This window comes from Labeo rohita, chromosome 7 (genome assembly GCF_022985175.1).
Source record: "Labeo rohita strain BAU-BD-2019 chromosome 7, IGBB_LRoh.1.0, whole genome shotgun sequence".
NCBI lineage: Eukaryota > Metazoa > Chordata > Actinopteri > Cypriniformes > Cyprinidae > Labeo > Labeo rohita.
Window position 1 is genome coordinate 37,377,277 of NC_066875.1, and position 257,167 is coordinate 37,634,443.

Consider the following 257,167-nt stretch of genomic DNA (forward strand, 5'->3'; position numbering starts at 1 on the left):
TATTATTATTTGAAGCCATTTAGGGTCAATGGGTCCCAATTATCAAAGGATTTATTTCATGAAAATGTTGTAGGATGGATATCAAGTTGGCATTCACAAATAACAATATAAATGCTATAAAGTGTACCTTGGGGCACACCTTATGAAAAATGTGTTTTTACTGCTTCTACAGTGTATGAATGCAGAAAAATATATTTTTATTGACTATTGCTGCAGAAACACATTTTGACAAGAAATCATTAAAGTATTTTGTTTTGTTAAAAAAAAAACAAACTTTTTGACCATATAAGACAGCAAAAGGTAGTAATGCAAATACTTCAGCAAAGTCTACATTATATTCAAAGATAATACTTCAAAATAAGCAATTCATAACATCTTAAAAAAAAAAAAAAAAAAAAAAAAAAAAAAAAAAATTAAATATTAGCTCAAGAGAAGAAATGACTCTGCGCTGTAACATAGACGTTTAGACAAGTGCCAAGGTGGGTTTTTGCGCCATCTAGTGGCTAATAGCAAACGTGCCTTTCACCCAGGTGTGCCTTAACCCTGCTGTACCTGAAATATTATACATCATGAAATTTTATACATCATGAAATTTTATTTATCATTATATTTATATTTATATTTATATTTATATTTATATTTATATTTATATAAATTAAATGTATTGACAGAAAGTCCAAAACATGAGCATCATGGGAGTTGTATCTCACCATAGCCAGAATACGCATTGTTAGATTTGCGTCCACGTCCTCTTCCTCCATAGGTGCGTGTGGTCTGCAGGGAGTTGGTGCTCTCGTCTGTAAGGTAACCCCGTTCACGCTCACCAGCGACCCCTGAACCAGAGCGGCTGGGGGGTGCGCGGTATCCCACCCCAATCTGACGGAGCTGCTCATCGATCTGTAGGCGCTCGAGACGCAACTGCTCCACCTCCTGTCAATCAATGAGAAAATGCTGTCACGCATTGCTGTTAAAATATATGCAGTTTCAGAAAACAAAAATATAGAAAAAAAATATCAGTTGAAAGCATCTATGATAAATAACAGTATTAATTTCTGTAATTTACTCCCCCACCCTTGGTATAATGTATAACGTTACAAAGTTGTTAGTTTTTTTAAATTTCAGATAAATGCTGATCTTTGGATTTTTCTATTCATAAAAGAATTCTGAAAAATCAGCATATTAGAATGATTTCTGAAAGATCATGTGACACTGAAGTCTGGAGTAATGATGCTGAAAATGTAGCTGTGATCACAGGAATAAATTACTTTTTACAGATATAAAATATTAAGTAGAAACATTAAATAGAAAGCAGTTATTTTAAATAGTAAAAATATTTCACAATATTACTGCTTTTGCAGATACAATATGTAACATAAATTTACTGGGGAAAAATAGGAAAAAATATATATATACTTTTAATATCTAACCACAATATAATAAATAACATAAGATAAGAAAGTTTCAGAATTATAATAAAATTATTGGTTTTCTTTAAGTGCAAAAGGGGAAAACAACTGAATTTTTACTGCTATTTTGTTTATTACACACAAAGCAAACCACTTAATAAATATTGAGGAGGCTGACTAAATGATTGGCTTTGAGAGCTGTGCTTCTTTGTGGTATCTCTCAAGCAGGATTATCTGTACAGACAGCATTTATTGAGGTGGGTTTTCACTAGATGCAACATGTCTGTAAATGCGTGTAAAGGTGTCAAATCAGAATGTGACAGCTGCTGGTTTGAAACAGCAGCTAAGCGCTGATGGAGGAGGGCAATGTGGTAGAGCTGGACGGGGAAACAGCTATTTTGAGAGGCGCCTGGGTAGATAGCATGTAATCCACACTTTGCCCCCTCCCCCACCAAATCTACCCCCAATGGGGGTATTTTTAGCATCAGTTGGTGGTTAAATTCGACCAACAGCTTTCATGAAGGAGGTGATCAGCTGACCGTTCATTTCAAAAGCTCAGCTTTAGTATGGTACAACAAATTCAATAGATTGTTGTATAACCTTTTAACATTTGCACAATTTTGAGTGTTGAACAATGACAGAACAAACAGGGAATTTCTAGTTCAGAGGCTGAACACCCTTTATGCCTAGTCACTAACCTGAAGGTAGGCCACATGGTATTCGAGCAAGGCCTGGGCGTTACTGATGTTCTCTTTGGTTCCAACAAAGATAAAGGGAACCATACCCTGCATAACAAAGAAAAAGGAGGAATAGCATTCGTGATGTTAGTAAAATCAGAAGCTACTTCAGATATCAAACGATTAAAAATGCTCAAAATGCATGAAAATAAGCAGCTTGTTAGTAATATTGTGTTGTTTTCCTCAGTGAGGTTTTATTTAGCTTTAACAGTGAGGGGTTTGTTGTATCAGGTGGGCGGCTCATTCACCTCTTGGCTGCTGACAGTGTTGTCTCTGCCAGCCCCCTGCCTGCCTACCTCCTCCCTGGGCAGCTTTTTATCATTGTCCCCTTCGATCCGGACTCGAACCACGCCCGATTTGTCAACTATTTCCTGGATAATTTTGCCGTTTTTACCAATGACTTTGCCTGTTGTGAAAGAGAGAGAGAAAGAACACATCGGTTTTGGCAGATTTTCAGAATTTATGCTTAGCTAATGTCTGTCCACAAATGAACAGCATTCGGACGCCCAAACGAAATGTGACAAATAAGCAGAAAACCAACTCACCTACAAGGTTCCTTGGAACCTGGAAGGAATCCTCCTTAAACTCCAGATACGTCCTGGCCTGCTTCACAGCCTCTGGGGTCTTGAGTCAGAAAGAACAACCCGTCAAAATCACTGCTGTGACGGTCAATCACTTTATATGCATCTTTATAAAATCACACAAGATGAACAAAGATAAACACCTCTCCATAGATTCTGAATGTGCAGCTCTCTTCTTCCAGCTCAATGGCAGTGACGCCGGGAACTTTGCGGGCTTGCTGGATGTTGGCGCCGTGAGAACCAATGGCCAGACCCATTAGATCTTCACGCACCCTCACTTCCTCCTGATACGCAGACGCCAGCTGTTTACTCGTCTGTGGCACACACAGAAACACACAAATGTTGAGCTGGTTTTCCGCTTAATTAAACCACAGGGGGATCCAGCATAACCAGAATCTCTTTTACAGGAACATGCGTATAATGACAAGTTACAAAAAAAAAAAAAAAAAAAAAAAAAAAAAAAAGCAACAGAAACAGAATTGCACTAACAAACAACAGTATAACGAAGTCTGAAAAGCAGAGGAATTCATTCCATGAATGTGGAACCTCAGGGCAAATAAATCTGTTCTGCCCAAATGAGAAAGCACAGATGGCTTATCAGCATTTATTTGGGTAAGTAAATATGTATTTGCGGCAAAATGCTGTAGATGAAGGAAATCAAGTTAATGGGTTAGTTCACCCAAAAATGAAAATTACTCCATGATTTACTCACACTAAAGCCATCCTAGGTGTATATGGCTTTCTTCTTTCAGATGAATACACCCGGAGTTAATTTAAAATATGGCTCTTCCCAGCTTTATAATTGCAGTGAATGGCTGTTGAGATTTTGAAGTCCAATAAAGTGCATCCATCCATCATAAAAAGTGCTTCAGACAGCTAATAAAGGCCTTCTGAAGCGAATCAATGCATTTGTACAGTTAGCTTTCACTAACTATCATACATTAGTTCACGAGTGGCGTTCCAGCAGTTGATGTAGAATGTAGGCGTAACTAAAGTTCTGGTGAGAACCAAGCTTTGTTTACACAAAGGAAAACCAGTTTCCTCTTGGCCTCATTTTGTACTTCTAATTCATGACCGGTGTTTTGTTTTACTCTCTCGTCTGTGCTTCCGCATTCATCATCTGCTGGAACTTCACTTTTTAAATATGGATTTTTTTTCCTTCCAAAAATGCATCAGTTCAATAAATAAGACCTTTATTAACCCCCCGGAGCCATGTGAAGTACTTTTTATGATGGATGGACGCACTTTATTTTGCTTCAAAATCTTGACCTCCATTCTGACCTTATAAAGCTTGAAAGAGGAAATCTGAAAGTAGTAAGTTATAAATCTACGATGACACGAGGGTAAGTAAATCATGAGATAATTTTCATTTTTGGGTGACTTATCCCTTTAAGCTGACTGATATGATTTTATGCCTGATACAGATCATGGTAGGCAATGTAAAATTATACATGATATAATTAACTGTCAGCAAAGGAGATGTTAATGATTTTTCCACAATATTTTCTCAAAATTCACTAAAAAATATTTTACTAAATGTATCCTTTTATATGGCTGTCGATGAAGTCTACAACTGACACAAGGGGGAGCTACCATTTCTGTTAATAATATCAAACTAGCTATTATGTCTTCAAATGTTTACATTCTCTGTTAAGACTAGTTAAGTTATTTTGCAAGTAGCAAAACAAAAACAACAACAACAACAACAACAACAAAAAAACATTGTGTATTTGTGTACCTCTAAGTGTTTAGTGGCCTCTTCGTTACGGGACATCAACATCAGTTTGGTGCGAATACTCCGGAAGTGCATGTCACTTAGTAGGCCTGCTCGCTTCACCGTGCACTCATTTGTGGACTGAAGAGAAACAGAGAGACACGTTCAGGCGCAATCTGTATGTCAGCATCATAACGAGAGAGTAAATAGAATTAACCACTGACCAGGACAATAAGTTGGTGTGTAAAGGTGTTGTAGAAGATGCAGTTGGCTCCAATTGCTTTCCTGAAGTCTTTGTGGATGTTTTCAGTCAAACAGCTGCATCAGTCAGAAAAGAGCATACATTTCATTCTTCAAAAATACAATCAGTTATTCCAAAGATGTAAAACATAATTAAACATAACTTGTTCGTTCACAATTAAACTCCAAAGATTAAGCTTCCTTTTAAGGGTCCATGAAAACAGCTTTATTTTCCCAAAATTCAGTGTTATCTATTTTATATTTATTTCATTTAAAAAATGGTGTCTACGAAAATGAATTAACTTTATAAATGAACTTATACATTTGAATCAATCTTTTTACAAAACACTGCATTTTTATTTTTTGTCGAATCATATGCTGCACAACAGAAATTTAGAAATAAAAACATGGGCGAAAAATATCTTGGTTGTATGATATTTCCTACAATTATTATTATATTATTATTAACAACATACAGTTAGCTGAGGTTGACACTGGCTTAATTTGGTTAGCTAAAAACAACTTAGATAAATTTACACCAAAAATACAAAATGTGGACTGTATGTATGACTTACATTTCTCTGAGATCCTCAGGTACAGCAATGGGGACTTTGTAAAAGGAGTTTTCAGAGGAGGGGCTGTTGGGATTGACTGGCCGGATTCGTTCCGACGTGACGATTTCATTGTATGTGGCGTCGCAGGCTGCGTATTCAATCACATAGAACTGAACGGAGAAAAAATAAATAAATAAATAAATACAAAATACATCACAATTCCCACCACACACATAAAACAAAACAATGATTGCATGCTGAACTTTGTTAATAGTTTAGATAGTTAAACTAGATTAGTATACTGATTATTACTCTCGGGAATCTTTATTGTACAAACACAGCATTCTTGCATCAAATATTTTTGTATAATGACTGCCAAGATGTATATCTGACCGTTTAGCCTCAGACCAATTTTATGTCCACTAATTTGGCAAGTAGCCATGTAATAAGCAGGATAAATGTACAGTCAGCTTTGATTCGGGCTCGTGCTGGGTTTATTTTGTGGTAATGACCAGCTGACTGTTTATTACACCAGTCACAATGGCCTCTTTCACAGCCTCACCACTTTAAAGACACAGCAAACAGACTGAAGCTGCTCAAAGACGGTTTTGTTGTGCTAGACCACTAGCTCAAAATGCCAGTAATTAGTTACTGTGATGAGACGCGTCAGTACAGCACACGCTCAGTGTGTGACTGAAGCCATCTTGCAGACAGAAGCATTAAGCCAACATTAAGTATCTGCTGCCTGTAACAGTTAAAGCAGTGGGGAAGAAAATCAATTGAAGATAATCTGAGAACAGTCCCCCTCCCGACTTAAAACAAACCCTATAACACAGAGTGGCCACATCTCATATCAGCGGTAACACACGACTACACTCAGTGACCTAGAATGCAGTCAAAAGTCAAGTCTAAATTTGTCCTATTATTCGAGTGCCCCAGTATCAGAATGAAAGTGTGCAAGAGGGAGAAGACAGATCCCCAGTGCTGTATATAACATTATGAGAGTTCTGCCTGTCAGCCCATGCTACCTTAACCTAATTAGCCAAAATGTGTGCGGAGGCAGGTTTGAACGGGACCTTGCCAGGAAACAGCAGACAACAGACATGAGCTCTGAGGAGTTTTAGCAGTGTTAATAAACTATTTGTGCATTAATATAAATGAAATAAGCAACACTGTAAATGTTAGCATTTTACTATAACCTTACAATAATGTTCCAGGTTCAATACAAGTAAAGCTCTGTGGCATGTCGATTATTGCAAGAAATAATTTAGATTTCTCCCTCAGATTAAAATAAAATAAAATAAAAATGAAAAATAAATAAATAAAAGATAAATCAATAAATAAAATGCAATAAAATAAAAAATAATATAAAAATAAATAAATAAAATAAAATCTTTGGAATGACTACTAAAGCAAAGGGAAAAAGCCCAAAATATTTTTCTGGCAATGACAGCATACGAACGCTGATGCCTGGGACCCATATAGAGGATCCCAGATGTCTGAAAACGGACCTACATTTTGCGGTTGTTTATCTTGCTCATGCATACTGAATGCATATTCTAGAGCTTAAGGCGATCTGCTATTAGATCACCAGGGGGTTTAGTCTGACTCAATAAATGAGATCACTCTAGTGTTTATGGGTAACTGGGTCAGTGCTGCAGATGTGTGTGTTAAAGGCCTACTGGAGCGACGGGTCCCAAAAAGACCTGAGACACCCTCAATCAATATTCATATATTCACTTTGGACTCAACTTCAGAGGCCAAGTGAGGGAATAATAAGAGACAGAACCCTTGAAATGAAATCCCCATAACCCACATCTGATCAAACATGTGCGCAGTGGTCGCTTACACACCTGGACCTGACTTACCTCTCCCTTCATCATCCTCACCCTCGCCAACCACCAGCCGCAGGGCTCCTGCTCGTTGGCTCTGGAGTAAACCTGCACGAAAAAAGACCAGGTCAGGTGACTGTATAAGGAAGCACTGAAAGAAATGGCCAGTCTATGTGTGTTCAACAGAAAGCAAGAAATGAATCAGTACCCTTCTTTGTACCATAAATGGAGTGTGGTATAGTATAGAAAAACAAACACGAATGTGCCAGGTCTGTTTGTATCTAGAGGTCGACTGGAAAATGCCAAAACCAGGAGAGTAGAATGCATAATATGTAAGATTTAAAGGGATAGTTCACCCAAAAATTAAAATTACCCCATGATTTACTCACCCTCAAGCAATAATATATGACCTTCTTCTTCGGAGTTATATCAAAAGCCTTTGAAGTCCAAGATAGTGCATCTATCCGTCATAAAAATACTCCACATGGCTCTGAGGGGTTAATAAAGGCCTTCTGAAGCGAATTGATGTAACATTTTACTTCACAAAACCTTGTTTTGTACTTCAAATTCATGACAAGTGTTTTGTTTTGGTCTCCCCTCTGTGCTTCCACGTTTGTCACTTCTCACCAGAGCTTACGCTATGTTTGCGTCCTACGTCATCTGCTGGAACGCCACTTTCTCGTGAGCACATGACAGTTAGTGGAAGCTATAGATTCCACAGTTTATTAAGTTTTAAATGTGGATATTTTTCTTAAACGCATCGATTCACTTCAGAAGGCCTTTATTAAACCCTAGGAGCAATGTGGACCACTTTTATGATTGATGGATGTGCTTTATTGGACTTCAAATTCTTAACACCCATTAACTGCCATTATAAAGCTTGGAAGAGCGAGGACATTAATATAACTCCAACTGTATTCGTCTGAAAGAAGAAAGCCATATACACCTGGGATGGATTGAGGCTGAGTAAATTATGGAGTAATTTTCATTTTTTGTTGAACTATCTTTTAATGAGAGCAAATAGGACTTTTACAGATTTGCTGAAATTTAAAGAACATTTATTTATTTCAAAGAAACTATAGTTGCACCAGCCTTAAAATACTGGCTAAAACTAATGATTAAATACTTAATTAATAATTAATACTTCTAGGAAAATTTTGAAATTGGAGGAGAAAATAAGATGGGAGTTTTTCGACATACCCATACCATTCAACTGTCTTCAACAAGACTGCACACAGAGTATGGCACAGAGTATCTGCGCATGGCAGAGCTAGACTAGATGAACTTTTGAGGTTTAAAATTATATAATTGTTTTTTTTTTTTTTTTTTGAGAAAATGAACGTTTTGCTAGATAAGACCCTTTTTCCTTGCCTGGGATAGTTTAGAGCACTTTGAAGCTGTGTTTAAACTAAATTTTGGAAGTTCAAACTCACAGACACCATAGAAGTCCACTATATGGAGATAATTCCTGTAACGTTTCTTTACGACTGAAGAAAGAAAGGCATGAACATCTTGGATGACAAGGGGGTGAGTACATTATCTGTGTAAATGTTTGCTCTGGAACTGAACTTCTCCTTTAAAGACTTATTAAGGTCAGTGTATTATGAAGCAGGGTGGGCCTGAAAGCTGTGGAAGTGAAACAAGGCTGCTGGTGTGATTTCTCATGAAGGACGAGTGCGATACACGGCTCGAAAGCAGCAGAGATTTTATTATGCCACAGTCGACCGCTTGCGCTTCTTCTGGTCATGCGTATGTGAGGTAAAACAGTGCTGTTTTATCATACTAGGTACATTTGAGTGTGTTGACAGTTCTGTTATAATGCTACTCTGTGCTCATGTCTTCTACAAAATAAAACTGGAAAACAGAGGGCGTATGATATTATTGAAAGGCGAGACAGTCCGTTACACCATTTAAAATAGCTGATTTCTCTGGATTTAAACATTCTTCGAAACTTTTAGATAAAGTAACTACACAAGTCAGCAAAATATATACAGTTCTAATGGTTTTTGGATATTTTAATCACAAAAATCGTACATATTGTGCCTTTAAAGAACGACCCATGTTTAGCGCTATGGCAAGTGGTGCAAGATGAGTCTCTGATATGTTTTGAAAGCCAAGCATTTCAAAGGGCTATTTCTCCAGTGATGATTCATATGTGGGGGCCTTTTTTCAGGGTGATGATTTGAGGAGTTCTCCGGGTGTTTCAGAGTGAATGTATCCCTACCTCCACCTCATCTCCCTCACAAATGTCCTTGTGGTAATCGGCCGGGGGCGGCAACCTCACGTCACTGAACGGCAGCTGTCTCTCTGGTTGCCAGCTTGTAGAAAGAAGCCACACACATAGACACACAGTTGTCAGTCAGCTTTCCAACGACAGGACAGGTATAACTAGACACCCCACCTCCAAAAACCATGGGCTCACTGGCCTTACAAACCCATTTACTCTGACAGATGTCAGTGTTAATTTAGTAAAGAGGAGGAGTGTCAACACTGAGATATGAAGGGTCACTGTGGATCTCCTGAAATGAGCAAATCATCAATCTTGAATAAATCACTACAAAAAAAAAAAAAAAAAAAAAAAAAAACCCACTAGTTTATTCACCCAGCTATAAACCTCACTACTATACACTACTACTCACTACTATACACAAATCTAACAAAATCATGAGCACATGGTCTAAGAGAGATGATAGCTCTCGTGATTGTCCATGGGTCAGCAGAACCATCCCAAGAATGGCAGGGCCACTGTCCTGTACTCCCCTGCCTGCATACCTCACCAGACTATTTATGGATCTCAACGGGGAGTGAGAGAAGGAAAAAAACTGAGATAAGGATGGGAGGAGTAGGGAGACATGGAGGGGGAAATAAGAGGGAAGGAGGGGGACAGGAGAACTATAAAGAGCTGTCTGACAGCTGCCCGAGAGAGTTAGCACAGGTGCTGAGAGAGACGAGGTAGAGCACATGGCTAAAGGAAAAGTGGAAGCAATCTATCACTTAAGCTTTAAAGAAAACATGCTGATCGTGAGATGAAGACAATCAGATAAGCCCACCTTACAAAAGAAAAACCCCACACGTTAAAAAAGTGCTGCATTTTGAGAATTACCTATAATATCTCTATAGTATTTAAGTACATGTACAGAATAATTTACTTGCACATGTTCACATCATGTATTTAATAAAATAATGAATACATCTACATTTCTTTCTTTCTGAAATACATATACATATTATTAGGGATGCACAATATTGGATTTTTGCCGATATCTGACATTGCTGCTGATATTATACTGATATTAAGTCTCTCCTGTGAGGAAATAAGAAAATTATTTTTCATTTGTTAGAATTAAATAAAGTTCTTTTATAAATTATAGTACATTGAAGCTTTGACAATAACTACAAATAAACTATATATCAATCACTGCATTTTTTTTTAAATGCAGTGGCAACCTTAACATTTTATTTTAAGACTTATTTTAAGAGTTGTAAAAATTCTGAAAATCTTTAAGAGCTCATAATTTGTTTTAAAAAAGTAACATTACACATAACAATAAATCTGTATATATAAAATTATTAAATTACAAATTTTTATAAATTTCTTTTTTTTTTATTCATGTAAGCTCTAGCTTCTGACCTCCAAATCAAAACATACTCACGATTTTATGACATCAGTTACTGCTTTATTTCATCAGAAACACAGTCTAAATGTTATTTATGTTTTTAATTTCATTTTATTAATTAAAATTCAAACTCCTTGCTGAACGGGCATATAAGGACCAGAGGGAGGCTGCTGCCACACCACGTGCTATTACGGTTTACTCTATCATACACCGAAAACGTCATTCTGTATGTGCATTCTCAGATTAAATACAGTGATCCAAAATCTAATCATCATTCAGACAAAACTTTGCTTCAAGAATGAGCCATACTGCTGGCTGATCTAACCACTAGCACAGCCTGAGCACGCGCGAGTTATTCCTCTTATCGGCAAGACATATCGGCATAATTTTTCATTTTGTCAGGCAGATGCCAATATTTACATTTAAATCCATTATCGGTATATCAGTCTGATAATATTGTGCATCCCTACATATTACACACCATTCAAAACTTCTAAAAAAAAAAAAAAAAAAAAAAAAAAAAACTTCTATACTTAAAGCTGCATTTATTTGATCAAAATACAGTAAAAAGCAATATTGTGAATAATACTACAATTAAAAAATGCTTTCTATTATAATGTATTTAAAAATGTCATTCATTCTTGTGATGGCAAATCCATGAGCATTTATTTGATATGGAGATCTTTTGGAACATAAAAAATGTTTTACTGTCACTTTTGATGCATTAAATGCATCCTTGCTGAATTAGTAAAGTATTGAACTACTTATTGTATTGTGTATGTTTAATTCATATGTATAACAATTAAATATATATTTTTAAATTTTATATGAGGACTGTCCAGAAAGTATCCAGCCGTGTGATATGAAAAATACAAGATGAGAGATGCAATACGACGAAAACGGACAAAGTTTTTTGCCAAAACATCAAATCACCCAGCCCCCCACAGCCCAACTTTGGCACCCTGCGACTTCCGTGTTTTCCCAAAACTAAAATCACCTTTCAAGGGAACTGAGGCGTCACTGTCCTGTGTACAATGTTTCTTGTATCTTCTTCGAAAAAGTTAATTTTTCATATTACATGGCTGGATACTTCGCAAACAGCCCTCATATACATATGCCTGTATGTATGTATGTGTGTGCACACACACACACACACACACACATATATATATATATATATATATATATATATATATATATATATATTTTTATATATGCATACAATGTGTCAGAGATTATATAAAGTCAACAAAACCAAAAGTCCGACTGCAGTACCATTAAAATACCCTGTTAAAGACCCTAGAGATATACATACTGCATTTTAACAGGGTAAAACTCTTCTCTTCTTGGCTAACCTTATATTTTTGTTGGTTGTGTAGGTGGCAGAGTGTGAACTCATCACAAGCAAAACCTTGTCAAACAGGCAGAGGCTTTAGGAAATAGCCAGGAAACGTTCGGCCAACTTACTTGTTTTCAAAGACTATTGTGAGGGAGTCTTCATGTACATCCTTGATGAAACCCTAAAAAAAGAAGAGACAATATGTTCAGCGTAAGTGTTTTACACGGAACTAAGATAGCATCTGTTGTTGAGGGAGATACATTGCTAACAAAATCTGTGCGAACTGCAAAGGTTATACAAAAGCATGTGCTTTTACACATTAAGTTTATTAAACAAAGACAAAGTAACATGGATATACATGCCACAAACATGGGCACAAGCACGTCACAGGTGTACTATGTTCCAGTGAATGTGAGACATAATTGGGCAGTAGGGGGGAGGCACCCAAAGTCCCCTCCTCAAAATCTGTTCCTCATCCATCACTCCTCCTTCCTCCACAAATCTATCAGAGCTGCCATAAAATGATTACTCCAGTCGCCACCCCCATCATAGCTAAGCTACATACAGACAATGCCTAATATGGGACGGAGAGACTAAGGCGAGAGAGAAAGAGAGAAAATTAGACAGAATGAGTGCCAGTACCTAACCTGCTTGAAAGAGACAGGCTGGTTTTAGGAAAACTAGCACAAGTGCATATGCATGCCTATTTTAGAATCACAAGACACATGAATATACATACAACCATGTAATGCATGAATCTGCACTACCACGGTTGCCAAATCCACACGGTTGCCAAATCCATATATGTCTATAGGGCAAGTTACTGAACCTTTAAAACTAAGAAGCAAATGTAAATGTGCAAAAAAAAGCTATGAGCTATTAAAAAATATGTTACTTTAAATTACAAGTCAGCAAAAGAGCCTGAAAGCAACTGGGCAGGCTTTTAATATAGACTGTTCTGTATTGGAATCATTCCAACATACTAGATGAAGTCACATACTCCTATATGTCTGCTGACGGATATGCCCAGGAGAGGCACAGAGTCTTACGTTAGTGTGGTGATTTTTGGAATGTGACACTACAGACGTGCAGGACCCAACAGGATGAGTGGCAAATAACTTATCTATGACAGAGACTCTTGGCCATGTGCGTCCTCCATTCATTGCCCCAGATGGGGAACCTTGTAGAAACCCCGAAGACTTACAGATTTTAGAATTATAAATAGGTTTTATAAAACATCCATTCATTTTCAAGGTGGGACCGAATATAAAAACTTAAGAATTGACACATCGGTTACACTGATTACTAATCTGAATAGTGAGGCAGACTTTGCCCTACAATACTACTTCTTGTCCAAAATTTTGGAAACATTATAAAGATTTCATCCACTCATAACCTACAAAATCAAGTCTTTGGAAACATGTTGCACTTCTCAAGGGCACCTCAAATCCTCAAACCCTGACACTCCTGGTCAGGATTGTGTGTTAAACAGTTAATACAGACTTGGAAAAACACAGAACAGTCTAAAATGGCAATAATTCATCTTTTACATAACATTACGGCGAGGGGTCATGGAAGGAAAAAAGTAATGAGGGCAAAGGATAAAACCAGAGAGGAGATTGGTAGTAATAGTATTGGTGGGGGTTGTAAAGTGTTGGGTGTCAGCAAAGAGATCACCTGTTCCTCTCCCACCTGCTTTGGTCCCTCAGAGTTTTACAGCTTGAAACAGCCGTCACTGTCACCTTACTGCAAAATAGCACATCCCTAAATAAAAACCCTGAATTTATAACATAATATGCCCAATTTTATTCTAAAAGAGGAAAGAAAAGACTTTTGGCATGTGTTGAATTTTCTTGCAGAGGAGTTCACATCTCTACAGAGTTGGATTAAACGTGAAACATATTTGTTGCTCTTTATGAAACACATTTGAGTGACTTTGCGGCTGTAGCTTGATCATGCTCCAACATTTAAAAGCCATGTGGTTGATCCATCACCTGGGACTGAACTCAATCAGAACAAATTCACCTTCATAGGCAACAGCAGTTCAGAAGCGAATGTTTGGTCCAAACAGAGCATTTAGTTGATGCTAAACTCTGTTCACAAACACTGTCATGTTTTTTCATCACAAAAGCCAGACTGAGTGGTTTCCCACAGTCTAACCTAAACTCAAGCTGACCAAACAAAGAGGACAGGCTTGTGAATACACAACCAGTGGCACCACATTTCCCATATGCACATAAAAAACACAATACAAGCCTGACACTTTAATAAACTTAAAACAAACTTACAACCCTCAAAGGGGTAGTTCACATGATTGAGTCGTCATTTAGAAAGAATGACAATGTCAGACACCATTGACTTTCATTGTCTGGAAAGGATGCAATAAAAAGTAAATAACACTGACAGTCCTAACAGGAAGGATTTGGAACAACATGAGGATGATAAAAGATGACAAATTTCATTTTTGGCCTAACTATTCTTTCAAGCACTGATGGAGTGTCCCATCATGCGTCTCAAAACAAAGTGAGCTGCCCATCTTCTTATGAAAGCCAGATATGCTGCCTAGGTAGGGCAGCTCATTAGATTTTAAAATATTCTTGTCAACAGTCTCATTAGCTAACCTGCTAAATTCGGTGGTTTTACTGTTTACCAGCTAAGAAATAAAAAATGATAATCTCCCCAAACAGGCCGACGACTAGCGAGCAGGTCCAAAACAACAGAGCGTCCTTACGTCTCGGGCCTCTTTGAAAGTGATACACATCACTGCATCACAACTCAGCTGTCCTGAGCCGTTCGTGCATGCGCACGCTAGACCTTTATGGTTTAATACTGTTATTTTTTAAATGAAGTTACCTTGTAGAAGGCCCCGTTGGAGCCGCGCACCTCCACCGCCAACCCGTCCATGTTCGTCGGCGCGTCCCCACGGCTGTGCCTCTCTTTAGGCGCTCCGACAGCGTGCGAGTCCGGTACCACCCCCAGCTTCACGGGCCTCTCGCCGTTCTCCGGCCGCTTGTGTGTGTCCAGTGTTTCGGGTGGGAGAGGGGGCAAAGGTGACGGGGGAGCACAGGAGCCACAGGGAGGGGTTCAGCTCCGACACCCTTTCCAGCGGGACAAGTCAATAACTCAATAACGGCTGTCTAGAGCGTGAGAGAAGCTCGCAGGAGTGCCGTTTGTGGCAAGTCTGGAGCTGGAGTGATGCTGTCTGATGACGGTGGATGTAAACGAGGTGTTAGCACAACAGCTAGCGCAGCCGCTAATCAACGGTCACCGACACCTTCTAGCACTTGAACTCACGGTTCCTGCATATGTCGGTGTGTTTTTCGTGAGAATCCTCTCTACTATATCTGAAAACGCTGTTGATTAGGACGTTTGTTCTTTTATAAGACTGTAGTGCTGCGCTACTTCACCCTTCCCCTCCAACACACGCCGTCAGAGTGGAGCAGCAAGACTGTGAATGACCCCGAAATCCCCACCCCTCTCCACTCCACGTCCCGCCCATCTTAGCGTTTGTGCTTGTGATTGGTCTATTGCGCTGCCACTCACGCATAGCTGCGCTCTGTGATTGGCCGAACTGTCGGGGGCCGGTCGACGCGGACCCAGTGCTCGCGGCTCCTCGTTCGCCGGGTTTGTCCTATTAGCGCCAGTTGTGTAGTTGCTATATTTGGGTGGCTTTGGTTTTTGACGAGCCCCACTGATTCACAAAAAACTCTGATACATGTCGACAGTTTCCAAAACGCTTTCTTATGTATACCGATATACCTTAGGGGAAAAATGATAAAGTTTGTTAAAAACATGAGGCGCAATATTTATCTTGCGCAGATTTTTGGAACAGATGCTTTGGGGCCTTTCATAATATCAAACACACTGTGCAACCGCATGATAAATAATCACGAAATGTACTAAATTTAAAACAGATGGGTTTAAATTTGAAGGCTTTGGTGCATTAAGCACAACCGATTGATTTTGTATGTCAATTTTTTTTAAATCTTTAAAGTATCCGATGTATTTCTTTTTTGATTAGTCTCAAGGACTAAACTAAAACTTTGCACTCAAACTGCTGCTTTTATAACCTTTACAATTCTTTTTGAAGTACACTACCAGTCAAAAGATTTTTTAATTTAAAAAAAAATACTCTTTTGCTCACCAAGCCTGCATTTACTTGATCCGAAATACAGCAAAAGCAGTAATATTGTGAAATATTTTTACTATTTAAAATAACTGCTTTCTATATGAATATATTTTAAAATGAAATTTATTCCTGGGATCAAAGCTAAATTTTCAGCATCATTACTCAGTACAGTCTTCAGTGTCACATGATCCTCCAGAAATCATTCTAATATGCTGATTTGCTGTTCAAGAAACATTTTTTAAAATAATTTTTACAATTAATATTTAAAGCAGTTGAGTACATTTTTTCAGGAATAGAAAGACCCAACGATCAGCATTTATCTTAAATAAAAAGCTTTTGTAGTATTATACACTAAACCATTCAAAAGCTTAGAGTTAGTATATAATTAATATTATTATTTGGTGGGAAAGAAATTATAGAAACTAATACTTTTATTTAGCATGGATGCTTTAAATTGATCAAAAGTTATGATATAGACATATATAATGTTACAAATGATTTCTATTTCAGAAAAAAATGCTGTTTTTCTGAACATTCTTTTTATCAAAGAAAACTAAAAAAAATTCTACTCAGCTGTTTTCAACATAATAATAATAATGAATGCTTTTTGAGCAGCAAATCAGAATATTACAATGATTTCTGAAGGATCGTGTGACTGGAGTAATGACGCTGAAAAATCAGCTTTAAAATCACAGGAATAAATTACATTTTTTAAATATATTCAAATAGAAAAGTTATTTTTATTTATTTTTTAAATACCATGGCATAACCACAATATATTCCCACAATACTTTTTTAAACAAATGTTGGATCATGAAATCTCAGCTTTATGACTATCACTCAAATGTTGCACATTTTATGACATTTTCACTGGACTGATGTCTGATACAAAAGATAAAATGAAAGAAAAAAAGTCTACAGGACGCTGGGATTCTTAACAACAGTTGTGGAAGGTGTAAACTGCTCCAGGATGTTGGCTGAATTCATGTCAATTACTGATGGGTGAGGAATGACACGCCAAACAGTTTGACCAAATGAGAGGGTGAGGAACTCAGGAGGGGGTTAAAGGCTTATAACAGCTGAAGACAGCAGATGTTGCAGGACATGTGTCAAACATCAGAGGATGTGAGGATGTCTGAACAGATCCAAGCAACTGCATTTGTGAAGGGTGTGATATACAGTGAGTTTGGAAGTTGCTGTTTTATAAGAGGAATTTTCACATGATCCTTAGGAAATCAGTATAAGAAACATTTCTTATTCATGTTAAAACAGGGTTTTTAAAAAAGAAATAAGGAAACGAATACTTTCATGTAACACTGATGCATTAAATGGATCAAAAGTGATATTTATAAGGTTACAAAAAAATTTATTTTGAATCAAATCTGTTCTTTTGAACTTTTTATTAATCAATAAATGACGAAAAATATATGAGGGTTTTTAAACAAATATTAAGCTTCATTGTTTTCAACATCGGTATTAAAAATGTGATGGCATAAAAAACATTCATTGTAAATTATAATATTATTGCACAATATTACTGTTTTACTTTATTTTTGATCAAAGCAAAAAAAAAAAAAAAAAAAAAAAAAAAAAATCAATGATCCCAAACCATTAGTTAAGCGAAAAGGGTTTATATACTGAAGGGCTGGTGACAGAATCCTCTGTCGAACAGGTGAAAGGAAAACAGTCAGACATAAGCTGTGATGCCTAGCCAAAGAAAACAGAAAACTCTGTAGTAAACACACTCACATATGTAGTGACATTTCAACACCAACAGAGGGAAATGTAGCGCCACAATGTCCATCTGCTCTCACAAGGTTTTGAAAGGTGAAGGTGGTTGAGCCTACAAGAAATATCTTAACCCGAAGAGGAATAAATCAAATTAAATAGCATCTTTCATTTTATCCACAGAGCATTAGTATTAGGTGCATTAAGGAGCTGAACTGTTAATGCAATGGATGTTGGTACACTAGTGGTCTTATAATTAGTAAATATTAAGTGACTGTTCAAGCCTTTTAATTATTCAAACTATTTTATTTTCTCCAAAATCAATGGATTTAGTAGATCAAGTAGTTTCAGGCTTGTTAAGACTTCAACCCTAAACTGACTCACTCTTGAGAAACCATACAACATTTGATTTCAAAAAGCAGTGTGATCCCTAACTTCACTGCCCTAACAATTTAGCAGCTTATTTATGCAAAATCACACATCAGTCATGCGGAGCACAATATAAATAATCTGAAACTGCTGAAAGGAAACCCGATTTCTGTTACAACTAACATACATATATTCAAAACTTATGAAAACTCATGAACCTTTTTTGGGGACCCCCTTTTTAATAAGTCATATGCTGGTAGATTGCGTAACTACACCATCTGGGCCTAAAAGGATATTTTTCCACATTGACGGCCATTCAATAACTGTATATTAAAACCAGCTGTGACAAAATTGAAATGTTGTTGTTGTTTTTTGCAAGGAACATATACATTGAAAATATTTCATTATATACTATAGTACACATTTTACTCAGTGTTATTATCCCTTACTTATCGTTTTACATTTTTGTTTTAGTGTTCATTCAAATGCAGACACTGAATTGGAAATCTGCCATCTTTCCTTAGGTTCACATCCAGGGTTTTGTTCTGAGCCAATTATTTGGGCTGTGGGACTAATCATTCTGGAGGCACAGAAAAATAACAACATTCTTGGATTGTCAGATAGCACCATGAGAATGCACATTGTCCCTTTAAGAAGAATTGGAAACTGCTAACATTTACTTAATAAAATATATATAGTAGTCAACATTTGAAGTGGATCAAAAAAGTTAATCAAAGTTGTCCTAAGATAAGAACGGGTATTCTTTTTAATTTTAGGACAAATTTGATGAAAGGGTAAACAAGTAGTTACTCTTACGTAGTAAAGTAAGAAAAAAATTCTTTGTACTGAGGTCATATGAAAACAATGCAACCTACTGTAGATAAGTGTTTTTATTGTTGCATGCTCATACATGTACTGTTTCACGTTCTATTTTAAAAAGAGTAGGCTAGGCGGCATATACTGCACAGTACGCAGTACATTATTATTATATTCTGAATATAGCCAGTTTGTTGCGGAGGTGAACGTATTGATAGCTGCAGTATGCTGGAACTATACATTTCAGTCCTGTTGTATAAATGCATCCTAAGCAAGCACATGCAATCTGACTCTAGGCATGTAGTTACTGTCATATTACCAGTGCAGAATCTGATCCAAAAGCACATGTACGACCTGGCTTTCCTTTGCATATAGCCTCCAGTAGGTGTCAGACCTGTTTTGGAAATTCTTAAAAGAGCTTGACCTTTGCTCTGGTTTCCAACTAGCTGTGATCCAGGATCTTTGGTTTTTCAAGCAGCTTTTCCATAATCCTGAACCAGTTCTATATGCTTATTTCTTACTTTTATCATGGCCTTGTGTTTCTGTTATATCAACAGAGCATAGTACAGATTTTACAAAAGTTGGAAAAAATACTACCATTCAAAAGTTTGGGGTCAGTACTTTTTTTTTTTTTTTTTTTTTGAGACCAAGAATATAATATTTTTATTAATCAAGGACACAAAAAACTGATAAAAAGTGACAGCTTTCACCATGTAGTAAATGCTTTCTCACAATTTTGAGCTTATATCTCGCAGTTCTGATTTTTTGCCTCAGAATTCTGAGTTTATATCTTGCAGTGCTTTTTTTATATCTGACATGGAACTTAAAAAAAAGCGGATTTTAATCTCAAAATTCTGACTTTTGTTCTTGCAAATGTAAGTTTATATCTCACATTTTGGACTTTTCAGAATTGCAAGTTTGTATCTCAATTCAGACACTTCTCCTCACAATTCCTAGTTTAAACCTCACAGTTCTGAGAAAAAAGTTTGAATTGTGAGATATAAAAAGTTTTTTCCCATGGCGGAAACAAGCTTCCAAATTAATAACTTTTACATTGCTACAAAATATTTCTGTTTTGAATAAATGCTGTTCTTTTTAGAAATCAAAGATTCCTGACAACAAAGCATCAGTTTCCACAGAAATAATAAATTGCACAAACGTTACAACATTGATAATAATAAGAAATGTTTCTTCAGCAGCAAATCAGCATATTAGAATATTTCTGAGGGATCACGTGACACTGAAAACTGAAGTAATGATGCTGAAAATTCAGCTTTGCCATGACAACAATAAATTACATTTTTTCATATATTTAAACAGACAACAGTTATTTTAAATTTTAGTAATATTTTACAATTTTACTGTTTTTACTGTATTTTTCATCCAATAAATACAGCTTTGGTGAGCATAAAAGACTTCTTTTAAAAACACTAAAAATCCTCTAAAAATGAAATAAATCTTAACAACCACAAACTTTTGAATGGTAGTGTAATTGCATCTGAATTCAGTCCAGACATAATAAAGCATTTTAAGCAAAACAGAGAATGCAGAATCTCCTTAGGCTGTCTGGGAGTCTAAACATTTGACTGAAGATGCTGAAGGCACAGCTCTGACACGTGCGGTTTCTACTGACAGTGATCCAGAGGACATGCCACTGTCTCATACCAGCATTCTCAGTGACATCACTGACATGGTCACAGTGGCGACGGGTAATTTGTCAAATCTTAGCCTGATAAGACACTTTCACGTCATGTGTGAAAAACTTTGTTTTCAGCACATGCCTACAAAGACTCCAACTCTGATTAGCATCTGTATGACACAGCTAAACATCTGCACTGCGGCTGAGATGACTTTTGGGAAAAGACGTTACCCGTGATCCCTGGTGCACCCTGTGACCCCGGCAGGGGCAGAGAAGTGATCTGCGAAGCTCTTGGCGAGCATTGTTGCAAAGAAAGATATAGAAAAGCGGGTCTAGAAGTGTATTGAGGCTGGTGAGCCCGTAGCAGATTCGATAGTAAAGGTAGAGAGAAACTTCCACCGAACACTGGTCTTTTTCACTTTTCGTGAGAAGCAGGGTGACAAATCTGTAGCCGACCACCAGATGATAGGGACCAAAAATGACAAAGAAGATGACAGTGATGACAACCAGGGTTGCGACAATCCTGCGGCGTTCGTGATCCGCGACCGACGGGGAGTTGCGCAGAGTCAGCCCAATCCGGGCTGAGGTGTACCTGATTGTGAATAAGAGGACAGAAAGGCCAAAAGGTTATGAACGATATAGTTATGATTGTGTTTACAGTAACATTCCTTCAAAGAGACAGACGCTGTATCTGTGTTTGTCATCTGTGCAATGGCATTTCGATGGCATGCTAATTCATTCCCGGCCCTGTGTGCTGAGACAACATGTTTCTAACGTGCTAATAAATACGGGTTGGTTGAAACTTTTTGTTAGGTAAACAATGCAGGCGGAGCTAATGATAAATAAGACCGTCTGCGATAATAAATATTTTACAAATCTAGCTTAAATCGCACGTGCCACGTTCTTAGAAATGTACTCATACTCTTGGTATTCATGTTGGTGTCATAGGGTTTTAAAAAAATAAAAAAATAAAACAACATAATAAAAATATATAACAAATACATATGTAAGACATCAAAAATATATTATTTACACCCTGGCTACATTTAAAACCGTTTTTAAATGTTCCACATGTTCCAAAGGAAAGGCAAAGCAAGTTTAAAACTAATTCAAAGTGCTTTACATAAAAAAGGATTTAAAAACAATCATAAAATAACCAAAATAGATGATTAAGAAGTAAATTCAACAAAAAAGTACGTAATTTTTCTTAGAAATATTACTTGTATTTATACATTCACATTAAGGTGCATTAAAGAGTCATTTTACAACCGATACTAACTTCGTCTTGTCATAAAATGGTCAAATTATCTGATTTTAAGAGACTTGTTGACCTTGACACACAGGGTCAGCAGAGGCCCTCGCAGTGATATCACTTCCTGTTTTATGTTTTTGGTTGTACCACATTGATCTGACTGACAATTTATTTTATTTTTAAATATTAATAATATTATTACACTTCTAAGAAATGACAAAAAAAAAAAAGTACACTGGGTGAAAATGCTGGGTTAAATACAACCCGGTGCTGGGTAAAACGTGGACAAACTCAACTATTGTTTAAAAATTACTATACAGCTGGCTTAGAAAGAACCCAAAATTAAACCTAATTATAGACACATAATTACTAGAGGCATCAGTAATAATCACAAGGTGAACATTTATTAATTAGCAATTAAAAAAAAGATTATTATTTAATTATTATTTATTCAACTTATTAACAAACGCTAATTTCTAACCTGTTTGGGTTCATTTTAAGCAAGAAATATAGTCATTTTTAAAGAGTGGGTCATATGGGTTTTCAAAAAATATTTTTTTTTGCAGTTTGTAACGTAAATTTCCTTCAATGTAAACAGACTGCAAAGTTGTTAACCCAAAAAGTGCATGATAAATAAGATATTGTCTCAAAGAAAGAGTCGGCTCTGAATCGCCTTAACGAGTCGAATCTTCGACCTGTTACCGATATACATCACTAGGTGACACATTAGCGTAATCCCCTCCTGCCCACGAAATAAGAATAGTCTGACCTGGCCACAAACCTTTCCGCTAGTTAGTGTGTTTACATCATGTCGAGAAGACGTTGTGTTCTGCGCTGTGAAAGCGAGTTTGTTTTGTTTTCATTGCCGAAAGATAATGATGTGAAGAATCAGTGGTTAAAGTTAATTTTTTTCCCACAATACCACAGCAATACAATTCAAACCTTTTGTTGTGCTTGTCATTTTACCGAGGACTGCTTCTCTAATCTTGGCTTTTATTATTTGGCTTCCAATCTTCTTTATTTTGGACTAACAAGCATCTCCAAACCACAAAGTAAGTACGATTGATACGTTATATGTACATTTTCAATTGAGTGCTCAAAATATCAAGTTTTTTTGTGCTAATGTGTGATGTATACCTAGTGCAGCTTTAGGTTTCCAGGTAAACCACGTTATTACTGTCTTACTGAAATAGTTCTGATAATTCATTGTGAAGCCACTATTTCCTAAGACTGTGTCGATTAGTGTATACTGTCGTTGTTCTAATTACTTCCTGTAATAACAAAGGATGTAGACATGTTTTGGTTTTCAAACTGTGTTGTGTCATAAGTCACTTTAGCACTCGGCTAATGTATCCACCATTATTGTTTTGTTAAGTGTTTACAGTTTTGCAGCTAAACTTTTGTTGTGGGCACGATCCTCTTGCTGTTAAACAAAATGTTTTTTATGTAATTAATATAGCACTATATTATTGTTTTATGTAAAGGTGCATGCCTTGTCAATGGTAGCCAGGGTTACCAGGTTTTCACAACAAAACCCGCCCATTTAAACTACCCAATCGTGTTTCAAGGGTGGTCCCGCTGTAAAAATCGCATTCCGGGATGTAAAATACATGTTTTTTGTTGGGTTCCTCTGGTGAATTCACACACCAGAATTCACAGGGCATAAATGTGACGTTAATAGGATCCTTTCAACCCACGGACATCAAAAACAACCACAGACTTGGCAACACTGATGGTATTGTTCGCTAACTAGCTTAAAGGAGAAGTCCACTTCCAGAACAACAATTCACAAATAACTTACTCACACTCTTGTCATCCAAGATGTTCATGTCTTTCTGTCTTCAGTCGTAAAGAAATTATGTTTTTTGAGGAAAGCATTTCAGGATTTTTCTCCATATAATGGACTTCATTTGTGTCCCGATTTTGAACTTCCAAAGTATAGTTTAAATGCAGCTTCAAAGGGCTCTAAACGATCCCAGCCAAGGAAGAAGGGTCTTATCTAGCGAAACGATCTGTCATTTTTTTTTAGAAAAGAACAACAAGTTTTTTTTAGAACGGGAAGAACGAGTCGGGGAGTGATTAATTCAGTCGCACATGTCCAACATCTTATTAGGTTCTGTACTGGAATTAGTTCACCTTTTTCGAGTCTTCGAGGTTTTTGGAGTCGTTCGTTCATCTTATGGGGCTGTCACGTGATGAACAAACGACTCGAACCTGAAAACTTGTCAGATAGGAAGTGAGGTGAGCTAATCACAGACTAAAGACCCAGGTAAACAATGAATTAATGTTTTCTGCTTCTTATAGCATTATAGTTTTGTCTTGTTTGTAGTGTGATCAACGTTTGTGTAAGCAGTAGATGTGTTAGGGAAGTAACACATAACATTTTAATTATATTTTGCTAAAATGAACGAAATGACTCGAAAAAAGATTTTTTCACTTTGATGGCAAAAAACTCTTGAGAGGAGGACATCGTTGTACCTTTTTGTTTGTAAACAGCATTTACTTGCACTTTCTTAGTCTTTGCACGTTCGCTTTGTAAACACTGGGCCTGTAGTTCCGCCTAGGTTCTGCGTGACCTTTCGACGTGATTCAATAATATGTAGTGTCATGAACGTGCATCCCAGAGCCTGTGCTACATGAACTTCTGTGCTTAAAAAGTATAAAAAATTTAAACTACATTTTGGAAGTTCAAAATCAGGGAACCAATGAAGTCCATTACATGGAGAAAAATCCTAAAATGCTTTTCATCAAAAACCATAATTTCTTCACGACTGAAGACAGAAAGACATGAACATCTTGGATGACAAGGGGGTGACTAAATTGTCTGTGAATTGTTGTTCTGGAAGTGGACTTCTCCTTTAAGTACTCCTCTCCATACCAGTCACAACAGACTTGGCCAGCTGACCAATCAGAGCAGAGTAGGATTAAGGAAGGGATTTTACAGACCTTACGCTCAGAAATGTTTCATCGTTTTGAAATCACTGAGAAATGACTCTATGTATAAATGTATTTTCTAAGAAAATTACAATGCTTAGACCTGTTTTGACCTTAGATGCATATAAACTTGTTGTAGGGGACTCCAACACAATATTAGGACACTTTTTATTGTTGAGTTAAATAAAACTACCCAGAGGGTTGGGTTAAATATTTAAATATTTAACCCAACCGCTGGATCAAAACAACCCTGAGTTTTTCCCTATTTCACCTGTGCTGTGTTGTTTTTAACCCAGCATTTTTCAGATTAAATTATTAGATTTGAACTAAAAAGAGCATTATTTTACTGACCCAGGTACAGGTGAATGAAAATGCATTTCACTTACCCTAGTATAGAGCAAGGCATCAGAAACCCTAAAGCGACTGTGGCGATTTTAAAGTAAGCATATCTAGTGCTCACAGGGTACTGCTCCAGACACAGCTCACTCTGGGGCTCAAAAACAGATGGGTAGAGGCCAGTCAGGCAGAAGAGAAATATCAAAGTCCACACTACTACACCAGAAAACGCTGCCACCCGCACTTTCCGTACACCACGGCTGCTGAGAGGGTACACGATCGCTAGACAGCGGTCCAGAGCGATGAGGCAAAGAAAAATGACACTGGCGTAGAGGTTAACGTAGAAAACGTAGCCCACTAGCTGGCAGGTCACAGACCCGTAAGGCCAGCGGTGGTCTCCCTGCAGGTAGAGGATCCACAGTGGCAAGGTGAGCAGCTGGAGAAGATCTGAAAGCAGTAAGTTTAGGATATAGACCAGCTGGCAGCCACCTCCTCCAGATCGACCAAGCTGGTACAGGCCCCAGAGGGACAGCAGGTTAGCTGGGAGTCCAATAGAGAAGGCAAGGCTGTAGATGTAGGTCAAGCCTACTCGGTCATTTGCCAGGGGGATTTGGCAGCTCCCATTGGTCAGGTCTGTTGAAAATTAGAAAAACACTTATAAAAATAATTTTAAGAGCATAGTTTAAATAGGTTACCAACGTGGCTGCACAATATAACGGTAACATACTGGAAGGCAGTAGACATTTTTACATTTGTTGGGATGAATTGCTGGGCTAAATACAGCCCAGCGCTGGGTGAAATATGGACAAACTCAGCGTTTGGGTTGTTTTGACCCAGTGGTTTGATTAAATGTTTAACCCAACCTTCTGGTTAATTTTACTGAACTTAACTATTGCTTAAAATGACTATATTTCTTGCTTAAAATTAACCCAAAATAAGCTGGAAATAAACAGAATGAACATTTATTAATGAAATTAATTAATTTATTAATGAAATTAATTAATTTATTAATTAAATTATTAATAAATGTTCACCTTTTATTGCTGATGCCCCTAGTAATTATGTGCCTGATTCATAATTGAGAACCTATTTTGGGTTCATTTAAACCAGCCATACAGACTTTTCAACAACAGTTAAGTTAAATAAAACTACCCAAAAGAAAAAAAAGTTAAAAATTTTAATTAAAAATTAAATTAAATGACCCAGTCGCTGGGTTTGTATATATTTCACCCAGCCCTGGGTTGTATTCAGCCCAGCATTTTTTGTGTGTTTGAGTGTATATTGGTTAATACTGGATATTTAATTGTTCATGCTCATTTACCATGTTTTTTTACATTTAGATTACCTTTGCCTTCATCTTCATCTTTAAATCACTAATAATTGAAAAACATTTAAATGTAATCTTTACTAAATTAATATAAACTGACTTTCAAAAGTTTTCAAAAACATTTTTTTGACAAAATATTTTTAAATTAATCCTTTTATTGAACAAGGACACATTAAATTCATCAAAAGTGACATTAAAGAGTTTTAAATTATTACAAAAGGTTTTTATTGCAAATAAAAACCATTTTTAAAACCTTCTATTCTGGAAAAAGTACCATGGTTTCCCAAAATTATTAAGCAGAACATGTTTTTAACATTGATAATGTTAAATGGTAATGGTAAGGTTATAATGAAAGATAAAAAAATTTATCAGCGTATTTCTGCAGGATCATGTGACACTGACTGCAGTAATGGCTGCTGAAAATTCAGCTTTGCTATCACAGAAATAAATTATTTAAAACAGGTATTTTAAAATGTTATAATATTTCACAATATGAATTTCTAAGTAATATTAATTTATACGTTTTTTTCTATATTTTTACAATAAACAATTTTTTTTAAGACATCTTACAAAACCCATCTACAAAAGTAGTGTACTTTTCAATGCTTAAGTTTACTTTAAATGATTGATTTTAGTTCTTAGTGTTGATTTTTAATTCATTCAGACAAAACATTACCAAATTTTAATACCAACCACACGAAAAAAAAATCACTAATCAGTATCATTCATATGCATCTCTAGTTGTTTTAAATATATTATGCAGAGGAATGCTAACTTACTCAGAAGCATGGTTTCTATGGTTGTGACCCATCCATGACATTTGAATCTTCAAACTTTTCATTAAACATGTTGAATCAAACCATTACTCAGTTTTTCCAATCACCTCCGGCAATGGTTAAGCAACCTGAGGAGAACACAGAAATGTCACACAGTACTGTTCCACTATAAAATTAATGTCTCTCATAAAACAACACAACAATTAAAAGACAACATACTGTTTGTTCTAGAAGCTATGCTTATGTTCATTAAAAAGATAAATATTCTCACTTTGAAGAGGTCTGAAGAGCGTCTTCTGCACGTCCAGCTCCACTAGATGTGCATTAACCTGTGTATGCATTCGAGTGGAAAGTTCTGCCGTGTCCAACAAGGGGCTTGTCTGGCTTTTTGATCATTTCCCCCAGCAGGAAGCCACTTCTACTGCTTTTGAGCAGCAACATCCTGAAGCCTTTCTCCTTCAGAACAAAAACACCCTCCTGCCTGCTGGCTATTATGTGAGGCAAAGATATGAGAGAGTCCAGGCTGTTCTTTCAGACGGAAGGGCCACTGAGAGACAAGCTGTAACACCCTTATAGTCGTTTCCATGTCCCCTGTGACACCCCTCTACCCTGTGCCCCCCTGCTCTAGCTTACCGGCCTGCGCTGGAACTCTGTTTTGAATGGTGGTATCTAAACAATGTAATAGCAAAGTTCCCTAACAACAGAGGTGGGCATTTATAAACAAAGTAATCCTAGAGAAATTTTGGTTTTGTGATGCACACCTTATATGCTTAAATTAAACAGATTAAATTATGATACATTTTTTAAACATGCATGTTTGTGGAGTGTGTTAGGATTAGGAATGCTGCTGATTCCCAGCAGCGGAGGCTTTTATTCTGCAGATGTGAACATGTGGTAAATGAATGAAAGCAGGAAAGAATTCATGACCTGAGATAAGAAATACCAGGAAGTGGATTAGAACTGAAACAAGCAAAGAAGCTGCCGATTGAACCTTTAATGATGATTTAGAACACATTCACAGTGGGAGAGGGAACAATATCAAGGCTGACATGGAAATACACGTCGTTGGCTTCTTTACAGGCACTAGATTATGCTTAAATAAAGAACATATAAAGTGTTGTGGATTTGCTGAAACAATAGCATATAGATTTTGTAAGAATTTAATACAAAAAAGTACAAAGATGGCTATAGTTCATTATTTAATTTACATGACTTTAAGCAGTCGTAACATAACTGTAAAATATAAAGATAATACTAAAGTATTGTTAAACAACATTCTGGTATTTCTTGCATTCTTGCATTTTCAAGTTACATGTGGCCAAATCAGTTTTTGTTTCGCTCAGACTACAGTACAGTTGTTTTTGTAAACAATGGTTGTCATAGTAATAAACAAACTCAGGTTAACCATGTGTGAGACTTTCAATTTACATGTTAAATTTATGCATTTACCAGACAATTTTATACAAAGCAAATCACAGTTTGCTCAGTGCAAGCTTTTTGTGAGTGGGTCATTCCATGAAATCTGTGCATTTTCCACTTGGAAAAACTGAAAAATAAAATAAATCATGAAGACACCTTAAAATGACTAGAAATTCTATTGTGCCATCTCATGTAATTTATTATTTCATGACTATTTTTCTACCTCATGTTTCCGTATTTTTGTCAACCCTGTTATCGACACTAAGTGTTACTAGATACTATAATTGAATTAAAACTCATATGCCTCTGAATAGGCATTAGCTCAATAATATACTGAGGGTGACCTTTAAAATGTTTGAATTTTACACAAACAGTGTTTAAAAACAAGGTCAAACAGGGTCAGTGTCATCCCTGTTACCCACATGTCAAAAACTGTTACTCTAAAAAGTAACAGGTTGACAGTAACAGGGTTGACGATTTCAAAATACTTGCTAATTGTTAGCTAATAATCAAGTTCACAAAAGCACACATTGTACACTTTGAAAGGACTTTAAGAAACAATTGTTTAAATTTACATTTTAAAAATGGTAACATGATTGATATTGCATGATGGCCCCACCTTAGTCAAGTCTTATAAATCATCAACAACAGAACATTATAGAGAGTGAGAAAAACAAGCTTGTGTTGAGAGATGATGTAAATTACATTATTTTACAAAGGTTTTTTTGATGAGAGTAACAGGGCTGACATGAAATCAGGGGACACCAATAAAATGATCTATATTTTATAGAAAAAATGCATACACTGTAAAAAAACAAAAAACAATTTGTTGAGTCAATTTAAAATAATTTGCTACCCTGCTGCCTTAAAATTTTAAGTTAAGTCAACTCAAATAGGTTTAGTCAACTTGAAATGTTAAGTTGTACTAAGTGACAACTTAGATATTTGGGTTGACTAAACAAAAAAATTGGTTTGTTAAACTTAAAAGCTGGGCTTGTGCTTCTTTATGTAGAACAATATGCAAATGTGATGCTTATACCATTTTGCCTTCATTTTGTAAATTAAAAGTCCTGCTGAAAAAAAAATCATAGTGAGGGACAGGCCAAAAAACCTTACCCTTACTAGCATAAATGCTATTTGTGACCCTGGACCACAAAACCAGTCTTAAGGTTTTATTTTGTTTATTTTATTATTATTATTATTTTACAATATTTACTCTGCTGGTCCTGTATGGATACTCTGACAACGACAAAGTATGTTGTATTTCTTTGTAATGGGCCATGGCAATTGATAAACCTGTGTTATCTGTAGTTGGAACATGAAGGGGACACATAATCCTGTTAAGAGAAAGAAAATTCTTTATCTTTTTAAAAAAGAACATGTACATATTGCCTTATTACAAGAAACTCACTTGTTACAGGCGGAACATCATAAGTTAAAGTGGGACTGAGTAGGGCAGGTGTTTAGCTCCTCCTTTACTAGTAATAGCAGGGGGTCGCTATCTTAGAGAGTAAGCACCTGCCTTTATCGGAAGTGACTACAATTTCAGACAAGGCAGGTAGATAGTGCGTATAGAGCAGATCCCAACTTCTTGCAACCGTTCCGTTGGTCCCCGACAGGGTTCTCCTGTTTAAGTTTAATGATTTCTCCTCGACTATCAGAGCTATATAGTTTAAATTTTGTCCCCCTTTTACAATCAGTAAAACATAATCTGCAGACATGGTGCAGCCTACCATTATTGTTGGCAGGTCGTATTCATTTAATCAAAATAAACATTCTACCGTGTCTTCTTCATGTATTTCAAATGCTTCCCATAAAAGTTGGTAAAAAAAGCCCCAACCGATTTATATAGCTCAATAAGTTCATTCATATGGGCAAAGAAAAGACCCAGGCTACGACATAGTGTGTTGTGTTACCCTGTCAAAGCAGGCGGCCTAGCAGTTCTGTGTGTTTCAACTTATTTGCTGGCTGCTCAGACTAGATTTGTTTTGGAATGCTTAATAAACGATCCAGATTTGCTATCTAACTTGTTATATATGCCATCTGCTAAAATTAGAGGCCTAATCAGTGGCAACTTTATTCTAAGGAACATGGTGAATGCAATAAGACAGATTTGGAAACGTGAGGGATATGGAAACAGATTTTCATTGTTAACCCCTCTCCATGATAACCTTTACTTTACCCCCGGCCTTCATTCCGGCCTGGTTGGCTGGAAGAATAATAGTATCTTAGTAGTGGGAGATATTGTACAGAACGACTCTATTCTCACATTCCAACAGGTGAAGAGTAAATATGAGTGAACTGATTTGGACTTTTTTTAAGTACTTTTTAAGAATTTTATTTTGGCTAAATTAAGAGAATACCCAGGTGGCTTTGGAACCTCACCTACTGAATCCTTATTAGCAACTGACAAACAGGCTAAATTTGTTTTTTCGAAACGTGTATTCAATATACTGTGTCAGCCTAAGTCTAATTTGTTGAATACTCTTAAAGAAAAGTGGGAAACTGATTTGGGCAGCACAAATGATGTGGAGTCTTGGAAGGAGATTACTGGTAAACCTTTTCCGGTTTTAGCCTCCGACTCTGCTTGGGAAAGACAATTTAAGATCTTGCATAGATTGGATATCTCACCGGAGGTCAGACATAAAATGCACCCAAGCCTTTCTGATCTGTCTGGTAAATGTAAATCCAAAGTTGGGACATTGTACCATTGACTATGGAGTTGTCCACATATACAGCATTTTAGGGGTCTTACAGATACACTCAATTTTCAGACACCATTGCAGTTGGGGGCACAGATATTGTTGTTTTTTTTATTGGGGAAGTGAGAGAATAATCTGTTTGTTATGCATATTGGTTTAAGCTTTGCACTAGAAAAAGTTCAATAAAAAAAAAAAAAATGAAAAGAAGAAAAATAAAAAAGGAAAAAGGACTGGTTTTGTGGTCCAGGGTCACATTTAAGTGATTTAAAATAATATTTAATTAGCTTTTTTGATGTAATAGAGATGAAAGCATAAATAGTATTGTTATTTTTTTTAATTGCACATTTATTTGTTATATTAAATCTATGTTTGATTATTTCTTAGGGACACAAAAGGCACCGATTTCATGGAATGACCCGTGCATCAAACCTATGTCTTGAGCAGTACATGTTTTAGAACATAGTCTGATATCTGATATTTGGCTGCTGCACTTAATTCAGTGTTTCATCAGCTTTCAAAAAGTACATGTCAAATGTTCAATCTCAGTTCATTCCACCTTCCTCTTTTTAATTGACTTCCTGCAACACAAAAGCTTGCAGACATATACTGAGGTCAAAAGAGCAATCACAGTGAATGTCAGTAGAAACACCAACACATCTATGCTATGATAAGAGTACCAAGGCAAGTTATTTCCCTCTGAGCGAAGGTGAGCAGCTCCTTTATGTCTGATAACATACTCAATCCAAAAAGTGGCGCTATCAAGAGGAGACAAGGGCTGATCTCGATGCAGCTCTGAGAGTTTGCGGATGCTGCTTCGGTACAGCGGATTCTCAAGGACATCTTTGAGGGCTTCCAGGAATTCTTCGGAGGTGAGCGTTGCGACTTGAAGCACTCGAGCCGCACCTCGAACCTGGAGTCGCAAAACGTTGTCAAACTGGTCAAAGAGGAGTGGCAAAGCTAAGATGGGGACTCCATGGTAAATAGCTTCGTAGACACCATTGGTACCCCCGTGAGATACAAACACGCGAGTCTTTGGATGGCCCAGAAGATCATTCTGAGGAAACCACTCTAGAAGTAAAGTGTTGCTTCCCAAAGTCGAGGGTCGTTCCCCGTGGTACCTCCACAAAACTTTCTGAGGGATCCCAGCAAAGGCTGTAGCAATGGCTTCTGTGATTGCTGTAGGAAGAGCACTGACTGCTGCTCCCAAGGACATGATGATTACTCCATGCTCTCCAGAGCTCTGCATAAACTCTTCCAGTTCAGCAGGAAGCGCTTGAGCCGGCTGACACTGAAAGCCGCCCATGTAGACCACGTTAGGCATGGTGGGCCGTGGAAACTCAAAAACAAAGTCTACTCTCAACAACCAAATGTCTGCAGATAGCTGCATCGACAGAAGATCAGTGCCGGGCGGGAAGTGACGCTGAAGCAGCTCGCTGTAAATTGGCACGATGATGTATCGTTCCTGAAGAAGGCTGAACAGATAACGTATGAAATTTTCCGACCGCTGTAGGAAGTTCATTTGGTCATGGAACAACGAATTGTACATTGGGACATAGGATGGAGGTGAGGGTGCAATTTGCATGTGAGCATCCCCTGCATTTATCCAACGAATGTTGTAAACCATTGGAAGGTGGAGGAAATTGGCTAACAGGACACCGGCTGGGAATGCAGGATCTGTTAGCACCAGGTCAAACTTAGCTTCTCGCAAGCGTCCGACAAGCGCTGTATCGTCCAAAATAGCAGAAATCATTTGAAGCGCACCATTGTGAAATGCCTTTAGTACGCGGGTGATATCTTTCTGCTGTTCCAAGAAACGAAAGAAAGGCGACATCCTTTGTAGTGTCAACGACCTGTCTATCAATATCTTGAAGTAGTCAGCACCAACATCTTCGGTCTGCATTGGGTTGACCGTGATGGTGGTGTAGAAGGAAGAGTTCTCTTGGATATACCAACTTTTAGACGAACGCACCACGGTAAGGCTATGACCGTGGCTGTGGAGTTTTCTCAAAATTACTTGCATGTTTACCCAGTGGCTGCCATCCTCAGGCCACACTAGGATATTTCCAGCATGACAGCAGCAGATGACAAAGAGTAGGCAAGTCAGTGAAAATAGCTGCTTGGACCTCATACCCATCTTTCAGAAAGCTGCAAAAACACAAAAAGAGAGAGTAAGAGCTTTCAAAAACAGTTGCACATTGAATTTAACCATATAAACACAACCTTTCAGAATCTATCTTGATATTTACCTGTAAGTGTTTACGTCAGCACATTATAAGAAAAAATTCCTACATCTACATCCCTACTGGAATTACCTGTTTGTGTTTTTAGATAATAATCCATTTGTGAGCAGGAACAAATGATAGCGGTGACTTTGCTCAGAGTGATAATCTCCAGATCTTGTGGTAACGAGAAAAAAATGCTCTTAAGTGTTCAGTGCAAGATATCTGTCTCATCGTTATGGCCCTAAGTCCTTACTGTTAGGAACTTCTCCCTTTCTCTTTCTTTCCTAAATCCCACATTCCCTCCAGCTCCTCCCTTTGGCTTTCTCTGTCCATCTATCTGCCCTGTCACTGTGGATTTGCAGCACAAACATCCGCGTTCAGCACAACAGATGGCCTCAAACACCCTATTAATCTTTAACAAAAAAACCTCAGCCACCTTCAGGAGGCTTTTCAACAAGCTTTATAGTGCCATGTGTCCTTAGTTCAAGAAATTAACATTTTAAACATTAAAACACATCATGAAAACATCAGATTTTTTGCACGTTACTACTGATCTTTCTTTGAGGCATTAGTAGCAAATGTGATTTACTAAAACATTTAGGACGTTTTACTTTACCTTTCGTATGATTTGGGCAATTCTTCAGATGCTCCGGTTGTCTGGTGCAAACACTGCCAAAACAAGCTTTGGATTTCCAAAATACATACAAAGATACGATCATATCCAGCCACACTGTATAAGACACTACAGAACAGGCAAAGTCTGTCTTCGACAAACTCGTTTCATGTACATTGTAACCTGAGATCTAAAGTGGCCACTGGTCAGAGTATTGGATCAGCTTTCAATCGGAGAGAAGAATACGAAAGACCTTCATTGATTCTCTGTTTTCCTTAATCTGAGTCAATGTGAAGTTCTCAACTGAATCACCAGGCAAAACTGGGGCACAGCAAAAGAAAGGGTCCAGTGAGGGCTATCAACACTCAGCTCACATAAGGTTTTGTTTGCCAGAAAACGGCTTGGATTGGTTACTCATGGACTGAAATGCATTTATTAATTTATTCACAGTCATTCTAAAGGTTGCTTTTTCTGTTCTGTACCGTTCACAGGGTTTGTAGTTCGGATTCATTTAATGCAATGCAATTCATTTAATACATGTATTGTCACTTCTATTTAGACCATTATCATAATACATCTGATGTAAATACCGAGATTATGAATGCAACCAAACCATCATCATTTTAATTAAACCATTTTAAAATAAATTGTAATGCAGAATAGCAAAATGCAAATTTCTTAAATATTTGGCAACAATACAATCTTGCCGTACTGGTTTGGAAATCTGGATGAACTACTACCAAAAATTCTACAAATCCATTCTTTCTCTTTTTATATATATATATATATATATATATATATATATATATATTTGCAAAGATCCACTTGTAAAGGAACTTACAGAAAAAAAACACAATTAAAACCCAAATAGAATTTGCTAAGACATTCAACAGATGTGTTACCACATCCAGATTATTATGAGCCACCAGTGTTCTGCTGTTATTTTGGCAGCTTCCAGGAAGTGGACTGAACTAACGGCAGTAAGATTTACGAACATGCATACAGAACCACCAAATGACTTAACACTGCAAAAAAAAATATTTTTTCAAAATAGTTTTTCCTTCATTATCAAATAGTTTTATCTTGTTTTTAGCATTAAAGAATAAGTCCACTTCCAGAACAAAAATTTACAGAAAATTTACTCACCCCCTTGTCATCCAAGATGTTCATGTCTTTTTTTCTTCAGTTGTAAAGACAATATTTTTTTTGAGGAAGACTTTTCAGGATTTCTCTCCATATGGTGAACTTCTATGGTGCCCATGAGTTTGAACTTCCAAAATGCAGTTTAAATGCAGCTTCAAAGGGCTCTAAACGATCCCAGCTGAGGAAGAAGGGTCTTATGTAGCAAAACGATCGGTTATTTTTCAAAAAAAAAAAAAAAAAGCCACTTGAAGCTGCATTTTAACTGGAATTTGGAAGTTTAAACTCCTGGGAACCATAGAAGTTTACTAGAAAAGGCCTTAAATGTTTTCCTCAAAAAACATAATTTCTTTATGACTGAAGAAAGAAAGACATGGACAATGAACATCTTGGACGACAAGGGGGTGAGTAAATTATCTGTACATTTTTGTTCTGGAAGTGAACTTCTCCTTTAACACTTGCAAAACATTGTTACATTTATGCTTAAAACCAGAAAAAAAGCCAAAGAATTAAGAAAATAAAACTAACTGAAGAAATATATTCTGTGCAATTATCAATTTAAAGTTGTAATTTTCACAGATTTTTTAAATCTATGTGACTTGACTATAAAAGGCATTAAATGAAAACAAACACCCCCATAATATATCTGGTCTAAACGTCTTGAAATGAGTTTTTCCACGAAATTTTGTGCTGTGTATTGCTGTAAACCGTGAACCAAGTGGTTTAGAATGATTTTGAAAAGAAGAAGAAGAAGAAGAAGAAGAAGAAAAAAAGATTGGCTCAAAGTTCAAATAACCAGTGTTATTTTCATGCTCAAAGAGGTGAACAGAATTAGAATTTTATTTAATGTTTAAAACAACTGGGTACAACTTTTAATAATGGTTAACCTTAACATTTTACCCTCAAACTTATTTTCAGAATCAAGAAATCAACAAATGTCTTCAACTTAGAAAGATGAAGAAATCTTAAACAGTCCAACAAGCAAAAAAACCTACAAAATCATCTAATTAAGACACAATACAAACAGCTCGTATATGAACTATCTTGGAAACATCTCAAGCATTCAGGCTTGTTTGCTGTGGTGAGAAGTATAAAAGAGGAGGCAAGCTGCCAAATGAAACAAAGGCAGGTGTAATTGGTGACTATGACTCCAGGCTATGACTCACTTCATGGACTTTATCACAGAGCCACAGTTTCCTCTTTCCTCTGTTACTTTCTATAGTTCATATTACCTGGTACAAAAACATTCTGCCTCTGGGAATATTAATGTTATATTTGGAGCTCACTGAGAATCGCACCATAAAGATTTCTCATATTTTGCCGCCTTTGGTCCTGACCAAACAGCAATTTTTCTTAAAAATTAAAAATGAAATGACTATAGAGAATATGTAGTTGTACATACAAATATGTATTTAAGTAAATTATGATATATGGTAAACTGTCTCCAGAGTCAATATCCAAAATCACTTCATCCACCAATTTCCACAGTGGATTAGTCTGATGACATCATCAGTTAACCACTGTTGTTACCTGGGTCGTCACAACAGGTCGAGGGGGGGAAACCACCACTGGGGGAATGGCTAAGACCGCAGGCTGAGCATTAACCACCATAGGAGTTGCACGTCGTCTTTTCACTTCCCTCGCAATTTGGCACCAGGAGCAAATGTTGCAGAAGGTCACATACATGCAGTCAGATCCCAGCCCCCCCTGTTACAAAGCAAATCATAATTAGTTTAGAAATGTTTAATTAAGTTAACTCTTGCTGTTTCCGACAAAAACAGCTCATGTAATTGGATGAGGAAATGGAAAGTCCAGACACATTTTTACTTATATTCAGGGATGTATAAAATGTGCACGGTTCATTTACATATATATTTTTAACATTTTACATAGGGACTTGCTGTGATTGAGAGAACTTGTTATACTACTACATGGTGGTTGCCTAATGATAAAAAAAACATCACTAGAACTACATTTATTTTTCTCTCTAGAATCATTGTACACTGAATAAACGTTGTCTTACCCTGCTATTAAACAGTCTATTAAACACTTTATGCATTTATGAAACACAAAACAATTCATTAAACAACGCAAGTGTGTCCTTAATAAAATAATAACATCGTTTTAGCCAACAATTAGTCACAAAAAAATAAAAACACGTGAGAACTCCTCCCAACCTTAAATTTGTGAGAAATAACCTTGTCCTGAGAACATTTATTCTTTAAAAACTGCCTTTATATACGTACATAGCTGAAATTTCACTTGACACATTTAGAATGAAAATATAATACAAAAACACTACAGAAAACTCACATTCATGTAATTAGACTGTGCTCTTCACTGATGTACTTACATATTTATACAGTTTTAGCTCACCTTTATAAATTATGTTCTGTGGTGTTGTGGGACATACTATGGTAGTGAACAGTGGACAAGTGTTTTATGCAAAGCTAATTTCCAGAGCCTCGGCGAAAGAAATCATATTTTACTCGAGTTGCGAACGTTCACATGTTCATTTATAATAATGCTTTAAAACACAGTGTTCCGCAAAATAATGACAAGAACACGTCTTTGTATCTCGAACTGCGTGCAAACACAAACAACGCGAACAGTATATTCCGATTCACGAACATATATTCCGAAGCCTGACGAATCCTTTGCTGAATGAATTGACAGAATTCAAAGTGAATCAACATCAGACTGAAGTTAAGTTTTCAATTAAGTAAGTTTTGTGTGTATGTAACTTAAATATGTGTAACTAATTGGTTGTTATGAAACGCATAGTTCCGGTCCTTGATTCTGATTGAGCCGCGTTCGAAGCTGTTGTAAATTACACTACAAACATACACCTTTGTCTACATTTGTGTGTTGTTAGGCAACCACTTTGTTGCAACCACAACCATTTCTGAGGAACTACATTGTTTGGCGGAAGAATAACGTTTGTATTAAAATCATTGCACTTTATTTGCTCTGTTTTATTTTGTAAAAACCTTACTACGTATATGGAATAACAGTTTTATAAAAGCAATAAGCCTGTGAAGCCATGGTTTATAACAGTTAAGGGGGTTTCACTTTGCGTTGTGCCTAACAACGCTCCTTAACTGTTATAAATTTACTATAAACCACGGATTCACAGGGCTTATTGCTTTATTCAACTGTGCATAGCATATCCCTGGTGTAAAAAAACAGCATATGCTGGTAGGTATGTTTTGATGCCGGGATGCTGGTTAGGTATGTTTTGGTGCTGGTTTAAGCTGGTCTTTTGCTGGTTTATGCTGGTCCTTCACCAGCAACATGACCAGGGTAGATTGCAGCTATTTAACTTATAGCTATATAATGGAACCCATGATAGACCCATAGAACATTTTGGTATTTTTTTAGGGTGCGGCACATACCTGTATGCCATATCGATTTCTCACAGTAGTCCGCAGTGCCAAAGATACCGGAGGAGTGCAGGAAAAAAAGTCAATCAGGGGCAGACAGCAAAACTCCCCAAAATCTGATGCTGTGGAACAAATAAAGCAGCAGGGTAACCATGTGGCAAAGCAGCCTGGAGGGAAGCAAATACAAATACAGATAAATTATTTAATAAATCACAGCTTGTGACAAACCAAAACATGCTAATCAAGACAAGTCACTTCAAACTCACAGACATCACATTCATCAAAGCATCCACAGATTCCCGTGCTCCACTGGTTTGAGCTCACTGCCACCACAGGACTGAACTGAGGCTGCTGAATTATCATGTTTGCTGCTGTATACAGTAGTATCTGTAGGGGTAGTAACACAAAAAATAGGTTGTTTAATACATTTTTAAAAGCTACCTCTATATTTTTTTTACTTTCTACAAAGAACAAGCTTAGTTCAAGGAAAGAATTAAGAACCGATTCATTATTGATGCAGCATTAATATGAACTCACCTCGTTCCTCTCACACAGAAATGCCCCTGTATTATGGTTTCACGGTTCAAAAGAAAGTAAGCCTTATTTGAATACAAGGAACAAAATTTTCTTATTACATATATTTTTGCATATAGGATCCCCTCAGGATCTAAAAGATAATTATGCTACATGAAAAGGTCATATTGTTACTCTAAAGTAGCTGAAGCTTGACAGCCTTCAGGCCCTTTTCACTGGAGACATGACACGTTGATGACTCTAGATGACTTTAAGCCTGGGAATTAATGTTTATTCGATGTCTACATATGCAAACATTCTGCACCACCGCATAGGTCCACAATGGAAAACCCATAATAATTTTGTCCTTGGCCCTGTGAATATTGCTATTACTATTAATTATTATTATTCAGACTACACTGTAAAAAACTATTTGTTGAGTCAACTTAAAATAATTTGTAACCTGGCTGCCTTAAAATTTTAAGTTCAGCAAACTCAAACAAAGTTTGTTCAACTTGAAATGTTAAATTATACTAAGTGACAACTTAGATATTTGAGTTGAATCAACTTAAAATTTTAAGGCAGCTGGGTTACTTACCCATCTGTTAAGTTTATCAAACACAAATATCTAAGTTGTTACTTAGTACAACTTAACATTTCAAGTTGACTAAACTTATTTTAGTTGACTGAACTTAAAATTTTAAGGCAGCAGGGTAACAAATTATTTTAAGATGACTCAACAAATTGTGTTTTTTATTTTTTTACAGTGTAGTATCAGTTCATTAGTTAGTATTTCTCAGTCACTCATTACAGCCTAAGGGTTGAGTAGATATTTCTAAAGTTAAATCTTGCAACCATGTTAAAATCATGTAACAATGTTAAAACATGAAAAGCAAATGTTTTGCTTATGCTTATGTTTTCAATCAGCTTTATTGAGTGTCCCAACATATTTTTATATTTTCTACAATCATTTACAGGTCTGCAAAAATACGCACTAGAACATTTTTCAGTAATATCAAACCTCCAGTGTCACATATCAATGGCTCAATATATCAACTACAGTGAAAAAAATATTAAGCAGATATTTTATAAAGATACATATTGTGAGATACATTGGTAGGAATATGCTGTCTTTAAAAACTAAAGCAGATTACAACATTCTATAATAAAATTAAACTAACTACATAACTAACTACAGCTAAAAATGAAATTCAAAAAGTGACTATAAAATTATGCTATAACATTAAAATCTGCATATTTCTTAGGAGAATCCGCTGCTCACATTTCTTTGCTTCCTGGATTAAAGCTGCACGCCAGCTGTACATTTACAATATGTAAAACACATTCCACTACAGTTCCATGCCAAAGGGCTGATCTCAGGTCAGTGCGTGTGGGAGGAAGATCAGAAACTGTGATTACAACCGTAGAACATGCAAGTCTTTGTTTTTTTGGATTGACACGACTGTGATCCGATAAGGACAACGAGTGCTTTAGAGAATGTACTGTGAAAATGATAATGAAGGCGATGAAGATGAAGGTGATTTTTTTTAGGTAGGCCTGTTGTTGAACAGAGTGACAGGATGGAGTCTTGCCTTCATCTCCCGTCTGATCTGGCACCATGAGCACGGTCCGCAGAAGTAAGAGTACACGCAGTCATTACAGATAGAGTCCTGAACGAGGAAAAGAGCAAATGTTAAACACAATGAATTATAAGACTCTTACAACCTCTAATATTTTGCATTTAGTTTCCTTCTGTTGTATTACAGTATAGGCTGTGACTGTGTTTGAATGATAGCCTCTAAGGCTTGATAGATTCAGCTGTTGTAATAAAAACGCAGCAGTTTTTGTTCAATCCCTGCTTTTTTTTATTTCTTTTCTTACCGTGATGCCATAACGCCGGCGTGTGGAAACCCTCATAGAAAGAGTGATTGGAGGAATACACCCGCAGCTGTCCAGGAGAGGGAGGCAGAGACATTCTCCGTGGTCTCTGGCAGTAATGCAGGCAAAGCAAGGGAAACACCACACAGAGAAACAACCTGCAGAAGTACCAGATGAACCAGTGATTAACTATTCTTTGCAATAATCAGACTGGAAAACAACTGTTACAAATATCATGTAAATCTGGCTGAAGAGTACTTCTACATTTTTATCGAATTCTTATCTTATACTCAAACATCCTCGCAAAAATATACAAATACACATAAGCTTACATTCATTGACGTTGTCGCATTCGCAGATGCTGGTGGTCCACTGATCTGATGCGGCAGCCACTACCAATGGCTTGGGCTGCTGAATCACCATTTTGCTTGCCATGATGAATATTTTTCAGATTCAAGAACTCTGAAATCCAAAAATAAAGCTACTAATAAGATTCCAATTCAACATTTTAACAATTATTAAAGTCAGAAAAAGTCAGAAACTATGTAAAAAAAATCAATAAAATTAAATAAATAAATAAATAAATATATAAAATAAAATAATACAATTTGTAGAGGATGTTGTCTTACCTGGGAGAGAGTGGCAAGTTCAGCAAGAGACTGACACTTTGAAAGCGATGCTCTCTTTTATTTAAAGGGGGAGGGAGGAAGCCGGGAATGTCTAGACGTGCACACATACGCAAAGAGCAAAGGATGCTTATCAAAAAACAGCTTTCTCATCAAACTGGAGCATGGTAATAATGAGAAAAATGTCAAATATGCCAGATAAATAGATTTTGAAAAATTGACAAGAAATACCAAATGTAAAGGACTTCAGGTTCTTTTTCTGTGATTGCAAAGCTACTGTTAAAGGGCTGTGATCTCTGTAGTGGAATTAAGAAAGTACCTAAAGAATGTACAATGAAGTGAAATTAATGTCATTATAAAGATGCAGCGCTTTATTTGTTGTAGTGTAACTCCAGAAATCATTGCAACAGCAACAGAATTATTGTTTAATAAACAGCACATAACATAATCAGGTGGAACATTTTATGAAATCATTTCATTGTTCTTGAAGTGCTGATTATGTTAAGAGATATCATTAACTGCTAGTACATCATGTCTTGGTGTTTACATTACTCAGTTTGTTGGTATGTACTTCAGGGTTTCTGAAAATATTAGTGAACATTTGGACAAAAGTCATCCGCTAACCTGCAAATGACTAATAACAAAATAATATTCAGGTTTTGTGTTAAAATGAAATACAGTTCAGAACTCAGTGATGTTACAGTACTGAATTCCCATTCGACTCTGGAACGACTTTTGTATCTTATATATAAATATAAAGAAATATAAACTCATTCAAACTAAAATAAATCATGAATGCTTTTTATTTAAAAAACATGGTAACACTTTACAATAAGGTTCCATTTGTTGCCATTAGTTAACTACATTATTTAACATGAACTGAGAAAGAAAAATACTTCTAAAGCATTTGTAATCTTAGTTTATGGTAATTTATACAGTTACTAATACATTATTAGAACCAAAAACTTCTGTTAATTTTATTTGATGGATTTGAGGTAACATGAACAGTTTGATTTTGAATGTTAACAAAGATTAATACATACTTAAATGTATTGCCTGTTTTTAGTTAATATTAGTTAATGCATTGTAAAGTGTTAGCAAAAATACTTATTACTGCTGTCATAATTTTAGAATTAAACTAATTAAAACTTTAGACTAAACTAATTGAAACAGAGAACCAAATATGTAAACATTATTCAAGAGGTATTTGAATCCCTGAGCTTGAATCTTTGAATCTCACAGTTTATTACAAGATTCTTTCTTTACTGCCTTTGAAATCATAATTGGAAAATAATTAGTTTTATTATTTGTATGAGAGACAATGGAAAAATCAAATAAGATAAAAAGAAAGGAAGTGTTCTGCAAACAATGTCTGTTAAAATGTAAGGATGAAACCTTGAGAGGATTCAGGACTTGGCTGCTTTGCCCTAATCAATCATTTTCAGTCGCTCACTGACTTTTTGATAGATAGATAATTAGATATACTGTTAGACAAGATATTCATTCATTTTGGTTTTGGCAATTAACCAAAAAATAAAATTTTTGTAGGTGAAATACACACAGCATATAAAACCAATACAAAATGAGTGCAGTTTTTCTCAAAATTTTTATTTCAGCACATACAATCACATAATATATTAACAAATATTCACAACATCAAACAAAACATAACTAAAAGCAACAGCTTTGAAACAAAATTAACAAGGACCTCATGATTCAAGGTGATAGTCTCACAGCTGATACAGTGTGTCACTGTGCTCCAAATCTACATCAATACATAAAAAAATCAATATAGTTTGTTATCCTAAAGAATCGTGCAGTTTTAGAGAAGGGTTTTAGAGAAGGGTCAGTCTTCATTCCTCAGCAGGCTACTACTGAAATCCACATCATTCCTTGGGTCAGAACTGAATTCCAAACAGAGAGCATTACACATCTCCAACAAGCTTATTCTTTTTAAAGCTGAGGTTACAATTAGTGACTGAGGATGAACTTCTTTATTTTGCTCGGTTGCGGAAGAGGGTGACCGGATGGTTGCGAGCGATCAGCTCACGTCTTAGCTGACAGTAGGAGCACGGCCCGCAGCAGAAGGATAACACACAATCGTTGCAAATAGAGTCCTGTTAAACAGAAAAAGAAATCAGTCAGTAACTGAACATAAAACTGGACATCTGACATAAGTTATATATCTAGCATCTAAGAATATTCTATACTTAATATAAACTTATAAATCATTTTTTCTCTTGTGTGAAGTATATAATGATAAATATATATTGATTTATAGCTATATCCTTAAAAGTAATATCAAATATGTTATATATAAAAAGAAGACTTTTCTTGCAAACATTTAGAAATGCATTTATTTGTTTAAAGGATGTCTAAACATTTTTGCAGGAAAACAAGAAAAAAAAAAACTGATTAAGAAATGCATTTTTGCAAGGAAGTCTAAAGTTACCTCAATCCCATAGGTGCGTCGGACAGAGACTCTCATGGCCATAGTGATGGGTGGGAAGAGGCCAAAACTGTCCAGCAAAGGCAGGCAGAGACACTCTCCGTGATCTCTGGCTGTGATGCAGGCGAAACACGGACAGCACCAGAACGCAAAGCAACCTGACGAACAAGAAGGGGAAAAAAAGTCACTACGTGAAAAGAGAATTAGTAGACCATTAATATTATATAAAGACACAAAAAACACTTACAGTCATTGAGGTTGTCACATTCACAGATGCCAGAGGACCACTGGTCAGAACCAGGGGCCAAAACAAGTGGCTTAGGCTGCTGAATAACTATTTTGGTTGCCATGATGACTCTGAAAGACAACACAAATTAAGAAACGGTTAGAACATATGCATTTAAAAGGTTAACTCTGTAGTTATTATGTGCATAACTAAATTAAGCATGTTTTATCAAAAGTCAGGAGTGTCATATAAGCTACTATGCAGTTCTTACCGTGCAAGAGGAGAGACAGTTGGGGATGACAGTGAAGATTAGGACTGAGCGTTTGGTGACAATCTGTGTCAGATTTATAGAACCATCAGTGGCCAAACACACGTACACACGTGTATAGACAAAAGATTAGTATCACACCGTGTCTCCACGGAGTCAGAGCAGGTTAGTCGGGTACATGCTTTTCTTTTTATCGATAGATTTTAGGTGATTACCAGTTTTTGCTGACGTAAGACATTGTGAGTCATCTTAATGAGACTGTGTACTGATACTGTGAATTATCTGTGAGAAAGAAAAGGAAGGAAACAAGAAAAATGCACCACACTCACCAAGATCCTCAAGACAAACTTTAACTGTTTACTATTGCAATTAATTTTAATTGTATAACACATTACAATAGCAGTGGCAAGCAGAAGTTCTGGACATCAAATTCATTCTTGACATATAGCGCTATTGCTGTTTAATGCTGTTTAACTTAATGCAGACAATATGCATTATGGGATGTTGAAAGTTATGTTTTAAAAGCAGTATATGCCTTTAAATGAAACATGTACTACAACATTTTAATGAAATGAACACTTTTGTTCAGCAAGGATGCATTAAATTTTTATAATGATTTCTATTTAAAATAATAATTGTTTATTTCAACTTTCTATTCACCAAATAATGAAAAAAGTCAAAATTTCCACAAGCTGCACAACTGTTTTCAACATTTGATAATATTAAGAAATATTTCTTGAGTACCAAATCATTATATTGCAATGATTTCCAGAGGATCACAATGAAACTTCAGTTTTGCCATTGCAGAAATAAAATACATTTTACTGTAGTTTTACTGTATTTTTGATCTAATAGATGCAGATTTGGTGAGAATGTGATTTTCAAGAACATATAAAAACATTAACCCATTAATAACCCATCATAAATGCATATAAATATGGCATAATTATGTTAAAATACATCACCAGTCATAAGTTTCTGAACAGTAAGATGTTAATGTTTTTTAAAGTCTCTTCTGCTCACCAAGCCTGCATTTATTTGATCAAAAATACAGCAAAAGCAGTAATATTGTGAAATATTTTACTATTTAAAATAACTGTTTTCTATTTGAATATATTTTAAAATGTCATTAATTCCTATGATCAAAGCTAAATTTTTTAGCATCATCACTCCAGTCTTTAGTGTCACATGATCCTTTAGAAACAATTCTAATATGCTGATTTGCTGTTCAAGATTTATATTATTATTATCATCAATATGTAAAACAGTCGAGTACATTTTTTCAGGATTTTTTGATGAATAGAAAAATCCAAAGATCATCTGAAATAAAAAGCTTTTGTAACATTACACACTATATAATACACTATATATTTTTTGGAATTATAGAAATTATTACTTTTATTTAGCAAAGATGCTTTAAATTGACCAAAAGTGATGATGAAGACATTTATAATGTTACAAAAGTTTTCTATTTCAGATAAATGCTGTTCTTCTGAACTTTCTATTCATCAAGGAAACCTGAAAAAAAAAAAAAAAAATCTACTCAGCTGTTTTCAACATAATAATAATAAAAAATGTTTTTGAGCAGCAAATCAGAATATTAGAATGATTTCTGAAGGATCATGTGACTGGAGTAACGATGCTAAAAATTCAGCTTTGAAATCGCAGGAATAAATTACATTTTAAATATATTCAAACAGAAAACTTTGAATTTTACAGTTTTTGCTGTACTTTGGATCAAATAAATGGTGAGGCTTGGTGAGCAGAATTGACCTCTTTAAAAAACATACAAAAATCGTACTGTTCAAAAACTTTTGAATGGTAGTGTTACGTCAAAGTTTGCTATTGCATTTATGCCACTTTATAAAATAGATTACTCCTCACAATCCAAGCAAAGCTTGGACCAGCCTAGTAGTGAGGCGACACAGGTGTGAGCTTTTCTGATAATGAAGCCATTTGGGTAATGTGACTTATTTTCATTACATTACATTTGGTGGAATTCACATCTCAGGACACTGAGCTGTAATTGCGTAAAAAAACATGATATCATTACTATGAATCACAAACTGGATTCCAACCACTGGCTTCCTAAAATGCCTCATTTTCAACACATTAAATCTTCCAAATACAATTCTTAGAAAGCAACCCACTTATTGTCATTACCCATGAGAACCCATAGAGGGTTTGTTGTAGAGACGGCACAACAAATTCTTGTTAGACCACTTTCATATGCACACTTAAAGGCATAGTTCAACCAGCAAGGACAATTCTGTCATCGTGTACTCGCGATCCATCAGGCTGATTTTTGACATTCCACACAGCAGACAGCATTTAGTCAAAAATATGTTTAAGTGTGTGATATATATATTGTTCTCCACAACATCTTTGTGCTGTTTTATTCTTCTTCTTTACAAAATGCACGCACTTTACATTTTACAAATAGCAGTAATGCAATTAATTAATTTTATTACAGTAAACCCTGATTTTTTTCCATGCAATAAATTCTGTCCTCTACAGTCTGCTTATATCCCTGCCTAATTAAAAAACAACAACAACCACAGGTTTTGTAATGGAAATTGTACTGGTTTTAATGGAAACTTTCAAGGTCCCCAAGGGTCTCTACCGATGTGATATCTGTGATATAAAATAACCACCATAAAATATGCATGTTAACACTTACACTTCCATAACTGCATGGCACAAATTCACGGTGCGAAACAAATATTACACTCCAGCTTAACCTTGTGAATTCATGACGCATAGTAGCCAATGTCAGGTTCCCTCTAGTGGTTAACTATTAGCTGGACGTAATCCAGAATATGCAAGCATGTGTGTACTTTTTCATTCATTCGTTTGTTTAGATAGGCTGTCATATTTGACGGCCACACAAATATGCATAAAAGGCAACTGATAAATTCCAGGTTTGTAAAACTAAACCCAGGTAACAAACACTAATGCTAATTGGACCTACCGGAAATAAACAAAACATAATGGTAGAGCACTGGACGTCTTGCTATCATGTTTGACCCATCTCTCACTTCTGATGCACACACCATATCTCGTGCATTCCTCATCTCTAACAATGCATTTCACCACCCCATACATACTGCTGAAAGACGCTGAAACTCTTGTACGTGCCAGAGCTGCCCTGTTTATTGTCTTAGCACAATAACACTTTTACTATATTTCAAACTCAGAAGTCAGATTCCATCACACTGCATGGTTGTCACGGCTTTCCGTGAATCACATAAATCTAAATGGCTCTTGTAGATCTTCATTTAAAACCAAAGCATGTGTACGTTTGTAGTAGGCCTACCTGTGCATTTATGGATACTTTTTCTGGTGTCATACATTCAGCGCACTGCTAAGTGCCAGAACACATCTGGAGTATCGGCGTAACTGCATGTAGCAGGAACATCTAGCAAATATTACTCTAAAGTTACTAAGAACACAATCATTACAGTAACTCATTCAGATTCATTCAGTCTCTGGTGCTGATTGTCACCAGGTTCGATTATCTTCTATTTATGGATTGCTTGTAAACGTGTGACACCTACTGGTGGAACAAAATAAGATACAGAATAGATGCATCAACATGCCTCTTTTTACTCCACTTGTCGTTTTTTATTCAGTTAAGTAATGTTCACAAAGGTAATTCATACAGGTCCATATCTAATGCCATTGAGAAAAATACTGAGAAGATCTGGGAATATTTTGTAGCCTTCCAACTGGGACACAATATACCATGAAATATTTTTTCAACAAAGATTTTATTGCATGAAAAAGCTTCAATTATACACATCAACCATGTTTTTGGGGAAAAAAAAAAAAAAAAAAAAAAAAAAAGACTTTCGGGAGATATTAAGGAAAATTTTACCATATGGCAACAGTGTACCACAATGGAAAATGGCCAAAAAGGTACTTTTTCTGTTAAATTCTGATTTTCTTTTCAGCTAAAATGCACATTTCTTCTAGAAGTCAAAATCCACACACATACTAACACATACACACTCATTACATGGAAGAGCTAACTCTGGACTCTTCCTATTGCCCTTTCCGTGAAATATTGCTGTATTAATATTCTGAAAAGAATAAATAATTTCTTTATTCATCCATAAATACAACTATACTTCAATAAAAACTTAAAAGAAATAACTGCAATCATATTATTGATGTTACTATTTATAAATCCCAGTGGGGAAATACATTACTTCAGTTCCATTGTGGTACAGTTTTGCCATATTTTTCTGTCATGGGACAGATATTTTCTCACTTTACAGAAAAAACTATGTTAGACAATGTTGATTTGTGAATAAAAATATGTAATTTACTAACCAAAGATGATGCAAAAAAATCCCCCTTGAGAAGAGATGTTCAGAAATTAAGTTTACAGAGCAATTTCTGGAGCACTTGACAGTGACAGTGGAAAAAAAAAAGTGTTTTGGAGAACCATTCAAATGTCATGACGCTTAAAAACAGCACATCATTGACTACCTTAAGGCCGTCCCTTTTAATTACCATATTTTAATATATTGTATTTTTTTTCAGAATAACAAGGAAATAAGTAGAAAGTAATTGTTGCCATATGACAGCTCCGTACCAGAGAGGGATATAAAAAAAGTCTTACATGGGAATGTGTAATACCATAAAGTAATAGGTGAAAATGAGAATGCTGTCAAGCTGCAGTGGAGGTTGTTTTTATTTAGCTCAGCTTGTGTTAGGTTCACGGGCATCCATTTCCCGAGACATCTGACACCATACGCAGGGACAACAGCAGAAGGTAAGCAAGAAATCCTTTAAGATACTACCCTAGAGAGAGAGAATCATTTAATTTAATTTACAAATATATAAGGGAGCAATTTATAAGTTATTGTAACAGCGTGATTCAGAGTACCAGACTACCATTACAAATCAAGGTATTTTGTAAAACACTTCACAAAACATTCATAGGAGAGCCTTTATAAATATGTGTCCTAACCTCAATGTTGTAACGATGACGCATGGACACCCTCAACAAACCAAATCCATCAATCAGAGGAAGGCAGAAACACTCGCCATACCTCTTGGATGTTACACAAGCAACACAAGGAAAGCAGAAAATTGAAAGACAACCTACAGACGCAGTTGTACTGTTAGTGTTGTAAAAACATGACAGTGACAATTAAATGCTGATACTCAGAGGAGACTCACTTTTTTTTACATTGTTCTTGTCAAAGCAGGAAAAGACTCCAGAACTCCACTTGTTGGAGGCCCTGGGCTGCTGAGATGTCATCCTGTATATTAAAATATCCTCTGTATTACAAGATGCAAGATTACAGATCTGACAGAGATCCGATTATACCTTTTTTTTCTTTAAATGCTTTTAAAGACATTTCAGGTGCTTAAATAAACAAATAAATAAAGTAATAAATAAAACCAACAAATGAGTTGCACACATTTCTGCGATTAATGGTGAATAATCGGTTAACATTATATTTTGTAGCTATGGCCTAATTATTCTGAATACACTAATGCATATTATATTTATTATAATGCATTTATTAAATGCAGAAATGAATGTGTTATTTTCCCAACCCTAATTTGGGAATTTTATGGCTATTCTTTACTGAAAGTGGGTCACAAAGACAACTGAATAGCTACTCTGTAATCTGTGTCAGTATAAATTCAGTAACATGCATATCAAAGGCAAATTCACTAGTCCCAAAAACATACCTGAGCGTGAAGGTCAACGAAGAGAGGACAGGCAGACTTGTGTTCAGTGAAAAGGATGCAAATAAGCTGTTAATATATGCACACACATTTCACTTTAAATACTTTCTCAAAGTCACGGGTGCAGTTAATTGTCAATGTGATGATGAAGAAGAATTCCACAGAACACCAAACGACTTTCTGTGGAAAAGCTTACGCTTGTTAGTTCAGGGGAAATCATTCAGGTTGAGATTAAATAAACCAAGTGACATTTTTGTGGTGAAGTGAAGTGTAAAGTATCCTGCACAGATACAGGTTGTATGAGCACATAATGAACACTTGAATTTAAAAATGAAGTCTGTGAAGACAGAAGAACTACGCCTGCAACATATCCAATCACTTTCCCTTTTAGATTTACATGGAAACCAGCTGCATTTCTTCAACAAATATGCCAAGAATCATTTTAATCATTGCTTGGAACACGTAAGAAAAACACACATGACAGGCATTGGTTTTTCTGATGAAGATGGTGAAGTTTTATTGCAGAATAACAGTGACAAAGTACATGAAGCACACCGGAGTGAGACCAAATCCTAAACTTTTAAAAAGTTCATCACAATGTAAATGAAGCTGCTCCAGTTGTAACAGTTGTGGTCTGTATGCTATATTTGACCCTGGACCAAAAAAAAAAAAAAAAACAGTCTTAAGTAGCGTGGGTACACATGTAGCAATAAATTGTATAGGTCAAAGTTATCGATTTTTCTTTTATGCCAAAAATCATATTAGGATATTAAGTAAAGATCATGTCCCATGAAGATATTTTTGTGAATTTCCTACTTTAAATATATCAAACGTATTTTTGATTAGTAATATGCATTGCTAAGAACTACATTTTGGCAGTTTTTTCAGTATTTTGATTTTTTTGCACCCTCAGATTCCAGATTTTCAAATAGTTGTATCTCGACCAAATACTGTCCTATCCTAACAAACCATACACCAATGGAAAGCTTATTTATTATTCAGCTTTCAGAAATGTATAAATCCTTATTTAGAAAAATTTACACTTATGAGTGGTTATTACACTTTGTGGTCCACCATACAAAAATGACCACATACCAGTCTAACAACATGTTTTTATTAAATAGAACGAATGCAGTGGAGCAGATCTGTTCTTTCAGGTGACATATACTTTTGTTACTACTGCAAAATACTGAGGAAGAAGAAGAAGTTGTTGCTTGCCAGTAGCTTTTATTTTACAAGAGTGACATTTTGTTCACGGGTATTCATTTCTCGAGACATCTGACACCACACGCAGACACCACAGAATGTAGAATAAACGCAGTCATTACAGATAGTCCCCTAGAGAGAGAGATAAACACCATGAGTTTTCCACATGTATATACATTACTTGTGGTTTAAAACACAGATTGTGTTTGTCCAAACCTGGATTCCATAGCGTCTGCGCACTGATACGCGCATGGCCATTGTTACTGGAGGAATGCACCCAAATCCATCGAGCAGAGGCAGACACAGACACTCGCCATGCTTACGAGCCGTCGCACAGGCAAAACAGGGAAAGCACCAAAATGAGAAGCAACCTACAATTAATAAATAATCAAACAATACAAATAATACCATTAGTAATGAGAATGAATCAAGATGATAAAGAGTTAAGAAGCAATAGCACTTCACATTTGTTTAAATACGTCTAATCATTGTATTTAAACACGTCAAATGTCAATGCTGTGACATGTCAATATTTGTTTTTTATATGCTGGATTTGTGGATCATCGCCACTTTCACGTCTCTCATATCACTGCTTTCTAGTGATGGGTCGTTCTTGAACGATTCGTTCATTTTGAATGAATCTTTAATGTGACTCGGGAAGAACGAGTCGTCTCGGGGAGTGATTCGTTCAGTCGTTCCTGTCGCGCATGCGCGACATCCTATTGGTTTTTGGAGTCGTTCGTGCATCTTATGGGGCTGTCACGTGATGAACGAACGACTCGAACCCGAAGACTCGAGAGATGAACTAATTCTTTTTCCGGTGTTGTGGTTAGGGATGTAACACGTAACATTTCTATTATATTTTGCTAAAATGAACGAAATGACTCGAAAAAAGATTCATTCATTTTGCTGAACGAGGCTGAAAGGTCCGAGGTAAAATGATCCGAACTTCCCATAAACTACTGCTTTCATTTGCTTTAAACAAATGCGGATGGCGCCATCTGGTGTCAGTTATTAAAAGCCTTCTAGTGAAAATGACTTCAGAGGACACTATTTATATTACTGTAATATTGTTGCAGTGTTCATCTCGTCGCTAGGCTCATTGTTTTGTACATTGTATGGACTTTTTTTGGACTACTAAATTATATATGACCCTGGACCACAAAACCAGTCTTAAGTCGCTGGGGTATATTTGTAGCAATAGCCAAAAAAGCCAAATGTCAAAATGATTGATTTTTGTTTTATGGCAATTTTATGGCAAAGATCATGTTCCATTAAGATATTTTGAAAAATTCCTACTGTAAGTATATCAAAACATAATTTTTGATTAGTAATATGCATTCTTAAGAACTTCATTTGGCAATTTTCTCAGTATTTAGATTTTTTTGCACCCTCAGATTCCAGAATTTTAAATAGTTGTATCTCGGCTAAATATTGTTCTATCAAACTATACATCAGCGGAAAGCTTATTTATTCAGCTTTCAGATGATGTATAAATCTCAATTTGGAAAAATTGACCCTTATGACCCTGTTTACAGACTAAATATAAAAATAACGTAATATTAAATGATATTTTGGAACATGACACAAACCTTTTTGTAATTTTAGATTTTCAAAACACATCATTCTGTATAATTTATTATCTGTTTTCCTCATGGGGACCAAAAAACACGAGAAGGGTGTTCCTGCACAACCGGAGGCTGCAGTTTCAGGACCGCATTTTTAGGACCCTATAGTTTTTTTGTATTACTTTATTTAATTTATTTACTGTATATATGTATGTATTAGCGTCTCATACTATTTAATAGCGCTTGCTATTCAATTCTGTATATTATTATTTTTTAAAGAAATATGTAGTTGTTTAATTGTATACACTTAATTATTGTCCTAACCGACTCTTAACCCTTAACATACCCATTGGTAACCCGTTTGAAATATTTAACCTAATTTATTTCAATATATTCTATATATATTCTGGGGTTAAATTCCATTTTCTTGTAAAGAAAGACTTGTATTTTTGCAGACTTCAGTTCATTAGCCGCAGCACAGCGATTCACGTCAATAAACGGTAAAACAATTGCGCTACAAATTACTTGCTTATTAGTACATTAATAAATGTAATTTTATTTGAATACAAATGATAGTTTAACATTCAGCAGAACAGTTATCTGTTTTACACAGCTAAATAGGCTAAATGGAGATTGCTGACACGCCTCGAACACAAGTTCACACAGCGCTTTCATTACAAATAAAATGGAAGGATTAAAAATGAAGTTTTTGTTTTATGCTTGAATCAGATCTCCTCTAGATGGCGCTGTCACAAAAAAAAAATTAGGGTCCTAGAAAAGCGGTCCTGAAAGTGCAGCCTCCGACTGTGCAGGAACATACTATTGGGAAAAACACACAGACAGACACACACACACACACACATGTCTGGTCAGCTATCCTTGTGGGGACTTTCCATAGGTGCAATGGTTTTTATTCTGCACAAACCATATTTTATATCGCCCTACACCAACCCTACACCTAAACCTACCTGTCACAGGAAACTTTCAAAAAAAAAAAAAAAAAAAAAAAAATTCTGCATGATTTATAAGCTTTTGTACCCATGGGGATCTCAATTTAGGTCCCCACCGTGACACGAGTCCCCATGAGACTGTGTGTATTCAGGTTTAGGTCCCCACCAGAATATATAAACCAAACCCACACATATTTTTCTTCTCTGGATTTGTCCTTTGCTCTGGCTAGTTTTCTGATCAACACTGAGAAAAACACTAAGTAAGATTTACTTAATTTTTCTTTTGCAAGTTTTTGCACACATCAATTTTAAGTAAATTTAAGTATTGAATTAAGTAAAATCTATATAACTAAGTTAGGTAAAGTTAGCAAAGGAAATAAGTCCATTTAAAGTGGCCGGTTAGAGTTTGACGAGTAATTTCTACTTAATTATTTTAAGTTAAATCTGCAACACTCATTGAGCGCACTTCACTCAATTTTATAAAACTTACTTTAACAATGTAGCACAACAAAAAAAGCATGCTTTTAAAGCATGTGGTTCACTTACAAACATGTAAGTAAGCAAGTAGACAGCTTGTTATCCTTTTAAGATAATATGTCCACTCAATAGAATTATTACTCTAATGAACAAAGAGACCTCAATACTTGGTACACCATACACAGTGAGTATAAATGTTTGAGTTTGTTTGAGTATGGGTCATTTTGAGTAGAAAATTAACTCCAGATGTCACAAAATAGTAAGTTACTAAACCTAACAACAAAAGCAATCATAAAACAGTGTAAATACAACTCGAACACAGTGAAAATTTTAACCTTTTTAATTATTCATGCCCCAGTGCATGATGGGGGAAAATGGGATCATAACTTTGATATTTACATAAAGAGTACTAATTGTAATTGAGTACTAATATATAATTAACTTTATTTTTTTTTATTCTAACCTGCACTAGATTAATGTAGAAATTAACTTTGTTTTTAATGTAGTATTTACTTCACCACAAAATCATTTTTATCAATGAGCTTTCTTATAAACCTGCCATCATATACAAGCATCTGCCTGCTTGATGTGTAAATGTTAATATTGAGTATTACCATCCTTACAACCTTAATATCCTCTTGCATTGTTTCTCCTAAATCTTTCTTTTGTACTATACGTGACCCTGGACCACAAAACCAGTCATAAGCGTAAATTTTTCAAAATTGAGCTTTATACATCATCTGAAAGCTGAATAAACAAGCTTTCCATTTATTAGTTAGGATAGGACAATATTTGGCTGAGATACAACTATTTTAATATCTGGAATCTGAGGGTGCAAAAAAAAAAAAAAAATAAATAAATAAAAAAATAAAAAAATAAAAATATTGAGAAAATCACCTTTAAAGTTGTCCAAATGACGCTCTTACTAATGCATATTACTAATCAAAAATCAAGTTTTGATATATTTACAGTCAGAATTCATAAAAGATAAATCAATAATTTTGACCCATACAATGTATATTTGGCTATTGCTACAAATATACCCCAACGACTTAAAACTGGTTTTGTGGTCCAGGGTCACGTATGTCTGTACCACTACATTACATATGTTAAATGCCTGTATAAATAATATTTTTGGTTAAACTTTTATAGGCTAGAATTGTGTATATTTATGTAGCACCATGGTCAAGTGCATTTTGTACCTTTATGTAGCAGAATGACAAAGCCCACCTTAAAGCTCTAAGATAAGGCAAAACTAAAAAAATAATTAAAAACTCAAAGCAATATTTGTATCTGTGTGCATTTACTTTTATATACAGTCCACCAGTAATTCTCAAAAATCCCAATATAAACTGACTACACATATTACAATGATTCTGACACTCCTCTAGGGTAGCCTTTATACACACATTTTTGAGATGTACAGTGATTCACAGCCTTTTAACAATATTGTTGTGTAGTTGCAAAGTGACATTCTTTAAGGAAATACACCCCTGAAAGACACACCAAAATAAACAAAAGAGAGAGACAGAGACTCACACTCTGCTACATCTTCACAGCAGTCACAGATTCCAGAGCTCCACTGACTGGAGGTGTGTGACATGACAAAGGGCCTTGGCTGCTGAGAAGTCATCCTGTTTATTATGAAATCCTTCAACAGACACAAGCACACACACATTTAAGTGCATAAAGTAACAAAAGATGAAAAAAGAATACAATTACACTTAATACAGCAGTTCACTGTCCGCATACCAGAGGTTGAATGGACTCAGCTGAATCATTTTTAATTTAAGCAAACATAAAAAACTACAGAAAATGCAAAGACAGCAAGGGATCACAATGAATAAAAATTCATTTATTCTGCAGTCCAGTAAGGCCAGTAGTTAAGTTTTATTTTATTTTATTTTTTATTACCTTATTACAATTATCCCTATAATTTTGAAAAAACCCAACTAGATATTTAAATCAGTGCATGATGACAATAATTTAAATAATAAAAAACACTGATCAACAAATGTAAAACTTGCCTGGAAGACCATCAGGCCTTATCGTTTAGTGTTTTTTGAAAAAATATTACCTAACAAAAGACATCTTATTTTTCTAAAACTGCACTTAAAAAAAAAAAAACATTTGGTATAGAAACCCAGAAACTGCCAGTAAATTTCGCAAGCAGCTACAAAGATACACACTGAATTAAATGTGAAGTTAGAAACAGAGAAAAACTGATACTGTTTTCTTGTAAAATATACTCCAAGTAAAAAAAAATTATACAATGAATTGAAAAATCATTTTTTTAGTGCAGAAATTCTTTTTGTCCCACAGAAGACATGTCAAACCAACATATTGCAAACTGAATAATCACAAAAACTGCTCTTACCTGAACGTGAGACTAGAGTGAAGACAGGCAGATTTATTCATCCACACTCAAGCAGACAGACGGATGGAGATGAACTGTTAAGACAGTCCCATAAAAAGACACAAGTAGGTGTGAATCTCAATTTAAGTACTTCCTCGAAATCTGGACTGGTCAGGTTAGAAATATGTCACTGCTGATGACGCCCATGACCCTCCACCTGAAAAATCTATTATTGTTTTTTAACAGGGGCATAGTTTTACTGGTGAATGAAGACTCTTGTTTGTCTGTAAGCATGCATGACAAAGTATGATAGATTTACATCTTTGGTTTGTTGGTGGCATCAATGTGTATAAAAGGTATAAACATAAAGGTTAAAACAACAGTGTTCTAAGGCAATGAGTGAAGAGATAAGAGAAGGAGAGAGCTTTTTTTTTCATTTATTACATAACATGGAACTGGACAGACAGGTTATTAACACCTACATGCATACTTTTTTTCCATCATATATATATTCATGTGTTGCAAAACATCAGTGAAGAGTAATTAAGGGTAAATAACAACTTAACTTAATACATTTTTGTTTGGCCTTGACTCATATGCTACAGATTCCATAAAGGACATTTAAGTTATGTTTACAAGAATTTTAGACAGGGTAACAATGAACTTTTTTTTAAGGACAATACTGCCAGATGAACTTGAACTCTAAAAGAGGTAAAATTCAGTCAACAGCAGCAATTGGTCTTTAATTTGCTGAATGGTGCTGGACCATCCAGACAACACTATCTTTCAGTAACTGTCTTTTTGGACTTGGGAGCTGGCAGATTTCTAGCTGGCTGCAGATTTCTAAAAAACTGCAAACTGAATAATCACAAAAACGTGAGACTAGAGTGAAGACAGGCAGATTTGTTCATTCACACTCAAGCAGACAGATGGATGGAGATGAACTGTTAAAGGGGTCATCAGATGCAAAGTTCACTTTTACATGTTGTTTGAACATTAATGTGTGTTGGCAGTGTATGTACAAATCTACCCTATAATGATAAAAATCCATGCTGTGGTTTTTAATTAATCTGTAAAAATAATATCCCCTTTTTCAAATCGAGCCATTCTCAGATGTGGTGTCACACCAACAGAGGCCGCTCCCATGATAGTTGATTGACATGAGCGTCTCACCTCAGACCTGCCTTAAATCAGTTGTAACAGTCAACCTCCATTGTTTCGATACCGGAGCAGGGATGTAAGTTAGACAAGAATATCTCTGATTGAGCGATTGAGGTGTTGTGTTGTTGGATGTAATAATGAACATAGTGGTCGTCATTTACTCCCGACATCTGAGCCACTGAAGATGCAGTGGATTACGTTTGTTTGTGAAGGGAATGCGCCTCACGATCTACATATATCCGTCTATGTTCATTCATGATCCAGCTTCACTTACAGCAGGAGTGAGTATAAGGTTTTTTTACGAATCTTTGCAATCGCCTTTCCTAATAACGTACTAGTTAGCAATTTTAGCGGCTAAATGTGGCTAAAGTAAACAGGCTCGTCACTCCACAGAGAGAAGAGAGGGCGGGGCAAGCAGAGCTCATTAACATTTAAAGCAACCTCGACCAGAACAGGCAAGGTTAAAAGGGTGATGTTTTACGACAGTATATTATATACCAGGGGTGCTCAACCCTGGTCCTGGAGATCGACTTTCCTGCAGTGTTCAGCTCCAACCCTGACCAAACACACCTGAACCAGCTAATTAGGATCTCAAGAAGCACTTGATAATTACAGACAGGTGTGTTTGTTTAGGGTTGGAACTAAACTCGATCTCCAGGAACAGGGTTGGGCAAAGGAACAGGAAAGTCGATCTCCAGGAACAGGGTTGGGCACCTCTGTTATATACTTTTCATTAAGACCCTAAAGAATCATATCAACTTGTGGAAAATAGGCATCCGATGACCCCTATAAGATAGTCCCATAAAAAGACACAAGTAGGTGTGCATCTCAATTTAAGTATTTCCTCAAAGTCTGGACTGGTAAGGTTAGAAATGTAACTGCTGATGACGCCCATGACCCTCCACCTGAAAAATCTATCATTTTTTAACAGGGGCATAGTTTCAGTGGTGAATGAAGACTCTTGTTTGTCTGTAAGCATGTGCATGACAAAGTTTAGCTAGGTCTACATTTTTGGTTTGCTGGTGGCATCGATGTGTATAAAAGACATAAACAAAGGTCAAAACAACAATGCTCTAAGATAATGAGTGAAGAGATAAGGGGAGGAGAGAGCTTTTTTTTTGAATTCGTTAACATGGAACTGGACAGACAGGTTATCAACACCTACATGCATATTTTTTCCATCATATAGCTTCATGTGTTGCAAAACATCAGTGAAATTAAGAGTAAATAACAACTTAATTACATTTTTGTTTGGTCTTGACTCTATTTTTGGTTGTCAAAACATGTGAGACATCACATAACACAATGCTGGTTTGCAAAAAGGTGGTTTGCTCACATGCTATAGATTCCATATTCATTTAAGTTATGTTTACAGACATTTTAGACAGGGTAATAATGAACTTGGACTCTAAAAGAGGTAAAATTCAGTCAAGAGGGCTTTAATTTGCAGAATGGTGCTGGACAATCCAGATAACACTATCTTTTAGTGACTGTTTTTTTGGATTTGGGAGCTGGCAGATTTCTAGCTGGTTCAAGTTGGACAAATGCCAAATGTGCACCTATCTAACAGTAGGACTACTTAAAAAATAATGTTTTTTAATGTTTTATCCCATTGTTGTTTAATTAATTTTAATTAAAGAAAATTACTGGAATAGTTAGTCTGAATAACTGAATAATATTTTAATGACAGACACATCAGCAAAAAAGAAGAAAAGCTAAATAAAAAAAAAAATCCAACATTAAGGTGAACAATAGAAGAAATGGACATTGTTAGTGGACAAATTAATTGCATTCTATATATGTTTTTTTAAAGCATACACTTTTGACATAATTCATGTGAACATTTAAAAAAATGTTTAACTCTTTGTTTATATTATTATTATTTTATGCAATAATTATTAATATTTTTTTGACAAAACAGCTACTTTATAAAGGAATTATGAGACTATAAAATAACTGAGTGAAATGCATAGGTTCATACAATTTTGAAATCCGTTTGATTATACACTACCACAGTTTTTGAACAGGTTTTGAACAGTAAGATTTTAAATGTTTTTTTAAAGAAGTCTCTTCTGCTATCCAAGCCTGCATTTATTTGATCCAAAGTACAGAAAAAACGTAACATTCTGAAATATTTTTACTATTTAAAATAACTGCTTTCTATTTGAATATATTTTAAAATGTAATTTATTCCAGTGCTGAATTTTTAGGCATCACTTCTTCAGTCATGAACCTTAAGAAATCATTCTAATACTTTGATTTGCTGCTCAAATTTATTATTAATATTATGTTGAAAACAGCTGAGTAGATCAGGTTTCTCTGATTAATAGGAAGTTCAGAAGAACAGCATTTATCTGAAATAGAAATCTTTTGGAACATTATCACTTTTCATCATCACTTTTGATCAATTTAAAGCACCCTTGCTAAATAAATATCATCCCCCCCACGCCCCCCCAAAAAATATACTGACTCCTAGGTTTTGAACGGCATAGTGTATAATGTTACAAAAGGATTTCAGATAAATGCTGATCTTTGGATCTTCCTATTTATCAAAAAATAATAATAAATAATAATAAAAATTATCATAATAATAATAATACTGTTTCTTAAACCACAAATCAGCATATTAGAATGATTTCTGAAGGATCATGTGACACTGAAGACTGGAGTAATGATGCTGAAAATTTAGCTTTGATCACAGGAATAAATTACATTTTAAATAGAAAACAGTTATTTTAAATATTATATTTAAATTAGTATATATAAAATATTATAAGTATATTAAACTTAAAATACTTCAATTTTTTTCTGTTTTGCTGTACTTGTAAATCAAATAAATGCAGGCTTGGTGAGCAGAAGAGACCTCTTTAGAAAACATCAATAATCATACTATTTACAACCTTTTGACTGATTTTTTAAATTAATCATTCTTACTGATACTATAAATAAAATGCGGAAAAAAAAATATGTATAATTATATTACAGGAATGGGCAATTATGACTAAATTTTGTTTACCATAATCGCTTTTAATTAAACTGAGCTGTTCAGACTTGTTATAGTATTACAAGCTAAGCTCCTTTTTCAATAGTTAGTCAGTTTTTCCACCCATACCAATCCCACACCACATCTGGCAGCTTTAGTTTTAAACACATATTTATGATTGAATGTCTTAACTCACGTTTTAATAAGTAACCATAAGTATTTTCATTATGTTCTGAACTGAGATCAATCTGTCGTGATCGGAAGCAATCGCACTAGATGAGATGTGCATCGTCTAGACTCTAGATCAACAGTGGTGTGTAATTGGTTTTAGATGACGATAAAGAGTTTGCATTAGCCCGCACACCTGCCCGTCTCTTAATCTCACGGGAGATCTGACACCAAGCGGATAGCAACGACAGCCGTAAAAACAGTCGCTGCACACATCACCTTGAAAGAGAGAGAGAGAGAGACAGAGCGAAATTAGTTGAAATCATCTAAAGATGCCAGAGTCACATTACCTTCCTGAAATCTAATACTGTTTTGGCATAAACATATCTTACAGACTGAACGAATGACCCCACTCTCAACTCTTGTTTGAAAAAATGTAAACCATCTCCATCTAGTGGTAAAGTAAAATACTGCTTATTACTCTAGCAGTGCTTTGACAGATCCCTCTACACAGTATCTTGAGTTTTTTCTAATTAGGATCACTTGAATTCAATTAATAATAAAACAGCTTTTTTACTGTAATAACACTACGTTTTTAATTTTTTTTTTAGGCATCGCCAATTGTACAATGCAAAAAACATTTCTTTTTTTTTCACATCTTAAAGAGTAATTCACCAGATAAAAAGAATGTTGTTCCAAACCGATCTGATAAAACATAAATTATACATAAATACAACCATAAGTCATTGAGACATTTCTCAAAATATCTTTCTTTTATGTTCCACAGAAGAAAGATCAACAGTAAGTAAATTATGACAGAATTATAATTTTGTGAAGGACTAGTAACATTTAGTTTTTACTTCTAAAGAACAAAAGATGTTAGTGAAGGGTCCTTGGTGGTACTTAAAGGAATAGTTCACACAAAAATAAAAATTTGCTGAAAATTCTCACGCCATGCAAGATGGTGATGTGTTTGTTTCTTCATTGGAATGGATTTGGAGAAATTTAGCATTACATCACTTGCTCACGAGTGGATCCTTTGCAGTGAATGGGTGCCATCAAAATGAGTGGTTAAACAGCTGATACAAACATCACAATTATCCACAAATAATCCACACATCTCCAGTCCATCAATTAACATCTTGTGAAGTCAAAAGCTGCATGTTTGTAATAAAAAAATCTATGATTAAGATAAAATTTTAGTCCTCTATACATAGTATTGCTGTCTCTAGTGAAAAAGTCATCTTATTTGAATCAGGAGAGAAATATGCACAGTTCCAGTATTTATAAAATGGTCCAAATCTGTTCTGATCAAAAATAAGTGGATTTTGATATAAGAGGGCAATGGGGAATGTCATTATTAAAGGAGAAGTCCACTTCCAGAACAACAATTCACAAATAATTTACTCACCCCCTTGTCATCCAAGATGTCCATGTCTTTCTGTCTTCAGTCGTAAAGAAATTATGGTTTTTGAGGAAATTTTTCTTCATATAATGGACTTGATTGGTGCCTCAGTTTTGAACTTCCAAAATGTAGTTTAAATGCAGCTTCAAAGGGCTCTAAACTTCCAGCCGAGGAAGAAGGGTCTTATCTAGCAAAACGATTGGTCATTAATCGGTATACTTCTTAAGCACAAAAGCTCCTGTAGCACGGGTTCTCCTTTAAGGATCATAAGTGGTGTGGATTACGGTAATGTTTTTATCAGTTGTTTGGACTCTTATTCTGACGGCACCCATTTACTGCTGAAGATCCACTAGTGAGCAAGTGAAATTTCTCCAAATCTGTTCAGATGAAAAAGCAAACTCATTTCACACTAGATTATTTCAATACTAAATACAGTTTCATAAAAAATCATTTAAGTTGAATTGAAACACTTTCAGTTTGTTATAAAATAATAATAATGAAACCAGACCACAACTTTATGACTCCAATCAGATATTCCAGTTTCTTTTTTTCTGCAACAAACCGATTTCTCATGTCACATGAGTAATGCAGAACATGCAGAACATGCAGTCACGGTGCACTGGTTTGTGTTGTGGGTGTTTGCTTCTAGAAGAACTTTCAGTTAGTGTGGTGCTGAGAAAAGATGCTTATCGTGGCCAATTCACTTGATTTTGGAAGAGGGTCATATGGGTGGAATGTAAGTGTATGTGTGGGCATTGGGTCATATGCGTGGATGTTTGCGTGGGTGCCTGTTCGTGTAAGAGTTTTCATGCTTACATAACTGTTGTAAGTCACTTCCAAAAAGACATTGGCTGCAATATAATAGTACTATAGAGTACATAATTAATTTTATAACTATAGTAGTCAACATTTGAAGTGGATCAAAACCTTTCATCAAAGTTGTCCTAAAACCAAAACAGTACATCTTTCTTGTCTTAGGACAACTTTGATGGATTTTTTTTGATCCACTTCAAATGTTGACTACTGTATATGTATGAATGATTGCGTTTTTGTTTCTTGTCACTGAATAGTTGTAGTTTAACGTCATTGCACGAGTGATTTAATTTCACCTCAATGCCGTAACGTTCTCTTACTGCTGCACGCAAGGCCAATGATGCTGGCGTTCCACATCCAACACAATCCAACAGGGGAAGACATGGGCATCCCCCTGCGGCCCTGTTCATCTTAAAAACAAAGAAAGGCAAGCACCAGAAAGCACAGCAACCTGAAACACACTCAGATGATGCTACAAACACAAACAAATTATACACGTGTATGCTTTAATTCATAATGATAATGACTGTAAAATTTTAACTTGCATTGAAAAGGCACTCACAATCATCCATGTCCCCCCAGCATTCACAAAGTCCAGTGCTCCACTTGCCATCCTGTTCTGCCGGGCCAGGTTGGGACTGTACCACTCTCAGGTGTAGGGGGATGCTGACTCTCTCCATAGTGACATTAATACCTGTGCCATTTTAATGTCAAATTGCAAAACTATAATACAAACATTTATTGTTTAACAAACGCAAACTCAACAATACCCTACTGCATCTAATGCATTTACAGATTATAAATTATTGTTATTCAGCAGCATCTTGACAGTTCAATGATCCTGTCAGTTTAATTATTCCACCAAATTAATTATCATTTGTTAAAATTCTAAGCTTTATGCTTACATAAAGGTTTAAAATGTATTAATCTATCAGTTTTAGCGAGAGTGAAAAGATTATAAACAACAACATGAATTCTTACCAGTAGCCTGGATCAAAAACGATAATCAGTGATATTTTAGGTACAGAAACCAAAATCCATCGAATCAATAGTTGTCAGATATAATTGTTAGCTGCAGTTCTAATCTATTTGGAGAATTTCATTATATCACCACCTTTTGTACTGGTTAACATAGCTGTTAACTTCAGCTGTTGACTGTAAACAAGCTACTTCCTTAGTATTCGTGCAGTTCTTTGGTTTTCAAGAATTTGACTAAAAGTTGATGACTAGTGAACAAAATTATACATGCTCGTGAACAATTCATTTAACACTTTAAGGTTATCATTGTGTTTTAGGAGCTCAAAATAAAGCACAGACAATATTATGAGTATTGGATGCAATTTAATAGTCAAATGTGTTTCATGATTTTTTTTTTTTAAATGATTTTCTTAATAAAAATGTATAAATATTAATAGTACTGATGGTGTTTCCTTGTAAAACACAATTTCAAAAACAGAAATATAATATTAATGTAAACTGTAAACAAGAAAAAGACTGAGATATTAAATTAACAATATAAACTACAAGTCAAAAGTTTTTGAACAGTAAGATTTTTAATGTTTTTTAAATAAGTTTCTTCTGTTAAACAAGCCTGCATTTATTTGATAAAAAAATACAGCAATAGCAGTAATATAGTAACATTTTTTCTATTGCTTTCTGTTTGAATATATTTTAAAATGTAATTTGTTCCTGTGATCAAAGCTATATTTTCATCATAATTACTCCAGTCTTCAGTGTCACATGATCCTTCAGAAATCATTCTAATATGCTGATTTGCTGTTCAAGAAACATTTTTTACTTTTTTTGTTATCAATATTTAAAACGGTTGAGTACATTTTTTCAGAATTCTTTAATGAATAGAACAATCCAATTATAAGCATATATATGAAATAAAAAGCTTTTGTAACATTGTACACTATACCATTTAAAAGCTTGGAGTCAGTATATCTATATCTATATATATATGTATCTATATCTATCTATCTGTATGTATATATGTACATATGTATCAGATTACATTTCCAAACATTCATTTTGCCATTAATTGTAATAATCCAGTGAGATTTTTGTTTGCACAAGGAGTCTGACAACAGCCAGTGCTCTGCACAGAGATCTGATCTCACCATCATCCAGTCTTTCTGGAATGACATGAAGAAACAGAACAAACTCAGACAGACTAAATCCAGAAGAACTGTGACAAAGTCTCCAGGATGCTTCAAGAAACCTACCTGCAAAGCTGCAAGTTTTAGGCACTTGTGTAAAAATGCTGTAAAATGAGGATGCTGTCATGAATAGATTTTTTTTATCAATTACCTTCTATTAACTAAATGAAATCAACATTTGGTGCGACCATTCTTTGCGTTTACAGCAGCTTTTGCCCTAGGTGCACTTGCGCAAAATTTTTCAGGTAGCTTTGCAGGTAGGTCTCTTGAAGCATCTTGGAGACGTTGCCACAGTTCTTCTGGATTTACTCCGTTTCAGTTTGTTCTGTTTCTTCATGTCATTCCAGAGACAGACTGGATAATGATGAGATTAGATCACTGTGGAGCACTGGCTGTTGTCAGACTCCTTGTGCAAACAAAAATCTCACTAGATTATTACAATTAATGGCAAACAGAATGTTTGGAAATGTAAACCGATATTTTTTACTGACACACTACAGCAAAAGATAGTGGCCTAAAACTTTTGCACAGTACTGTATGTATATATATATATATATATATATATATTTGGGAAACAAATATAAATTAATGCTTTTATTTAGCAAGGATGCTTTATATTGATAAATAATCAATAATGTTACAAAAGATTTCTATTTCAGATAAATGCTGTTCTTCTGAACTTTCTAGAAACCAAAATAATAATAATAATAATAAAATGATACTACTACTAATAATAAATGTTTTTGTGCAGAAAATCAGAATATTAGAATGATTTCTGAAGGATCCTTTGACTGGAGTAATGATGCTAAAAATTCAGCTTTAAAATCACAGGAATAAATTATATTTTAAAATATATTCCAAAAAGAAAACCGTTATTTTAAACAGTACAAATATTTCAATGTTTTACTGTTTTTGTTGTACTCTGGATCAAATAAATGCAGGCTAAAAAACATTAAAAAACTTACTGGTCAAAAACTTTTGACTGGTAGTGTAAATGCCTACTCAGAAGTGTTAGGCATGCATCTAATTCTAGGAAATCTTTGTTGTCATGAAAACTGATACTATATTATCAGATTTTGCGATGCTGAGGGGTCAAAATGCTGAGCAACAGATCTAAACCTCACATAGGACATCACGAGAAAGATTTCAGACATCATGATCTGCTTTACAGATACAGTGGTGCAAAAATGTACTTTTGGGTCCAGATATAGTAGTTAAACCTAACAGGGGCAAGAAGCTTGTTGTAACATGCATAATTCTTCAAACAAAGTCTAAATTTGGCCAGAGAAACTTTTAGTGGTATACAGGCTGCTGTAAACATACATGACCGCTGGAGATACAGGACACAGTATCTTGTGTTATCACTTCAAACACAGAGGGATAACAGAAAAAACATGTCTCAACAGTTCACACTTTACATACTTTTATTGTGTTGCTGTAAGATACAGTCGAAAGAATCACATTTACAACATTGTTGAAATCAGAGGGTTTTCATGGTTATTTTAAAGTACATTCATCATAGAGCCTTTAAACGTACATGCTGGCTATAGATACATGATAAATCACAGTGAAGTTCTATATAAAGCTGCACAACTCCATCAGATCAGAAAGGATTAGAAAGACCGGTTTTGCACATCCGTACAAACTGTTTCTTTGAGACTTCATTTAAATCTGTGTAAAAAAGACAACAGATTTATTATAATGGCTACATTTTTATCCCATAAGTTCTACTATTAAGTGTTTTAAAACAAAATCATTTCACTTACATTTCATGGGGTTCCTGCAAATACACTTGATAGCTTCATTCTCATTGCTGGTTTTAGGATTGTGTCTCTTTGTGCACCGCAGAGTCCCATTAGGATGAACTGAAGAGAGCGATTTATATATTACATCAAATAAAATGAAGTAATTTGTGAGCATGCTTTGGCAAAAAGACTTATTTCTTACTTTTACAGCCACAGCCATCAAATAGTTTCCCGGAATGCCTTTGTGAACAAACTGTGTGAAGATATATTAGATGACGTTAGTCTCACATTAAAAGGATAAACGTTATTGTTGAAAACTCCCTTATGGTTATTTACATTCATGTAAAAACTACAGAGTAAATGGTGTAAGCAATGTACATTGCTACAAATTGGTGCAGAAATTACCTGAGTTGTAGCACAAAATTGTGGTCAGAATCACCAGGACAAACAGCAGACAAATTGGTTTGGACATCTTCACGCTGGCGCTGCTCCGGCTTATTGAAAAGGTATGTTTCCGCCTTCCTTTTATTTAGCTGTGTAATGATTATCTCCTTTGCCCCCTTCTCACTTCACCCCCTTTTATATCTCAAACTGTTCAGGGGGGTTTAAGTTTAACGGCAAAAAATGAGTTTCAACATGTTCATGTGCATACCTCAATTTTACCTGAATGAGAAAGCAGATATTGCTTGTTTACCTCTAATCTAAACAACAACACTCAAGAGAAAACATGTTAAATCTGATAAAGTTAATCTTTTCAGATCACAATGTGTGGGACTGAATAGCTGCAATATATTAGCAGTGGAGCTGATTCACCGCGAATGGAGGTCAGACTCAGAGCATCTATTATGAATCACTGATTTATGACATAGTACAATAGGCCTGTGTGATTTATTTGGTTTATATGGCTAATACCATCCAGGATTCAAAATTCATTTTTCAAGGAATGTGTTGCCATCTGGAGAGTTCCTTTGTTTTTAAGTTGGCACCAACTGACAAGTGTTTCTGACAGAACAAACCACATACTGTGTTTGATATATAAGGGATTTCGTAAAACAGTAAGGTGATACTTCACATGACAGAGAACAAAGAGATAGCTGGAATAAGTAAACATTTACGTACAATGAACTGAAACCAAACTCGCTATAGTTTGCCAGTTCTGAATAAAGTTTTTCAACATCTGCATGTGCAGCTTGTGAAAGTTCTGTATTTTCCTTCACCAGGGGCCTAAAAATGTAAACTATAATAAAGCGAAACAAACAAACAAAAAAAATGCTATTCACATGTTTTTTGACTGCCATGACATTTATTGAAACTTGATGTAAATATCATGGTACATGTAGGCGAAATAGGTTGTATTAAAGCAGGGATCAAATACCTTTTTTTAGTTATTTTTGGGCATTTTTCCAAAAGAGACAGTAAAAAGTAATATGGAATTAATTGTGCAGGACTTTCACTGTGAGGTTGAGTTACCACCTGAAGAGCATAAATTCTCTTACATTTTGTGTGTGTGTGTGTTTGTGTGTCTGTGTGCGTATGAGTATGAGTGAAAAACAAAGTACAGTGTTTACATCAACTGTGTTTATGTGACTACTCACCAAGGTGGCATTTTGTCATACTTCTGTCACACAGTGAATCTCTTATTTATATCATGTTTATGTCTATGTGCAGGAAATCAGAATATTAGAATGATTTCTGAAGGATCATGTGACTGGAGTGATGATGCTAAAAATTCAGCTTTGAAATCACAGGAATAAATTATATTTTAAAATATATTCCAAAAAGAAAACGGTTATTTTAAACAGTACAAATATTTCAATGTTTTACTGTTTTTGTTGTACTTTGGATCAAATAAATGCAGGCTAAAAAACATTAAAAAACTTACTGGTCAAAAACTTTTGACTGGTAGTGTAAATGCCTACACTCAAAAAAATAATTCATTGAATGAACTCAATTTAATTAAGGGCAGGATTTCCATCCAATAAATATGTGTAACCCCAACTCATAAAAATTAAATTCATGCAATGAAATGTAATTGAGTTCGGCCAACTCAATTTGATCAAATATAGTTTAAATGAAATTGACACATTTATAAAGTGATTATTTTATGCTCAAAATAAAACATTTAACTGGAAAACAAATAACTATGCAGAAATCCTTCTACACTCAAAAAATTATACATTTGATGTACTTAACTTCAGGCATTAACCAACTTGTTAGGCATTAGCCATAAGATGGCTTTCCATGGCATGCCCAAAATAGTTGATTATTTTATTATTAAAACAACTTTAACTCACGTCAGCAGGTCCTCAACCCAAGCTCATGCTCTACACTTCACCACAATGGTAACCCCCAAAAACATTAACTCTCCAGAAACTGTTTTAAATACAAGCATTAAAGAACATTAAACATTAACAAGTCTCCCAATTGTATCATGTTAATTAAAAAATGCATAAAATAACATTTTATTTCAACATTTATTCTCTTTGTACAAAGCATGATGGGAAGGGGAAATTCACTTCCTAGTTACACAAGTAAAATAATTTATGTACTCTCAACTCAAATGAATTAAGTAAAGTGGTTGAAAAAATTGTGTTGGATTAACTTAATTTACTTAAGTAAATTGAACAAGCACCAAATGGTATTTTTGGCCTATTTAATTGACACACGTTCTTTCAAAATGAAAATACTGAGTTGTACCAAAATGCAACTGTTTCAAGTCAGTTTAACACAATGCAATTGTATAAATGGAAAACCTAACACAGTGGTGTTAAATGAAAAGGATTTTTTAAAATAATCTGAACAGTGTTGAAGAATCATTTTTATGAGTGTACACTCAAAAAAAAAAAAAAAAAAAAAAAAAAAAACAACAACAAAAAAAAAAGATTCTACAGCACTGTTCAGTTAATTTAAAATAATCATTTTCATTTAACACCATTGTGTCAGGTTTCCCATTTAAACAATTGCATTGTGTCAAACTGACTTGAAACAGTTGCGTTTTGGTTCAACTCAATATTTTGATTTTGAAAGAACATGTTTCAATTAAGGAGGCCAAAAATAACATTTGGTGCTTGTTCAATTTACTTAAGCAAATTAAGTTAATCCAACACAATTTTTTACAACCACTTTACTTAATTCATTTGAGTTGAGAGTACATTAATTATTTTACCTGTGTAAGTGGATTTTCCCTTCCCATCATGCTTTGCACACGGTTGGATAAGGAGAGTAAATGTTGAAATAAAATGTTATTTTATGCATTTTTTATTAAGATGATAAAATTGGGAGACTTCTTAATGTTTAATGTTCTTCTATGTTTGTATTTAAAACAATTTCTGGCATGTTAGTGTTTTGGGGGGTTACCATTGTAGTGAAGTGTAGAGCATGTGCTTGGGTTGAGGACCTGCTAACGTGAGTCAAAGTTGTTTTAATAATAAAATAAACAACTACTTTGGGCATGCCATGGATATAACAAAGCCATCTTATGACTAATGTCTTACAAGTTGGTTGCTAAGTTGTTTATCAGTTTACCATGTTTTAGTTTGAGTTCAACAAGCGTAAGATATCACTTCATAAATGTATCAATTTCATTGAAACTATATTTGATCAAACTGAGTTGGCCCAACATAATTACATTTCATTGCATGAATTTGTTTCTTATGAGTTGGGGTTACACATATTATGTCACATATTAAATCCTGCGCTCAATTAAATTGAGTTCATCCAATGAGTTATTTTTCTAAATGTACTCAGAAGTGTTAGGCATGCATCTAATTCCAGAAAATCTTTGTTGTCATGAAAACTGATACTATATTATGCTGAGGGGTCAAAATGCTGAGCAACAGATCTAAACCTCACATAGGACATCACGAGAAAGATTTCAGACATCATGATCTGCTTTACAGATACAGTGGTGCAAAAATGTACTTTTGGGTCCAGATATAATAATTAAACCTAACAGGGGCAAGAAGCTTGTTGTAACATGCTTCAAACAAAGTCTAAATTTGGCCAGAGAAACTTTTAGTGGCATACAGGCTGCTGTAAACAAAGATGACCGTTGGAGATACAGGACACAGTATCTTGTGTTATCACTTCAAACACAGAGGGATAACAGAAAAAACATGTCTCAACAGTTCACACTTTACATACTTTTATTGTGTTGCTGTAAGATACAGTCGAAAGGATCACATTTATAACATTGTTGAAATCAGAAGGTTTTCATGGTTATTTTAAAGTACATTCATCATAGAGCCTTTAAACGTACATGCTGGCTATAGATACATGATAAATCACAGTGAAGTTCTATATAAAGCTGCACAACTCCATCAGATCAGAAAGGATTAGAAAGTTGGGTTTTGCACATCCGTACAAACTGTTTCTTTGAGACTTCATTTAAATCTGTGTAAAAAGGACAACAGATTTATTATAATGGCTACATTTTTATCCCATAAGTTCTACTATTAAGTGTTTTAAAACAAAATCATTTCACTTACATTTCATGGGGTTCTTGCAAATACACTTGATAGCTTCATTCTCATTGCTGGTTTTAGGATTGTGTCTCTTTGTGCACCGCAGACTCCCACTATGAACTGAAGAGAGCGATTTATATATTACATCAAATAAAATGAAGTAATTTGTGAGCATGCTTTGGCAAAAAGACTTATTTCTTACTTTTACAGCCACAGTCATGAAATAGTTTCCCGGAATGCCTTTGTGAACAAACTGTGTGAAGATATATTAGATGACGTTAGTCTCACATTAAAAGGATAAACGTTATTGTTGAAAACTCCCTAATGGTTATTTACATTCATGTGAAAACTACAGAGTAAATGGTGTAAGCAATGTACATTGCTACAAATTGGTGCAGAAATTACCTGAGTTGTAGCACAAAATTGTGGTCAGAATCACCAGGACAAACAGCAGACAAATTGGTTTGGACATCTTCACGCTGGCGCTGCTCCGGCTTATTGAAAAGGTATGATTCCACCTTCCTTTTATTTCGCTGCGTAATGATTATCTCCTTTGCCCCTTTATCACTTCACCCCCTTTTATATCCCAAACTGTTCAGGAAGGTTTAAGTTTAACGGCAAAAAATGAGTTTCAACATGTTCATGTGCATACCTCAATTTTACCTGAATGATAAAGGAAAAAAAACACATTTTTCAAGGAATGTGTTGCCAGCTTGAGAGTTCCTTTCTTTTTAAGTTGGCACCAACTGACAAGTGTTTCCGACAGAACAAACCACATATTGTGTTTGATATATAAGGGATTTCGTAAAACAGTAAGGTGATACTTCACAAGACAGAGAACTGCGCTGGAATAAGTAAACATTTACGTACAATGAACTGAAACCAAACCTGCTATAGTTTGCCAGTTCTGAATAAAGTTTTTCAACACCTGCATGTGCAGCTTGTGAAAGTTCTGTACTTTCCTCCACCAGGGGCCTAAAAATGTAAACTTTAAAAAAGCGAAACAAACAAAGGAACAAACAACAAAAATGCTATTCACATGTTTGTTGACTGCCATGACATTTATTGAAACTTGATGTAAATATCATGGCATATGTAGGCGAAATAGGTCAGGGGATCAAGAACTTTTTTTTTTTTTTTTTGCCATTTTTCCACTTAATTGTGCAGGACTTTCACTGTGAGGTTGAGTTACCACCTGAGGAGCATAAATTCTCTTACAGTTTGTGTGTGTGTGTGTGTGCGTATGAGTATGAGTGAAAAACAAAGTAGTGTTTACATCGACTGTGTTTATGTGACTACTCACCAATGTGGCATTTTGTCATACTTCTGTCACACAGTGAATCTCTTATTTACATCATGTCTATGTTTTGTTTGTTATAATGAAAGGATTCGGAAGCGTGTACTGGACAAAACACTGAGTGGATTCTAACTTAAAGGAGACGTCCACTTCCAAAGCAACAATTTACAAATAATTTACTCACCCCCTTGTCATCCAAGATGTTCATGTCTTTCTTTCTTCAGTTGTAAAGAAATTATGATTTTTGAGGAAAACATTTCAGGATTTTTCTTAATGGACTTCAATTGTGCCCCCGATTTTGAACTTCCGAAATGTAGTTTAAATACAGCTTCAAAGGGCTCTAAACGATCCCAGCCAAGGAAGAAGGGTCTTATCTAGTGAAACGATCGGTCATTTTTTTCTAAAAATAAAAATTTGTATACTTTTAAAGCACAAAAACTTGTGCAGCACAGGGTCTGGCATGCGCGTTCACGACATACTATTGAATCATGTCGAAAGGTCACATGAAATGTAGGCGGATATACAGACCCAGTGTTTACCAATGCGCAAAGACTAAAGCTGCGTTCAGCTGCGTTCACCCACTAGCATCCTCACTGGCAACGAGGTTGCTAGTGGCCGTTCTCACTACTGGTTGCCTTGACAGTGAATCAGGTTTCTTGCCGCTAAATACAAACATTTTGGAGGCAAAAGACTAGATATAATATAAATATAAATTAAATCTGTACATACAAACAAAAACGAATGAGAAGCAGAGCCTACTTTTTCCATTGCATATATTTATCTATGGCTGAGAGGAGAATGATCACATGAGCTCTACCGTCTTCTTTCCTATTGGCTGTCGCTCCCAAAAGTCGCTCTTCATTTGCATAAAGTTGAGGGATTATGAACTTTGTCGTGTTGCTGGACACGTCCTATCCGGTTGCCAACGGTCACTGTAGCTTGATGTCGCTCTTGTCACTGGAAATCGACAGAAAGACATGAACATCTTGGATGACAAGGGGGTGAGTAAATTATTTGTAAATTGTTTTGGAATTGGACTTCTCCTTTAAGTGCCTCTGATTAGCCACTGCCTTTGAGAAATCAACAGATATCCCTGCTGAAAAAAATCCCCAGATACAAACTATTACAGAAATTCTAATGGTTTCCACTACTAAAACTACTACCAACATTACAAACCATCAACTATTAACCATTAAAACCACTGAAAATTGGTTTCCTGTTGTGTGTTTTGAGACATATTTCATTAGAATTTATGGTTTTAACAAGTCACCAATAGAAAGCGAAAAAATTACCAGCAGAAACCCACAAGGACCATTACAGTTTCCATTAAAACCAATCCAATTCCCATGTAACCAGTAAAAATTCTGTAATGGTTTCCACAGTTTGTTTTTTTTTTTTAGCAGAGATGTCTGTGATTGGCTACACTGCTCAATGTTACATGAACAATTTGCAAATAGAAACCTTTCATGTGTGAACATAACTAGGTGAAGTCCTAAGCAGAGACTTGCACAATGAAGCTTCATGAAGAAACTTCGCTCGACCGTCTGCATTGAACTTACCTTTCTGTCCTGCAGTTACAGATGTACTGATCTCAAGAAATAAATCCACTGATATATGAGACGTAAAGGAGAAGTTCACTTCCAGAACAAAAATTTACTTTCTTTATTCAGTCGATACGAAATTATGTTTTTTAAGGAAAACATTTTAGGAATTATCTCCATATAGTGGTCTTCAACGGTGCCCGCAAGTTTAACTTCCAAAATGCAGTTTAAATGCAGCTTCAAATTGCTCTAAATGATCCCAGTCTAGGAAGAAGGGTCTTATCTAGCAAAACAATGTCATTTTCTAAACAAATTGACAATTTATATGCTTTTTAACCTCAAATGCTTGTCTTGTCTTTTCTTTGCGATGCGCATGCAAACTCTGTGTAATCCGGGTCAATACAGTTAGGGTATGTCTTAAAAACTCCCATCTCATTTCCAGTTTCAAAATCATCCTGCATTGGTGCAAAAGTACCGACCCAGTGTTTACAGAGTGAACATGCAAAGAAAGTCAAACGCCCTTTACAAAAAAAGGTAAAACAGCGATGTGGGACGATTTTGAAGTTGGAGAAGAAAACGAGATGGGAGTTTTTCAGCCTACCCTAACTGTATTGACCCGGATTACACAGAGTTCACACGCGCATCACAGAGAATAGATAAGAGCGTTTGATGTTAAAAAGTCTCGCTAGATAAGACCCTTCTTCCTCGGCTGGTATCATTTAAAGCCCTTTAAAGCTGCATTTAAACTGCATTTTAGAAGTTCAAACTTGGGGGCACCATTGAAGTCCACTAGATGTTGATAATTCCTGAAATGTTTTCCTCAAGAAACATAATTTCTTTACAACTGAAGAAAGAAAAACATGAACATCCTGGATGACAAGGGGATGAGTAAATTATCTGTAAATTTTTGTTCTGGAAGTGAACTTCTCCTTTAAGGTGTGAATCTTTAGATTGCATGTTGTTGTGATGTCACTGCTGTGTGTATTTGGCACATAGAAGACATTTGTGATGTAAGAATGTACAGGGAGACTTTAGATATAAAAAAATGACTTTTTAGGTGATATTTTTCTCAAAAAATCATAAAATGTCCTAGTCATTCAACAAATTGTATGGGAATGCTAGGGAATACCAATATGGTGGCGCAGTGGCATCACTTTTATACTGTCATGAACAATACAGTTCTGGATTATAGATCTGGGGGCGTATTACAGAAAGTTTCTTCCCTTAGGTCTAAACTTAAAGTGTTACTCCACCCCAAAATGAAAATTTTATCATTAATCAGTTACCCCCATGTTGTTCCAATACCGTAAAAGGTTCATTCGTCTTCGGAACACAATTTAAGATATTTTGGATGAAAACCAGGAGGTTTGTGACTGTCCCATTGACTGTCAAGTAAATACCACTGTCAAGACCCAGAAAAGTATGAAAGACATCATCAAAATAGTCCATCTGCCATCAGTGGTTCAATCAGAATTTTATGAAGCGATGAGAATACCTTTTGTACGCAAAGAAAAAAAGTAATGATTTTATTCAACAATTTATCTCCTCCATGTCAGCGTAGCTCCATTTTGGAGAGTATCTGCTGGACGCAAACTGCGTATGCCGTTCTGTGTCAGCCACACCACATGGATACGTTTTCTACGTATATTTACACTTTGATTTGAACGAAAACGTAACAAAGCGTATCTGGCATACACAGTTTAGGACAGTTAGGGCAGTTACTGAGAAGTCGAGGTTACAAGGAGGCAACTTGATCTGAGAAATTCCTATGACACAATAGTTCAGTAGAAAAAGAGTGACTCACATTTTAGATATAATGTTGTTTCTTTATTTGTTTTAACTCTGCCAATGAATGTTATTCCAAAGTCATGACAGAACCTTTACACAACTTGTCTACAAGCAGTGACATTTTTTTTTTTAGAATGATTCATTTTTTTTTAGTGAAATAATTCGAGTAAATAATTCAATGAGTCATTCATCATTAATCACTGAACAAAAGAGAGTTTTAGAAGGAGTCAGTTGAATGATTCAACTCGCCTATAAAGAAAGGCAGGAAAGTCATTGTTGTTGAATTAATGTTTTGAAGGAATCAATTGGAAGAATGTTTTAATGACACACTCATAACGAATGGTCTCTTGTCACCACATACCACCTAAAGCAATCTGCAAAAAGAGGAAGGATAAAAACATTCCATTATATCATCAACACTGCAGTCATGTGAAGATACTGGCATTGAGTTTTATAAAGGGTCTGTACTTGCATGATTTGGTCAGTTACTCGGATGCGCGGCCAAAATGGCGATACTCAGATGGTAAACAACAGCATGGATTGTACTACTGAATACATTGTTCTAATTTATGCTGTCTAAACCACAGAAAAAAAGGTGTATGCTGGTTAGGTATGTTTCGATGCTGGCTTCAGCTGGTCCAGCAACATGACCAGCATAAACCAGCAAAGAACCAGCATAAACCAGCTAAGGACCAGCTTAAACCAGCTAAGGACCATCTTAAACCAGCATCAAAACGCACCTAACCAGCATCAAAACATACCTACCAGCATATGCTGTTTTTTCACCATGGAAATCATATAGAGAAGGACTTAGTAAGCAGGAAGGGGCGCAATATTTAGACAAACTGAAGTTAATAGATGGTAAAGATACGTACGAGCAGTAATATTTCACCTACATGACTGGAAATGATAAAAACAAATGTTGTCAAGATTCTTTCCCTGGTTCACTTTGGCCAACCACAAACATCTTTTGTTCCTCAGACAGTTTTTTGCACTCCTCCTTGATTTGTTATAACTTTTGGCAGTCTAAAATTTTCCAAATGATTTTCCTGGTCTGACAAATAAGTACAGCCCAAAACATGACAATAACTGACCATTTTCAGCAGCAATAATCAGCAAAATATGTGAGTTCCATTCTGTTTTGTTTGGTTCAGTGGCATTGTTTGCGTTCAGTGCCACCAATATGGCCGATTGATGACGCGTTGTGAAAACACTCTATTTGTTTTGTACTTCCCTGGTGAAAAAAACAGCATATGCTGGTAGGTATGTTTTGATGCTGGGATCCTGGTTAGGTATGTTTTGATGCTGGTTTAAGCTGGTCCTTTGCTGGTTTATGCTGGTCTTTAGCTGGTTTATGCTGGTCCTTTGCTGGTTTATGCTGGTCCTTGACCAGCAACATGACCAGCATAAACCAGCAAAGGACCAGCATAAACCAGCAAAGGACCAGCTTAAACCAGCTAAGGACCAGCATAAACCAGCAAAGGACCATCTTAAACCACTAAAGGACCAGCATAAACCAGCAAAGGACCATCTTAAACCAGCAAAGGACCAGCATAAACCAACAAAGGACCATCTTAAACCAGCAAAAGACCAGTTTAAACCAACATCAAAACATACCTACCAGCATATGCTGTTTTTTTCACCAGGGAACACTCTATTTGTTTTGTACTTTATTCTATATTAAACGTGTTGAATCAAATTACAGCTGCCTGTTTTAATATTTCACATAGCTTATCTTACCCCATTTTTTTATCAGCTTACCCAGCTCTGATTATCAGTCTATCTGTTTTGATGCTGGGATGCTGGTTAGGTATGTTTTGATGCTGGTTTAAGATGGTCCTTTGCTGGTTTATGCTGGTCATGTTGCTGGTCAAGGACCAGCATAAATCAGCAAAGGACCATCTTAAACCAGCAAAGGACCAGTTTAAACCAGCACCAAAACATACCTAAACAGCATCCCAGCATCAAAATATACCTACCAGCATATGCTGTTTTTTTCACCAGGGAACACTCTATTTGTTTTGTACTTTATTCTATATTAAACATGTTGAATCAAATTACAGTTGCCTGTTTTAATATTTCACATAGCTTAGCTTACCCCATTTTTTATCAGCTTACCCAGCTCTGATTATCAATCTATCTGTTTTGATGCTGGGATGCTGGTTAGGTATGTTTTTGTGCTGGTTTAAGCTGGTCCTTTGCTGGGTTAAGATGGTCCTTTGCTGGTTTATGCTGGTCATGTTGCTGGTCAAGGACCAGCATAAACCAGCAAAGGACCATCTTAAACCAGCAAAGGACCAGCTTAACCCAGCAAAGGACCAGTTTAAACCAGCACAAAAACATACCTACCAGCATATGCTGTTTTTTTTCATCAGGGAACACTCTGTTTGTTTTGTACTTTATTCTATATTAAACGTGTTGAATCAAATTACAGCTGCCTGTTTTAATATTTCACATAGCTTAGCTTACCCCATTTTTTATCAGCTTACCCAGCTCTGATTATCAATTTATCTGTTTTGATGCTGGGATGCTGGTTAGGTATGTTTTGATGCTGGTTTAGGCTGGTCCTTTGCTGGTTTATGCTGGCCATGTTGCTGGTCAAGGACTAGCATAAACCAGCAAAGGACCATCTTAAACCAGCAAAGGACCAGCATAAACCAGCAAAGGACCAGTTTAAACCAGCACCAAAACATACCTAACCAGCATCCCAGCATCAAAACATACCTACCAGCATATGCTGTTTTTTCACCGAGGAACACTCTATTTGTTTTGTACTTTATTCTATATTAAACGTGTTGAATCAAATTACAGCTGCCTGTTTTAATATTTCACATAGCTTAGCTTACCCCATTTTTTATCAGCTTGCCCAGCTCTGGTTATCAATCTATCTGTTTTTTTTCCCCCTTTCTCTGCCTTCTTCCTGCAAAGGTTCCTGATAACGCAATTTGAATTCCTTTCAAAGGAACCGTGTCAATGATAAAGCACAAATGAAAGCACAAATGAAACATTCTCTACGACCAGCGTGGGCTCTCACGTATGTAGGTTACAGTTGGCGAGCCTACACACGGTGGGCGAAGTGTCAATAAGCACTTACCCACGGGCTCACAGCACGAGTCTTGCAGAGATCGGGCCCTCCCTCGCAGTGACGCATACAGAAACGACCAAGGAAATCCCCAAGTGAGAGTTACGACAGACTCTTACCACCGTAGATAGTGGGCAACTTCCGACTCGCGTTGAACACGGCGTACAAATCGACACAGAAGCCAAATACGTGTAAACCCTGTCCAGACTCCGGACAAATACAAGGTAGGAATACGTCTCGTTGTTTTATGTTTGTATATGTGATATATTTCGGCTACAACATAACGAAATGTTAGCGAAAGCTTTGTTGTTGACAGGCGTGAAGACACTCGAGCTCATCCGGTGCATGCGATCAGTTTTTACTTGTGTGTGTATACAAGGTGTACTTCTATATAATCCGACTGTTTGTCGAGCTACTGTGTGATTTATTACGAATGTTGATTATTGGGTTTCATAATTTAGAACGTAATAATTGATGGCTTCATTTCTCCGTGTTTTACCTTCCCAGGTGTTGTAAACAGTGTGTTTGGATCAGTTTAGGTGGATTGAGAAACATTTTGTCGGCGTTGCGGAAGTGCATAGACAACCAACGACTTGCGGTCGTTTTTTATGAATACACCTACCGAAGTACAACAGCAGGAGGACATGTACGGCATGGCAGAAATGCCCGACCTCATACCACCGGCAGGTGCATTACAACCCAGCCCAGTAATCCCGTTCGACCACGGACAGGCTGGGAGAAACAGACCTGACCTCCTGTCCGCCCCACGAAGAATGCAGCGAGCCCCCAAACTCGGACAGATCGGCCGGTCTACCAGAGGTGGGTGTGATGTTGTTTGTTACTGTACAAACTTAGTTTTTTCTTTCAAAATCCTTAATCAAAATTTGTATTTAAAAGCCTTCCCAAAACTGCACATTTTGGATATTTTTCTCAGCTTTTAAAGTCAGAAACATCCAAAGTATACAGTGTTTGAGAATCTCCAGGACAAATTCCTGTTCTAATGTAACATTCTTTCCAGCTACATTCACTAAACTTGGTTTAGCTTTATATTTCTGTCAGTACATCCCATAATAACCACACTGAAGCTGTTAGCAAGTTTAACAAGTTTGTCTTGACAAACATAGCCGTTCTAGTTATCAAAAATAACTTTAAAGGGAAGTACTAATTATGACTAATGGAGCTTTTAAGTCATGTCGGAAAGATTGTTTACAAGTTGAATAAACATGATCATCACCACCGAGTCATAATTATGAGTGAACCTTCATAAGTCCAGTAAAAACATTGTGTAAAATTGTATTTATTTTGTAGATGTAGCACCTTATGTCATAATTCTGACAAATTCACAGATGGACTTGAACGCAACGTAACTTATGATGTTCACTTGTTTCCACTCTGTCAAATGATGCATTTCCTCTTTTGTTTTTACAGTGGTTATTGATGACGAGGACTTGGATGATATCATAAACAATAACAGAAGCTTCCCGGTTTCTCAGAGAGTATCACCTGTTGCCTGATGCGTGACTGTACTGTGCCAAAGCTGTTAAAGAGGCCAACACACCAAAGCAGGCCTAAAGAATCGAACTAAAATCTCTCTCTCACATGTTGTCATCACCCTGCACTGTACAGCTTTTAAGCCTTTCACCACTTCAAGGTCAAACAAGAGAACTGTGGACTTCGCTTCCTGTCCACTTTATGCTTGCCCATCACTTCACTGATGTCGTGCTTCTGTAGCACTGAAAGATCCTGTCTGGCGTTTTTGGTTTTTGGATGTTTCTTTTATCGAGGTGAAGATCTTGATGATCGCTAATGCAACAGGGCTATATTTATTAAACTTGCACTTTACCGCAGAATAAGAAAGCTAACCTCAGCAGGTTGGATTACTCATCTCCCAAAGAGGACATTTTCCTGTGAAATTCTGTTAACGTGTAACGCGCCATGTGGTGAGACCTGTGGTTACCTTAGTGACTGGGGTCTACCGTGACATTTCTCTGAATGATATTGGTTACTTGTTAATTGTAAGGATCTTTTATTTGGTCACTGTTTTTATGTGCCTGTTGATTTTAGTTAGAATTGAAATCAGTACAATTTTGAATGCATACTGACGTAGATGAACAATCAAATCTTCTAAAGTGATCTCAGATGTTGCTCTTAAAAATGTTTTTGACTTCTAAATGTTTGCATGGAAATTGATGGATTTTTGTAAATTGTTTTGGGGGAGTGCAGTGGGAGTAATAAAGTATGCATGAGTAACTTTATTGCATTTGTTAATGTTTGGATGCAATTGCAAAAATTAAATTTCAGGACGTTGCATTGATGTTTCTTTTTTTTTAATCTTTTGTTTCCAGGTTTAAATTATATTTGTAATCTCAGGGTTCAGTATAGACCTACTCTAATTCATATTTGGAATGTGATAGTCTTCTTTAACCATAGAAATAATTAACAGCCGGATGTAATGAAAGCCACCTTTATTGAAAATAAGCATGTAAAACACACGTATGTCTAAAACAGCTAACTAACACTGCCATTATCAGTAAGCTTTTATAAGTAAAAGATATTCAGGCTCATGGACAATAAAAATGAACGTGAGGAGGTGAGTTAATACTGAAATGTGTTAAACAAATGAAAAAAAGGATCTTCCTCGACCATCTGCAATTACATTACATAAGAGTGACTCAGATGAGTATTAAACATGTTAGCATTTCTGTAGGATAAATACTCAAAAACAAACAAATATTAAGGTAAAAATCAGCCTCCATTTTGGGCAACACCTGCTTGGGGTGTTGGTTATAGTGCTCCCTAGTGGGCACTTTGAAAACACCAACATATATGACCCACTACCCAAGTTTCTCTTCTTTGACAGAGAAACCAACACTTCACTGAAACACCGAGGACACAAAGCAATCTGTGAGTATTTGTTCTGGCACTAGATTTCTACAGTCCTCCATTTCAAAAACTGCCAAAGTGTTTGTAAAAACATTATCTATTTGAACTTTTGGACAACTGATTGCCCTTTTTATTATGGGACATTGGTCAGTTGGTAACCTGTTTTCTTTCTCAGTGGCAGCTGTTTAACCTTCCACAACATGTTCAGTTCATTAATCTGTTGAAGAAATTCTTCACCTTCTGAAGTTGCTGCAGTGTCTGTCCAGAGGGGGGCAGTCTTGGTCACACATATTCTTTGTTGCTGCTGCTGGCAGACCGTGCAGAGTTACTTTTAGGATATTTTGACACTTGTTTACTTCGAGGGCAAGAAGCAGCCAACATGGCTCCACCAAGAACATCAAGAAATGACCCACCCCAAGCGATGAAAATGGCTGCGCCGAATTCAAACCTGAAGAACAAAGAGAACAGGTCTTATTAGGAAATGTGAAAATTCACTTTTTTTTTTTTTTTTTACTATATAATTGCATTCAGCTAAAGTTCTAGAGTGTTTCTTCACCCTGTTCCTGGATGATTCCCAACACTGGATGTTTCCATAATCGAACCCACCCAATTTAACTCATCAATACTAGAAATGCTGCAAGAACTGAAACGGGTGTGTCGGATAAGGAAGACATCCAAAATGTGTCTTTTTGGGGGACCTCCAGGAACACAGTTGAGACACTCCGCTCCAGAAATCGTGCAAAGTAGAATTCCTTGTGCTCACTTGGTGTTGACTGGAGTGAAGGGGTTGTAGAATGCTCGGATCACGTTGTGGGCAAACCAAGAGCAGGCCACAACTGCACAGAGGGCTGTAGGAACCAAATACAGAAGACAGAAGATCTTTCTTTGTTTGCCAATGTCTTCAAAGCATTAACTAGATTTCTTTGATGTTCACTGACCCACAGACTGAGCAAAGACTGATGTTATATAAGAGCAGTTCAAACATGGTTCACTGTAAACTTGCATGAAGTCTGTCTCAGAGTCTCACTGACCTCCCACCAGCAGTATGATGCCTCCTGTCATGGCCGTGCGAGCTTTGCGAACTTTGTCATCAGCTCCACAGGTGGTGCACTTCATTCCCATGCAGGCCACACCGAGACCGGCAATGGACACGATGATACCCACAATCATCAAAGCACGGGTCGCTTGGAGATCACCTACAGGAGACAGAGAGTTAAGGACAGGGAACGACAAACAGATGCAGATTCATCTTACTGCTGATTGTGCTCTTATTGTGAGTTTCTACACTAAAACTGGATGTTAAGATCTTAACAACTGTCCACCAGGAAAGAGCTCTTTTATAAGTTTAAATATACAGAGTGTCAATTTACACTAAGTGCAAACAACCTGCCTTGTTGGCAGAAGCTATTTACACTAAATCCACCCACCAATGTGTGGTTGGGCTAGACAACATTACAAATGATGCCTATAAAACAGCAACTCCACTGGTGTAAGGGGTAAAGTGCATAACAGTGACTACTTGACTTTTTTGGACCCAAGTTTGAATGTGCCCTTTGCCTTGTTTTGTCTGCTTTTCACATCACATATTACATTGGAAAGGCTTTTTTTTATATATATATATATATAAAAAAATTAAAATGAAGGAAATTATCGAAAAGTGATAATAAAGTGCGTCATGTGTGTTTATCTGTTAAGGTTAGGGGAAGTTGTAAAGAGGGCTTTATTGTCCCAATAAAGCAGCATCCATTTAATTAATTAAAAAAAATAAAAATAACTATCATTATTCCAAATAAAATACTGCTATTTTTACTTGGTGTAAATAGAATATATTGCTATTTGCACTTAGTGTAAATAAAATCTAGCCTATCGCTATTTGCACTTAGTGTAAAAAAACATCCACTGCTATGAAAATAGTGCTATTTTCACTTAGTGTAAATAGAATCTATCGATATTTGCACGTAGTGTAAATAAAATCTAGCCTATCGCTACTTGCACTTGTAAATAGCATATTTCTGCAAAAATAGTGCTATTTTCACTAAATATAATCTATCACTATTTGAACTTACTGTAAATAGCATATAGCTATAAAAACAGTGCTATTTTCACTTAGTGTAAATACAATATTTCGCTATTTGCACTTAAGGTAAATAGCATCTAACACTATGAAAATAGTACTATTTTCACTTAGTTTAAATAGAATATATTGCTATTTGAACAATGTAATCTTCATTGAAATCTTAACCATCAGCCATGCGACTGGTCGAACCACCAGAAAATAGCTGTTAGATAAGAATGTTGTAAAATATAATCATTTAATATTATTCTTTAAATGCTTAATTTTTTGCTATGCAGTTGCTGAAGTGTTCATCGTCATTTTCACTAAAGTCTGAGCACTAGTAATACTGATGCTTGCCTTAGCACATCCACTAACTAATTATTCACTGTCCGTACGCTGTTGAAAGGGATGCTGCTAAAAATGTCTATATAAAATCAATCAGTTTGGCAATACAGCTAAAAGAGAGAGCAAGAAGCCATTCTGACAAAAACCAGTCTGTGCCAGTGCATTCCTGTACATGTGCATACAAAACTCACCAACAGAGAGAGAGAGAGAGAAAAAAAAAAAAGGGAACGTGTAAGGGGCAGGGGTGCAAACTGTAGTGAAGCGGAAGAATTATTCCTCTCCTTTATTCATTAAAACACAATGAGGCATCTCTTGCCAGGCACAGAAAACAGTCAGTGGTGTAATTCAGCGGGTCACCCTTCATCCTCCCGTTTTCTCTCTTGTCTTTCGCTCCTCCCTCCATCCTAATTCAACCTGCTGTCAGGTGCAGTTCCAGCTGGTTTCAACTGGAAATTCCTGCCGTTTTCTCAGAAATAACCCCTGAGGTTCTTCACAGAGCCCCTCAAGTAAATACATCAAGTCAAGAAGGACTGAACTGCAAGAGCTAAATCACATTATAGAACAGTCTACATTCATCTCTAAAGTGTTTCTGCAAACTCTAAGGTAGAACGTGACGTTGTGGTTTCCTATCCTGATCCTTGGGGAACTCTGGGAATGTTTCTGTAACAGCCCTAAACTCAAGCACTCAATTCAATGAATAAACTAATAATTCATTACTGGTAGTTGGGTGTGTTAATAAAAATCCGTTAGCAATTATAGAAACAATGGATTACGTTCTTCCTGGAGAAGCACAGGCCTTTGTCACCATGACTACCTGTCCTGCCTGGTTACATTACAGTCATACAGTAGATTCAAAGTCCCACCGGCAAGGCCAGCATCCATTAATCAAGCTCTGGCTGGGAATAGCACCAGTGTTTATTTGAGTGTGTGTGCGAAGAGTTGGAAACTACGGCTTCAGATGCCAGAGAATTCCAATAAACACCTCCAGTATACATTTACTGTATATTACAGGGCAGGCACTTGATTAATGTGTGATATAATAGTACTTTCTAATCAACCATTGGCATTTTCTACATTTAAGTTTAGATTTAGTTTTTGATCAGCTTGATTCATCTGGCTCCTTTACATGTGGACCAGGCAAAACTAGATTAATAGACAATGTACTAAAATTATGGAACACTAAATATATAAAATTAATACATTTATAATGCATACAATTATATTTACATTGTATATTCAAGTATATTCACACTGAACTGAATATTATCACAATGACATCACAGGTCATTAAAATAAAAATAAATACTGTAAGTGAAAAAACATGCTCACTTAACGTGAAAAAGATACAGATAGATTTTTTTGACACTCACTGTCTAGTTGTAGAATGGAGTCGTAGATTTTGCACTGAAGCTGTCCGGTGCTCTGAAATGCGCAGGACATCCACAGTCCCTGGTAAGTGGCCACTGCCGTGATAATACTGTCCCCCACGTACGCTGACATCTTCCACTGCGGGAGGATGGTGCCCACGATCAGTCCAATGATGCCAATCAGAGAGAGACCAAATCCAAGCAACTGAACGCCCGAGTTTGCCATATTTTTGATACTTAATGGCAACCTGAGCAAAAAGACTTGTCTCGGCGACCGCTCAGCGCTCCAGTCCCGCACCTGTTACTCTCTGAAGAACCTCTCCGAAAAATTGTTGATGAAGTTGAGAAAGTAACCAACTCTCCGAGACAAAACAGCAGTCTGTCAGTCAGCTGGCGGTGTTTATACCTCGACACAGATGTAAGTTACAGTCGAAGTGCTGCGTAAAATACAGATGCTGAACAGGGGAGTCTTGAGGGAATGAGAGGGTAACCACTGGCTGGCGAGCGATGCCCGTTGTGTCCTGCCCGGTGTCGTGACGTCACACAACATAGAATCACTCGCATCATCTTCACTTTAATTTTAAACTTGTTATCCTACACAAAATATCGGGTAGCAAACTAGATAAGTTCTGTTTTCACTAAAACATTCTTCAAGTGTCTTTAATAAGAAAACTGCTTCTGCCAAAAAACATGTGGTAAATCATAAGTCTGACATGATGAAAGTCTAAATTATGAGATGTCTCAATTATGAAATAGGAAGTCACAATTGTGACATAAAAACTGAATTATGATTTCCTTTTGTAAATTGGCGGAAATGGGCTTTAATAAAGCAAACACTATTGTTGTTATTGTCATGCTTTACAAAAATTAATGGTTTTGTTATAGTAAAAGTGTGGTAACCATGTTTTTTTTTTTTTTTTTTTTTTTGCGTATTGATTACTTACTAGTAAATCCACACTTTTACTACAAATACCATGGTTAGAGTAGCAAAACTATACTAACTATAGTTACTATAGCTAAACTATAGGTTTAACTATAGTAAAAGTGTTTTTTTTTTATTTGTAGTAAAACCATAGTTAATTTTAGTAAGGGATTAGCCAAATAATAACAATTTTATTAAACTTATTATTTTGCCTGCTTTCATTCACATTGCTAAATTTCAAAAACCGTCCATTTTTGTTTGTTTAATTATCAGTTCTTATAAAATGTTTTACATTAAATACAGTCCACTGCTATCGTCTATCCAGTCTCAGGACCTCAACACATCTTGTCCATTTCATGAGGACATGTTTGTCACGTCTAACCATTCCATCAGGTGACCTCTGCACTTCCAGTGAAAGGGGGGAAAAAATCTGGAACACTATCAACTATTGTCTGCAGTCACAGTGTAGAGTTGGCGCCAATGTTACAGTAATCACACAAAGGTAAAGAGGAAATACGTATAACCTGGGAAAAACAAGGCGGAAGCAATAATGCTATTCGAACAAAAATTGATTTTCACTCCAGAACGTGTCTATGTCTGACACCCTGATGTTTTTGGCTGATGTTTTCTTTCAAAGGTAACAAATAGGTTTTAAATGAATACAGTTGAGGTCGAAAGATTACATACACCTTGCAGAATCTGCAAAATGTTAATTATTTTAGCCAAATAAGAGGGATCATACAAAATGTGAAATCAATGATCCACAGCTGTGTTTTTTTCTTTTTTTAGTGATAGTTGTTCATGAGTCCCTTGTTTGTCCTAAACAGTTAAACTGCCCACTGTTCTTCAGAAAAATCCTTAAGGTTCCACAAATTCTTTGGTTTTTCAGCCTTTTTGTGTTTTGTGTTTGTGTTTGTGTTTGTGTTTTTGAACCCTTTGCAACAATGACTGTATGATTTTGAGGTCCAGGTTTTCACACTGAGGTCTGAGGGACTATTACAGAAGGTTCAAACGCTCACTGATGCTCTAGAAGGAAAAATGATGCATTAGGAGCCAGGGGTGTAAACTTTTCAACAGAATGAAGATGTGTACATTTTTCTTATTTTGCCTAAATATCATATTTTTTTTCATTTAGCACCGCCTTTCAAAAGCTACAGAAGACATGTTCCCAGAAGACAAAATAAGTTAAATTTACCCTGATCCTCAAACTCAATGATACAGCGTTTCCCTGGTTACCACTGTAGCGCCGTGATTATGAACGCAACTTTAAATGCATTATACAAAGGTAAATGAAAAGAAAACGCCATGTAAACCTTTCTTAAAACAGTCAGTTTCCCTCAGAGATACATTCATATAAACCCTGATTCAATATTTAGGATATTATTTGCAATATTTCGCGCATTGTGAACTGTGATCTTTTTCTGCCTGCTAACGTTACAGTATTTTTTTCATTTTTGTGTTCATCTTCAGCGTCTCTGGCCTCTGTTAACGGATGTTTAAAGAGTAATATTTCCACACATATAAACTTTGGTGACGACGCAGCATTGGCCCGATTGGGTTAGTGACAGATTTGTCAACTGTCTTGAGTGTCTTTTACGGGACCCTGGCCCTGGCGAAAAAAAACAGCATATGCTGGTAGGTATATTTTGATGCTGGGATGCTGGTTAGGTATGTTTTGATGCTGGTTTAAGCTGGTCCTTTGCTGGTTTATGCTGGTCATGTTGCTGGTCAAGGACCAGCTTAAACCAGCAAAAACCAGCAAAGGACCAGCTTAAACCAGCATCAAAACATACCTACCAGCATATGCTGGTTTTTTCAACAGGGGGGGCCATCGGGCACTCCTTATTGTCGAGCCCTGAAGTGTATGTAAACTTTTGAACAGGGTCATTTTTATAAATTCAACTATTTTTTTCTCTTGTGGACTATATGTAAACGTCTTTTTTTCGTGAAATATCTCATTCAGGTGAGTACTAAATAAAAAAAAAAATGGTATGATCCCTCCTATTTTGGTAAAATAATTAACATTTTGCAAATTTTGCAACTTGTATGTAAACTTTTGACCAACTGAAAAGTCACAATTTTGTTCTCAGAAATCTTAGAGAACGTGTGGAGGGGGAACAACAGTTGGAAGATACAGTAGAAGGAACGTCCTTGCTTCAGTAACATCTTGAAATTTGCACACACTACCCTGGTTACCCCTGGTAACATGATTTATCTGTCACCCTATTGGCTGGTCTCTGAGCCCTGGGCCAAGTAGCCTTGACACACAAAAGAAACTTTGACATTTTTTCAAAGATTCTGTCCCCACCTAGATCCAGTAAACAGACAACACTCAGTAAAGAGGGAGCAGACAGTGCTAAATCAGCCCTGAGAAGAACAGAAACTCCCTTCATGGCTTTTCTTCTGGCTGGCTCCAGGGCTTTTTTTGAAGTGAAAAAGCAGTGATTAAACTGCTGTAAGCCTCCTTAGAAGCCCACTGAACCGTTAGCAATAAAACACACAGGCCTCTGGTTTCCCCTCAAAAGCAGTGACTCGGCTAATGAGCTTTTCTTATTTCATTATTTCTTACCTCTTTCTTTTACTTCGTATGCAACTAGGTGCCTTCACAGAAATGTAGGCACAGAGGCCAAACTGATGTAATCTAGGAATTACAAGGTCTTTTTTTCAACTAAAAAAAAAAAAAGATATTTTTATGCTTACTAAGACACCATTTATCTGATTAAAAAATACTTTGTAATGTGTCTTGAGAATAAAAAGTCCACCAAGACTATAAATGTACACTAAGAAAAAACAGTAATTTTCATTTTGTTTTCACGAACTGACTTTAAAGACTTCCATGACTCAATAAAAAAAAATAATAACTTTAATTTCATGCTACAGAAAATGATCCAACACAAAATATGAGCAAACTAGCATAAAATTGGTCAGGTAATTCCAAATAATTTATGCTAACCTAATAAAAGCTGCTGTAAGGTAATCACGAACCATATAATTTTGCTTTATAAATTCAGGCCAAACATGAGCCATGAGTTTGGCTCTGTTCATTCCGATTTTTAAAGTTTAAAATCTCATTTTATTTCAGAATTAGCCAACAGCAAGTGGTTCATCACAATAATAATAAATGGACAACATATTATTGATGTTTGAATCACTGGCTGGAAAAAAAAGAGGTGTGCAAGCCAGAAAACGGTCACGTAATGTTGTTTAGAATTGACTGGGCATCAGTTCATTAACTTTACCATAGCTAGACTGGCTAAGAATGGAGTTACAGCATGCTTGTCAGACTTTATATCCTAATGGTTCAGTGACGAGTCAGATCCAGGAAGGATTTAACAAACCAATGCTGGCAGACAGAAAAGAGCTGCACACAAGGAGAAAAATATGGTCGTTTAGATTATGCTGAATGCATGTGATTATAATTTTCATCATATATTCTCTAAGACATTAGAGATATCTAGTTTCTCAAAGAAAAGAAATGTAAAATAAACAAACAACAAATAAATGAAAAAAAAAAAAAAAAACAATTAAATAAAGGCAACAATTTACATGCTCTTTCAGTTTTATGAACGCTGGATCAGTGAAAAAGTTATGAAAACAAGTAATCTAGACTATGGCGAGAACATTTTCTTAATATCTTATTTAAAAAGTAAAATAGTTATTAAAGTTTTATTAAACATAGTGACCTAATGCAGTATGTAATAAGTAAAGAGCAAATGTATGATTATAAGCAGAGTGGATGAACTGAAAGAAAATAACAAATATATTGTCATGGAAAGATAGCAACAAAGTATTATAAATGGAAACATTAAGAAAGAAAGAAAGACAAAATAAAATGTGTGATTTTCTGGTGCCCCCTAGAGTCAGTCCACACAACCTTCAGTCTTACTATGTTTTGTGTTCAGGAGCTGTGCAGTAGCTGTGTGGTTGTGGTTTAAGAGATGTGCTCATGGAAAAGGTTTGTCAGGAGTGTAGTTGAAACTGGCATCCAGAAACATGGCCAGTGTTCCCAGGGTAGTAATGATGACAAAGAGCCAAAGGAAGAGCCGATCCAAAACCACAGCAATGTACTGCCAGTCATCTGTCATCTACACGCGCAGACATCAAACACAGAAACAATGGGATATGTTTATCTCACTAACACAGGAGGATGTGTATTGTCAATTTATGAATAATCATGAGGATCAGGGACTGACCGAGGGGAAGAGACTTAGATAAAGGTTTCTTTGTGTATCTGCGAGTATGTGTGGAAAACGAGACGGAAGGTGAACGAGAATGTGTGTGGTTTGCGAGCATGTGTTTGCATGGTGTTTCATAGACTTACAGTATCGTCCACATCCTGTTTCTTCAATTGTTCAGCCATGTACGTGATGGCGGCGATTGCAGATTTGAGATTCGGGGGCAGAATCAGACAATAGTTGTCACTGTTTGAAAACCTCTGCAACTTCACAGTGTTCTCATTATGACTGAAAAGCACACAGATGAACGAATGATTAACCCCCTAAACAAAGGTTCATAAGCGTACTAACAAAACACAAATTGTCATGCTGCAGTGTTTCCATGTCCACTTACTGTAAGTGGATTATTAACATTATATAAAACTCTAACAATTATCATTAAAGGAACAGTTGACCCAAAAATGAAAACTGCAGGATATTTACTCACCCTCAGGCCATCCAAGATGTAAATTAATTTTCTTAGTTCATCAGAACAGATTTGGAGAGATTTAGCATTACATCTGCTCACCAATAGATCCTCTGCAGTTAATGGGTGCCGTCATAATTAGAGTCCAAACAGTTGATAAATACATCTCAATAGTCCACAAATAATCCACACGACTCCAGTCTTAACATCTGCTGTAATTTGAACGTTTAACTTCTGGTCAAAATGTGCTTCTGTGACTTTTTTTTTTTTTTGCATGTAAATGATGCATTATATATGCATATTTCTCTCCTGATTCAGACAATATCACTTTTTTACTGGAGAATAAAATATTATGGATAGGACTTCACAAGACATTAACTGATGGACTGGAGTTGTGTAAATTGCTTATGGATAATTATAATGCTTTTATCAGCTGTTTTGACTCTGATGGCACCCATTCACGGCAAAGCATTCATTGGTGAGCAAGTGATGCAATGCTAAATTTCTTCAAACCTGTTCTGATGATAAACTCATCTACATCTTGAATGGCCTGAGGGATGAGTTCATTTTCAGCAAATTATCATTTATTCATTCATTACTTTAAAAATTGCTTATAAGTATGAGCAGGAATTTGGCCATTTGATATTAATTAGGATATGGCATTTTATTGCTCATAAATCATTTGAGATCAACTGGTACTGCATATACAGTAGGTTTAATGTGCTGCATGTCCTTATCATAGAGTCAAAACAAAAATTATTAGCAGCAGATATCATTTTTGATATTTATTTTAATCGTGGGTGCAGGACACTATAGTTCATTTATGTAAGTGAGGATAACAAAATAAAGTAAACTGACATATTGAACCCAAAAATTCTTCATACAGTGGACTAACAGTAAAACTGATAAAAAATTTGGGGCCAAAAGTTTGAGTTCACACTTTGACCTGATCATGTTTTGTTATCTGACATTATCAGGATGAATTTGTTCTGACACAGTTTAACTCTGAATTCTTGTCATATTTTATTACCATTTTCTAAACTATAGTGAATAAACTGTGATAATGTGAGAAATTTTGAAGGTGTCTGAATACATTTTGGCTTGACCGTAATTCATTTTTGATTATCAAGATGAATTTGTTCTGTCAGTTTAACACTGAGTTCTAGTCATATTTTATAATATTTTTCTAAACTATAGTAAATGAACTGTGATAATGTGAGAAATATTGAATACATTTTAGTTTGATTGTATGTCTAGGAGAAAATAACCTGATTTCATCTACTAAAAGTAACAGCATACTACTCTGCAACAACCCAGCAGCATGAGCTATGCATCAAATGTAATATTCTATGGTAATAACCAAGTATGAGCAATAGCAATTAGTAAGTGTCACTAATAATATAGCATTGTGCTGTAATGTTGTTTGCATGTTATGTAGTACAGTAGTATAAGTTCATTGTAGAGGTCACTATTGTGTTGCTCTGAGCTGTGCTATAGTGGGAATGAGTCTGTCATACAGTGTAGAATGAATGAGAGCAGTGCTGTGTCTGGGACTGACCTCTCCTCCCTCACATTCCCATTCTTTCAAGGGTGAGTTTTTTCCAACAGGGATTATACAGAGAGCACCACACGTCCGGCACATGATATGCACGGTCAATGAGATGCATACCGGTATAGACAGGAACTCTAACAACTCATTTCCACATACTGCATGCGTGATGTATGAACTCGCTTTCCTATGCATATGTTGCATGCTCACACCTACTATTTAAAGACCCATCCACACATGATTATCTGCATAGCCCACTCATGTAAACATACCTTTGCACAGCATAAACAAACAATGCACATAAATAATTGCACTTCATACTTCTCAAACCTGTTTTCTAAGACAGTTGAATAAACATACATTATCAGTGGATGCTAGGACGTCAGAGTAACAAGCAGACTACAACTTTTACCAAGTATTTTAGGCTGTTTATAGCACTTAAGCTGGTTTAAAAATTTATTGACCGTGACATGCATATTCAGTTGAGTGTGTTCTTACATTGTAAAACAGCTAGAAATTGAACAGAATGCAGCATCTCAAAGAGTTTTAATGTGCAAGAAGTAATGTTTTCACTATGCTATTTGAACCAACCACCACCACCACCACCACCACCACAAAAAAAAAAAAAAAAATTTCCTACAAACTTTTTAGTGGTTGGACAACTAGTTGACCACTGTTACCCAACCCATGTTACAGGTCTCTCCTTTCACATCTTGCTCTGGACCACTGTATATTTGCATTATCAACACAAGTACTACCTCGATTACTAGTGGTAAAATAGTTTTCATTAACTGAAATAAAATGCAAAAATTAGATAAAATGAACTAAAAATGGTAAATGTCGCCTTGGCAGCTAACTAAAATAAGTAAAAGAAGTACTAAAGTTACTAAAAAAATGAAATTAGACATAAATTAAGCTAAATAGAAATATAAAATAGAATAAAAAAAAACTAACAAACAAACTAAATAAATAATAAATGAAGAAACATTAAAATTACTACATAACAAAAAATAAAATAAAATAAATTCCAGGACTTTCAAGGACTTTTCAAGCATTATTTTTTAATTTTCAAAGACTTCAATCAGAGAGCTCACTTATTGAACAGTGCCTTCTATTTGAAAAATGTAAAAAATTTAATGTTTTCTACTTCTGAAGAAAAAAAAAAAAAACACTGTTCCAAAATTGCTCCGAAATCTTGATCTGAAACAAATGATTCACAAACCTGCACTGAAGTCCCGATCTGAATCAAATGATTCACAATGCACGCTCTTTAGTCCCTATCTGAATAATGATTTGCAAACAATCATTTCAGATCAGGACTCGGAGCGGACTGACGTCCCGTTCTGAAATAAATGATTCACGATATGTGATCCGATTGGAGTGCTTTGAAACACTGAATCATTTTGTGACGCAATAGCTTAACTGATTCAGAGTTTAGAAAAGCTCCATTTCACCCATCACTACGTTTTTTAAAATCGTGATGTCGAAATTTGAAAATGAATGGCTCTTTTAATTTGATTTGGTTTGATTTGAAATTAATGATTGAAGTCACAAGTTTAAATCAATTGGAGCAGTTGCAGCATAAATGACCCAATTGATTTGGTTCATCTGTTCCTGTTTCATCTGTTTTGCATCTTAATCCATGTTTACATGACACTGTCAGTACTACTACTTGCTTAGCTCGATTGTTTTCTGACATTAACATCTGAAATAAGCGAAAAAGGTATGTTTTTTGAATTGTGTAAATTTAGCTTGAAAAGATATGCTTATCGACAAAATTAAGCACTTTCAATAATTCAAGCACTTTTCAAGTACCTGTTTAGAAATATTGCTATTTTCAAGGGTTTTCCAGGCCTTGATTTTCAGAAAGGCAAATTCAAGTACTGCGAGCACTTTAAGCACCTTATACGAACCCTTATATAAGCCATTTCAAAATATTTTATTTTATTACACAAGTATTATATAAGTATTTTAGCATATAAATAATAGTAAAATAACACTTAAGGACTCGGGGGATGTTAAAAAAGGCAATGTTAAAATGTCCAAAAAACTGACATTTCTACTCATGTTTCTGGCAAGAAACAATAATAAATGCATTTGCCACTCTGCCTACAAAATATCACAATACAAACTCAAATTATGTATTTTTAATAGCTGTTAACTTTCTAAAATGAGGCTGTAGTGCTTTCAGAACAGTTGTGTACTGGGTATCAGGCATATCTGTTTTCAAGCAAGACCTGAGTTCATTACACGTTTTCCCACCAGCCAAACTCTGACACAGGCCCGGTTCTACGGGGGTGCTAAGCACCCTCAAACGAAATCAATAGCACCCTCAGTTAAAGCTGTAATAATGTCATTTTATTGCAGATTTAGTAAACTATCCAGTGCGTTATGGTTTGCACTCTGGAGATCGGTTTCTGTTTCAATGCACATGCACATCTGTTGATTTCTTGAATCAGAGGTGTTTAAATTAGAATCCACTCACAGCTCAAATCTCCAAAGTTTGTGTTGAGGTAACGTTATTGTGTTCAGCACAAATCATCTCATTATAACAACGTAAGCGCGATGTAAATAAGAGAAATTCGAACTTCATTGAACGTATATTTGTGAGATGACAATGATCTAAGTGAGTGACAGCTTTTTAGTAATTATAAACAGACACCACATATATATATATAGCTTATATAGGTATAAGGTTAGAGCACCATCACTAATTTAAGAAGCACCCTCAGTGATTTAATTCTGGAGCCGGGCCTGCTCTGACATCAAACACACATGAGACCACCCATAAAACTCTACTGTCAAAACACCATTAGATTTATTAAGAAACATATGTAATTTAGGCCTTTGTTTCAGAGATTGGATGGCAAGTACCACCTGCTACTAAAAAAATGGATCTTAACTTTCTCTGAAATTACTTCTATTATTTGGTAGCCCTAAAGACCGGCGCCATGTCTTGAAGGACTTGTGAGCTTAGCACTTTAATAAAGCTTTGGCGGCATACAGCCATCTTAAGACCAGCTGTTAGACTGGCTAAAGAGTAGCACACTCTGCGGCACCAGATTACAGGAGCGAGAGTGACAGGGCACAGGTCACGAGCCATTCTCAAACAGATGAAGAGGAGGAGAACAGGCGCACCAGTGCACCCGCAAAACAGTTCATCACTTCTATTACGGACAGATGGAGACACATATCAGGGAACGTTTCAGGGAAAACCCATCCATCTGTCCATCCAAATGTCCATTCATCCATTTATGTGCATCGTCCACCTTCGGCCCTCCCCTGCTGTTCTTGTGTGCATTACACTCTAATGCCTCAGCTCAACAAGGGCTTAGATTCTGGCGACTTTGGAGGGGTGACTGGGCTTAACTGGGCTGAGATCAAATGCCCTTGGATTGAGAGGAGGAACAGCCAGAACAGAGACTTTCATCATCTGCCCACCCTGATCCGCGTTTATGGGAGTTGTTTAAAAGCAAGCAATATTGCCAACTCCAGCAGATTATGATACAAGCACATTAAAGTGTTGCATATTGATTTGGCATCTATGTGTTTTTGTCTGAGTTAGTGTTTATTAATTGTGTCTAACAAGACTTGTACTTTGCATTTGCAGTAAAAAGACAAGACAAATAGGTTAAAAAATAGACAAACTATTGTAAACTTCACTTTGTGATTAGAAACTTTAACCACAACCAAATCAGATGTTATTCTATACATTTATATGGATGTTATTTCAAATGCATTTTTATATCACATTTAATATTAAACAGTTTTAGAGGACACACAAATTGTTTTAAACAAAAGCAGGATTATTTTGTGATTGACTGTGATTGAGACTGATTATTGTGTGCAATACTAACCTTCCTCTCCAAGGCAATACCAGCTCTGGGTTGATCTTTCGGATAAAATATTCACCTCCAGGTTTGAGACCTTTGTCCAGACAACCCAATGGGATGGTTTCTTTTGGCTCGTCTTCCACCGGATCCTCCATTTGGGGCCTCAGCACACCCAAGTAACGGGGCAGTAAGTTGATGAAAACCTGCAGAATGTTACATGACAGGAAATGCTTTCAGCTACTCTTTAAATAAAGATCTTTGTGAATCTGAATCCTAAGGGTCACCTTTCGCACCCATACGGGCATGTGGTGTGTGCTGGGAGTCCTGTGGTGAAGGTTCAGGACCACCACACTAAGGATGACTGAGAATGTCACCAGAATCATGGTGAACATTACATAGTTAACGATGATAGGAATGCCAAGTGATGTTTCTGGAACTTTGTCAGCCAACAAAAGCATGAAAACAGTGAGAGCGATGAGGACAGAGATGGATAGAGTCATCTTCTCACCTGAGGGAGAGATCAGAAAGTTGTCTTATGTTCCATTGACTTTCTTTATAAATAAAATTACAAACTATTAATATTCTCATTATTCAAAGATTCATTAATATTAACAAAAAAGACATTTATAATGTTACAGAAGATTTCTATTTTCAAATAAAAGCTGCTCTTTTGCACTTTCTATTCGTCAAAGAGTCCTAAAAAAAAAGATACCATGGTTTCCACAAAAATATTAAGTGGTACAACTATTTTCAACATCGCTAATAATAGGAATTTTCATTCCTTGTGCAGTAAATCAGCATATTAGAATGATTTCTGAACAATTATGTGATGCTGAAGACTGGTGTACTGATGCTGAATGATGCTGAAAATTCAGCTTTGATCACAGGAATAAATTACATTTTAAAATATATAAAAATAGAAAACGGTTATTTTAAATGGCAGTAATATTTCACAATATTACTGTATTTTTGATCAAATAAATGCAGCCTTGGTGAGCATATGAGACCTTAAAAAACATGTAAAAAATCTTACCAACTTCAAACATCTGAATAGTAGTGTATATTAGGTTAGGATGTTTCATAAAACATCAAATTTGTACATAAAACTGCGCAATTTATTCATCATATTGATTTTCTAATTAAAAATGGGCACCTGCACCAGGTGGCAGATAGAAGACAAATATGGCCAGGACACTGGTAAGGATGCAGGGCACGATGATGTTAATGATGTAGAACAGAGGCTTCCTCTCAATGATCAGGTAGAAGGTGATGTCCTCATACAAGTCATCGTGGATGTTCTTTCTGCTGGGCTTGTGACAAATCTGCCACTCACCGTTCTCTTAGGGAAGAGAGAGGACTGATGAGAGAAAGAGAGACAGAAGGAAGAAGAGAGTGTGCAATGTGCCAAGTTGCTACATTGCTTGGCAACTGCAAACAGACTACAGGTAAATTAACTTAGCAAATTAGATTAACAATAATTTTGTACAAATATTATTTTCATAAATCAATGTACAATTCAATGACACTGTTGTATTATACCACGGTTTCTGACCTTGGAAGAAGTACACTAACCAGTGAATGCATTCTCATCAATCACTATCTCATGAAGCTCATTGCCATCTTCATCTAGACCGTACTGAAGGTCCACTTCTGAGGAATCATATGTGTAGGAACGAAACACCATTGTGCAGTTCTGCCAGTCAAAAGGAAAGTATGCCACCTATAGGGATGGAAAACACAGATTTAAACACGATACAGTAATAGTACCATGCAATAATAATATACTTTTAAAACAGTATAATATGCCAACAGTGATTTGTGGTTCAATGTTTAACACAACGTATTTGCAATAGAAGTAGATTTCCTCTGATCCAGAAATATACCTTTAAAAAGGTCATCAGATGCAAAGTTCACTTTTACATGTTGTTTGAATGTGTGTTGGCAGTGTGTGTACATATTCAACCTTTAATACAAAAAAAAATCATTTAAAAAATCCCTATCATTACCCCTTTCTCAAATCAAGCCATTCTTTGATTCTTGGCTGTGTGACATCACAGACCAAGGCCACTCCCACGATTTTTGATTGACAAGGCCGTTTCAGCATAGTCCCGCCCTGAGTGAGCTGTAAACAGTACGCCATTGTTTCGATGCCGGAGCAGGAGTAGACAAGAATGTCTCCTAAGCAGTTAAGGTGTTTTGTTGTTGGATGAAATAATGAACATAGTCGCCATTTACATTTATCAATTTGTGGAAAATGGGCATCCGATGACCTCTTTGACATGTTAGCATACTATGAAGTTTACTTGTACCTCTATTGAACAAGAGCTGCGGTAGATGGCTGGCGGATACCAGGAGACGGTTCCATCACTCCTTACCAGCACGTTCACATACAGGGCAACATCAAACTGACCATCATTACTATTAAACAGAAAGACAACAACTTAGTCAACTCCTAAATTTAGTATGTCCTTGACAGGTTTCATTTTCTAACAGAAATTTTAACAGTGTAAACAGATCAAAAGGTTTTCAGTGCACGTATGATACTGTCGAGGTTAAAAATGTTAAAAATGCTGCAGAGCAGTGCTGATCATGCACTTTTTTACAGATTTTCAAATGTTTGTCAGTGTGGCATTATAGGAGTATTCTCTCACTTGTTGATTAGGTAAATATCTGGACGCCACACTTTTAAGGGAGGAATTCGCACAACGTCAATTCTGTCGTAGTCCTCAGGATTCCAAGATAACCTGTAATCTGTCCATTCCTTGAAATGAGAGAGACAGAGAGAGTGGGGAGGTAATGGAATTACCATCAAATTCTACAGTTTTTTAATATTAAAACTTTATTAAGACATTTTTGTCTGGTTTATTAAGCCATTTCCCTCATATGAACCTTTGGCTGGTCTTCATATTTTGACTTGAAACAACACTAACTCAGTTACTTACTGAGATTAGAAATCTCAAAAAATAAAATAAACAGTGGAGATCAAAATTAGAGAACAACCTATAATTTCCTAAATTTCAAGGTCACTGCTTAGTCCTGTTTGACGTTATCCTAAAAGAAGTAGAAGGGTAAGTTTTTAAGCATATTTTATAAATTATTTGTATTCTGAAGCACAGTATAAAAAAACTTTAAAGGAGATATTTGAAAAAGAACTCTGATCAAAACTAGAGAACACTTACAGATACCTCCAAGCTATTGGTGTTAGTTTGGCACCTGGTGCTAACTTCCTTAATTACACAACAAATCCTATTTAACTTTAGCATTCCTCCAGTTTTCACTGAAATTGCAAGATGGCGGGCTGCTCTAAGGTGACTGATGACCACTGCAAGAGAAGCTGGTCATTCCAACTCTGTGATTTCTCAAATATTGCAGGTTTACAATGACACTAATTCCATGGTTGGAATTCCATGGTTGTCCACGTAAGAAAAATGCATGAGAAGACAGGATAATGCGGAGACTTTCAATCAGGAATCGGTTCGACACTGTAGCTGGAATTGCTTGGCAGTTCTGTGCTGAACAGGGTAAGGATCTGTCTCAGCATGTTTAAGAATAGTTGGACTAAAAAGTGCTGTGCAGTGACCAAGCCTCCTATGAGCAGAAAGAATCTGAAGACTGAAGCCCAAGTGCTTAAAGAAGTCAGTGAAAAGTAGAGGAGGAAGTGCCATAGTTTTGGGGATGCTTTCTGCAGCAGGAGTTGGGCCTCTTAAAGTTACATGGCAGGATGAAGGTTTATCAGAACCTCCTTCAGCAACATGCAGTTCTTTCCCTGCAAGCATTTCCCAATCAGCCTGCAATTTTCATGCAAGACAATGCCCCCGTCACACTGCAAAACAGGTAAAGCAGTTTCTTGAAGGTAACAACACAGAAATAATAAAATGGCAAGGCCAGTATCCTGATTTCAAACCAATTGAAAATCTCTGGAAAATCTTTAAGCCATAACCAGTTAGGCCATAACCTTGCAAAATTTTAGTTGTAATCTTGTTTCGTGCTACAGTGGTTACTGTTCACTAATTTTGATCACTGTGTTTTCCACAAAAAAAAAAAAAAGAAAAAAGTTTTTTATTGAAATGCCTTGGATATTTTTAAACATGTTAGTAGAACAGTGATATATCTACGCTGCAGCTAATATTCCTTCAACTGTTCTCTCTCTCTCACACACACACAATCATTCAAAAGTATGTAGTCAGTAAGATCTATTAATGTTTTTTTAAGAAGTCTCTCCACCAGTGCTCAAAAATACTGTAAAAAATACAGCAAATACCATAATATTGTGAACTTTTAGCAATTACTACAGACTTCAGTGTCTCATGATCCTTCAGAAACTTTTCTAATATGCTGATTTAGTACTCCAGAAACATTTCTTTAAAACATTATTAAACTGTTTATCCAAATCAGGATATCTCTAAAGCAGAGGTCGTGTTAACCAAAAATTGTCCGTCACTGACAGAATTTTTTTTTAATCAATGACGGAAAAATCTGAAGGCCATCCGTCACTTTGACAGATTACACTGAGGGTGATCTATTTTAACTTGTAACTGTAATTCCCACTCCTGTCCAGCTGGCGGTGAGTGCGCTCCAGTGTAGCGGCACAGCACTGGATCCAGAACAAAAACGAAACTGTCATGAATGTTTTGCTATGTGTTTGATGACACACAGGCAAGTAGCCAGAAGCTACAATGATCTATCGGCACATTAAAGAGCGCCAAAACGGTATTTATTGTTGAATTTCCTAATGAATTGGACAGAATTTGAAATCTGAGACTTTGTTGCATATCAAAAGTAACACAAAGCTTAGTCTATTGTGATTTATTGGATAGGGGGCACACTATTCATGAACTCAAAACAGCAAAGACCAAAAGATTGATTTGGGATTTAGGAATCGATATTGGTTCATAAAAAATTAGAATATATTAAAAATCGCTGTAACTGTGGGGTGTGGTGTTGAACATGAAAAGTTTCGCAGTCTCATCTGTTCATCTGTTAAAATTATCCTTAAACCTTAAAGGAGAAGTCCACTTCCAAAACAAAGATTCACATATAATTTACTCACCCCCTTGTCATCCAAGATGTTCATGTCTTTCTTTCTTCAGTCGTAAAGAAATTATGTTTTTTGAGGAAAACATTTCAGGATTTTTCTCCATATAATGGACTGATACGGTGCCCCGATTTCGAACTTCCAAAATTCAGTTTAAATGCGGCTTCAAGCGATCCCAAATGTGGTTGTAAATCCCAGATCCCAGCTGAGGAAGAAGGTCTTATCTAGCAAAACGTTTGGTTATTTACATTTAAAAAATACAATTTAAATACTTTTTATTCTCAAACGCTCATCTTGCCTTGCAGTCCTTGAACTCTGTGTATTCTGGCTCAAGACAATTAGGGTATGTCAAAAAACTCTGACCGTATTTTGTCCCTCAACTTCAAAAATCATTTTAAAGTCATCCTACATCGCTGCAGAAGTACCAACCCAGAAGAAGATCAAACACCCTTAACAAAAAAGGTAAAACAGCGATATAGGATGATTTTGAAGTTGAAGGAGAATATGAGATGGGAGTTTTTCGACATACCCCTAACTGTCATGAACAGGAACAAAAACAGTCCAGGCAGAGTAAGACAAGACGAGTGTTTGACATTAAAAAGTATATAAATTTTACTATTTTTATTAAAATAACCAATCGTTACGCTAGATAAAACCCTTCTTTCTCCACTGGGATCGTTTACAACTGCATTTGGGATCGTTTGAAGCCGCATTTAAACTGCTTTTTGGAAGTTCAAAATCAGGGGCACCGTACCAGTCCATTATATGGGGGAAAATGCTGAAATGTTTTCCTCAAAAAACATAATTTCTTTACGACTGAAGAAAGAAAGACATGAACATTGTGTATGACAAGGGACGAGTTCATTATTTGTAAACTGTTGTTTTGTTTTGGAAGTGGACTTCTCCTTTAATCCCTTAGTTAAGCAAACCAATTCTATCTCTCACACACACACACACACACACACACACACACACACACACACACACACAGCATTTTTCCACTGAGCACCCTTATTTTCTCTACAGCTGAAGCAAGCACATAAGACAGTTTAAAAAAAAGAAAAGAAAAGCCAAAAATGACTTGCGGTTATAAGAAGTGACAAGTCAATTTAAGTGGAAAATAAACAGCGGTTAGGAAGGATGAGATAAATGATCTGCCTCTCACCATATTCATGAACACATTTGTTGTCATCTCTCCATTCTTCTCGTTCTGTGAGAGAAGAGAGATAGTGACATTAGCGCGCCGTTAACGCGTGTCGAACGTGGCATGCTGTCACAGTCAGTCCTTCCATATAAAAGCTAATGTTCTATGCATGGCTTGATGCCTCATGGCTGGAAAGCACTTCCTGATAGGGGACTATGTGCTAATGTTTCTCTAATGTTAGGGAAACGTTGCTGAAGTGTTGACTCCACGGCCCAGTGGGTACGAGAGCGGCAGCTGGGCCGCTGATCTCCAACAGCCTGTTGTAAATGTCACCGAACACAAACGGTGTGAGCGATGACAAAGAAAGAAACGCTTTGGAAAAAACATGAATGAACAAAGACAGGATCAGTAAGTAATTCCGCATAGGAAAATGTGTGTGTGGACGTGTTTGTGTGTGAGTGTTATGTGTATCATACCAAGCTGATGAGCTGTACTAAAGTCATTCCCACACGGACCATCACTCGATCATTCCAGGTACGCGCTGGCCGCACCTTCAGGTTGTAATCCTGAAACAAATCCTCCAGTAGCCTCCGTTCAGCCTCGGATGCCACTAAAAAACACACACACACACACACACACAAAAATGCTTGTTTTATTTCAGCAGGTCATTAACTCCTTTCCTGTCCTTGTTTCTTAATCAAAATAACTCCAGCACAGACTTGTCTCTCTTACAGTGTCTCTCTTGACTTGTAGTCATAAAAAGGGTTTTCTAAGAATGGGCTGACCCAGATCAACATGCAGAGGAGTTAATGGCCTCAGCGCTGCTTTCTTTGTCTCCTTATTACAAGGTCAAATGTGCTGTAGCATTCTAAACATTACATGCAATGTATGTCAGTGAGATGCAGTCCATCACATGCAGTTCATGAGAGCACATAACTGACACACACTACTGACACATACACCTGTTACTATCTGCAATCACGTCTGATCAGATAAACATGACCATAGACTGATTCCAAATTCTAAAATAATGAACAATTATTAATAGGAATTTTATTTGGGGTTAGTACGTTTTTTCTAAGGAAATTAAAGTTTTTTTTTTTAGAGCAAAGATAAATAAATTGATCAAAAGTCACTGCAAATAATTTCTGTTTCATTACAGAATACTGAAAATATGCATCATGTTTTCCTACAATAATATTAAGCAGCACAACTGTTTTCTATGACAGCGTTTTAGTGCCACAAAAAAAAAAAATATGATGAGATTAAAGTCATAATATTTTGAGAATAAAGTCGAAATTACAATAAAGTCTAAATATTTCTCATAATTTCAGCAATGAATTCAAAATTCTGGGAATAAAGTAGAAATGTTCCGAGAATAAAGTCAAAATTACAAAAATAAAGTCAGTGTTTTGAGAATAAAGTCAAAATATTTTGAGAATAAATTAAAAATTATGAGAATAATTTGTAGCAATTACAGTAGGAGATTAAAGTTACAATATGTTTAGTTTTAGTTTTTAGTCAAAATACTATGACTTTAATCTTGTAATTTTAGATTTTTTTTCTTTCTTTTTTTAACGTGGCACTTTTTCTACTGCATTTAAGATCAAATACTCCTACCAACACCAAACTTTTGAATATCCATTATCCAAAAATCCTAAAGGATTCCGGTGTTTCAGTGCCACGTTAAAAAAAAAATAAATCTAAGATCATTAGATCAAAGTTGTAATTTTGAGAACAAAGTCAAAATGACAAGAATAAAGTCGAAATGTTTAGAGAATTAAGTCAAAATATTGTGAGAATAATTTAAAAATAAAAAATTTAGAAAATAACAAACAAAAAATATTATAACTTTAATCCCATACTGTAATTGCTAAAAATTATTCTCATAATGTTTTAATTTATTTGTAAAATATTTTGACTTTATTTTCAAAATATTGAGACTTTATTCCTGTAATTTCATTTGTAAAATTACGACTTTAAATCTCAGAATCTTCTTTTTTTTTTTTTTTTTTTTTTTTTTTTTTTTTTTTTAACGTGGCACTAAAATGCTGGAATCCTTTAGGATTTTTTTATAAGGGATATTCAAAAGTTTGGTGTTGGGTAGGAAATTATGAGAGTAAAGTCGAAATATTTTTAATCTCGTACTGTAATTTAAAGTTTTGATATATTTACTGGTAGGAAATTTACAAAATATCTTCACAGAACTTTACTTTTTTTAAATAAAAGAAAAATCGATAATTTTGACCCATACAGTGTATTGTTTGCTATTGCTACAAATACACCCATGCTACTTATGACTGGTTTTGTGGTCCAGGATCGCAAATATGTCAACACAAACACTCTTCCCACATCAAAAGGACACAAAACTACCAGATCTGTATTACCTGTAAGAGTTAGAAGCCAGCAGCACCACAGGACCCAAAGCAGAGTCTTCATTTTAAGTGCAATCTGTATATCCACAGTTTGGCACCAGCCGTCACCACTGGCACCACGTACCAACACTCCTTAACAAGCTCTCACATGCACTCACACTAACTTGCATATCCCACTCCACAGACTCTGTGCTCCCTCCAACCAAGAGCCCAATGCGATTGTGTTAATTACAGTGCCAAACCATTCCTACCAAACCCTGACATGGTCACTTCATCACTTTTCTCCTCCCTGCAACCTGACTTGTGCAAAACAGGTCTGTGATTGGTTGGAAGGAAAGAGAATTATGGGAGGGAGAGAGGAATGTGTGGACTCTGTGGCAGCCCTGGCAGGCACCTGTTGATGGTTTGTGTAAGTGTGTGTGTGTGTGGGGATATTTTTGTGGGAGAACAAAGGGAAGAGGTGGGCACGACTGGGGAGAAAGGACAGGAGTGAACATACTCATACACACACACACACACACACACACATTCACACTGCTCAGATTCTTTTGTGGGGACTTCCCTTTCACACTTGTTCTCAGTATAATCTAATTGCTAAAGACCAACTCTAAAATGCTAATTTTGCTATTATTAGATATGAAATCAAGTACTGAGAACCTTTTAGCCTTGTGGTATTCATCTGATGCATCTGAATGGGCTTATTGGCATTCATCTGAGGACACTGTCAGAAATTGTGTCCCCATACATACACGCGCATGCAACAAAGTGGCCAACATGAAGGCATGAAGATTTCACCCTCTCAACATACCCGTCTCTCTGTCTCTGTTCAATTTGTTCTGTCTGTCGTGTGGTAAAGGCATTTGATATGGCTGCAGGGCGACAGCAGATATACAGTCTTTCAAATAAACACACACTTAGCATCTCATCGTCTAGCTCAGAAATGATCAGCTATGACAACTCAATATTACAAATTAAAAAGAGTAACAGAGTCTGGTTCCAGAAGTAAAAATGCCATTCATTCTCTCTATAGGGACGGTAGTTTTTAATGTTAACTTATAAACTTTTAAAGACATACAGTGGGTACGGAAAGTATTCAGACCCCCTAAATTTTTCACTCTTTGTTATATTGCAGCCATTTGCTAAAATCATTTAAGTTCATTTTTTTTCCTCATTAATGTACACACAGCACCCCATATTGACAGAAAAACACAGAATTGTTGACATTTTTGCAGATTTATTAAAAAAGAAAAACTGAAATATCACATGGTCCTAACTGTTCAGACCCTTTGCTGTGACACTCATATATTTAACTCAGGTGCTGTCCATTTCTTCTGATCATCCTTGAGATGGTTCTACACCTTCCTTTGAGTCCAGCTGTGTTTGATTATACTGATTGGACTTGATTAGGAAAGCCACACACCTGTCTATATAAGACCTTACAGCTCACAGTGCATGTCAGAGCAAATGGGAATCATGAGGTCAAAGCAACTGCCTGAAGAGCTCAAAGACAGAATTGTGGCAAGGCACAGATCTGGCCAAGGTTACAAAAAAAATTCTGCTGCACTTAAGGTTCCTAAGAGCACAGTGGCCTCCATAATCCTTAAATGGAAGACGTTTGGGACGACCAGAACCCTTCCTAGAGCTGGCCGTCCGGCCAAACTGAGCTGTCGGGGGAGAAGAGCCTTGGTGAGAGAGGTAAAGAAGAACCCAAAGATCACTGTGGCTGAGCTCCAGAGATGCAGTCGGGAGATGGGAGAAAGTTGTAGAAAGTCAACCATCACTGCAGCCCTCCACCAGTCGAGGCTTTATGGCAGAGTGGCCCGACAGAAGCCTCTCCTCAGTGCAAGACACATGAAAGCCCACATGGAGTTTGCTAAAAAACACCTGAAGGACTCCAAGATGGTGAGAAATAATATTCTCTGGTCTGATGAGACCAAGATAGAACTTTTTGGCCTTAATTCTAAGCGGTATGTGTGGAGAAAACCAGGCACTGCTCATCACCTGTCCAATACAGTCCCAACAGTGAAGCATGGTGGTGGCAGCATCATGCTGTGGGGGTGTTTTTCAGCTGCAGGGACAGGACGACTGGTTGTAATCGAGGGAAAGATGAATGCGGCCAAGTACAGGGATATCCTGGACGAAAACCTTCTCCAGAGTGCTCAGGACCTCAGACTGGGCCGAAGGTTTACCTTCTAACAAGACAATGACCCTAAGCACACAGCTAAAATAATGAAGGAGTGGCTTCACAACAACTCCGTGACTGTTCTTGAATGGCCCAGCCAGAGCCCTGACTTAAACCCAATTGAGCATCTCTGGAGAGACCTAAAAATGGCTGTCCACCAACGTTTACCATCCAACCTGACAGAACTGGAGAGGATCTGCAAGGAGGAATGGCAGAGGATCCCCAAATCCAGGTGTGAAAAACTTGTTGCATCTTTCCCAAAAAGACTCATGGCTGTATTAGAACAAAAGGGTGCTTCTACTAAATACTGAGCAAAGGGCCTGAATACTTAGGACCATGTGATATTTCAGTTTTTCTTTTTTCATAAATCTGCAAAAATGTCAACAATTCTGTGTTTTTCTGTCAATATGGGGTGCTGTGTGTACATTAATGAGGAAAAAAATGAACTTAAATGATTTTAGCAAATGGCTGCAATATAACAAAGAGTGAAAAATTTAAGGGGGTCTGAATACTTTCCGTACCCACTGTATGTACTGTGAGCTACAAGGTTGTTAATCGGTGATATATGCTTTTGTTCAAGCCACCAGTTTGCATAATTTCAATTTATTTTTTGAATAATCGTGTTTAACTGTGTATTAATCCTTGCTGAAAACTACATTTAAATGTGATGCTGTAAAGAAAATTCCATCAGAGTTGCGAGAAATATAATAATTATTTTCCACAATTCACATATTCACATATTTACGCAGGGCCCTCAAGATTTTGGGAATCAGGGGACTGCACAAGAATAAAGCCATCAGAAACATCATAGATGCTGCTGAGAAGGCATCAAGATGGCTGTGGATCAAAAGGGGCGATCCGTGGACTACACAAGCTACCTAGACACAAGTTGGGCACTGATCACCCCTGGCTGGGTCGCCTGGCCGAGGGTGTATGATGTTGAAAGACCCGAAACACCTGATGACCCCAGGTTACATCACTGTGTCTAGGGCGCACCTGGAAGGTGTGTGTCAAAATCGTTGTTATTGTGAGTGCACACAAATACATGTAGAGTATTTACAGATTCGAAAGATGTATTACTTTATCTGTATTTATCTGTATGATCAAAAATGACTATATTTTTAAGTATTTTAAGAGCAAGTGACCACACCCGCACCTCCATATGTCACACAGCAAGCGCACTACTATTCTGATCCCACACTCTGCACAGACACTTGAATAGCACTCATTTTTCTAAGTTAACATTAGACTGAGTGGCTACGCTCTAAAAACTGCTGGGTTAAAAACAACCTAGCGCTGGTTAAAATATGGACATACCCAGCGGTTGGGTTAAACATTTAACCAAACTTTCCCCACTTCCTGTGGATTTTTTTTCTGCGACTAAGCAACTAATAAAATTTTGGTCGACCAAGCCTCTTCTCATCAACTAATTAGGCGGCAGCCCTAGTACTTACTACATTTCTGGGCCTTGAACGTGGTAGTTGGGATGTTGTCTATGCAGGGTCAGAAATCTCTCAGATTTTATCAAAAATATCTTAATTTGTGTTCTGAAGATGAATGAAGGTATTACGGGTTTGGAACGACATGAGGGTGAATATTTAATGACAGAATTGATTAAATCAATCACAATGGCTCATGGGATCATAGTTCTTTCCCTCATTAACGCTGTTAAGTACTCAGTCTCATACCTTTGTCTTTTTGTCCGATTTTCAAAAAGAAGACTTTAAAAAAATCCCTATAAGAAAAATGAATGGAAAAATACTCCAGGAACCAGGATAAGAAAGGAGGCAGCACTGTTACACTCTAAAACATGCAAAGGTTCTTGTCATAAGTAACTGTACAGAGAATATAGCGTTGTATTAGTAATAACGATCATTGCAGTAACTGCTGTTTATTGATTTAGACCCCAGCCAACATGCTTTAAACGCCTGTAAGGCAAGATGCTGATGGTAAGCACAAACAGGCTGTAAATAAGCCTCAGACAAGCGCAACACAAGCTCCACAAAACAATCCCCTCTGGTCAATATCCCACTCAAAACATCCCTAAACACAAAGCTCCAGAGTTAGTGGGCAGAGTAACAAATGTGCTAGCTGAGTTTATTCAGCTTGTTCATTGTGTAATTTATACAGTTAGTCTTAAAGTGGGTTGTAAATCTTAAGCCTTAAGTCATTCTGAATCTTCTGAGATCCCTTTTGTGTGAGGCACAGCTCACATTATGCAACTGTCAATAGCAAACTCAAAATGTTGCGTTTTTATTTTAAAAACAGATAACATTTTCAATCTAATTTATGCAGCAAATGAAGGTAAATCCATACTTTTCTCTGCATCTATTCAATTATTCTCTCTGTAGAGTCTATATAGGTAGTTTTCCGTGAAGATATCTAGAGTAATGAGAGGAGAGGGCAGAAGGTCAGCTGGTCTCTGTGACCCCAACATGTATTTGATTTCCACCTGCCTCTCTCACTCTTCTATGATATACTAGTTACACTAGTGATATATTGGGCTACACTGTATCTACACACAAAGACAAGCACATGGTAGAGGATATTCATATACAGTATGTAAAAATGTTTTTAGCAATCTCTGACGAAGCAGATTTTTGAAACACCTTCTTTTGCTCTTTATTTATCAAGTTTCTTTAAAAAATATTGACTAGATAATGACTGGAACAGCCTTCACACATTTAAGACCACACATCACACTAGGTATCAAAACAATTCCTTACACACCATGCATAAATGCAAATACACTATCGCTCAAAAGTGGGGGGTCGGTGAAGTTTTTGAAAGAAGTCACTCATACTCATCAAGGCTGCATTTATTTGATCCAAAAAAGAAAAAAAAAAAAAAAAAAAAAAAAAAATCAAAACATCATTACAAATAAAAGAATGCACTCTTTAAATAAATGAAATGAATTAAATTATTTATCCAGTAATACATGATCCTTCAGAAACTATTCTAATATGCTGATTTCCCACAGCTGAAAACAGTTGTTCTACTGTGAAAACTGTGATCCCTTTTTTCAGGATTCTTTCATGTCTTTCAAAGAAAATAAAAATCACACTATCCCCAAACTTTTGAATGGTGGTGTAAATCTGAGCAAAATAAAGGTTCATCCTGAACCTGCCTAAACAGGTAAGCCAAACTGAGATACTGTAATTTATAAAATAATAATGTGTATGTGCAAAAACGTATTTGGCACATAACAATGAAGACAGTATGTGATATATTACAGTAATGTTAAGTGATGTGTCCATATACACAACAATCCCATAGTCAAAAACCATCCCAAGTCCATTTCCATTCCTAGTATGGCAAACCAATTTAAAACTCAATCACTTATGAGTAAAACACAAAGTTAATGAGAAAGCCACTGGTCACGGAAACATTTCTTTCCTTAAAAGAGGAAATGCATACATTTCAAAAGGGCAAAAGCAAATTTCAGCAAATTCAAAATTTGAGATTTGACATAATTATAACAAATCCCACTGAACTAAAACTGGTTTTATTCATCTATCTATTGCCTTAACAACAGAAATATTGTGTGAATGAATTGCTGTGCTCTTTATGTTACAGTAAAAGACCATAAATGTGCACTGAATATGCAGCAGTATTGAACACATCTTGTGCCAGTGTTTTTGAGGTGAAAAGTTCAAGGCTAAAGAAAACAACAAATTTAAGGAAAGGGGTCAGTGGGTGTGGCATTGAAGCTGGCATCAGCAAAAATGCCCAGTGTCCCAAGGGTAGTAAAAATCACAAAGATCCAGAGGAAGAGTCGATCAACCACCATTGCAACATACTGCCAGTCCTCCTTTAACTGAGAGGAGGAAAGGAGGAGGAAAAAAGAGAAAGCAGAGGAAGGAAAAAAGGGAAAATGAAAAGATGATGGTGATGGCAAACAGTCAGAACAAAGGGAGCATAAAGATTTACAGAGCTCTGACACACAGACAAAAGTAGGAAAAGGAACCTATAATTCTAGCAAAACTGGCTACAGTTATCTTTATAAATCACTTACAGCCTCGTAATCTTTCTCTGCCTGCAGCTGCTCTGCGATGTAAGTGATGGCCTCCACAGCTGCCTTGAGATCTGGAGGAAGGGTGAGGTAATGACTGGGGCCATCAATGAACTTCTTTAGGTCAGTGCATGGACCATCAGGCTGGTACCTGCACCACAGGGAATGGAGGAGGAATATCACTGTACATTACAACACTGATTTATTAGAAACCCAGAATTCTTTATTCTTTACAAACAATATGCAAACTCTATATGCAAACATTTATAAGAAAGCTTAACCAATGAATTGCAAACTTAAAGGGATAGTTCACTTAGAATTACCCCATGATTTACTCACCCTCAAGCCATCCTAGGTGTATATGACTTTCTTCTTTCAGATGAATATAATCTATAAGTCATATTTTAAAAAAAGTCCTGGCTCTTCCAGGCTTTATAATGGCAGTGAATAGCTGTTGAGATTTTAAAGTCCAATAAAGTGCATCCATTCATTATAAAAAGTACTCCATATGGCTCAATGGGGTTAATAAAGGCCTTCTGAAGTGAATCAATGTGTCTGTGTAAAAAAAAAAAAAAAAACAAACAAAAAAAAAATCCATATTTAAACTTCAAAATCTCAACAGCCATTCACTGCCATTATAAAGGTTTTAATATAACTCCAATTGTATTTGTCTGAAATAAGAAAGTCATCTACACCTAGGATGGTTTGAGGGTGAGTAATCTTGGGAAAATGGGGAGTTCACTATTTTTGGGTAAGCTATCCCTTTAAGTTACCATTATACATTTGATACTGTACATACTTTTACTTCATGGTAGTGAAGTTACCTTCACATATTTGTACAAATAAACCAGAAATGCTCTGTTCCATAGTCTTATGTTGTTTGCAACACCAAGGTCATGGGTTCGATTTCCAGGAAATGCATCAACTGAATAAACACAACCCTTGAATGCAATGAAAGTTGCTTTGGATGAAATCATCTGCCAAATGTAATCTAAAATTGAATTAAATATATGCTATAAAAAAATACATAAAATATATATGCTATTGTTTCTGGTAAAATTAGTTAATGTCCTAATACTAGTACACTGTAACAAATGTGGACTATTCCTTTAAATATCCTTTTTTTTATGTGAAGCAAAAGTTGTGATCATATTTTCTTTCCTATTGTGATGTATAGTTGAGTGAAGCAGCTTCCTGAATGAAAAAAAAAATGAAGATTGGGATTTAATTGGGTCTTTTGGGAATTGCCTGGATCGTTGGACAGTTAGATCGTTTGCTATTGCTATTGCCGCAACCTTACAGTATGAGAGTGTTGCTTGTGAATACGTCATCAGGAAAGAGAAAAGATGCTGCTGAGGGGAAGTGGAACTTATTTTGGTTAAAGATTATGAGGGCACATTAATTAATAAAGTGCACAAACAATTTATGATAAACACTGCAATAATCCATTAAAAAATATGAATTGCCATTTTGATTCCATGGTGACTCTAAGAGTTAACCTCTGTAAATTTCTTGGTCTGTATCGGGAAGTTGTGAACACAGGCTGAAACCTCAAACAGCAAGTCTAAATCTGTGGTGGATCACATTACTTTGTCCTTGAGAAAAGAGTGCAAGCGTTTAAAGCCTTAGAATGCATTGGGCTGTGCGCCCTTCCCGCTGTGCGTACGTGTGCACCCACATAATCCCAAATCAGAAAAAAGGCCGCTTCCCAAAACTCCCGTGTCAAGGTGACCCATCCAAATGTGTACCGCAGATCATATTTACTCACTCACTTATTCAATAATTCACTCTTTTATTTAGTCACTCAAACATTCAGTCACACACTCACAGTCATTCTCTCTCTTTGCCTTTTCTTTTTTCCAAATCCCTGCTTTATGCTGATGGTGTCACCACCCACCCATGAAATCCTTCTAATGTGCTGATGAAAAGCTTATCACTGCTGATGTGTTGCATTTCTTTTTTGTGAATCTGTTTGCTAACATCTGTTTCATTATGAATCCCCTTCTTTCTTGCTCTCCCATTGACCCTTCTGTTTCCAGATACGACACCTCCCCTTCCCACCACAAGGGGTCAGTATGACTCTTCATTCCTCACCGCTCTCACATCTACTTGTGTATTCAAGTGCTGGTACAGAAGCTCATTGCAGGTAGTCTGTGGTTCCCCAGTGAGCTTCAGTGACCTGAGTGGAACCCCATTAGACTGAGACATACGTTAATGCCAGGCTGAGAGCACAGCGGATTGGGAGAAGAGAGCGGAGGAAAGCTTTAGCCCAGCTGAGGAGTGTGTGTTACAACATGTGCGTACATCCAGGACTTGAAACGGCACTAATATCATCATAGCAGATGATAAATCAAATCAGAGTGTACAACATATTGTTAAGATTAATTTAAGTGCTCATTAAAAGTTACCATCGGATGCATATTCAGATTCCAATCTGTTATACTGGTTTCTGTGCAACTTTCTGAAGTCAGTGAACACAGTATTTTATCAGTCCTCCAGGGAAAAACATTACCAGGCTGCTAAAATAAGAACTTCCAAGGAAGAAATAAACACTGGATTTTACAAAGTTTACAATATTCAAAGGTTCTGGCAAGTAGGTATATTCTGCATATATTATTATTTTTTTCCAGAGTGTGTCATAAAATAATTAAGAGTCAGTCTAAATCATTTTTAATGATTAATTAATTGAAATTATTTTTGTTTTGGCAGATTAGACACATTTATAATGTTAAAAAATATATTTTTTTATTATATATTAAATAAATTATGTTAATTAAAAAAAAACCTGCCAAAAAATATTAAACAGCATAACTATTTCAACACTGATAATAATAATACATGTTTCTTGAGCCCCAAATCAGCATATTAAAATGATTTTTGATGGATCATGTGACACTGAAGACTGGAAAAATGCTGCTGAAAATTCAGATTTTCCATCACAGTAAAAAACTGCATTTTTAAACATAACAGTGCAAAGTATTCATAGCCCTTCATCTTGTTCGTTACATTGCTGCTTTATGTCAAACTGCTTTAAATGACTTTTTTCGCCCCACATCAATCTACACTCCATACACCATAATGACAAAGCAAAAACAGAATTGTCACAACTTTGTAAAATGAAATGAGTACACTGAATAAGTATTCATACCCTTAACTCAGTACTCAGCAGAAACACATTTTACCGCCTGAAGTCTTTTCTGAGATGATGCGATAAGCTTTGCGCATCTGCATTTGCCAATTATCTGCCATTCTTCGCCTCATCTGTTCACCTCTCAAGCTCTATCAGGATGGATGGGGCAGATGCACATTTTCAGGTTTCTCTAGAAATGTTCGATTGGGTTCAAGTCCAGGCTGGGTGTCTATAAGCCACTCTCGCTGTATGCTTAGGGTCATTGTCCTGTTGGAAGGTGAACCTTCTGCCCAGTCTGAGGTTCGGAATGCTCTGGAATGGATTTTCATTAAGGCTGTCTCTATATTTTGGTGCACAGAGCTTTTCTTCTACTCGGATGAGTCCCTGCCGCTGAAAAACAGCCCCACAGCATAAGGCTGCTACCACCACACTTTACCTTTAGGATGGTACTCTTCAGGTGATAAGCAGTGCCTTGTTTCCTCTAAACATGATGCTTGGAATTGAGGTTCATCAGACCAGAGAATTTTGTTTCTCACAGTCTGAGGTTCCTTTAGGTGTCTTTTTGCAAATTCCAAGTGTGTTTTCATGTGTCTTCACTGAGGAGAAGACTGATGGACTGTTGCAATGATGTTTGTCCTTTTTTATGTTTCTCCTATTCCTCCTATCTCCTATTCCTATCATGGAGCTCAACAAGAGTGACCATCAGGCTCTTGGTCACCACTCTAACCAAAGCCCTTTTCCATCAATTGCTCAGTTTGGCCATGAGGCCAGCTCTAGGAAGAGTCCTGGTTGTTTCAAACTTTTTCCTTTATGTATAAGGAGGCTACATGCTTCTGTGAACCTTCAGTGCAGCAGATTTTTTCTGAACTCTTCCCCAGATGTGTGGCTTGATGCAATCCTGTTTCTGAGTTCTACAGGCAGTTCATTTGACCGCAGGGCTTGGTTTTTGCTCTGATATCCATTTTCAGCGGTTTATTAAGATGTGCCTTTCCAAATCATACCCATTCAACTGAATTTGCCACAGGTCAACTTCACCGAAGTGTAGTAACATCTACAAGCAATATGAGTGCTCCTGAGCTAAATTTTAAATAAGGGTATGAATAGTTATGAAACAGAATCATTTAACTTTCTTTTATTTTTAATAAATTTGCAAAGATGTTAAAAACCATTATGGTGTATGGAGTGTAGATTGGCGTGGAAAAAAAGTCATTTAAAGTCATTTAAAATAAGGTAGCAACATAAAACGTGAAAAAAAATGAAGGGGTATGAATACTTTCGCAAGGCACTGTATTTTACAATATCGTATATATAATATAGCTTTTACTGTCTTACTAATCAATCAAATAAAAAGCAAATTGTGGTTATATGTTGCAACTTATGTTTGACATATCTTGACCAGAATAAGTCAGATGGCAATAGTCAAAAGCCTGGCTAGTTGCTGCACAAGACTAGCCGTGTATCAAATTAATGAAACAAAAGGTCAATGGCATCCTCTGCTGGTCCTGAAGATTTGTTTTTTTCCCCCCATCCCTTCGCTTTTTCCTTCCCCCTCCCTCCTCACTATGTACGTCAGCAGACACAGATGACTAATCAGGAAAGACTAATTTGACTAAAACATGGTGGCAATGGTGACAAAACACGCTATAAAACCAATTAAAAAGCAAGATACCGCTGCCTCATCGAATTTCTCTTTCTCATCTCCCCTTTCTCTCTCACACTCTCTCCTGTCTCTTCATCTCCTCCCGCCTCTCTTGAGCCTGATGCAGGGCAGGTCTAATGTGTCGGAGTCGATTTGTGCTGATCATTTTTATTTTAGTGATGATTTCTTCCTTTTTTCTCACCCCCACATACACACACATATATACCCCAGACGTGCACAGCTCGCTGAGACCGAAATTCCCTGGTTGAGGTGATTTAAAGTGTATAAGAGGGAGAGTAAAGGATTAATCAAACCCTAAGGCGTTTAACTGTGCTTGCACATACAGTACACTCACGACTCTGAGACCAACAGTGAAAATGCCTCTATTTTGCATTTTTCTAATTAAACAGGCTACAGTTTTTCATTACAAAACATATTATCAGCAAAACAATTCCAGTTAAAATTTTAATTAAAAAATTAACATGAATTTCAGAATATCTTAGCATTTGGCTTGTCCCCCTTTCGCTTTAAAGCAGCAGCTTGAGCTGCACGAACTCCACAAAAACTTGATAGAAACAAAACATTATACTGTTTATATAAAATCAGTATGTCACATGATCAGTTGCATATTTAATTATGCGATTAGCAACCTAGAAACAGTGCAGAATCTAAAATAGTTAACTTTTAAATCCAACCGTTCTTTTTTCCAAAAGCCGAAGACTTTATTTAAAGGATTAGTTCACATCCTGAATAAAAGTTTCCTAAAACATTTACTTACCCCTATGTCATCCAAGATGTTCATGTCTCTCTTTCTTCAGTCTAAAAGAAATTAAGGTTTTTGAAGACAACATTCCAGGATTTTTCTACATATAGTGGACTTCAATGGGAGCCAATGGATAAAAGGTCCAAACTGCAGTTTCAATGCAGCTTCAAGGGGCTCTACACAATCCCAGCCAAAGAATAAGGGTTTGAAGAACCCTTAAGAATTTAATAAGAATAAGAATTTATAAGAATTTATACTTTTTAATAGGACTGCCCCCAATAGTCAATTAATCATTAATCGACGAGAAGAGGCTTAGTCTACCAATAAAAAATAAAATAATAATAATACACACAAAGTGGCAAAGTCATGCAGTCTGTGATGGACAGATCGGTAACGGCTGGTCTATGTGGTAATATAGTAAATTGGGCAGGACATCCAAACGCTCACCTATCATTAATCGACCTCAAATATGGCTTTTCAACTGAAAGATGTATGTAGTAGCAACTCAATCTAAAGATAACCTAGAAAAATATGCACTATTGAAGTGTCTGCGCGGAGTGTGGAAGCTGAACAGTAGCGTGTTCACTGCATGACAGATGGGGGCACAGGTGCGTCACTTGCTCTTAAGATACTCCGTCATTTTGGTCATACAGATAAAAGTAATATATCTTTCAAATATGTAAACACTCTATGTTTATTTGTGTGCATTTACAATAACAACGAAACGTTGTGCTTTCGTAAAATAAAGCAAATATATGCACTTTCTGCCATCTAGGTCTCTTGAGTGCATCACTTCGACACTCCGTGTATAGCCTACTTGCCTTACAGATGTGAAAAATATGTCTATAGAGAGTGACGTTTACTTTTAAATTAACCAATTCAAATAGAAAATAAATATTTTCAGATTATGTCATCCGTATGAAACCAGCATGCAGCCGCATCCTGCGGAGATGACGAGTCAGTGTCGTCGATCTCGTAAACCGAGAACAAAGAACTAGTTTATCAATATATTATTAAAATGTTAATGCAGTTGCTGTGGCAAGATTTTTTTGCGTGCACTTGAGCGCTTAGGCTATGTAGGCATTTAAAGGTTTGATTTATATAGTTTATTAATAAACATGCGACTAATAGTCGACTAACGCTTAAAATGAACGACTACTGGTTGACCACAAAAATCTTTAGTGGAGCGTAGCCCTACTTTTTAACCACCAATGCTTGTCTTGCACTAGCTTAATTTCACACATTATGTAATCACACATGCTTGACGTAGGCGGAAGTACCGATCCAGTGTTTACAAAGCAAAAGTGCAAAGAAAGTCAAAAAAGGTAAAACAACATCAAAAAATAATTTTTATTTATTTATTTTTTTTTTTAAGAAAATGACAGATTGTTTCGCTAGACAAGACCCTTATTGCTCAGCTGGGATCATGTAGGGTCCTTTGAAGATGAATTGAAACTGCAGTTTGGACCTTTAACCCATTGGCCACCAGTGAAGTCCACTATACGGAGAAAAAACCTGTAATGTTTTCCTCAAAAACCTAATTTCTTTTCGACTGAAGAAAGAAAGTCATGAACATCTTGAATGACATGGGAATGACATGAAATCATCAGGAAATTTTTATTGTAAAAGTGAACTTTAAGTCCAGGTTTAGATTTTAAATCCCAGACTTTGAACGTGGCCTTTGACATGACTGCGGTCTTCAAAGGTCTCCAAAGTTATCATAATAACACTACAGATTCATTACTGCATACTTATTATTGTCTACCCGTATAACACTGTTATCTTGAGACATCAGCCTTTCATTCAACACTTAAATTAGTTCTCTTTTCCCTTCTGTTTGAATTGACCCCTTTGACCTATAACCCTAATGATCTGTGACCTTCAGATAACCTCAGGAGCTCACCTGTGGGGTTTGGGGAAGAGGAAATTGGTGTTATTGGGCTTGCGGATGAAGTACTCATCGGCCACTCTGCTGATGGCTTGGATGTTTTCCTTTTTGGCAGGTTTCTCCAGAAACACAGGGGTCTCCTCTTTAGGTCGCAGCATCCCCAGGTATGGAGGCAACATGTGGATAAAAATCTAGAAATGCAAATTTAAATTTCTACATTACTTTTCATGTACTGTAACAACAAATGATGATTTACTCAGAACAATGTAGAGAAACAGTGTATGATTTTTCAACTGTACATGTTTGTTATTTACCCATCCACAGCAAAATTATAATTATGTAAGCAAAACAATTTCTAGTGCACTTTATTAGTAGCGCTACAGTGCTTCTTAAAACTAAGTGTTGTGGAACAACAGTCGCCTAGAGATGGCTGAGTCCTCGCTTCCTCTGCATGACTTCACAAAGGCTCTAAAAGAAAGAGACAGATTGCACTTGGCCAAAAAATAATCTTCCAGCCTTGCATCACACGTCTATTTTCACATGGCCTTGCTGTCATGACTGAATGTCATGCAAAACTGTACTGAATGTGAATTTAAAAATGCTGCTTTTTTTACAATAATCTTTACCAATGTTGTCCACTTATGATTGGGTTGCTCGAAACGGATGTTAATAGAAGGTGCAAATGGGTCACTGTGGTGTGATGAAAAGGCCATGGCTCTAATAATGTAGAGTTCACAGCAATTGATAAAGGTTAATAGTTTAATATAATAAGCTGCTTTTTGGAAAGCACTTTTATTTTGCTGCATTTGTACCATTATCTAATTTTGTCATACGTTTGTAATCGGCACGTGGGAATGTTTTGGAGTGTCCAGAAATAAAAGAAAATGCTAAATGGAAACATTTTCTGCATCTGTCATTTTAACAATGTAGTCGTCAATTTGTTGAAAGCAGCTGACTCTACAAAATTTTCACAAAAGGATATGCATCTCCTTACAAAAACAGAGTGATTTTGTGTTTTGCTAATGCTTATTTATTCTCAACCAAAAAAAAAAAAATCCATCCCACAAGAAAGACTTCAACTGTAGCTTCATCAAGGATAATTCCAGTTTGTAGAAAGCAAAAAGTTCACATGCTATGTGAGATCTTCTCTGTCTTCTGTACTGACCTTGCGCACCCAGAGAGGCATTTGGTGTGTGTTGGGGGAGCGATGGTGAAGGTTGAGCACCACAACACTGAGGATGACAGAAAAGGTGACCAGGATCATGGTGAACATAAGGTAGTTGACGATAATGGGAACGCCCAGAGATGTTTCAGGGACTTTGTTGGCCAGCAGAAGCAGGAAGACAGTTAAAGTCAGCAGTACATTGATGGAAAGGCCCATTTTCTCCCCTGAAAAGAAAAGAGAGATCTACTCATGCATAAACTTACACAGAGTCTTAATATGTTTTTTTGTGATTAGGTTAATTGTATATAATGGAATTAATAGAGCAGGCTGTATAAGCTGTGGAATTAGCTTGTACTAATGATCCCTTCATGATTTGTTACACCCTTAACTAGCAGAAATGAAAGACTGTCCAGTTTAACTCTGCAGGTGTAAACTCTATTTATAACAGACAATAATAGGACATTCATTAGTTCAAGGTCAATAAAACATGAATCTAATGAAAAGGCCATTTGTACTGATGTTCATTCATTTTCTGTGCATACTGATTCTCTCCTGTTTTATGTTCTGGAAGTAAAGTAGATTTCATTCATGTTATTATTTATAACAAATCCTGGGATAGGATTGAAACAGAGCAAACATTCCTCACCTGCATCAGGTGGCAAGTAGAAGTTAAAGATGGCAATGATGGTGATGAGGATACAGGGCAGGATGATGTTAAATACATAATACATGGGCTTTCTCTCGATGATCAGGTAAAAGGTAATGTCTTCATACAGATCCTCTCGCACATTCTTCCTAGAAACCTTATGACGAATGTGCCACTCTCCACTCTCTGAACGAGAGATCAGAAAACCGTTTTTGTTTTTATGGGTGTATTTAGTGTATTTAGTGTTTTAGTGTTAAGAGTGCCATTACCGCTAAAGCCTGTGTCATAGACTATCTCTCGGATTTCATTTCCTCTCTTATCAAGGCCATGCTGTAGATCCACTTCTGAGGCATCATACGTATACGAGTGGAAAACCATGGTGCAATTTTGCCAGTCGAAAGGAAAGTATGTCACCTGCAGATGGAGAAAAGGTACCAAAAAAGAGATTGTGCATGTTAGTGTGTGCGCTTGTCTGATGAGCATCTTTCCCCTCAGATCTTTCTTTAATCATCTTTCTTTCTGCTTTTCACACAAGCAAAGACCAGACGGAACATCAAACGCAGCCAAACTAGAGCAAGGCCAAACAAAAGCATCAATAGAAATGAGGAGGGAAGAAAAGTTCACAAAACAAGTACAAAAAGAATCGGAGAGAGAGATCCTTGCTTATGTGAGGTAAATAAGACCTTTTTTAAAAAGAAATTCACCCCAGCAGTGTCCTACTGTAATTTATTCATAGTGCATTTGTGCTGAGTATAAACACTAGTGATTTAACGCATCATTAAACTTCTTATGACTTTACACTTCATTACAGTATTTAAAGGTCTCATCCATAACTTACTCTTATTGCTACAGTATTTACCGAAAGGTGCTGAACATTTATCAACAAGAACATTACTGAAAAAAAAAACATTTAAGTACTAATAATCGTGAAACCTATAATATTAATACACATCTAGTTTTCTATGGCATGTTGTTAATGTTTCACAGCACTGATTTGAAGAATTAGAGTGTTACAGAGCACTTGATTTTTATTACTCCATCATGATCTACACATTTCCTACAGTAATACTGAGTAGTTTGCAATATAACATTTCTGTTGCATTGCAGAATTTACCTTCACCCCGCAGGAACTCTTGTAAAGAGCTGGTGGAGTCCACGTCACACGGCCGTTACTGTAGGCCTGCACGTGGACCTGTAGAGCTACACCAAACACGCCATCATTGCTGCACACACAAACAAACAGGGTTTTTAATGTGCATTACTAAAAAGTTAAATCTTTTTGCAAAATACAAAAAGTAGACAAGCTGAATGACAATGCAAATTCACTCTCTGACAGCAGGTGGCGCTTATGGAACAGCGGCAATATAGCGTTTACGGTTACCGCTGTAAACAACACAATGCTGCGCTTTTAAATACTACATTAATATGCATTATATGGAGGTAAGACGAAAAAAAAAATACCATCTAAACTTTTCTGAAGACAATCAGTTCCCCTCAGAGGTACTTTCATATAAATCCCAAATTCAGTATTTATGAATTTCTTCCAATATTTCATACTTCGTGAAAAGTGAGCTTGCTCTGCCTAGCTACACTACCAGTCAGAAGTTTTTAAACAGTAAGATTTTTAATGTTTTTTAAAGAATTCCCTTCTGCTCACCAAGCCGGCATTTATTTGATTCAAAATACAGCAAAAGCAGTAATATGTATAAATATTTTTACTATTTAAAATATCTGCTTTCAATTTGAATATATTTTCAAATGTAATTTATTCATGTGATCAAAGCAAAATTTTCAGCATAATTTCTTATGTCACATGATCCTTCAGAAATCATTCTAAAATGCTGATTTGCTGTTCAAGAAACATTTATTATTATTATCAATATTTAAAACAGTTGATTACATTTTTCCAGGATTCTTCGGTGAATAGACAGATCCAAAGATCAGCATTTATCTGAAATAAAAAGCTTTTGTAACATTATACACTATACCATTCAAAAGCTTGGAGTCAGTATAATTGTTTTTTTGTTTTTTTTTTTTTTGGGGGGGGTTGTAGAAATTAATACTTTTATTTAGCAAGGACACTTTAAATTGACTAAAAGTGATGATTAAGACATTTATAGTGTTACAAAAGATTTTTATTTCAGATAAATGCTGTTCTTCTGAACTGTCTATTCATCAAAGAAACCTGGAAAAAATATACTCAGCTGTTTTTAACATAATAATAATAATAAATGTTTCTGAGCAGTAAATCAGAATATTAGAATTGACTTTTAAGGATCATGTGACTGGAGTAATAATGCTAAAAATTCAGCTTTGAAATCACAGGAATATTTTAAAATATATTCAAATAGAAAACAGTTATTTTAAATAGTAAAAATATTTTAAAATGTTACTGTTTTTGCTGTATTTTGGATCAAATAATTGCAGGTTAGGTGAGCAGAAGAGACTTCTTTAAAAAACATTTAAAATCTTACTGTTCAAAAACTTTTGGCTGGTAGTGTACTACAGAATTTTTTGCTTTTTACGTCTGTCTTCAGCATCTAGTCAGAAGTGTATGCAATTAATAGGCTCAATTCCTCTCAACGACGCTGTCTACATTGCTTAGCCACTTGTACCAGCATGCCGTTTTTTTAAAAATTCATACATGTGTAATTCAAACCGGTTTACTGTTTATCACCTAGCTATTACTATTAAAGCTTTCTCTATCATCTATCTTTTTACTTTTCACATTGACAGTATCAGATTCAGAATGAAAGTTTGAGGAGTTTGAATATAAAAAAAAATAAAATAGGAAATATTTAGCATTATGTTTTATGTAACACAATATATGCAGTATATATGTATTATGTGTGTATGTAACAAGAATCAGTTCAAAGTTTGTAACTAAACAAAACAAACTACACATTTATCAATATTTGCATATTTTCTCTCAGTACGACCAGTACAAGAAAATTGGAAGGACTTTAAAAAATATTGAAATAGGCTATAGATTTTAGCTGCATCATCACTGCCGAACCATTATTAGATATTGAACACCCACCACCAATGATTATTTGGCTCTAGTTAAAGACACTCAGTAATTCTAAGAAACATGGACTCTGCATTATGTCTCCAAGAGCCATTAAGTGCTTCTTAAGGAGTCTGTAAGTTGACAAACGCATTGGAGGTTTCTCTGAGAGCAGATACTGGCCTGGAGTTTTAAAGAATTTCATTTCAGAGCAGACCAGAGTACTTAAAAGGATAGTTTACCAAAAAATGTTAAAAAGTAATTGTACTTACACAAATTGAAATTTACTGTCTCAGTACACTTTGTGCCGAGATTTGGCATTGCCTCTTTTTCATTTTCTAACCATTTGCTAATTTTAAATATCTGTAAATATGTATGCGATTAGAATGGTATGATTTACAATCAATAATGGCTTACATTTCTATCCGTTCTTTACACAGAGCTTTAATACGACTTGTGATATAGTACACAATGTGTATGGACTACTTGTTTCTGTCCTTTTAGTAGCTTGACAGCCCCTGGTCATTGTCAGCTTGGAGTTACTGACATGACACTGCAAATTGTTATTTCATCAGACCTTGTATGGCTGTTTTATAATAGGTAAGAGTAATGCTTACAATTCAGACAGATAAACCATTTGAGCCTTAAATCATAGAGCACTGGTAAACAATCCTCATAGGACACAAACCAGGCCTTTAAAACTTCCCATCTATTACGGTAATGGTGCTGTGAGACTTCCAGATGTCCCTCATTGAACAGTGTGTGGGATGCAGTTTGTGTGTGGGGGGGGGTGAATGCAGGACCAGCAAGGCTGCTCGCAGACAGCAGTGTTGTTTAATTGGCTATAAAGCAAAGATGAATGAAGGAGGGAGAATATTTACACCAGCAGTAATGGGGGTCTACCTGGACATTACAGTGAGAGTGTGTGAGAAAGGAACAGACAGAGAAAGTACACATCTTTTGACAAGCTTCACAAAAGCTTTGATAATTTCTGTTATTTCTGCTGCTCTTGCAGAAACTCAGCCAAGGCTCTCTAAGATAATGTGCCCGACACTCAAGTTCTCTGAGATAATATGCAAAGCAACACACAAACACGCACACACAACTCACTTATTGATGAGAACAATATCAGGAAGCCACACTTTTCCAGACGGGATACGCAACACATCAATTCCCCCATAATCTTTCGGGTTCCAGGAGAGGCGATAATCGTTCCACTCCTGCAAGAGCACAAAAGGTGTGTGTGTATGCGTTCATGTGAGGATACATGAGGGTCATCGCAGAAATTGTAAGTACAACCAGTTCATCATTTAATCAAATGATTTCAAATGATCTGGCTTGTGTCATTAATTATACCAAATGCAATATCTCTGCACATTTGTCCATACATATTATCAACAGCATTTGCATAATTTTTCATTTTGCATTCAAAGTTACTATACTGATCGTAGTTCTTATTGTCAGTTTGTCTTGTGTGGTAATTTTAGCCCAGGAAATTAAGACAGATGACAGATAACTTTTCTTCAATGCAAATAAAGCTTTATAAATATGAATTGCGCTCATTAGTTCTCAAAATGACGCAAAGGAGCCATAAGAAATTTTGCTGACTTACCAAGTTCATAATAACAATAGTGTTCATCTCCTCATCTTTCATGTTCTAGAACACAAAAAAATGAAACAGAACAAATAAAAAGAATTCATTAATTCAATTAATGGATGCACATGTGTTTAGACAGAGCTATTAGTGGTTACACTATTAATCAGTATTACATTAAATAGTGCATGGCTGTGATTCGTCTGTGGGTACGAACAAAAGCACGATTTGAGTATTGATATTGAGTACAGGTAAATCACATTTTAGACACTTGGTTAAATATTTAGTTTACATTTACTCCACCAATGAGAATAAATAAATATCAGCAATCTGGAACTTACAGTACTATAAAATGAACTTCATGATGCAGTATCTTAAAGCAGTTTCAACACCATGCTATTTTGGTTAAGTTACATCATATTCAGTCATTTTAAAAGTGTCTGTGTAAGATTTAGCTTGTAAATGAAACTGCTCTACCTCCATAGCAGGAGCCATAGTGAATGTTAACAACACACTTTATTATACTAACATGGTGTCTTATTCTTGACGGTTGACATATAAATGCGGGATTAGGAAGAAAAACAAAAGCACTTCAGTAAAGAAGGATCCCCAAATTGTCTGTCTCTGTTGTATATTTAGAGTCGAGACAAATAATGGGAACGCTGCTTGCAATGGGAGAAGGGGGTGATGGGATGTGATTACAAGACAAGAGAAATACCTGAGACTCAATGGTCAGATCAGTACACAGTCCTGAATGCTATTTAAAACTAGTGTAGGAATGTCAGCTGTCCCTGTCTCAGTACAGAGCACAAACAGATGGGGGATGGGTCAACACACACTGTAACGTATACCCTTTATATTATTAATATACATACAGTGATTTAAATGTGTGGATGGTTTCAGGCTGAATACTGTTGTTTGGAATGCTGTATTAATGATATCTCAATATGTACTTGTTTTAACACACATTTGGCTGCTGAAATTCAGCCTGTAGAAAGTGTCACATTCCTTTTTGTTCCAACTATTGAAAAACAGACCTTAATAAGTTACTTTAACTCTGAGACATTAGTGAAAATGCAAATCTGTGTGTGCACTGTTACCCGAGACCTGGTTATTAAATCCCTGTGTTAGGAAGTGAAGGATACCATGACCTGATTCACATACCAAATTCACACACTGAACAGCTGAACCAACCGTCAGACTTGGTTCAAACTAGCTTTTATTACAGGCCTACAAAGAATTTAAGTTGATTTTCTTATAGCATTTTATAAGGGATCATACTATACTTTTTATGATTTAATTTTTAGGGTCATAATCAGTCATATATTTTTTTTACTAATAGCCCTTAGATTTAAACAGTCTGTTTTATATATATATATATATATATATATATATATATATAGGATATAAGCAAAAACTCTTTAGGAAGACCAAGGAACATAAAATTGAATTCATCATAAACTGATTTCCAGGTTTTTTGACAAAATGGGTAACAATGTGCAACACACTTTTTTAAAATAAGTAACTAACCACATCTTATAATAAATCATATGATCAGCTTTTAGCAGTCAGTGTGTACTGTGTACTGTTAATGATGAAATACACTTTATTTTAATAAAATGCAATAAAATAAATTACATGAAATAAAATAATATTAAAGGAGATGTTCACTTCCAGAACAAATGGAACAAATAAAAAAAATTACAGATAATTTACTCACCCCCTTGTCATCCAAGACATGTCTTTCTTTCTTCAGTTAAAATTATGTTTTTTGAGGAAAACATTTTAGGATTTCTCTACATATAATGGACTTCTATGGTGCCCACGAGTTTAAACCTCAAAAAGGCAGTTTAAATGGATTTTTAAAGGACTTCTTGATCTTCTTTGCATGTTGACTTTGTAAACACTGGGTCGGTACTTCTGCAGCGATGTAGGATGATTTTGAAGTTGGAGGAGAAAATGAGATGGGAGTTTTTCGACATACCCTAACTGTCTTGAACCGGAATACACAGAGTTCATGCAGAGCTAGACAAGACGAGCATTTAAGGTTAAAAAGTGTATAAATTGTCAATTTGTTTAGAAAATGACAGATCGTTTCGCTAGATAAGACTCCTTTTCCTCAGCAGGGATCATTTATTTCCTTGAAGCTGCATTGAAACTGCATTTTGGAAGTTCAAATTCAAATAATAAAATAATATTACTAATAATAGTATGTGCCCATTAAGCTACATAACTATGTGTGTCTGTATCTTCATACCAGGCTGACGAATGATGAAAGGGTCATGCCTATCCTCACGACAACCCTTTCCTCTGGGCTCCTTGCAGGTCGCACTTTAACATTGTATGAAGAAAACAGCTTCTTCATCAGCTGACCTTCTGTTTCTGATGCACCTAAAAAAGATGATGTGTTTCTCAGAAAGCAGCAGAACTCTCTCCTACCCTTAGTCTTTAATCTTCACATTACAGCCTTGACATCATTGAATTTCAGTCAGAGTTGCGGGACACTCAATTGCCGTTTACGGATACCAAATGGGAAGTGCCTGAAGCTGAATCCCACCTGTCATAAAAAGTCAGTCACTTCTCTTATAAATAGTTCAATCCAAAAATATTGTTTAGTGTAAAACATGCCGAAGATTAGCAGATAGGCTGTCGATTCATTAAATGATAAGCCGTTTCCTCTAAAAAGCTGTTTATTCAGCGTAGTGAAGCCTCTCTTCCTTTGACATCCATTCAAAGAAAATGGCCTCTGGTCTCCTTTCCCACATATTCCCAGACCGGAAGCGTTAGCTTTAGCCGTTACGCTTTTTCGACTAATGGTTGCAGGCTTGCCGTCTAGTGGCTTTGTTAGAAACTTTCTAACAGATGTGTTGAGGCAAGTTGGAGCTAAACTCTGCAGGACACCAGGCCTCCAGGACCGAGTCTGGGCACCCCTGGTCTAAGAATTAAAGGTTTTGCAGGTTAAAGCCCAGAATGTCTTGTGTATGGGGCAGTTTACTGCCTAATCTTTAAATGCAGCACCTGCAGATTTGAACATAAAACCTTACAGATAAGAGCCTCAGCCAAGCGCATAGCCTTGGGTGTTCTTAGACCTGCATCATGCACATTTTTGAGGGTGACTGTTTACTCCACTCCGCCAGCCATCGCTGATGTTTTTATGCATCACGTCTGCCGTTTTTTTCTACGCAGCTTTCGAAGGTTAGCCGCATCTATAAGCGGGCCTTCTAGGGGCGCCACATTCATCAAGTCTCGCCAGCTCGAGCCCTCCAGAATACATACTGACAGTTACAAACGACACGCGTCACCCCACGCGCCACCTTCATTACCAACCGGCAGTACCAACGGCTGCTGCTTTGAGCATGTGTACACATGTATAGCAGTTTTACTGGCTTTTGACCGACTTTTCTTTTGAGTAATAACTTTAAGTGGCTTTTAGTGAGAAAAGAAACCCCAATGCTGTATTCCAATTTTAAAAGACAGTATCATGGGAGAAACTTTTTTGAAAATGAGAAATCATTATTTTTTCTGTACGAGCATTTTAACTGAGAAATAAATGAGGCCTTGCAGAAGAGTATGCCATCTGCTGCTCAACAGTCCCACTGAAAGCTTCCCTAAAATAATTACCACAATTAACCTCTCTGAAACACCTTTAAATCAAGTTTTAATATAAAGAGTTCCTGATGACAGTCTGACTTGAGGTTAATTTAGAGTTTCCCCATGGGTACTCATTAAAACTCTGTTCTTTAGAAAATGTCCCTTTTATGTTAAATCACTTTGGTTTTACAGGTGGTAAATTTTTCTGATTAATTCTGTCATTCTTTCTGTTTCAATACACACCATTACCGTGTCATACCATGGGAACCTTTGGTTTAAGCACCAAAATGTTAATTTATGTTTCAGTCAACCCAATAATAAACAATGGCAGACACATGTTTCAAATCACTCTTAGGGTTTTTGAATTAAAAATAATAGAGAACAATAACGTACGTACAGATATCATATGTGACCATGGAACACAAAATTAGTCGCAAGTAGCAGGGGTATATAATTTTGTATGGGGCAAAATTATCATTTTTTCTTTTATGCCAAAAATCATTAGGATATTAGATAAAAATCATGTTCCATGAATATATTTTGTAAATATTATACTGTAAATATATCAAAACTTAATTTTTGATTAGTACTATGCGTTGCTAAGTACTTAATTTGAACAAATTTTAAAGGCGATTTTCTCAATATTTTAATTTTTTAAGATTCCAGATTTTCAAATAGTTATTTCTCAGCCAAATATTGTCCAATCCTAACAAACCATACATCAATGGAAAGCTTATTTATTCAGCTTTTTGGTGGTTCAGGGTCACATAAAAAAAATCTGCTTACATGAATAACTGTAATATCTGTTCAAAGGTGTGATCAATGAATATATGGCACTGTCATTAAGTTTTGTGCCAGTCCTTAAAGTACAATTGTGAAAGGCTTAGTAATTGTACAGTAATGCCACTTACAGTTCACTACAGCCTGCATTCCTGACAAAATATTCTCACAGTATGACTGACACGATAGTGCAATTGACCTTTTCACACTAGGGAGAGTTACAGTAAATTGGCAGCCTCTGTCATGGTATACAGTATGGCATACTGTAAAATAATGTCCTGGGATTAGTATTTATATAAGTGAAAAAATGCGCAGATTACAGGCTTTATGTATTTACTTTAAAGGTAAAATGTCTATAGATTAAAAGAAGCTTACTAGTAGAGAGGAAGGTAGACTGCAATGTGAACTGAGTTAAAAAAAATTATAGGCTAATACTCTGAATAAATATTTTCGATGCACTGTTTGGAGAGTTAGCCTATACCAAAATTCACAACTTGGATGTGAAAACAGTACCAAACCAATTCCAGTGTAAACAAACAAAGACGACTACAAGAAAGTAACGTTAAAATGATCTTTAAAATGATCTCAAGCCCCCTTTAGTATTGTAGGACGTCAGAAACGTTGAATTTACTATCAGGTAACGTTAATCATATCATATCACGTAACTTCGAAGCTTACTGGGCGTTCACACGTGCGCGCGACTCACAAATTCACTTTGGAAAACTTACCTGTCATTGCGCTCAGGCCATAGAGGCAGCAGGTGACTATAAACCAGTCCTGGGCCTTCATGGCGACTCACCAAATGAAATCACAGTGATATCTTCATAGAAAGGTAACGTGCGGATCCATTCGTGTTTGTTCCAGCACACAGTTGGCGACAAGTCATACCGCTGTCACAGTGCTCGGGTTACAGACAACGCCGCATGCGGCCGTGCGCGCTCACTCTAGAGTTCACGCGCCCACACCAAAACATTATCTGACAAAATAGTATTTCACAGATGAAAAATAATATGAGTTTAGAAAACAGTCTAATTACTTCACAGTATTACTCTTCATCAAACAAATTCATCCTTGGTGAGCATAACAGACTTTTTTCATAGACATATAACAAGGAGTTATATTTTCGCTGCCGTTCAAAAGTTTGGGATCAGTAAGACTTGTAATGTTTTTTTTTTTTTTTTTTTTTTTTTTTTTTTTACAGAAGTCTCTTATGCTAATCAAAGCTGGATTTATTTGATCAGAAATACAGAGAAAAACATTAAATATTATTACAATAAAAAATAATGGTTTCTACTTTAATACACAGTAGTCCACATTTGAAATTGATCAAGACCTTTAAAACCAAAACAATACCCGTTCTTGTCTAACTTTTTTGATCCACTTCAAATGTTGACTACTGTAGCCTACTTTAAAATAGTTAATTCCTGTGATGCAAAGCTGAAATTTTCAGTTTAAAGTGTCACGTGATCCTTCAGAAATCATTCTAATATGCTGATTTATTATTAGAATTATCTATGCTGGCAACAGTTGTGCTGCCAAATATTTTTTCAGGACTGAACAGCATTTTTTCAAAATATAAATCTTTTCTAACAATATGTTTTTGCTACCCTTTTTATCAATTTAACACAAATAGAAAAGATTTCTATTTCAAATAATTTATTTTAATATATATATTTGTAACTTTTTATTCATCAAAGAATCCTGAAAAAAAAAAAGTAGCACAGGTTCCAGGAAAATAGTAAGCAGAACAACTGTTTCCAGCACCAGTACAGTATATCAGCATATTAGAATGATTTCTGAAATATCGTGCGACACTGAATACTGGAGTAATGATGCTGAAGATTCAGCTTTGATCCCAGGAATAAATTAGGTTTTAATAAAAAATTAAAATAGAATACTGTTATTTTACATCACAATAATATTTCACAATATTACTTTTTTTGTGAAAATCTTACTGATTCCAAACTTTTGAATGGCAGTGTATAAATTTAATTTCATATTTAAATATTGTTTTATTCATGCCATGTGAACATAAGATACTTTTTTTTTTTTGTTAAAAATATTATCAAGACTTAATTTAACTTTGTAACATTATTTCTGCAGCTGGAATTTCTGTAAATATACATGCATTTACACTACCAGTCTTTGTTTTTGGACAGTAAGATTTCTGATGCTTTTTAAAGACTATGTTTTTTAAATGTAATTTATTCCTGTGATTTTAAAGCTGAATTTTTAGCACCATTAGCCATTAGTCCAGTTACACAATCCTTCAGAAATCATTCTAATATTCTGATTATTTTTTTATTTTTTTTATGATGAATAGAAAGGTCAGAAGAACAGCATTTACACAAAAAGTATACTGATTTTTTTTTTTTTACAAAATCTTCTTATTTCAGATAAATGCTGATCTTTGGATCTTTCTATTCATTAAAGAATTAAAAAATTTACTCAACTGTTTTAAATGTTGATAATAATAAAAACGTTTCTTAAACAGCAAATCAGCATATTAGAATGATTTTTTGAAGGATCATGTGACACTGAAGACTGGAGTAATGATGCTGAAAATTTAGCTTTGATCACAGGAATAAAATACATTTTAAAATATATTGAAATAGAAAGCTTTTTTCTTTTTAAATAAAAAATATTTCACAATATTACTGCTTTTGCTGTATTTTGGTAAGCAGAAGAGACTTCTTTAGAAAACCTTTTGACTGGTAGTGTATGCCATCCTGATGCAAAATCTGTGTAAATACAGTCTTTAAATGTATCTTTTTTGTGTAAAATTAGCCACTTGCACCTACTGTGCTGTTTTTACAGTGTAAAGATGATGGTAACAAAAGGCCTGAATTCACAAATGGGGTGTGTTTTTCTAACCCAAATCCCTTTCCACAGACTAAAAGAACACATGCATGGTACATTTAAATGTAAATTTGATCCCATATGACATCTGACTTTCTGAAAGCATCCACTGACACATTAAAAACTATGAACATTTTAAACTATTTCCTGCATCCCTCAAAAGCGCTCACGTCGACCTATACGAGTCTTCCCCCAATGTGCTTTTAAAATAAGGCAAAGTGTGTTGATGTGTTTGAATCCACGCCAGCATATTTATACAGTTCTGGGGTGCTTTTGGCTCAAGAGGAGTAGTATTAATGTGCTGTACTTTTATGTAATTCATCAGAGCTGTTAAAATGAATTATGCAGCTTTATCCCACCAATTAGATTAAAGGATGAGATTTATTCTGCCGCTCCAGAGTGTTGACACTTTGATGGGCCTTTTGAAATCAGAGGTCAGGGGATTGCTGAAGTTTTTCCTACACAGTTAGCTGGATAAAAGATGGAAATGGCTCTTTAGCGAAGCCTGCTTTTGCGTGGGAACAAAGAAAAAGACGCTTGGAACACATGCCACCTGTCTCTGTTCATCCTCACTTGAGCACTCCCGTCGAGCCGTGCGGTACTTAAGTAATGGCGCTGGCCCACCACATTTACAGTTTGGTCCTCTGCCAATTTAATCATTATAGAAGTCAACTTAACAACCCATAACTAATGCTGACTCGCCTGTGAAACTCTATTGAGACGGCAAACTCTGGCACTTACCTGAGAGCCAATTAAAATGCTTTACTTTCAATAAGGACATTGAATGATACATGAGACTCACAAGCAGGAAATAAAACAAATGACACTTTGCTTTTACAATCATACAAATATATTAGTTTTATTCAATAATGTTCAATAATATGTCTCCCATAGACTTATAGAAATAGATATAGATTCTATTGCAAATGCAGGGCTGAGAGTGTATGCAGAATAGAGTATTAAGAGTAACAGTGAGTTAATAAATGCTAAACAGGAATTCTTTTTTTCATTTTCATTTTTAATGTGTCCAGTAAATATTGGTTCATGCATGATTGTATTGGGGTTGTTCCTTCCAATATTCCATTAAAACGCCACAGATGTGCCATTTCCGTCTAAGTTTTCTTCAAGTCTTTCATCCTGTGAGATGGGGAAGCCAAAGTTCGAGCGATTCTGTTGAGTCTGTCCTGGTGGTTATTGGTTTCTGTAGCTATAAAAATTAAAAATAGTGTCATCGTGGCTTTGACTGGAAGACCTTTGCTTTGTCTTGGTTTGGAAGACAAGAGAAAAGTAATATGGTTTAGTTTCCTTTCTTTTGGAAGACTTCATTACAATAACTTGGATAATCCATGCAGAGCTTACAAAAATTATGGGATTCCTTCGATATAAAGCAGACTCTCATTGTCCATAAGCAAATCGCCCGCTTGTGTTGATATAAGAGGTGGGCGTTTTAGTATGCACACCGTTTAGTGTGTACATTTTGTGTGTTACGTCAACAGCGACTAACCAGCAGTCAGTTTTGCTGCAGTTGATTCCAACCAGTGTCCGCTGAGGATAAAAGATCATGACCTCTATCGTCTGGTAGAGCAGGGATCAATGTTCATGACACAGGCCAAGAGTTCTGGCCTATCGCACAGCTAAACTGGAACTGTTTGCCCCTCAAGCTTGAATTCACCAACTATTTCACCAATTTAAACCAAATACGCAAATCAATTACCGACAACGGACATATGACCTTTTGTTTTAAGGGACACGGAAACTGAAGCCACAAACAGACATTTTAGACAGTAAAAAGTTACATTGGTTCATGTTTAAAAGTGTCACATGATTATGAACAAGCATCTGAAGAGATGGACTCGCTTCAATTTAAATTTTCGACATTCAATTGTATAAAAAGTAAGTTTTATGCCTTTTATCCTTCGAGATAGGGAAGCCAAAGTTCGAGTGATTCTGTTGATTTTTACAGTTTAGACAGTACAAAAGATTAAAAATAAAGTAAAACATGTTTCATATGTGGTTCATTTCACATCTGAATAAGATGGAACAATAACTATTATTAAAATCATACTTTGTTTCATATTTGATTGAAAAGAATAAGTAATAACACTTATTTTATGTTTCATACAGTTGAAGTCAATAGTTTACATACTGTACACCTTGCAGAATCTGCAAAATGTTAATTACTTTAACCAAAATAAGAGGGATCATACAACAGAATCCCTCTTATTTCGGTAAAATAATTCACATTGTGTATGCAAGGTGTATGTAAACTTTTGACTTTAACTGTATGTTCAAAAGTGTCACATGATTATGACCACAAACATCTCAAAAGAACAACTGATGATAAATAATTACCAATAATAAGTAATAATACTAAGTTTATTTAAAAACAAACTGCACTTGTGACTGCCTTTCACACTATTTCGCATAAAATTGACCTAGGGGAAACGCATTCGCCTCAAACATCATCTCTACACAGTCACAGTTAACAGCAGTTAAACTCTAAACTAAAGGTTACCTCCTAGGGACCATGGGAGAACGCTGTGATTATCCTAAAGCTGGGATGGAGCTGAGGAACTCAGATTTTTAAAGGTCACCCTCTCAACACACATCTGCTGAGAGACTAATACCCCACTGCTGTGTATGCAATGCAGATGTGGTGCGAGTCTGTACGTTTAAAATGCAGCAGAGTTTCTCTCTCTCGTGGTCACACACACACACATACAAAGGCAATGACATTCAGCTGAGGGGAAGCGTGGTACATTTGCACAGTGCTGTTGTGAGGGCTAAGAGATGTATCCTGGGGGACGAGACTTTGGTCGAAACATGGGAGGAGGGTTGAGTTTTTGTCTTTTCTGCTGCATTGCAGATACCGGGTTGGGACTATTCCTCAAAGTCACGCACACATGAACACACACACAGAAAACAATTACAGACACTGACGATCAGTAAATACAGGGTCTCTGCAGCTAAACAATTCTCTTATGTGAAATGATAAAACCACTGATCTTGAAAATATTTCTGCTGTCAATTTACAGATTGACCCTTCAGAATCCACCTAATATAAGCTGGAAAATACACTAAACAGGTATGTATGTAATTTTAGGGCCAGTTTTACTAAACAGGGCAAATTAGTGCAAGAGCACAATTCCAAAACAGCGCTGGGGAGGGAGGGGAAAAATTCTGTGGGTGATTTACTAAGGTTTTCTAAAAGTTTGATAGACCTGGTATTGCATGACTCCTAGTTGAGGGTTTCCTGAAGCAAATGAAAATAACATGGTTTGGCAAATGATATGCTTGAATAATGTGTTTTTCTGTCATTCCAAATAAATTAATACATGTGGAAAAAATCCTCTCCCTTCTACCACGTGCTCTCTGTTCTCTGTGGTGCCTCTTCCTAGCAAAAATAACTGCAGCCATTTTAAGCACAAAATAGTTTAAGACATGCTTTTTTTGGGTGTTAAATACTGGCACAAATGCTAGTAATTTGCACAACGTTAGTAAAACACATTGCGTGATTCATTTTAATGGTCTTCTAAACGCATATTCAACAAGGTCAGGGGCAAAAAAAACTGTGTCGATGCCTTTTCAGTGCTAATTCTTCACTGTGCATCTTTAGTAAAACCTGACAGCACAATTTTAATGCCAAAAGACGATTTGTGCTGGTGCAAACTGTTAGTAAAACTGGCCCTTAATGTCTGGAATAATGGTGTTGTTTACTTGCACTGCTGGTGCTAATGCTGTTGAGCTAAAGTCTGATTGTCTTTTAAAAGCCCAGATAGCAACATATCATAACATAAAAGATGTATATATGACACAAACCACAGCAAACCACATCACTCTGAAAAATAAAAACAAAACAATACACAATTTTTAAAATGTGCTGCATGCTAGACTGCATGGAAGCCCGTTTCCACCACTGAATAAAAAATAACAATTAGCTAATTGTGACTTTTTATCTCACAATTTTGATTTTTTTTCTCGCAATTGCGAGTATACATCTTGCAGTTCTGACTTTTTTTTCAGAACTGCGTGATATAAACTCGCAATTGCAAGTTATAAAGTCAGAATTGCTTGTAAGGTCAGAATTGTGGGATATTACAATTCTGACTTTTATTACACAATTTTGACTCTTTTACTCACAATTATGATTTTAAATCTTTTAAATTCTGATATTGCAACTCACAGTTGTGAGTTGACATTTCACAATTCCAAGAAGAAAGTCAGAATTGCGAGATGCGCACTCACAATTGCAAGAAAAAAATCTGAATTGTCAGATAAAAAGTTGCAATTGCCTTTTTTAATGTATTTAGTGGTGGAAACAATATTCTATAAGACTGTTTCTAGAAAATCTGATTTTAAAACATTGCTAACAGCAGACAGACTTTGATATTTCAAAATTAGATGCTTAGATACCTAAAAAACAAAGACAAACTAACACATACAAAAACAATGCATTTTAGCAGCTCAAAGACATGATAGTGGCTTTGTTTACACTACCCACAAATATAATTTGGTTGTCAAATCAGATTTTTAAGACTATTAATTTGGAAATTATGAAATCTGTTTTGCTTGTTCAGACAGTGTGGTGAATATCTAGTGAATTTACATTGGTTGGAATAGTGATGATGTAAGAGAATTAATAACAGCCGAGTCACTGTCATTTTGAAAGGAGGATGGAAACTGGGAATTTATCCTCAGCTCACGTTTATCGTGACATTACGCCACAGCGCTCAACTCACGAGGCACATGAGAGAACATAAGCAGCGTTTTATGCATATAGTGTGTCAAAAAATGCTGACTCGCCCAATATTCACTACAAAGTGAATGTCACACGGTTTGCTCTAAGAGGAAAGTGTGAGTAAAAACAATTCTAAATACACTGCACCAGAAAGATGTCTGATTTCAAACCACATGGGTTTTAGGTTTGTTTTGCTACTCAGATTACTCAGAATGGCAAAAACTAATAAACAACAACAACCAAAACAACAGAACAAAGCAGATTTTTGCTGCTTGTCTGAACAAAACCAATAAGTCTGTATTGTTTAATCAATTTGAAATGAGCTGGAGAGAAAACTAACATCTGTTTTTAAAGCATTTATCGACAATGGGTCAATAAAAGGGAGTGAAGATGGAACATGGATGACTCCCTTTTATTGGGGAGAGGGATAAGGTGGAACCACAGTGTTGATGTTACATTAAATTACTTAATTAAGCACTAATACCGATGCATACTATCAATTGCACATTGTTAATATTAATGCTTTAGCAATGTGTAACATAGACACTGTAAGTTGCCAGCCACTAAAGTTCGGTCTGTTAAAAGTTTATTATAATTGCACAGACTAACCCTATCCCATAACAGCATTATTTAATGTCTTAATGACCCTAAGCCCCCAAATACACATCAGCTGAAGTGCCTATAGGATTCTAGAGAGACTAGTAAATATGCAAACTACAATAAACAAATAGATTCATCAATGCAATGCAATGCATTGAGAGACATACTGTCTGTTGTATATGTGTTGGCCAACACATATACAACATGACCAAGACATTTAAAGAATGAAAGAAAAATAAACATTAAAATAAAGAATTTTTATGCAGTTTAGCAAATTTAGAAAACTGCCGTTTACAAGGTCATTTCTATCTATGTATACACGCAGAGTGTTTTAATGGCTTGGCTCTTCTGAAAAGCATTAGCCCTTAGCTTTCATCTTCTGGCCTCTATGTTTATGGCTGAAAAATAGCACTGAAATTGAGAGAGAAGCACTTAGCTGCGCACAGAGAGTGCTTTCATTAAAATAATTGTTAAACCTGGCCCTTATGTTCATGCCAAATATATCAAAGCTAAGAAAAGCACTCATTTTCTTTTCTTTTCTCTCATATTATGTTGTGCACACATTCATAATCAGCTCAAACTGACCCAAAGCAAACTCTTATGATGGTATAATTATAAGTTTAGTGTCAATTAGGCATATTTAAACTAAAGATCAGTAAGAATGTTGCCTTTTATACTCTTAGCCCTTACAAAATACAAGAGGCTTTTAATTCGAGTCAAGTTAGCACAAGTCCTTCTGTGACATTTAAAAATTTGAAAGGCTAGAAGTGAGACATTTTAAAGTAACTATCAATTTCATGGTCTAATTGTGATTAAACTGAATGAATAAACCATGGGATGCTAATCAAAGCACAGTTGTGGCTTCATACGACATTGCCTTTATCATTTATTTAACCTTTGCGGTCTGGCCTGCTGGATTTTGTTTCAGTGTGCCAGATCTTTCGGTGTATAGCACTTCAAAACTTTACGTAAATAGCCCTTCAGATAATATAGAAGCTTAAACTGAAATGAGCTGTGGACAATGCAAGACTTACGGAAAACTAGAGTCTGAGATGAGCACTGCTGCTTGCAAAACTACAAAACAAATTATAGTTTATGAAGAAAAATCAAGATGTAGTCTTATTAATGTGTACCCAGGAGCTATGAGATGCAGAGCATTTTGATTCAGCCCCTTTGAAAAACAATCTGCTCGGGACGTTAACCGCAAACACCAACTTCTATAATGGGGGATTGTGAATTACCTGCGGGTGCTGTTTTGATTCGCAGTACGGAAACTGTAATCTGGGAAAGATTGACAGCTTGATCTATATGTGGAAGAATTTAGTAAATATTCCAAAAGTCTAAGATTTCTTTAGTTATTTCCACTTTGGTCTTAATAACTTTGTTTCCCCCTATAATAATGCATTGCTGCAGGGGACTGAATCTATAATTATCACAGACATAATTTCCTCAACACCAGGTGCACGGTATGAGAAATTATTCAACTCAGCAGGAGAAAAGTTAGATTTTTTGCACTTTGTTTAAGCTTTGCACTTGATTTCACAGTGATGATATAACCATTTAGGGAATGTGCTCTGATATATCTAATACTAGAGCCTAAAAAAACTTTCTACAAGGGACCCTAATAATTATATTTTATAAATAGGATATTTTCTACCTCCAAAATTATATTATATACACTACCAGTCAAAAGTTTTTGAACAGTAAGATTTTTAGTGTTTTTTTTTTTTTTAAAGAAGTCACTTCTGCTAACCAAGCCTGCATGTTTAATCCAAAATACAGCAAAAGCAGAAATATTGTGAAATATTTTTACTATTTAAAATAACTGCTTTCTTTTTGAATATATTTTAAAATGTAATTTATTCCTGTGATCAAATCTAAATTTTCAGAAACATTACTCCAGTCTTCACTGTCACATGATCCTTCAGAAATCATTCTAATATGCTGATTTGCCGTTCAGGAAACATTTATTACTATTATTTTTTTATCAATATTTAAAACAGTTAAGTACATTTTTTCAGGATTCTTTAATGAATAGAAAGACCCAAATATCAGCATTTATAAATAAACTAAATAAATAAATAAAAATCCTGAACAATTCTACTCACCTTTCAACATAATAATAATAGTAGTTTTTTTGAGCAGCAAATCAGAATATTAGAATATTTCTGAAGGATTATGTGACTGGAGTAATGAGTAATGATTAAAAGTTTCGGGTCAGTAAGACGTTTTTTTTAAGGAAATTACTACTTCTATTCAGGTAGATTGCATTAAACTAAAAAAAAAGTAACAGTAAAGACTTTTATATTGTTACAAAAATATTTAAAATAAATACTATTCTTTTGAACTTTCCATTAATCATAGAATCCTGATGTAGCATGGTTCCAGAAAAATATTAAGCAGCACAACTGTTTTCAACATCATTTATAATATATATATATATATATATATATATATTAAAGCAAGACTTAAGACTGGAGTAATGGCTGCTGAAAATTCAGCAAATTAAATTATATTTTGAAATGTATTTAAATAGAAAACAATTAATATTTAATTAAAACAATTAAATTAATATATAATAAATGCAGCATTCGTGAGGTTGAGAGACTTCTTGCTAAAACGAAAAATCTTACGAACCCAAACTTTTGAATGGTAATGTGTTATAAACTCATATTTCTATAATGTAAGTGATTTGCATAAAATATTTTCAGAAACATTACTGCAAAGGCAATAGTGCGATGTGTCATCAGGTTCCTCGTAGCTCTTAAAAACCATTTCCATACTGATATTCTCAGCGCCTCAAATAAAGCTGGTGGTCAGAAGTTACAGGTCTGTTTGGACTCTCTGTGCAGGGGTTCCCAAAATGATTCCCTCCAGGTCCAATTCCCCAATTCTATCAAAAGAAAATGAAGCAGAATTGGACCTTTTCAGCACTTGTGTTGTTTCATTTGGCTGGGTGAAGTGCCTTTGCTCTCAGGCAAATGTAATAGAATAAAATTGAATGTAGGGACATGAACTTTAGGAAACTTGCAGCCTCAGTAGTCAGCATATCTACTTTCAGAAACCCTGCTCGAAAGCAACACACATGCTAAAAAGAGAGGAGAAAGCGTGCAGCTGTAGCGATATTGCTCTCTGGGCATATTGCAATGAGAAAAACAACGACTTATCATAACAAAAAGAAACAATAATGCCACCCTACTCCCCTCTGTTATGAGCCATCCTACAAATGATATTGTATTACTGTTCACCACACACACACACGCACACACACACACACACTCACACATCCAGCCTCCGCAGACTCATCAGCACAGGAGCCGATGAGCAGAAAAGGGTCTGCACTGCCTAAGGTTGAATGACTCTAAACATCCTCATCCTAAGAGGAGGACAAGTTTTATTTATTTAGTTATTTGGTGTGTGTGTGTATATGTGAAGGCATCCTTAATAGTCCCCGGGAGAGCGTGCAGGGCTTTTCCTGTGTTGTGAAGTGGAAAATGGCCTCTGTGTCTCAAACTAATCAAAGTGCAGAAGAGGTAGAGAAGGAAGAGGAGATTACAAACAAGGCTTAGAGATGACGAGGGGATCTCTGTTAAAAAAAAAAAAAGGAACACTGATTTCGGGGGAATCTATGAATGCTTGAACAAAGGTAATGAAGGGTTTTAATGTCAAGCATGAATTGCTTCACAAAAGAAGGTGTTTCTTCTTGAAATACTAAAAAGGAGAGGAAGACAAGGATCCTTTCTTTCAGGTGTTGCTGTTCTCACAAAAGCGACGCCGTCTCTGACCCCAGACCAGTGCGGTTATTATTGCTCAGTATTCCCTTGATTAAGGAGCAGGAGAGACCAAAAGGAAGTGCGGCGGGCATTAGACCTGTCGGCAAGGGTCTTTTGAGCCCTGATTCACTGTTGGAAATGTCAAAGTTCTGAGGGTCGGTGGAGGGACTACAAACACTGTTTGTACCAAACCTCCTGTGCCACTGTTGGCGTTCATGGCGAGTCCGTGCAAACGAAGTGTCTCTTCTGCTGCCGCTAGGAGGCTGTGGGGGCGGGAAGCACTTGGTCTTTCTTGCCGTTTTTATGGACGGGGGAGTCTGACGTTTTGGCCGTTTTCCTAGGCGGGCTTTGCTCAGCAACGTCATGTAGCGACGGTTCCCTGTACATGGCAACTGGAGAGACAAGAGAAAGAAATTTTGAAAATGTCTCCATACAATCAGTAAAAAAAAATTTGTCTCTCCTTCTTCCAAATCAACACAGGACCTCATTGACTTCCATTGTACGGACAAAAAAATGTTCCACAGAATAAAGAAAGTCATACAGGTTTGGCACAACATGATCAAAGGATGACAGAACCTCCATTTTTTGGTCAGTGAAATTTTTTTTAAAGAATTTAATACTTTTATGGAGCAAGGATGTATTACATTATTCAAAAGTGACAGTTATGACATTTATAATTTTATGGAAGATTTCAATTTCAAATACATGCTAATATTTTAAACTTTTATTCATCAAAGAATTTTGTACAAACTGTACCCTGGTTTCCAGAAAAAAATATATAATTAATTTTTCAATATTATAATAAGAAATAATACAAAATTGGAATTAATTTTTCAACATAATAATTAGATTTTTTAAGCACCACATCGGCATATTAGAGTGATTTGTGGAGAAATGAAGACACTGAATAATGATGACTGCTGAAAATTCAGGTTTACCATCACAAGAAAAATAATCATTTTAAAATACATTAAAATAGAAAACAGCTAATGGTAATAATATGTTACAATATTACTGTTTTTACTGTTTTTTTATATTTAAAAATATTTGTAAATATATTTGTTTGTTTTTTTTAACATACTTTTAAATATATAATATGTAACGGCTTCTGAAAATTCAGCTTTACCATCACAAGTATAAATTTCATTTTAAAATATATTAAAATAGAAAACAGCTATTTAAAATTGTAAAAATATGTTACAATATTACTGTTTTTCCTGTATTTTTAAAAAGTATATATATGATAATTAATGGCTTCTGAATATTCAGCAGTACCATCACAGGAATAAATTAAATTTTAAAATATATTAAAATAGAAAACAGTTATTTTAAATTGTAATAATGCGTCACAATATTACTGTTTTTACTGTATTTATTAAATATTTGTAAAAAAAAAAAACATATTTTACATATATACATATGTAAAAATTCAGTTTTACCATCACAGGAATAAATTACATTTTACAGTATATTAAATGAAAAACAATTGTTTTAAATTGTAATAATATATTACAATATTACTGTTTTTAAAATATATATGCTTTGGTGTGCATAAGGTACGTTTTTCAAAAAGATTAACAAATATATTTAAAGTATTTTTAAAATTTTCTCACCCCAAACTTTTGCAATGTACTGTCAACATATGACAAATTAATCATAATTATTATTATTATTATAAACAAAGACATACCCTCTATAAGCTTGGGCAGGAAGTGGGCTGCTCCTTTAGTCTTTTTGACCCGATTTCCTTTCATGACCTGTCCGTCTCGGTTAATGCCAATGTACCAGGCCCGACCCGACTGCGTCTGACGGTACAAGATCGAGGAGTATGTGACATAATAGTTCTCAAACACACACTCCTTAAACTTGCACTCCGGCGTAAAATGTTCCTGTAACAGAGACACACACATACACCCAGACAATGAGTTAACCAGAACAACAGGCCGCAACCGCTGAACATATGTTTATAAGTAGCCTGTATACTGAGTTCAGCTTGGACGGGAGGAAAATGGGACTCAGGTTTCAATTTCAGCATTAGTGTACTGAGAAACAGTAAATGAGAAAAGCGAAATCCCTGTACACTACGCTTTCTTATTACATATTTATCAAACACACGTGTTCTGTTCAGATGAACATAAGTGTTGCAGTGTACTCTCTGCCACAAGCCCAAACACAGCCAAACTCCCTGCCTCTCTGAGTCCCTGCTGGAGATAGCAGCCTGTCAGTAAGCAAACACCAACATCTCTCTCTTTTATTCTTTCTCTCTCTCTTCCCATCCCATCTGTCTCTCTCTCTCTTTCTCTCTCTCTCTACCACCCTGTCATTTCGTAACCTTGTCAGGGAACAAACCAATTTCCAGGATTGATTGGGATCCTTGGTGTGACTGGTGAGCAGAGCAGCTGAATAAGGGGTTTACTCCTCTTTCTCTCTCTCTTGCTCTAATGTGTTTGTTTTGAAACACTCCCTTCTGTCGCCAAAGGAAAATTAAGCCTTCTCAATAAAACAGATTCATAATTTACCTGCTCTAATTGCATATCTGTAATTAAATCGTGGCCATTTGGGCGTTTGATCTACCTGATGCTTTTGATAGTCTTGCTCCTGTCTTAAAAGTGTGCTATTAAAGTAAAGCATGTCATAATAATAATAACAATAATAATCAAATTATTATAACATATATTGGTAACGCTTTACAGTAAGGTGTCATTTGTTAAAAAATAGTTGTTAGTTCACAGTGCATTAACTAATGTTAATGAACACAACTTGTGATTTTAATAATGCATTAGTAAATCCTGAAATTAACATGAACTAAGACTAATAATAGTTCATGTTAACTAATGTAGTTAACTAATGAAACCTTACTATAAAGTGTTACCTATATATTATTAGACTACACTGTAAAAAATAAAAAACACAATTTGTTGAGTCAGCTTGAAACAATTTGTTACCCTGCTGCCTTAAAATTTTAAGTTCAGTCAACTAAAATAAGTTTATTCAACTTGAAATGTTAAGTTGTACTAAGTAACAGCTTAGATATTTGCATTTGCTAAACTTAACTGATGGGTAAGTAACCCAGCTGCCTTAAAATTTTAAGTTGATTCAACTCAAATATCTAAGTTGTCACTTAGTATAATTTAACATTTCAGGTTGAATAAACTTTTTTGAGTTGACTTAACTTAAAATTTTAAGGCAGCCAGGTTACAAATTATTTTAAGTTGATTCAACAAATTGTTTTTTACAGTGTACATGAAGTATTTAAAGTTATTTAAAATTATAAATGAAATGCATTAATAATAATTAATATTTCTTTTTACATTTATGGGAGGATTAAAATTGTATTTGTATTTTATTTATTTTTTCTATATTTTATTTTATTTTGGTGTACGTGAAATGGAAATTAGACACCTTTTAATGGTAAAAACATTCATTTTAACAATTTACCTGATTTAATTGCATCTAATTAAATCATTGTCATGAATAATACAAATAATAACTATTTTATCATCATCATCAATATTCATTATAATAATTATATAAATATTAATATAATACAGGAGGTAATACATAATGAACATATAATATATAATGCATATAATTTAGTTACATTTATGGGAGACACACACACATATTATTATTTTTTTATTATATATTATTAATTATATTTTTAGTATATCGCTTTTAGTGTGTGCATGTATTTCAACTTTTATTTAGATTTGAACTGGACATTAAACACCATTTAGAGTAAAGAGCTCTGAGTAAAAGTCTGTGCAACCTTAATTAATTAATTGCCAAATTTAATTGAATTGGAGCTTCCAGCTGACAGAAGATGATGGAGTATAAGTGTGTCTGTGCAATAAAATTAGATGCAAGGAATTTCTAAAACATTTGAGAAACAGTCATGTAATGCCTGCTGACTTCCTTTCAATTTGACATTAGGAGCCCCTGCATAGGCAGAGCCGTCATCGGGACGGGACAGCGTTATCCGGGGCAAACTAAGGTCATCTACGGCTTAGCCTAATCAGGTGGCATTACACCATAAAAATAGCTATTTCTTATTCAACATGAAGGGAAATGTGTTCTCCATAAAGGAGAAGAGGGATTAGGTTGACCTCTAGCAGTCTATTGCACCTCTGCTGTGGTTTTCGTTCCCATCCTGCAGTGCTCTCGACCTCCAGCAGGTGTCAGAGCAGCACACAAGGCTCAGTGAGTGTAGGGATAACTCAGAGTCTTCATTCCTCATTGCTTCACTGCTCAGCCACTTTCACTGGCTTAAAAAAGCACTTAAGTTTTACACATCATAGCACAGTCTCTCTCACTTTCCTTTTGCCCCCTCTTTCCCCTGCCTTTTTAATCTAGGATTGTGTGATTCAGGGAAATCTGATTATTTCTGACATGTTATGTTGCGTGAAGTTAATGAAGATGCTGGATGCTTGAGAGTCTGCTGAATCCTCTGAATCCCCTAGCAATCAGGAGGGAGGACTGGCATTTTGACAGGAGAGCTGCCTCATCAGCCTCTTAGACAGGCACAACATTTCCACTAACATTTAAAGGGATAGTTCACTCACAAACATTTATATTACGTCATTATTTACTTAGTCATATCATTGCAGATCTGCACACCTTTGCTTTTCAGTGAAACACAAAGTATGCTTTTTCAGACTTTGAATATAGTGACATATGGACTAGTCTTTTTGTTGTCCCTTTTGGAGCATGACAGATGAGAGCACTATGAATTATAGTTCAATAAAAAACATCCTCATAAAATCCTGCATACAGGTTAAAAAAAACAAAAACAAAGGGGTGAGTAAATGTGACCCTGGTCCACAAAACCATTCGTAAGTAGCACTGGTATATTTGCCAGCAATACATTGTATGGGTCAAAATGATCGATTTTTCTTTTATGCCAAAATCATTTGGATATTAAGTAAAGATCATGTTCCACGAAGATATTTTGTAAACTTCCTACCATAAATATATCAAAACGTAATTTTTGATTAGTAGTATGCACTGCTAAGAACTTCAAAGGCGATTTTCTCAATATTTAATTTTTTTTGCACCCTCAGATTCAAAATTTTCAGATAGTTGTATCTCGGCCAAATATTGTCCTATCATACCCATACATCATTGAAAAGCTTATTTATTCAGAATTCAGGATATATAAAGATATATAAATCTCTATTTAAAAAATACTGACAGAATACTGAAATTGTCATAAAATTCAGTAATATTTTAAGATACTGAATGAGAACAGGGTTTACTTAAAATTAAATGTACATAATTAATAAATAAATAATAAATAAAAAGGAATGAACAAACAAAAAAAAAATCTATCTATCTATCTATCTATCTATCTATCTATCTATCTATCTATCTATCTATCTATCTATCTATCTATCTATCTATCTATCCTGCCGTTCAAAAGTTTAGGATCCGTAAGATTTTCAATGTTTTTTCTATCTATCAATCTATCTATCTATCTATCTATCTATCTATCTATCTATCTATCTATCTATCTATCTATCTATCTATCTATCTATCTGTCTGTCTGTCTGTCTGTCTGTCTGTCTGTCTATCTATCCTGCCTTACAAAAGTTTAGGATCCGTAAGATTTTCAATGTTTTTTTTAACAGAGTCTCTTATGCTCCTCAAGCCTGTATTTATTTGATCAAATAGTAATATTGTGAAAAATTATTGCAATTTCTAATATTGGTTTCCTATTTTAATATGCTTTAAAATGTCATTTATTTCTGTGATGCAGCGCTGAATTTTCATCAGCCATTAATCCAGTCTTCAGTGTCAAATGATTCTTCAGAAACTATTCTAATATGTTCTTGAATCAATGAATAAAAAGTTCAGAAGAACAGCATCTATTCAAAACAAAAATCTTTCCTAACAATATAAATCTTTACTATCACTTTTTAATTATTTTTCTCACCTCTGCTGAATAAAAGTATTAATTTCTTAAAAAAAAGAAAGAAAAAAACTACTGACCTGAAACTTTTAAATAGTAGTGTATATATTGTAACACAAAATTTCTATTTTGAATATACACTGTTCTTTTTAACTTTTTATTTATCAAAAAATCCTGAAAAAAGTATCGCTGGTCCCAAACAATATTAAGCAGCATAACTGTTTCCAACACTGATAATAAATCAACATATTAGAATGTTTTCTGAAGGATCATGTGATACTGAAGACTGGAGTGATGATGCTGAAAATTCAGCTTTGCATCACAGGAATAAATTATATTTTTAGGTACATTAAAATAGAAAACTCTTATTTTAAATTGCCATAACATTTTACAAAATAAGCAGACAATTATTCTCACAATTGAAATGAAGGAACTTAAACCATGTGTTATGTTGCCGATCATAAGTGGTGACATTGCTGATTTATTTACTCACCATAGCCAATATTTACTCACTAATTTGTCATTTATTTTGTGTTCATTTTGGAACCTGACTCTAAAGAAAAATGGAAAAGAATAAAGTTAGCAAAAGCATGAGAGAAGAAACAATAGAGTAAGAAGAAAGACTAAGACTGAGACTGTGGCAATCATGTCAGAACCATTAAATCCTCTTCACAGCACCACACATACACGCTCAGACACACATCCGGTGAAAAGTGCTTGCTTTCACATTAACTTTTCACTGCTGCGGCTGTAAAATCTGTAACTAGTAGGGGTGAATTGATTTCACGTAAGACCGCAGCAAAACGTCAATGAGAATTTCCTCTAAAAAAGCTGGGATAAGACTTTGATGTAGCTGGATAGATGTGTGCACAGGTATGAAGCGATCCAAAAACTGCTTACTAAGAACGGTTTAACACACCAGTGAGCATTGACGAGCTTGCAGAATGACGGGGGCACGAGCGAGACGTCAAGGTGGGAGAAAATGCAATGAACGATTCGGTAACGAACAAATAGAGGATAAATAAACAGGTTTTCTTGCAGTATTTCACTGCATATTGATTAGTCAAATGAATTGCAATTCATTTCAAAGAGCAAAAACAAGCTGTTGTGTTGTAATGAGATCTAATGAGATTGTAATTGCGGAGGCCAGCAATAACACCTTGTATTTGACAGGACTAAAAATAAAGCAAGCAGCCATGTTTTCTTCCTTTAACCAGACTTCAGACACTTTATGAAACTTCCTCAAGCACAGGTCTGAGAACAGCCCAGTGCACTGCTGTTCTCACGGAGGCCATTACAAGACTGACAACAGACTGACCCCAGGTCAGCACGAGAGGTGGGTTTCCTTGGCAGAACACCTGCTCGTCCCTGCACTGCTGACCTCACAACAGCTGTAGCGGCGCGCTCGTCCTCTGCCTCTCTCCTTGGCTAGACCCAGCTGAGCGTTTGGGGAATTTCCAAGACAAAATAACACAACAAGCCCCTTTAAGACAGACTCCCTCGCTCATTTCACCTTCAGCACATTAATGGTGATTGCTTACATACACACAGCCGTTATAAGGATAGTTCACCCAATGATGAAAGTCTGCTGAGAGTTTACTCACCCTCAGGTCATCCAAGATGTAGTTTGTTTCTTCACCAGAACAGATTTGGAGAAATTTAGTATTACATCACTAGCTATGGTTCCATCACCCTGTTTTTTATGTGCACTTTGTATCGCGTCAGAAACGAGTGATGGAAATGCCACATTTCAAATAAAAATCCCTCAATTCAATAAAAAGTTTTTATGCTCGCTTGGGGTGGAAATTGTGCTTATTTGCAAATGTTTTATGCGATTTTTGAGCATAAGTTAAATTCACAACTTTGGATGGAAACCCAGCTACTTGCTCACAAATGGATCATCTGCAGTGAATGGGTGCCATCAGACGGTTTTAACTTCAAACTGTTGCTTCTAGCCAAAATCGAGCCTATAATCCATAATAACACTTCCTCCAGTGAAAAACTCTATCCTCTGTTGTCCTCCCCTATGCACCAACATATTTGTTTCAAGCTGTTTTAGACTGTTTTCACATGTAAACAGCACGTTATTTGTGCATATTTCTCTCCTGATTTAAATGAGATAACTTTTACAGTAGTAAGAGTGGGAGTAAATTTTCAGCAATTTTTTATTTTTGGGTGAACTATTCCTTTAAGTTTTTTGACTTGAAGAATAGGGAAAAGACTGCTGACTCAATGAGGACCAATCAAATCCATTTTAAACAGGGAGGGCAAGGTCACAAGTGTGTGTGAGGAGACCGAGAGAGTGCAGGTGTGTACAAAAAGGAAAAAGAAAAGAAAGTGTGTGTGCGCACATGTTCGTGGGGACTAGGTGGTCTAAGGTCAGCTAGAATCATTCGGGATCAGCAGTTAGACTAATTATTTCATCAGTGTGGGTGTGTGGGGACCTGGGGCTCGGATCAAGGTGTGTGAGTGTCAACGCCAGGGTGCTGAGGGCCAGAAGCAGAAACACCCTCTACTTGAAATGAGTAATAATCCTGCCAGAACTACAGGGCACAGCAAAACACGCATCACATACACACACACACACACACACACACACACACACACACACACACATATCCTGACATATGCTCCCTCGAGTCTGCAGCTCATCCACTCCAAGTCTTTGGCTTATTATTGGTGTCCGGTCATGCTTACCGAAACCATTTCCAACTGCATGTGACGCAGCAGACGATGCATCAAAGATCCACACAATTATACAGTAGAAAACACTATTATCATTATACAGAGCTTGTCAGAACTGTGTGTAACTAACACTGTGGAACTTGAAACCATTATTGAAGATTATGCATGTACAATTTATTTGAATTCAGTAGAAAATGTTACACATTAAAGAGATAGTTCACTCAAAAAACAAAGGTAGTTCCAAACCTGTATGACATTTTGTCTGTGGAACATAAAACAGGATATTTGGGGAATAACAGTATTGTACGCAAGAGAGAGTGACGTTCCAGTGGATGACGTAACAAGTAGGCAGAGCGTAAGCTCTGGTAAAACGTGATGAATGGGCATGCACAGAGAAGAGAGCAAAACAAAACACCTGTCACAAATTAGAAGTGGGTTGTTGACATGACATAGCATTTTCACTGTCCCACAAGAAAAAATGAATATAATTAATATTGTCATTATTTAAAATGTAGTAAATCATTAAACATTTCTTTGTCCTACATGGACCTGCTGAAGCGGTATTCGATTTTTTAAATTTTTGAGCAAAATGTCAAAATTGTCCTATGGTGTGACTGTCTCAAGCATGGTTCAATAAATGACAACTTTAAGTTAACTTAAATGAAAAAAAGAAAAGCATAAAAATGTTAATAAATACCTCCGGCATAATTGCATAAGTGTCTATTTTTGTTAAGTTTTTAGTTTAACTTTTTTGGAACCACTAGAAAAGTGTTACGTTTTGTTGTCTTTTGGTGTGACACCCCTAAATTAAATTTTTTAATTAAAAACTGTATATTAAACATAATCATGGAAAATTATGCAAATATGTTTTGCCAACCGCTAATGACAAGTTAGCTCGGAATAGCAAAGTCATTAATTGACACAAAAAGCTAAAACATCTCATGGTGTGACAGATAATGTCCACTGGTGTGATGCCTGTACTGTCACACCACAGGACAAAGATGTCACACCAGAGGACAAGGTGTCTTTAAAAAGCATTTTATATAATTAAATTCTTTTTATTCTTTTTTATCATTTTCACAGTGTTCTTAAATGCAATAATTACATTACTTAAACCATTTTCTGATCCGTTTACAGAAAACTTGTACTGTTATAAAGTGTCATGAAAATAAAACTAAAATGTGACACTTTGTTTTTGAAACAGAAAGAACTGAGGGAGAGAAATTAAGAGAACGATGCAGAAAGTAAATGGAATCAAAATGATGCCTTAAAAAGAGTAGCCATACAGTTAAAAAAAATCATTCACATCTTAATGAATATAGATTGAATATCAATCATATTTATCAATTTATATGTGTGCTGCACATGCAGTGTGTGGGCTAGAAGAGTTTCAGTAACATACCGATTGACTAAGAGACCGAATTTTGTTGATGAAAATTATTTTGCTTTGCTTAAAAAAACATGTAAATATTATTTGTATCAAAAACTTAAATTAAACTTTCTTTCTCCTGTGACATGTTCAAATTTAAATATAAATACTTTAATAACTACCATTTTTGTCCTTTAGTGTGACATAATGTCCTATGGTGTAATGTAATGTCCTATGGTGTGACACACATAAAAGAACCAGATATTTGTTTTTATCTCAAAATCTCAAAAAAAAAAGAGTTGAGTATTCACACTACATAAATATATGCATTTCTTCTTCAAAAATGGTCTTTTACAAAAAAAAAAAAAAAAAGCATTTTTACCACCTATTTGTCAACTACGCAAGTACAAAATGAGGATTTGTAAAGAAAAATGTCAGAGGATTTTAATATAAGCCAAGAGGAGACTGATTTTCCTTTGCTGTAAATGTAGCTTATGCTACATCCTATGTCCTATGTCATCTGCTGGAACGCCACTCTCTTGATTATGGTTTATAAAGTTTTAAATATCAATATATTTTTACACAAGAATGCATTGATTCACTTAAGAAGGCCTTTATTAACCCCCGGAGCCATGTGGAGTACTTTTTCTGATCATTATATCATTAAATAAATCCGATTGTATTCGTCTGACAGAAAAAAATCATATACCCCTAGGGTGGCTTAGGGGTGAGTAAATCATGGGGTAATACTCATTTTTATTTAAACTATTCCTTTAAAGTACATATAGAACAGCGATGTTAACACTAGCTTAAAAAACTACTGAACTCATCTTGATTTGCAATGTTTTACATTTGGAATGGATAAAGAATACTTTAAATAAAGAATAATGAATACTCTCTCTTCATCTTTTGTCAGGGCTTTTCATGTGACCTAAAGTGACCTGTCTTGATTTAAGTGCAATTGGAAGTGGAAGGAAAGGAAACAAAGTGTGAAAAATCAAAAAGGAAAATAAGAAATGAAAAGAGGAAGAAAAAAAGAAAAAATGTATGAACAGAAAAGGAAGACAAATCCAAAGGAAAGGAAAAGAAGATGTGGAAGAGGAAGATAATGAGGAAGGAAAGAAAGGGATGCATCTAAAAGGAATGTATCAAATGTGTGATATGTCATGGTCACCTTATTAAATGGCTTATACCTTCATTTCAAGTACCTTTTAAAACTTTGTCATGAAAAAGCTGGTCAGTTCAACGAAATCTGCCCCAATTCTGTCAGGTCACCTCTATCAGTGCAAATATGCATCTCTGTGTATGTGTGTGTGCTGTTTTATTCCCACCTTCTTTCTCCCTCTCTTTTTGTGTTCCTGGCCCAGGAGGGCTTCCACTGAGTGTTGAGTTTAAAAAATGGGTCAGGTTATAGAGACAAAGCACTATTTTTATCGGAAAGCAATTTCCAGTGGTCCCCTACAGGTAACACAGCACACAGCAATGACACAGAGTTTTCTAAACACCTTAACCTTTACATACAACTCTCACCAGATCTAACCTCAGACAGCGATGAACGATGAGAGCACAAGAGAAAGGTAAACAGGGAATCACTGGACAATGACAGAACAGATATGAGAGAAAGGCAGAGAGATCAAACGATCGAGATAAATGCTAAAATGAAATGAAAATGAAATCGAGTGATGAACGCAACCCCACGGGCTGTGCTCTGCATGTCTTTTCTTGTCAATCCATCTCTCTCTATATTCCTTCCTATGGATGATAGAGCCCTTTGTTCCTGCTGTGAGAAACCCCGCTGGCCTGCACTCCTCCATTTCTCATGAACCATTCAGCTTCTTCATATTCCTCTTAAACGTCACCGTTCTGTCAGCAGAGTGAGATGACAGCCAGATTACTACAGTATATCATCATGCTTCACCAAAAAGCACGCTTATGAGACAGCTCAGCAGAGGATCATGGGAAAGACCTCTGAGGGGCACAATAATGAGACAGTTTCAACACATTTAAACAGGTGAGGATGGAGATTTCATTATGAGTCTTTATCAGGTGGTTGAAAGAGCCAGGAGCCACTCGTGCCCATAATAGCCAATTCAAAAAAGCCTTAGGGTGAACACACTGTCCCTGTGATCCTCAACCAAGGCGCTGGGACACTAGGGGGCCTTAAGATTACCTAAAATGATTTAAAGGGATAGTTCACCCTAAAATGAAAATTCTGTTATTAATTTCTCACCCTCATGTCGTTCCGAACCCATAAGACCTTCCTTCATCTTTGGAACACAAATTAAGTCCAAGAGCTTTCTCACCCTGCATAGACAGCAACACAACTGACATGTTTAAGGCCTGGAAAGGCAGTAAGGACATCATTAAAATAGTCTGCATGACATTGATCGAGGTTGCTTTAAATGTTAATGAGCTCTGCTCGCCCCGCCCCTCTCTTCTCTATGTGGAGTTACAAGCTTGTTTACTTTAGCTGCATTTAGCTGCGTTTAGCCGCTAAACTTGCTAACTAGCAAGTTATTAGGAAAGGCGATCACAACGATTCATAAAAAACCCTTATACTGACTTCTGCTGTAAGTGAAGCTGGATCACGAATAATTTGCGTAAACATAGACGGATATATGTAGATCAGGAGGTGCATTCCCTTCACAAACAATATTCCACTGCATCTTCAGCGGCTCAGATGTCGGGAGTAAATGACGATGTTCATTATTACATCCAGAAACACAACACGTCAATCGCTCAATCAGAGATATTCTTGTCTAACTTACATCCCTGCTCCGGCATCGAAACAATAAAGGTCGGACTGTTCCTGATTTAAGGTCAGAGCGTCTGAGGTAAGATGCTCATGTCAATCAACTATCGTGGGAACGGCCTCTGTGGGTGTGATGCCACAACGACAGGCATCTGAGAATGGCTCGATTTGAAAAAGGGGATATTATTTTTACAGATTAATTAAAAACCACTGCATGGATTTTTATCATTATAGGGTAGATTTGTACATACACTACCAACACACATTAATGTTCAAACAACATGTAAAAGTGAACTTTGCATCCAATGACCCCTTTAAAGTTAAATGTCAATTAATAACATGACAATTAAGTTGTCAATTATTAACAACTTAATGGCCAATTTTATGATGGATATAGATTTCTTTAGAGATTTTTTTAGAGCCAAGCTCTAAAATATTTTATCAGGCAGAAATTGAGAGTAAAGTCCATTAAATCATGATCAGCTGAAAAAGTTATGGGGTGCACCAATATTGTTCTGGACAAAAGGGGGAAATAAAAAAGGATAGGAACCACTGATTTAGCAGCGACATAGCAACACTATAGAACAACCACTCAGAACACTCTAGCATCTGCATAGTAACATGCTAAAAACACCTTGGCAATAACACAATTGTGTGGCAGTTAATAAAGATGGTAAAATGAGAATGAGAGATCTGCAGGAATACAGGGTGAGAGCTTGACCAAGGTAGTAGAAGTTGTATGAGCATGAAGAAGAGAGACAAGAGCCTGTAGGTGTGTGTGAGTGATTTAGTCCCCATGGAGGGCCGTGTCCGAGTGTGTCAGCCACTGGAAAACATGAATTATTGATAGGCTCAGAGTTTAGGGCAGGTATGTGTGACAGAGAGAGGCCATGTGTTCAGGGCCATCTGATCCTACAACACACGCACACAGAGGTGCGTTTGTCACAGAGCGTGAATGAATCCTGTTATGCAACCCACACACAAACACACACACACATTTGAGACTCCCACAAATGTGTGTATTCCAGCTCTGAGGGCTCTAGTGCAAAATAAGGTTACACTCACTTACTCACTTAAATGTCTACAAGACTCCACCCAGCACATTCATTAACAATTAAATGCTATGTGTGTGAGAGAGAGAAAGGGAGATCTGTCAAAGCATACACATATCAAAGCCTCCAAAACTCACTTTCAAAGCATTAGTTCAACCAAAAGAAAGTTCTGTTACCAATAAGTCAGCACCCAAACTTGTAAGCCTTTTCCCTCCATACAGTCATACAGATTTGAAACAACTAAAGTGAATATGAACAGAATGTTCATTATTAGGTGAAGCAACCTTTCAAAGGGATAGTTCATCCAAAAATGAAAATTCTGTCATTTATTACTCACCCTCATGTCGTTCCAAACCCATAAGACCTTTATTCATCTTCTAAACACAAATTAAGATATTTTTGACGAAATCCAAGAGCTTTCTGACCCATAGAAAGCTGGTATGGGTCATGAGTCATGGTACTCTTATAAAAGCTCAGTGGAGACTGACAAGGAAGAGAAGAAATTTAATAAACAATGCACATGGACTATTTTAAAGGGATAGTTCACCCATAAATGCAAATTAGCCCATTATTCACTCACCCTTAAGGCATTCTTTTAGATGAATGCAATGCAGAGTTATATTAAAAATTACCTGGGCACTTCCAAGTTTTAGAATGGCATAGGCGGATGTTTCTCTTCATCGGTCCAAAACAAGTCCAATAAAGTGCATCCATCCATAATAAAAAGTGCTCCACATGGCTCCAGGGGTTAATAAAGGCCTCCTATAGCAAATTGATGTGATTTTGTAAGAAAAGTATCCATATCTAAAACATAATAATCACTTTAATCTAGCTTGCACTAACTGGTCATACACGGAAGCAGCTCCGGGTAGATGATGGGCAGATGTCAGCGTTGCGCATGTGCCGGTTTGAAAAGGCTTCCAATTATGACCAGTTGACGCAAGATAGATTAAAGTAATTATTACGTTTTAAATATGGATATTTTCTGGAGCTATGTGAGGCATGTTTTATTTTGGATGGATGCACTTTATTTGACTTGTTTTGGACTGATGAAGAGAAACACCCACCCACTGGCATTCTAAAGCATGGAAGTGCCAGCATAATTTTCAATATAACTCTGATTGCATTTGTCTGAAAGAAGGAAGTCATATACACCTAGGATGCCTGGAGGGTGAGTAAATAATGGGCTAATTTTCATTTTTGGGTGAACTATCCCTTTAATGATGTCCTTACTACCTTTCTAGGCCCTGAACCTGTCATTTGCGTTGCGTCTATGCAGGGTCAGAAAGCTCTCGGATTTTTTACAGGTTAAGGTCTTATCGGTTTGTAACAACATGAGGGTGTGTAATAATGACAACATTTTTATTTTTGGGTGAACTATCCCTTTAAAGTTGGAGATTTGCCACCAAACCTGAATTCTTGAAGTGATTAAGACTAACTTTGTGTTCATACATGTTTACTTCCTTACTACACAGGGGGCTAAAACAGCACATGAAATAAGTGGAATGTCCGAATTTGTAGAAAGTACAAAGTACAAAGTACATGGGTGACCTACAACTACAAAGATGGACACTTTACTATCCCATAACAATGCAGAAGAAGAATTGTGAATGGCAGTGAAGAGATGGCATAGGTCACGTGACAAAGTCAACATGGTGGATGTAGTATGGATTCACAATCATATACAGAAGATACTTTTTTAACGATAAGGATGTTTGTTCCACATCAAATGTAGTATGCAAATGAACTCTGACAGTATGCAATTTCAGATGCGCCTTGATTCAATCCCGGGAAAATAACTTGTTTAGCTTTGTGTATTCTTCTCGTGGCACAGTATACGGCAGAAAATGAGTCATTCCTCACATAACATTTCAAAAGTCAACAATATGTGTTTTGGCTCTATTGTTTCAGAATATTTTAAAGCTCAGGAGCAAGCTGTCTCCTGTTTTGTGTTTGCACTGCATTTTGTGGCATGCTTCAATGGCTTCACACTAGTCTCTTTGGTTTAAAATATCATGCTAAAAAAAGACGAAAGTTAGGAATGAAAGTTAGGACACAGGTAGAACGGTTTCGGCGCTTCAGACTGAGGCAGAGAGGAGAGGAAAGAAAAAGAGGTCGCTCTGCATGAGGTTTTCTAGGATAGGGATTTTCTCTCTTTTTTCAGGTATGGTCATTTCCCTCTGTGGAAAATGGGTCGACTTTCTTCCCATGAGGAGAACACATTCTCTACAGATGCTCTCCTTGCAAGAGTAGAGAAAAAGAGAGATAGAAAGTTGATTTGTGCTCCTGTGTGTGAGGGAAGGATGCATGATAGCAAATGATTAGAAACGAGTTTTTATAAAAAGGTCATGAGAGATATTCTTTATAAAAGTTAAGACTCAGCCATGCCTTCCTAAAACGGTTCATTCAAACACGCCCCCACAAATCTACGTCACTGTGTGGGAAAATTTGCATAACGCCCAAATGTATATGCAAAGAAAGAAGGTGTAACACCTATTCTGCTGCAGTACTGTTGCAGCGGACAATCTGGTGCTTCACAACCTGTAAATACGTTTATAATATTTGCTACGTTTTCAATTTGCTACACAAAAAAAAAGCTTATTTTTTTAAAATGCTGAGTTCAGCAATTTATTCGGTTATTTTTAATATTTTAACCAGGTGCTGCGTTAAAATTTTTTTTAACCCAAATGCTGGGTTTAGCCCGTTGGGTCATTTTATTCGGTTATTTTTAATATTTTTTACCTTGCATAAAATAAATGGATTTTATTCATTATTATACTGAATTTAATCGTAAAAAATATGCTCTCTAATGTCAGTACTGTTTGTTTATGGGCTGTTTTTGGAGTCAGTCATGGCATTTTTTCAGCTACGAGTGAAACACAAGGCCGCAGTTAACCCAGCAAACAGCAGCCCTTCACCGCTTACCGCATGAGAATTACAGTAGCACTATTTCAGTAAAAAACTATTACAGAGAACGGTTGAATACACTAAAATTAAAATTCTACTTTAAATGTTACATTTTTTATGTCTAAAAAGCTTGTTAAATAATTTTAAATGTATGTAATATTGTAAACTATGCTGTATTCACCCAAATAAATTCAGTTTGTCTTTTTTTTGTCATTTTATCCATGTGTTCTTGCTTAATAAAAAACGTTCATCTTTTGATTGTTGCGGTTGCCTCTAGTAATTCTGTGTGTTTTCATAAGTTCCAGTCCATTTTAAACCAGCAATATAATAATTTTAAACAACAGTTGACTTAAATAAAAGGACCCAACACATTTGGTAAAAACAATTAACCCAACCAGCTGGGTCAAAATAACTCAGCATGTGTTCTGTCCAATATTTACCCAGCGCTGGGTTTCCAAATAACCCAAGTTTGGTTGTTTTCAACCCAGCATTTTTTAGAGTGTACTGACTATTTAAACACAAGTTTTGAGCAGTGTAGAGTAGTGCTTGTTGTTTGTAGTTTCTACGATCACAAATGCAGACATAGTTTTATGTTTATGCGGCGCAACGCAATGCGTAAAAAGACAGTATAAGTCATTATAATCAGTAATTATGTCCCCACCGGATGCAACAAATGCCTCATTTATAATGGGTTTTACTGTTTTTGTCTTGACATGCCGGAACATGGCATCACAACATGGTAAGGGCCATAACATTTCCATGACATGCTTAAGGTATTTGGCCAGTCACCGCGCACTGGATAGCTGGCCAATCAGAGTACACTGCGCTTTTCAGACCAATGAGCGTTGTAAAAATCAACACGTTTCAGAAAGGCGGGGCAGAGAGGAGCAACATCATATGACCCCTTTGATTTACAAAACAATAGATATGCAGGCAAGAATTTAGTCTTGAGTAATTTAAAATATTTGAACACTTTCTGGTTGCCAGACTAAGTGGACCATAAAAGAAATAACTTCTGCGACCAGTAGTTTAGAAGTAATGGCTAAGAAAAGTGGAGACACTAATGTATTTGTGTGCAGACGGCATTTGGTTTGATATTCTGGTTTCTTTGCAATGTAATAATTCATACATTTTAAGTGCACTTTATGGGGGCACAGTACATCATGTAGGCCTATACGCCACTCTTGGACTCATCACCTTGCTTTAAACAGAGTTATGATCTACTTCAAAGATGAAAGGAATACGCTTTTCTTCTCCAAGTAAGAGAGAGTGGATCAGAGGATAGAGAAGAGAGAAGAAAGGCTGCTCTACACTGCAAAGCAATGCATCTCTTTGCAGAAGCATGTCTTACTCACAAGAGTTTAACTGGTAGAGAGAAATAGGCCAGACTAATGGAGTGTGTCACAGAGAACTGAGGCCAACAGTACTTATACTCACTGTCTGAGGACAAACGCACAATAGTTAACTTCATTAGCAGCACCTGATACATAATCAAATAGCATGAAATAACGTGTAAGGTTTCCTCAAAAAGATATTTTTATTTTCTTTGCGCACAAAAAGTATTCTCGTAGCTTCATAACAGTACGGTTGAATCACTGATGTCACACGGACTATTTTAATGATGTCCTTACTACCTTTCTGGGCCTTGAACGTGTCAGTTGTGTTGCTGTCTATGCAGAGACAGAAAGCTCTCGGATTTCATCAAAAATACCTTCATTTGTGTTCCGAAAATGAATGAAGGTCTTACGGGTTTGGAACAAATTGAGGGTGAGTAATTAATGACAGAATTTTCATTTTGGGTGAACTGTCCCTTTAAAACTAAATGATGTGTTTGGACGATTGATGAGTATGATATGTGCTGTAAACTTACTGATGTGTAGAGGTAGCCCTCGCTGTTCATGCCTATGTAGAGTCCTGTCTTGGTGCTCTGGATGGCGACTATCCTCAGACCCACAGGAATCAAGTTGAACAGCACTGCAATTCAGAGAGAGAGAGATTTTAAACATCAGCGTGGACAGTCTGAAATTTCGCTCTATATGAAATAAATGATGAACGATTCTCAATATTTCATTTTTTTCAGCGTGTTATGAAGGATGAGAATTTCTCTGTGGTGCACCTAAGGTGAAACACGCCCCCAAATTTGACAGCTTCAGCAGAAACCTCCTGAAATTACAGACCCTAGTGAAATGAGCTTTCAGATTCGGTGAGGCACATTAAAGAGAAACAGAGAAATCTCCTTACACCTCGCTCTTTGTTCTGCCATCACTCTGCCAGCCGTAGCCAACAGGATTTCCAGTGTTTCCAAAACTGGGATGTTAGCTTGAGGCGTGTGCATAACTGTGTGACACCGGGATGGTTGCGCGGGCTCATTCATAAGCCTTTTGCTCTGCAGATGAGAGTGTGTCTATTTTGGTGTGGAGTGTTGACCGACGGGACCGTTGGTGAGAAACGTCTTGAGCGACATGTTGACTTTAGCGGTATTGACAAATCGCCCATGGCAATGTGTCTCCACGGGAGCGATGCAGATTTGAGAAGCACCCTCCTAGTGTCGTGACAACCACGGGCATGACAATGCAGACCTCATCTGAACCCGAAACCTTACAGCCTTCAAGAAAAGCATCAATAACATAAAAATTACTGGAGAGCAGATTAATGACTGCATAAGTAGTTAAAGATGAAGCCTAGCAGAGCTGATGTGACAAACACAGAAAACTTGGGAGCATAGTGAGTATTTTGAAGAGAAATATTCTTTCACACTAAGATAAAGTTTTAATGTACTTTCTGGCTGTGACAAAAATAAAATAAAATAAAATGAAATAAAATAAAATAAAATAAAATAAAATAAAATAAAATAAAATAAAATAAAATAAAATAAAATATTTCACTGTCTTGTAGCAAAGATGAGAAGACAGTAAAATAGTTATAAAAAAATTAAATAAAACAAAAATATTATTCGACTGTAACGAAGACAAGACAAGTGAAATAGTTGATACAACCATAAAACACAATTAAATAAAATAAAAAAAAAAAAAAATACAAAATAAAAAATATAAAAAATAAAAAATAAAGATATCACTTTTGTCTGCAAGCAAAGCAGACAAAACGTTAGAATAGTTATATTTTTTAGGAAAATTTAAAATTAAATTAAATAAAATAGAAATATATTACTTTATTTTGCTAAATATTATAACTATTCCACTGTCTTGTCTGCTTTGCTGCAAGATAATGGAATAGTTATAATATTTAGCAAAATAAAGTATTAAAATAAAATAAAATAAATGAAAAATAAAAATATCACTTTTGTCTGCAAGCAAAGCAGACAAGATATTAGAATAGTTATAATATTTAGGCAAAATAAAATAAAATAACATAAAAAATAAAATAAAAATACTACTTTTGTCTGTAAGCAAAACAGACATAACACTAGAACATTTATCATTTTAGGAAAATAAAATAAAATATAAAATAATATAATAAAAAATAAAATACAATATTCCACTCTCTTGTCTGCTAGCAAAGCTTGCGTCATATTACGTCTCAGATGACAGAGATATTCATTATATAAGTAGTAAAATTAATTTTGGTAGCACTCTATTTTACAGCCCTGTTCCTGATGCCCACGCCCTACCCTGTGTAGTTATCTTATATTGCCAGAACTTTCTTAGGTAGATACACTCAAGTACAAGTACACATACTGTAAAACAAAGTGCAAATCTAATTTTAATTAGATGGATCTTTAAAATTAGCATCAGATCCACTAATGACAGCAGCACTAACTTTACCAAGCTTTTAATTGTGGCTCAGTACCAGTTAATGATCATCCAAAGATAATTAAACACCTTGAGCCATTAAACAACATTTGTTTGTCATCATAATGAAATGAGTTACTGCTAGTAGAAGAAAAAAAAAAAAACTTTTAACATCAAGTTATGCACTTGCCTCAGTGTGTACAAGTGTCTATGTGTTTACATGTTGTGGCTTGTCACCCTGAAGCATCGCTACAAAGACTGACTGTCAATCTTTATTTATTGCCTTGGTAACTTTTAGAGACACAAAGAAATGGATGACAACCCTAGGTCTGCCTCTGTCAAAGTTTATCTGTGCTTGGCATTATGGGATAAGGGTCAGGGCATAAAACTCGCCTGTCGTTCATCCTCTCTCTCTATTATGAAGAATCTTTTCTTTCTTTTTTTTTTTAATATGCCTCAGCACATTGTGTTAGTACACTGTCAACAGCTCTGACATCTCGCTGTCTGTTAAAGACCTTCAGAGTTTCCCCCTTTTTCTTTTTTTTCTTTCTCATACTCCATTCTTCTCCCTCCCTTCTGGGCGGTTTGAAGGGAAGTCATTAAATGTTAGTATGACATTAGTAAATCTTTCTGAGCGTTTAAGTGTTCTTAAGGGGGCAGTGCTGAGGAAATGATATCTGCTGTATGTTTCATCTCTAGCTGATCGTATCTGCCAGGTGCTTCTAAAAAATGTCTATCACCAGATGGACATTTACAGGGTAAAATTAATTCCACAGTTGCATTACCTCACTAACAGGTTTGTCTTTTGCCTTTGTTTAACCTTTCTTTCAGCGATGATCTTTTTTCTGTCTAGAAACTGGCCTCAAACCATCTTTTCTTTCTCACTGCTGTCTTGTTCTCTTTGGTTAACCTTTTCTGTGTGCCAAAAAAAGATGCCAGAATCTTGCTCTTTCAGAATCTCTCTCTTTATTTCCCTCTGGCCATATACACACTGCGGATAAATACAGTTGTCAATCTTTTTCTGAGAGCTATATGCGCCATAATAATATAATGCTAAATAGTATAGAATATAGGCTATACTTTAAATATAGTATATAATCAGGGGTGCACATATGGTCTGATATGGTTCACCATTTTAGATCGACTAGCTGTAATACTATATCCACTTTATTTTTGCAGTAAGAGCAGGCGCGGCCATTTGTAAATTTTATTGGTCTGGCTTCCGGTCTCATCCGCGTCTAGCTATTTTCCCTGTACAAAACAGCTAATTTTGCTCCTTGATATTGCAAACTGGTGTGTTACTGTATAGTTTAGTGTATTATCTTAATTATGAACACGCTGGTTTGTAGTGCAAACAGTTTTATCGTTTACTGCACGTTGTTTTTCTTCTCCGTAAAGAGGAAGTCTCGCTTCATAGGCTTACTTCCGCGTTGAAAAATATGGGATAAGATTTCCATTCAAATTGAAAACATAAATCTAGGCTATGTGCTTCCAGTTTCACAGCAAAACGTTAAACTGTGACATTTCATTCAATGACGCTGCGTAAACCCGGCAACGTGTATATTTACTTGCCGGCAACCTGACAAAATAAAAGTTAGCTGATTTTAGGTTTGACGAAAATTCATATAAAAATAAAAAAGTAAAAAAGGATAAAAATGTAAATATTAACAATGTATTTTTAAGTGTACTATAAAATATTTTTATTTAATACTCACTTTTAATTAAAAAAACATATAACAGTATTATTGCAGTTTATTATTTTGTGGGCACCAAACCAAATCTCCAGGTGCTCACATGAGAAAGTAAAAGCAGGAAATATTATTACAAATTAAATATATACACTACCACTCGAAAGTCTGGGATCAGTAAGACCTGTAATGTTTTTTAAAGAAGTCTCTTATGCTCATCAAGACTGCATTTATTTGATCAAAAATACAAGAAAAAAATATTTCTGCAAAATGTTATTACAATGTAAAATAATTGGTTTTTATTTTAATATACTTTAAAATATAATTTATTCCTGTGATGCAAAGCTGAATTTTCATCAGCTTTTACTCCAGCCTTAAGTGTCACGTGGTCCTTCAGAAATCATTCTAATATGCTGATTTATTAATAGAATTATCAATGCTGTAAACAGTTGTGCTGCCAATTTTTTTTTTTTTTTTTTTTTTTTTTGGAGCCTGTGATTCTTTTTTTTAACATTTTGCAGTATTATTGTTTTTTTTTCTGTATTTTTGATCAAATAAATGCAGTCTTGATGAGCATAAGAGACTTCTTTAAAAACATTACAAGTCTTATTGATCCCAAGCATTTAAGCGGTAGTGTATATATTTTTTATATATTTGTGATCTTACAGATATCATTTTAATATGTTGATTTCATGCTTCAGAAACATTTTATTCTTATTCATATTCGTATTATTAATGTTTCAAAAAAATGCTTAAATGCTTCATATTTTTGTGGACACAGTGATCCTTTTTCTAGAATTCTTTGATTAATAAAAAGTTAATTTTTTTTTTTTGTTTCATTTTATGCATCCATGCAGGATAAAGGTGTTTTTTCCTTTTGTTCTGTGATTCTTTTTTAAACTATAAAAAAGTATTTGTGAGATAAAAGTTTCAGTGCTGAAACATAACATCACAATTACTAGAAATAAAGTTGCAATTATGAAAAATCAAGTTGAAACTGGAAGATAAAAAGCCACATTGTGATATACAGAGAAACATTTTGAGATATAAGATCACAGTTGCAAAAGTCACAATAGCAAGAAATGCAGTTGCACATCTAAGATATAGAGTAACAATTACCTTCTTACTTTTTTTTTTTGAGACATTAAATGTGATCTCCATATATTTCACCCACACAAAAAAAAAATAATAATAAAGGGGAATCACTTTTGTTTAAATGTTGTTATTCCTCCCAAACCTTCTTAGTGTCCATGTGGCCTTGGTGAAGACTTTGAACAAAGTCAGAGTTTATTTGTTTAACTTTTTTTTTTTTTTACTTAAAGACATTCAGAGTAGGAGAAGGTGAGGCAAAAACTAGGAAAATGCTGTTATAAGGAATTGTTGCAAAGAAACCAACTCCACCTGACTCTCTCTCTCTTATCTTTTCAAGTGTAAGTACTTGAGCAAGGGTGAAATGCATGATCAGCTCAAGATGTTCATTGGCTGAAGGTGAGGAGTGTGCGCGCACACACACAGAGCAAATAACTCATCATTCCTCTCCCGTTTTGCTCATTAAGACATTACATAATCAACTTGTGGTTTGAGTGAAGATGAAAATGAAAGGGGGAGTGCCAGTCCGTCAGGCTGCGTACCCTTCTCTCCAAGGGGGCACGCACTCTGTGATGGAGCACCTATCACTGCCATACCAGCTGTTCTTTTGGCTTTGCTGGGAACTGCCGGGACAAGCACTGTGCCATCTGGGGACCTGGTGCTAATCTGTGTAGAACTACAAAGTTTGCTTGAATAAATTAAAGAAAAAATGTTGTTCTGTATCTTAAAGCAGATGAATTGGAAGACATGAACAAAGACATTCCAAAGGGAGAAAGGATCACAGAGATTACTAAGCTTGTTCACCTTTTTCACAATTACAGAGCATGATTGCAGGAACTTCAGCATGCAAACTGAGTTTTAATGAAACGCACATTGCAGCCGCACGTCATTAATTAGAGAGTTTCTCCACTGTACAGTTGCATCACTTAGTAAAGTGTTGCTTTACATGCTAACCAACCATGGAAGTTTCCAATGCCATCCTATGGAGACCTATCAGGATGGATCAGAGCATGAAAGTTGTTTGTCTGTTTAATGATGGAATTGTATATCATTATAACAGAGGGGTTCCAGATATGAATCAGAGCATGTTAATTATTTATTCTCTCTCCGTGCTGATTTGGCAGTTTTTGGGACTAATTAGCATACTCCGCAGTGTGGTGCATAAAGAGCAGCTTCACCGAGACCCCCTCACTGCTAATGAGAGGGCACACCTCTAACATCTGACCTCAGTCAAAGAGTCAGACAGATACAGAGAGAGAGAGAAAAAGAGGGAGAGAGATGGATGTGTGTGGTAGAGGTCTGTCAATGTTCTCTGCTCTTTCTTGATCCTGTTACACAGCAAATGTGATCACCCACACCAAAATAGAGGAACGAACATGCACAATCAAATATTAACTTTTAAAAACAAAAAGCTTTAACATGGAACCTTTCATATGCACAAAAGGTTCTTTACATTATTAAAATGTTCTTCACACGAAGAAAACAGTTTTTTTAGGAACTGTTCAATGAAAGGTTCTTTGGAGAGCACAAAACTGTTCTTCTATGGCATTGCTGCTAAAAATCCCCTTTAGGAACGTTTATATATGAGTGGTCGGTATGTGCTGATACAATAAAAAAAACATTTAATAATGATGATAACCAAGACAGTAATGATATATTATGCTTTGAAGAAATTCGGTCATCATTTACTCACACTCATGTTGTCACAGACCTCTATGAATTTCTTTCTTCCGTGGAAAACTTTTTTTTTGTCTGTACAATAAAAATCAGTGGGGTCAAATGTTAAATAGAACATAAAACCTTAAAAATCATTTTTTAAACAATCACTAAGCCACATTTCTCAATACTTAAGTAACTTGTTCAAACATTTTCTTCCTGCTTCCTGCTACAAATCAAGTCATTCCTCTATAAAACAAAAGTAACAAAAAAAAAAAAAAAAAATCCTAAAAATTAAAAATCTATGGAAGCCTATTCCATCACGTAAGAAAAAATTACTGAATTAATAAAAAGTCGAATTTACGACATACTTAAGTCATTCTTTTAACTTTAAAAGTCATAATTATGAGAAAAAATGTGAAATTATGACTTAAGTTGAAATTATGACATAGATAAGTCATAATTATGAAATAATATTGAAATTATGACTTTAAGATTCATGGTTACGAGATAAAAAGTCAAAATTACGACCTTAAATGTCATAATTATGAGAAAATTTTTAAATTATGAATTACAAAGTTGTAATTATGAGAAAACAAAGTTGAAATTATGACTTGGGTCAAAATAATGACATACATAAGTCATAATTATGAGATAAAAGCTTGAAATTATGACTTTAGAAGTCATAATTATAGCTTTACAATCATAATTCCGGGAAAATTAAAATAATGACATACTATATTAAAATTATGAGATGAAATTAGTATGTCACAATTTTGACTTTTATCTCATAATTATGACTAAAAGTCTTAATTATAAAATATAAAGTGAAAATTATGACTTTAATATTCATAATTACAAGATAAAATCAAAATTATTATGAGATGAAATTAATGTCATAACTTCGACCTTTTATCTCATAATTACGATTTTTAAAGTCATAATTTTGACTTTTTATCTAGTAATTATGATTTAAGTATAATCATAATTTTGACTTTTTTCTAATTTTATTTTTGGCATTTTTAGCCTTATTGTGATAGGACAGTTAAGTACTGGGTTGGGTCGGGCAAGGTCCGTGAGCCGAGAGCCGAGAAGTGCAACTGTGCTACATGTCAGCACACTGCCCACAAGGCTATTGGTACGAACATAATTTAGAGTTTTTTAACGAATACATTTTTTTGAATACATACACTTTTTGTGGTAAGATGGGCTTCCATAGAAATTGTGTCCTAACAATTGCAAAAACTGTAAAGAATGTTTACATTTTTTTCCGTACAACGATAACCAATAAGACCAAATGGTAATTTGCATCCTACTGACTTTTAGGACCAAAAATGCTGAAACATTTGTCAAAACACATATTCTTTGATGTTCCATAGAAGAAAATCATACAGGTAATAACATGAGGGTGAGTAAACGATGACAGAATTTTCATTTGTGAGTCCCTTTAGTTATGAGTTTAAAAGCAGGGATATAAACTCTATAAATAAGGTCTAGCGATGGCTATGACTATAATGTAGACAAATCCTGACCCACACACAGCCTTTCTTCAGAACGGGTTCAGTCCTAATTTCAGGAAGCAAACCAAACTGTACATCAGTTAACATAGCAATTTCACCTTTCTCTCACCTCAGTGCACAATCCGTATATAACAACCATAAAGTCTAGACAGCAATCATACAGCTCTCCCGCTTGCTTTTTTTTCTCCTTTCACCTTTTAAGTAGCTCTATAAAAAAGTTGTTTAACTTTCGCACTGTCTCCAACACAAACCACACAGCTGTTCCCAGATGGTCTCCTTCTGTCAAACTCACTACAGCGAACACACACTTACACAATATCTGACACAAACCTCACCTGCACCAAATCAGCCGACAAGGCACTGTTAAATGACTTTTATGCAAGATTTATGGATAGAAACACTTACGAAAATCCTTTTATCGACTGACATAACAGTTTTGCCTCTGGAAGGATTTCAAGACGTCTGCAGTAAAAAGTGGAAGAACCTTGTGGGATTTGACTGTTTTGTTTTGTTTATTACATTCCCATATTAAAAAGACATTACAGGGCATCTGTTTGGCTGTGCTCAGAAATGTGTCTCACGAGGGGAACATGTAATTTATGAGAAAAGTGCTGCGTATTTTAGGAGAGCCCATACTGTACATTAGGACCGGAACATTAGGTACATTAGGAAATAAATTGTAGCAGACGAGATATCATTAATATGTTATTCTCTTCTGCAGCAATGAAATTAAATAAAGAGCATACTGAGACCTTTTGCTGATGCCTCCCGCTTCACAAGTTTTCTTATGAGAAAAATAGCCGAGTCATCTCACATGTGCTTCTTCAGGAGTTTTAGAAGAGGTCTCAAAAATATCTTTAACTGTGTTCAGGTTTTCTATGATGCCAAAACTGCAATCAAATGTCAGTGATATTCCTGAATCTGAAATGACTTACATTTAGACCTTTAGTTCAAATTTGAATGTAAAGAAGAACTGAAGTAATTGGAATTCCAAGAAACATAGACATAGATGATAGAATGATAGAACAACAGATATAGTATATAGATAGATGATAAAATGATAGATATAGATAAACAGATAGATAGATAGACATAGATGACAGATGATAAGAATGACAGATAGATAGATAGATAGATGACAATGATAGAGAGAATGATAGAACAATAGATATAGTGTACAGATAGATGATAAAATGATAGAGAATGATAGACAGATAGATAGATAGGTAGATAGATATATAGACAGATAGATGATAGATAGATAGATAGATGACAATGATAGAGAGAATGATAGAACAATAGATATAGTATACAGATAGATGATAAAATGATAGAGAATGATAGACAGATAGATAGATAGATAGATAGATAGATAGATAGATAGATAGGTAGATATATAGACAGATAGATGATAGATAGATAGATAGATAGATAGATAGATAGATAGATAGATAGATAGATAGATAGATAGATAGATAGATGACAATGATAGAGAGAATGATAGAACAATAGATATAGTGTACAGATAGATGATAAAATGATAGAGAATGATAGACAGATAGATAGATAGATAGATAGATAGATAGACAGACAGATGATAGATAGATAGATAGATAGATAGATAGATAGATAGATAGATAGATAGATAGATAGATAGATAGATAGACAGATAGATAGATAGATAGATAGATAGATAGATAGATAGATAGATAGATAGATAGATAGATAGATAGATAGATAGATAGATAGATAGACAGACAGACAGATGATAGATGATAGGTAGATAGACAGACAGATGATAGACAGATGATAGATAGATAGATAAAATGATAGAACGTTAGATAGATAATAGAATGATAGAATCAGATAGACAGAATGAACAATAGATAGAACGATTGAATGACAGATAGATTCTTCAGTTCTAAACTTTGCCCAAGCCTGGTCTCCATTAGGTATCCTGAGCTATGATCCAACCTCCGAACAAAAAATTCTCCTGAACATGCTGTGAAAGGACATTGCACGTATCTGGCTGATGTGGATGCCGGTTTATACTGCTGTGAGGAGGGCAAGGCATTATACTCCACAGGAACAGACACAGACACAGAGAGCGAGAGCGTGAGACCTGCCACACTTTGATGTTTGTTTCCCATTATAATCTGTGGGTTGTAATGTGATAGTGAGTTCAGGTAAGGTTAACAGGATTTTTTAAAGCTCTTAAAACATGTGTTCAAAAAGGATTTGAGCGCTCGCACAGACGCACACACCCACACGTCTATGAGCACACACTTACAGAAGGAGCTGTTTTCGTCCTTTGTGCCGTCCAAGGTGCCATCGGGTAACATCTGCAGGTAGAAGCCATGCCGACAATACAGACGTGTGACGATACCTTTCAGCTGAGGCTCTGAGGAAAAAAAGAGAGAACATTTCATTAAACATCTCAAAGCTTCTTGAAAGAGATACATGTTAACAGTGGAGGTTATATCAGGATGACTGAATTAAGAAAGAGCCACACTAACAAGCACAAACCAGTCAATGCATCTTTAATTTCACAGCTTACCTCAAGAGACTTGCATTGTGTCAGCCATAACAAACTAAAATACAAGCAGCCATGTTTACAAACCACATTAGGAAGATGAGTCGTTGTTTCTGTCTGTACTGGACAATGGACTGCAGTGTAATCACAGCGACAAAACTTTTATCCCCTTTTCTTCTCAGAGTTTACAGCATCAACAAAACAAACTACAAAAAGGGATAGTTCAAAGTTTTAGTTTACACAAAAATTAAAATTCTGTCATGAATTACTCACGCTTATGTCGTTCCAAACCCGACCTTTGCTCATCTTCAGAACACAAATTAAGATATTTTTGATGAAATCTAAGAGCTTGCAGAACAGCAACAGAACTATCAAGTTTAAGGCCCAGAAAGGTTAAGGACATAGATCAAATAGTCGATGTGATATCAGTGGTTTAACCATAATGTTATGAAGCTACGAGAATATTTTGAAGAAATACAGTTTAGATTCCCACTGACCTCCATTATACTTTTTGACATACAATGGAAGTCATACAGATTTGGAAAAATATGAGAGTGAGTACAGGTAAACTATGACAGAATTGTCATTTTTGTGTGAACTATGCTTTTAAATGTTAAAATGGTACAATATGGCAATCATTTAATATCACGGTATACTGTATATCTAATGCACCATCTACCATGGTGCCATCTGATAGCACTGTACCATGGTACTTCCATAGTATTTTTTTAAGGGACATTTAGGCTATCTGCTAAGAGAGGGCTCTTTGCTGTGCTATAGAAAAGTTGCTAAAATGAAAAAGACCAAATAAAAAATCTTCTAGCTTTATGGGTTTCTGAAGGAGAAGGGAGGTGATAGATGATCAAATGAAATATAACAGCTGGTAAGGGATGTGTCTAGCAGTCTGCTGGAGATCTGTGTAAAACAACACAGGTGGGACACTGATAATCGAACAGAAAAGTTAAGGCAATATTATGAGATGTCACTGTGCTAAAGCATATAAATTAAAATCACATAACCAACTAACAGCTATAAGGTGTGCATACAGTTGCTTAACTAGTAACTAAACTGGCACGTTTATATATAAAAATTATATTTTTGATATTATTTATGCTGTTAACATTAAAATGCACTGTGTCTGAAAATCTGAAGTGAATAAAGTAAAAGCAAAGGCACATTAAAATGTGTGCAAATGGTGTGTTATCTAACTACCTTCAATAAATCTTCTACAAAAATAACAAAGCTTTTTAGAGGTGGTTTTTAAGTGTAAACACTGGCTGCTCTTTAAATATTAAATAATCCCATTAAAGGCACAGAAGACAGGTAAAGTGTCTATTGTTGACACAGCTGCAGAAAAGTCTAGAGAAAGAAAATTTGAGAATAATATGTAAAAAATAGTAATATTAGAAAATACATACAAAAACTCCACATAAAGTGGTGGCCAAAATTATTAGAACACTAGTATTATTACCAACTAAAAATGGTTTTAAGTTAGTTATTTCTATTGTTTGCTGTAGTGTGTCAGTACGAAACTTAAGTTTACATTTCCAAACATTAATTTTTGCCATTAATTGTAATAATCCAGTGAGATTTTTGTTTGCACAAGGAGTCTAACAACAGCCAGTGCTCCACACAGAGATCGGATCTCATAGGGTCCTATGATTTCCACAATGAGGAAAACGCGGACAGAATCTCGGAATCCAGCCATAAAAATGGAATTTACAGTTTAAAGCGGAATGTCACAGAATTGATCAAAGTTACCCTGTTGAAAAAAAACACATATGCTGGTTAGGAAGGTTTTGATGCTGGGAAGCTGGTCCTTAGCTGGTCATGTGCTGGTCTAGGACCAGCTTAAACCAGCTAAGGACCAGCAAAGAGCCAGCATAAACCATCTAAAGACTAGCTAAAACCAGCATCCCAGCATCAAAACCTACCTAACCAGCATATGCTGTTTTTTCAACAGGGTTTGGACTAATTAATCAAAAGTAGGTCATTACACTTAAATCAAATTGCAATATGGACCATCTGTAAATATTAAGCCACAACACAAATAATTAAATATGAATCCTGCATGTTCTGTGTGTCTCCCGGTCTGAATGAATAAATTCATAAATAAACGGCACATAAGCTCAGTTTTGTTTACTACTTGTACTGAAGCGTGCTTGACCCTCGCAGTGACATAAATACATGAACAACACCTCCAGAACTGCTCTGACAGTCACTTCATGAACATTCTGCAGTTTCATTTGAGTAAAACTAGCATAATATCATATACACACAGAAATCTGAAGGAATTCACAAAAACCCATCAAAATAAAAGTTCGGTTTAATTTAAAGACATTGTGCCAGAAATAGGCATATATTACTATTATTTAGTAGAATGTACATGATACTACTACTACTACTACTGTTGAAAAAAAATAATAAAATTTTCTTTTTTAGGAAATAATCACTCAATTGATAGAGTTCTTCCATGTTTACATTTTAATATCAAATACCATTTATTTGCCAAAAAATTAAATGTGTTTAATTTTCATTAATTAAAAGATAAATTAAATCAATGTTGTATGCCTTCATTTGATAACCAGAAAAAAATTAAATACACAGATAATTTCTGATGGGGGGAAAAACATTTCATAAGGCTATTGTAAGAACAAATAAAAGTTGTTTTTATGCATTTAAATAATCAGACATGCTAAAACAATAATAAACAACAATAAAACATATGGTGAGAAAAAAAAATGTCATTGAGCTCTAAACTTTTAATAGAATATAAAATTATAAAATAATAAAATTGATGTTAAATTGTATACTTTTCATGATTTTGTTTTGATTAATAAAATTAATGGCAAAATGTATGTTTGGAAATGTAAAGTGATATTTCCTACTGACACACTACAGCAAAAGATAGAAATAACTGACTTAATACCATTTTTTAGCTGGTGAAAATACTAGCGTTCTAATAATTTTGGCCACCACTGTATATATGAAATAAGAAATGTTTCTTGTGCACCAAGTGTGCATATTAGAATGATTTCTGAAGAATCATGTGATGCTGAAGACTGGAGTAATGGCTGATGAAAATCCAGCTTTGCTGTCACAGGAATAAATTAGATTTAAAGCAGTTATTTTACTGTCAGTTCACAATATTTCAGTTTTTACTGTATTTTAGATCAAATGAATGCAGCCTTGGTCAGTGTATAAAAAAATCATATACCGTCCCCAAACGTTTTAGCATTTTAGTAATCTCTTTTTCCTTTTAATCACTCCTATTTCACAAATGCTCACTCTGTGTGCCTGTCCCATTTCCTCTCAGCATTCCCTCTATGTAAAACACTGCAGAAATGGTTTGGTCTTTCTCTCTGCAGGCCTCTATTTGCTAGTGTCCATTGATCAGTTCTGAAGGTGAGGCCCTGAGGGGCCAAACTACAGTTTTAACATTCAGCTACATGGCACAGTGTCTGGCTGCCACCGCCACAGTCCACAGACAAATCACCGCTCACAGAAGCCGAGAAAGAAATATGTGTGCGCGTTCGCATTAAAGGCTGCACACAAAGCAAAGAGGCGGCAAATAACGATATTCACAGATTAAACCCGCATATTCTGCCGCGATAAGGCACATTTCCTTCATCTCCTCCGACTCGGTTGATTCGGGTTGTGTAGGAAATTCCCCGCAGATCTGTCTTTGTCAGCCTCTTTAGTAGCGCTGCCGTGACACGTTTTGAAAGCCACACACAGAGCGGCACTGATACACAAGCCCTCTCTGTCTTCAGTCTGCACTGCATAACCATAAAACCCATCTCCGGGGACAGAGGGTGTGAAGGGCACTCCTGATGGGTGATATTGATGTGCGTTTGAGTGTGTACGCTCAGGGATGCCAGTCTGCCAAGAGCCCGGGCTTCAACAAAAGTTACACAGACACATTGGCCCACCGGGGACATCACCTGGTTAGAGATCTCCTTTCCCTTCTCTATGCCTCACTATCTCTCCTATAAGCCCCGTCAGGGTGAGTTATGTGGTTTTGCATCTCTCTGAATAACACCATACATCAACCAATCAGCTGGAGATGGAGTCGTCGCCTTCCCGAGGGGGAGAGGAAAGTGAACGAGTGTTACGGAGGGCGAACAAGAGAGTGGGCAGAAGTTATGACATGCTTATTTTATTGGAAGACATTCACACGCTAAATAAAAGAGGAAGACTCTCATACTTCACGCAAAGCATCGATAAAGCTTTCAGGCACAACAGATCCTAACAAAAGTCTGGCTCCTCCACTGCCATATTTCATCCGGAGAAAGAAAGGGAGAGGGGAAGAGACAGAGACGAAGAGAGATACAAACAAAAATAAGACTGTATTTGTTATCCAGCATGTGAAAGGGGTCATATTATAGATCTTTAAAAATCTTTCTTCTTGAAGTCCACTTACAATGCGTTTGTCCCAAAATCACAGATATTTGATAGTTTTTAATGAGCATTTTCTTTCTGTTCTCTGACCCTTAGAAATAAAAAGTCTGTTCAAAATATTACTATCACTGTATTTTTAGCAAATACATGAGTCTTCTTTCAAAACTGTTTTTACCGATCTCAGACTTTTGAATGGTAGTTATTGCAAATTTCAAATTTCAAAGATGGAAGCAAAATAACGTTGTAAGAAATCCTATTAGTATGAGTTAATGTGTCAGTTGTTAACTGTTAACAATTACAGTTCAAATTCGACAAAAAATTAGATCATCAAAACATAATTCTGCTTCTTTTCAACTGCCTCTTCATATTAAAAACCTGCAGACTACTACTTGTTTTGCATAAAATTATGAAAACATACTTGTCAAGCCCAATATTGTCCGTGCCGAGCTAACAGGAGTGGAAGCGTACAAGTGCATGCTTCATATTCAGAGGACGTATTGGGCTAAAGTGCATAAAATTACAGTGGACGCTCCCTGCGGCCTAATGTGACTGTGAGTAATGAAGGGGGGCGGGGCAGAGCTAGCCAAGGCTGTAATGACAATATTTAGCTGGACAATCAATCACTTGCCCCAGGAACAACTCTCACATTTCTCAACAAACAACTGACCCAAACTCAGATCTACACTGTAATAAATGAGTGTAATTTTAACTTTAAAATATTGGAAAAACACAATGAAAAACACTGTTAATAGGTTAAGTTCCTGTACTACAAACTATGAAAGGACTAACCAGAAATTTAATGTAATTTTCACAGTTAAATGTGCATCTATCTATCTATCTATCTATCTATCTATCTATCTATCTATCTATCTATCTGTCATTGTATTATTCTATCCATCCATACAAATCTATCTCTATCCATTCATCCATCCATTCATTCAGATCTCCATCCATCATTAGATAATTGTGTCATTCTATTAAATCCATCCATCCGTCCATCTCTATTCCTCTATTATGTTTAGATCATTGTATCATTCTATCATCCATTCAAATCTACCCTTATCCATACATTCATTTAAATCTATCTCCATCCATCCATCATTAGATCACTGTATCATACTATCCATCCATTCAAATCTATCTAAAAACTATCTATTAACTATCCATTCACACACCAATCCATCCATCCATCCATCCATCCATCCATCCACCCATCCATCTATCTCTATGATAGTTAGATCATTGTATTATTCTATCCATCCATTCAAATTTACCCCATCCATCCATCCCCACCCATCCATCTATCCATCATTAGATCATTCTATCCATCCATTCAAATCTATCTATCAACCATCCATTCATCCATTCATTTATCTATATCTCTCTATGATGGTTAGGTCATTGTATCATTCTATCCATCTGTTCAAATTTACCCCGATCGATCCATCCATTTAAATCTATCTCCATCCATCCATCCATCATTAGACTGCTTTATCCATCCATTCAATCTATCTATCAACTATCAATAAACCATCCATCCATCTTTGTTATGGTTAGATCATTTTATCATTCTTCAAATCTACCCCTATCCAACCATCTATGCAAATCTATTTCCATCCATCATCCATCCATCCATGTAAATCTATCTCCATCCATCTCTATCTACCCACTCATCCACCCATCCATCAATCCATCATTAGATCATTGTATCATTCTATCTATCCATTCAAATCTAACAAAGATCAACTATTCATCCATCCATCCACACACCCATCCATCCATCTTTAGATTATTCTATCAATCCATTCAAATCTATCTATCAACCATCAATTAACTATCCACCCATCCATTAATCTATTGTTAGATCATTCTATCTATCCATACAATCTATCAACTACCGATCAACCATTAATCCATCTTTATCAAGGTTAGATCACTGTATTGTTCTATCCATCTATTCAAATCTACCCCTTTCCATCCATCCACTCATCCATCCATCCTTCCATTATTAGATCATACTATCCATCCATTCAAATCCATCAACTACCGATCAACTATCCATCCAACCATCCATCTCTATCATGGTAAGATCAATGTATCGTTCTATCTATTCATCCATCCATCCATCATTAGATCACTGTATAATTCTATCCTTCCATTTAAATCTACCTCCAACCATCCATCCATCTATTGTTAGATCTATTGTATTGTTTTTTTTTCCATCCATCTCAATCCATCATTCATCCATGCCTATTCTCTATCCATCCATCGTTAGATTCTATTGTTCATTTGTTCTATCTATAAGTCTTTCTGTCAATGGATGTGAATGCAGGGGAATGTCAAAAAAAAAAAAAAAACATACACACACACACACAAAGGTCACAACAGACAGGGATGTGCAGTTTGGGCTTAATTAAAGTCAAACTAATGGGCCTTTTTTCCTCTGTAAAGCTTAATGATTTGTGTCTAAACGAGCTGGGACATGTCTGAGGCCTGCCGATAGCGAGGTGAGAGAATGCAGTGAAAGGGGAGAGATGAAGAAGAAAAGCAGCTGCCACCAGAGAACAAAGTGAAAATAACAAAGATGAGATGAAAGGAAAAGATAAGGCATCACTAAGAATGAAAGAAAGAAAGAAAGAAAGAGTGACCGGGTGTCATGTATTTCAATAAAAGCCGACAATGCAACCATTACAATGACGATGCAGTGCTAAGCGACATGACAGCTGAAAAAGTTTATTTTATCAATATTAAAAATAATCAATCATATTGTTGATATTATAAGCAGGAAAGCAAATGTTACTTTTTAAGTAAAATTTACTCTATGATTGCATTCTTAATGATATGTCTCTGTCTAAAAAGAGGAACAAATAAAAAAAAAAAAAAAAAAAGGGAAAACTGTGTCAGTGGTTGTTGATATTCTGAATTATATTCATACATTATGCACTTCTATTGCATTTTTAGCAGCAAGAAAACTGATTCCTGATTCCAAATTACAATCTTATCCTTCTTATTCTTCACCACACAGCCCACCAATCACGTTTGGGCATCCATCCAACCCTAGAAAAACAAACTAGTGACCAACAGCACAGCGTCTTGGTGACCTCCAGTGATAAAATCACTCCCTGTGTGAACAGAGCTTAACAAAACCAATCCAAGCACCTTTTCATCTCTCTTTCGAGACATCCAGAGGTAAAAAGGCTCACTGAACATTCACCTCAGGACACAACAACCCAGATTTCTCCATCTGTCCTTGCACCACTTGTGCTTTATACATTACTTTGGATGCTACAGAAGGTTTACACACCAGCACCCCATTGCTTGTGTAACTGCAAGTGTCTTTTTGTGTAAGTGTGTGTGGTCATGCTGGCACGCAGCGTGACAGAGACAGATGATGTGATGATAGAGGGCTGGTCTGGTGTGAGTATTTGCATCAGTGCCTCCTGACCCAAAGCTCTCTTTGCCTTACACACTCCCACCATGCATTAGTTAATGACCATTACTGCTGCACACACACACACATCTCACATCTGAGACGTGTGTGTGTGCATCACTTTCCACTTTTACCTCTAATGTTAGATAATTGCATGTGTCTGTGTTTGAACAAGCTTATAGACATTTTCAAATGTTGAGCTTGAATGTAATCTGGAATCTGAGGCTGCATGGAATATCTTCATGGAACATGATTATTACTAAATATCCTTATGATTTTTGGCATAAATAGTTTTTACCCATGCATATGTAACCGCATGTATTTTTGGCTATTGCTACAAATATACTTATGCTACTTAAGACTGGTTTTGTTGTCCAGGGTCACATATTTTACCCTTCAAAATAATAGGTATATGATGCCCCAGCAGGTGTGTTGTAAGGAGTCTTGCTCTGTTCTGTCGTGAGGTATTGTTCTATTGTTAACCTCCGAGACACAGACATAGAGACTGAGACAGACTTTACCTATAGAACAACAGTTGTTCCTGACACTGCCATCCTGCTGTATTAACCTCACCCAAAGAGTTGGCAAATAGAGAGAGATGAAAAGAGAGGGAAGCAATTAGCCTGTGAGAAGTGTGTGCGCGTGTGTGTCCCTGTGTCTGCTTTCTTTCCCTTCCCAGGTCCACCAGCCTCTCTTCTTTCCTGCGCCCTGGCCTCTGGAAAGTGCTGAGCTGGCTCTTTCCCTCGCTCTGTCCTTCTCCTCCCTTCTCGCCCATGTTCTTTTGCTCTCTCGCAGCCATTCAGAGTCACGGCAGTGGGACATGAACACAATGCTAATCAGGTGTTCTTCTTCGTCTCTGCCACTCCCGCTCTCTCTCACTCTCTCTCTCTCTCTCTGGCGGTGATGTCAGAAGTCATAAAAGCAAGAAAACAGCCGGCTTGCGTATTTGTTCCTCCCTTCACTTTCATTTACTCAGTCTTTCATTCACATACAGCAATACTATTTCAGGTTGACTAACATGTCTTGCCTCTAATCCAAGGATAAACACTTACAAATGACAGTTTTAAGACTGTGTTTTACATTTTCTGAATGTGTGCACCCTGCTAACCCAGATACTGAACCATGGTAAAGCACGGGAAAGCACCTCTCAGTTCCCTCCTTCTACAATTTAAGTAAAACAGATTATTTTTAAAAAGTGGCACAATTTGAGGTATTCTTCACACAGGTGTGCTGAGCAAGAAATGTGCATATGTGTTGTAGCTTTTAGAGTTTAGTTGTGCATAATGTTCCGCTCTAATGATTGTGTGTATGTATTAATTCTGACGTTCCAAATTAGGACTTGCTCACGACATGCTGGGCAGGCAGCCGGAGATGTCAGAATGCGACGACATCATCCCAAGCAGCCGGCATCTCCACGGAGACAGGAGACCCAAAGTGTTCTTGCCCCCTCCCGCCACTTCACCTGCACCGGACAACCATCACTGCATATAAACCTCATCACTTAGAATCAATCACAACTCACCCTCAAGAATAAACACTATACTGTGACAGTGATAAGAAAATATATGCAGCAGTTCATAAAGTATGTTCAAGAAAGTATGTCAGTATGGGATATACTACAACAACATAAAATAGCATTTTTTACTGATCCTTAAACTTTCGGACAGCAAAATTCTGGGATTATGTTCTAAATTTAAAGAAATTGAAGGTCAAGGGAAAGATTTTATATATATGTATATAATTAATTTATTATATATATATATATATATATATATATATATATATATAAATTTACTTAAAATAATATGGCACTATATATACACTATAGACTACCATTCAAAGGTTTAGGGGCAGTAAATAAATTTAATATTTATATTTTAAATCTGTAGTAGATTAATTCAGCAAAGATGCATTAAACGAATTAAAAGTGACAGTAAATACTTTTAAATAGCATTAAATTAAATGACTTTTTAAAATGTATTAAAATAGAAAACATTTATTTTATAAATTGTTTCACAATACATTTTCACTGTTTTTATTGTATTTATGATCAAATAAATGCAGCTTTGGTGACTTTTTTTTTCTCAAAAACTTACCAATATTCATATACATGCCTTTCTGAAGTAAATTTACATTTTTTAAAAGATGTTTAAAAATTTGTGCTGGAAAACAAAAAACTCTCTAAAAACCTCTCTAAAAATGTTAATAATATTTCACAATAGTACATAAATTGAACTATTTTTTATTGCATTTGTGATCAATTAAATGCAGCCATGGTGAGCATAAGAGACTTTCAAAACACTGAAAAATGACACCAATATATTTACAGCTAAGGTCAAAAGTTTACATGCACCTTGCAGAATCTGCAAAATGTTAACCATTTTACCAAAATAAAAGGGGTAAAACAAAAAGCATGTTATTTTTTATTTAGTACTGACCTGAATAAGATATTTCACATAAAAGACATTTACATATAGTCCACAAGAGAAAATAATTGTTAAATTTATAAAAAATTACCCTGTTCAAAAGTTTACATACGCTTGATTCTTAACACTATGTGGTTGATCCACAGCTGTGTTTTTTTGTTTAGTGATAGTTGTTCATGAGTCCCTTGTTTGTTCTGGGCTTTGTTTCCCAAAAGCATTGTAAACCTAAGCTGATTGTAGCTCCACTGGCAACAATGGTTCTACAGTCAACTTAGGCATACAATGCTTTTGGGAAACGTAGCCTTTAACAATTAAACTGCCCACTGCTCTTCAGAAAAATTCTTCAGGTCCTGCAAATCCTTTAGTTTTTCAGCATTTTTGTGTATTTGAACCCTTTCCAACAATGACTGTGTGAGTTTGAGAACCATCTTTTCATACTGAGGACAACTGAGGCACTCAAATGCAACTATTACAGAAGGTTCAAACGCTCACTGATGCTTCAGAAGAAAGAACAAAAGAAAGAATTAATTTTTTTTTGGTAAACTAATTAACCTTTTACAGATTCTTCAAGATGTGTTGCAGATTCTTCAAGATGTGTGTAAGCTTTTGACCTCAACTGTATGTGCATGTGTATGTGTATACATAATTTAATGGTAAAATGTCAATAATTGTCACATTTGATTAGTCTAACACTTTTCAAAACATATAAAATAACAAATAAAATAAATAAATAAATAAAACAAAACATTGCTGACCCTCAAATGTTTGAATGGTATTATATAGAGTATATAAATTCACATTTTTATTTATTAAATTCACATTTAAATTTATATTTCTTTAAAGGATGTTTAGAAATTTGTTATGGAAAACACAGCAGAACCTTTCTCCTGACCTCTAATTTTCCCAACTCTCTCTTTCCCTTTCCTTCTCCTTGTCCTTTTTCCCCTGAGGTCATCTGTTCATCTTGACCTCTTCCTTTCTCACTGTAGGTCAGTCTGTAATCATATCTTACACACCATACACCCTCAGCCTAATCTCATGAGTCAATACTCCTTAATTAATCTAATCTGTTCCCTATTCTTTTCTTTAGTCCCATTAGCTGCCTGAAAACAACGCACCTTATCCCTCTCTTCACTCGTTTGTTCAGCCGCAATGAGTTCATTTATTGCAATTAACAAACTTTAACATCAGAAACAGCTGTGAAATGATGTTCTACAAAGCATTTGAACTCACGTAGGCTGAGAAGATCAAGCAATTGATCTGACAAACTACATCATTTAATACAAAAAATGTAGACTAAATTAGCAATTATGCCTTACAAAGAGGAGAAATTACCAAACATGCTGATGCAATAGAGGGAAATCAACAAAAACTGACAAGCACACACACATACACTCATATCTATCTCTGAATACCATCAATCTCCACGACAAGCTGCAATGCTATAGATGACATAATATATATGTGTGATATGTGAGAAGGTAAGAACATCATTGCTTAACTGAATCACTCTTGATGAATCTGTTATCACATGAAGACATGATTCATGTTCAACATTGTGATGCGTCGGCATTGCATTTATGCACACTACTTGTTCTCATTTAGACATGATGAGAACACACCCTGCAGAGACTGCAGACACACACACACACATGCAGAGGCTTCCCCCTGTGACCACCATCCTCTATCTCTCTCGCTCTCATTCACATTCTCCTCAAAAGTGATTCATTCATTGCTGCCACGTTTGCATTGATTCACTGCGGTAATGCGGAATCTGGGTTGCCAGGTATTGCACACACAAATCTCTCCAGGCTACACGATGGAAGGGCTTTCCTTAAGTGTATCCTTGAGGGGATCTGGAAACCCCCTTAGACAATGCCTGGCAGCTTCTTAAAGGCTGGCTCCTGACTGTATGTAATGATAATGAGGCTTATCAATGAAATAATTACAGTCTTGGAATTCTGGACAAAACACAACTAATTGCCTGACTATCCCAGAGGACTTAGTTAGTGTGGGTAAAAAAGTGCTTTTTCAGTGAAAGGAAAAAAGGAGGGGGAAAGGTAGATTTCCAATAATGTTACCAACATGCCCTTGTTCTTTAAGCTAATTTATTTTTTTAGATGGTATCACAGGAATAAACAGCAATTCTTTAAAACATTACAGTCAAATCACTGATGTCACATGGACCATTTTAGCGATGTCCTTACTAACTTTCTGGGCCTTGAACTGTCTATGCAGGGTCAGAAAGCTCTCGGATTTCATCAAAAATGTCTTAATTTGTGTTCCAAAGATGAACAAAGGTTGTACAGGTTTGGAACGACACAAGGGTGAGTAATTAATGACAGACTGTTCATTTTTGGGTGAACTATTCCTTTAAAACAAGAAAAGAAAAATATTGACAAAGTGGTAATACTAAAAGACTCTCCCCCGTCATCATTTATTTGACCCAAAGCTTTATTCTTTCATTTTTCCACTTGATCGCCAACGCCAAAATTGTTGCCCTACCTAGGGCAGTGACACGCTATGATAACCCCTCTGTAAGCACACACAAATACATCTTCCACATCCTCCCTCAGCTACCATTTAACATTTATATGGCAAACCAAAGCTTAAGAATGTATTAGGAACAATGGCAGTGTGACCTGCAGTAAAAAAAGTCATTTATATTTCAGACGCTGTGTTTACCATACAGCCAGTGACCTTGGAAAGAGCTAATGGTGAATGAGAGGACAAGTGGAGGCTGGGATAGGGTTCCCATTCAAAGCTGACAAGCTATTTTGCTTTGTCTATTACAAGAGTTCAACATGGTCTGAATATAAACAAGTATATGAATATGTATAAGTGTAAATCCAAATAATCATCGCTAAAGAGGATGACTAGACTCACTGTATGTACAGTGTCCTCCACTAATATTGGCACCCTTGGTAAATATGAGCAAAGGCTGCTGTGAAAATAAATCTGCATTATCTTTTTGATCTTTCATTCAGATAATTTTTCTTTTCATTGAAGTAAAGCAATTGAAAGTGGGGGGAAAATCACATTCATTTTGGCCACAATTATTGGCACCCCTAGAAAATCTTATAAGCAAAATATCTCTGAAGTATATGCCCATTCATATTTACATTTTTTTTTAGCACGCCAGGGAGAAGCATAAATTGTTAAGCCATGACTTCCTGTTCCACAGGATTATAAATATGAGGAGCACAAAGGCCAAATTCCCTTAATCATCAATAACAAGGAGTAAAACCAAAGAATATAGTTCTGATGTGCAGAACAAGATTGTTGAGCTTCACAAAATAGAAAGTGGCTGTAAGAAAATAGCTAAAGCATTGAGCATTGACAGTCCCCATTTCTACCAACAGGGCAATAATTAAAAGATGCTACAAATCTGCCTGGAAGAGGATGTGTGTTTATATCATCCTAATGCACAGTGAGGAAGAGAGTTTAAGTGGCCAAAGATTTTCCATGAACCATCGCTAAAGAATTGCAAAGATTAGTTGAGTCTTGGGGTCAGAAAGCCTTAAAACTCCAGCATATCCAGTTGTCAGACACAACTCAAACAGCAAATGTGTCTGGTTTCTGTTGGCGCCAATAGCCTTGTGGATCGTGCGCCAACATATACCGCCATTACTCTGTGGTCTCCTGAGTTCGAATCCCGGCTCGTAGACATTTCCCTTTCCCACCCCTTCTCTCTCTCCCACTTTGCTTCCTGTTCAACTACACTGTCCTATCTAAATCAAGGCATAAAAAACGCCATAAATAAAAAAAAAAAAAAAATGTCTGGCTTCTATGGTCAGATGAAACTAAAAAATGAGCTTTTCGGCAGCATACACACCAAATGGGTTTAGTGCAAACAGGGATAAAAAGTACCCTGTGACCACAGTTAAATATACTGCTGGTTCTTTAATGTTGTGTGCCTATTTTCCTACCAGAAGTCCTGGACATCTTGTTCAGATACATGGCATTATGGATTTTAACAAATACCAGCCAACAAAAAATCTAAACCTGACGCCTTCTATTTTAAATATTATAATGGGCAGTGGTTGGATCTTCCATCAGAACAAACATCAAAATCAACACAAAAATGTGTCACTGAGCTTAAAATGAAGCTTCTGCCACGGCCGTCCCAGTTCCCTGACCTGAACCCTATAGAAAATAAGTGGGGTGAACTGAAGAGAAGCACCAACAACATGGAGCTGGGAATCCAATTGGGTGACAATAATTGTAGCCAACATGAACTAGAAAAAAACATTTATTTTATAATGAGATTTTCCCATGACTTTCCATAGTTGCACCTCAATGACAGGCTAGAATTTTGTACATTTTTTTGAATGAAATGAAAGTCCTACATCGCTGCAGAAGAGAACATGCAAAGAAGGTCAAAGACCCTTAACAAAAATTGGTAAAACAGTGATATAGGACAATTTTGAAGTTGGAGGAGAAAATGAGATGGGAGTTTTTCAGCCTACCCTAACCGTATTGACCCAGATTACACAGAGTACGCATGAGCATCACAGAGCTAGACAAGATGAACATTTGAGGTTAAAAAGTATATATATTTGATTTTTTTTTTTATAATGACTGATTGTTCGCTAGATAAGACCCTTATTCCTCCACCACTTAAGTCCATTATATGTAGATAATTAAATTTTCTCTTAAAAAAACATAATTTCTTTACAGCTGAAGAAAGAAAGGCATGAACATCTTGGTTGACAACGGGGTGAGTACATTAATTGTAAATTTTTGTTCTGGAAGTGAACTACTCCTTTAACTCGCATATTGCCAGCATATTGGCTGTTTGTTAGTAATTATAAATCACATATTAATGGCTTATTCTGCATGGCCAAATTTTAGATCCCTTAAACCTAAACTATACCTAAACTTAACAATTACCTTACTAACTAGGAGTTTATTGGGGCAATAGTTGTAGTTAATAGTTAAGAAATGAGAACTGGTTCCCAAACTAAAGTGTGACCAGTGTTTTTCATGTGGCATAATTCTTCAGTCTGAATGCAACTGAAAAATTACATAAACCTCTTAAACAATATTGCTTACCACAACACTCCATAACTTCTCCAAGAAAAACTGTAAGATAAAACCAAACAGATGTGAAAAAGGACTACTCAAGATTTTTAAACTCCCACGAAGCTTCACAAATCATGTTCCTGAATAGTGAGGCGTGCAATGCGTTAATTGGATTTTAACTGTTAGCGTAAGGCAAAAACGAAGGAAGCTGTAATAGTGTTGGAGAATGTACTCTTGCGTATTCATCCACGCAGAAACCATATGAAATTGAAGTGGTGTTAGCAGATGCTGAGTGCACACACATAGACGGGCTCCTGGATGTTTCATTCATTAATAGATCCATTAAGAGTCTTTTAATTACACTTTGTTCTCCCACAGAGACACTTCGGTCCCGACCGCACCACGCCTCCCCCTCCCTTAACGCTGTACCGCCCATCACTTTTTCTGCTGACGAGGGAGTCCCTGAAAGCACAGAGCGGCCCTGCCCATCCGCAGAACCGTCGCAGGGGGCCCCACAATGCAATTAGACGAAATCCCCACCTCTGCGAATCAGTCTGTGACAGGAGTCTGAATTATAAGTGAATGTATGTTGAGTCAGCACAAACAGAACTCATGGGGTCCACACACACTTTCGCACTCCTCCATCAAACAAAATATGAAGATGGGAAAACAGATTAATGACGAGTGAGCGTGGATAGATGAAATCTGGAAGAGGATGGAGAGAAATAGAGAGAGAGACTCAAGGTAAAGAAGCTGCAATCTATAGCTAACACCTTGAGACACCGAGATGAGATGATGGGAATGATACAGGCAGGGACTGAGGATAAGCTGCAGGAATCACAGAAAGTTAATGACCATGTTAACTTTTGGCAGAATGTAAATCAAATTGAGGATAAATAATTCAAGAGAGGGTTTGAAGAGAAAACAGCAACTAATGCAGCCTTTTACAAACACACAGATACTTACCCTCTCCCAACCTTTTTTCCAAGAATTGACGACATACTCCTCTTACTCTTTATCTGTCTACAGAGAAAAGGTACAGTTCTGCCACTGGGGCGGTACCCTTAGATACAAAAACTACACAAACTAGTGCTTTCTTTGTTTTCGGCTTAAGAAATGAAGTCGGCGACACTGACTCATCTCTGCAGTAGTGGATGCACCTGTATGCATGTTTCATACGGATAACAAAATCTGAGAATATTTGTTTTCTATCTGAATTGGTTCATTTAAAAGTAGACATTCCACTCTCTATACTTTCAGAAAAAAAGGTACAGTTCTGTTGCTGGGGTGGTACCCTACGGTACAAAGTGAAAAGGTACAAATATGTACTTTTAAAGGATCATATTAGTACCTTAAAGGTCCATATTGGTACCTTAAATGTATATATTAGTACTTTAAAAGTACATATTTGTACCTTTTCACTTTGTACCTTAGGGTACCGCCCCAGCAACAGAACGGAACCTTTTTTTTCTGAGAGTGTATAGATATATTTTTATTGTCTGCCAGGTTTCAGAGTGACGCGATCAAGTTCACAGAGACCGAGATGGCAGAAAGCACATCCTGTTTGCTTTAACTATTTTACAAAAGCGCAACGTTTCGTTGTTATTCTGAGCGCACAGATTCGACAGATGTATTACATTTATCTGTATGACCACAAATGACAGAGTATTTTAAGAGCAAGTGACTGCACCGGCACCTTCATATGTCATGCAGTGAGCACACTACTGTTCAGCTTCCACACTCCGCACAGACACCTGAATTGCATACATTTTTCTGTTAACATTCAGTTGAGCGGCCATGTAAAGTTGCTACATACATCTTTCAGGTGAAAAGCCATATTTGAGGTTAGTGAATGATAGGTGAATGTTTGGATGTCCTGCCCGATGTACTATATTACCACATAGACCAGCCGTTAACGATGTGTTCATCACGGACTATGGAACTTTTTTTTTCTGCGACTAAGCGACTAATAAAATTTTGGTTGACCAAACCTCTTCTTGTTGACTAACGGTTAGTCGACTTTTAGGGGGCAACACTAAAGTACATATACTACTCTTCAAAAGTGTAGATTGGGTATGATTTTTTTATATTTTTGAACGCTGAACAAGGCTGCACTTATTTGATCAAAAATATGGTTAAAACAGTAATATTTTAAAATTTTATTACAATTTAAAACAATTGTTGTCTACAGTAATATATTATAAAATGTAACTTATTTCCGTGCTGCAAAGCTGAATTTTTTTTCAGAATTGTTTACATTTGTTCTAGTCTTCAGTGTCACATGATTCTTTAGAAATCAACCTAATATGCTGAGTTGATGCTCACAAAGCATTTCTTATTATTATATGTTTTTGTGGAAACGATGATACATTTATTTTAAGATTCTTTGATTTTTCTTTCTCTTTTTTTCTTTCTCTATTGTAAAATTCTTAGGTTGTTTTTGAGTAAAATGTATTGATATTGTTTGAAATTGTATAGTCAGTGTTTATTTTTATGCCCATATGAATTGCACTGAGTTGCAGTTTATGTATGAAAAGTGCTTTAGATAGATAGATAGATAGACAGACAGACAGACAGACAGACAGACAGACAGACAGACAGACAGACAGACAGACAGACAGACAGACAGATAGATAGATAGATAGATAGATAGATAGATAGATAGATAGATAGATAGATAGATGGAAAGTTTTTATTAGAGCGACGCAGTCAGCTCTCAGCCGTCCCCCTGAGTGCTCTTCAACACCTAAACAATAAAACTATGAAGAAAGTACAATCATTCTTCTGTTAAAATCACTGAAGCAGGTAAAGTGATATCGCTTAAACCTTTAATGGAGTCTAACATACATCCAGTGAAAGCATAACAATGCTAAATGCATATAAACAGCCACCTATTTTAGAACAGCCTCCCTCTTCAGCTCCACCATTTCTCTGTATAGATGTGTCCGGGGGGAGCTCATGCTTGAGCCCCTCTATTAGGGACAGAAACGTACTTGTCGACCCTCTGCCTTCTATAGATTTACCCAAAGGATAAACTAGTGTTTAGATCAACCCTGAATTGAATTTTCAGACGTTATTTGGAGCTCCTGAATTAATTAAGACTAGCCGTAATGAACTGGAACTACATCCGCCCTGCCTCTTAGGCTAAACTGAGCACTTGACCAAGCACTTATCACATGTGTACATGTGCTCGGGCATTCTTTTAAAATCCACCCAGACAAAAAGATTATTGAATGAGTCTGATAAACTACTACTTTGTGTAAAGATACTGTGATTTCAAACTAGAAACCTGTCTGCAGTTATATAATAACACAGATTGCTTCCAAATGATGTGCTGTTCTGGAAATGAGGATGCTAATTTTTAACAAGGTCCCTGATCACGTCAGGCCAACCTTGAAAGACTCTATGGCACATTTCAGTACAGATTCCTTTGTAATCCTGCCACAATGTCATACAGGTTCTGTAAAGAGGCTGCTATTGAAAAATAGTGACAACTGGATACTAGACATGACAACATTGTTCATTTGACAAATGAAGAGGACATACATAGAAATCATAAAGGAACAAAGCAAAATAGCCCAATAACTCTAATGTAAAAAAAATGGTCCATGGTTTTTGACAAACTTTTCAAATGAAACAAACAAACAAATAAATAAATAATACACGACAATAGATGGATACATTTAATTTAGGTTCTCATTTTAGTTTTTAGTATTTTAGAAAAGCCAGGCTCACACTACAGGATTTTTAAAATCCTAACCGATTATGAAATCTGGTTGCAGCGCACACATAAGGAGAATCTTTGCAGATTATCTTCCCTGAAATCTTAAACATGCACACACTACAAGATTTGAAAATCGTGGCGCATCACACACTACAAGATATTATTAAGATTTTCATGCCGGAGGGATCGCCTCACGTGATTGTCATTTCAGCAACTAATGTTGACATATGTTAGCTAGTGTGCTAGCAGCTTTATGCACTCAGCAGGTATGTTCAAAACTGAGATGATTTCACCCCAGAGCTTCTCTTAATCCTTGCGGTTGTGGTACATTTTCGACATATTATACAGACAGTGTTATTACAAAAACTCAAGAAGCAGCTTCCTCCGTCTCCACTATCCAACGGACCGTACAGCAGCTGTTTTGCGGTTGCGCACTGGCTGTTGTGAAAGTACTGATGTAATCATATAGCTGTCATCATCCCGATGTAAAATCCTAAACATCAAACTTGTGCTTGAGCAGATCGGGATGTGCAAGATTCAATCGGTGAACGTCTCACATTACCAAATAATCTGATCCGAACATCAGGACCGATCAAGATTTTTGCTCCGATTCTCGGGAGGGGAAAATCGGGGCAAAATCAAGCTTAAAATCCTGTAGTGTGAGCCAGGCTTTACTTGTCTTCATATGTAATATATCAGCCTGTATCCATAAAATCTAAAAGCTGTTTACCGCACACTATCTACAGTTATGGCAATAGCTCCTCATTTCCTTGCAATCAATACACACATCTTTATATCTTTCTGTGCATGGATGGGCAGTTCATATTTATGCCATTCTCCACTCATCCCTATTTTTTCAGGATAGATATCGATGAATGTTTTCCTGCAGAAAGAATGGAAACCCCATGGGCCATCTGTCAGTGCAAATATGATCAACTGTGTTAGTTTTATGTGCATGAAGGAAACCTTTTTGTGCGCGAGAGTATGTAGGGTGGTTAAATATTTCTTATTCATTATATATCAACAGAAAAAACTTCTGTATAATTTAAATTTGTTGTCTTATACTTTTAGACTCCATGGTATGCATCCATGCAAACAAACATATTCTACGTACAAACATACATATACACAATAACCAGCGTCTACATGCAACTGCACTCATCCCTTTGCACGCACATACATCACCCAAGAGAGACACAAATGCACGCTTAAGAACACACACGTGTCTGAGTCGGTCTACACAGCGGGAGTAACTACCATACTGATGTACAGACCGTCCCATGCTTCCCTCTTAGGGTCTCTGCAATTCTAGTGTACTCTAAAAATACAAACACCACTCTCAACAGAACGTTTTAACAACTGACTGCACTCAAGTACACTCATAATTCTCTTTTTCTCCTTTTCCTTCACATCTCATTTATTCTATAGTTAGAACTTTTATGTATTGTTTAGGACAAACTATTAGCAAGGGTAGGGGTAATAATTCAAAATGAAACAAAAAACACCAATGTATCCCATAGCAGATAAATCATGTGAAGAACTACTTGAATAGACATTCAAAAAACACCAGCTGATGCTAAATTTATAAATAAAGTCAGCAAGATATCATATCAAACCATCACATCAAGCTGACACCTACACACTATTTAACCTAAAGGGTTAGTTCACCCCAAAAAATGAAAATTTGCCAACTATTTACTCACCCTCCAGGCATCCTAGGTGTATATGACTTCCTTCTTTTAGAAGGAAATCCAATCAGAGTTAAATTAAAAATTATCCTGGCACTTCCAAAGGTTTAGAATGGCAATGGCGGGTTTTTCTCTTCAACAGTCCAAAACAAGTCCAATAAAGTGCATCCATCCATAATAAAAAGTGCCTCACACGGCTCCGGGGGGTGAATAAAGACCCCCTGCAGCGAATCAATGCGTCTTTTTGTAAGAAAAATATCCATATCTAAAACCTAATAATTACTTTAATCTAGCTTGCACTCCGCTCCGCTCCGGACGGATGACGTAATACGTTGGCGCCCCGTATGCGCCACGGAGAAACAAATTACACAAATTAGAAGCACAAAACGAGGATTTTTAAAGAACCGTGTCAGAGGATTTCAATATAAACCATGAGGGGACTGGTTTTTCCTTTGCTTAAGTAAGGAAACTTTGCTTCCTTTGCTCCTGTAAACAAATACTGGTTTTTACAAGACTCACAGGCGAATGTGCAACACCGACATCCGACATCATCCACCTGGAAGAGTTTTCATGTACGACCAGAGAGCACAAGCTAAATTAAAGTGATTATTACGTTTCAGATATGGATATTTTTCTTACAAAAACGCATCGATTCGCTACAGGAGACCTTTATTCACCCCCCGGAGCCATGTGAGGCACTTTTTATTATGGATGGATGCACTTTATTGGACTTGTTTTGGACTGTTGAAGAGAAAAACCCACCTATCGCCATGATAGAGCTTGGAAGTGCCAGGATAATTTTTAATATAACTCTGATTGGATTGATCTGAAAGAAGGAAGTCATATACACCTAAAACTAATTTTCATTTCTAGGTAAACTATCCCTTTAAATACTGTTGAAAAATGTGAGGCTATTATATTGTATGTTATCTTGCCAACTTTAAGTCTGCCTTGATATAAAATATACACCATTTTTAAAAAATGTTCAGTTTATAGATTCAAGTTGGACAGAGTGAATACCCAAGAATACCCAAGCCTTAACACACCATAAAGGATAATAGAAAGCTGACGTTATGGTGGTCTGCTTATTTATTTTTGATCTGAGAGACACAAGAGTACATTGGGGTCACAGCAAAGAGCGAAGACCTTGGCAAAGTCACAGACTGTTGAGCGACTGACACATACACACGAATGCTAGCTATGAGCATGTTAAAAGCAGTGTGTGTGTGTTATCTAAGATCAAGAGAATTCTCTCCCCCTCTCCAACACACCTGTTATCAAAACTGCCTTGTAAAATTGAGATGTGTGCAGAGGTGCACAAACACATGCACATAAACTCTCTCACACACGAGAGACGCAGGGATTAATCGCCCCAGCAGGTGTGAACTTCTAGGAAATGTACGACATGCGAGTTTCCTTGTATGAGGTGCTGTGAGGGTTTGTATGCACGTGTGCGTGTCTTTCTGTCTACACTTGTACATTTGATCCACAGAAGGATTTAACCTGAGACTCAAATTCAAACAACCTAACACCTCTCTGGAACACAATGACATTTCTGTTTTAGGACACTGTGCTCTAAATGCATCAAGTGTGTCTGTCTGTGTGTGTGTTAAAGGGGAATGAGGGCTCATGGGTAGGTGCTAAATGGGTTTTCTGCACACTTAAATCTGGGTGTTTGCGCTAAGGCCAGTCAATACAACAATCAACTATGAAAGACTGCTTTATATTATGTGTGATAAAGTGTTTCATTTAGATTTCATTTCGCACGGTTCAAATCCAGCCTGAATGCTTTTTCTTGGTAAACCAAGCAAACTTCCAAATGAACTTCACATATGCACATGCCTTTTAATTGAAAAGAGCAGCTTTGAAATTGACTTTCTCAATAACCCCTTTCTGTTCAAATGTAGAAATAACATGATAATTGAGAGACATAAGGAGCATGTAGATAGAATTTTCTGTTTAAGGTACAAAATCAAATAAATTAGACTCTACTCTCAATCTGTATCTGAAGACCTACCCAACACTTACTACAACAAACAAACATTCAACTAAACTGCCAACTGAAAGCCATCAGCAGAGGAAATTTATAGTTGCTTAGCGAGACTTCAGCGGAATAACAGTGGATATACATAAGCATGCACACAATGCCACTGACAGCAGGTGCGGCATAGATTACATACCTTAGTATGCGTCAGTGGTGCGCTGTGGTGTTCTCAAAGTCCTCACAATTTTTTTTCTTTTTTTTAGGTCTGTCAGTTTAACGCGTTAACTTAATTAATTAGTTATTAAAAAAATAATGTGATTAAAATATGTAACGCAGTCAACGCACTGGCCCTGCCCACAGATCTGCACGTCATCTTATATTTATATCTATATCTATATCATATAGTTGACTGTTAACAAATATGATGTAGGATAACAGCTACACAAATGTAGTTATGCCTTAAAATTCAAGATATTGGTGCAAAAAATGCCCCTGTATATGTTTTGTCTCATATTTGTATATATATATATCACATATCACACAATATCACAGGGGCAGCAAGAGCATAATGACACGAGTGCTTAGTTTGTCCCGATCTATCACAAGCTTAAATGTTAGTTTAAACAACAGATCAGTAAATAAGAAGTTGATATTGTGTCATATTTTAAACACAATATTATGTTTTTGCTCAATTTTGCAGATAACATATTACCTTACAGAATTGCTGCAGATCTCTAAGCAACACAGAGGTGTTTAGCTTCTGAATGAATCCTTGTTTTGAACGAATCATGTGAATCAATGATTCAAATGCCTATTCATAAAGACAGACATTTACTTTATTCCTGAATGAACCAGCTATTTGAATGAATCAAATGAATAAATGAATGACTCATAAAGACATTTACCGCCACCTGCTGGCAGATTTACTTTCTTATGTAGAGCATCATTTCATTAAAAAAAGGTAATAATAATAATAAAAACATTAAAGGGATAGCTCACCAAAAAAAAAAAAAATAATCTGTCATCATTTACTCACCCTCATGTCATTTCAAACCTTTCTTTTGTGGGACATGAAAAAAGGTATTTTGAAGACTGTTTGGTTACCAATGACTTTCATCATATGAACAAAAAATACTAAGACGTCTCTCAAATGATCTTCTTTTATGTTCCATAGTTTATGTTAGGCTGTTGCAGCCTAAATGTTTATGTGTAATAAATTCTATGTTGAATCAAATTAACTATTTTTTTTGTAAAGCTACAATTTGTACTGTCTACTTAATAATTTCTCATTTAAATAGCTTTAAATAATCTTTTGTAGGTATTTTCACAGTCAAATTTATTATTTATTTATTAGATTATTAATCTAAACACCATGTAATTAATTAGATTAAAAAGTTTAATCGACTGACAGCCCTACTTTTTTAAATCAAATGTAAATTTATGTCCCAATCACATTTTCTTGGTTAAATAAACATAAAAAATATATATTTTGTATTTTTACATTTACAGTGTAATCAAAATTCTATTTATTAAAGCCAAGAATGAATCTCATCAAGCCTTTTACATTTATTCCAAAATAATAACTCAAGGCAGTAACAATTTAAACAATGTTTTTTATTTGTGAAACTATGTTCAGCTATTCTTTTTAATAGCTAACTTTTAACTTTTTTCATCAGTCATCAAAGCTCTGGGAATATTGGTCATAGACATTTAAATTAGATTTACTATAAATTTCACCAAGCTGATTACTCACAAAAAACTCCCAGATCATGTTTGCAGGTCATTTTAGGTCTTATTTTGACGTAACAAACTGTTTTGTCCGAGTTGCTTACTTACTTTTTTAAATTAGTCTATACTGTTCATTCAGACTGATTCACGAATGTGCACGTACACAAAAGGTGGGATTTATTGTATGAACCAATCATAGCTGATCATAACCAGTCATATCCAAGATTGTCGCGATGAAGGCATTGCCTCCTCTCACGTGACTTTCCCCCATTTATTCTCAATTACCCCCCACCAAACTCACTGCACGCTTTAGGGTGTCTGTTAAAATTCAACGGGCTCAGGGGAGGCGAGAGAGAAGTGGACTCCTGCTTTAACTTTACCTGCTGGTGTCACTGTTGGACAACGTTTCTTTAGAAAAACAAGTGATTTATACATTTATTAATGTTGGATTTTGCTATATTGGCCTTGCTTTATTTTTGTACTATGAATTTTTTTCTCATCCAGGAGAAAACACCCATGATATGTGTAATATCAAGAGGAGTTTACGGAAAAGCAATTCAAAGAAATTCAGTCAGGGAATTCAAGTGAACCCTGGTCAACCAAAGATAAATTCATTGAATATGAGGAAATAAACTAAAATAAAATTCTGTGGCATTTCGAATCTATTTATCCGTCCCTCTATTTATTCATCCAAGGTTTTATGAAAACAAGTTTGCCAGAAAAACATATTTATTTATTTTTTTTAATAATTAAATTTCAAATTATTTGAATTCTACTTAATTAAATTCAAGCTTGCATAAAAATGGTTGCTCTCCAATTGAACTCAAACCATTTGAGGAAACTGACTGCCTTAAACTGTCTAGTTAGAAAACTAATATTTATGTGAACTTCTTTCATCTGAGTACACAAAAAGTAAATGTTTCTTAATATTAAATTAGCTATAAATCCAGTCAAATAATTAGTGTAACTTAGACTTAAATAAATTCCATAAAACCATTAAATTAGAAACTTTAACTAAAATCTCTTGCAATTAATTGTTGGTTGCAAGCAATAGCACACACACATTCACGTACTAACACAAATAATGCAAATGAATATCACTGTGCTATAATATGCATTTTTTCTTTTAAATAAAGCAACACATTGTCTTGATGTTCTGTGGCCCATTCTCAACCTAACCACAGGCTCTACTCTTCACCACAATGGTAACCCACAAAAACAAACTCTTTGAAATCCCAACATAACAGATCATTAAACACTTACAGATCTCCCCCTTGTGCAAAAACACACAAAATAACAAAATTACTTTCCTTTAACAGACCGAAGCAAAGCATGCTGGAAAAATGGAATCTGCTGTAACTCATTAAGTTTGAGTTATGTTTAATATAACCAGTTATTGAGGTAACTTTTCTCTATTAAAGGAGAAGTCCACTTCCAAATCAAAGATTCACATATAATGTACTCACCCCCTTGTCATCCAAGATGTTCATGTCTTTCTTTCTGCAACGTGAACATGCAAAGAAGATCAAACACCCTTAACAAAAAAGGTTAAAACAGTGATATAGGACGATTTAGAAGCTGAGGGAGAACATGAGATGGGAGTTTTTCGACATACCCTAACTGTCATGAACCGGAAAAAAAACAGTTCAGGCAGAGTAAGACAAGATGAGCGTTTGACATTAAAAAGTATATAAATCGTATTCTTTTTATTAAAATAACCGATTGTTAAGCAACATAAGACCCTTCTTCCTCGGCTGGGATTGTTTACAATTGCATCTGGGATCATTTAAAGCCGCATTTAAACTGCATTTCAAAAGTTCAAAATTGGGGCACCATACCAGTCCATTATATGTAGAAAAATGCTGAAATGTTTTCCTCAAAAAACATCATTTCTTTGCGACTGAAGAAAGAAAGACATGAACATCTTGGATGACAAGGGGGTGAGTAAATTATTTGTAAATTGTTGTTCTGGAAGTGGAGTTCTCCTTTAAGTACAATGAAATTTCAATAGTGGTAGAGTAAAATGAACATGACGGTTAGGCATTACGGTGAACCTCAATAAAAATTCAATTCTGAATTTAAATTTAAAAGGAATCCTCAGTTTAAAATTGAATGGTCCACGACTCTAAATTAGAAGTAACTTACACATCAACGGAAAGATTATTAATTCAGCCTTAGTTTAAAAAATATTTACCCTTATGACTGTTTTTTTTGGTCCAGGGTCACATATATACACAACACAGTTTTTCACCTTTTCTTGCGTGCTTTAAATTGCTCTGTGCATCTGTTCCCTCTTATAATGGGTTAACACCTTAAAAGGAAGATGCTCTCAATGTGTTTAAATTGTTGATGCCTCTTCTCTTGTTAAGTTGGTCAACTTGTGTTGGGTTACACTACCATAAAAGAAGAAGCTCTCAGTGTTGTTTCTGTTTGTGCGTGTGACCTCTGCTAAGGTCCCTCTGCGAGTTTGGCAGGAAAGCGTCGAGGTCACATTAAGACTGAAAGAACCGATCCAAATAAAACACACATACGTAACAACAGCAGTATTCTATCAGCATGTCTCTGTCTCTACAACAAAGGACAGAACATTGGATCATGTTTACAACCACATCCGAGCCATATACAAAACCCTTTCATGCTCCCACCTCGGCCATTCAGATCACTCTTCTGTGTTGTTAATCTCTGCATATCTATTGCTTCTAAAAACATAAAAAACTGACATAAGGCCAACATAATACAGCCAGAGGGGCTGTTTCAGTATTAAAAGACTGTTTCGATTGTACCCACAGGAATATGTATAAAGCTTCTGGAACATGAGAGGCTGTTTCAGAACTATAGGAATGCATATCTCTCATTGGCTGCATAGATTATGTGGTTATCTCCAGCACAATAATGCTTTTACCCAGCCAGGGATCTTAAGGCTTACATCGAACCCACTCTCATAACAGCTATAAGAACCACCATAATCTTTACCCTCCCTCACATGGAAAATGGAAACATTTACACCAGAATGTAATTCATGTGTTTTATGGCATATTATGCTATCAACTCACAACTAGTAAACGGTAAACTCAAGACATTTGGACTATATAAGCACCACTACGTCAGCAGATACATTGGATGTCAAGCATACGTTTGCCAAAACATAAATTCATCAATTAAATCAGCCAGTATATTGGTGGTGATATTAATCTGCAAAACAAAGTCTGAACTTTCCTTTCAAAAACAGTGGCAAAAAGAAAATTGCCTTTAATGATTGATCTAAACTATTCTGACATCCCGATTTTATATCCTCCATTTCACAAAACTTGTGATATACAGTATAAAGGAATTAGACTCACCATATGGTGCAGAGCTGCTATGCTGACTTTAGTGGTTGCACACTGTAATATTTCCAGCATTTGTCATTTTTTAATTGATGAGGCTCTTGGTTGCTGTCGCTGACCAGTTTGTAAGTGTCCAAATTTATTATTATGCAAAAGGAATATTTGGAATGAAATGAGAATTGTCACTTGCTCTCATTTAGTTCCAAACCTTTATGACTTTTTTCTTCTGAAGAACACAAAATACTGTAAGATATAATGAGAACTTTCTCTCTCATTCTTTGTTCTATACATAATGAAAGTCAGTGAGTGGAATTCAATGATTTTTGTACCTTGTTGACATTTATTGTAAGAGTAAAACAGTTTAAAAATGTTTATGTTGACAGAATTAGTTTGAATCATAGCTAGAATTATAGACTATCCTTTTAAAATTAGAACTGTCTGATGAGAAAATTACATTTTATAGACAGAAACTTAATATAAGTGTCAAATTAAGCATGACAGAATTGAATTGGTAAAAACAGCCTACTGATTTAACTAGGGTTGTCACTAACCAGTAATCTGACGATTAATATAATTAGAATTGTTTTTTTGTAATAAAAATAGACCTAAGTGAACAATAGCCTTCAAAATGACTTAAAATACATATATAATAGCAATGAGGCAATAATAATAATTAATAAAAATATCAAAAGCAAGTAATCACATGGTCTTATTGAACAAAACTGTTAAAATACATAATGTAAAATAAACAATAGAGCTAATGTAACCATATATTTCGCATTATAACAAATGACTGCAGAGGGTGCCAACGGCCTGACGATTGTTTTTACACTTTACCGCACGATCTAATCTGTTAAATATAGACTCAATAACATTTAATTAAAATTTCCACTTAATCTTTCATATTTGACCATTTCTTTATGATAGTAATGCTACAGTCACTGTAATCTCTTGAATATGTGGACATCAAAATGCATAAACTCAGAGAGTTTAAACTTTTATTTTGAAATCACGATGACCTATTCTCCTGTGTTTGGGTAGGTTTATAATGATTTACCTTACAAATCTGATGGGATAGCGCTCGTTGCATTCCCAAATGAATGTTATAATAGACCCAAACTCTCAACAACATGCAGAGATGGAGTTTGAGATGCTCCACACATAAAGTAAATAAACTTTGTGTACCAGCATTTACTGTGAATGGAGCCGCACACACGTAAATAATTAAAGCGCATATTAAACCTGCATCGCATATATTTAAGTGAATCGTAGCGTTTGTGAATTCTTAATAGCATTGTGCTTTATTATGATTTTTAAATGGGTTTAATATGTGGAATGCGCCACAATTACTGGACATGGGCAAAATGCAATCGAGAATTTTTTTTTTAAATCAAATACTCGAATAGAATCGAGGAATCGTTACAGCCCTAGATTTAACTTCTTTAAGGTTTACATTTCAGAGGCTCTTTCCTGGGACCTAATTTGATTTGTAGTAAACTTAATTTACAACAACATATAATCACAACACACACTTAAACAACTACAACACATTTTTATGAGAGGCTCTCCAAAGATAGGAGGTCATCCAGACTCTGTATTCCCCAGTTTAATTTACATGTGCCTGATAAAAAAACATCCAGCACTCAATCAATATAAAACAAAGCGTGAGACGGCAATCTACCACTATCCTGGGATGGAGAAAACAGTGATAGAATGAAATAAAGAGGAGGAGGAAACACTATCTATCAGACAGCAGAGCTCATGATGGATGCTGTACAGTTTCAAGCCAGCATTAACATTTATACATGCTCCAATAACAGATTTAACAGCACTATTCAATGAAACACCATCAAATCCCATAAAACCTACACTATAGGCTATACATTATGGCACATCAGAGTCGTTTTACGAAGGACTGTCATCTAGTATTCTTCTGTCGCATATCTCATAGGAGATTTTAGATTTGTGACACTGTAAATTCAAAGAAGTCACTGTATTATTCATATAAGATGGGGTTTTCAAAATCATTCTAATGTACAGCACAGCCGTAATAATATTATCACAGAGAAACGACAGTGTTGGAATTACTTTCAGAACAATTTTTTACAGCTGGCGAATGAAAAAAAAAACATTAGCGTTTAAAGGGATTCTTTCAATAATTTCTCACCCTCATGTCGTTCCGAACTGTAAGACCTTCGTTCATCTTCAGAACACAAATTAAGAAATTTCTGATGAAATCCGAAAGCTTTCTAACCCTGCATAGGCAGTAACACAACTGACATGCTTAAGGCCCACAAAGGTAGGGACACTGATAAAATAGTCCATCAGTGGTTCAACCCTAAGAGAATACTTTTTGTACGCAAAGGCAACAAAAATAATGACTTTATCCAACAATTCTGTTCCTTATGATGTTCTTACTACCTTTCTGGGCCTTGAACATGGTAGTTGCGTTGCTGTCTATGCAGGGTCAGAAAGCTCTCGGATTTCATGAAAAATATCTTAATTTGTGTTCTGAAGATGAACGAAGGTCTTACGGGTTTGGAATGACACAAGAGTAATTAATGACAGAATTTTAATTTTTGCGTAAACTACCACTTTAATGCTACAAATGGCCAAAGTGCAGCACGCACTTAAACTGAGCGTTACACTGCACTGTGTGAACATTAATATAGTTATTGTTATCGTTCTCCTACAGTTATCATTCTTTGTGTGAACAGGCCTTAAGTGCTTCTTTAGCAAAACACAGTTTAACAAAACACTTCATTACAGTAAAGCTGTTAATCTGTGAGCACACAATTGAGTACAGAAACAAGAAAGACAATAGGTGAATACATGTCACCTGAGTTACTAACAGCCAAAAAGAAAGAATTATATCCACATACAAACACAGTTTAATGAGCTTGAAGGCAATAGTCTACAGTTGCCCCATAACGACAGGACAATAGCCCAGAAACAGTGCAGGCAACTTCCCCATTATACACTCACAATGACTGTCTATGCCACTGTCAACACGAGACAAACGGCCTTACCCAGCCGACATCATTACAACTTTAGACTTAAAGAAAGAACGCGGCGAGAGAAAACACAGGAGAGCATGAACAAGAGAACAGGCTCAACACAATAAGAAGAGGTGCTATGCTATAAGATAATGAGACAGAGGGAGAGTGTGGCAACGGACCTGGGTGAGATTAGGAATTGTAATGGAGAGTGTTGGAAAAGAGATGAATGAAAAGCGGAGAGCAGGACAGGAGAGTGTTATTGATGAATCAGAGGGTGTTAATAAGAGGCAGACTGTGCGGACGAATGAATCACCCGGTAACAATGAAGTGCTCCAACGATCTGCAAACACCGCAACGCATACAAATATCCGTTATCAATTGCTAGTTGTCCTCCTGTCACCTAACACACACACACACACACATTCGAGAGCTGAAAGGATAACCTTTGCACAAACATCATGTTTAGATTGGCCTATGGGTGAAGAATGTGTGTGTGTGTGTTGAGTCTCTGATTAGGACACTTCGCATCATTACAGTTTCCTTCAAGTTTCCTGATTAAAATCCCATTCAGTATTTAAAAGTGACAAATGAACTCCTAGCTCAGGCTGTGTGTGTGTGCGTGTGTGTTTTGGTGCAATGTTGTGCTGGGGGGATGCGGATGACCTTGTTAAACGCTGAGTGGGCGCTTGTGATTGGTGATCGGTGGTCATTAATGTCTGTTAATCTCACCTGACACAACACTTCAGGAAAACTGACGCTGATTTAATCTGTCGTACAGTCAACATCATATGACTACAGAGTCTATTTAAATATTTTACCTCAATAACACTCCCCAAAATGTATAAATCTATCTATCTATCTATCTATCTATATAGATGTGCATCTCTTTATATAATATAATATAATATAATATATGCACATGCATGACTAAAATAAAAAATACGCTGTGTAAATATGTTCAGAGCACTCACTTGTGTATCGACATGGTTGACAGCTTACTGATTTTAGGTTCGAAAATGATGAAAATTCATATAAAGAACTGATATTAAAAAAAAAGTTAAAATTAGCATTGTATTTTTAAGTGTATTATAAAATAATCATATTTTTATTTAGTATTCACTTTCTATTTTAAAATATAATAGTATTATATATAATAGTATCACACTTCATTATTATTTTTTTTTTATTATTTTATTTAGAAAGCTAAAATAAAGTGCAATAATATTATTATTACTATTAATCATTTTATAGTTATATTTAATGGGTCACACTCAAATGACCAAACCAAATGTCCAGGCACTCTCATGAGAAACAGACTGAAAAAAAAAATACATATGTGCACCCCTGAATATAATATAATATAATATAATATAATATACATCTTTAGATATAATTAGTTATGTAAAAATAAATATGGTTTTACCGTCCTCATTCCAAATTAACAATCTCTTTGCAAGAATGCATTACATTTTGAATGGATCACAAAACAATCCAAGTTGAAAAATGCCATTCAAACTGATAAAGTCTAAGTGAAAAGATCAGGAATAATGTTAAAAATAAACTTTAGACCCTTTTCTGAGTGGCAGATGCTACACACAGCTACAGTTTTATGCAAAACTTTGGGAACCCCTTGCAGAATCTGTGAAAATGTTCATAATTTTAACAAAATAAGAGAGATCATACAAAATGCATGTTATTTTTTTTATGTAGTACTGTCCTGAGTAAGATATTTTACATGAAAGATGTTTACATATAGTCCACAAGACCAAACAAATAGCTGACATTATTAAAATAGCCCCCTTCAAAAGTTTGAGAACCCTTGGTTCTTAATAATGTGTGTGGTTACCTGGATGATCTATGACTGTTTTTTTGTTTTGTGATGGATGTTCATGAGTCCCTTGTTTGTTATGAACAGTTAAATTGAGCACTGTTCTACAAAAAAAATCCTTCAGGTTCTGCAGATTCTTCAGTTTTCCAGCATCTTTTGCATATTTGAACCCTTTCCAGCAGGGACTGTATGGTTTTGAGATCCATCTTTTCACACTGAGGACAATTGAGGGACTCAAACACAACTATTAAAAAAGGTTCAAACATTCACTGATGCTCCAGAAGGAAACATGATGCATTAAAAGCCAGGGGGTGAAAACTTTTAAAATTTGAAGACCAAGGCAAACTGTACTTAATTGTCTTCCGGGAAACATGCAAGTATCTTCTGTTGCTTCCGAAGGGCAGTACTAAATGGGAAAAAATGATACTTCAACAAAATAAGAAAAATTTCTTCATACTGTTCAAAAGTTTTCACCCCCCGGCTCTGGAGCATCAGTAAATGTTTGATCCTTTTTTAAAAACAGTCGTAGATCATCCAGGTAACCAAGGGTTCCCAAACTTTTGAAGGGGGTTATTTTAGGACAGTACTAAATAAAAAAATAACATGCATTTTGTATGATCTCTCTTTTTTTCTTAAAATTATTCACATTTTCACAAATTCTGCAAAGGGATCCCAAACTTTTGCATAAAACTGTAAAATATCTATTACAAACAGATTTTGTATTGTTAGATCTTCTTCTTACAGTATTTATGATTAATGGTGTCCCTCACACACAAAATGTGTAAAAATTACCAACAACAACAACAACAAAAATCAGCTTTAACCTTTAAATACTGAATATTAGTACAGAATTGAATACATGGTATTAATATTATATTATTATATTAATACTAAGTAATACTTAATATATAATTATCATATTACTAAGTATTCTATTCTATTCTAACGCTATATTATCTCAGGACCAAAAATCAAAATGTGCCGCATTTGATAATGTCTAACTGACCCAAAAATCATTCCTCTGAGCCACAAAATCTTGATTATTTAACCAAGTTAAATTTTGTTTAGCAGTCAACCCAAGTGCAGTATGAGAGACAGAGACAGACAGAATAAGACAGAAACAGACAGCAGAAATAAAATGTAAGGTGGTTTGAAGTGTGTGTAAGATACTCTTATTCAGAATCAGAGAAGGAAAGGGAAGTACAGAAGCAGACGGCACTCCATGAAGTACGTACTAAGCAGCTCTCTATGTAGTTTTGTGCTGACAGGCAAAAGTGTGCTTTTGAGGAGCCAACACTATATAAGTGCTCTCGCTCTGATCCTCTCCATCAAAAGGCAGGCAAAATCATCCAGTCACCATCAGCATAACAAAAGCACAGGATGGGAGCTTTACTGCAGCAGCCCAAGCTTTACATACACCCCAAACTGACAGAAAACATTTCTTCCTTTACTGCGCCAAATACCACCAACCGCCACCATTTTTCATAGATGTAATTACCACTTGGCGCGAGGCACTTTGCGGCAGCAGATGCCGCGTTACGGGACTATGGTTTCCATGGTGATTACTGTGATTTACTTGGGACACACGTCATAAATATCCCACCCTGGTGACACCCGCACAGCTGGGCCCTAGAAAGGATGGGACCCTCAAAAGAGCGAATTTGTGAATGGGCCCAGGTTAGAAAGTGATCAAGTTGAGTGTTTCCAAACCTTTCCTGTCTTATGTATTCAGAAAGTTCCATCAGCAAGGCTGAACCACCCCTTCATCAGGATTATCATTAATATTATTAAAAGTCATTATTACACTTAACTTTAAAATTAAAAACAACCAACACTATGGGCAAAAAAAAAAGAAGAAAAGAATTTCCTGTCAATCTATCATATGTGACCCTGAATCACAAAACCAGTCAAGGATCAATTTTTGGAAATTGAGATTTATACATCATCCGAAAGCTGAAAAATAAACAAGCTTTCCATTAATGTATGGTTTGTTAAGATAGGACAATATTTGGGCTGAGATACAAATCTGAGGGTGCAAAAAAAATATATATATATTGAGAAAATTGCCTTTAAAGTTATCCAAATTAAGTTCTTAGCAATGCATATTACTAATCAAAAATTACATTTTGACATATTTACATATTTAGGAAATGTACAAAATATCTTCATGAAACACGATCTTTACTTAATTTCCTAATGATTTGGGGCATAAAAGAAAAATCAATCATTTTGACCCATTCAGTGTATTTTTGGCTATTGCTACAAAATATACCCGCTCTACTTAAGACTGTTTTTGTGGTCCAGGGTCACATATTACTGTATTTAAATAAATAAATAAATACACAAATAGCTAAAAATTGCAATTCATATAATAATAATAATAATATAAATACTTTAAATAATATAATAATACTACTACTATTATTTTAGCTTTTATTTCTTACCCATTTTTCAGCATATTTTTTAATTTAACAAGCAAAATAGAAATCCAATTGAATTCCAGGTATTCCCCACAACCAGCTCAAGTATTTGAAGTATCTAAACTCACTGGTCTACTGGTCATAATCTGGTCTAATATCAGCATTAGCGAGAAATACAACCCAGGTCTTACCTGTACTTCTACATATGCAACATAAGCACAAATGCAAATATTCACAGGCAGTTCTTTAGACTGTTACTTATCTCTGTTTGAAATGTGCCATGGGGAGCTCACTGTTCTATTTTAAAAAACTGCATTTAATGTTCCTTCAGGCCATGCAAAGTATTGTACTGTGCATTAAAAAATAAAATTTCTTTTTAAATTACCCATTTACTGGGTAATCCTCTCCCATCTTTTAACCAGAAAGCCAGAGGGGTCTTGAAGTCAAATGCATGCTGCAAAATCGCATTATTCAAACAGAAGCAAAAGCACTTCCTATATCTCATATGTAAAATAATATACATAAACAAACAAACAAACAAATAGTTCACTCTTTCTCTTTTCTGCATTTCACTTCTGCCTAATATCATATACTAATATAGCTTATACTTAATATTGTGGCTACACTTTAGATAGTCACTTTGGATAAAAGCTTCAGATAAATGAAAAACTTTCCACTTAAACTAAAAAAAAAAAAAAAAAAAAACTTAGAAATTTGTGCAAAATTCCTAAAATTAATAAAAACATGCAGCGGGGCAAACACATTTAAAATGCAGGTTTTCATAATGCAAACTTGACTCTACTCAGGAAATGAAAAGAGACTTTGCAAATGCATAATGATCCCTCAGGAAAGATTAAGACACAAGCAGAAACAGTTTGTTGTAATTCTGTTTCACATCTGTTTTCCCATGATATCTTAAAATATACTCCACCAGTCCTATGTTACCTGTCTTTTCTGTTTCTATGATTTATTCAGACAGGGTAAACGTCTCATTGGGGTTAATTATGTAAACATATGACCCCCCACCCCCACCCCCCCCAAACAAAGACACCCAAACACATGGTTTCTAGTGGTGGGTGGGGGTACAGAAGGGAGGGAAAGACTGGAACCGCTCATCGTAAATGAGACTGTGACATTTTTATGTGCGTGTGAAGGATCGCGGCGTGTATCAGGTTCGTCGGTGATCGTAAATTAACAGGTGTTGTCAAAAGCAGTACAGAGACATGCAGCGAAATGATCAGAATGATTACAAAGCGGCGTGCAGCTCTGGGTCCCAGACAACATAAACTCTCAATATCGACACACGCTCCTCAGTAGAGACTAGACGATAGTCAACCTTCAAAGTCTCAAGGATCACATTCACTCATACACTCTGTGATAGAGAGTGGAAATGTCCATTCTTAAAGGGATAGCTCACCCAAAAATTTATCTTTTTCTCATCCTCAAGTCGTTCCAAACCTTTATGACTTTCTTCTGAAAATAAAAAGATATTTTAAACCATGTTTCAACTGTTTTTATTAGGGCTGTCAAACGATTAATCGCGATTAATCACATATAAAAAAAAAAAAGTTTGCCTAATATTTGTGTGTACTGTGTGCAATTATTATGGACATATAAATACAAATTAATGTATATATTTAAGAGAAAAATGTTATGTACAAAATATTTTGATTTATATGTAACATAAATTATCTAAAAATTATAATAAGTACATATACTTGTAAATATTTCTTAAATATATGAATATGTTTGTATTTATATATACATAATAATTACACACAGTACACACACATATATTAGGCAAACTCAAACTTTTATTCTGTATGCGATTAATCATGATTAATCATTTTGTAGCCCTATTTTTTTTTATCTATACAGTGAAAGTCAATGGGGTTCATAAACAACACAGAACCCCACTGACTTCTACTGTATGAACGAGAAAAGGATAAATACTGTCAATATTCAACCTTGTTTTGTTTTCCCCAGAAGAAAGAAAGCCATACAGAATTTGAAATGACATGAGGGTGAGTAAATGATTTTTTTTTGTTTATTAAATGTCATGCCAGCAGCAAAGAGAACCAAGAGTGGTTTCATACTTTCTGAATAGTCAACTAATCTTAACTGACACTATATGCCACCTAAATAGCCTAATTTTTGAGCTACCATGATCTCAGAGGTTTTTAAAAACAGTTAACATGTCATAACTCAAAGAGATTACTTCTTATGTCCACGTCAATTAAATTTGCTAATGCCGCCCTCACTATTTGAACTCAATGGAAGTCGGAAGACTTAGAATATAGCACCGTAATTGCAACAAGACAGAAGGTTTGAAGATTGGATTCTGAGAGTTTTGGGCAACTCACCGGGTCTTTTTTCGAGCTTTCTTCCTCGACTGCCACAAAGTCGGACTTTGGATATAAGGATAAGGATCTGTTTCTGGCAGAGTGACTTGTTGCTCTTGGGGCAAGGCTTGCGTTTGGTGGAGATCTGCCGGTTGGCCTGGGGGTCCTTGACTTCCCTGCGCTGCCGGATCAGCGAGCTGGCGAGGGCAGCCATTTTGCTGTGCCTCGCTCACCCGTAGGGCGCAGAGGGCGTCAGTGGGCCGCCCACCTGTCCGATCACCCAGGGCCACGGAGGACGGGAGCAGGAGACAGCAGATGTTTGGAGTACAGCCGGGTCTCCCACAATAACCGAGGGGAGAATGCGTCACAACTTGATAGGGAACAAAAAGGGGCTTGGTTTTGGAGGGGTAAAAGGGGGCGGGGCAAAACACTTGTGAAGTTCCCAATAAACTTTATTTGTTTCTTTGGCTATCAAAATAGTCCCTCGTGTTGTGATTCTGATGAACCGCAGCTGTCGTTGTAGGGATTGTTTGTTGTATTTCAGGTCTCGTTGCACAGCATACGGACTGGAAAAGTGGCAGCTGATGATCCATGGAGCCGTACTGGAATTCTGGAAGATAAGTGAGCCATCACAGCACCACCACCATATCCCTAAAGCTCCGAGCTCCCAGAAGCCCAGGTCTCTCACTCCTCTTCCACAGTTTAGTGTGGGATCGATCTTCAGAAATCACCCGGATCAGAAATCATTCTGCGAGTTCAGAAAAAAGGCATTGTCCAATCGTTTTATCCGTAGGGTTCCACATATCAGTGAGATCCTTGCAAAACAGAGAAGATCGAGGGATGCATAAAATGAACTAAAATACAGATCCTACCGAGAAACGGAATGATATCCTGAGACAATCTTAGAGAAACTCCATTACCTGATTCCGAAGTATCGCATCCATGACGCTACGATTGGAAAAACGTAAAAAACAAAGACGGACACACTGAGCAAAAGTCAAAAACTGGTGGACCCTGTGAGTGTGGATGATCAGATGGATAAGGATGAAAGGAATCGGAAGTTCTCTCCCTTCTCAGCCCTTCTGACATTCCCCTTTGCTCCCTCTCCCTAAGCTCCCGAGAGAGTGTTTGTAAATTCCAAGGGCTTCCGCAGATAGAGGTGACATTCATGAACGAGTGAGAGCGCAGGAGAGCGAAGGGGAGCACCAAGCCTCCCCCAGACTCCCGTAAGGCAACCAGGCAGAGCACTGAGGAACTCGCAGCTCCGTGTCCTTCACACCACTTGAGAGGAGAGGTGGGAGGGAGGCACGGATGGAGGGATGTAACGAAGGAATGTTAAGGATAGATGGTGCACATATCTCTCCGTCCGGCTGTCCCGTTCGAAGAAGGTCCCCAGGTGCTGTCGGGTCTGTCCCGGCACTCCGGTCTTCTGTTTTAGCCCAGTTTTCACTGCTCAAAGTATTCTCACCCCTTGCAGGCGTGCGTAACAGAGTCTCTTCAGCAAGGCACCTCTGAATCTGTGCGAGAATGTGAGAGTTTATGTGTGTGTGTGTGTATGAGAATGATTGAGAGAGTGTGTGAATGTGTGACTCTCCGTCTCTCTTTTTTGCTCTCCCTCCCGTCCCCGCTCACAGTGAGTTACGGAGCCAACACTGGCAACATGCTTTGCTTTACTCCCTCGTTCTCTCTTTCCATCTCTTTGTAAACCCTCCCCTTACCTTTTTCTCTGCCCTCCCTCTCTGTCACTCAGAACCCTCCTTCTTTTCCGATCACTCAAAATCCCTCCTTCTCTTCGTGTCCTCACACACACCCCTCTCATTTCTCTATTCCCTCCCCCTCTTCTGTTCTCTCTCTCTCTCTCTCGCTCGCTGGCTGCTGTTGTGGTCTGGAGCGTTAAAAAATTAAACCTGCCTCATGCTTCCTTAAAGCGACAGATGAGACAGAGAGAGAGCGAGAGAAAGAGACAGCGAGGGAGAGAGAGGGAGGGAGAGAGAGAGTCCTTATTTACACTCCGTAACACAAACACACATGCCACTTAAAGTAACAAATATGAACAATAAAATACTGATTACAGTATGGTAAACTTACAGAAATGATACAAACACAAAGAAATGACTAAAAAAGTCTCACAGTTCTAAGGTACTGAAAGGCAGTATGAATCTATTTTTACACGTCTATATCAGAGGTTTGTGCCAAAATGTAATTGAAAATGCCTTTGTAAATTTAAATTCAGTTCCTGAATTTGAACTGAGGAAGCAAACAGGATGCAAAACTGCATTTTAAATTTGAATGTAAAGAAGCAGAATTAAAATGCAAGTTCACTATTATCATTTTTTTTTAGATAGAACAACACAGATAGATAGACTGATAGAACAAACAAACGTAGGAACAAACAAACGAACAACAGACAGACAGATAGATAGATAGAAAATGTATATTAAAAAGAAATTCTACTTGCCACCATCAATCTTAAACCGTCCCACATCTGTCTCTCAAATGTTACCTGCAATACAAAATAAATTACTCACTTTATTTTTATGCCCCACCTCTATTCCTCTGCCTTTTTCACACTCAGTTCATCACATTTCCCCTCATATTCATGTCTGAGCTGATAAAAACAAAATTCATTCAACTTAGACAGAAAACCGGGAAATTGACTTGCGTCAGCAGCTTTTTACCGCTTTTTAAAGGACAGGAATGCTCTAAAAACACCCTTTAAAACGCACGCTGTGAATGCTGATTTTAATACCTCTCGCTTCCCTTTCTCCTTCTGTGCTTCAGTTCAGTGGGGAAACATTTAGCTGGCTGAGCAGCAGCAGTATGCACACAGGTTGAATGGGGCTCTGATCCCTTCACCAGCAGCCTAATTCAAATGAGTGTTATAATAAGGTTTTATAACCCACAGCAAGTTTGAATTAGTCATGGCCTGTGACGCCTCTATTTGCGTGTTGCTCTGCCGCCAGCGCACTTATTGATGCGGTGGAGGATTTTCTTTCTAGGCACAGAGTCAAAGCCATTTTAATCAGCAGAGTTATGACTATGGCATCCAGTGGTGATGTTGAACAGAGACGAGTCGACGAAGACAAGCAAAACATCTGGGAAAGGACAAAGATACACAGAGGACTGAGAGATGACCATGACGGGAACAGTTACATGTAGCCATTTCTTTATTGTCAAAACCACTAACACGATGTAACCAGGTTGTCCAGTCTGTCAGAGATGATTACACTCAACTGAGACCCTAGACAACCTGTGGTGAGTACATTTGTCAGGTTTTTTCTTTGTATCATCATCATTATAATCTCAGATTTGTCAGTTTTTCAATAAAATAAAATAAAAAATAGTAAGATTAGATAAAATAAAAAAAAAAATAGTAAGAGTATCATTAGCTCAGTACATTAACAACAGAAATCGATAGAAAGTTACCACTATTGTTGAACAAAACAAACATATTTGTGTTTATGTCTATGGGGGTCTACAACAAAAAGTTACTGCTGCTGTCTTTGTGATGTCTTTGAGGAATTCTGGGTCTTACTCAAGGGTAGGGCATAAACGGGCATATTTCTTTTTTGGCAAATGTGAATGCTTTAATTTTAATAGTGCATGTCCAGTGAAGGATGGAGACTGCACTGGCAGAGAGGACAGACCTCTTCCATTTTAATCAGTCTGTTAAAACACAGCACTAAACTCCTGCTGTTATATGGACTTCATTTCATGACTACAGTATATACTGTAGATTGCAGAAAGCATTATAAAGCAGTAATACTCAAACATATTTTCTCAAGCCCCAAATTCAGTCCAGTATTTACCAAAAAGTTTCCAACAGACAGACAGGGTCTGTGTCAAAATCTAGGGAGATTGCTACCCAGACAGAAATTTCAGACATCACTGGCATGAAACTGCAGTGAGGCAGCTTTGCATGTATCTTTCATAGAGCACCATGACAAGTCTGACAAATAATTCCCCTTCAAGATGGCAAACAGAGCCGCAAGGAATACTGCATTTAAATATATTTTTTATTCAGTATTGAATATTGCTGGTAGGAACCATTTCCATCTAATAAAAAAATCAGACTGATCTAATTAGTATTTATATTTAATCTTTATGCATTTTGGCATAATGATAGATATAAGGTATTTATGCACACAAAGCTTTGGAAAAATAATTATCTTTATTTGTCATTTTATGAGCCCCCTATCACAATTCTACTTCTTTCTCATAATATATACCAAAAACATTAATTAAATAGTTTACCTGAAAATGAAAATCACTCACCCTTAGATGACCTACATCCAAGATGTAATTTTTTTCTTTCTTCTCTGGAACAGATTTGGAGAAACTTAGCAATGCATCACTTGCTCACCAGTGGATCCTCTGCAGTGAATGGGTGCCGTCAGAATGAGAGTCCAAACAGCTGATAAAGACATCACAATAATCCACAAGTCATTCACATAAGTCCAGTCCATCAATTAATGACTTGTAAAGTTTAAAGCTGCATGTTTGTTATAAACAGTTTGATCATGAAGGGCTTTTTAATCTTAAAGGGGAACTCCACTTCCAGAATAACAATTTACAGATAATTTACTCACCCCATTGTCATCCAAAATGTTCATGTCTTTCTGTCTTCAGTCGTAAAAGAAATTATGGTTTTTGAGGAAAGCATTTCAGGATTTTTCTCCATATAATGGACTTCATTGGTGCCCCGATTTTGAATGCAGTTTAGATGCAGCTTCAAAAGGCTCTAAACAATCGAAACCCTCTCGAAACTGAGGAAGAAGGGTCTTATTTAGCGAAACAATCGGCCATTTTTTTCGAAAAAATAAAAATTTGTATACTTAAGCACAAAAGTTTATGTAGCACAGGCTCTGGGATGCGTGTCTATGATGCTACAAATTAGTGATAGGTCGTTCTTGAATGATTCTTTCATTTTGAATGAATCTTTAATGTGACTCTGGAAGAACGAGTTGTCTCGGGGAGTGATTTGTTCAGTTGCGCATGTGAAACATCCTGTTAGGTTCTGAAATTAGTTCATCATGTGATGTGATGTCTTGTGATGAACGAACAACTCGAACTCGAGGACTTGTCAGATAAGAGGTGAGGTGAGCTAATCATAGACTAATCAAGACCCAGGTAAACAATGAATTAATCTTTTCTGTTTCTTATAGCATTATAGTTTTGTCTTGTTTGTAGTGTGATCAACTTTTGTGTAAGCAGTAGATGTGTTAGGGAAGTAACGCGTAACATTTAGTTATATTTTGCTAAAATATACGAAATGACTCCAAAAAGATTTGTTCATTTTGCTGAATGAGACTCAAAGGTCAGATCGGTAAAATGATCTGAACTTCCCATTACTACTACGAATCACGTGTAAGTTCATCGTCTGTGTACTGAGTATGGCGTTTACAAACTTATTTGCATGTTTCTAAGTCTTTGCACATTCGCTTTGTAAACACTGGGTCTGTAGTTCTGCCTACGTTCCGCATGACCTTTCGACGTTATTCAATAGTGAACGTGCATCCCAGAGCCTGTGCTACACAAGCTTTTGTGCTTAAAAAGTAAAAAAAAAAAAAAAAAAAAAAAAAAAAGACAGATCGTTTCGCTAGATAAGACCCTTCTTCCTCGGCTGGGATCGTTTAGAGCCCTTTGAAGCAGCATTTAAACTACATTTTGGAAGTTCAAAATCGGGGCACCAATGAAGTCCATTATATGGAGAAAAATCCTGAGTTACTTTCTATGGAAAGTAATGCATTACTTTACTTTTGCGTTACTTTTGTTTAACCTTTTAAATCTGGGCAGGGCTTGTTTGTTTGTTTTTATAAAATATTACATAAAATATATTATATTTTTAGAATGAAAAGCCCTTTTACACCAAAAAAATGAAATGGAAAAGCCTCAGGCTGAAGGAAAAGTAAATGCACATCTGTACAGAAGAACGCAGGAGAAGAAGGTTCAATACTCTTCAGCATTAAAAATAAAAAACAACAACAATGAAGCACAAATGTTAGTTTGTCTGAAGTAATTGTTTCTTATTAGTATGGTTGAACTGGATCAAAGCTCAGCAGCACTGGTTAGACATTGGTTAATAAAACGGGATTAAATACTTAAAGGATGTTTGTTATTTAACATATTAAATTATTGCAGGTTTGTGTCCTATTCTCAGCTTGCGCTTCACTGATTTAACTCATGCTGATGAATACTGATCCTGTTTTTTTGCGAGTGAGATGAATTAATCCATGTTCACATTTATTCTAGAACTAAAGTATCTTACACCTGAATTCTCTTAACATGGGGACAGGAGAGCTTGACAGTCAATAAAGGGGAAAACAAATTAGCTGGCATTACTTATTTAAAAAAGTAACTCAGATTTTCTTCTAAATTAAAAAAGTAATGCATTATTACTAGTTACTGGAAAAAGTAATCTGCACTCTTAAAAATAAAGGTGCTTCACAATGCCATAGGAGAACCCTTTTTTTAAAAAATGGTTCCATAAAGAACCTTTAACATCTGAAGAACCTTTCTGTTTCACAAAAGGTTCTTTGTGGCGAAAGAAGGTTCTTCAGATTATAAAACGGTAAGAAGACATGGTTCTTTGTGGAACCAAAAATGGTTCCTCTATGGCATCGCTTGAAGAACCTTTTGAAGCACCTTTAAGAGTGTGATTATGTAACTTGTGTTACTTGTAATGCGTTACCCCCAACACTGATTATGAATATCTATGATTACCACCAATACACATAAATAAAATGGAAGAGAGTAGTAGATGCATGTTACAGTATATGCTATTATAAAGAAAGTCTCTCCTCTCTCTTTCTCTCTCTTGCTCACTCAAGCACACTAAAAGTGATTTGTATTTCGTGTAAAGACTGGAACAGATTTAAAGGTTTAAAGATCTACTTTAGACGCAGACTGTGTCTGTCAGAGAGATTAGGCAGTGAATACTTCTCTGGGAAGTCTCAGTGGAACACGCCAAAGACCGCATCCAGGTTAATTTTTCCTCAAATGTGTTCACTGAGCACACACTCCCTTGAGAGGGTGATCATTGCGCCCAAGGAGAGACTCTTCTGATTAAGACTTCATAAGTCTGTCCTTAGCTCAGGGACACTTCCGAACAGGTCACAAACCACACATATATAAACAGAGAAACACACCTACCCACTCACACTATCTTCCCTGACACAATGTAGCTTCAAGAAGATGGTATTAAAGTAGAAATTTGGTTCAGGAGAGTCCAGATACTGCCTTGGCTTCCAAAATCCATTCCAGGCATCACCAAGCTGCTCTCTATGGGAAGAGCATCAACTGTAATCTGCTCCTTAGGGACTTGGAAGGAAAGATTGGAGGAAAAACAACAACACAGAATGGAAACGAGGAAAGAATAAGGAAGACGTGCTGGGTAGAGGTAATTAGCATAATGCTTAATCTGTAAACATCTATGGAAGTGTAGAAAGACAGGGAGAGCGAGGTAGAATGAGAGGGAGGGAGAAAGTGCTGAGCCATTGAAGTCTGCAGTTTTCTTCTAAATGGATGACATACATTTGGAAGGTGGAGAAAATTGAGGGGAAAGGTGAGAGAAAAGAAGAGACGAGGCCTCAAGACGAATATACTTACTGTTCAAAAAGTTTGGGGTCATTAAAAATTCATGCTTTTATTTAGCCAGGATGCATGAAAGGGATAGTTCACCCCAAAATAAAAATTCTGTCAGCATTACTCACATCGAGGACATTCGTTCATCTTCAGGACATAAATTAAGATGTTGTTGATAAAATCCGAGAGAGTTCTGACCCTGCATAGAAAGCAGTGCAACTGACATGTTTAAGGCCCAGAAAGGTAGTAAGGACAACTTTAAAATAGTCCATGTGACATCAGTGGTTCAACTGAATTTTTATGAAGCTACGAAAATATTTTAAAATAACTTAAAATAATTAATTTCTTCTCTTCTTTGTACAGTCTTTGACATGCATTCACAAGAGATTAAAATAGAAGACAGTTAGTTTAAATTATAATAGTACTTACTGTTTACTGTATTTTTGATCAGCTAAATGCAGGCGTTAAGAGACTTTTTAAAACATTAAAATAAATGGCAATGTAGCTATTGAAGTCTATAAACTTCCTTTTTGCCGCTTTAGAGTGTTTGTTTTGCACAAATTGCATGTATGCTGTTCTAAATGAATGTCTGAGAGATGCATGTTCATCTAAATCACAACACAAGAAACAGCTGGTTACCTCACTCTAGTCACAATCCTTCCGGTATGAGGAGGAGAAACAGCAAATTGTAGATAATGGTATAACTCAGTGGGAACACTGCTCTGATTGTTCTGTAGGAGGAAGGAGCCCTGGTGAGTTATATTTCAGATGGAGTGATGGCTCAGCAGCAGCTTCTAAGAAAGAAAAACCCATAAAACGCAATACGTTTTCCTACACAAGCAATGAGCTACAGGCAAAAAGGCACTAAACTATACAGAAGACACACAGACAGCAGTGTTGTAGCTACCCAGCTAACAGCAAACGTTTAAAGAACTTTGGCAGATGTTCTGGAAAGATTCTCTCAAATGTTCCTCCACTAACATTAGAATGTTAGCTGGTCTTACCCAATAGTATGAACAAAAGCAAATGTGATGTGACATAAAAACGCAATCGCAAGCAGGAGGTTTTAGCTTGTTTTTTGATCTCTCACCTTTCAGGTCTATCATCGTGAGTCATGTTTTTCTTGAAATTCATATCCAAGGATTCTGCATCCTAAGTAAAAGTCTGTGCTGCCTGAGCTACCGAGCAAGCTTGTTACCTCTGGAAAGTGAAGCATATGGAGCTGTATCATAACTTTTTCTGTTATAACTTTTTCTCATTCTCGTGAAGTTTTCAAAATGTTCACTTATTTTTGTTAGTTGAGCTAACAAAAGTTTTTTTTTTTTTTTTCAACAAGAAGCATGACAAAACTACAATTAGACAGGCTTAGGGGCCGTTCACACAGAACATGTTTTTCCATTCATTTGCACTACTTTTTACATTTATCTTTCCAAACAAACACATGGTAGATGGAGGTGTTTGACCGCTGCGCTTTCCATCTTTTTACACTGAGGACAACTTATGGACTCATATGCAGCTATTACGGAAGGTTCAAACACTCACTGATGCTTCAACAGGAAAAACGATGCATTAGGAGCCAGGGGTGTAAACTTTTGAAAAGAATGAAGATGTGTACATTTTTCTTATTTTGCCCAAATATCATATTTTTTCATTTAGCACTGCCATTTAGAAGCTACAGAAGGTACTTACATGTTTACCAGAAGACAAAATAAGTTGAATTTACCCTGATCTTCAAATTCAAAAGGATTTCACCCCCTTTAATGCATCATGTTTCCAACAGTGAGTGTTTGAATCTTCTGTAATAGTTGCATATAAGTACCTCAGTTGTCCTCAGTGTGAAAAGATGGATCTCAAAATGATACAGTCATTGTTGTGAAGGGTTCAAATACACAAACGTTCTGAAAAACCAAAGAATTTGTGGGACCTAAAGGATTTTTTCTGAAGAACTGTGGACAGTTTAATTGTTCAGAGCAAACAAGGGACTCATGAACAACCACCAATTTGCAAAAAAACAAAACAACTGTAGATCAATTTAGGTAAAAACACAATATTAAGAATCAAGTGTATGTAAACTTTTGAAAAGGGTCATTATAAATTCAACTATTATTTTTTCCTGTGGACTATATGTAAACATCTTTTTATGTGAAATATCTTATTCAGGTCAGTACTAAATAAAAAATAACATGCATTTCGTATGATCCCTCTTATTTTGGTAAAACAATTAACATTTTGCAGATTCTGCAAGGTACGTAAACTTCTGACCTCAACTGAATAGCATTTAAAAGATTCATTTTTGTGAACTGGTTCATTTGGATGATTCATGTGTCTATAAAGCTGAACTACAATAAAATAATGTAGCTCCCCACAGACACAAACAGTATCTTTTCTCACTATACAGCATTTTGTAGAAACTATGTGTCTCACCAGGCTAAAGCTAAAAACATGTCAAAATAAGCCCCATAGAACTGTCATATGAGAGCTTCTGTACTGTACTTACACAACAATACTAGTATCTGGTTTCTAAGCTGCCTTCTGTTTCACATACTAAATTGCACTTGAGGGAACAAGTCTAGTAATGACTTATATTTTGTGAAGTTATCTCACCCAGTACAGAGGCTTCTCTTTCTCTCTCATTGTTTTGCATTACAAAACACTGAATCCGCTGAACAAAGACGAAAACTGCATTAAAGATTCACAAGGATGTGCTAGTCCTCAATTCCGTTCAGTTCCTCACTAAGGTATCAGCACACACACAGAAGAAGAGAGCGCAACTTCAGCACTCCACAGGAACACGGTCTCAAAGCGCTGTAGGCACGCTGGAGGTGCTGCATGCTTATGTGTTTGCGTTGAGAGATGGGATGAGATGCGAATGTCCATGCATGTGTTTGTAGACATTAATTTGCACATGTGTTTGTGTGTGCTAGTGGACCTCCAGAGTGTTTTTGCAGGACGCATGTCATGCATGTCAGCATAGCAGTGACTAACTAGGAAGCTGCATGCTTATTGCCACGTGCTTGCATCCTTTTGCTTTCAGCTCTCAGCCTGCTACTCACAGTTCTGCTCGGATCGCTTCAGTGGCTGCTGGTCCCTGCTGGAAATCAGTTTAACACCTGCAAATGGCCTCATCCACATTACAGTCTTTCATCAAGCCAAACACGCCAGCCACTTATGATTACTTCTAAAAGTTGTACTTAAAGAGTTGCTGCTTCTAAATAGGAATTAGTGAATTTTAAACTTGGGCATTAAAGCAAGAAGACAGAAAAATCAAGGGAGGAAAGAATTGGAAGGTGGAGAGGGGAGATACTGTGTTATATTTGCTACACAAATTTCTAAAGTCTCTAAATTATGAACATATAGGGATAGTTCACCAACAGTTCACCACACGCATTTGTGGTACTCTCATGAGCGTGCATCAAAGACTGACAGGGAAGAGAAGAAATTGTTGTATAAATTAGTTATTTTTGTTTTCTTTGTCCACAATAAGTATTCTCATAGCTTCGTAAAATTAAGGTCGAAGCACTGATGTCATATGGACTATTTTAACGATGTCCTTGCTGCCTTTCTGGACCTTGCACATGGTGGTTGCACTGCTGTCTATGCAGGGTCAGAAACCTCTAAGATTTCTTCAAAAATATCTTAATTTGTGAGTTTGGAACTTTCATTTTGAATTTTCATTTTTGGGTGAACTATTCCTTTAAAATCCTGTTGTACACAATCTTTTACATGAAATTGGATTGATAATTTATACTTTTTTAGCAAGTGAAATGGACTGAAGCAACTTTTGATTATCCATACATCAATTTTAGAAAAATCATGTTGAAATGTCCGTATTGTAATGTTTATTTATACATATCTCAGTTATCATTGTATTGCACGTCATTATATGTTTTGCAACACAATCTACAACTAAAGGGCTCTAATAAAAACAATATACATTAAAATATTATAAGACATTATTGGGAGAAATAGAGATCTGATCTTTATATGGATTTTTTTTTTTAATTATCGGCTATACTGTTATAAGAATCTCACTGATTTACAGTACAAGCTACAGTATAAGTAATTCATCTTACTTTTTGGTCATATAATTGAATATATATATATGAATTATCAATTTTTCTTTTATGCCAAAAACATTAGGATATTTAGTAAAGACCAAGTTTAGTGAAGATATTTTGTAAATTTCCTACCGTAAATATATCAAAACTTAATTTTTGATTAGTAACATACATTGCTAAGAACTTAAAGGTGATTTCCTCAATAATATTTGCACCCTCTGACTCCAGATTTTCAAATAGTTGTATCTCTGCCAAATATTGTCCTATCCTAACAAAACCATACATCAGTTGAAAGCTTATTTATCTCAGTTTCAAAAAATTGACCCTTTTGTGGTCCAGGGTCACATTTTTAAACCCCCCTGATTTAGCAGATGCTTACAGTATATCCAAAGCCTCTTACAGCACACTTACTGCAGGAACAATTTCTGTGGAGGATTCTGGGGTTAAGTGCTTTGGTCAAGGGCACAGTGGCAATAGTTCATGGCGTGTTCCTTACGAGACTCAAATGAGCAATCATCAGTTCACTACGCCACACTTTTGTCAAGGTGGAGTGATTTCTCTGTCCTTGTTCCTACTATAAGTGGTAGAATCGATTGCCAAAACCAGTACAAACAACTAAATTGAATATTGGCATAACTACTACTCAATATCTACCAAATTTTACCTTGTTGAGAATCATGAAGCTGTGCTAGAATCTGGTTCCAGCCAGTGGTATCAAATTTGCATGCCTCAAATTGGACTCAGCTGACATTAAAAAACAACAACAACAACAAAAATACATTTGAAATAGCAGTCATCATTGAATGTGACCATAAGCGAGTATGTAATTTTATTTTTTTGTGTCCAGCCTGTCTAGCCTGCGGCTAGTTATTAGCTGGCAGATAGCAGCACGGCCACATAATATAACATCTCAATCTCTGTTCACCCAGTAAATGAACTGATGAGAGTCATTGTGCAATGTATTACAGCTGTGTGAGCAGTACATCGCTCAATCCGGCACTCACCCGTGGGGTGGAAAGAAGAGAAACGTCCGCCTTTGCAGCCTGATGACAAACGGCAGGGGGATCATAAGTGGATCATAGAACGCCGTCCTCTCCCAGTGTCCAGCTGCGTGTGTGTTTGTGTGTTTTAAAGAGATGACTCCAGCTGTTTCAGTATCTACTTAATGGGATAATACAGGCCCCATCTGTTGAGCTGTCAATCAAAAGAACACTGATTTAAGTGTGAGGGCTAAACAGAGCTCAGTTAAGACAGACAGAGAAGATATGTGCGATCAAAAAGAAGAACGGGAGGATGCTGATGGGAATGTTCAGTTATAGATAAGAAAATAAAGGGGAAAAAATAGTTTTGCAGCACTGTCTATAATTTACCACAAAATCTTAACACAGTAAGAGTGTTAGGAGTGTGTCTATTGCATATACCGTACAATGACAGATGTTTGGACTAAAAACTTTAAAAAATATATATTATATTAATTCTGTTTGTCCTGATTTATCAGAGTATTTAAAAATGCATTCAAATGCAATTGGTACAGATTTTGGTACAGAAAATGTAATTTACCAATATTGAGTATATTGAGTTTGATTTTACATATATTAGCAGAGGCTAGACTTAAACATTGTCTGTCAACGGACAGGGTCATAAAAATTCCGTCATAATCTATTATTACCCGTCATTTTAATTAGAATAACACATTTAATTGCTTTTATTTTTGTTCACATTTTCGTTTTCAATCATGAACCTACAGGACTACAGCGCAGTGTTTAAAAACAACAAAATACCCTAGGGCTGGGTAAAAAAAATAAAAATAAATAATCGATTTTAATAGATTCTCGTTTTAATGAACCAATATCAATTCTTAAATCACAATCAATCTCTTGGTCTATGCTGTTTTCAGTTGATGAATGAACAGTACATAGTGTGTCTTCCTTCCAATAAATAGCAACAGGCTATAGTCTTTGTGTTACTTTTGATATGACAAAGTCTCAGATTTCAAATTCTGTCCATTTTCTTAGGAAATTCAAGCAATAAATACCATTTTGGCACTCTTTAATGTGGCGTAACAGTCGTTGTAGCTTCTGTGTACTGGCCTGTGCCTAATCAAAGGCATAGGAAAACATTCGTGACAGTTTCGTTTTTGTTCTGTATCCCGTGCTCTGCTGCCAGACTGGAGCGCACTCGCCACCAACTGAACAGGGGTGTGAATTACACCTACAATTTTTTAATAGATCACCCTCGGTGTAATCTGTCAAAATGAAGGACGGCCTTCAGATTTTTCCGTCACTGATAAAAAATTTCCATCAATGACTGAGAATTTTCGGTTAAGGCGACCTCTGGTTAGGAGTAATACAAGTTCAGGTTGAATTAAAGTCAAAAGTGAAAAGTAAAAAAAAAAAAATGTAACGTTACAAAAGATCAAAATAAAATAAATTTTGTTCTTTTAAAATTTTCATTCATCAGACAACGCTGAATAAAGAAAAAAAAAAACAGATTGCATTACGTTTTCCACAAAAATATGTGACTACAAAACCAGTCATAAATAGCACAAGTATATTTGTAGCAATAGTCAAAAATACATTGTATGGGTCAAAATGATTGATTTTTCTTTTATGCCAAAAATCATTAGGATATTAAGTAAAGATCATGTTTCATGAATATATTTTGTAAATTTCCTACCGTAAATATATCAAAACTTATTTTTTGATTAGTAATATACATTGTTAAGAACTTCATTTGGACAACTTTAAAGGTGATTTTCTAAATATATTGGATTTTTTGCACCCTCAGATTCCACGTTTTCAAATAGTTGTATATCGGTCAAATATTGTCCTGTCCAAACAAACCATACATCAATAGAAAGCCTTCAGATGATGTATAAATCTCAATTTCACCCTTATTTTGTGGTCCAGAGTCACATATAAGCAACACAACCATGTTCAGTTGCGTTAATAATAAGAAAAGTTTCCTGAGCACCATATATCATAGGAATATATTACTTTAAACTGTAATACAATTTCACAGCATTACTGTTCTTATTGTATTTTTGAACAAATAAATGCAACTTTGGTGAGCACAAGAAACCCAAAATCATAAAAAAAAAAAAAAAAAATCTGACCAACCTGAACTTTTGTATTACTTCTAACATACGTAATATAAATATGTAAACTACTCATCCACAGCATGTGTGTGTGAAGTTTTAGAGTAGCCAAACAGCATGTGTGTGTGCGCGCAATCAGCACAGAATGAGGTTCAGATGGGGTTTTCTCCCTCATCTGTTTGTGTACATGATTTGTGCCACTATAATGGAGAGAACCACAGTTGGTCTGCGAATTAGTTTTGACTAGTTTTTTCCCAGTAGATCAAAGCGCTTATGAAAGTTGTCCTTCTGCGAGAATCTGCAATGTGAATGAGGGACACGAGAGAGAGAGAGGGATTGTTTTTCTCGCACTCGTTCGCTTTGAGCGTTTTTCATCCCGTTGCCAAATTTCCAGCCTCAATAAGAGCCGTTTAAAATTTTGATTTATTTCTTTATTTTTAATTGAAGTGTTCGAGAGTGTTACATAAATGCTTAATTTGGACAGAGGATTAACAGGCAGAGGCTATTTTTTGTATGATTAAAAAGGCCTGCTGTTATAGAAACATTTTCTAACCATGAGATGAAAGGATCGTGATGAGGAGTGCAGAAATAAATAGATTACATGGAGAGAGACAGAAACGTTGGGGAGGGAGCTAGGAGAGATGGATAATTCAATAGAAATGGAGAACATGGTGACCCAAGGATAACCCTAGCTCAACTTTGCCAGTTGAGCAAGCTAATTTGTGTATCTATGCACGTGTAGGCAGCTTCAGTCATGGCTGACCAGAAGTTTCTTGCAGTCCAACGCCATTACAGGAAGGTCAAGTCTCATAAAAGTACATGCTGAGGGAGTCGACCATCCCATTATCACGATTTGGATTAAAGGCTTAGCAGAAGTGTTATTCAGGCGATTTCTAAAATCCATCTAAGGTCCGATAATGTAATTGCCTCTTCCGGTCCACTGAGGAGCAAATCATGTCTTGTTATTGCCTAAAAAAGCAGCCAGCTCAGCTGTGTGTGCATGTGTGGCTCAGGTTTTGCCGACATTGTGGGGACCAAACGTCCTCGCATGGACAGTAAAACCTGAAATCACCTACATTGTGGGAAGCAGCCAACAGTCCACAAGGAAAATGGCTTAAGAAGCACACTAAATGTCTTAAAGGGTTATTTCACACAAAAATGAAAATTCCATCATTTACTTACCCTTATGTCATTCCAAACCTGTATGACTTTCTTCGCTAGAACATGAAATGAAAATCAGTGGTGTCAAATGTTATTGTCAAAAAAAGCTGACTGACATTTATTGTATGAACAAAAATTGTATGGATGTATTTTAAGTTTCTTCACAATATCCAATAAAGAAACACTGGGTATTAAGACTTGTATGGGCTTAAAATAACATAAATTATATCTCTGTAGTAGAAAGTCCATGAAAGTTTACATTTTTTTTAAATTCCACATTATACATATTTTGGAGCCATTATTTAGATGGTTGCACTCTGTGAGCTACTGGTACTATGTGTTGCATCAAAAATAGCAACCGAACTTGGAAAACACAACTCAAAAATAAAAAGCCTGATACGATGCCACATTGTGCTGCTTTTGGTTGTAATTTTTAGTTGAAGGGCAACAAGAGAAGCGATGTAAATCTTTACTGCTTTCCTACCAATAAGAAGAGGACAAAATAATGGGAAGATGCCTGTGGACGAATAAAGACCCGCGTTTTTGTTCCCTCCACTTCAGCCCTGATGCCTTTGAGACTTTTAGTAGACCACAGCTACTGAACGAGCTTACGAATGGCAGAGACAAGAAACACTAGATGCCATCCTGCCAGGATGTAAACACTTGTCATGACGACACTTGTCATGACGCGCAGCCACTGAAGGAGTTTCTCAGTGCGGATTTCACTCGATATCCGAAGGCATTTATACTCCTTATGGGAGTTTTAAGTTCACTCAACTCAAAAAAAAGTTTATTCAACTTGAAATGTTACATTTTACTAAGTGACAACTTAGATATTTGATTTGAATCAACCTAAAATTTTAAGGCAGCTGGGTTACTTACCCATCTGTTAAGTTTAGCAAACACAAATATCTAAGTTGTTACTTAGTACAACTTAACATTTCAAGTTGACTAAACTTATTTTAGTTGACTGAACTTAAAATTTTAAGGCAGCAGGGTAACAAATTATTTTAAGCTGACTCAACAAATTGTTTTTTTTTTTTTTTTTACAGTGATAAACTCTTTCAGAAGCTGTGGTCATCATATCAGCATTTTAGCATGAGTTGCGTATTCCAAGTTGTGTTGCGGTAAAAAAAGAAACAGGTATAGCAGTAGTAGCTCACCGACTGCAACCATTTTATGTCATCGAAATAATGGCGCCCCCCCATAGTCCAAAATATGTATAAAATAATGTTTTTTGTTTTTTTTTTAAATAACATAAATCTTGGTAAATTCATAAATGTACTACATATTTCAATAAAAGACATCATTTACATTATATTAAACCATACACATCATAATACCTGGGGTTCTCTCATGTATAGCACTGAAACCCTACTGTAATTGTTAGAATGGTCATAGATCAGCAATCTCCACGTACAACTGATTGTGCAGACCAATCCGTAAATCGTAGAGACTTCCAACTTGGAGGGATGGTAGTACTCACTGACTCACTGTCACAAATGCGTGCCAAAATATTTGAAAGGAGCAGGGTTACTTCCAGTAAAATGCCTATAACTCCTGAACGGAATGAGAATTCAGAACACTTATGTAAGTGCTCAATCTAAGGTGAAAAAAATGAAAAAAATCGTGGAGCTTGGCCACTTGGTAGTGCTATTAGAAACATAAAAATGGCTATAACTGTGCAACCATTCGTCCTATCAATATAAAAATCATTGTGAATGGTCTTGGTCCAAAGTGACACCAGTGTCTACAAGAACATTGGCGTATCTCAAAAAATGTGGCCAACAAAGTTTGAGCACCTGTTAGACAAGGTTAACAGAGGCCGATCAGAACGAAATTCAGCCTGCCTGTTCGACTCATATCAGATTTTTCAAGGGTGTAAACATACACACGGTATTCGTATCATACGATGGAATGCCTCATTTCGGACAACTTTGCCACTAGAACCACTGCTGTCAGTCAAATTGTTTGTTAAATGATGGAGAAGATGAAATAAAAATACTTTTGCGAACTAATCTGGAAAAAAACACTGCTGTACAAAAAAATGTACACAAAATCCCTACACAAAAGGCCTAAAGGAAAACTCAAAACTTCATGAAACCTGCTGAGCACATGTGACAGGTGATTCTAAACAAGCATGCAAAGTTTTAAGGGATCAGACCACAGCTGGCGCTATTTATTTAATATTTATAACTGTTAATGAACATCATATTATGGTAAATTATCTGGATTGCTTTTTAAATAATTGATTTAGGTTACAAGCTTGCTAAATAATGTTTTTATGTGTGCTTAAATGCCTTAAAACGCTTTAATCCTTGTAATCTCTGCTTGCAGCTATATTTTCTTTTGTGTCCTTCAGGAAAAATACAGATTTGTTGGCATTAAGGTGAGGGAACGATGACAGACTACTCTTTTGATTTTGGCAAACTACCCTTTTAAGGAAAATGTGAATGGTCTGTATGAGGTTTTAGTTTAGAATTAGAGGAAAATATATTATTGGTTAGTAGAAATACAACTGAAATATCCGTCAGTGCAGCTTTTAACACTTCACATTGAATTCTGAGGCAAAAAGAAAAACTACTTTTGGTTCTAGCATCATCACGCTTCATGAAGTGAGAAGAGAAAAGCTGGAGAGATTGAGACGGAGATGAGCGAGGGGATAAGAAAAGGAGAGATGTAGATAAAAGGAAGGAGTAGAGAATGGGAACGTTGGGAGGAAACATAAAGCTGAGCAGAAAGCAGATCAGAGTCAAACTGAGGGAAAGCTTTAGAGGGGTGAAAACCCCTAAAGCAATTAAGAGACCCAGGACATGGAGACATGCTGAATGAGACATAGCTGCTCAGCCAATCAGATGGCTTTACAGCGACAATAGCTCGGTTGTCATATCACAGCGAAACAGATAGAGATTAGTTGCTTATGCTCCAGAAAGTGAGGCAAACGGATAGAGACAGAGAGAAAGAGAGGCATCTTGCCAAGGTTTTTTTTTTTTTAAAGAAGGATTTACCATTGGTACAGACTTCAATGAAGACGAAGAGCCTGGTCCCACTGAGAGTTGTTCACAGATATGGTGCCAGCGACTCTTTCCCAGACCTCATCCGAGTCTTTCTCTCTCTTATATCCTTTTCCACTCGATCAGGCCGACAGCAGCCTAGCACCGAAAACAGACCCAGAAGCTTCTTTTTCTGTCAGTCACAGAAGTGAAACAGCATTTTTGCAGTTTTGGGTGACACTTTAACTCCAATTCAAAATTTAATGTACCAATGCGATGTACAACACAAGGAGATAAAATATTATATGAAATGAACAAACAAACAAATAAATAAAGTATTAACTAAATAACAGCATTAACTAACATTAATTACAGGCACTTTGCAGTCTATTTAATCAGTGAAAAAATATTAAAAATGTGCATTTCTGTGATTTATTTCACTAATAGTAAATATTTGAATTATTGTACTGATGAAAGCAAATGACTACCTTATGTGCAGCATAAGGTTTTGTGGTGTTTTAGGCATTAAAACGATAGGCGATATCACCTCCCACCACTGTTGATTTTGCAGTGAATTATGTATTACCAAAAGTACAAAAGTTACTTTTTTTTTCTTGAAAATGTTATATGTGACCCTGGACCACAAAACCAGTCATAAGCAGCAAGGGTAAATTTGTACCAATAACCAACAATACATTGTCAAAATTATTGATTTTTCTTTTAAGCCAAAAATTATTAGGATATTAAATAAAGATTGTGTTCCATGAAGATATTTTGTAAATTTCCTACTGTAAAAATCTAAAAACTTAATTTTTGATTAGTAATAAACATCGCTAAGAACTTCATTTAGACAACTTTAAAGGCAATTTACTAAGTATTTTGATTTTTTTTTTTTTTTTTTTTTTGCACCCTCCAGATTTTCAAATAGTTGTAATAGTTGTTTGTCCTAACAAACCATACATCAATGGAAAGCTTATTTATTTATCTCAATTTTAAAAATGTAGACTTACGACTGTTTTGTGGTCCAGGGTCACATATATTAATGTAAAAAGTTCAGCTATCCTCAGGTTTTATGTCACTTATCAGCTTTTTTTTTTTTTTTTTTGAATGAATCATTTATAAAGTCTCATGAACTCTTACCAGTTTTAATCAGTCTGAAGATTATGACTGAACTGAGAATTACAGTACAGCCCATGATACAAAGGTGGAAGTATTTCAAATACAACCACATATACTGCAATCAGCAGCTGTTTGTTATGCTAGTTAGTAAACAGTGTGTGTTTACTCATGGCTGAGACAAGACTATATCATAACAGATGGTGTGACTTGACAAGTTTCGACAGAGCTAGCCAACATGCTTATTATGCACACTCATGTTCACTGTCAGTGACCACTTCAACAAACATCACAGAAACAGTTTAATGACCAACTGCTGCAATTGCTCTGAAAGCAGGCTTTCTGCAGAGTCTCAAATGCTATCATAATGCAAGGCCCAACAAAATTAGCTTTGAAAATATTAAAGATGAGAAAACCAACAGACAATGTTGACTGCATGCAGAATGAATGAACATCAAACAGACTGCTTCAGATGACTGAACAGAGACAGATGTGTGATGATGTTTCTGTTACAATGGAAAATTACACTCAACAAAATTTTCTGCAAACACACAGAATCATTTTCTGTTGACAAATAAGTCCACATACTACATGTCAGAGTTTTATAATGTTATTTTTTAAAAAAGAAATTCAGGGCTCCTGTTATCACAAATGCATGAGTTAATTAAAATGAAAAAAAAAACGAATATATTGAATTACGTTGTGCAGAATGTCGCAAACATTATTTTGATGTCGATCAGTGTTTAAATTTCTGTGTTAATTATTTTATTTTATCTTTTGTACTTAATGAAATTGTCTTTATAACTGAAAATTGGGCAGTGGATTATGATGAATTATGTTGAAATTATTTAAAACTTTTTTTTTCTGAATAACAGTTGCAACAATTGTTGGTTGAACAACTATTGGAAGTTGCCATCTTTTTATTTATTTATTTATTTATTTTTTGATCTAAAACATTTTATTTTTATGGAAACCACTAAATACAAAATGTAAAAAGATTATTTTGACTTTTGATCTGACAGTTCTGACTTTTTTCCCCCCAGGATTGAGATATAAACTTGCAATTGCGAGTTACAAAGTCAGAATTGCGAGATATAAACTCAAAATTCCTTTTTTTCTCACAATTCAGATTTTTTTCTTGCTATTCTGACTGTTTCTCAGAATTGTAAACTCATAATTCTGATTGTTTCTTGCAATTCTGACTTTTATTGTAAGTATATCTTGCAGCTGCGAGTCATAAAGTTCCATTTTGAGGGAAAAAAAGACTGATATGTTCTTAGAATTGCAAGCTTATATCTCACAATTGTAACCTAACTCGCAACTGCGAGAAAAAAAGTCAGAATTTCTAAGTTTATTTCTCAGAATTGCTAGTTTATATCAGGCAATTCTGAATTTATACCTCTCAATTATGAGTTTATATCATGCAATTCTGACTTAATTTCTCAGAACTGCGAGTTTATATCTCACAATTCTAAAAAAAAAACTGCAAAATGTAAACTCACAATTGCAACAAAAAAAAGTCAGAATCGTGACATAAAAAGTCGCAATTACCCTTTTTTAAAAAAAATTTATTCAGTGGTGGAAATGGGCTTCTGTAGTTTTTAGAGCATAGACCCTTTAATACAGAAAATCTCAATTGTTTTTTGCTTCAAAAGCCAAATTCTACACCTGAAAATGAAAGTGCGATCCTTTACAGTACTAAAAATCAAAACAGTAATTGAAATTCAACTACTATAAAGTATACTACTTGGCCATTCTATAATTGTGGGTACATCTCATGTCCGTGAAGTATATTTTTAATATATTTTCATCAATATAAGGCCCAGATGCTTAACTGTCCAGTACACAATTATATTTTTCCCAATCACGCTATTATATGTTGAAAAAGCCATATCGTTTGTTCAAAAATAATGTTCATATCACATACAACCCTGGTATTCAGCTGTCTGATTTTGTGAAGTTGCTCATTCTACTCTGCATGTAAGCATGAAAATGACCTGAAATATAAATTAATTTAAAAGTTTTGCCTTCAGTTAGATTAGGTTATTAAGACATTTGGATGTGCGCTTCAAAAATAATAAGTGTTTATTGTGATATAACTTTTATTTGTGCCCGAAAAACCATTGTCAACTAAGTTACCCATTTGAACCGCCTCTATTTCATCTAGAAGCACATGGATGAAACACTAGAACTTATGTTCTCTCTCTTTATTGGTTTAACTAGCAAACCTGTGTCAACTAAAAATTAGGTTTTGTTTATGAAAATATATTTCTAAACATACCATATGCTCAGCAGTTCTAGGCTTACATGTTGAGTATAGGCCCAAAACACTAAAAAATGTCAGCTAAGTTACCTGTCAACTGTGTTACCCAGTAAAGATAACATGGTGGGGCAGTAGCAAACATAGATGGTATTTTATGCACATATTCCTACACCTTTTTTTATATCACTCAATATGGATTGTTTCAAAGCAGCTATGCAAGGTAATGTTTGGGTTTTTTGGGAAAAAGGAAAAACTTTTTCTTCACATTGTCAAATTCTAAATGTACCCCTAATTATAGAATGACCCTACTACTCTGTTTGCAGAAAAAGGCGTCTGATGTGTCATATTAAGTCACGGAATATGTGATTAATTTAAATATGACATGGGTTGATTCTGAGAGGAATTAAGTGGACCTGATTTGTGAGAAGGTCACAGAGTTTTCTTCTGTCAGGTGCAATATTGACAAGACCCTGCACTTGAGTTTACCATCAGTGCATCAGAGCACGTTGGCTTTCATGTGAAAAGCAATCGGCACATCTTAGACTGACGGGGACTGATCAGAGAGGTCAGACTTTTATCTTCCATCATCCAGTCCCTGTTGTCATCTCTGGACGAGTGCGTGTTTGAGTGTGGGCGGGTATGTTTTGCATAAACAGATGTATGAGAGCGCTCAGGGTCTCTCTTGAGTGCTTTTGTCATCAATGTCACTGCTGATAGGTTTGTGTAGTTATCCATCTTGTTTTGAATAATATAACATGACACCAGGAGCCTGATTCACTTACACTCTATGTAGGCAAATGTCACCGTTGCTCAGAATCTGCATGTTTGTGATTGGCTAAAGGACTGGACACCTTGTACTTTACTTATTGGTTTTGCACTTTTGCATACTTAATGCAAGTTAAAGAAGAACTCCACTTCCAGAACAGGAAGTGACGTGATTCAATAGTACGTAGCGCCATGAACGCGAATCCCAGAGCCTGCACTACATGAGCTTTTGTGCTTAAAAAGTAAACAAATTTTTATTTTCCCCAAAAAATAACACCATTCTTCCTCAGCTGGGATTGTTTTTCAGAATGCTAATTGATGGCTTCAACAGAAGCACATGCCATTTCTATGGAGAAAATGCATGGAATTTTTACTTCAGGAACACAGCTTCAGGACACACTCTAGTGATTAATTTTACCTTGAAAATGCTCATTGTAGCAGCCTGGAATCTTATAACTGGGACATATCGATCAAAACCTTTGCACTCTGACTCACAGAAATTGCATAAAGACAGCCAATAAGACTTGAACATGCCTTTTGGGAAAGATTGTGAATGCAATATGCATCAGACCATTAGTGAATGATCCATGGGCATGCCATGCGAAGCTAAGACTACATAAGGACAAGCTTCAGAAAAACACATTTCCTTACAAATGCACTGTATTTGCTAACAAATACGATTTTATATCCACAAAGCTCTTTCTTTTGATATTGCATAATTGTATCTTTTAACACACACACACACACCAGCAACTGGAGGTGTTTTTTTTTTTACTGATTTGATTATATGAATATTCATATAACTCTGTGATTGCAGAGATGTAAATAAGTCGACAAGCTTGAAATTGCAAGCATCTGGCCACTGGGGAGTATGTGTGTGTTGTGTAGGGGAGAAAGGGAAGCCTTGATAGTGAAAAATGATTCTCATTATTTTCCACTAACGATAAAACTCAGGGGTAACCCCTCCTTCTCTGAGGTTAGAGCTAATAAAAATGATCAAACACACACATGTACAGCGAGCATGCAAGAGGATACGATAAGCATGCAAGAGAATGCGATACTCCACATGAAATGGTAGTAATTCTGTACTGGTTTCGAGTGATATATCTGGTTTGTTTTGTCTGAGTGTAAGTGTGTGTCTCTTAAGTGATTTATGTAGCTTTAGTAGAGGATAGTGTTCAACTGACCTTTACAGAGACTCTCCTTCTCTCTGTCTAGGTTTCTCCTTAGGTGATTCATGTGTGGGTACAGTATATCACACTCTGTTTTTTTGTACACGTACAAAAAAGATAGATGACAACAGCTTACAAGGCACTTTCTTTTCAGATTAATCAATATCACAAGATTCTCTGAAATATTCAATAGTCTCGGTTCACTCCCTCTCCCTCTACCCACACATACGTTTGTTTTTCCATCACTCTATTTTTTTTATGTTGAGCTAATGACATTTTCTGTCACCTGCCTCTCACACAAACTGTTTGCAATTATAGAAAGGAAGTATTTAGTATGTACCCTTAGCTGGTTGCTACAACATAAGTGACTTTAGGTTTTAATATCCTTGGGAAGATATTTTGTCCTCACAATGTAGGTAAAACCTGACCCACATATACAAGCCACTTCTCAAGGTGACCCTACTGGCATTACAGCAGTAGATAACTTCATAAGTTGTGATTCTGACATCTGCCACCCCCACACAATTCACACACACACACACACACACACACACCACTGCTGTAGCTGTTAAATCTTCATCAGTTCAACTACCTTCACCATGAGGTCAAACCACCTGGACACAAAAAAGAAGCATACACACAGAAGAACAAGATACATAGAGTATGTATCTATTGCTATATATAAAGCTAATAATAGGTACTGTAGCACTAAATTGAACTCTAACACTACCCCTAAAAGAAAATGCTTTTTACTTTATTAGCTGGAATGACAGACAGTCTATTCTATCAGTCTTGATGCTTTTTTTCTACAACAAAACAGATGCCCCAAATGTGTAGTTAGATTTTATATTAAACATGGCACAACTGCAAACCACACTGTGCGCAGCGAGCTGTACTTTTTAATTTTATATAGAGAATCATTACATCTCTTACAGATACAGTAGAATAGAAGATTGATTGAACAAACAATAGAATGACAGGTGGATCAAATAAATTCAAATGACAGACAGAACTACAGAACAATTAATACAAGACAGATAGAAAGACAGACAAATAGAGAGACTGAAAGAATCTCTACATAGACAGACAGAACAATACGAAGAAGAAACAACAATAGAACAGACAGTAACAGAACGAACGAACAATTGATAGATAGATAGATAGATAGATAGATAGATAGATAGATAGATAGATAGAACGAAAGAATGATAGATAGATAGATAGATAGATAGATAGATAGATAGAACGAAAGAATGATAGATAGATAGATAGATAGATAGATAGATAGATAGATAGATAGAATGAAAGAATAGATAGATAGATAGATAGATAGATAGATAGATAGATAGAACGAATGATAGATAGACAGATAGATAGATAGATAGATAGATAGATAGAACGAAAGAATGATAGATAGATAGAAAGGCAGATAGAAGGATAGACAGATAGAGATAAAGTGACAGAACGATAGAAAGAGAAACAGAACGATAGAACGACAGACAGACAGACAGATAGATAGACAGATAGATAGATACAATGACAAGATACAATGATAGACAGACAGAACGATAGATAGAAGGATAGACAGAATGATGATAGATAGATAGATAGATAGATAGACAGATAGATAGAATGATACAATGATAGACAGACAGAACGATAGATAGAAGGATAGACAGATATAACAATGATAGATAGATAGATAGATAGACAGAGATAATGTGACAGAATGATAGAAAGAGAAACATAATACGACAGGATAACAGACAGACAGACAGACAGACAGATAGATAGATAGATAGATAGATAGATAGATAGATAGATAGATAGATAGACACAGAATGATAGAAAGAGAAACAGAATGATAGACAGAACGATAGATACAATGATAGACAGAATGACAGATAGATAGAACAAAATAATTATAGATAGAAAGAATGACAGAACGATAGATAGAAGGATAGACAGAATGATGATAGATAGATAGATAGATAGACAGATAGATAGAATGATACAATGATAGACAGACAGAACGATAGATAGAAGGATAGACAGATATAACAATGATAGATAGATAGATAGACAGAGATAATGTGACAGAATGATAGAAAGAGAAACATAATACGACAGGATAACAGACAGACAGACAGACAGACAGATAGATAGATAGATAGATAGATAGATAGATAGATAGATAGATAGATAGACACAGAATGATAGAAAGAGAAACAGAATGATAGACAGAACGATAGATACAATGATAGACAGAATGACAGATAGATAGAACAAAATAATTATAGATAGAAAGAATGACAGAACGATAGATAGAACGATAGAACGATAGAACGATAGATAGATAGATAGATAGACAGATAGATAGATAGACATAGAAACAGCTAGAATGATAGATAAAATGATAGTGATAGAAAGAACGACAGAATGATAGATAGAACGATAGAACAATAGATAGAACGATAGATGATAGATAGAACAATCAATAGTGCAATACAACAATAGATAGAATGGCAGATAGATGGATAGTAGATAATTATACACATATATGTTATTTTGTTGTGTCCTTAATCACCTTTACAGGGGCATTTATGGACACTTCTGTTTGAAGGACCTATTGATTGCTTGAACGCTTGAGTGCTAAAGTGATTTTAGCCACTGTGCTCTACAGAGCATGTGTATGTGTGTGCGTAACTGTGTCCTCTTCGATATATTAGCATGGCATGTCCAGGGAGGGCGGGGGTGCTGTTTCTGCCTCTGTGGCATTTGAGGTGCGACTACGCTCTGTAGAGCCAATGTGTGTGTGTTTGAAGTGCCTGCTCCGGCCTTGAATACAGTGCGAGATGTATGTATATCAGAATGGGGGATGACAGGCAGAACTGGTGCGCTCTCTCTCCTGCTGGTGCCCACACACACACACACACACACACATACTCTATAACTTTAACTACTGTTCCAAGCAGCTAAAGCTCCCTGATTCCACAGACCTGTCCCTGGGCTCCTCCACCAACCACTCTCTTTGTAGTAATGAGTAAGATGAGTCATTGTACCGTGCAAAATACGAGAAATACAACAAACAGCAGCTTGTACATCCCCTGCTCCCTCTCCTTCTGTCTCTTGAAAACCAGAATGCAGCCTGCAATATCTGCTCTGGTATGATGTTCAATGAGCATGATTTTTAAATGACTTGTGCCTGTCAGTCATGTGTGTTTTCTATTACTTTTAGCTGACATGTTAACATCTTAAAATATTTGTGCACTCATGTGTCTATAGATTCGAAGTGCAGGTTCATGTCCTGTTTTCACAAACATGTTCTATATACTGTATGTAGTAAACCACACATACAGAGAAAAACAGCATCTGTTTCTCTGGTGTGATTACACCAGTAGAGACAGAGAAGAAAAACTGTCCTTTTCTCTCTCTTTCTACAATCAGATTTATCTTTCGTATATCTCACAAAACAAACAAACAAACAAACAAACAAAAAACTGTTCTTCAGTTGTTGCAATATATAACAACAGAATGAAAGCAAGATTTAATGATAGAACAAACAACAGATATAATGATAGATAGAATAATACTATAGTTCTTCCTGGTTCTCGAATCTGATTGGCTGAGAGGAGTGCAATATTCTAGTGATAACAGAGCTCCAACTGCTTTACCATTTGTATCACTCCACTTGCGGTATTTCTCAAAGCGAGCATTATGGTGAACACCCAAATCTAATATAATTTTATAAATAATACAGCTTTTGTGTCACGGAATATTGTTTTAAGAGTTTTTTTAGGCAAGAATATACTTGTTAAGACTTCAAATATGCAGTTTGTTTATAAAGATAATATGTATTTGAAAATTTGCTTCAACTTTTTGAGAGACGTGAGCTCCAGGGCGTCAGCGGCCGTTCAGCACTCATGAACCGGCCAACAGCAACCTTACCTCGGTCAGATCTTCTGGAATTTGCTGCTGGCTCTGATGTCTCTATAGTGTTAACCAAGAGACATAATTCGTTTTGGGTAAATTTAACAGTCTTTGATCTCATTGATCTATTATTTGTTCCAGAGCAAATCATTTTAGTTGAGGGCAAAATCTCATCATGTTATATTTTATGGAACTTTTATGATGGCTGTTGTTGTTGTTCATTAAATATTTTTATTCAATAAGTAATATTTTATATAAATAGTAGTAGTATTTAATTATAGTATTTATTATTGAGAAGCGGTTTGTGTGTTTGTGATGGTGATTAGTTACATTGTTCCATTATTAGATGCTAAGATACATGTTTAAGTAAGCAGTAAAGACTTTTACATTGAAGAGACTGAAACTAAGTTGTAAACAAGGAAGTTAAAGGAGAACTCTACTTCCAAAACAACAATTTACAAATAATTTACTCACCCCCTTGTCATCCAAGATTTTCATGTCCTTCTGTCTTCAGTCGTAAAGAAATTATGGTTTTTGAGGAAAGCTTTTTTAGGATTTTTTCTCCTTATAATGGACTTCATTAGTGCCCCAATTTTAAACTTCCAAAATGTTGTTTAAATGCAGCTTTAACGGGCTCTAAACAACCCCAGCTGAGGAAGTAGGAAGTAGGGTCTTATCTAGCGAAACGATCTGCCATTTTTTTTTTTTGAAAAATAAAAATTTGTATATTTTTTAAGCACAAAAGTTTGTGTAGCACAGGCTCTGGGATGCGCGTCCATGGTGCTACGAATTAGTAATGAGTCGTTCTTGAACGATTCTTTCATTTTGACTATTAATTCGTAATTCGTTCAGTCACGCAACATCCTATTAGGTTCTGTACTAGAATTAGTTCAGCTGTTTCGAGTCTTCAGGGTTTTCGAGTCATTCGTTCATCTTATGGGGCTGTCACGTGATGAACAAACGACTCAAATACGAAAACTTGTCAGATAAGAGGTGAGGTGAACTAATCATAGACTAAAGACCCAGGTAAACAATGAATTAATCTTTTCTGATTCTTATAGCATTACAGTTTTGTCTTGTTTGTAGTGTAATCAATGTTTGTGTAAGCAGTAGATGTGTTAGGGAAGTAACATGTGACTTTTTATTTATATTTTGCTACATTTGGAAGTTCAGAATCGGGGCACCAATGAAGTTCATTATATGGAGAAAAATCCTGAAATGTTTTCCTCAAAAACCATAATTTCTTCACGACTGAAGACAGAAAGACATGAACATCATGGATGACAAGGGGGTGAGTAAATTATTTGTGAATTGTTGCTCTGGAAGTGGACTTCTCCTTTAACACCTTGTGAGACGCAGCCAACAAACGCACTGATCAGCACTGTTATCGGAAATCACCTTTAACACATGAAAGGATAGTACAACAAAGATATCGCTTTCTCAGCGGACATTGGAACTAATGTTTTATTGTGAATATGAGAATAAATGCTGTAGAAGAAAGATGCAGGTAATCACACTCGCTCAGTCCATCTCTCTCTCATAATACTCTACATAATACAGTCATCTTTTATTTTAGTAATACAATAAACTTTTAATGAAGCTACTCAATATTCTTTTGTTACTAGTTCTAAAGTGTTGTTCCAAAGTAACGGAGGCTTGGTCTCAGCTGTTAAACTGTCAAATTCAAATCTATGTGAAAAGTAGTAATTCACACAAAAGAGGGCTTTTAAAGACACTCTGTTGTTGTTTTTTATGTATTTACACACATGCTGTCAAACTGATATATAAACACAGTATCACACTCGTAGCAGTGTGAATTTAGTCACAGATGTGATTTGGCCGTATAACAACAGATAGACAAAATGCTAATGACAGAATGAACGAAGATAGATAAATAGACAGATAAACAGAAGATAAATAGACAGATAGACAGATGGATATTCTTATCTATCACACACTTATCAAAGAATTAGCTAAATGCAGTTTTTGTGTGTTTTTTGTCTATTTGTCCTTTTTTCCAGAGTGTCTTTAAATTCCAATAAATGCTGCTCTACCACATCACTGCCCCAGTCAATCTCTCTGTCCATTCTTCCTTTCATCCTTCTTTCTCTCCCTCTCTCCTTGTCCTCTCTCCCCTGTTCAATGTCAGTGACGGCAGGGCCACCGGTGATGGCTCTGTCTTCCGTAACATGGCTCAGGGTTTGGCCGCCCCATTACAGAATCCATTTTCTACAGACAAGAATCTCATTTCAATTTCAGTGTGCACGTTTGTTTTCGTGTGCATGCAAGTGCGTATGGTGGTTTTTGTGCGCCCTAATGAACCACAATGTGTGTGTTTTTGTGGACGACTGTGCGGCACAAAAGAATGCGTATCCATTTTGTGTGCATGTGTATGTATGCACATAAATTTAGTGCTATTTCATTTCTTCTCAATGACTTTCCCTGCGCAGAATCAATTCTTCCGGTGGGAGTGAGGTGGAAGGGAAAGCAATGCGATTGGTAGGTGGAGCTTGCTCATTCGTTCAGACAAGAGGGATTGAAAATAGGAAGGAGGGTTGGACAAAAATAAGTAATATCCCATCATCTCTCTCACTCTCTTTCTCTGGCTCTGAAATGCAGCCCCATTATCCTAAGTGCAATAATAAATACAGCAATGATCCAGAATTAGTCATGTTCCCCTCCAACAACACAGAGAGAGAACAAAGAGAGTGCAGAAAAAATGAAGGACAGAAGTAAAGAGAAAGACTAAAAGTACAAACAATGCTAGTGGAGTCCAAAAATAAAGTAAAATGCATGTTACATCAATAAAAAAAGCACAGAAGTTGTTTTGAGAAAGTGTCTAGTTTATCTTCACTCAGTGTCTGAAAACATTTATCTATGTCAATAAATACAGAAAACATCTCAAATTTCAATGTTTTAGAATTGTTTTTAATGTGGGCTAATATTTGATTTAATATCATTTTGAATGCTTGAGTTATTATCAAAAGGTGTATCAAAAGTGCTGGTCAGTCTTATAAAAAAAAAATACATACATATATATATATATATATATATATATATATATATATATATTCAGCAGATGAGAATTACAATACAAAGGCAAATACATTAGTCCATCTAGTGCAAAATCGTCAGTCTGAGATGTCAAATTCTGTGTTTGTTATGACTTATTTTTGCTGTCAAATAAAACGCATATGGTTTGAAACTGAATATGCCTTGTAATGCAGACAAAACTAAATTATAATTATCATTGGTGGCTATTGATAACATATTTTGTGGCTAGACATTGAACATCCCTGTACTAAACCTTTTAACACAGAACTTCATCACCAGAGCAAAAGAAACAGAAAAGTCCTTGATTGTTAGACAAGTACATCACACACAAAAGAGTTTGATACTTGAAAATGTACTTGCATTCACAGATCATCTGAAGCAAGTTGCAAACAAAAATGCCAAAGCATTCCAAAATTAAAACTTCTAAGCTGATTTTAAGGCTTCAAAACAATTTTTGGGAGTGACTAAATGAAATAAATTATTATAATCAGGTGTTATAAATGTTGACCAACAAACTGGTTGATCATCCTATTAGCCGAACGGTAGGGGTGGGAATCTTTTGATAGATCACACTTTGATTTAGATCAATTCTTTAAAAAACGATTTACGATTTTTTGATTTTTAATTACAATTCTCAATTTTGCATCGAATGTTTTGTGCACATTGGACATCAAACACACCAGTATTTTAATAAAAAGTCCAGTCAGTATCTGGTGTGACCACCATTTGCCTCATACAGTGCAACACATCTCCTTCGCATAGCAAACAGCTAACCGCTCACCCACACAACGCCATACATGCTCTCTGTCATCTGCCCTGTACAGTAAAACCCGGGATTCATTCGTGAAGAGAACACCTCTCCAAGTGCCAGATGCCATCGAATGTGAGCATTTGCCCACTCAAGTCGGTTATGACGACAAACTGCAGTCAGGTCGAGATCCTGATGAGGACGACAAGCATGCAGATGAGCTTCCCTGAGGTGGGTTCTGATGGTTTGTGCAGAAATTCTTCGGTTATGCAAACCGATTGTTGCAGCAGCTGTCTGGGTGTCTGGTCACAGACGATCTTGGAGGTGAAGATGCTGGATGTGGAGGTCCTGGGCTGGAGTGGTTACACGTGGTCTGCGGTTGTGAGGCCGGTTGGATGTACTGCCAAATTCTCTGAAACGCCTTTGGAGACAGCTTATGGTAGAGAAATGAACATTCAATTCACGGGCAACAGCTCTGGTGGACATTCCTGCAGTCAGCATGCCAATTGCACGCTCCCTCAAAATTTGCGACATCTGTGGCATTGTGCTATGTGATAAAACTGCATATTTTAGAGTGGCCTTTTATTGTGGCCAGCCTAAGGCACACCTGTGCAATAATCATGCTGTCAAATCAGCATCTTGATATGCCACACCTGTGAGGTGGATGGATTATCTCTGCAAAGGAGAAGTGTTCACTAACACAGATTTAGACAGATTTGTGAACAATATTTGAGATAAACAGACCTTTTGTGTACATAGAAAAAATTTTAGATCTTTGAGTTCAGCTCATGAAAAATGGGGGCAAAAGCAAAAGTGTTGCGTTTATAATTTTGGTGAGTGTATGTGAATCTTTTTCCCCCACCCCTACCAAACAGCTGGTTCATGTATAATTGGGCTTTTATTGCAGTATTTTGAAAACCTCACTAACCCATTTCACGTTTAAAAGATCTGAAGCTCGTAAAACTGCCTGTTAGCCCGCAGACTAACCACTGCAATCAATAATGACAGCCATAATAATTACTCTGAACCAATAACTGTGAATAAACAGTTCCAGTTCACCAGTTCCAGACCAGTTCACCAACTGATATCTTGGGACATACTCGAAAATTGATATAGCACTATGTTGTTAAAAGTGTTAATCTATATGTCTTATACAAACAAACAACTGGTGCTTATCTGTACTTCGCTAATTAGGGTGTAGAGAAATTGAGTAAAACACTGTGTCACATGAATCAAAGAAGTTATAGCAGCTAAAAATTTGCGTTTAAGTGAATATTAAGTAACATTCATTTAGTTAGCAGGGTTTGTTTCTCTGCACAGTCAACCAACATGGTCTGAGGTCTCTAACAATCCGAGACTGAATGTTAGGAAAATGCAGCGCTGTGGTTTACCAGCTAATGCAGCATGAAGCTCTTATTTGTAAACACAGCAAGTGTATTTGATGCCCGTGGGGAGCTAGTGTGGTTAGCATTAACGTAAGCGTATTGATTGTAACATTATCACATTTAGTCCATTAGCCACTGCTGGTGCAGCTGGACTTGCCTGGTCTCACAGGGAATTAACCAGTGTGCATGAGTGCTCAGAAAGATTGGGCTGTTGAGGTCCAGTCATCAGCACATGAGCATTTATACAGCATGTACACACTCATAGCTAATGAAATGAATGATGGGAACAATTCTATAGAGACCCACAACAATTCCAGTAAGAAAATTCCAGTATCATATTTTAGTATTTTATGTCACAATAATAATAATAAAAAAAATTAAATTAAATGAAATACCATGATTTATGTAATGCAAGTAGGCTATTCATTCTCCAAAAAGAAAAAAAGCCTGATCCTTTGCTCTGCTGCGCATTCTGAAACTGAACAGACAAGAGTTCACACCGAGAGCAACTCATGTTGACAGGAAAGAAATGAAAATCTGCTCACACTACAAAAAATGAAAGAAAGGAAAAAGAGGCCAGAAACCATGTAAGGGTTTATCAAACAAGTCATTTTTACAGTAACAGACAAGTTTTGTTCCCACACAGGTCAGGATAGACGGCAAGGTTTACTACTCTGCCAAATGCTTGTTCATTTCTCATGCCTTCATCTAAAAGAAGAAAAATATATGATGGGAAAAAAAAGATTTATGATTGACACGGGTAACACTTTACAATAGACCAATTTGAAGTAGACGTCACAGTTACGCCACTTGCAGCTGTACACGCATTGTGCTGGCAGAAAAACACAGATAAATATGCGGAGGAAAATGGGTAAAATCCATGGAATAAAAAAAAAACTTATTGTCGTGCCTTTGGATGTCAGAATCGGAAAGCAAATCATTTTTATAGAATACTGTCATCAAAGATGCCATTTGAAGCTAAACGCAGACATTCAAATGGACAAACTATAGATGAAACCTGCCATGATTACCCTACTTTTAAAGCATAAACTTGATTTGAACAATAGGTCTACATAATATTCACATATGCAGTTCATAAGGGACATATTGTATTAGCCCTACATTTATAGCATGAAATACTATTTAAACCTATAATATTTTACATAACATTTACCTATTTTATTTCACAATTCTGACTATTTTTCTCGCAAATGCGACATTTTTATCTCCTAGTTCAGACTTTATAACTCGATTTAACTCAACAATAGCTACTTTGTTAGTTCTAAGGACACAAAAAAGCCAGAAGTGTGGGATATAAACTCTGATTCTGAGCGTGAAAAGAGAGAATGATAATTTTTTTTTATTATCTTAATTGTGAGATATAATCTCGGAATTGCAAGAATAAAGCCATAATTTTGCCACCAGGTACGCTCCGCCCACAAAAAAACATCATCACTCTTTGCAAACACGAAGTTGGTCTATAAGAATCAATTTGTGACCAGTGACCAATGGCCAAAAGTTTTAAAGCAGGCGGTAGCCTGTTACATTACAGTACATAAAATTTCACTTATCACATAAACAAAGTAAGGTGAAATGACTGATAGGATGATGGAAAATGACTTGCAGTTCCTGAGCACCACAAAGTAAAATGTGTGGTAAGTACTGCCGCTCCATAGTGTACACAGAATTTGTGTGATCAAGCATTTCGAAAGTAAAAGTAAAAAGCGAGCGACATTCAAAAGTGATTTCAGTGCATCTCTTATTTATTTACTTTATGAGTTCTGCAATATGTCATTTTCTTTCCAAACATTCGGCATCATCTATCTACCCAACCAATTAAAAGCTCCTGAAAAAATGCATCACTGTTTCCACAAAAAATATTAAGCAGCACAACTGTTCTTAAAGTTGATAATAATAGGAATTGTTTTGAAACACTAAATCAACATATTAGAATGACTTCTGAAGGATCATGTGACACTGAAGACTTAAGAACATTTAAAATTGTATTAATTCACCCTGTTACTGTTGTTACTGTATTGTTGATCAAATAAATGCAGCCTCTGTGAGAATAAGTGACTTCTTTAAAAAAGCTGCTATATATTTAAAAATTAACATTAAACAAGATAAATGTTGTGAAAAAAACAGAATCTAACAGATTTACCAAAACTGTAAATTGTTAAAAAAAACTTAACTTTCAGCTACAAATTGGATGATTAACCATAGCTATACGATCACATCAGTGTTTGCAAATATGAAAATAGATGTGAAACAATAAGCCAAAGTAAGAAATGAGATCTAATATAAAAGAAAATAAATGAAAGCTTAAAGTAACACTGAAGAACAGAGCTTATCAAGGTTATCAATGAACACACATACTGACACAGCACAGACTCAAACCTGTCACCCGCATGAGTGCCGCAGCTCAATCAGACCAGAGCTCATATGCTACACAAGCAATTTTGCATTAAACATCATGCAGTCTCAGAATCAGTAATTAAAACTTCAACTTAATTAACACCAATAGAGACAAGATGAGACCGTAATCACTGAAGTGTCTATCACAGTATTCACTGGGGCTTCTCAGAACTTAATAAAAATAAAAGGTGTAAATGTATGTGTTTAAGGTGGGTGAGAAAAGTATTCCCTCGCCTTCATCTCGACAGCAGAAGGCAAATGGTGCGTGCGCGTGGTGCCTGAGTATTCTCTGCGGTACGTCTGCTGTGACTTAGGCGATGGGAGCAACAGAAGGCAGAGGCTGACGCTTCATGTCTCAGCACCCTCTCCTCAGGAGGATAATGAAGTTTTAAACTCACACTCAGGCAAGCAGGAACTAATGAGCAGTACAGACACACACAAGCCTCCTCAGCCTCAAACTTTACATTCATACCACACTACCCAAATCTCGCCTGAACATCTGTAAATAAATGAGAAGATCCTCTGATGCTCAGCAGCCTTGGTTAAACTCGTTTTGTGCACAAAAATATCTTAATAAAACCCTGCAATTCATTATTTTAACAGTATAATTCGTGTTATGATGAATAAAAACAGCTATTTCTATCACATAATTTATATATTTTTTTACATTTTCAGAATAAAAAGCTAATGCTATGCTAGGTTGTTCTGCCTATTGCGAGGCCATGCTAGGGTTCTTTGAACAGTTGCTAGGAGGTTTCTCAATGGTTTAAGCCAAAAACTTCACCAATCTTGATATTCTGGTTTGTAATGTTAGATTAAACTAGATAAAAAAGTTTGTCAAGACAAACTTTAAGTTGGCTTGAGAAAGCCAGAACAGAAAGTTTTAAAAAGTCTGAAAAGTTTATAAAGTTTAAAAAGTTGAAGAAGTTTTTAAAGTTTTAAATTTGATGGTTTTCAGTCTGAAATAGTTTGATTTCTAAAGTAGTTTTAAAAGGTTAAAGTTTGGATGTTTTGAAGGCAATACAATCTGTCAGAGATAGACAGACAGATAGATAGATAGATAGATAGATAGATAGATAGAATGTTGTTATCATGTTATTAACATGATTAACGTGACTAGCATGATGTTATAATGATTAGCAAGGTACTAGCATGTTGTTAGCATGCTTATAGAATTATTAGCAAGTTACTAGCATGTTGTTAGCATGATTAGCAAGTTGCTAGCATGTTTCTAGCATGATTAGCAAGCTGATAGCATGTTTCTAGCAAGATTAACAAGTTAGTAGCATGTTGCTAGCATGATTGTAGCATGATTAGGATGATTAGCAAGTTACTAGCATGTTACTAGCATGATTAGCATGTTACTAGCATGTTGGTAACATGTTTCTAGCATGACTAGCAAGTTACTAGCATGTTGTTAGCATGATTTGCAAGTTACTAGCATTTTACTAGCATGGTGCTAACATGATTAGCAAACTACTAGCATGTTGCTTGCATGATTAGCAAGTTACTAGTATGATTCTGGTTGCTAGGCATAGATAGATAGATAGATGAGTTTGAATGAGTTTAAATGGATTAGAAATACAGTACATAGAAGGGAAGTTTGATTGAGTCTCAAAGGATTCTGGGAGTTTTGACAGTTGGAATTTGAAATGTGTTGGCTCATTTGAACATTCCGTCAATGTAAGTCTATGGGATTTTTCCCAATTTTCATCGTCATTTTTAGGAAAACCGTAAGTCCGATCAGTTAGAAAAGACATAGCACACTCTGTCGGATCAGTGTGAAGATCTGGGCTGAGTTTGGAGTTTGTAGAGTTAAAGCTCTAGGACGAGTTAGTGTCGACAGATTTAATCTCAGAAGAAAATAGAATATCAGTAAATTGGCTTTCTCAAGCCAACTTAATTACACTAATGTTGAAAGGTTGAGGTCTGCACCCAAATTTTTTTTTTTTTTTAAATCTCTTATGCTCACATGGATGCTTTTATTAGGTCAAAAATACAGTAAAATCAGTAATATTATGGAAATATTATTACAGTTTACATGTTTTCTATATCCATATTTTCTATTTCCATAATATATGTGTGTGTACTAAGTATTTATTTTATTATATTTAAAGTCCCTCTGTATAGTCAAAAAATGTTATCCTTTAAAACTGATCTTTGTTCAACAAAATGACATATTTAAATGTTTTTTTTACAGCTTGAATGTAACTCTACCCCCCGCGGATCTATGCAAATTAGCCCCGCCCCCAAGCAGTCACCAGCCAGAGCCCCCCGATCCACTAACTAAACTAGTAAACGCGATAGAATGGCGAAACGCGGATAATGACTGATAAAACTATGTTTTTACTATAGGGACAACTACAGTGGATACTGTAAAATCTGTTGAAGTTACTTACTCGACGATGTTGTGCCCTCAAAGTGCCTTGAAGGCTCGTATGCAGCCTAGTTTGAAATTCCAGTTCGTGCCCGCGAGCATATGCGAGTAAAGTGCAGACGGCAATGCAGGAAAGGTGCGTCTGACTCCGGGCTACTTTTACACTGTTGCCGCGGGTTATTTTTCAAGTTAGCGGGTAGCGCCTAGCGGTTGTGCTCTATTTAGTGCTCTACATGCTCAGTTAAATACACTATTTAATATTTGGTTTTGTGCTGATAATCCTATCAGTATATTTTGCATGCTAATGGTAGGAATCTATCCTTTGACGTGATTGGTTACTGAAGTTTGTCGCATGTTTCAAACAGCATTTCTGGGACAGCCTTTGGGAAACTACAGTTTTAAAGAGAAAATACTTAGCAATGGTGTTGATTAATGGACTGGCACATGGTTTGTCTAAAAGCATATTAAAACACCACATAGACAAATAAACAACATAAAAATCTTTTTTAAATACACATACATGCATGTATAGTTTAAGAAGAATGTTATTTATATATTACATTATTTATATATAATATAAATTATATGAATATGAATATATACCTGTAAATATTTTCAAAATACTGTCTGTGCATTCATATATACTTACAGTATACACATATATTACGGAAACAAAAACTTTTATTTTGGATGCGATTAATCGTGATTAATCATTTGACAGCACTAATAAAAAATAAATCATGTAGAATCACATTAGATTAAAATTGCAGTAATAGAGTTAAAGTATAAAGAACTTTACACAGAATAGGTCACTTCATGAGAGCTGACAAATTGAGATCACGTGACCAGTCACTTAGACTCAGACTACTTTATCTTGGTTACCCCCTGAATCATCTGACACTTTCACTCCTTCAGTAAATTAATTATGGCTCACTATGAACACTTATAAACGATCCATTCACACTGAATATTCCACAATGTTGCTTACGCACCACTTTGCTGGCAGTGTAAATCCAAGCCTACATAACATAAACAAAAATAACTGGGTGCACATTTAATTATTATATGGGTAGCCTGAATAAATGAAGCACTAAAGCTATATCAATGGTGTTGCACATTGACTATAATGGAAAATCCTGGAGGAAATGCTGGAGAGTTGCATCAGTCAGTGCTGGCGAGATACAGATAAGACAAGGTATGAGTTTATCCAGCAACTGAGTAAATGAACTTAGTAACTACAGATGGGCTGACAGTGATAATGATCGAAATGGCCAGGCAGTAGAAAAACAGAGGAAATGTAATTCAAATAAGTCCCATTTTGTCCCCTAGGAAAACAATGGGAAGAGATGAGACTGCCAAAAGCAAGCAATCACAGTGAGAGAGAGAAAGAGAGAGAGAGAGTGTGTGTGCGTGAGAGTAACCTACAGCAGCACATCCCAGGACATCGAGAGACGGGCAACATCTCGATCAATAAACTTTAATTGCATTCAGTAGAAGAAATGATCCACGTCACTATGCTCATCACTAATGCCTTCCATCCTTTTCTTATCTTATCTCCATCACATGACCCCTGACCACCAATCACAGCAGCTGGGTAAATGTAACTGAATAATACAAGACAGACAAGTGTTTGTCAGATTGTAAACATATATATGAATTGAAATATATATGAATTTTCATAAATTACTTTTTTTTTAAACAAGTGACATGAAACACTTAACATCGGCTGCCACTCCATGCATCCTCACAAAAAAAAAAAAACCCAATTAAAAGCATAAGTATACACAATATAAATTAATACTAAAGATTATCTGAGCCAATTTTAGGTGAAAACTGGAGAAACTGTCTAGGACGAGTTAAAAAAAAAAATAGATATTTCGGAAAATTCAAAATTGCGAAATTTGCGAAAAATCTGACCGAAGAAATTGAAATGTCCATATGCATTCAACTCGATTTGAACCAGGGAATCAGAAGAAAAACAAATTTTGCTTTTAGACTTTATGGTTCATAAGCTACTAGCAGAAACATGAGTGCAATTTTGGCCTGCTGGTGGCGGTAAAGAGTTTAAGTTAGAAACTCCAAATTTGCTGTGGTTTATGATGAGACTGTCTTCTATCCGTGTGCCAAATTTCATAACTTTCTAGCAAGATTCTATTAGATTCATATTACATTAAAGAGTTGGAAAAATACAGCATTTTACTACAAAATTCAAAGTCCACGCTCCAAATGGCTGACAGAGGAAAATTTGTTATCTTTTGAGTTGGTACGCTACTCTGAATCAAATAAGATTATTCATATGATTTTTGGTCAAAATGTTCAGAGAATATAAACAAAAATGTCAATTTTTTATATATTTTGACCAGTAGGTGGCACTGTGCTGAAACTACTCATCTGCCCTCAGGTCATGCCTGGTATAACATTTACCAAGTTTAGTCTGAACCTGCCAAAGTGTTGCGAAAATATAGCCTTACGCTTATTTTTGTGCAAATTTTATCAAACACACTTTACAAAAAAAGGTTAGGTATGTCAGACAGTTTGAGTTAAAGACTGAGACCATTTTGGTAAAAATTTGTCTATGGAAAAAGTTTCTTAAAAATCTTGACCAGAGACTGACCTCACAGTTCTGTTCTGTGTGCCAAAGTTTTTAAAGACTCCAAATTTGCTATGGTTAATATTGAGTTCCATGGGCTGCCACAGACTCCCAGAGCAGAAGAACAAGAAGAACAAGAAGAAAACGAAACTTCGGTGCTTGGCTTCTAAATATATTAAAACTTTTTTGTAATAATATTTCACAATATTACAGTTTGTACTGATGAGCACAAGAGTTCTTAATCATTTCTCTGACGGTGCCATTTTTTTCCCAATCAAACTCATTAAATTTCATTATGGGATTGTTCCTTCCATAAAGGATACATGTGACAGCCTTTGGCTGAGTTTTCGAAGGCAGTGTAATTAAGATGCCTAACTTCTGGAGCAGTACCTATGATAGCTTAAATGTTCACTAGGTGTTGGAACAGAGCAAAAGTGTGACTGTAAGAAATGTAAAGATCTAGAAACAAGACACATGCATGCATAAATGTAATACCAGCACAATATTCCTTAGGGGAGGCTGAAGGACAGTGATTAATATCACCTACAACCTTCCTTGGAAGAAAAAAAAAAACTTGAGACAGAGCTAAATAAGTTTACAAGGGGAAAATAAGACTAGGTTATAGCTCAAAATTCAAGTCTCTGGAAGAAAACCTCTCAGCCTGGTTGTGTCTTCCTGTTTTCATAGTAAACACAGAGAGAGTAAAAGCAAGCGATGAACGATCTTCTCTTCCCCTCAGACCCTCACTATTAATACATATGCATCTCTAATGGAGATAAATGTAGACCAGTAAAACTGAGAGAGAGACAGTGGGAAAAGAGATGGATGAAGGGGGGCTGGGTGGAAATAGAGAAGGATGAAAGATGGATGGAGGGAATTAGCTGTTGAGGGAGTGAAAGAGAGAAACATTGCTGTGGAGGTGGAAAAACACAAGTATCTCCATCTAACATGATGAAAGAAATATGACAAAACAGCATGTGAAATAGATGTGCTCTATATCAGGCGCATCACTTGACCTGTGCTGAAATGGCTCTGAGAGTATAGACAGTCAATTCACTGTGACTCTATAGCTTATGAGTAATTAACAGACTAGAGTAGCTATAATAAATTATGTTATTAAAATTAAATTAAAACTAATTATTTTTTACTATAAATATATTACAGACTTTATATACAAGTATATATTATATTAAATACAAATATAGCCTATGCCAAATTTCATAACTTTCCCGCAAGCGGTTCTATGGCCTGCCACAGACTCCCAGAGCAGAAGAAGAAGAAGAAGACCAACCTTCGGTGCTTGGCTCCTAAATACATTAAAGCAAAAAACAGGTTTTTTTGTAATAATATTTCACAATATTACAGTTTGTACTGATGAGCAAAATTCTTAATTTCTCTGACTTTGCCATTTTTTCCCCATTGAGCTCATCATAATGCATTAATTCATGTAAATACATACATGAATTAAAAAATATATTTAAAATTAAACAAAAAATGATTAATTACATCTCTTTAGGTAAACATTTGTTTTATTACCAATGTCTCTCCTCTATTTCAATAACAAGACATATAGTACAGACAGTGCAGCTCACAAACCATAAATATTTGTCCACTTCACTCCACCAAAATAACGTCAGTCAATCTCAATATGGACCTGGAAACAGTTCAAATTCTTAATAATGAGCAAAATTCTTAATAACTTCTCTGACTTTGCCATTTTTTCCCCATCGAGTTCATCGTAATGCATTAATTCATGTAAATACATACATGAATTAAAAAAATATTTAAAATTAGACAAAAAATGATTAATTACATCTCTTTAGGTAAACATTTGTTTTATTACCAATGTCCCTCCTCTATTTTAATAAGAAGACATATAGTACAGACAGTGCAGCTCACAAACCATAAATATTTGTCCACTTCACTCCACCAAAATAACTTTAGTCAATCTCAATATGGACCTGGAAACAGTTCAAATACACTAGCAGTCAAAAGATTTTTGTTTTTCTGCTCACCAAGCCTGCATTTATTTGATCCAAAGTACAGCCAAAACTGTAAATAATCTCTATTTGAATATATTTTAAAATGTAATTTATTCCTGTGATCAAAGCTAAATTTTCAGCATCATTACTCCAGTCTTCAGTGTCAACGATCCTAAAGAAATCATTCTAATATGCTGATTTGCTGTTCAAGAAACATTGTTATTCTTATTATTATCAATACTTGAAATAGCTGAGTACATTCTTTCAGGATTCTTTGATGAATAGAAAGATACAAAGATTAGTATTTATCTGAAATAAAAAGCTTTTGTAACATTATACTATCAAAAAGTTGGAGTCAGTATTGTTTTTGTTTTTTGGGGGAAAGAAAAATCAAAGAAACCTGAACATAATGATAATAATAAACTTTTTTGAGCAGCAAATCAGAATATTACAATGATTTCTGGAGGATCATGTGACTGGAGTAATGATACTAAAAATGCAGCTTTGAAATCACAGGAATAAATTATATTTTAAAATATATTCAAAAATAAAACAGTTACTTTAAACAGTAAATATCTTTCAAATTGTACTGTTTTTGCTCTACTTTGGATCAAATAAATGGAGGGTTGGTGAGCAAAAGAGACTTCTTTAACAAACATTAAAAATCTTACTGTTCAAAAACTTTTGACTGGTAGTGTAGGTCTAGTATATAGACACAGAAACTAAACATTATTCTTTATTCTTTTGAGAGTCAGTAATTGGAGTTACAGAAGTAGAGGGAAACTATTCAAATATAAATAGATCACATGAAAACAAACTACACTAATACTGTCCAGGCAATTTGATCTCTGTGAGCTGAGTTAAAGTTACACAGTGGCCTAATTACTAAGAATGCCCAGGGCTCAGTTCTGGCCCAGTCCCTTTTACCTGGAACAGGTAACAAAACTCTGTGGCTAGACATAGAAGACACACACACAAAAAAAAACAGTGAGGGCTAATGAACCGTTGTCAGCATAAAGAGCTAAGGCAGCCCTAGACACTGCACCTGTATTGCAAGAAGAGAATGGAAATTTGCTGCAGCATAGTCCAAGAAAATTGTTCAGGATGAGGTTAGCAAGAAACCTGTGCACTGTGTTACAGGAAAACATTGCTAACTGCAAGACTTGTGAGTAGCAGTGTTTAGCATGACACCAAACCAATGTTTTAGTTACAAATAAGTAACCTTACTATATGAAACAGCCTATCTTTTATTGAATAATGAATTTTAACAATACTTAGTCAATCCCAAAATTGATGCATTTTCTTTGGCTCCCAAAATAACAATAATTTTGTCTAAATCCCAAATACCTGTTCTTGTCTTAGGGGATAATATACATCTGGAATAGACAGAATTATCATCAGCCCGATGAGAAGGGCTTTATTTTGCAACAGTAACTGGTTAGATATACATTATCGCTGTTTATTACACAGTTAATTGACACAAAACTAAATAAATAGACAGAATATTGATTTGAGTTTAAATATTTGAACACAAAGCTTCTGTGAAGTAAACAGTTGCTAGCAGGTGGCAAATTCAAACTAGATGGCAGTTCACCACATGAATAATTATGGCGATAAAAGATTTAAGATGAAACTGTTTTAAAATCTTACCAGTTTGTTAATTATCGTACAATCCATTACAGTCATTGCAAAATGGCAGCAGCTGCGTTTGTATGAAACAAGAGAGAGCGGGTCCACAATACCAGGATGACATAATTAAATAACTGTACACTGAATATTGATTTGAGTTTTAATATTTTATTAGCCTACCAAACACAAAGCTCCCACAAAGAAAAAAATTTTCTTAGCAAGTGAATACCCTGTGTTATTAGTATTCTGTGCAGCCAAGTAATAAATATTCATAATGTCACAACCCCTGTACTTTTATCCCAGCTGCTGTATGCTAACAGTTCTGAAGTTGTTTGGACAGGTTCTGCAACATCTTACAACTGTTACTGAACACTAAATTTAGTTTTTTACTTGATTGGCAGTGAATATGGATGTTCCTTTAACAATGTCATTGGTTTGATCCCCAAGGAAAGCATCAACGGATAAAAAGTTCACCTTGAATGCAATGTAAGTCACTTTGGATAAAACTGTCTGCCAAACATGTAAATGTATAGATATATGGGGCATTCTACTGAATTGTCTCTCTGTCCAAAAGTTAGAGTTGGAAACATCTTGAAAAAATGTGGCTTTTTCCAAAAAAATGTATATGTATATGTATGTTATAAAAAATTGATCATACTGATTTCAAAGGATTCATCGCATTTTGGGTAGTGACAGTAATGCTTTGGTAGCAACCACATCACATTACAGAATTTTAACCTACATACTAAAAGACTAGTAAAACATACTAAATTACTAAAAAATGTCATATCTTTGTACTAAAATTTTGTTTATTTCCCTCAAATATGAGGATTATGATTTCCCTTTTGTCACTATCGAAACATTGATGACATGTTTCGGTAGTGACTGTTTTGGTAGTGACAATTCTATGGGGTAACACCAAAAAATTGATCAAAAGATGTCACTACCGAAACTCCACCAGATGTTAGTGACTGTTATGATAGTGACCATTTTAGATACTTTTGAACCTAGCTCAAAGATGCTAATCAGCACATGGTTAGCTAGCTCAGTATACATACATACATATAAAAACTAAATGTTATGGAATAACTACAAAAAAAGTGTGCTTAATTGCAGAAAAAGGTGTTTGGTAGTGCTGTTCCTGTAAGTTACACAAATTTTTCAGACTTATACACTGTTTTGGTAGTGACATTAAAAAATGCCTGACACGTTATTATTCTTCTTTTTTTTTTTTTTTTTACATAGTTTAAGAATTTACAAAGAAACTGGCTTTTTAAAATAATCAAAAAGATACTTTTAAAAACAACAACGGAAAAAAAAAAAGAACATAAATTATTATGTAATTTTTTATTCTAGAAGTTAACTTCTCCTTTAAGCTATTAAAATCATACAATACATACATTATACAATAATACCCCACCTCTAAGACTCTAATTGCAGTTCACATTTATTCATTTAACAGACACTTTTCTCCAAAGTGACTCACAAGTGAGGAATAATACAACAAAATCTATTCATCAAAAGGAAATAATAACATTAGAAGTACTGCAATACAAAATTGGCCAGAAGGCTACAAGCTAGTGCAGAGATCCAACTATAAAGATATTAAGGAAGAGTTGTTCCACAGAGGAGTACAGAAAAAAATAACTATGGATGGCTGCGAACTGAGTGCTTGAGGAAAAGTTGGTTTTTAAGGATTTGAGTGCTGTTTGGGTTGAGTTTGGAAGATCATTTCACCAGTGAAAAACAACCCAGGGCTGTGTTTTCCAAAAAGCCTAAGCAAATCGAAGAAACCATTGGCACCAACAGTCTCTACAATCTCACAAACGCAGCTCAGAACATTCAACACCGCCATTTTCATCATGCAAAAAAATTGTTAATATTTTTTGTCAGGTTCATATTTTTGTCATCGTCAAAATTAGAACTGATTTGGCCCCTGGGCCTTCAATTTCTGTTTAATGACTCCACTACATCAAGGGAAGGAGGGGAGAGAGATCACTGTCATTTATATTAATTCCATTAGGATCACTCTAGTAACACATCATGCCGAGAATACCGAAACGAATTACACCAGCAGGATGACAAAAACAGAGACACGTCCCTCCCCTCAGTGACCCTGGAGGATCAAATCTCACATCTGTCCCCTGCTCAACCTTGAGGGTGGATGAGTCAAGTTGGCGGCTGCAGTGAAGAAATGTCCGGCAATAGCAATGTCACCATGGCAACGGCTGAATGATTGACAGACAGGCGACAGACAGGATGTGAGTGTCCCATTCCAGGAAATCCCCTCGTGCCTGATGTGTAATCCTCTTTATGAAACAGGACAGACTGCTGAGGTATCAGCGAGACTGTGTGTGTGTGTGTCCAGTATGTGGGAAAATATGAGGCTGCAACTTCATCATCTTTCTCAGAAGTGTCTGAAGCTCTTCAGCATCGGCTTAACATCATTCATTCATCCATCCATCCATCAACCACAGCCAAAGTGCCCTTCAGCCACTGCTGTGCTTACGAGCTACACAGCCTTAAATTATTAAGCACTAGACAGCATATATAAGTAATAGGAATAACAGACAATGAATTTAATTTATGCTAAGTACATTTGTATCTCAGTATAATGATGTACAATCATTGTGCACATCTCGACATACGATCACGGGTTAGCTAACAGGAGTATGAGCTGAGATGAGAGAAAATGAGGAGATTCTGCCATTTAGGGTGTCAAAATGAACCAGTAGGACAGCAAAACGTGACCAAATCGCAATACATAATATCTTAATTAATCTAAAATGTTAAAGCAAGATATTTATGGCTAGGGTCAGTCCACTAATGACCACACTTTTATATGGGTTCCTCTCTATTTAAATTTGAGGGAAAGTTTGAATGTCTTGGTATGTCTTCCTTTTGCTTGAAAGACGGCAGCACTCAAGCTGGCACGTACTCCACAAATTCTGAAAATCCATGTTATCCCAGCTTTATTCCGGCCTTAACATGGTAAACACCACAAGCTACATCTGATTGGTGATGTAGAAAATGTGCAGAATCTTCTTTCTCCTGCATTTTATATTATAAAACATCTTTGTTTAACTTTTTCAAAATCCTAAAACTTCATTTTATCTTAAATGGGTTAGAAAATAAAACAGATCTTCAATGTGGACTCTTTTGGAATCCACTGTGTATACACCTACGTATAAATACATAACATAATGTGTTGTGAGACTAAGCGGAGATATAGAAGTTACACTGACATCTAGAATGAGTACAGAAATTATGGTTGCGGTTTAAGCTAACACTTTGTAGTCAAACAGCATCCTCTGTTGGACCAACATTGCATTGCACATAGAGAAAGCACTGGATCTGGGTTGCGTAGGATTATTTCTCCTTTTAATTCTAAATCTTATTTAGGATGTTTTGTTCCAGTAATGCAAAATATGAAGCACAAATGCACTGTTTTTTTGGGACTTTGGCAAATGTGAAGGCTCCAAGCATGTTTTATTCCAGCACGCAGATAGTTTGCCTAGCATAGCAAGTCAATTGAAGACTACATGCATGATATAATGAAGAAATGCACTTAACCTGACTGAAATGGGTCTTTAGAGTATAGATACAGTAGCATGCAAAGGTTTGGGAACCCCTTGCAGAAATGTAAATAATTTTAACAAAATAAGAGAAACCATACAAAATAAAAGGGAAAGGGAAAGGATATGGTGTGTATGGTGACCCATACTCGGAATTTGTGCTCTGCATTTAAACCATCCAAGCGCACACACACACAGTAGTGAACACACACACACCGTGAACACACATTCTGAGCAGTGGGCAGCCATATTGCTATATATAGTAGTTTTCTATTGAGGGTGGAGAGAGTGCTGGTTATTCACTCCCCCCACCCTCAATCCCTGCTGGACATGGGACTCGAACCTGCAACCTTTCGGTTACAAGCTCGACTCCCTAACCATTAGGTGACGAAATTCTATTAGAGTAAGACATTTTACATAAAGATGTTTACATATAGCAATATAAAAAGTCCTGCAGATTCTTCAGTTTTCCAGCATCTTTTGCATATCTGAGCCCTTTCCAGCAGTGAATGTATGGTTTTGAGATCCATCTTTTCACACTGAGGACAACTGAGAGACTGAAACACAACTATTAAAAAGGTTCAAACATTCACTGATGCTCCAGAAGGAAACACGATGCATTAAGAACTGGGGGGTGAAAACTTTTGAACAGGAGGAAGATGTCCAAATTTTTCTTATTTTGTTGAAATATAATTTTTTCCATTTAGTACTGCGCTCCGGAAGCAACAGAAGTTACTAGCATGTTTCCCGGAAGTACTGTACAATTTACCTTGATCTTTAAACTCAAGTTTTCACCCCCCAGCTCTTAATGAATCGTGTTTCCTTCTGGAGCATCTTCTCAATTGAAGAATCTGCAGGACCTGGAGGATTTTTCTGAAGAATAGTGCT

At 36.0% G+C, this 257,167-nt stretch overlaps 12 protein-coding genes and 1 pseudogene across 15 annotated transcripts in view; 1 reads left to right on the forward strand and 12 right to left on the reverse strand.

Moving 5' to 3' along the window:
• fxr2 (FMR1 autosomal homolog 2) overlaps window positions 1-15,472 on the reverse strand; it is a 102,464-nt gene extending 86,992 nt beyond the window's left edge. Inside the window, exons 1-12 of one of the 2 annotated variants that reach the window (XM_051113975.1) lie at window positions 14,874-15,472; window positions 12,149-12,201; window positions 9,289-9,382; window positions 7,101-7,172; window positions 5,254-5,402; window positions 4,663-4,756; window positions 4,463-4,579; window positions 2,868-3,038; window positions 2,689-2,767; window positions 2,440-2,549; window positions 2,105-2,191; window positions 711-930 (exon numbers count right to left, since the gene is read on the reverse strand). In XM_051113975.1, coding sequence (XP_050969932.1) covers window positions 711-930; window positions 2,105-2,191; window positions 2,440-2,549; window positions 2,689-2,767; window positions 2,868-3,038; window positions 4,463-4,579; window positions 4,663-4,756; window positions 5,254-5,402; window positions 7,101-7,172; window positions 9,289-9,382; window positions 12,149-12,201; window positions 14,874-14,924 — 1,297 coding nt within the window. In that variant the 5' untranslated portion in view covers window positions 14,925-15,472. Of the gene's footprint in view, window positions 1-710; window positions 931-2,104; window positions 2,192-2,391; window positions 2,550-2,688; window positions 2,768-2,867; window positions 3,039-4,462; window positions 4,580-4,662; window positions 4,757-5,253; window positions 5,403-7,100; window positions 7,173-9,288; window positions 9,383-12,148; window positions 12,202-14,873 lie in introns of both variants that reach the window. The other variant, XM_051113973.1, reaches the window with a different exon arrangement.
• Window positions 15,473-19,991: 4,519 nt separating this feature from the next.
• Window positions 19,992-27,857, reverse strand: si:dkey-165a24.9 (probable G-protein coupled receptor 132). The gene is made up of 4 exons (XM_051114007.1): window positions 27,598-27,857; window positions 27,330-27,454; window positions 25,274-25,856; window positions 19,992-21,293 (listed from the first exon to the last, which is right to left on the reverse strand). Exons 2-4 carry the CDS (start codon window positions 27,337-27,339, stop codon window positions 20,885-20,887), a joined length of 1,002 nt encoding a protein of 333 aa, XP_050969964.1. The 5' UTR covers window positions 27,340-27,454; window positions 27,598-27,857; the 3' UTR covers window positions 19,992-20,884.
• A 3,826-nt stretch (window positions 27,858-31,683) lies between these two features.
• ugt5g1 (UDP glucuronosyltransferase 5 family, polypeptide G1) lies at window positions 31,684-34,716 on the reverse strand. 3 transcript variants are annotated; one of them, XM_051113985.1, is made up of 2 exons: window positions 34,286-34,716; window positions 31,684-33,592 (listed from the first exon to the last, which is right to left on the reverse strand). In XM_051113985.1, exon 2 carries the CDS (start codon window positions 33,579-33,581, stop codon window positions 31,995-31,997), a length of 1,587 nt encoding a protein of 528 aa, XP_050969942.1. In that variant the 5' UTR covers window positions 33,582-33,592; window positions 34,286-34,716; the 3' UTR covers window positions 31,684-31,994. The 3 variants fall into 3 exon arrangements, with proteins under 3 accessions (XP_050969942.1, XP_050969941.1, XP_050969943.1); XM_051113984.1 differs by lacking the exon at window positions 34,286-34,716 and adding an exon at window positions 33,760-33,976; XM_051113986.1 differs by lacking the exon at window positions 34,286-34,716 and adding an exon at window positions 33,694-33,976.
• Window positions 34,717-36,329: 1,613 nt separating this feature from the next.
• Window positions 36,330-39,203, reverse strand: LOC127167771 (cornifelin homolog). Its single transcript, XM_051114012.1, has 3 exons — window positions 39,072-39,203; window positions 38,818-38,972; window positions 36,330-37,129 (listed from the first exon to the last, which is right to left on the reverse strand). Exons 1-3 carry the CDS (start codon window positions 39,166-39,168, stop codon window positions 36,932-36,934), a joined length of 450 nt encoding a protein of 149 aa, XP_050969969.1. The 5' UTR covers window positions 39,169-39,203; the 3' UTR covers window positions 36,330-36,931.
• A 1,026-nt stretch (window positions 39,204-40,229) lies between these two features.
• On the reverse strand, window positions 40,230-41,910 carry LOC127167772 (cornifelin homolog B-like). The gene is made up of 4 exons (XM_051114013.1): window positions 41,826-41,910; window positions 41,529-41,658; window positions 41,200-41,354; window positions 40,230-40,988 (listed from the first exon to the last, which is right to left on the reverse strand). The coding sequence occupies exons 2-4, from the start codon at window positions 41,629-41,631 to the stop codon at window positions 40,866-40,868; spliced, it is 381 nt and encodes a 126-aa protein (XP_050969970.1). The 5' UTR covers window positions 41,632-41,658; window positions 41,826-41,910; the 3' UTR covers window positions 40,230-40,865.
• Window positions 41,911-43,409: 1,499 nt separating this feature from the next.
• Window positions 43,410-44,831, reverse strand: LOC127167773 (cornifelin homolog B-like). The gene is made up of 4 exons (XM_051114014.1): window positions 44,769-44,831; window positions 44,519-44,628; window positions 44,275-44,429; window positions 43,410-43,939 (listed from the first exon to the last, which is right to left on the reverse strand). The coding sequence occupies exons 2-4, from the start codon at window positions 44,619-44,621 to the stop codon at window positions 43,817-43,819; spliced, it is 381 nt and encodes a 126-aa protein (XP_050969971.1). The 5' UTR covers window positions 44,622-44,628; window positions 44,769-44,831; the 3' UTR covers window positions 43,410-43,816.
• Window positions 44,832-50,961: 6,130 nt separating this feature from the next.
• On the reverse strand, window positions 50,962-57,189 carry ponzr5 (plac8 onzin related protein 5). The gene is made up of 4 exons (XM_051114015.1): window positions 57,053-57,189; window positions 56,215-56,326; window positions 51,897-52,051; window positions 50,962-51,812 (listed from the first exon to the last, which is right to left on the reverse strand). The coding sequence occupies exons 2-4, from the start codon at window positions 56,306-56,308 to the stop codon at window positions 51,702-51,704; spliced, it is 360 nt and encodes a 119-aa protein (XP_050969972.1). The 5' UTR covers window positions 56,309-56,326; window positions 57,053-57,189; the 3' UTR covers window positions 50,962-51,701.
• A 3,990-nt stretch (window positions 57,190-61,179) lies between these two features.
• LOC127167775 (placenta-specific gene 8 protein-like) lies at window positions 61,180-64,636 on the reverse strand (annotated as a pseudogene).
• Window positions 64,637-79,664: 15,028 nt separating this feature from the next.
• On the forward strand, window positions 79,665-81,949 carry si:dkey-112a7.4 (uncharacterized). Its single transcript, XM_051115579.1, has 3 exons — window positions 79,665-79,863; window positions 80,147-80,458; window positions 81,068-81,949. Exons 2-3 carry the CDS (start codon window positions 80,248-80,250, stop codon window positions 81,151-81,153), a joined length of 297 nt encoding a protein of 98 aa, XP_050971536.1. The 5' UTR covers window positions 79,665-79,863; window positions 80,147-80,247; the 3' UTR covers window positions 81,154-81,949.
• A 140-nt stretch (window positions 81,950-82,089) lies between these two features.
• Window positions 82,090-86,799, reverse strand: cldn7a (claudin 7a). Its single transcript, XM_051115578.1, has 4 exons — window positions 86,294-86,799; window positions 83,554-83,718; window positions 83,286-83,370; window positions 82,090-82,970 (listed from the first exon to the last, which is right to left on the reverse strand). Exons 1-4 carry the CDS (start codon window positions 86,514-86,516, stop codon window positions 82,805-82,807), a joined length of 639 nt encoding a protein of 212 aa, XP_050971535.1. The 5' UTR covers window positions 86,517-86,799; the 3' UTR covers window positions 82,090-82,804.
• A 3,346-nt stretch (window positions 86,800-90,145) lies between these two features.
• On the reverse strand, window positions 90,146-106,061 carry chrnb1l (cholinergic receptor, nicotinic, beta 1 (muscle) like). Its single transcript, XM_051116170.1, has 11 exons — window positions 105,802-106,061; window positions 103,891-104,024; window positions 103,436-103,480; window positions 99,887-99,996; window positions 99,545-99,653; window positions 98,808-98,955; window positions 98,389-98,574; window positions 97,520-97,743; window positions 97,260-97,438; window positions 91,534-91,675; window positions 90,146-91,297 (listed from the first exon to the last, which is right to left on the reverse strand). Exons 1-11 carry the CDS (start codon window positions 105,851-105,853, stop codon window positions 91,157-91,159), a joined length of 1,470 nt encoding a protein of 489 aa, XP_050972127.1. The 5' UTR covers window positions 105,854-106,061; the 3' UTR covers window positions 90,146-91,156.
• Window positions 106,062-110,656: 4,595 nt separating this feature from the next.
• chrnb1 (cholinergic receptor, nicotinic, beta 1 (muscle)) lies at window positions 110,657-131,085 on the reverse strand. Its single transcript, XM_051116169.1, has 11 exons — window positions 130,915-131,085; window positions 128,073-128,206; window positions 125,834-125,878; window positions 125,332-125,441; window positions 122,329-122,437; window positions 121,484-121,628; window positions 121,215-121,400; window positions 120,569-120,792; window positions 119,419-119,594; window positions 111,987-112,134; window positions 110,657-111,788 (listed from the first exon to the last, which is right to left on the reverse strand). The coding sequence occupies exons 1-11, from the start codon at window positions 130,973-130,975 to the stop codon at window positions 111,648-111,650; spliced, it is 1,479 nt and encodes a 492-aa protein (XP_050972126.1). The 5' UTR covers window positions 130,976-131,085; the 3' UTR covers window positions 110,657-111,647.
• Window positions 131,086-133,897: 2,812 nt separating this feature from the next.
• fgf11a (fibroblast growth factor 11a) lies at window positions 133,898-210,168 on the reverse strand. The gene is made up of 6 exons (XM_051115788.1): window positions 210,104-210,168; window positions 208,407-209,902; window positions 170,822-170,932; window positions 160,700-160,803; window positions 143,847-144,045; window positions 133,898-142,548 (listed from the first exon to the last, which is right to left on the reverse strand). The coding sequence occupies exons 2-6, from the start codon at window positions 208,597-208,599 to the stop codon at window positions 142,412-142,414; spliced, it is 744 nt and encodes a 247-aa protein (XP_050971745.1). The 5' UTR covers window positions 208,600-209,902; window positions 210,104-210,168; the 3' UTR covers window positions 133,898-142,411.
• Between the last annotated feature and the right edge of the window lie 46,999 nt (window positions 210,169-257,167).

Bases quoted from the DNA above. Each gene is read 5' to 3' on its own strand.
- ponzr5 (XM_051114015.1), bottom strand. From the start codon at position 56,308: ATGACTTCTCAGCAGCCAAGGCCCTTTGTCATGTCACACACCTCCAGT. The intron at 52,052-56,214 runs GTGAGTCTCTGT...TATTAATTGTAG, and splicing joins CTGTGAAGATGTAGCAGAGT to GTTGCTTCTCATTTTGGTGC. The intron at 51,813-51,896 runs GTTTGGACAAAC...CTCTCTCTCTAG, and splicing joins GCAGACGCTATGGAATCCAG to GGGACTATCTGTAATGACTG.
- si:dkey-165a24.9 (XM_051114007.1), bottom strand. The intron at 21,294-25,273 runs GTAAGTGAAATG...ATTCACAATCAG, and splicing joins ATGCCTTGCTCTATACTAGG to GTACACCTCAGCCCGGATTG.
- cldn7a (XM_051115578.1), bottom strand. From the start codon at position 86,516: ATGGCAAACTCGGGCGTTCAGTTGCTTGGATTTGGTCTCTCTCTGATT. The intron at 83,371-83,553 runs GTCAGTGAGACT...TGGTTCCTACAG, and splicing joins CATCATACTGCTGGTGGGAG to CCCTCTGTGCAGTTGTGGCC. The intron at 82,971-83,285 runs GTGAGCACAAGG...TTTGTTCTTCAG, and splicing joins TTCACTCCAGTCAACACCAA to GTTTGAATTCGGCGCAGCCA.
- fgf11a (XM_051115788.1), bottom strand. From the start codon at position 208,599: ATGGCTGCCCTCGCCAGCTCGCTGATCCGGCAGCGCAGGGAAGTCAAG. The intron at 160,804-170,821 runs GTAAGTGTGTGC...TCTGAATTGCAG, and splicing joins GGACGAAAACAGCTCCTTCT to TGCTGTTCAACTTGATTCCT. The intron at 142,549-143,846 runs GTATGTCTTTGT...TTGTCTCTCCAG, and splicing joins CCTGCCCAAGCTTATAGAGG to TTGCCATGTACAGGGAACCG.
- LOC127167772 (XM_051114013.1), bottom strand. From the start codon at position 41,631: ATGGCAAGCAAAATGGTGATTCAGCAGCCCAAGCCATTGGTAGTGGCT. The intron at 41,355-41,528 runs GTAAGCTTATGT...GTACTTCTGCAG, and splicing joins ATGCGACAACGTCAATGAAT to GTTGTTTCTCTGTGTGGTGT. The intron at 40,989-41,199 runs GTAAGAAAAGAA...TTCCTCGTTCAG, and splicing joins GCCGGCGTTATGGCATCACG to GACTCTATCTGTAATGACTG.
- chrnb1 (XM_051116169.1), bottom strand. From the start codon at position 130,975: ATGAAGGCCCAGGACTGGTTTATAGTCACCTGCTGCCTCTATGGCCTG. The intron at 125,879-128,072 runs GTATGAAGATAC...TTTGTGTTCTAG, and splicing joins TTTCATCATTCGTCAGCCTG to AACATGAAAGATGAGGAGAT. The intron at 121,629-122,328 runs GTAAATTCTGCA...CTCCATCTGCAG, and splicing joins AGAGTTCCTGCGGGGTGAAG to GTGACATACTTTCCTTTCGA.
- chrnb1l (XM_051116170.1), bottom strand. From the start codon at position 105,853: ATGAAGACTCTGCTTTGGGTCCTGTGGTGCTGCTGGCTTCTAACTCTT. The intron at 97,744-98,388 runs GTGCCCATTTTT...TCTCTCCCTCAG, and splicing joins CTATCTGCCACCTGGTGCAG to GTGAGAAGATGACTCTATCC. The intron at 91,298-91,533 runs GTAAGTCTATGA...CTGCGCGTGTAG, and splicing joins AACAGGATGTGGACGATACT to ATGACAGATGACTGGCAGTA.
- si:dkey-112a7.4 (XM_051115579.1), top strand. From the start codon at position 80,248: ATGAATACACCTACCGAAGTACAACAGCAGGAGGACATGTACGGCATG. The intron at 80,459-81,067 runs GTGGGTGTGATG...TTGTTTTTACAG, and splicing joins GATCGGCCGGTCTACCAGAG to TGGTTATTGATGACGAGGAC.
- ugt5g1 (XM_051113985.1), bottom strand. From the start codon at position 33,581: ATGGGTATGAGGTCCAAGCAGCTATTTTCACTGACTTGCCTACTCTTT.
- LOC127167771 (XM_051114012.1), bottom strand. From the start codon at position 39,168: ATGATAATTCAGCAGCCTCAGTTCAGTCCTGTGGTGGCAGTGAGCTCA. The intron at 38,973-39,071 runs GTGAGTTTGAAG...GCTTCCCTCCAG, and splicing joins CTTTGATGAATGTGATGTCT to GCTGCTTTGCCACATGGTTA. The intron at 37,130-38,817 runs GTATGTGCCGCA...GCTTTGTAACAG, and splicing joins GAAATCGATATGGCATACAG to GGGGGGCTGGGATCTGACTG.
- LOC127167773 (XM_051114014.1), bottom strand. From the start codon at position 44,621: ATGGCAACCAAAATAGTTATTCAGCAGCCTAAGCCACTTGTTTTGGCC. The intron at 44,430-44,518 runs GTAAGTGTTTTT...CTTGTTCGTCAG, and splicing joins ATGTGACAACCTCAATGACT to GTTGCTTTGCGTTCTGGTGC. The intron at 43,940-44,274 runs GTAACTTTAGAC...TCTGTTTAACAG, and splicing joins GACGCACCTATGGGATTGAG to GACTCTATTTGCAACGATTG.